Below are 288,358 nucleotides of genomic sequence, written 5' to 3'. Positions count from 1 at the left end.
ATAGTCATCAGAGAGACTTCATCCAGCGATCCAGAAAGCAGATGCGGAAACCCACAGTCAAACATTAGGCTGACCTCAGGGAATCCTGCTGAAGAGAAGGAGGAAAGATTGTAGGAGTCAGATGGGTCAAGGAAATCACACAAAAAAACACAGAAACAACTAACCTGAGCTCAAAGGAGCTCACAGAATCTGAACCAACAACCAAGGAGTCTGCATGGAACCGACTTAGGTTCTCTGCCTATATGTGATAGTTTCGTAGCTTGGACGTCCTGTGGGACTTCTACAACTTGGAGCAGGGGCTGTCTCTCACTCTTTTGCTGTCTTTTTGGAACCCTATTCCTCATACTGGGTTGCTTTGTCTAGCCTAAGTACTAGGCAAGGTGCTTAGTCTTTCTACAACTTGATGTGCCATGGTTTGTGGCTATCCCTGGAAAGTCTGCCCTTTCCACAATGGAAACAAAGTGGGGGTAGCAGTGGATAGGGGTTGAGGCAGAGGGGGACTTACGGGGAGAGGGAGTAGGAAGAGAGGATGGAGGGGAAGGTGTGGTCTGGATGTAAAATAAGTAAATAAATAAATAAAAATAAAATAAAGTGCTATCATAAGGGCACTTGTGAAAACAATTTTTTTTTTGAAAATGTCTTCTCTTACCTCCTTTCCAACAAACTATTTGAAACAAGTTCTCTCCCTTGTCTGATGCATTTTTTCTTATTTGTGTTCCACTGCCCTTAGCATTGCCCCCTGACCAGGTGTGGAGGGTTATTTATTTTAGCATGACAATGTACTAGTCATTAATACGGAGGAATATGATGCCTCCCTCCCCAGCAACCATTATTTCCCTACTCAGGGAGGGGTGGTGCTGTGGATGACTGATTGATAAATAAAGTACTGATTGGCCAGTAGCCAGGCAGGAAGTATAGGCAGGACAAAAGGAAAGGAAATTCTGAGAAGTAGAAGGCTGTGGCAGGGATGCCATGACAAGCAACATGTAAAGATATCGGTAAGCCACAAGCCATGTGGCAACTTATAGATTAATAGAAATGGGTTAATTTAAGATAAAACAAAACAAAACAAAACAAAACAAAACAAAAAACCTAGATAACAAGAAGCCTGCCACGGCCATACAGTTTGTAAAAAATGTAAGTCTCTGTGTGTTTACTCGGTTGGGTCTGAGCAGCTGCAGGACTGGCAGGTGAGAGAGATTTGTCCTGACCGTGGAGAAAACTCTAGCTACAGGGTGGGGCTTTATGAGTACCTCCGTCCCACTCCCCACTCCCTACTCCACATCACAGTCCAGGACAGAATGCTGATAGGCCAAGTCTTGTGCAATCTTACATACATAGCCATGGCTGCTGTGAGGTCATGGGTGCAGTAGAAGACAGCTTTTCAGAACCCTCCTTCCCATCATCCTGTTCTTAGGTTCTCTCTGTTCCCTCTTTCACCATATTCTTTAAGAACTAGATGGGGAGATGTTGATGCCCTGTTTAGGGCTGAGTGGTCAAGTCACTTATTCCCAGTGCTGTATTCCCCATAGTGAGTCACTGCATTAACCTTTGCTCTCTTCAAAAAGAGGCTTCTCTGGCCAAAGTTGCTAGTTGTTCTGACCCATGGGTATACATATAAATGTTTAGAGAGCAGTTTGACATCATGTCCACATAGCAAAACTGCAGTTAATATAAGTGGAAGAAACCATACTAGGGCCTATGACCTCCCCAGCCATGAGTGTTTGACCAACTTAGAGTACCCAGAGTGCATTTCTTCTGTTAAGTGCATCCTAAATCCAACGTACCAGTTGGCATATCCTGCTTGGTAGGCTGGTATTATGGTCTGTAGAATTCAGAATCAGTTCAGATTATTGAATTATTTTCTTCTTCAACACCCTCTATAGTATACAGGAACTCACTCTCTTTAGGCTGAGGATTTGGTAGAGGTAAGAACTAGTGGCTGGCTGTTCTGCTTCTCTAATCTTTCAGCTTTCACCCTGATATGTGGCTCTGGGTTTTTATTGAAAGACCATCTAGATTTGAACAAATTCTTGCTTAATTTCTTTAGAAACAAGTCTTATCATCTAGTCTTAGTTGGAAACTAAGACCAGTAGCAATAGTTTGTATTGTTCTGGGATCTACCTGACCATACTCATATAAAAGTATGCTACACTGGGCAGTAGGATTTTTGTTTGAAAATTTAGGGCTTGTGGGACGAGCATAATACACCCACACAATATATGTCTCCTCAAAATCTTTTAAAATCAATTCTGTTTTTAAATTAACTTATGACATGGTTGTTTTTAGTTAACCCTTCCCATATCTGGTTTCTCTCATCCTTCTGCCACTACTTATTTTCCTAGGGGCATAGCCACCTCCTCTACTTTTTATAGCACTCGTGTGTTGCACAAATCCTAAATGGTCTTATAATAAAAACCCAGATCCAGATATTGGAGTAAATGCTGAAAGATCAGAGGAAACAAGCCACAGCCACTTCTCACCTCACCAACTCCTCAGCCAATAAGAGAAGATCCTGTCTCCATGAATCCTCAGACTGAATGCCTCTGAGTCCGCAGCTGAAAGGGCCTCCTTGAGTTCCTGTCTCATATGCCTTATATGCCTTATATGCCATCTCTGCCCAGCCATTTCACTTCCTATCTCAACCTTCGTAATGCTGGGATTAATGGCGTGTGTGCTTCCCAAATACTGGTAGCAAAGGTGTGAAATCTCAAGTGCTGGGATTAAAGGTGTGTGCAACCACTGCCTAGCTGCTTCTCTTTTAAACTGATTAATCTCGTGTGGCTTTGAACTCACAGACATCCAGACAGATCTGTGCCTCTGTCTCCCGAGTACTAGGATTAAAAGTGCGTGCCACCACTGTCTGGCCTCTATGTCTAATCTAGTGGCCGGCTCTGTCCTCTGATCTTCAGGCAAATTTTATTTGTTAACGAGTACAAACAAAATATTACCACACTCATGTTCTATTATCCTCTCCTTCCTTAAAGCATTACTCTGCTGTACAGTGGCTGTTTTCCAGCTCTCTGGCCCCTACAGACACTCCAAATTAAACAAGGAATTCAAAACCATCGAACCTGAAATCAGAGTTTGAAAAAACCAGTTATCATTTGTTCCTGGGCCCAGGTAAGCTCACTAAGAATATATTTTCCAAATTCTCCCTTTTACCTGCAAATTTCATTTTCTTTTTAGACAAAGAGGTTTGCAGACCTATGTTCACTGCTGCTTTATTTACAGTTCCTGAGTGAAATCATTTAGACTTCCTTCAGGTTACACATGGAAAACAAAACTGTACTACACACACACACACACACACACACACACACACACACACACACACACACAGAGTAGAATTTAGCCATGTCTGCGTTTGTGTCCTGTAGAGCCAAAACACTGAAAAATTTAGTGCTTGTAGTTACTTTAAACATCACTCACTTTGCTCATTTTGTTAATGAGAAAACTAAAGAAAATTGTATTTTTGCTTAAATGTACAATTTATCATGGCATAGACAACAGTACAATTTAATCTTTCTCAGATGTAAAAGTTCCCTAATACATGTTTAGTTCACAGCCTCTTTTATATCTCTGTAGGACATTCATTCACACCATGCTACTTTTTACATTATGCATTTGCTCTGTAACCAGCTTCAGCTATTCAGGAGCCAAATCTTACATTGACTTGATTATCCAATAAAATAAAGGGACTGTGGAACTTCACATACTGTTACATATTAAAAATATGTAACATGAAAGACTTGAAGTAAAATTGATTTGTGATTATAATAATCATATCATTTTACCATTTTATTCAAGTGTGTAGGCATTTCCAGAAAAAATAGCAAATTATGTACACATTTCAGGTTTACCTGGGAATCACAAATAAAATTGTTGTGCTATTTACATCATTATCAACAAAGCAAATGGAGGAAAAGTCTCCTAAGTCCATATTTAAATCCTTGTTGCTACATTATCAGTCTTAGTGACAATTCCTGTCGTCCTTTTGATAGAATGTTTACTGGGTGAATGGATTTCTTTTACTTACTATTAACTGATTTACCCTTAAGGATGTGGTATATTGATCTAGTGTCTACACTTACATATATTGAATTCTAAGCAGTAGAAATATATTGAGCTTTTTATAGACAATGTTAATTAAAACTGTGCTAGAAATATTTTAAAATACTTAAACTAAGCAGCATTTGAAATCTTGGAATGCTTAATTTGGAATCTTGGAATGCCATTTACCAATTTAAATATATATGTGTATATATACACACATATATATGTGTGTGTGTAGGTTTATGTACCTGATATGTAACATATTTATACAATATTGAGAGAAATTTACTTGTTCCCTTAAAACTCTTTAGAATCATATACACTGAACTTTATTATAATTTTACTGAATGTTATTTTTTCATATTCCTTTTCTGTGCTATCAGTATGTATTGTGACAAAAAGCTGTATGAACAAGGAATGACACATAGCCAGAGGACATAAAGTGAAGTGTACACACAAACACGCACACATTCACCAAACCATCCCTACAAACTAATAATGCATGCATACTTCATTCAATGGCCCTCTGGCCCCTCAATTCCTACCACTACTCACCCCGAAAGAACTGTTTTGGAGAGATGCCATAGTATTCTTCTAAGTTGAGTGTGAATAACGATGTATGTTGCAAATAGCTTTTGTTCCGTTTCCTCTGCGCAAAAAATCTCCAGGAATCTCCAATATTCTTTGTGTATTTCAACAGTTCTTTATTTTTTTTCAGTGAAATGTGAATGAAATACTGATAAATACATCATAGTATTTGTCCTATTTGAGTGTTGAAGGGCATTTGATCCATTTACTGTTTTACGATGTTATATACAAAGCTACTGAACACCAGTTCGAATATGCTGTGCTTTATTCATTAACCCATTGATTGTTCAGGCATGCATTTTATCTTTTATTTTTCTCTTCATATTTTTTAATTGATTCTTTGGGAATTTTACATCATGCACCCCAATCCCACTCATTTCCCAGTCCTTCCATGTCTCCTCTCCAACCTTATAGGCATACCCATAAAATAATAAAAATAAAATAAAATAAAATAAATTATTTCCCTCCTCCATCTTTCCTGTCTCTCCATCACATATTCATCTATCATTGTAGTGGCCTTAGGAGCCGCTGTGTGTCACGCATTATACCCCTTTTTCCCAAACAGCTTTACTTGCAAATGTAAATGGTCACGTTCAAGGCCTCTGGCTTCTGCTTCAACATCATCAATACTGGACCCTCATTGAAACTTCTCTCAGATATCCTGCTCTTGCCCTGAGTAATGGAGATCCTGCTGTTAAAGTTATGCAGGGCCATTCTCTCACACTCCAACATGTCATAGATGGAATAAATGTTGGGGTGGGCTGACTCAAAGCCTTGGATGTGGACCTGGGTGGTAGCTGAGTTGTTCAGTCTGGGCCTTCACCGGGACCACTCCCCTCAGGCAAGGATCAGGGACAGCTCTCCTTTTGCAGTGGCCAGCGAGGGACAGGACCCTAACTCTGGTATCCAAGCCACCAGATCCAGCTCTCCCATGGATCCTGCTGGTAACAAGACCCGTGGACATCAATACAGACCCCTGTTGCAGTAGGACCATGGACCCAAACATAGCACCTGGCCACAGCTCGGGTCCAGACATCAGCGTGGCCTCAGGAGGCAGCTCAGGCCACTCAGTTCAATATGGACCCAGCAGCAGCATGGCCCTCAGACATCAGCTTGTCCTCAGGTGGCAGCCAAGACACTGCTAATCCTGACTGCTTTCTGTGGTAACATGGGCCACAGATGTCTGTTACCCATACTGTATGGTCTTTATGAAGGACATAAATAGGCTTACAAAAGAATCTCATAATAATTAACACTTTTCATAAAATGTCGATATAACTGATATTTTAAAAACCTAAAAACTGAAATATTGTAGTAAAATAAAGCAAATGATTTATTCATCCTCTTATTTTGAATATCTATCATTCTACGTTTTTTTGAATATCTATCAATTCATTTTTCTTTATGAATTGAAGTTGAATGTATTAATATAGTTATATAGTAGTATATCCCCCACAATTGGAACTACAGATGGTTGTGAGCCACCATGTTGGTGAAGGGAACGGGACTCAATTCCTCTTCAAGAACAAGTGGTTTTAATGACTCAGTCTTCTTTTCATGCCTATTTTACTGTTCTTTAAAAAAGGTGAAATGCTGTTTTTCCTTCGAATGACAAGTACACAGTTGAACACACAAAAATATGAAGTGCTTAATTTAATGTAATGATGCTAGTTCAGGGAAAAATTTACAGAGAATATTGTGCAACAATGATGCTCATGTTAAACCAAAGGTGTGTGCTATAAGTCTGAGGAGACAAGGATTGTAGAAAAAGAAAAAAAAAATCTCAGCTAAGTGACTAAAAAAGCTGTATAAATATACTACCATGCATATTCAGCTTTGGAAATTGAAAATATATCAATTGATACAACTGTGAGAGAAATATTAAGGAGTAAAAAGATTAAAAAAATAAGCACACACACACACAAAGAAAACAAAGATGAAGGCCTACAGTAACATATGAAGCTGTCAAACTTTTTGCAAGCTTACAAAGTAAATACATTGTAAATGAAATCTAAATGTTACAGAAACCCTTGTTTCACAAAGGTAGGGTTAGGGATGGGATGGTCTATGTTAGTGAGTGGGTCTCATTTGATGTTTAAAATGGGGGTCATTACAATTAATGCAAAACATTTATTTCAGAAAGCTAGTTCCCTTAGAACAATAAGTTGTGTATCTTCTTTCATAACTTACCATGCCTTAAATTGTCTTTGGAACTCAATTCTTACATGCTGTATTTGTTTATAAATAAAATAATTATTTTTTCTCCAAAAATAAAACTATAATATCATATATTTCTACTTGACAGTTTAAAAGAATTGGTGACTAATTACTGATTCACCACTATGTAGTCTTAAGTTAGTAGTTTGAGTTATTATTATATCCCTAAAAATACGGACAGGAGAGATGACTCAGTTGATTGTGTCTGCTGTACAAGCATGAAAACCAGAGTTCAGAATCTGATCCCCCAAGGGGGAAAAATAAACAAAAAGACAAAACGAACATCAAAAGCCACAATATAATCTGACAAGGTCATACGCCTCTATCTCAAGTGCAGGACAGCGAGAGGGAGTTGGAGTCAGGGCAATCCTCAGAGCTTGTTGGCTAGCCAGGCAAGCCAGTCAGTGAGCACTGGGTTCAGTCAGATAACATTTTCTATATCTTCTCTATCTATACCCTTTCTATCTCTCAATACTTTATCTCAAAAGAAAACTTATAGAGAGCAATAGAAGACAACCATTGAACTCTACAAAGGTATATATGCAAAGTATATGCAAGAGCACCTACATACTTGTGTACCTACACACACAGTTAACACATACATGGACTTCTCAAACACACAAACCAAATAAATGCTTAATAAGTAAGTAAATTCATAAATAAATAAAATAATTTGACAGCCAGATAGATGTTCCTTGAAATTAAATAACTTCCTTCATGCTGATTGATACTGAAACTGATCTCAATAGTATTCTATTCAGTATGTTTTACATTTCCCAGTTGTTCTCACAGCCTCTTCAGTCATTACCTTAGGAAATACCATTGTGCTTTTGAAAGTTATTGATAAGATGTGAATTCAGAAAATCTAATCATTCAACTATGTATTTAAGTTGTTTTATGGTTTCAAACACATCCCATGTATTCTTCTGACTTCATTGTTCTTGAGTCTAAAATTTTATGCTAATTTTTCTGGAATCATTCCAGAAAATAAATCATATGATCTATGCAAATGGAAGTATTGTCTTTATAGCCAAAATTCCTTTTAAAATCCAAAGTCTTATCAAATTCATTAATAGTATCAAAATGAACATCGCATGTACCTATTTACAGAGTATTGTTTTACTTTAAATAAATGTAAGAATAAATTACCCATAATTGACTTCAAGGTTGCTACCATTCCAAACATGGAAAATAAAATCAAATTTAGAAGAGTAAGCCATTTTACCTCTTCTTAACAAGAGGGAATCATCATTGTCCCAAAGAGAGCAATTTTTAGCTATCACGTAAGGATGAAAAATGCTTCAATAATTTCATTCACTCTATGGGAATGTTCGTTAAGAATGAATTATTCTTTGTGCATAGGTATGACTGAATATTGCATGAATCTGCAATAGTTACTACTTTACAATTGCCATTCCTCAAAAACATTGTAATCATAGATTATTATGAGTCCAGGGTCTATATGCGAACACAATGCCATTCTACTGGAAACAAATTATAGAATAATAAAACATGTACTGTAGACTATTTCTTGAAATGTTTCAATTTAATTTTCTTATGATCAGATCTTGAGGATTCCATTTTCCAAATCAATACATCCAGGGAAGTTAATTTTTAAAGGGAATCTTCTGTTCTAGGAATTTTATGAGCTGCATTAAGCTGAAGCTGCCAGTCTTGCAGCAGATGGAGCTCTGCAGCACTCTTGAGACTGCACTGTTTGTAGACATTTCCTCCATAAAGTTATCATTGCACAGCTCTGGAACCAGCTTGAGATGAGACTTACATCACAGGGGATTTTCAGATATTAAAAGCCATGGTTTTAAGGTGAGCTATCAAACTAATGTTTCAATGTTTACCACGGAAGAGAAATTCATCTCTATTCAGTAATAAAAGACCTGGAGAGTCTTAGACTTATTGCATAAAATAGAAAAACCTCAAACTTTTAAACTTATAAATGTTTTCTAGAATTTTGCTTTACAACAATCTAACATGAGAAGGGTATAAGCATGTAAAAAAAAAAAAGCCTAAATATAATTTTGGAATAGACCTGCTTTTTTTCTGAAGGGAAACAGAAGCAGAGAATCTGGGGGAAAGGTAGTGTAGGGAGGGGAACTGGGAGGAATGGAGGAATGGAGGCTGTGGTCGGGTGTATTTCATGAAAGAAAAATAAATAAGTGAAAAGAAGAAAATGAAAGACAAAAAGAGAGAGAGGAGAGAGAAAGAGAAAGACAATATTCCCATGAAGGACATACATAACCTTTTCTCTAAGAATGAACATTTGGATAAAAGTAAAAAACAAAATAAATATCTGTGACTCTGGGAGCCAAGATATTTACATCAGCATTGGAATAAAATCTAGAAACAATCCAGTCAGTAATTAAAGGAAACTTTAGAGGATCATGTCACAATGTGAGCAAGTACTAAGCTTTTACACTTACTTCTTAACCTTACTTACGTGTATAATTGCTGCAAAGTTTCCCAAATCAAGCTTGAAACTTCAGTTTCCAGATTACCTACTGTTTGTATATCTAAATATTTCCCACATGCTTTGTTGAAATGCTTAATTAGTACAAATAACTGGAGATGTTTAACCATGTGAAATCATATATACCCCGAAGAATAATCATCATTATCTCAGCATTCTATCTCTCAAGCAGTACTTCATATTTTTCTGAGTTCTTTCTGAAATAGTGGAAGTGCTACAACGTAATCGTGTCTATGATTCTTGTTGTTTAAGTTAACCACCACTAACCATGTAAGCACTTCACAGAATTTCTTTGATTTTTAAACAATGATAAAAAGTACCTTGGACTTGAGCTTAGCTCCCGCAGCTGAGTATAAACTGAAACTTCTGATTACCCTGTCTCCAATTCTCATGTATTTGGGTGACAGGTGTGCAGCACTATGCCTAGTTAATGAGGTGCTGGGGATCAAAGCCAGGACTGTGTATGTTTTAGGCAAGGATTCTAACAGCTGAGTTACATACACAGCATGTATATGGTAATTTAATAAATGTTCGCTATACTAAGTAAATAAGAATAGTCACTTATAACTCTATATATTTTAAGCAAGCTTTTGTAAAGGAAATTTAATAAAGTACGTGTGACCTACGTCAAAAAATAAATAACTTACACTCTACGTTGTAAAAAAAAAAATTGCGCACAAATTTAGACTTTTCAATGTCACTGCAATCTTTTTTGAGTATTCTGGTGATTTTTTTTTCTTCATTGAGATACTACTGATAAATCATTAATGAAAACATGGAGGACAAACATGTGCTCTGATGGGGAAAGTGCTCTACCTGCTTTTAGCTGCAAAACTTTGGTAGTTGTCTTTGGGAAAGTTAATGTAGTTATCTTCTATTCTGGCACTGCTCAAAATATTTATCTAAAAGTATACTAATGTGTATTTTCTTTACAAGATTTTCGGTGTACTGATTGAATGGATTGTGTACTTGATCCTTATTCTGGTAATATGGTGAAGTATTTTAACTGATCATGTAATGGTGCTATGCTAATCAAATGGATAAATTTCATTTGACACTATTGTTTTACAGCTGTGTATGGCTTAATGTGTTACCATGTGGCAAAAACAATTTTGTATTTGAATTCATGAAAGATACCTGTCTGCTCTTGCCAGCTTTAAAAGATAGAGAACTGGCCGGGCGGTGGTGGCGCACGCCTTTAGTCCCAGCACTCAGGAGGCAGAGCCAGGTGCATCTCTGTGAGTTCGAGGCCTGCCTGGGCTACCAAGTGAGTTCCAGGAAAGGCACAAAGCTACACAGAGAAACCCTGTCTTGAAAAACCAAAAAAAAAAAAAAAAAAAAAAAGATAGAGAACTGGTCTCATTAGGAAATTAATTATATTCAGGTTGGGTTTGCGTGTGAATATTTTTAAACCAACTTAACAGTTATACAAAATGCAATGTTGCAACTGTCTTAGTCTGAAGTCTTGATTGCAAGCATATTTTGGGTATGAATCAAAATATAAATATAATTCTAGCAAAATTATCTGTGTTTATTCCTAATTATATTTTTCTACCAACTTTCTTCTTCCTTTTCAGGCCTTTTTGTTGCCCTCTGGTCATAAAAGCTTTTATATCATCAATTTCCCATGAATATTTAAAATTAAGTATGGTGAGAAGTCACAGTGAGCTGAAGCTTATGTGATTGACCTATTTGGCACCTTTAAGGTTCATTGTATAGGTTTTGGTGTAGGTTTTGGTAATGTTGAAATATGCTAGGGTTCTATGAGTATGTTCTTCCTTAAGAGATTGTAATTTCCTGTGTCCTAAAACAAACAAACAAACAAAAAACAAAACAAAAACAAAAAAGAAAGGAAATTGGAATAAAATTGGAACTTATATAGAAGACAAGCATTTAAGCACTTAGTATTCTTGGCTGTTGCAATGATTTCTTTTTATGTACTTTTCAATGCCTTATTGTGAAACACATACTTTGCAGACAAATTGTTTGCATGGTGCACAATGTTCTATGCATTATATATTTTGTTCAATCCTATAAATGTTGGTAAAATCATAACTGAAAAATTCCAAGTATAGTAATTAAGGGCTTCTAAGAGAAGGAGAATCAATCTTCTCGAGGGATTAGCTCCTTGGTAGCTTATCCAATTTCAAGTAGTCTGCCCTAAAAAAAAGTATATATATTGAATTTAAGTAAATCATAATTTTTATGCAGGAAAATATCAGATTTTCAATAATTTGTTGTTGTCAAGTTGTTATAAACATTGGTTGTTATACATAACTATATCTTTGTATGGAGGCTGAATTTCTGGAAAAATGAAAAAAAAAATGCTATTTTCAACCATAAAGAAAATATCTATGTTGAAAGGGAATGGCAGTTATATCCCATAGTCCTTTGCTAGGTGGATTTATATATCAAAAACTGTAAAGACAAAAGATGTAAAGGAACCATCAAGCCTGAAGGAGACATGTAGCATTTCAAAAGTGTTGAATTTCAGGCCTTTTGACACACAGGCAAGACCACACCAGCCAGTCTGCTGGAAACCTTGATTAGTCTGTAATTTTATCTAAAAGAAAAGGTATAGAACAGCCATTTTTTGTTAGTGAAATAGAGGCAAACTGTTGCAAATAAATATTTTTAAATTACAAGCATTATAGTAATATTAAGAAATTCAATGTTTTTGGATTTCTTTTTTTCCAGGTACCCTATAATACCTACAAGTGCTTTTACTGTGGAGACTGACAGTTAAAAATACATCACTGTTACTTATACTACCAATGTGTTTACATTTGAATTTTCAATGTAACTTTTAAATGTATATTTTTACTTGTCGTTTGGGAATTTCATACATATATGCAATGTATTTGATCATCTAAATCCTTAGTCTCCTCTCCAACTCCTGACCTGACCCCACATTTATGACCCTCTCAAATTAAATTTTTCTTTTTTCTGTTCTTCTCAAAAAATAATTTATTTTATTACTCATTTTGTGTGTGTGTGTGTGTGTGTGATTGTGTGTGTGTGTGTGATTGTGTGTGTGTGTGTGTATGTGTGTGTATGCCAGGTATGTACAGGTGCCATCTTAAGCCATCAAAGACATTAGATCACATGAAGCTGGAGGCACAGATGTTTGCAAGATGCCTGATGAGGGTGTTAGGAGCTTGATCAGGTTGTAAGAGCAGTAGATGCTATTAACCCTGAGCCATCTCTCATCTCCTCCTTTTCCTCTCCATTCTACTTCTACTCCTTCTCGTCTTTTTCTTCTTATTTTTGAAGAACCCTCTCTGTCTAAATATTTCATACATATGCATACATGTGACGCTGGTACCTGAAGTGTGGTTATTTTACCAGGAACCACATTCCCTAAAATAACAACATTTCCCTCCCCAAGAAACCCCAAACTGTCACAAAGCTACTCAATTAAGTGCAGGGGATCCTGTGACACCATATCCCTTCCCTAATTCCTCTCCTGTTGGAACGTTGACTGGCGTTATGATGTGCTTATACTCACAGCTCTTACTCATTCATAATGGCAAGGTCTTGTCATGCAGAGAAGACACTGAGTTACTTGCTGACATCTGGCTTCTTACACTCTTTCTGTCTTCCTAGGCTTTTGGGGAGAGTGTGAGATAGAGATGTATGGCCAAGACCTCCACATACACTTACTCTCTACACTGTCACCAGTTTCAGTCATTTGGCTAACCACTATCCAGTGCAGAAAGCAGCTTCTCAAAGAAGGACTGAGAGTTGGATTAAACTATGTGTGTAGTTAAAAGGCAGCTTGATATTAAGTCCATTGAGCAAATTAATTTTCAATATTTATAAGCTGATTCACTTTTATTTTTACTTCATCTTTCTGGCAAGATTTATCCTGCCATCATAAGGAGATCTCAAGCTATTATATACAGAGTTCTGGCTGAACTTGTGTTTGTCTTTAGAGAAATAGATGTATTATGTCCTTTAAGAATTATGCGTGTGTGTGTGTGTGTGTGTGTGTGTGTGTGTGTGTGTGTGTGTGAAATGTATTTGTGTATGGGTACCCTCCTCTATCATGGTATACCTTATTGTTTTGAGGCAGGGTCATTTACTGACCCTAGAGTTCCTTGTGTTTGGGGTAGGCTGATGGCCAATCACCAAGACCATGATGCTTCTTGATGTCGTCTCCCAAATCTAATGGCCACACTTGTTTTTCCACGTGTAACTGGGGTATAACAACTCAGATCACCACGCCTGTGCAGCAGGTGTTCTTGCCCATTGAACTGACTTCTCAGCCAGATCTGCAAGATTTCAAAAAGTGAAAGCAGCCAGGCTAGCAGTGTAACTCAGTGGTTCATCATCACATGCCTGCCTTGTGTTAGGACCTTAGTGTCAACTCTAACACCATGAATAAAACCAACAACAGCAAAAGAGTGTGTGTGTGTGTGTGTGTGTGTGTGTGTGTGTGAGAGAGAGAGAGAGAGAGAGAGAGAGAGAGAGAAAGAGAGAGAGAGAAAGAGAGAGAGAGAGAGAATCATAAATTGGATTACACTGAATAAACTCTATTATGCCTATTTTTCACTGTCAAGAAGTATATATTAAATTACTTAAGGATTTTTATCATCATCTATTTTTAATCTTTTTTGTATAATAATTCACTTTTTTTTGCTTTTCCTACACTTCCACTGAAAATGCTTTCTAAACAAAAAACATGAGCAAACACATGCTGATCTTTTATTTGGTAATGTTTCTGGTAAATATTCAGTAAATAAAATAAAAGCTAAAATAAGTTACTTTAAACAAAAAAATATCCCAAATAATGTAAATGAGCACTTACAAGCAATACACTGAAATGTCTATGTAGACAATTTCCCTGAAATGGAGACTAAGTGAAAATAAATGACTCTATTATCACTTTAGAAGCAAGAAATATATTTATTTAAATTAACAGCAAATATTATATAATCATAGTCAACAAGCATATGAAATTTGTATGTAAGCACTTAGAGAGTTTCATAAACTAGAAAGAAGTAAAATTCAAATTATTAGTTGATTTGAATCACAATTTTAATGAAAACTTTCAATAAATAATTTCAAATTTTCATTAATCTACTTAGGCCACACAATTTTGCAAATTTGTTTGTCAAAATTTCATCATGAAGCCCTCATTGCCCTAGAGGAAGCTGGCAAGCTCCCAGGGCATTCTTCTTACATATCTAATAGCTAGTGTTAACCCACATGTTGTACACTTCAGGCATTATAAGTGTGTTCTTGTGAGAAAGAGTCTACCAAGAATACGGCATGGCTATAATTTTCAAAATTTTATAGATAGTTCAATGTTAATTAAAATATATTTCACATCAAAATAAGTTGTGTTGCTTCTTTTAAGAAACGGATACTCTAAAGTATTCTTTAGAAAAAAAAAAGCAGTTTCAATGACATTGGCATTCTTTCACTAATACTGATTGAACACATCACACATGTTATATGGCCTGTAATGGAACTGTTGTCACATGTGCAGAAGATATTTCCACTTTGAAAAGCTCAAATTATCTAATATATTTCCAACTTTCTTATTTTTCATTCATGGAAAATATGGTAAGTATGATATAAAATGAAGCTGCTGTGATTATGGCAGTATCCTGAGCATACAGATGAGACTGGAGACATTGGACGCCATCCATTAATGTTTATTAACTAGAATAAATAATTTTGAATGAACGAGTACTGCTCACTTCATTGACAGTGATTGGAAATTTGTGCAGAGCCTCCAGTGACAGCTCATATTGACTCTTTGTCAATGAGAATTTGGCCCACAAAAGTATAATGGAAGTTTAAAAGAAAACAGTAAACACATGTGATACTTCAGGATAAAAGGTTAACAGCAGTCAATTCTAGAATTTTTGTTTGTGTTTGTGTATCCAAGCTGACACTATTAAAATGCATGAGTGTTGTTTTCTAATGATATTTATTTTGAATACTGAGAGCCATGACCACTAAATAGAGTAGCCCAGTTTATAGTTAAATTACAAATGAGATGATCAATATTATTTCTTTTTATTTCAGAAGTATTTAGAAAATATTATACTGCTATCCAAAGTGTCCTTAGCTTTTGGCAGATACACTGTGACTTACACAGGAGGTAATTCTGCAGCCCCATGGTGTATTGTTAGAAGGGACGGTGCCTGGAGCTCTTAAACTCACCTTACACTGCTTGGTCTCTTCATTTTATGTAATCTTTTCGGGTCTCCAACCAGTATTTACACAGAAGGCAGCTCAGTTCAAGAGAAGTCGGACCAGAAGACTCAAAAGAGCCTCCAAAACATTTTTATTAATTGCTATTTGAGAATTAGACCATCAAAAATAGCTGTACAGCACAAATAATTAGATTGGTCCTTCAGAAAATATAACAGCAATGATAATAAAATAAATCATTTTTAAAATATTTAAACATTTTTGAAAAGATAATAACCTCATTGTTTTGTGATATATTCCAATTATTTACCAAATTCTCAGTAGCATAATGATTTGAAAACTTAGACCTAGCAATTTATGATATAAATTACTTATTATATATTTCCATCAGTATGTTCAACTTTGTACAGCTTATTTTTAATAAGCTATACAATGGTTCACTTCATATATTGATTCATCATTAGCCACTGTTAATGGTATTTTCATCAAAAGATTAGTATTTGTAAAATCAAATTACAGCTTAATTAATATCCATTATTAACAACAGTAAAAACACTAGAGCAATTTTGATTAGATATAATTTTAAGTCATTATTAACAAAGCAAGACTTCATGATACTTCATTAAGAAAATTTCCTGAAATAATTTCCTCATATTTTTGTAAAATTAAGTTCAAATGCATGATGATTTTCAGAGGTTTAGAGTAATAAACTCATTAAAAGATACTATGATATAAGAAATTTGATAATTATTGGGGTATGGAACTAACAAATATTTGACCTTATCAATAATGCATTGAAGCAGAAGAGAAGAGGTCATGATACAGTATTTGTATGTGTGTGTTCACCATTGTAATTACCAGACTTCAAGAGAATATCTTTTCCCAGATTTGCTTCAGCATTCCCACAAGACACCGTTCAGTACAGCCATGCAGTGCTCCAGGTCATTTTCCTGGAATGCATGGTGGTGACTGTGTGCTACATTTTCAACAAGGGCTTCGCTCCCAGGAAGCTGTTTCACACACATTCAATCCATATCAAATTACACTCGATTGTAAGACTGCTAAGATGTCTTTTTTCTCTACTGAAGAAGTATCCTCCACACTTTCATTCAGATTTTTATAACCTAGGTCTGTCAGCCTAATCAAACTGTACTCAGAAATTCTTAAACTATTATATGGTAGTGAAGTTAACTTTTCATGTATCTCAGATCATTATGGGCAAATGTAACCAGGCCTAGAATTGGCTCCCTGCACAAAAGGAAAGCATGAATCTGAGATAAGGAAGCTAATTTGTAAAATGTTTTATGCGACAAATGATAAAAGGTAGATTTTATTTGTTCTACTTAGAATTTTAAAGTTTCTTCAAAACAATAGAACAGTTCTCCACTACAGCTCTTTTGAAATTACCAGTAGTTGATAGTGATTACAAGTAAAACACAGATGTAACAAAAATCAGTAAAACCAAAACAGATTGTTCTAGAATCTTCAAATTATAATTTATCTATTAGCATAATATTTTCATAGAAAATGTTATATATTTTACAAATAAACAAATAGCGTATGCTTTGATTTTTATCTTTTTTCTTAGATTTTCTCCCTAATAATGTAGATATTCTCCCCCTTGATTCTTTTCCTTACTCTCCACCTTCTCAATTTTATTTAATATTATTGACTCTTCAGTTAGGTTCAGTGTGACTAGATTTATGTTGAGGTCTTTGATCCACTTGGACTTGAGTCTTGTGGAGGGCAATAGGTATGGATCTATTTGCATTCTTCTACATGTGGACATCTAGTTATGCCAGTATTATTTGTTGAGGATGCTTTCTTTACTCCATTGTACAATTTTGACTTCTTTGTTAAAAATCAGGTGTTCATAGGTCTGTGGATTTACTGGGGGTAGGGTGAGGGGGTTGAGGAGAGAAGGGATAGGAGATGGGAACATAAGGTTTCCCAATGGTTAAGTTGGAAGAAGGTCAGAAAGGAAGAGCAATGAAAAAGACATCTTAATGGTGAGGGCCATTAGGGGCCACTCCTTCTCACTTTCCTCTTCAGAAAAGAGCAGAGATCCTCCAAGAGATCACAGCACAACAGGACAAAATAAGACATAATAGGACAAGGTACTTAGGAGGCAGAGACAGGTAGATCTCTGTGAGTTCAAGGACAGCATGGTCTACAGAACTAGTTCCAGTAACACTAGGGCTGTTATACAGAGAAAGCCTGTCTAGAAGAAGAGAAAGAGGGAGAGAGGGAGAGAGAGAGAGAGAGAGAGAGAGAGAGAGAGAGAGAGAGAGAGGAGAGGAGAGGGTGGGGGTGGGTGGCAAAAAACTTCATACAGGAACCAAGGAACAAAAACTCTCTCCTGATCAAGACAAACTCAGAAATCAGCACCTAGACCTATAATCACCTAAAACCCAGATGCCTAGACACCAGCATAAGAACAAACTCAACAACAGTCAATAAAATATGTCTCCATCAGAGTATAGATATCTTGTCACAGCAGAACCAGAATATTCCAAAATAGTGGAAGCAAAAGTTTGTTTGTTTTTTTAATTGGTTCATTGCATATGGTAATTCTGATTTTATTATAATAAGGACTACACAAAGGAAAATACTTTAACCTTTTTAAAAATTAAAAAAAAATCCTTTGATTGAAAATAGATTTAGGGCCATCTAGATTAATATGATCAAAGCTCATATGAACTCACAGAGACTGTGACAGGAAGAACAGGGCCTACACTGGTCTGTACCAGGTCCTCAGAGTATGTATTATGGATTTCAATTTAGTGTTTTTATGGGAGTCCTAAGGGTATGAATGAGTGGGTCTCTGATTCTTGTGCCTGCTCGTGGGCACTTTATCTTTTGTTTGTTTTGACTAATTCCAATGTGTAAATTTTTGTTTTATCTTATTTTATTATGTTATAATTTATTATTATTATTCCTTAGAAGACTTGTTTGTTTTCTAATGAGAAACAGAAAGGAGTGAATCTTGGTAGATGTTGAGAAGGGAAAACAAGGAGGAATAGAGGGAGGGGAAACTATAATCATAATATTTTATGTGATAGAAAAAAACTCTATTTTTAATCCTTTTTATATCCAGTGTCAAGTAATGATTCTGTTTATCAATGCTGTCCAAAAGAAACTTATACAATTATATAAAATATATATAATTATTTATTTGATTTAAAATATCAATGAGATATATTTTATATTAAATATGAAACCTTGATATTCATCACATTGTTAATGATATCAAAGCTTGATTTTCAGTTCTTATCACAACAGCCCCTAGACTCCATACAGCTATGGCTCAATTGAAAGACATTTCAATTAGACACATAAAACTTTTGATTTTTATTTTATTTAAGTTTAATGTTCATTTGAATTGTGTTGGCCACTTGTTATCACACTGTACATCATAGCTATGACAATTAAAATCTGATTTTCTTAAAGATACTAATCCTGACTGTACAGAGCTCATTTTCTATAAAATAATTAATTAAAATATCTTTTTAATGTCACATCTTGAAATGAGAACTATGAAAGTAATAAGGAAAAAGATTTCATAGTACCCATCTGGCAGAAGACCAAGAAAAACTTGGACAATGTTTTTGGTTTTTGTTTGTTTTGTGTATGTGTGAAAATAATATCAAATTTTTAGTTATTTCTAAAGTCTATAAAAATAAGTTCCTTCAGTTTAAGTTTACTGTAAATAGCAAACATGTATCATCTGATGTTTTCATGTAATTTAAAAATACCATAATTTTGATAATACAATTTAGTAAGTGCTATCCATGGTTGGAGTACAGGTTGAAGCTACTATTGTGCAATAAATTAAAATATACTTTGTATATAATCATGATCAACAAGCTGCAGTGCATAAACCACTTCAAAAGTTCTCATGGGAAAGAAGTAGAAGAAGCAACAATAAATACAGGAAACAGCAAAGATTTCATTTAGATATATAAAATTTGTCTAGTAAAGTCTTTTTTTAAAAATTGACATGAATATTTCAAATAGTGAAATCCATGAGATTAAGACTGGGGGCAAATGAGCATAAAATCCTGCTTGTACCATGGAACTTTCAAACATGTACTTGGTAAACATTTTCAGTGAAATAACCCCACCACAGTAGTATAATTGGGCTGTGTAACTGAAATCCAAGAGAGAAAATACAGTACATGTAAAAGAACACTAAATGTCATGCTTTCTTCCTAAGGTATGTAATCGTCAGTGTGGTGAGTATATATTTAATCAGCATTCAGTGTAGCTGGAAGTTTTCCTGTGTCCTGCCTGTCCTGCAGTTGCTCGGACAAGTAAACACACAGAGGCTTACATTACTTATAAACTGTATGGTCTATGGCAGGCATCTTGCCAGCCTGCCCTTATATCTTAAATTAACCCATAACTATAATCTCTGTATCACCACATGTTCGGCGGCTTTACCTGAGTCCCATTACATGTTGCTCCTTGGGTGGCTGACTCACGTCTCTTCCTTTCTGCCTTTCTTCTTCCTGTCTCTCTGCTTGTATTTCCTGCCTGCCTCTAAGCTGCCTTGCCCTAGGCCAATACAGCTTTATTTATCAACCAATCAGAGCAACACACATTCACAGCATACAGAAAGATAATCCACAGCAATTCATCTTCTTGATTTTGACATCATGCAAGGCATTGCTCTTTACTCAAAACAAACAAAAAACACCCAAACACAGTGAAAATTAAAACAATTTCATCCTATCATTTAATGCTTTAGAATCAGACAAACATCAGGGATTGCAATGGAGCTACAATAACATTTCCATGCAAAATTATAAATGAACTTTTGCTAGAAAACTCACAGAAACAAAATCTCCCTAAGTTTGACTAACAGCAAAGATACTCAGAATAGGTAAATGATCAAGTAAAGTAGAAAAGAAACAAAGAAACAAACAAGCAAACAAAAGCAATCCACTTCATTCATTTAACTACAATAACTGCTTACACTCTGTGGCTATATCATGCCCTTCTAAGCATTCGTATCACCTGTCCCATGAAATGTTGTGCTAATACCATAAAGTATGAAATCATATGCTTTTCATGAATGTAAAAAAATCCTATTCTAAATGTAATACACTCTTCCCTATGGATGCCTGAATACAGCTCTTGAAAGTTCATTTGCTTTGACATTTTCCTTGTATATATTTTCTGAGTTTGGGTTAAGATTTCCAATTTAGTGCCACTTAATTATTTTCTGAGGATATTGACTGAGCTCTTTCATGAGAAAAACTTTCTAAAGTTATCTACAGAAAATACCTGGAGAAAATTATCTCCTCTTTACTAGACAACTACAGTATTTATTTTTAAACAAGTTTTCCAATTGTATGTACACCATAATGGCAGGCATGGGTACATGTCAGTGTATTTTGTGTACCCTTTCCTCTACGATTGAAACAAAACAGCTTTAGGAAATCCCAGAAACTGAGCACATTCTCTAGGCCCTTCTTCCCAAGAGTAAAGAAGGCAAGCCGTTGAGAGTCACTGTCAGACAAGCCAAGGTGCAAAGACTCTGAGACCACATCACCTGCCTAGAGGAAGCAGAAACTAGGCAAGCTGTTTGTAAGAAGTTTAACCTGGAAAGGACACTTGTAGACCTGTTGAACTGCCTGCAGGACGTTCAGTGTGCTTCAAGTTCCTGGCTTTTGTGAGCTGTCACCTGTGCTGGGGTGGCCTTTGGTGATTCAGCTGTGTTCGAGTCATTTCTGCTCTTGTAAGTAACCCCTCACCCACATCATGTAAGTAACCCTAACAACATTCTCTGATTCATCCTATTGGACTTCAGTTTCTCATGCATTAGTCAGTTGTGGGTTCTTTATCTGGGGTGAGTAGAAGTATGTTTTTTATCTCCCCTGGAAAAGTTTTGTCACACAGTGGAGGTTGGGTGAGGTGGGGTGTTGCAATCCAATTAATTACAGAAAAGTTATGTGGATTTTACATTATATAACCCATGAACAATGTCTATAATTGACTTTTAGTCACTCCTTAGTCTGATCATTTAGGATGTTTTCTTTTTTCTGTTTCAAGTTGCCCCTTCTCAATAGAGTATTTTCCTTTTTATTAATGTATTATTTATTCTTTTGAAAATTACATGCATATATACAATATATTTTGATGATATACATCACTCACTTCCCACTTCAGCTTCTCCTATTAGAGGATGCAACTTCAATATATCTTCATCTCAACTACATCTCCTCTTGATATTTTTTATTGCTAATATGATAAAGGAAATGTTTTCAATTTATGATGAGTTGTAAATATAGTTGTATGTATTATCTCACACTATGAATATGTGACTGCAAGGGAAATAACTCTTCTAAAAAGATTATTTCTATCCAAGACCTATTTAAAAATACTCTGATAATATATTACGTGACTCTTAATAAACTTTAATCTCACTCCTAGTTTATGTTTAATGTTACTATATTCTTGGTTGTAATTTGACAGTTTATATTTCGTGCCATTTTTCTGCTTTATTATGCTATAATTTGCCAGAAATGTTGTGTCTTTCCAATTTTCAAACATATTGTAAAGAACTATATATTCTGTGTATTCTAAACTGTGATCTTGACACATTTCTTTTTTTCTTTTTTTTGGTTGGATTAGGTTTTTCAAGACAGGGCTTCTCTGTCTAACAGCTCTGACTGTACTTGAACTTGATTTGTAGACCAGGCTGTTCTTGAACTCATAGAGATCCACTTTTCTCTGCCTCCTGAATGCTGGGATTAAAGGTGCCACCACTGCCCACCCTTGACACATTTCTTATTCATGTTTTGCCAGGTGCACATTCCTTTCTACTATAACATTTGTAAATAATTTATTTTAGCTGTAAAAAATTCAGTAAAATACACAATATATACCTTATTATTTCCTATTTCATTGACACTGTTTCAACTTCTTTCTTTAAAAAAAAAGTACACATGAATGATTTACCTGCATGTATGTCTGTGATTCCCATGTGTGTCTGGGGCCCAGAGAGGTCAGATGGAGACACACTAGGTCCTCTGCAACTGAAGATTCAGATGGCCATGAGCTTGCATGATGGTGATTGGAATCAGTTCCTCCCGATGAATAGTCAGTACTCATAACTGCTGAACCATTTCTCCAATCCTTCTAATTTGTTTTCAATCCATTGATTATTTATTGTATAGTTAACATATTTGCTTGATTTTGCTTTCTTTCTTTCATTTTATGATTATTGTATTTCATCAAAGTGTTATTTCACTACTCTCTTTGAGGTTTTGCTTAGGAATGTACTATTCTATTACTTTGTTTCTGTGTGATTTGACATTGTCAGTTAAAGTTTACATTTCATTTAAAAGTGATGAAAAAAAAAACAGATTTAAAGCTTCAATACTTTGGAATGGCCAATGAGGAAACCCAGGATGTTATGTAAAAAAGGCACACACAGATGATGATATCATAGTGAAATATGCAATCTATGATACTTATTAAATAAATAAACAAATAACAAAAAACACTAGGAAAAAAGCAAAGTAGAAATAAAGATAAGCACATAGAAAAGTAAATATATAGGTGCTTACCTCAGAAGAAAAATAAAGTAAAACAAGTGCTAGAAACATTCTTGCTGCATTTTTATCCTCTGACCAATTGTGCATTTGATGAGAAATTTAATGAATGATTGACATTTAGTACATAAGTAGAAAGCAGTTCTTTCTTGTCTCTTTTCTGTGTTTGCTATTAATTGTCCTTCTCATTTTTAGTCAATATTTTGCAGATTTTATCAAGTTGCTATTTAATCATATGTTCTGGTTATTAATCTGGGAATTCAATCCTAATTCTACTGCTTCTCATATTAATTTCCCTTTACTTTGTTCATAGTAAATTTACATCTTCCAAGCAATGTGTAAAAACTAGATTAATTATCAAAATTTTTGGTATTTTACTTGATCTTTGTACTTCTGTCTCATATAATGTCTTTAAAATTATTATTTATTGTTGGTTTCATTTATAATTAGTGAAATTTATTTATATTTTATTTAACATGGTTATGTGATCAATAAATATTAATCTTATTCTTAAAAGTAATTTTTTAAAAAATTGGAAAATAACACATGCACAGGTGAAAAGATACCTCAATAATTAAGAGTGCTCGATGCTAATCTGTAGTAGTAGAGTTTGATTCCCAAGGTCCATGGGGTAGTTTTCAACTACTTTAACATCTGTTCCATGGCATCTGATGTCCTCTCTGCCCTGATACACCTGTAGTACATATACATAAACCCTGGCAAAACTCATGCACATAATTAAAATTATTCATCCATACTCATCGCTGTTTAATTTCCAATATCTAGGAAATAAAAACAGCCCAAATGTCCATCAGTTGAAAAACAATAATGAAAATGTAGAATATTTAAACAATGGAACATTATTCAATTATTAAGCAAAATGAAATTGTGAAAATAGCAAGTAAATGGATAGAACTGTGTTCAATCCTTTTGAGTGAGTTGGCACAGGCCTATAAATTATATGTTACATTTCCTCCCATTTGTGGGTGTTAGTTTTGAATCTTTAGATATGTGTGTTTTGTTTGGAATACCTCTAGACATTAATAAATTACTAAAGATCATGTGGAGGACCTTTCAAAGCAGGAAAGAGAAAATGCACTAGTATATGTGGTTAAATGTAAATTCTGGAGCAGGAAGGTATAAACTAGGATAGAAGAGAGGAAGCCAGGGTATGAGAGGGATACTGAAAGGGATACATAAAATTAAAGAGTTTTTAAAACTGTCCTATAGAAACCAAATACTGTGGTCGCTTCCTGAAATACATCTATATACACACTTAAAAACACTTAAAGTTGAGGTATCTTATAATGGGACAACAATCTCCTACTAGACATCAAAGTTTAACCAATAAAAATCCCAGCCCCAGGAATGGGTAATTTATTTTTGGGTTGTTGTACTGTGTGTTCCCAAAAACCCACAAGCATTACAGGCTACTGCTAGTTTGTGTTGACCAAATACTCTTTTTTTTTATTATTAAGAAATTTTCTGTTCATTTTACATACCAACCACAGATTCCCCTCTCCTCCCTCCTCCTTACCCCCAGTATTCCTCTCCAACTCCCGCCCCCATTCCCACCTCCTCCAAGGTAAGGCCTCCCATAGGGAGTCAGCAGAGCCTTGTACATTCAGTAGAGGCAGGTCCAAGCCCTTCCCCCTGCATCAAGGCTGTGGAAGGAGTCTCACCATAGGTAGTGGGCTCCAAAAAGCCCCAGGGATGGATCCTGATCCCACTGCCAGGGGTCCCCTTAAGCAGGTCAAGCTTCACAACTGTCTTGCCTATGCAGAGGGCCTAGTCCAGTCTCATGGAAACTCCACAGCTATTGGTCCACAGTTCTTGAGTTCCCATTAGTTTAGTTTGGTTGTTTCTGTATGTTTCCTCATCATGATCTTGATGCCCCTTGCTCATAGAATCCCTCTTCTCTCTCTTTGACTGGACTCGATCCATGATCAAATACTCTTGGATATGTACTCTTCCACTGTAGCAAGGTAGACTTACCAGAATCTATATTCTTATAAAAACTGTCTTCCATTTCTTTCAATAACAATTGTGACTAGCTCCATATCAATGGTGGGATTTCATGACCAACTTCCCACTCCAGGATTTGGTCTGGCTTGGGCTTGAACAGAACTTGTACACCCCGTCCCAACAGCTGTTAGTTCATTTATGAAGCTACCCTTCTTTGTGTTCAGACGACATTGCTGTAGGAGGTCTTTTTGTATACTGTGAATATGTATTACCATGATTGGTTAATAAAGAAGCTGCTCTGGCCTATGGTGAATCGGGTTATAGCCAGGCAGGAAATCCAGAGATACAAAAAGAAGAAAGGCAGAGTGAGGAGTTGCCAGCCATACACAGAGGAAGCAAGATGACAAGGCAGAACTGAGAAAAGGTACCAAGACACGTGGCTAAGCATAGATAAGAATTATGGGTTATTTTAAGTGTAAGAGCTAGTCAGTAATAAGCCTGAGCGAATGGCTGAGTAGTTATAATTAATATAAGTCTCTGAGTGATTATTTCATAAGTAGCTGTGGGACCTGGGGCTCGGCGAGACCAGATAAAGCTTCTAACTACAGGACATTGTTTCCTTATAGTCATCCAATGCTTTACACTCTATACTATTTCTGCATTCTATGACTTGAACAATAATCTTTGAGCCTGTGAAGGGCAGCCTATACTATACATCTTCCATTTAGAGGTAAACATTCTGAAATTTCCTAGCACGACAATTAGGGTGTTTGGCCATCCCATCACCAGAGTAGGTCAGTTCGGATTGTCTCTCGACCATTGCCAGCAGTCTGTTGTGGGGGTATCTTTGTGGATTTCTGTGGGCCTCTCTAGCACTTTGTTTCTTCCTATTCTCATGTGGTCTTCATTTACCATGGTCTCCTATTCCTTGTTCTCCCTCTCTGTTTTTGATCCAGCTGGGATCTCCCACTCACCCAAGCTCTCTTTCCCTCGACCCTCGCCCTTCACTACCCCCACTCCTGTCCAGGCTGTTCATGTAGATCTCATTCCATTTCTCTGTCGTTGGGCGATCCCTGTGTCTTTCTTGGGGTCCTGTTTTCCAGGTAGCCTGCCTGGTGATGTGAGTAGCAGTCCAGTCATCCTTGTTCCACATCTAGCGTCCTGTTATGAGTGAGTACATACCATGTTTGTCTTTCTGAGTCTGGGATACCTCACTCAGGATGATTTTTTCTAGATCCATCCATTTGTCTGCAAACCTCATGATGTCATTGTTTTTCTCTGCTGAGTAGTATTCCATTGTGTATATGTACCACATTTTGTTTATCCATTCTTCAGTTGAAGGGCATCTAGGTTGTTTCCATGTTCTGGCTATTACAAACAACGCTGATATGAACATAGCTGAACAAGTGCTCTTGTGGTGTGGTTGAGCATTCCTTGGGTATATGCCCAAGAGTGGTATAGCTGGATCTTGGGGGAGATGGATTCCCAATTTTCTAAGAAATCGCCATATTGATTTCCAAAGAAGCCAAAAGTGCACAATGGAAAAAAGAAAGCATCTTCAACAAATGGTGCTGGCAAAACTGGATATCAACATGTAGAAGGCTGCAAATAGATCCATGTCTATCACCGTGCACAAAACTTAAGTCCAAGTGGATCAAGGACCTCAACATAAATCCAGCTACTCTGAACCTGCTAGAAGAGAAAGTAGGAAGTAGTCTTGAACACATTGGCATAGGAGACCACTTTCTAAATAGAACACCAGTAGCACAGACACTGAGAGAAACAATCAATCAATGGGACCTCTTGAAACTGAGAAGCTTTTGTAGGGCAAAGGATACGGTCAACAAAGCAAAGCGACAGCCTACAGAATGGGAAAAGATCTTCACCAATCCCACATCTGACAGAGGACTGATATCCAGAATATATAAGGAACTCAAGAAATTAGACATCAAAATGCCCAACAGTCCAATTAAGAAATGGGCTATAGAACTAAACAGAGAATTCTCAACAGAGGAAACTCAAATGGCTGAAAGACATTTAAGGAATTGCTCAACATCCCTAATCATCAGGGAAATGCAAATCAAAACAACTCTGAGATACCACCTTACGCCTGTCAGAATGGCTAAGATCAAAAACACTGAAGACACCTTATGCTGGAGAGGATGTGGAGCTAGGGGAACTCTCCTCCACTGCTGGTGGGAATGCAAGCTTGTACATTCTGAAATTTCCTAATCTCTATGCTTTTGCTAGTTGTGGGACTCCACTCATAATGATTAAAAAACAGGTTCTGAGCCGGGCGGTGGTGGCGCACGCCTTTAGTCCCAGCACTCGGGAGGCAGAGCCAGGCAGATCTCTGTGAGTTTGAGGCCAGCCTGGGCTACCAAGTGAGTTCCAGGAGAGGCACAAAGCTACACAGAGAAACCCTGTCTCGAGAAACCAAAAAAAAAAAAAAACAAAAAACAAAAAAAAACAAAAACCAAAAACAAACAAACAAACAAACAAACAAAAAAAAACAGGTTCTGGACCATTCTATATGGATGACAGCTAACTGCTTGAAATTCAGAAAACCTTGACTGTCTTCGACAAAGAGAAATGTAAATCTCTTTTAGCTTTGGTTTGTGCAGTCAAGAAATTACCACAAGATATTAAATATAGAAGAAAACAGAATGTAGTCCAAGCAAGATTCCCTAATGGCTCTTAAGACTTTTCAATTCTTCAGCATAACATATGGTTATTCTGTTAAATTAATTTTTATATACAGACCTGATCAAACCTATCCAGGGATAAGTAGAGCTGATGATCCTGTGGGTTTGTAGCACAGTTTCTCTTTTTCAGAAATTAATTTTTTCTTTTATTTTCATTTGAAAAACTGCTATTGATTTGCTTCTATATTGTTAAAGAAAGTATAATGCTGAATATAGAAAATGGATTGGCTTTTATGGTTCTGACATGGTTTGAACATGTCCCAAAACAATTATATGCAGATACTCAGTGTGCTGATATTAAGAGGTATCATATACTTTAGGAAGTGCAAATATTAGAATGTGAATATGTTATTGCGAATTCTGCTCTGGAAAGGAATTAGTTATTTTAGAACCCTGGTAACTTTTGTGAGAATAAGTTAATATGAAAAAAATCTCTTTGTCTCTCCCTCTCTGTCTGTCTCTGTCTGTCTGTCTCTGCCTCTGTCTCTGTTTCTGTCTCTCTTTGTCTCTCTCTGTGTCTCTCTGTGTCTCTCTTTCTGTCTGTCTCTCTGTCTCTGTCTCTGTCTCTATCTCTGTCTCTGTCTCTGTCTCTCTCTCTCTCCCTCTCTCTCTCTGTCTTCCTGTCCTGCTATGTGAGCTGTCCCACTAGCTACTAACAAAAATGAAGATACAAAAACTAATAAATAAGCAAACAAGTGAAATTCATTTTCAGACTTTGGAATCAATTCGAAGTTGCCTCATCTCACACAGACCAATGACCTTTATTTGTAGCTCAGAGTTTGATATTGGTGATTTATTTGGTTCCTGTTAAAGATTTCTCTGATTTGGCAAGTTATCATGCCTAGTTTTAAATGTGGGTATAAGTTTGGTGTGTAACATGAGCTGAAGAGAATGACCATAGCATGGACTCCATCCATGTGAGAAATCTTTCATTTCAACACATAGATTGATTAAAACTTGTTTATATTTAGAAAGTACATCCAAATATAATTTAAGCATATTTTGGTGGTAATAACACCAATTAAATATGCACTTATAGTAGCTCTATAGCAATAAATCAATACTTTAAGTTATTCTACTGTTTGCTTTACTCTCTAGAAATTATTCTTCTTCTTTATAGTTCTTTTAAATAAAAAAAACTATACTGCAACTTCCTTTTTCAGTATATTTTCAGTTGTTTTCATATATTTCTATTGAATAAAAACTATCCAATGTTTATAGATTTTTATCAAAGTATCAAAATTACTCACAAAATAGACTTTCTGATTATTAATATAATAAAATTCTTTTCTAATTGTAATAAAAAGTATACTGAAAAGTTCTTTGAGCAAGGTAAAATCTGAGTAATAGAAAGCTACAGCATACCTCACAAAGTTTGCTAAGGAGAATAAAATATATGTTGATATGTATTTCAAATCTGAGTTTTTAAAATCTTCTGACTTCATAATCAAAATGCTGCAAATTACTTGGAAAAAATTAATATATTTTGTCCACTCTTTCACTGGTTTTAAGAAGAGGTATTATTTGCTTAAGATTGTTATTTTCCCAGAAGGAAAGAAAAGGTTTCAATCCAATTATGTGTGTTTTACATCTAATTTATCTTCAAAGTAAAATCAGTAAATTAGAGGCTTTATTATAACTAGATAGAGATTTATCAGTCAGCAAGAGAAGCTGATTCCATTACCCAGGTAGAAAATATCAAGCACTACTTTCAAGTAATAGATCGGCATCTTTTATATCGATTTGGCTCCAACTTGACCTTACTTTCTTACCCATGTGGTTTAAGTCAAAATCTCATTTCTTCTGGAAAGTGATGTGAATTTAGTTTATGTGTAATGTTAAAATAAAATGTCACAAAGAATAAAAATGCTCTTTTGAGAAATAGCAAGACAGTTATAATCTGTATCTTTGCTAAATTATTACTAAAATAATGAGATACCCCATAGTTTACCTAAAGATGAAGATTTTAAATGGTTATCTTGTTAAAAATTAATAGTCAATGTTTTGCATTAATTACTATAGAAGCTAAATACAATAATCTAAATAAACACACATACATATACATAATGTATTGTTGACATATTTAGATACATGCTGATAGTTTATTAAGCAAAATCAAAACAATGTTGTGATGTTCACTGTCATAGTAACATTAATCTGAGTGAAAGTTGTGTAGGAGTTTCAGTATGCCTGGCAAAGTCAAAGTGCTACGGATAGAGGAAAAAATATCAAAACCAAAAGATTTTAGCTATCTATGTAGTGCATATGACACCATTAAAGCAGTCACTTTTTTCACTATAAAATAAATACTTTTTATTAGTAAACCATTTTTATCCCAGGAAAAAAAAGTCACACTTTAGCAAAAAGAAACAACTGCAAAATAGAGAAAATTGCACACACAATTATCTACCTGAAAGATTTATGTTTTGTGTATGAAGCAAATAAAGCCTGTCAAGTCATTCTCTGTAATTCAAGAAAGTAACGGATAAAAAGGAGTTGTCTATGGAAGTAAGAGCACCTGAATCCATATTTCAAAGGATTCTATTACAGAAAGAATATCATTACTCCCATTATTATACTCATTAAAAATTACAAATCTCTGAGTGCTTGAGATCTTAGACCCCTGTGAAATGCATCACATAAGACAAAATGTCCTATTAATACTCTTGCTCGCTGTAATAGATCAGGCTATGGCTTTCTTTTTACAGGTGAGTAAAATGAACCTCTGGAAGAGTCAGTCATTTATCACAGTCTCATGGCTAATAAATGTCTTTATAGACACCACCTAATCCCAGACCTACCTCTTCAACACTGAGAAATCAAAATCATAAGAACAAATGAACAGAGCACCCATACGGTTATTTATGTGAGTGATGGCAGAAGCCCATCCAGCTTGATATGGACTTGAGTACCCACAGTGCTGAACTGAAATGCCTATGTTCAGTCCTTAAAACCTGAGTCAGGAGATCTCAAACACACAGTTCTAATATGTCCTCTTTCCTTCCCAACCAACAAGTCATCTGCTTAGGATTCTTCTGATTCACTATTGCTTAATTCCAATTACTCTTTTATTTCCTATCTTAATACTAACTATATCAAGGAATATTCCTGGAAAGCCACAATTATGTCAAATTACCAGGTGACATATTTCTTACTTTACCTTCAATTATCTTTACCTGTTTATTTATGTATTTATGATACTTTTAGATATCATAACTAAAGTGTACAATAGGTATAGTTTTGATTGGTTTTGTTTATTAATGCATCTATAGTAGGCTCAATGTCCCTGCTAACTAAATCTTAAAAGAATCACTTATGTAGTTAGTTGCAAATATGTGAATCATTTTTTGGGGGGTAGTAAGGAAACCTAATACAGTAGAAGCTTCCTAAAATTATACATATATGAAAGCAATCTAAATATCATCTCCAAAGAACAGGAGACAGATCTCAACTCAACATCTTACTATCAATTGAAACTTCCAATATAGGACTGCATTACATCTATTTGAGTATTAGTCAAATGGGTTCTATGGCAAACACAAAACAACCAGATTGTTTCCAAGTATATAAGATGCTTGCCATAAACTCAAAGCAGGGCCCTAAGGCTGAATTATAGCACCTACATAACTCATTAAGTATGGAGAATTTGAGGTGATACATATTTAGAGGCCTCACTCTACTTCACTAGTGGTTTTGGTATGGGAAGGTACTCTGCATGCTACCAAAGGAGAAAGTTATAGATCAACACAGCTGCACACCTTTTGATCTACAATAGTATCCTGCCTGAAAGATACATGAATGTGGTAGTGAGACAAAGCTTGTGGGAGTAACCAACCAATAACTGATTTGTTTTAAGGCCCACAGAGATGAAACCCACGCTTGACATTGCTTGAGTAACCAAGATCCTGAGAGGAGATAATCCAGGGATCTAGAAGAAAACATAATGTTAACGTTCTTTTAATTGAATAGAACAATGAAATGACTTCTATGACATTTTTCTAATACTTGTAGACACGTGCCTCACCTACGCATCATCTGGGAAGTTTCCTCTTGCAGCACATGGGAACAAATACAAAGATCCATAGCCAGACAATATGCAGACAGTGAGATTCCTTAGAACACTTAGCCCTAAACAGGATGTTTCTATCAAATCCCTCCCCTAACAGCTTGGAACCCTGCAGAAGAGGAGGCAGAGTCTAAGAGCCAGAGGGGATGGAAGGAATCAGGGACAAAAATCTTTCTAAACACACCAGGACACATGAACTCACCTAGACTGTGGAAGCAAGGACAGACAGGGCCAGCATGAGTCTACACCAGATGGGGTACTAGAGCTGAAAGGAAAAGTTTACACATGCTCCCATCCCAAACTGTGGATCTATAGCCAATTAGTAACCTCTAGCAAATAAAAAAAAATCATTTCTAAAAGGAAGTCTCACTGGGGAAACCAACTATTAACGGTTGACTCTATGCCCAGAAGTAGATAGTCAACAGGAAGCAAACACAACGGCATCTCTGGAAGGTCTTTCTCTGATAACATTTTGTTTTAAGCCTTACAAGTCCTTTGCTTATGTATTATGACTTCTGGCTTTGTGTTTTTATGGGATTTCCGTGGGTATGAATGGTTGCATCTCTGTGTCAGTATGTGTTTCATGTGCTTTTTCTTTGGCCTTTTTCATTTTGTTTGTTTGGTCCTATTCTTATGGGTTCATGTTTGTTTTGCTATATTTTATTATGTCTCCTTAGATGCCTGACAAAAGAAGGATAGACCTGGATGGGAAGAAAGATGGGAAGGAACTGAGAGAATTTGGGAGGGAACCATAATTAGAGTATATTTTGTTTAAAAAAAAATCCCTTTCAATAAAATAAAATTCCTTACCACAGAAGGAGGAATCTGTTCCCAATACTACAGATCTGATTCACAAGCTATGACTGAAGAGGTCTGAGTCCATGGGTGGAAAACTCAAGATGTCTCCTTAACTGAAATGATATAAAATTAGACAACCCCTAAAGAAATGCTATGCCCAGAGACAAAGGCTGTTCTTAGCACTAAACAGAAAACCATCTCTTTGTAGTAAACAGAGGTAAATACAAAGACTTACTCCTCCACAAGATGCTGAGGATAAATGACTGCTGTGTATTCAGCCATATGTGTACCATTCCTTCTAAGCTTAGGGAACATCACAGAAGAGGTGACAAAAAGAATTGAGACCCAGGAGATGGGGAAATGGGATGTAAAATACCATTTTCTAAACATGACATGGCTGTATCCACCATAACCACTGTGGATATTAGTACTGAGTCCACAGTAGTTCTCCTCCTCACAGGCAGCTTTAGAAGGGGAAGGGGTCTACTGTATACTGCTGATCTATTGTCAACCAACAGATAGTGGGAGAGAAGGAAGACTAGTATCCAGTTGCACATCCAATGATAAACCCACTAGGCTCTCATGGTCCAAAACTTACAATCACACAGACGACCCTAAGTAAATACTGTGAGACACTAAGTAAAATGACAGATAGTAAATAGGGGAAATAGATTTATAGGTAGAATGGAAGGTGAAAAATGGAAGAGTGATGCAATAAAGGCAATAAAGTGGTTAACCCCTATATTCATGGGGTTAAAATTTAAAAAAAAAATCATCAAGGAAGCTAAAAGAGCTTAATCGTTTGAATGTGGATTCATCTCTATAGCCTATAGCATTTAGCATAAACTTGTCCAAGATGTGATGTCAGTCTTTTGAGACATGAGTAAGCCAGCAGGGACCATTTTACATTGACTTCATTATACAAAGATAAGAAAAACAATTCAATGATATTTTAAATTAAAACTATTGTAATTTTTGTTGTTGTTGTTTTTTGAGACAGAGTTTCTCTGTGTAGCTTTACTGCCTGCCCTGGATCTTGCTCTGTAGACCAGGAACTCACAGAAATCCTCCTGGCTCTGCCTCCCAAGTGCTGGGATTAATGGCATGCGCCACCACCATCCAGCTAATTGTAATTTCTTAAGGGAACAATAGAAAACCAAAACTAATGCATTCAGGTGCCTCATTTTTTATTCCCTACAACAACTTCCTGATCTAGCCACTATTACCTCCAACATAACTTTTCCAGTGGAAGTGAGGAGATTAATAGCTTTCCAAGGTTAGTCTTCTAGCAGATGGCAGATAGGCGATTGAAACCTGTCATCTGATTCTACTAATCTTTCTTTTTCCTGCCTGGTGAATCCTCATAATAATTTGTTAAATGACAAATGAATACATGTCATTTAATACATAATCATAAGTTCTGATTATCCTTCTTTGCAACCAAAGAACTTCTGAGTTGTTCAATCCTTCTCCCTTCCTGTTATCAACGTCTCCCCTGTCTCCAGATAGTCTTTGTGAGCAGACTTAACTTTGATTTATTTTCCCTTTCTTCAGAATTTCTTATGTCTTTTCAATTTCTCTACCTTTTTAAATTGAATCCTGTAAAGTGCTCACTGATGGTACCATTTTCACTCATCTACCATCTAGATGGCCAGCTTTACAGTATAATGTTTTATCACTAAATTGCCTTTCATTGTTTACAGTTCTCAGTGCACAATTTTTCATCATGCAAGATTGATAATAAAAACTTGATGGTGGTAACATTTTTTATTATTATATTATTCACACCCTAAGCTAACTGTGTGATAATTAGACAATAAGGCACTGATAGGTACATGCTCACTGAATAATTAGTTACTTCTCATATTCACCATTATATTATAAAATGTATATGTCTTGGAGGATTCATGATTATATACTACATTATCATATCTTGCATATGTATATTTAGACAAAAATAATAATTTATTTGGATTTTCATAGTAAATAAAATAAATGGAAAATGTCTTTAGAATCGATTGACTTTAGTCAAAACATTTTTTTGTATGTTTTACAAAGTTCACATTTATTCAAAATGAAGCTCTTATTTTATTTTGAAAAATAATTTCTTAAGTACCCACTCATTCTAAAGAAACATCTCAGTCCAGTTTGAAGCACTGTGAATTATTTGACAGGGAAACTCTTAATAAACTGAGTTCTGACCCAGTGGTCAGGAGTTAATTGCTTTTCAAATGTTTCTTACTTGTTCATCTACCAAGGAAAATAATCATCATTTTGCTCCTCCTCTTGAGTAGGGAACATGATGTTTAATGCTTCTTTCAATTAATTATTCTCCACTTCTTTAGTTTTTGTTCAGACCCAGAAAAATGTAATAGTTCATTTTCTATGAGTGCAATAGGATGAAAATCGTCACTGTGATTTTCTGCCAATTAATTAAAAACCTCCTTTAGCTTCAACATTAACCTTTTTACTTCTCTTTGGGTTTAGTGCATACCTACTTTTTCCCTTTAGTAATATAGATAAAACTGGAATTGTTCTAATGGCACATATTAGAAATCATTTATTAAACTGAAAACTGGATAAAACGAAAGTAAATTTAATCACAGTCGAGCTAATTCTTCTGTGAGTCTCACAATTTGGAAAATGCCCTGAGAATAAGACCCCCGTGGCTCATTTTCCTTCGCCACGTTAGCATTTATTGCTTCAGAAGCTGTAGACTTTTTTGAATAGTTTTACAATTTTTCCATTTTGTGTAGCATTTATGGTTGATCTTGAACAAATTTCTTCTCTGCGAGTTTAATCCAGCCCATTCTTGGGATATTTCGATTTTTAAAGGTTGATCAGAAGGAAGGAAGTTATTACTGCTGTTCCATTGGAAATCTACTAAAAGTTCTTAAACAGAAAATGAGACTGTTTTAAAATAACTAATTTTTAAGCTTCCTGTTATGTGGTGAACAGATTATTTCAGATTAAAAAAAAATGATTCTTTGAGCACAGCAGTAGAATTAGAAGAGGAAGAGGATACTCCCAGGTATTCTGTTTAGCTGTAAAAGTAATAAGGAATTAAACACTGCAATGTAAAGTGTGACATGAAGGGTAAAATTTTAGTATGGCTCTTCATTTTCCAATTCAACTTGAGTATTTGCTTAAAAGCAGTTGTTCATAACATGTACAAATCTGTTGACTGAATATGTCTTCAGTTGTTTACATCTCTTGTCTTCCTAGGGAAACACACTCACATGTCTCACAGTTACTGTACTAGGATAATCAGTGTTTACAACAGACAGCCTAAGCACCCTGATTTTGTGATTTTTTTAAAGTTGTTTTTGATGCAAGTGTCAATGACTTTGTCACATCAATTCTATACTTAGCGTTACTTTTTTTCTGGTGAGATTGATTTGATTTTAAAAAGCAGGAGAGGGAAAACTGAGTCTTCGAATATGCACAAAGAGTAGGATTCTCTAGTAATATAGGATTTGTGTCAACAACATAGTTTTCAATGTGCCGACAATATACATAATTTGGCATTTCCATGCTGATTTGCAATCTTTTACTTGATTTTTAATCAAATTTCTTTATGGTATTTTTTCTTTGTTATTATAATAAAATGTGTAATGAAATTTGTATGCCAGAACTTTGTGAATATTTGTGATATTTATAATTAGTCCTATTAGTTTTTGTATACAAATTATCATGCTATGTATGAATACTGGTAGTTTTATTTTCTTATTCCAAATCAAATACCATTTGTTTTTCTTCTCCTGAAAATTGAGCTAAACTTTTAATGAAATGTTTAATATCTGACACTTAGGGATAAATTTTTAAGATTTTACTGAAATTAGATGAAAATCTTGCATTCTTTTACATATAGATTCTTTTTATGAAATTGAAGAAAACATTTCAATTTTATTTACTGATAATTTCTTTTTCAAAGATATGTCTATGATATGTGTATCAGTTTCCTCTGTGAACTTATAAAAATATTGATAACCATACTTCAGATATTAAATTTAATTTTCTAAAAAAGTTCACAAATAAAACTTTGTCAATATTTGTGTAGTATTTTTGGCCACTGTTTCATAGTGCTAGGATGCATTTCACTGGTTTTGATACAGGCGCAGTTTGGGCCTAACAGGATGAAATACTTAATCTCTTCTTCTGTTCATGCTCCTGTCTTATTTAATGGAGAACAGAAGAAAGCACTTCATTATCTTGGGCAGCAGTCACTGACAAAGCAAGCACATTAAAGTTTATGTCTTTGATGATTACAAATTCAAGCTTTATACAAACTTATTAGATTAAAGTATTTTAGATTTTTGTCATTCAAGCTTGTGTATTTGCCCTGGGATGCTGGATTAAATAAAACTATTAATAAAATTTCTTTATACTTTAATAACTGTAGACAATATTGTGATTATTTCCTTCTTACTCACACTATAAGTTGCATTTTTGTTACTATTGTTGCCACTTAAAAAATATCTCCCCAAATAAGTATTTCTTTAATAATTCTTATTACTGTTTCTCTCTTCATGAATCAGTGATTTTTTTTACTTATTTCAATTATTTACTTTGATTGTTCAGTTTAGATTTTATGTTGTTTGGCATAGCTGTGATTTGGCTTTCGTAGGTTTCCCATCTGATTTGTTTTGTTTTGTTTTTGTTTTTGTTTTTTTTGAAGCAACTGTCCTTGATGACATTTGTATTTCCATTTTATACCTTTTAATTTACTTCATCTTATTTATCTTTTACATCTCTGCCTCATTTTGGATTGAGTATTGTTTTTGTGACATTATATTTCACTTGTTAGCTAATTAGCTATAATTTGCTATTTTAATTATTTACTTAGGATATATTACTCATATATTTTAAACAGGATATATTTTAAAATGGGATTTTCTGAATCAAATTATAGATAGAACCTTTGCAAAAATAAGCATTTATTTCTATTCATATAGTCCTGTATCTATTATTATCATGTGTTCGTATAAATCTTCTTGTGCAAACCTCATAATGTTTTCAATTTCTTAAACATCTTTGCAGTGCTCTTTGAAGATAAAGTGATTTGTTTTAATTTTACTTTTTTTTGTTTTGTTTTTGGAGACAAGAGTTCTCAGTGTAGCTTTGCACCTTTCCTGGAACTCATGGAGATCCACCTGCCTCTGCCTCCCAAGTGCTGGGATTAAAGGCGTGTGCCGCCACCACCGCCGCCACCACCACCTGGCATTTTTACATGTTTTTAAAGTATTATAGTGTTTTACATTACAAAGAAATCGAAAATGGCCTAGCAATATGGCTAGGCCATCATGTGTGGACACTGGATACTATATAAAGAAAAGACTAATTTTAAATCATAGCAACAGAAGATGGAAAGACGGGGACAGCATGAGAAAGGCAGCTGATTTTGAACCAATCATTTCATTTTGTCTCTTTTCTTTGAATTTTCCTTGACTTTAGGATTGCTGCCTGCAAAATTTAGTGAAACTCATTTATAGTAAATATGTTGAATTTTAATTACTATTAATCAACAGAAGATATTTTACATTTATAACATAATTTGTCATATCTTTCAAAATTCTAGCATTTATCTTATTATCAGGTAAATTATTCCTTTGGATATGCTCCAAAGCAGTTGTTCCTGGTAATAATATTGAATTACTTTTATTTCTTCAGAATTTTTTTTTGATCTGTGCTGAATCCTATCAGTCTTTTTAATTTGTTACCACTTATCCTAGAAAGTATGCATCAAGGACTTTGATTTAAACTGTCTTCAAAGTATAATTTTATTAGTTATAGCCTATAAACTGTGGAAAGGATTTGACAATTTTGAGTCTCCCTTATCTATGTAATCTCTCTTACCTATCTATTATTCTTTAACTTTATAACCTTGCCTTCTCTTTGTTTTTTTTTTTTTGTTTTTTTTGTTTTTTTTTATTTTTATTTTTTTTTTTTTACCCACGAAACCAGTTTATTGGTGAGGGAGGGGAAATGGAAGGGTGTGCGACAGGCCTGTCCGGAGAAGGGAACGTGAAGGAGAAAGAGAGAATCAGGCCGAGTCTGCTTTTTTTTTTTTTTTTTTTGAAGAGGAAAAAAAACCCTGTCTTTTATTTTTTATTTTTTTTTTCACAATTTTTTTTTTAATTTTTATTTTGCAATACAATTCAGTTCTACATATCAGCCACAGATTCCCTTGTTCTCCCCCCTCCCGCCCCCCTCACCTTCCCCCCAGCCCGCCCCCCATTCCAATCTCCTCCAGGGCAAAGCCTTCCCCACAGACTGAGATCAACCTGGTGGACTCAGTCCAGGTAGGTCCAGTCCCCTCCTCCCATGCTGAGCCAAGGGACCCTGCATAGGCCCCAGGTTTCAAACAGCCAACTCATGCAATGAGCACAGGACCCGGTCCCACTGCCTGGATGCCTCCCAAACAGATCAGGCCAATCAACTGTCTCACCCACTCAGAGGGCCTGATCCAGTTGGTGACCCCTCAGCCATTGGTTCATATTTCATGTGTTTCCGTTTGTTTGGCTATTTGTCTCTGTGCTTTATCCGACCTTGGTCTCAACAATTCTCTCTCATATAAACCCTCCTCATTCTCGCTAATTGGACTCCCAGAGATCCACCTGGGGCCTAGTCATGGATCTCTGCCTCCAGATCCATCAGTAGTTGGATGAGGTTTCTAGCACGACAATTAGGGTGTTTGGCCATCCCATCACCAGAGTAGGTCAGTTCGGATTGTCTCTCGACCATTGCCAGCAGTCTGTTGTGGGGGTATCTTTGTGGATTTCTGTGGGCCTCTCTAGCACTTTGTTTCTTCCTATTCTCATGTGGTCTTCATTTACCATGGTCTCCTATTCCTTGTTCTCCCTCTCTGTTTTTGATCCAGCTGGGATCTCCCACTCACCCAAGCTCTCTTTCCCTCGACCCTCGCCCTTCACTACCCCCACTCCTGTCCAGGCTGTTCATGTAGATCTCATTCCATTTCTCTGTCGTTGGGCGATCCCTGTGTCTTTCTTGGGGTCCTGTTTTCCAGGTAGCCTGCCTGGTGATGTGAGTAGCAGTCCAGTCATCCTTGTTCCACATCTAGCGTCCTGTTATGAGTGAGTACATACCATGTTTGTCTTTCTGAGTCTGGGATACCTCACTCAGGATGATTTTTTCTAGATCCATCCATTTGTCTGCAAACCTCATGATGTCATTGTTTTTCTCTGCTGAGTAGTATTCCATTGTGTATATGTACCACATTTTGTTTATCCATTCTTCAGTTGAAGGGCATCTAGGTTGTTTCCATGTTCTGGCTATTACAAACAACGCTGATATGAACATAGCTGAACAAGTGCTCTTGTGGTGTGGTTGAGCATTCCTTGGGTATATGCCCAAGAGTGGTATAGCTGGGTCTTGGGAGAGATTGATTCCCAATTTTCTAAGAAAGCACCATATTGATTTCCAAAGTGGTTGTACAAGCTTGCATTCCCACCAGCAGTGGAGGAGAGTTCCCCTAGCTCCACATCCTCTCCAGCATAAGGTGTCTTCAGTGTTTTTGATCTTAGCCATTCTGACAGGCGTAAGGTGGTATCTCAGAGTTGTTTTGATTTGCATTTCCCTGATTATTAGGGATGTTGAGCAATTCCTTAAATGTCTTTCAGCCATTTGAGTTTCCTCTGTTGAGAATTCTCTGTTTAGTTCTATAGCCCATTTCTTAATTGGACTGTTGGGCATTTTGATGTCTAATTTCTTGAGTTCCTTATATATTCTGGATATCAGTCCTCTGTCAGATGTGGGATTGGTGAAGATCTTTTCCCATTCTGTAGGCTGTCGCTTTGCTTTGTTGACCGTATCCTTTGCCCTACAAAAGCTTCTCAGTTTCAAGAGGTCCCATTGATTGATTGTTTCTCTCAGTGTCTGTGCTACTGGTGTTCTATTTAGAAAGTGGTCTCCTATGCCAATGTGTTCAAGACTACTTCCTACTTTCTCTTCTAGCAGGTTCAGAGTAGCTGGATTTATGTTGAGGTCCTTGATCCACTTGGACTTAAGTTTTGTGCACGGTGATAGATATGGATCTATTTGCAGCCTTCTACATGTTGATATCCAGTTTTGCCAGCACCATTTGTTGAAGATGCTTTCTTTTTTCCATTGTGCACTTTTGGCTTCTTTGTCAAAAATTATTTGTTCATAGGTGTGCGGATTAATATCAGGGTCTTCAATTCGATTCCATTGGTCCACATGTCGGTTTTTATGCCAGTACCAAGCTGTTTTTATTACTGTAGCTCTATAGTACAGCTTGAAGTCAGGGATCGTGATGCCTCCAGAGGTTGTTTTATTGTACAGGATTCTTTTGGCTATCCTGGGTTTTTTGTTTTTCCATATGAAGTTGAGTATTATTCTTTCCAGGTCTGTGAAGAATTGTGTTGGTATTTTGATGGGGATTGCATTGAATCTGTAGATTGCTTTTGGTAAGATTGCCATTTTTACTATGTTAGTTCTGCCTATCCATGAGCATGGGAGATCTTTCCATTTTCTGACATCTTCTTCAATTTCTTTTTTCAGGGACTTAAAGTTCTTGTCATATAGGTCCTTCACTTGCTTGGTTAGTATTACCCCAAGGTATTTTATGTCATTTGTGGCTATAGTAAAGGGTGATGTATCTCTGATTTCCTTCTCCGCTTTTTTGTCCATTGTATATAGGAGGGCTACTGATTTTTTGGAGTTGATCTTGTATCCTGCTATGTTGCTGAAGGTGTTTATAAGCTGTATCAGTTCCTTGGTGGAATCTTTGGGGTTGCTCAAGTATACTATCATGTCATCTGCAAATAGGGAAAGCTTGACTTCTTCCTTTCCAATTTGTATCCCCTTAATCTCCTTATGTTGTCTTATTGCTCTGGCTAGAACTTCAAGTACTATATTGAATAAGTATGGGGAGAGCGGACAGCCTTGCCTCGTTCCTGATTTTAGTGGAATTGCTTTGAGTTTCTCTCCATTTAATTTGATGTTGGCTGTTGGCTTGCTGTAAATTGCCTTTATTATGTTTAGGTATGTTCCCTGTATTCCTGATCACTCCAAGACCTTTATCATGAAGGGGTGTTGGATTTTGTCAAATGCCTTTTCAGCATCTAGTGAGATGATCATGTGGTTTTTTTCTTTGAGTTTGTTTATATGGTGTATCACATTGACAGACTTTCGTATGTTGAACCATCCTTGCATCCCTGGAATGAATCCTACTTGATCATGGTGGATAATTGTTTTGATGTGGTCTTGGAGTCTGTTTGCCAGTATTTTATTGAGTATTTTTGCATCAATATTCATGAGGGAGATCGGTCTGTAGTTCTCTTTCTTTGTTGTATCCTTGTTTGGTTTGGGAATCAGGGTAATTGTAGCCTCATAGAAGGAGTTTGGTAATGTTCCTTCTGTTTCTATTGTATGGAACAATTTAGAGAGTATTGGTATTAACTCTTCTTTGAAGATCTGGTAGAATTCTGCACTGAAACCATCTGGTCCTGGGCTTTTTTTGGTTGGGAGACTTTTAATGACTGTTTCTATTTCGTTAGGGGTTATTGGACTATTTAAATAGTTTATCTGGTCTTGATTTAATTTAGGTATGTGGTACCTATCCAGAAAATTATCCATTTCTTTTAGGTTTTCCAGTTTTGTGGAATAGAGGTTTTTGAAGTATGACCTGATGATTCTCTGGATTTCCTCAATGTCTGTTGTTATGTCCCCCTTTTCATTTCTGATTTTGTTGATTTGGATGCTCTCTCTCTGTCTTTTGGTTAGTTTGGATAAGGGCTTGTCTATCTTGTTGATTTTCTCAAAGAACCAACTCTTTGTTTCATTAATTTTTTGTATTGTTCTCTTTGTTTCTATTTTATTGATTTCAGCTCTCACTTTGATAATTTCCTGGCATCTATTTTTCCTGGGAGACTTTGCTTCTTCCTGTTCTAGAACTTTCAGGTGTGCTGTTAAGTCACTAGTGTGAGATTTCTCCAGCTTATTTATGTGGGCGTTTAGTGCTATGAATTTCCCTCTTAGTACTGCTTTCATAGTGTCCCATAGGTTTGGATATGTGGTGTCTTCATTTTCGTTGATCTCTAGGAAGTCTTTAATTTCTTTCTTTATTTCTTCCTTAACCCATTGGTGATTCAGGTGAGTATTGTTCAGTTTCCATGAGATTGTAGGTTTTCTGTAGTTTTTGTTGTTGTTGAAATCCAACTTTAGACCATGGTGGTCTGATAGAACACAGGAGGTTATTCTAATTGTTTTGTATCTGTTTAGATTTGCTTTGTGACCAAGTATGTGGTCGATTTTAGAGAAGGTTCCATGGGGTGCTGAGAAGAAGGTATATTCTTTTTTGTTAGGATGGAATGTTCTGTAGATGTCGATTAAGTCCATTTGAGTCATGACATCAATTAAGTCCTTTATTTCTCTGTTAAGTTTCGATTTGGGGGATCTGTCCAGTGGTGAAAGTGGGGTGTTGAGGTCTCCCACTATTAATGTGTGGGGTTTTATATGTGATTTAAGCTTTAATAATGTTTCTTTTACATATGTGGGTGCCCTTGTGTTTGGGGCATAAATGTTCAGAATTGAGACTTCATCTTGGTGGATCTTTCCTGTGATGAGTATGTAATGCCCTTCTTGATCTCTTTTGATTGATTTTAGTTTGAAGTCTATTTTGCTGGATATCAGGATGGCTACACCCGCTTGTTTCTTAAGACCGTTTGATTGGAAAGTCTTTTCCCAGCCTTTTATTTTTAGGTAGTGTCTATCTTTGAATTTGAGATGTGTTTCTTGTATGCAGCAGAAAGATGGGTCCTGCTTTCGTATCCATTCTGTAAGCCTATGTCTTTTTATAGGTGAATTAAGTCCATTGATATTGAGGGATATTAATGTCCAGTGATTGTTCATTCCTGTTATTTTTTGGTGGTGATGTGTGTGTACTTTTCTTCGTTGGGGTCTACTGCTGTGGCTTTATCTATTGCCTGTGTTTTCGAGGTTGTATCTGACTTCCTTAGGTTGGAATTTTCCTTCTAGTGCTTTCTGTAGGGCTGGGTTTGTGGATAAATATTGTTTAAATCTGGCTTTGTCATGGAATGTCTTGTTCACTCCATCTATGACGATTGAAAGTTTTGCTGGGTATATTAGTCTAGGCTGACATCCATGGTCTCTTAATGTCTGCATTACATCTGTCCAGGACCTTCTGGCTTTCAAAGTCTCCATTGAGAAATCGGGTGTTATTCTGATAGGTTTGCCTTTATATGTCACTTGGCCTTTTTCCTTTGCTGCTCTTAATATTCTTTCTTTATTCTGTACGTTTAATTGTTTAATTATTATGTGGCGAGGGGACTTTTTTTGGGGGTCTAGTCTGTTTGGTGTTCTATAGGCTTCCTGTATCTTCATAGGCATTTCCTTCTTTAAGTTGGGAAAGTTTTCTTCTATGATCTTGTTGAATATATTTTCTGTGCCCTTCAGTTGGTATTCTTCTCCTTCTTCTACCCCTATTATTCGTAGGTTTGATCTTTTCATGGTGTCCCAAATTTCTTGGACATTTTGGTTCATGACTTTGTTGACTTTAGTGTTTTCTTTGACTGATGAATCCATTTCTTCTATTGTATCTTCAACGCTAGAGATCCTCTCTTCCATCTCTTGCATTCTGTTGATTATACTTGCATCTGAAGTTCCCAATCGTTTTCTCAGATTTTCTATTTCCAGCATTCCCTCTGTTTGTGTCTTCTTCATTTTTTCTATTTCCCTTTTCAGGTCTTGGACTGTTTCCTTCATTTGTTTCATTGATTTTTCTTGATTTTCTTTCAGTATTTTATTGTTCTCTTCCAGGACTTTATTGATTTCTTCTAATTTGTTTGCCCTTTCCTCTAGTTGTTTACAGCGTTCTTCACATTTTTTTGTCTTTTCCTCTACACGAGCCTCTAGCTTCTTCATGATGACATTCATAAGGCTATTTTCTTCTGCTTCTTCCAATTTCTGATGTTCAGGTCTAGGTGTTGGAGGAGGGCTAGGGCCTGGTGATGGTGTATTACTATTCATTTTGTTGTATGTGTTTCTGCCTTGACGTCTGCCCATCTCCTTGTGGTTCGTTCCTGGCCTTATTCGCACACTTGGTTCAGAGCTGACAGATTCAGGAAGTCTCTCTCTCTTGTCCAGATGGGAGCTCTCTTGTCCAAATTGGAAGTCCGGGACAGGATGGAAGCTCTTGTTCAGAAGGGAAGTCCGGGGGAGGATGGGTGCTCTCTCTCTCTCTCTCTCTCTCTCTCTCTCTCTCTCTCTCTCTCTCCTCCAGATGGGAAATCCACGGCAAGATGGGAGCTGGGGGCCAGCCTCTAAGTCTCAAGAAGAGGCTTGGGGCTCAGGCGGATGGGCGTGGGGGCAGGGCGTGGAGACTGCAGGGTCTGCCAGGGGTCTTGGAGAAGGAGATCCTTCCCGGTGGGGCTAGAAGGGCACCTGCCCAGGGACCAGAACCTGGGGCCAAGTTGGGCAGGTCTTCCCTGGAGTTGCTGGTGCCCAGGGATGGGGTCCGGGGCAAGCTAGGGCACTCACCTGTGCTTCAGAAGGGAAGTCCTGGGCAAGATGGGAGCTGGGGGGCCGGCCTCTAAGTCTCAGGAAGAGGCTTGGGGCTCAGGCGGATGGGCGTGGGGGCAGGGCGTGGAGACTGCAGGGTCTGCCAGGGGTCTTGGAGAAGGGGATCCTTCCCAGTGGGGCTAGAAGGGCACCTGCCCGGGGAGCAGAACCTGGGCCCAAGTTGGGCAGGTCTTCCCCAGAGTGGCTGGTGCCCAGGGATGGGGTCTGGGGCAACCTAGGGCACTCACCTGTGCTTCAGAAGGGAAGTCCTGGGCAAGATGGGAGCTGGGGGCCGGCCTCTAAGTCTCAGGAAGAGGCTTGGGGCTCAGGCAGATGGGCGTGGGGGCAGGGCGTGGAGACTGCAGGGTCTGCCAAGGGTCTTGGAGAAGGGGATCCTTCCCGGTTGTGGTAGAAGGGCACCTGCCCGGGGACCAGAACCTGGGGCCAAGTTGGGCAGGTCTTCCCTGGAGTGGCTGGTGCCCAGGGATGGGGTCGGGGGCAAGCTAGGGCACTCACCTGTGCTTCAGAAGGGAAGTCCGGGGGAAGATGGGAGCTGGGGGCCAGCCTCTAAGTCTCAGGAAGAGGCTTGGGGCTCAGGCAGATGGGCGTGGGGGCAGGGCGTGGAGACTGCAGGGTCTGCCAGGGGTCTTGGAGAAGGGGATCTTTCCCGGTTGGGGTAGAAGGGCACCTGCCCGGGGACCAGAACCTGGGCCCAAGTTGGGCAGGTCTTCCCCGGAGTGGCTGGTGCCCAGGGATGGGGTCTGGGGCAAGCTAGGGCACTCACCTGTGCTTCAGAAGGAAAGTCCTGGGCAAGATGGGAGCTGGGGGGCCTGGCCTCTAAGTCTCAGGAAGAGGCTTGGGGCTCAGGCAGATGGGCGTGGGGGCAGGGCGTGGAGACTGCAGGGTCTGCCAGGGGTCTTGGAGAAGGGGATCTTTCCCGGTTGGGGTAGAAGGGCACCTGCCTGGGGACCAGAACCTGGGCCCAAGTTGGGCAGGTCTTCCCCGGAGTGGCTGGTGCCCAGGGATGGGGTCTGGGGCAAGCTAGGGCACTCACCTGTGCTTCAGAAGGGAAGTCCTGGGCAAGATGGGAGCTGGGGGGCCTGGCCTCTAAGTCTCAGGAAGAGGCTTGGGGCTCAGGCGGATGGGCGTGGGGGCAGGGCGTGGAGACTGCAGGGTCTGCCAGGGGTCTTGGAGAAGGGGATCCTTCCCGGTTGGGGTAGAAGGGCACCTGCCCGGGGACCAGAACCTGGGCCCAAGTTGGGCAGGTCTTCCCCGGAGTGGCTGGTGCCCAGGGATGGGGTCGGGGGCAAGCTAGGACACTCACCTGTGCTTCAGAAGGGAAGTCCTGGGCAAGATGGGAGCTGGGGGCCGGCCTCTAAGTCTCAGGAAGAGGCTTGGGGCTCAGGCAGATGGGCGTGGGGGCAGGGCGTGGAGACTGCAGGGTCTGCCAAGGGTCTTGGAGAAGGGGATCCTTCCCGGTTGTGGTAGAAGGGCACCTGCCCGGGGACCAGAACCTGGGCCCAAGTTGGGCAGGTCTTCCCCGGAGTGGCTGGTGCCCAGGGATGGGGTCGGGGGCAAGCTAGGGCACTCACCTGTGCTTCAGAAGGGAAGCCCTCTGCCTTCTCTTTGTAATCTCTCTTACTTATGCAATCTCTCTTACCTATGTAATCTCCCTTACCTATCTATTCTCCCTTACCTATGTAATCATTCCCTACCTATATAATCTCTCTTACCCATGTGAAGTCTAGCACATGGGCTGTTAAGAAGATCACACATTAAACCGTAACACAGGACCATGGTATTCCCTAGGTTATTAGTGCATGAGTGTGTCAGTGCTTCTTTGTTTTTAATTTTATTTTTTTAATTGAAAATAAATTTATTTTCATAGAATATTTTCTGAGCATGGTTTCTTTCCCTCATCTCCTCTCAAATCCTCCCCATCTCCATACTCTTCTAATTTCTTGCCTTATTTTCTCTAAACAAACAAACAAATCTAAATAAATAATGATAAAACAAAATGAATAAACTATCCAGCCAAAATTCTAAAAACAGTAAGAATGATCATAGGAAAAACATACATATGTAGAAATACACATACATACACACACACACACACACACATACACACACATACACACATACACACACATACACATACACACACACTAGCCATAATAACTCAAAATTAGAAACCATAATATAAAAGCAAAAGATCAGTATGAAAAACAAGCTCAAACAAAGTAATAACAGAAAGAAAATTCCCCCCCAATTACCTTTGTGTTCATTTCCAGTTGGTCATCTACTACTGGCCAAGGGCCTGCTCTGGAATTTGGTTTGCATGCATAGAGATTCCTGTTGAAAAACTATTTTTTTCTTTGTGAGCAGTTCTTAATTGAAGATAGCTTCTTGGTTGGAATTGGAAGTTTGTGTCTACTTTCCCCTTTCAGGGCTAGGACCCATCTGGTTTGGATCTGTGCAAGTCCTATACATACTTCAATAGTCTTTGTGAATTCACATGTGTACCAGCTCTGTTCTGCTTGGGAGACACTCATGTCATCCATCCCCTCTTTCTCTTACAATCTTTCTTCTTCCACTTTTATTTAGTTACCTTAGCCCTGATGGGAGAAAATTTGATGAAAACATCCTGTTTAGGACTGAGCTTTCTTAGGTCTCTCATTTTCGACACAATGCCTAGTGTTGGGTAGGGTATCTGTAATAGTTCTCATCTACTCTAAGATAATGCTTCTCTAATAACGGCCAAGGGAGTCTCTGATCGATGGATATGTCAGAATGTTGTTAAGAGTCATGTTACGGCTATGTTCCTTTAGTGGAACAGTAGTATTTGGTCTCTCTCTATGTCCATGCCCTATTTAGTCTCAGATTCTTGGTCATTAGAACAGTACCAGGCATCGGATCCATCACATAGAGTGGTCCTTAGATTCAATCAGATAATTCATTGGTTACTACCAAAATATTTATGCCCTTATTGTACCAACATATCATGCAAACTGGTCATTGATAGGAATTTCAACCACTCATCATAGTCATGCATGTCCAGCAGAACACTTAGTCATTTCCACCTAGTCATTTCCGGGTCATACATCCTGTGTGACCCATGCCCCATGGTTACAAGGTCACATAGTTGTGCGGACATGACCACATGTTGTCTGCACATGGACCTGTGTGCACAGGTGCGTCCTGGCCTATATAAGGTGTCACCATGTTCCCCCATCTCTCTCTCTCTCTCTTCCTCTCTCCTTCTAATAAAGCTCTAAAAGGTACTAATGGGTTCTGTCATGATCGTGACCTTTCCATGTGGTAACCAGCACCAGCCACCAGCACGTTTTTCTTTCAGTCACTATTGGAGATCGAAGTATTTGTAGTAGAGTTGGTGGTTACCTGTAGTAGAATACTATTTTAAGGTGTGTTACTTTTGTTTATGCTGCATTTGTTTAACATTGTGAAGCTGTGTTACTGTGCATATCTAAAACACCTGATGGTCTAATTAAGAACTAGCCAAAAGCAAGGCAGAAAGGGTAGGTGGGGCTGGCAGGCAGAGAGTATAAATAGAAGGAGAAAACTGGGAGTGGGAAAGGTAGCAGCCAGAGAAGGAGGAGGACACTAGGGGCTAGCAACCCAGCTACACAGCAAGCCACGGAGTAAGAGTAAGATTTACAGAAGTAAGAGAATGGGAAAAGCCCAGAGGCAAAAGATAAGCAGGATAAGTTGAGAAAAATTTGGCTAGAAACTAAGCCAAGCTAAGGCCGGGCATTCATACTTAAGAATAAGCCACTGTGAAAGATCTATTTGGGAACTGGGTGATGGGCCCCCCAAAAAAGAGTAAAAAAAAAAAAACAAAAAACAACAACAACCAACCAAACAAAATAAAACAAAACAAAAAAACAACCAACAACATTTGCTTTTCTCCTCTGTTAGTATACAGAGGGGTTGTTAGTACAACCCCTCAGGGGTTGAAGGCTCTAGGTAGTCATGAGCTATATTTCTCTGAGTTCAGTGAGTTAAGTAGGTATTTTCTTGAGAAACAGGGCCTTATAATCAGTTTGTGGAGAGCAATAAATGACTTGCCAAAAGCCTGAGTTTTTTTTTTAAGGTTTTCCAAGATGCCACACTGGCCAATAACTTAATTCTTATGTGAAGTTTCATTTGATGATGAGAGATGCCTAGTCGGGGCTCATTCCTCCCCATTATTTGGTAACTGATTTAGAATCCTTTCATATATATATATATATATATATATGAGAAATGTCTACTGTATTGACTTTCTGTATGACTCCTCAATAGCCTTTAGTTTTAGCTTTCTTTCCTCATACCCCTCCCTCTCTTTCCTCCTTCACATCTCCATTTAATCCTCCCATTCCACTCTCCCTATTTCTCTCTAACCATATATTTTATATTCCTTTATTTTTTGAGATCTTTTCTTCTCCTATAGTTCCTTACTCTGTACCTAAACTCTAGTTATTCAGATAGTAATGTGACTATCAAAGGCTTAAAAGCTAATGCCCACATATAAGAGAATACATACAATATTTATCGTTTGGGGTTTGAATTTCCATTCAGGATGAATTTTAATTCCATCCATTTACCTGTGAATTTCCTGATTTCATTTTTTTTTTCATAACAGCTAAGTAACATATTGTCTTTCAAATGTACCATACTTCCTGTGTTAATTGACATCTAGGCTATTTCTGGTAATTATGAATAGAGCAGCAATGAACATGAATGAGCAACTGTCACAGTAGTAGGATGAAGTGTCATTTAGTTATGTGTCTGAGACAGGTATAGCTGGGTCTTGAAATGGTTCTATCTTCATCTTTTGAGAACCTACCACACTGATTTCTGTAGAGGCTGTAAAGGTTTGCGTTACTAACAGCAATAGATCACTGTTTGCTTTGTTCTGCTCCATCACCAGCATGAGCTGCCATTTGTTTTATTGATCTTAGACATCCTGACAGGTGTAAAATGAAATCTCAAAATAGTTTTGATTTGCATTTCTCCGATGATTAAAAATGTTAAACATTTCTTTAAGTAGTCCTCAACCATTTGTGTTTCATTTTTTAGCAACTCTTTGTTTAGATCTGTACCACGTTTTTAGATTGGGTTATATGATTTCTTGATGTCAGGACTTTTAGTTTTTTATATATTTTAAATATTAATCCTCTGTCAGATGAGTAATTAGTAAAGCTCTTTTCCCGTTCTGTAGCCTGCTACTTTGTTTGAATTTGGTGTCCTTTGCTGTGCAGAAGCTTTTCATTTTCATAATATCCTATTTATTAGTTGTTAATCTTAGTGCCTGTACAAGTAGTGTACCCTTCACATTCTCTTATCAGATTTGCAGTATCATCTCTTATGTTGTGGTGATCCTTGATCCATTTGGAATTGAGTTTTGTGCAGAGACATAAGTATGTTTCTGGTTCTCTCAGGATCATTTTACAGGCATCCATCCAGTTGGACCAGCACCAATTGTTGAAGATGCTGTCTTTTCCAGTATGTATTTCTGAGTTCTTTGGCACATCCACTGTATGTAACAAAAATTGTTAAACAGTCTTATTACTAGAAAATCTGGAGCCAGATATTGGGGTGAAAACTGAAAGATCAGAGAAGCAGAGCAAGCCACAGCTATCACCTATTACCTCACCAACTCCACGAATCCTCTGACTGAAATCCTCTGAGTCCTCACCCAAAAGGTTCTCAGCTGAACTGCTTTAGTTCCTGTTTCCTCATGCCTTACATACCTTTCTCTGGCCAGCCATGTCACTTCCTGGGGTTAAAGGCATATATGCTTCCAAGTATTGGGATAAAAGGCATGTGCCACTGCTGTGGGATGTTCTGTATGTCAAGTGTGTTGGTGATTGGTCAATAAATAAATCACTGATTGGCTAGTGGCTAGGCAGGAAGTATAGGCGGGACTAACAGAGAGGAGAAAAGAAAGAACAGGAAGGCTGAGTCAGAGACACTTCCAGCTGCCATGATGACAAACAACATGTGAAGATGCCAGTAAGCCATGAGCCATGTGGCAAGGTATAGATTTATGGAAATGGATTAATTTAAGCTATAAGAACAGTTAGCAAGAAGCCTGCCATGGCCATACAGTTTGTAAGCAATATAAGTCTCTGTGTTTACTTGGTTGGGTTTGAGCAGCTGTGGGACTGGCAGGTGAGAGAGATTTGTCCTGTGGGCCAGGCAGGAAAACTCTAGCTACAGGCCACCAATGCCTTGAACTCAGAGATCCTGACAGATCTCTGCCTCCCAAGTGATAGGATTAAGAATGTGTAAAACCACTGTCTGGCCTCTATGTCTAATCTGGTGGCTGGCTCTGTCCTCTGATCCTCAAGGCAAGCTTTAATTAGGGTACACAATATATGACTGCAAGTGTCTATAGGTGTGTGGACTTAAGACTGGTGTGCAATCTGAATTCAATGATCAATGGTTCTGTTTTATGCCAATATCATACTGCTTTTATTACTGTAGCTGTGTAGTACAACAGGAGTTAAGGGATGGTAATACCTCCAGCAATTCTTTAACTATTCAGAACTGTGTTTTTTTTTTGTGGTTGTTGTTTTATTTTTTTTTTTCTTTTTTAAGATAGAGTTTCTCTGTGAAACAGCCCTGGCTGTCCTGAAACCCATTCTGTAGACCAGGCCATCCTCAAAATCACAAAATCTGCCTGCTTGTGCCTCCCAAGAGCTAGGATTAAAGTCGTGGACCACACTGCCTAGCCAGAACTGTTTTTGTTATCCTTGGTTTTTTTTTTCTTTTTAGTTTGTTTCCATATGAAGCTGAAAGTTTTCCTTTCAATTTATGTAAAAAATTGTGTTAGAATTTTAATGGGTATTGCATTGAATCTGTACATTGATATTGTTAGGATAGTTTGTGAAAATTTAGCAAAATTTTTACTTTATTAATCCTACAGATCTTTGGACATGGGCGATTTTTTTTTTTTTTTTTTTTTTGGTTTTTCGAGACAGGGTTTCTCTGTGTAGCTTTGCGCCTTTCCTGGAACTCACTTTGGAGACCAGGCTGGCCTCGAACTCACAGAGATCCGCCTGGCTCTGCCTCCCGAGTGCTGGGATTAAAGGCGTGCGCCACCACCGCCCGGCGACATGGGCGATTTTTCAGTCTTAGGATATCTTCTTGAATTTTTCTCTTCAATGTTCTCAAGGTTTTCTAAAAGATGTATTGTACTTTCTTGGTTAGAGTTATGCCAAAATTATTGTTTTGGAAGCTATTATAAGAAGTATTGTTTACCTGATTTCTTTCTCAATCAGTTTTCATTTGTTTATAGGAAGGCTACTGATCTTTGTGTATTAATTTTGTTTCCTGATTCTTTGTTGAAAAAGTTTATCTGCTATAGAAGTTTTCTGGTGAAGTTTTAAAATCATTTCTATATATAATCATGTCATCTGCCAATAAGATACTTTGATTTCTTCCTTTTCTACTTGTATCCCCTTGATCTCCTTTAGTTTTCTTATTGGTCTAGCTAAGATTTCAAGTGCAATATTGAAAAGGTATGAAGAGTTTCTGGCCCACATCTTTACCAGAAATTCCCTGCTCTATTGGAGGCTATGCCTGTCTTGATATCAGGTCTTATCTTTGTTGTGTGGTTTCTGTTGCAGTCTTGATATTAGGGAAGTGTGATATTTGTGAGTTGTTGATTAAGGGGTGATTCTTCACATTTGTGATGGCATGCATGAATAAAGGTGAGCTAGGAGAAAAGGCTGTGAAGGGCTTTCTGTAAGAGCTAAGTTATCTTATTCACATATAGAGGCATAGTCTCATTGGAATTGGGGTTGTGGTGGGAAGAAAGGATCAGGCAAGTGAGTTTTAGGGGGGCAATTAATTATGTGGAGAATCAGGGATGAATAAGATTAGGGAAACCATGGTTATGAACTGAGAGTTGGGATCACCAGTAAATGGAGTTGAGTTGCAAACATAGCACTTGTAAGACATTTGTTACTGTGCTGAGGGAGAAAATACATAAAGCAAGACAATACTGTGATTTTCCTACTGGAATCTCTGCCAGTTGTGGCTACAGGGTATCTGGTATCTCAGTATTTCTAGCTATAGGGGCTAACACTAAGGAAGAGAAAGGGGAGACTAGTTGAGTCTGCCTCAAGGACTGGTAGATGTTGCTGGCTCTGCAGTTGGGGTCTTGCTGTTTCTGATCCAGGGGGCAGGGAGTGGGTAGATGCAGAGTCAATGACACAGACTCTGGGAGGTTACAAACAAGCCCTATTTATTAAACAAATGGCTGAGGTTTATATATGTGGATTTTTGGCAGGCTCAGCTCCTAGTTGACTCTGGGGCTGTGCATCATCACCTGCCAGTTTGGAGTTTATGGGTCAGGTTTCCTCTGGCCAGAGTGCTCTCTGCACATGTCACAGCTCTTTGTTTGCTTAAGGTGTGGCCCAGAGCTTTTGGCCTTACCCATCTCATATCACCCTTTTTATTTTATGTTGTGGCTGCTAGTGGGAATTAGAGTTCTTTGCTCTAACCTTGTTGTCCCTACCTCAGGGGTCCCCCAACATGATGACCGTGCATGTCTTAGTTTGGCCTGCCTAACAGGCTCTTACCCATCTCCAGCTACCAGCCCTCGGAAGGTGGTTTCCCTGGAAAGCACCTAGGGTGCTAGAGCATTAGACAGAGGCATCAGACAGATGCATCACGAATTTCTGCGAACCAAGCTCTTATCAATTCCTTAGGGAGGTGATGATCGGCTTGTTCCAGAGCCATTAGCAGTTGCAGGGTCATTTTGTTGATGTGGTGCTGCTGGGAAGCATGCTGTAGGAAACACTTAACAACAGAATTATTAAGAGTACCTTTCCCACATCATTCTCCATGCTATAATTTTTGAAGGGTCAAGGATTGATTTATGTGTTTCCAAATTTAAGCAAAGAATGTTGTAGACATCTCCTATGATTTCACATGCGTGGAGTTCAGCCTTAAGATTTCATTAGAGAGTTGTACCATAAGGTTTAAGAACTCTTTGCTCCATGGTCTCAATATGATTTTCCCTTAAATAGCTCCTGGCTTGTGTTATATTTGAGGCTGGATAAGGGGTTAAACAGAAGGAGAAAAATCGGGATCACAGTTTTCACTTACCAGCCATCTTAATGTCTGGATTTCTTCATCCAATAAATCTATTTGTTGTTGTAAATTAAGTATAGCAGAATGAAAATGGGCATTAATTAGCTGTTGAGTACTTAATGCTCTGGCTTATTCTTTTATGGTCACATTAAGTGTAGAGGTGGTGGCTCCCATTTGAATCATGGAGGTTGTGTGGCCACTGCCCCACCTGCCAGAGCAAGCAAAATAAAAGCCATTATAGCTACCATTATTCCAATGTCTTTTTTTTAAATCTGGTTTGTTCCATCAATTCTACTCTATGATAGTGTGTCACATTATTTAGTGGTATCCAAAGAGAGCAAGAATAAGTATGAAAACTGCATGAAGGGCCTCATTTGCATCCCAGCAGGCACAAAGCCAGCATATTGTCTCAGTGCAATTCATCTCAGGCTGTGAAGAATTGGTTAATAGAAAGAAAAGGGGGGACTTTACACAGATGGAGATGTTGAATCTACTGCAGGAAGGTTCAACATGGCCCAATGACAATTGCTCTTCAAATACCTTTCTCAACTCTGAGAGTTTGGGTTCTAAAATAGGCCACTGGTCCACGAACACAGGCTTCTGCAATGTCCAATTTAATGGTATGAGCCTTGGAGTATTTATATCTGTGTGGGGCTGGTGGGGCAGGGGGGAATGGCCCTAAGAACTGGGAGTGAAGGCTAGAATTTCTACCAGATTGACCTGTCATGTCATTAGTTACTATATCCTCATGAAAGTCCTAATCATCTTTAAATGCAATTTCGGAGATCTGCTGAAAATGGGCATGCAGGCCAATTTGGGCTTGAGTTACAGGACTAACATATTGGCCCCAGGCGGTCAGCATGTCTAGAGAAATAGCAATATTATATTGAATATTTAGGCATTCTTGCCCTTCAGCTTGATCTTCATAGGCCTCCTGCCAATTAAGAAAAACAGCTGACTCAAGTACTGCTTTCATTAAATGGCACCAGTCATAATAGTTTTGAAGGTACATTGGCCATTGTTGCAGCACTTGCTCAAACTGTGGGGAGTCAGAGCCTAACTTGCTAGCAATCTTATGGATCAGGGAAAGACCAGCTAGAGTGGTAGGAACCCATGGCTGAGCAGCTGCATTGGCCCCAACATTAACTGGAAATGCAAAAGGATTTTTTAGATGATAACCAGAGAATTTAAGCTTAGGAGTGTTCTGCTTGGTGGTCTCAGTTATCCTTGAAGGGTAATGGGGAGAAGAAGGTAGGGAGGTATCCTGTTAATCTCCCCAGGAATAAACAATTCATTGTAGTTCATCATCCTTAAGGACAGCTTTCCTGCATAGTTTTGTGGAGGAGGGAGTGTGTCTGTCTGTGGAGTGTTCTCTTTCCCATCTGAGATATGGTCCTCGTAAGGCAGTAGGAAGTTGAGGGAGAGTGAGGAGGATTTTTGTTCCTCTTGATGGTCAATAAAGGACCAGATGATTTTGTCTATAGAGCCTGATTTTATACAAGCTATGATTCCCAAAATTATTGGTACAAAGGCTGTGTGGGGTGTATTTTTCCCTCCTACTCTACTTGTTTCCTAGTTAAAAAGAGGATTCACATCCATACTGATGGGTTCCAGATGTTTTCAGGTGATATCCAGGGTGCCATAACAGAAGCCTCATTCCAAAACTTTTCCAGATGGGAAGTTTTAACTCTTATTTCCCTGGTCTGAAGCAAAGCTTTAAGAGCTCTGAGTTGAGAGTCTCTGGCAGAAGAAGGAAAGTTTCCTATGGCAAGAGAAACAGCAATCCCTTGTACAAACAAATTAAGAGTCAGTAGTCTGCTGAGCAAACATTCCCAACCCCTTGTCAGGGGACTTGCAGACTCTGTAAAAACAAAAGCCTGGCCTGTGAGTTTCAGAAGTTGGGTGAGTCAGTTGTTAACAACATGTGCCCTAAAAGCAAAACAAACAGTGGGAAAGAATGAAAAGATAGCGAGAGAAAAAGACCCCAATACTCACTGGGTCTAGGAAAACAGAAAAGTGGGAAGAAGAGTATACTCACTGTAAAACAGTCATAGGGGGCTTCTTAACAAGCTGTGTTGATTGTGGAATCATAACAGTAAGCTGGCCAGCAAAAAAGATAAAAGACAACCCAAAAGAGGAAGTTCAAAAGGACCCAAGGGCCAGGTAGAGGTCCATCTATGTTAGGTGCCAGAATGTTGCTGGCTCTTGGGACTAGAGGGTGGGTAGGTGCAGAGTCACTGACACAGACTCCAGGAGGTTTCAAGCAAGCTCTCATTTATCTGATCCTGGAGGCCTTGGGTGGGTAGATGCAGAGTCAATGACACAGACACTGGGAGGTTACAAACAAGCCCTCATGTATTAAATAAATGGCTGAGGTTTATATATGTAGATTTTTGGCAAGCTCTGCTCCTAGATACTGTGGCATTTCTTGGTTGACTCTGGAACTAGACATCATCATCTTCCAGTTTGGAGTTTATGGGTCAGGTTTCCTCTGGCCAGAGTGCTCTCTGCACATGTCATAGCTCTTTCTTATATTTTTGGTTGTGAGCCTAGCCTTTAATGGCTGAGCCATCTTTCCAGCCCGTCATAGCTCTTTCTTTGATTAAGATGTGGCCCAGTGTTTTTGGCCTTACACATCTCAGGTAGAATCTAGAAGGAATGGAGGTAGGAAGGGTAGAGATAATTCTGCAGCTTGATACATGGCTGTGAGAACTAGGGGACAATGAAATAACAGACAGCAAAGTGAGTGGAAATTACCTACCAGAGTTGAGGTTAGGTGTGGTCACTGGGGATTCCATGAAGTAAATCATGTCAATGCTTCTTAAGTCATCTGACATTACCCTTTCTTGTGAAATCTTTTCTGCCTGAAAATTTAATTTCACTGACTGCTTCCATTCACAGGTCTCTCTTAACAGAGCCTGAAAAGATCAGTTGGTGCTAAGGTCTCATGTGATAACTTTGAACCCACTTTGATAATATAGGACAATTTCCATTTCAATAAAATTAAACTTTGAAAGTAAGTAAAAATACAAAGCACTGTGTACCATGTCAGATACTATTGTCCTAAAATCCAGGAATTCAGATATAAATATTCTTGAAATAACTATGGTAAGCTTATCATATCTGGTACCTGTTATTGCCTTCTTGCATGATGGTTTAAGGAGTAGTTTATACCTGTCTACATACACATGAAAAGGTTTTTTTTGTTTACGTTTAAGTATCTGTATATTTGTGTGTGTGTGTGTGTGTGTATGTGTGTGTGTGTGTGTGTGTGTGTGTGTGTGTGTACAGAGACCTGCATGAGTACAGCGTCCAAGGAGGACAAAAGGAGGCATCAAATCCCTTGAAGCTGAAGTTACAAAAAATCATGAGCCACCAGCCATGGAAGCAGAAAACTTACCCTGTGTCCTCTGTAAGAGCAGTGTAAGTTTTTAAACAGCTGGACAATCTTTTTTTAATTAAAATTATATTAAAATTGCTTTTTAAGGTGTTAAAGAAAAAACAATCTTGAGTGAGGCAGTTGCTGTTTCCTAGGTTGATTCTAGATAGCAACTGTTGTATATGTTTGTTAAAATGGCTTGCCCCTGATGCATTGGATGTACTACTGAAGTTGGAAATGATATGGTTAAGGTCTGAAAAGTAAAGCTCTCATTGTGAATGCATCCCAATGTGCCTAATCTGAACGAAAGGTCTGGAAATAACTGATTAATTAGGCCCAGTCATAGTGATGAAGGTGTTATCTTTGGTCTGCCATGTTATATTGTCATTTTGAAAAGAGAAAATTTGGGATAACACTAGGTACAGAGACATAACCATATAAGACCTAAGAGAAGAAAGTCATATGCAGGTCACAAAGGAAATTCTTAGGAGAAATTGAAACTGCCAACACATTTACCTTGCCTTCAAACCTCTTGAACTGGATATGAACCTATTTTCATAGCAGCACGGGCTCTGATATTTTGTTTTAGCAGCTATCAGAAAGTGGTGCATGTGTGAAGTAAAATGAACATGTGTTTGAAATATAACTGTTCTACCCAGTTTTTAAAATCAGTCTAAGTTCTGATAATTCTATGCTGATATTTCATTTTCCACATGCTTGATATGTAGAGATAGATGATTACTTGTACAATGATGGGAATACCCAAATCTTGCTTCAAAAGTCATACTTTCAATCTATCAGTTTGAAAGCACATTGTTATTACAGCAAGAATTAGCTTTATACATTATAAAATATGGTATGCAAATATGTGTCAACTGTACTAAAATATGCCTAGATTGCTGTTCAAGCACATTGTTGTGGGTGCATCTACTAGGGTGCTTTTGAAAGACATTAACATCTGAATCAGGAACTGAGAGAGGAAGATTTATTGTCTTTCCTCTGAAGAGGAACAAAATGAAACAAATTTAAGGTGGGCTACCCTACAATTCCTATGTTCATATAGTGGAGTTTTTTTATTTTTATGCATTTAGATATAGGATGAAATACACAGCTGACTTTTCTGCTTATGATGTTTCAAATGACAGACAGTTCATGAGATCGTTTATCAATCAATAATAATGCCTATTAATTCACACATTAAACCTCTTATATAACTATATACATCCTACACTTTCTGTTCCTTTAATGATCAAGTACTAGTACAATAATTATATATATCCTTTATTAGAAAGTAAGAGACAGTGTGGCATGTCAATTTTCTGCCTCACTATCAAATACCAAACTCAGAAGTTGATAGCAGATGATATGAGCTACTAGAGTAAAAATTGACATATATAAAATTAAGTAATGATTTTTCAAGAGATATCTGTATGCCCATATGTATGCCATACAGAAGGCCACACAGACATATATGTGTGTGTGTGTGTGTGTGTGTGTGTGTGTGTGTATTTATGTATGTATAATTGAAAATAAAATAAAACTGGAAAAATACCATGATCAAGATTCATGACCTAATTCACTTGCCTAGCATGCAAAAGGCCTTGATTTGATCACCGATATTGAAAACAAAAGATAATCCAATGTATTAACAACCCAGTGAAGAAAAACTGAACCATTTTATTGAATCAAATTGTCAAACATTGACAAACACTAAGAATGATCATAAACCATACTTTGATTGATAATCATTATCTTGTATTGCTGTAGGGGATGAAAATCACTGAATCCAGTTGTAAACCAAACTGACAGTGTTATTAAAGCTGTAAATGCAAATGTTATAAGATTCAGTAATTCTATGCAGCTATTTTTTTACATAAACTCTGACTGTGATAATTGACACAAGCAAAGGAGGTTACCCCTTAAAACTGACTAAGAAACAGTTAGAAAAGTGAGTTTAAAAATCCAATACTTCTATAGGTACAATGTACAGTACCCTAGGAGATTATAGCAGATCCATTAAAAATAGTTTCATGTAGACAATAATGACTAGAGAAAAATAAGTTTTGAAGCAATAACTAAATACAACATTGATATGGAAAATGAGAAACTTCTGGTCACATAAGAATAATTATGAATATGCACATATACAAAATGTAAGAGCAAGACCACAAAGCCACCAAAGTTATCCTAGAGAATGAGGAGATAAACTCCATCAGCAATTGCTTATGTCTAAATTTAGAAATTTACTATTATACTGCTTAGTTAGAATTCACTGAAGTTTCTAGATTATCCTTATCTACTCATTTCTATATCCTATCAACTTTTATTCTTATAATTCTGGATTTCTTTGTATTTCTTTTATTTTGTCACTGTGTTTGGCAAAGTTTTGGCAAAATATATGACCTGACCACAATCGTCTTCCAGAAATACTACTTCATGATAAAATCTTTCATAGTCTTATTTTCTCTGTCTAGAAGATTCTTTTGCTAATTTGATCCAGTTGTATTTTTCTGTATCCTGCCATATAAGAAAGTTAGACTTGAACAGCAGAATTTTCTGCTCAACTTTTAGGCACACTTGTGTTAAATGCCTTAAATAAATGGTGTTATCAATCATAAATAAAATGAATGTGTTTTTAGAAAAACTACATATTGTGTTATCCTATTTATATAAAATGTCATGTTGCTCATTTTAGCTTTAATTGTCACCTTAACATGGTTTAGAGTCAGCTGAGAAGAAAGTATCTACTGAAGAATTGGCTATGTCAGATTGGCCCTGGGGGCATGTCTATGAGACAATGTTTTGATTATTAATTGATTCAGAGAGACCCATTATACTAGAGGCACTTGTCCCTGGGTAGGCGGACCTGCAATATATAAGAAAACAAGGTAAGTATGAGACAATGAGTAAGGAATTAAGGTGTTCCACCATGGTTTCTACGTCCATTACCTGCATTGAGTTCCTGTCCTGTCTTCCCTCAGTGATAAACTATAATCTAGAAGTGTAAGAAAAATAAATAATTTCCTCCCTTAGGTTACTTTTGGTCAGAGTGTTTTATCACATTAACAGAAAGGACTCTAGAGAAACAAGATAAATTCATCCACCGAGATAGATAGAAAGTTATTGGCAGTCAAGGGATCAAGGAAGATGTGTGAAAGATGACTGCTAATGAGCAAGAGGTTTCTGTTGGGATAGAAAATGACCTGAAAATGAGATAATCCTACAAGTAGGCACAACTTTGACTATCTTAAAAACCTCAGAATCACCGTTTTAAAGTTTTTAAAGCTATGCTATTTAAATTCTATGCCTGTATTACATTTATAAGTTATGAGAAAACAGAAACTTTCCATGACCTGAGTGTGAAGTAGTATTCTAACATTGAGTCTGAATGTCAGCTATATCTCCCTCCATAGGACTGAACACAGTAAAGTTGTTACTTCTGAGTTTCAAATGCCTAAGGCTCTGTGTGACAAGTGACCTGTCTTCTGTGACTTCATCTTTCTATATTGTTTTCCCTTTGACATAGTGGTATAAATGCTTCTGTGATTATCTAAGAGTTGTCTTCCCTAGTATGTCTCAGCTCTCTCAGCCATTCAGTCCTTATACACTCATGTATAATTAACTCACATGTGCTCTAATGTAGGCTATAATTAACTTCATTAGAAACACCTAGGATTCTTCTTTATTTTTAACTGTAGAGGATTAAAAACTCTGGCATTTTTTTTGTACTGATCTCATTCCTTTCAAAAGAAAAATATTGCCCATTCAATAACTAAGTGGGTCTAGTCTATGAAGCATAGGATGTGATGGTTTTTTGCATTGTGTAATTAAGGGACTTTTATGTGAAGCCTCCTGCAGTATTTAAGAATTTTATTTTGTTCATATCTATAGGCTTAGTAATAATTCCTATCCCATTGAATCATTAATGACATTCTATGCTATCTGTAGATAAGACAGTCATTACTGGTACCAATAAAAATGGAGTCAGGGACTGTATCAATACAAATGGAGTAAGGGATTTATGGAAATTGAATATTAAGATAAATTGTAGTTGGGCACTTATTTGTGTAAATATACTTACTTGGTTCTCTGATACAGTCCAGGCCTTTTCTTTCCCTTTCTTTTTTTTTTATTTTTTTTTTTTGAGACAGGGTTTCTCTGTGTAGTTTTGTTACCTGTCCTGGATCTCACTCTGTAGACCAGGGTGTCCTCAAACTCACAGAGATTTGCCTGGCTCTGCCTGTCAAGTGCTGGAATTAAAGGTGTGCATTACCACCGCCTGGCCCTCTAGGCCTTTTCTTAATAACATAATGCTGACTGGGAAATAGTGACACTTTAAGAAGTTACAAACTATGGTTTTATTAACACTTCATTAGCCATGCCCGATCATGTATCAGAAGGCCTTATAATGTGATTTAAGTAGAGGAACTCAAAAATTTTTTAAAGTGGCCAATTTAGCAGGGAATTAAAGTGCATGCTTGTAATGACAACATTAAAGTTAGTAATATTGACATTTAAAGGTAGAGATGGACCTGGGGCAGGTACTGAGTTTCTATGTTTAAAAAAATGTATGCATGTAGACATGGCTAAAAAAAATATTTTTTTGGCATTTAGCTAAGATATTTGGGTTTAGAATAAGTTAAAAAGAAACTTTAAAAAAAGGAACTAGTGTATTAGTGAATTTCAAAATGTACCCCTACAACAATCCTTGTAATTGCTACAATTTTGAATATGAGATAGTATATTTATGTGTATACCACTAGAAATAAAAGGAAAATTATTAGATATAGTGAATGTAAGCAATCAATTTACTTTGACATTTTCAAATGGAAAACTGTGCAAGTAAACAAAAGAAAAAGAATTAAGGAGAACAGGACAAAAGTATCCCTTTGAAGTCTCAACTATGACATTGTTGGAAACCATACACTGTAATACTAAATATTCTGTTTAACAGTAGTTAATATTAGATGGGTGTGGTGATGCATGCCATAATCCCAGCACTCAGGAGGCAGGGATAAGTGTATCTCAGTGAGTTCGAGGCCAAACCTGTCTTGAAAAAACAACAAAATAAAATATGAAGTTCATAACATTTGAGTCAAATTCTAGCAATTGTATTTGAATATTTTTTAAAACATAAAATGAGTATAGTTAGAAATCAGTTAAGTGAACGAAATGTATTTTATTTGTGAGACTTAAGTTTAGTGTCTTTTATTTTTAAGTTCTTGATTCAGTTAGCCTAAGTAATAACTTTGTTTGTAGTATTTAAATACATAAAAATATTGTATCTATTTGGGGGGCCAGGGCTTGTAGGTCAAGGCAAGCATGTGGAGGTTAAAGGAAGATTCTCCCCTCCCACCATGTATATCCAAAGGGTCAATTTCAGATTCGCAAGTTTTGTGGCAAGCATCATTTCCCATGAAGTCATGTTACTATGCTCTTCACTTACTCTTCCCTTTCATCAGATTAGCGGCATCAGGAGTGTCAAAGTTTAATGATGGACATTTGCAGTTTACTCTCTTTCTTATTTCTCATATTGCTTATAATGGGGTTTTGTGGGTTTTTTTCTGTAATATAGGCATTATAACTTTCCTTTCAAGTGTTCCTCTCACTACAGCTTCGTTTCTTACACTTTTTCATTTACTATGTAGGGGGAAGGCTGGGTATGGGCACATGGGGAGGTCAGATGACATCTTGTGGGGTAAGTCCTCTTTTCCGTTATGTGGATTCTAAGCACCAATCACTTTTACCTGCTGAGCTATCTGGCTGAGCTAATCCTCATTTTTTCACTTCACAATACAAACAAACAACAACAAAACCAAAATGAAACAAACATATAAAAAAGAAAAAGAAAAACCTCTTATCTCAGGAGTACTGAAATAGTTTACAGCTTATGTAACGCTCTGGCAATTTGTTCATTCTCAGGAATTTGTGTATTGCTGTGCAAACACTACCATTTGTGCTACATCTTTATCATACAAGATTTTCTTTGCTTTTCTTAAATATGTAGAATATGTGGAAACTTGATTTTTGGTTTTTTAATATTTAAATGTCCCCAGTTATATTTCTTGCATTTTGATTTTATTTTAATTTATTTGTTTTCTGATAACGTATCTATCTAATCTGTTAGTGTTTTATACCCCTAGAACGTGCTCAATTGTATAATCATTTTCATGGGATTGTATTCTCCTAATATTAGGTAGAGTATTCAATAGATGCTAGATAAATCAAGTGAATTGAAGGTACCCTTCAGACCAAATGGATACGCATTGATTTGTCTGCTTAACTTCACAGACAGGGAAATGAAAACTAATCTCTCATTGTGTTAAGGGACTTCTTTACCAGCTCTCCTATTATTCTCCGATTATTTGGATATGGCATCTCCTAGATGCAAAATTTTAGACAGTTATATCCTAAAGAAAAAAATTAGCTTCTTTATCATTATTCAATATACTTCTTACCCCTAAAAATTTTTATTTCAATGGAATTCTGTTTTTTTAAATCAATGTTTCAGTCTGTGTTCATTGTTATTGATGTTTATTGCTCCCAAATTTAAATACACAGTCAAATGCATGCTCTTAAAACTATGAAATGACTACAAAACTTTCTTTCACCTTTTGTTATAATCAGAGGTGCTGGCAGAATAATTCAAAACATATTACAGGGAAAAAAAGAATATTTTTTCCTGATTCAGGAAAGAACTAGGTTCCCATTTCATGGATAGTTTGCCTAGCACCAGTTTTTTTTTTTTAATTTTATTTTTTCAGTAAAGTATTCTATAGGGTCAAGTCAAAGGCTTATTTAGTACCCAACTCATGGGAACAGAATCCAAAGCTTACCCAGGCTTCTTAGTTAGTTTGATAAGACCTCCATCACACAATTACCTTTCCACAACAAAGGGCAAATTTTTAATAACATTTACTAACAAGGTACTAAAGTAACTTCTCTGTGAGGCAATGAGACTCCTCCATCCAAGTCCAGCAAGACCTGGCTTCATTCTAGAGTTGAGGAAAGCATACTTTTCCTGGTGTTTTTTTTTTTTTTTATCTTAGGTAATTGGTTTGTGCTCACTCTTCATGGTTTCTGTGTCCTTTGGAGTTTGCTTCACGAATTAACTATCATTCTCTAGTTATTCCTGTCTCCTTTAAAGTAGCTAGTTATGCTGACAATTGGCCTGTTCAAGTTACTCCATGGTTTGTAACTCCTCGTGCAATAATGAATAGCTGACTTGTTCTTTGCTTTCTCTTCTTATCTCCATGTGTCCCACCGTTTAGAAATTTATATACTTTTACTTCACTGTTTTTATCACGAGGTTCCTGATGAGTATGCTACTATTAAATATTTGCTTTGTTGTTTTATCTAGACCTTGTTCTTTTAATTAGAAATGATGAAAAGCTTGTATAAGCTCCCTTTTATTCAAGAATGACAGCCTTGCATACAGCAGGAAAGCATTTGCCTGGTATATTTCATCTGGTTTGATTTCTGTTTGCAGTGTCACATCCAGAAGCAGAGGTTGGGACACTATCATTCTGAGTCACCCAGAACAGATGCATGCATTTAAACAAATCGTTCTAAGCCTCATCAAAGAGATGTATGCCTCAGAAATGGTTGCAGATAAGAAAGAATTCATATCATTTTAAGCAGCTGCAATCCTCATATTAGTCAGTGCTGTTTTAACCATTTATTGCTGTAATGCTTTTTGGCTGTAAGTTTTTTTATGTTTAGAAATGTTAGATAGATGTTTTATAGTCATATAATTCTTTATGGAATTCTCTAATTTCAGATTCCTAGTTAGGATTTGCACATATCTCTGTTCATTACAAGATATAAATTTCCACCTATCTTTCCCCACTGAGCATTGGTTTTCCATCTGCAGTTAATTATTTCCTATATTTATTTATTTGTCCTACATATACACCCACAATGACAATGTAATTTTTTCTCTCTGAAACTTGTCCCTCACAGCTGAAATGAACAATGATAAGTCCTCATTCAAACACTCAAACTAGAAACTTTCTTTGGCATCACACCCATAACTAACCACAGGGCTACACATTTCACACAGTCTTTGTACCTTACATATTGACTATAATTACCCTGTCACTGCAGATTTAATGGATATTCTCATGAGAGCTAATTGAACTGCTAGTTCCTTACTAGTTAGAGGGGTAATTTGCAACTGTAAATGTGACCCTGTAATTTTTTCTACTTCTGGATTTATTGGAGGAAATTTTATTATTCTCAACAAATCAAATCAATTATGATTCTTACTACCCCATTACCCTTCCACCAATTTCCAGTTGTGCTTATTTTATTTTAAGCATACTAAGATTTGTTAATGAAAATATAGTATATTTTCTCAGCCACCTGGTGATTCTACATGCAATGAGTCTGATGCAATAGCCTTTTAAACCTACTAGCTATTTAAATTCAACTCTATTGGGTTTTGCTTAATGCTGTATCAATCTCAAATTCTTTTCTAATCACCTATGTGATTTTTTTGGTATTTCTATATATATCTTAAAGAGGTAATAACACCTAGTGAAAAATCCATTGAGTAACTTATCAAACTGAATTTATTGCATTATTTCCCATTTAAGTATCTCTTTGATCATCGTTCAAGAGATACATTTAATGGATTTTGGCATGCTTCATTTAGCAACATATACTCCACACACAGTGTCATGTTTTAAAATATTCTTTTGATGAATCATCTAAATAGCTTACAGACAAACTAGCATAATACAACACAGCAAATGTATAGTAATATTGTCATCCTATACACCAAAATAACTAGAACTCTGTTTAATGTGTCCTAATACATGCCCTCTGCTATATTTAGTCACCATTAAACAGCCAGACTTTAAAATAATCCTCCATAGAAAAGATAAATAGGACAGTGGAAGAGTCCTGTAGGGCACTAAGGTGCCATAAAATAGATTAAATGAGGGGAAAACTTTCAAAGACCATAGAAGGTGAAGGACAGCATGAAGTTTTGAAAAGAAAAAAAGGACCTGTTTGTTTATTCCTCACAATATGTTCCCTGGAGACTAGAATCTCCAGCTTGATCTATGTATCAAGGAGAAAGGCATAGAATCAGCATGCTCAGGGGAATTTAGCTATAAACAAATAAATTGGTGATGTCTATTTTAAAACACATTTTCTATCTATTTGGTGGGTTTTTGATTCCCACTATGATATTACAACTGGTAGTTTACAACCTTGCAGCAGGCAACCTCAAATTGCATGGCTCATGAGTGTAAGAGCAAAAAGCAAAATAAAATGTCTTGCTAGCTATAGCCTGTTACTAAATATAAACAAATATGTAAATCAGTAAAACAAATATTTTTCTTTGCATTTTATCTTGGCTCACTGAGCTTTCTTGTATGCCCCATATCCTAGATAATAGGAAAATATGCTAATTTTAGACCAACCATTTTAAACTCAGTGGAGACAAATATAATCATTGAAAATTATTCCCATATTCTGTAGGGTTATATTTAGCTATGAAAATAAACAAAACACAATAAAGGTTGTCTAAGGCATGAACAAGGCAAGAGTTTTGTTTCCTATAACAGATCAGAAAGCTACCATCCAAATGTTTATAGTACTGCTTGAATGCTGTGGCCACCAACTACTTCTCCAGTAGTTCTCAACCTTCCTAATGCTGTGATCTTTTAATACAGTTCCTCATGCTGTGGTGACCCCAAGCACAAAATTATTTAATTGCTACTTCATAACTGTAATTTTGCTACTGTTATGAATTGTAGTTTAAATATCTGATATGCAGGACATCTGATATGCAACTCCTGTGGGGGTCATGACCCACACACACAGGTTAAAAAACGCTGTCCTACACAGTTTATCATGTTTCCATATGGGAACTTATAGAATAGAACCTGGAATTGGCTGAGAATTGTAAAAAAAAAAAAATGTTAATTTTGTGAGCTGTTTTTAAAACTTTTCCTTTTTTGTTTAACTGAAAATAGACTTTTTTTTCTATACAATATATTTGGATCAGTTTCCTGTCCTCCGGTTCCTCTTATTTCTTCTAAAACTTCCATACCCACCCAAATTCACATCCTTTGTTTCTCTCTCTCCTTAGAAAATAAACAGACAACAGAAAAACAACAACAACAACAACAACAACAACAAAAAACAGGCCAGTAGTCTATAGTGGAGGTATCTTTGTGGATTTCTGTGGACCTCTCTAGCACTCTGCGACTCTGCGTCTTCCTATTCCCATGGGGCCTTCATTTATCATGGCATCTCTTTCCTTGTTCTCCCACTCTATTCCTGATCCAGCTGGGACCTCCTGCTCCCTTAAGCTCTCTTTCCCCTGATCCTTGCCCTCCATTAAGCCCCCTCATCCCCAGTTTGCTCATGTAGATCTAATGCATTTCTCTGTCACTGGGCAATCCCTGTGTCTTTCTTAGGTTCCTCTTTACTAGGTAGCCTCCCTGGAGTTGTGAGTTGCAGTCTGGTTATCTTTTGCTTTACATCTAGTATCCACTTATGAGTGAGTACATACCATGTTTGTCTTTCTGAGTCTGAGTTACCTCACTCATGATGATATTTTCTAGTTCCATCCATTTGCCTGCAAACCTCATGATGTCATTGTTTTTCTCTGCTGAGTAGTGGGGGTAAGGCTCTCGGGTGGGAGGAGGGAGGACAGGGGAATCCATGGCTGATATGTAAAATTAAATTAATTATAAAATAAAAATATTTATAAAAAATTGGCTGTGAAGAAAAAAAACAGACCAACCAGAATATAACAAAGCAAACAAACAGACAAAAAAATGAGCCAAAGAAAAAGTACAAGAAATGCAAGCAGACACAGAGATACAAAAATCACTCACACAGAAATTCCACAAAAACAAAATCTGAAACCATAATATATAAGCAAAACACCTTTAATGTTTAAAAAAATGCCCAGAGAAAACAGTATAAAACAATAAGCTTCCAAAAATACCATTGAATTCATTTAGTGTTGGCCATTTCTTGGTGAGCAAGGGACCTGCCTTTAACACTTGTTTGTATACCCAGAGAGATGCTGTTGGAGAAAAAAAATCTGTAAGTATATGTGATAGTAAAAATCATATTTTGTTTATACTGATATATTATTTCTTATTGAATTCCTATCTGATTTTCTTTTGTTTTCTACAAAATGGGTGAATTGAGAGAAATCTGATGCTTGTTACCTCCAAAAGGAGAGAAAATTTATAGTGATTAAATATATGTATTTTGATGAGATTTTGCTAACAATTTTTTTTCATGAGACTCCTGAGCTGGTGATTGTTGCCTTTCAGATGTCTATTGTTGGTTATTCTGCTGGCTATCATAGTCCTTTGGGTGTGAATCTGATACCAGAGTATGCCAAGTTCCTATAGATATGGACAGATCCTGAGTTTACATTAGTCATAATTACTCTCAATACTCCCTCTGGTTGGAGGGACATCAGCCTCTTCTCTTCCTTTCTCTGATTTGATCCATGAGGTAAAAATAAACATGCCTATTAACTATGGATTTCCAAGATCCTGTGTTGCAGCCTTTTTTTCTTTGGACCACCAATCAGCTCCCAAATCATGATACAGAGACTTGATATTAGTTATGAATGTTCGGCCTTATTTTATGCCTGTCCTACTAGCTCTTATAACTTAACTTGTTTCTTTGCATCTACATTTTGCCTCAGGGCTTTTTTAAACCTTTCTTTCCTTCTGTATTTCTTATGTTCACTGCTTTTCTTATCTGGCTGGTTGGTGGATGCCTGGCTTCTGGCCCCTAGTATGACCCTCTTTCTTTTTTGTTCTCCCTTCCTTCTTCTCTTTCAAGCCTAGATTTCTCCTACTAGTTTTTCTCTCTGCCTGCCAGACCTGCCTATCCCTCTCCTGCCTAGCTTTTGGCCATTAAGAATTTCATTAAACCAATCAAGTACCTTAGGTAGGCAAGGTAAAACAAATGCAGTACATTTTTACATAATTAAACAAATACAGCATAAGCAAATGTAACAATCTTTGCCTACTTAAAATAATGTTTCACCACAATCCTGTCTCTCACATGTACTTCAAAGTACATGTGAATATGTGTGTAAAGCAGATCATTTTTGATATTTTATTATTCTCCTTAAATACTATAATTGCCAAGTTGAAATAACTGTGCTTAAATTACAGACTGATTTAGAAACTGAGGAAGCACAGTAGTTAGCTTTTTTTATTTCAAAGTCCTTGCTGCTTTGATTTAAGTCGTAACAAATACAGAAACATTAACAAGTATGTATACATATAATCAATAATAATGTTTTCATATTTATGGATGCTGGAGAAATGAAAGTCTTGATAAACATGTGTGTTTGCTTTACAATCTTGAAAGCCTGTGTTCAAATTTCAAGAACCCACGCAACAAGCCAATCATTCTATAAACTAGCGGTTCTCATCCTGTGAATCATCACCCCTTTTGGGGTCATATATCATATATCCTGCCTATCAGATATATACATTGCAATTAATAATAGTAGCAAAATTATGGTTATAAAATAGAAACAAAATAATTTTATGGTTGGGGGTCACCACACAAGAACTGCATTAAAGGTTTGCAACATTAGGAAGGTTGGGAACCACTGCTATAAACCTTATAACCCCAGATCAAGGGCTATTAAGATAGGAGGAGCACTGTGGATTGTTGTCTTCTAGCCTAGTTAAGAAAAACCTAAACACAGAGTTGAGGGAGAGACCTAATCTCAAAGTAATAGGTAGAAAATGAAGATGGAGGGCACATAATATCCTATGGAAGGCACATACTATCCTATGGAGGGCACATAATATCCTATGGAGGGCACATAATGTCCTATGGAGAGCACATAATATCCTGTGGAGGAAACAATATTATAGAGGGCACGTAATATTCTATGGAGGGCACATAATATCCTATGGCTTACAGGTGAATGGACAGGTATGTGGACCCATAAAACATACAGACATCCACACACAAGTGTTTTACACTGGTAGACAGGTACATAATCACAAAATAAAACAGAACTAATTAATTTATTAATCAATTAAAATAGTACTTCTAGGGAAAAGGTGTATAAGAGAGACTATAGATGAATAAAAGTGTCATGTTGAGTATAATAATATATAATATGTAATAATGTAATGTATTATAAATAATGTACCATACATAATTATAAAATAAAATCAGAACAATAAAATAACATATAATAACATGCCCTTCATAAAATAATCAAAGTAAAATCTGAGGCTGACTTAGTTAAATTTTACAACATAATAAATTTCTGGCAATTAATAACTATGTCTATTTGATATTCTTAACTTTATAAAACCTAAAATGTTTACTTTATGATTTATGAGACCTTTTATAAGACATTCACTTCTTTATCTTTTATCTTTTCAATAGTTTAGCTACTCACAGATATTACTATAATGATTAATATACATATTAATTAGTGAGCTGGAAGCAGTCCCAGTCCATGCTACAAACTGTTTTCTATCATGACAGTAGTAATGTTTGATATTGATTTTTGTGTATTATTGTTGCCAACATATTATTTCAACTTCCCCTCATGACTTCTTAGTCTAACTTAACTTCCTTTTTGTAGAATATATCATTTTTCATGATTGATTTTTATTTTACCATTTATGAATTTACATATCTCATTTTGCATTTGACCTATGCATTATTTCAATGTTTACTTTTATCATTATAATTTTTCAACAAAGCCATGTTTGAATCGCTATTTATTTAAGTGAGAGGAATCAAATATCGTTTTGCTTCCATCTTCACACACTAATTATTTTCAAGATCTCCAGTTTGTAATTTGGTACTTATAGCAAAACTGAAACATTTTATAAAAAGAATGTTATTTTCACTTACTACTCATATTTTTGTTGAAATATACCCTGCCCATACCATTGATAAGGATGAGTATATTTTTCTTCATAACACATATATTATAAAATAATGTGAGTTCACTGATATGAGAATGTTTGAGAAAATATATGACTGATAGAATGTCTATTTTTTTTTGTGTTGATACAGTTAGCAGGACATGCTGCCTCCATCATTTACCACCATCCTCTCTGGAGCAGGGTTCTGGACTGCACCAAAGCCTTTAAGAGTGCAAAATGGAAAAACCAGGGAACAGTGCAGTAAGGAAAAAAAGGCAGAGACTTGAAGTGGTCTATGGATAGGAGAGAAAAGGTCAAAATACTGTCCATAGCCTTTTGTTTGAAACCTGCTCTAAAGACCTTGACCATCAGGAGTTATGATGGAAAAGTAGTCTAATCTAAAATACCTTAAATTGTGTGTCTGTAATAAATATAAGGTAATCCATAAAGAGCATAATTTTAAAAATTGTCTTGTTTCTCTGAAAATGTTCATATCATTTCATTATTAGGCAATGCTTATTAATCTAGATGGACATAGCTTTATTTTTAAATGATTTGCATCATTGTGTTATTACTATTGATAGATTTGTCTTGCAAAGATCCTATGTTGATGAGGAAAATGGGAAGAAGTAACTGATGAAGTAAAGTAATTTTAAAGGGTGAATTAAATTGGTTTCTATGGGACTCCTAACAGTGGGAGTAGGGGTGTCTGACTCCTTTTCCTGTTGATAGGACTCTTTTTCTTTTACTGAGTTGCTTTGTCCAGCCTTATATGAGGGTTTATGCCTAGTCTTATTACATCTTGTTATGTTATATTTTGTTGATATCACTGGGAGGCCTGCTCTTTTCTGAAGGGAAACTGAGCAGCAGTGTGTATGATGGGGAGAAGAAGTTGGGGCGGGCTTCTGGGAGGAGGGAAAGAAGGGTAGGATAGAGGTGGGATGTATTTTATGAGAGAAGAATAAAGAAAAATAGTAAAATAGAATGGATTTACTTTCCTTACACCTCCCACTAAGTAGACATAATGCACAAAACGAAGTCAAAGATTCTCTGGATAGGTATTGTAATCTTTGGCCTTTGGCAGATATCTTGCCCGCATTTTGAGGAGTTTCTTGGGTTTTCTTTTGGCTTCATATGCTTTGGACCAGTTAAAGAAAGGATAAGAATGACAATAGGAAGACAAATTTCACTAAGAAATATTGTCTAACTATAGGCAACATAAACAGATGTAGAATTTTGGTTTCTTTAAAACGGTCTCACCATATAGCTCAGGCTGATCTTGAATGAAGGTTCTTCAAAAACTGTTCTACCATTGTCTCCAAACATCACAGAAAACCACTATTGTCTCATCTCCATGAACAAAAACATGTTGTTTGTGAGGAGTAGATATTTCCACTCTAATGGACTTCCATGATGTTCTAGAAGACCCCAAACAACTAGTTTTATTTCCATTGGGTGTCACGGGAGACATGTCATACATATCATTGCAGGTCACATGGAGAGCTTGAAAACCCCACTGTGTAGTACAAATGGAGTGGCACTCTCCACACCAAGGTCAACAGTACTGAATGAGATTGGATGGCTGCACTTCCACCAACAAAGCAGCTCTCATCCAATCTCTACCCTTTCCACGTAAAGCACTGTCAGAGAATCCAGCCAAAAGAAATGATTAAAGAAGATGCATGACTCATAATGACTCACATTTCCATTTTCCATTAAAATGGATTTTTATACTAGACCCTGGAAGTTTTGAGTGGGAAACAGACTGGCAACAATGACAGCATCAAATTACTGGAATAATCACGAAAGATTATAGAATCATCCGATATATATTTTAGGCAGTCATCGTAAAAATATTTCAAAAAGCATTTAAAAATACGTTTGCAACTAATTTGAGCAAATTATCTCAGCAAAGAAACTGATATATGAACAATAGAAAAAAAATGTAATTTTTAAGACTATAATGATGAATATGGGGAGAAAATGAGGACCAAAGCTAAGTGGAAGAGTTTGACAGCACAATGGGCAATCCAGAGGTTTGGATTATGAAATAAACAGAACAATAGAAATTTCAAGACCAGAAAACTCCTTGTTCTTTTAGAGCAAAAGTTGTGGGGAAGAATCAGGAGAGACCTTAAAGAGCATGAAGATAATTTTGAAAATATATAAATTTATCAAATGATAAGAAGCAAAACATTTAAAGATATATTTAAATCCTAAATATAGTGAACCCATGGATTTATGTATGACCAAACAACACCCGCTAGGTTATGCAGAAATGAATCACTCTTTGATAGTGCATACTGCTATTTCAGAGGATACAAGTTCAGTCCCCAGCGTCTGTAACTCCAGCTCTTGGGGAACTGATGTTCACTTCTGTTCTCACCATGTACTAGTAAGTACATGGCACCACACACACACACACACACACACACACACACACACAAACACACACACCACAAATATACATGAATAAAAGAAATACAAATGAATATTTTGAAAGCAAAAATGTGAAAACAGGAAATGTAACATATATGATATGCATAACAGGATAGAGAAAATCTAAACATTCTTGTGGTTATTAATGAAATCTAATTTATGAATATGAAACTGATATCAGGAAGTATCTATATCTGGAAGGTTTCATTATAAAATACTGCTAAATATTTTAGAAAAAGCTTGCAGCAATTTTGTATCTTCCTGAAAACACAATAGGAAATATTTCCCAATTGTTATCATAATATTATTAATCAGATACTATAAGGAGATAAATAAATATATCAAATAAAATTTAGAAATCTACAAAATGAATTATACATTTTAATCAGATTAGTTTTATTCTAGGAATGCCAAACTGTTCCAATATTTCTGAGTCAGTAATTATAATAACAAAAACAAACAAGCAAAAAAAATCACAAAGAAGAAAAATCATATCAGCACATAATTGGATGTAAAAGCAGCATGTGGGAAAATGTAAGGTTAATTCTTAATAAATCTTTCAAGTCATGGATGCAGTTAGGAAAAATTCAATAAAAAACACATTAAAATTAATATACACATTTAATAAAAACTAATGGAAAAAGATGCCATGAATATAAAGGAGAACAGTGAGAGGTATATGGAAAAATTTGGAAGGAGGAATGGAAGGGGAGGGCGAAATGTCTTAATTATATTATCATCTCAAAAATAAAAACAATATTAAAAAGAATACTAACCAAGCCTTACTGTAACACTACATATAACTCCAAAGATGAGTACTCTTTCTCTAATATTAAGAACATAACACGGATGCCTAGACACACAACTCTTTTCCAAAACAGACTTAGGGGTAAAGCAAGCTAGTAATAGCAGATGGAAAAAAATAAATCATTCATATTTGTGAATAACATATGCATACCTAGAAACAGAAATAGAAAATGAGGCTGAAATAAAGAAGAAAACATCATATAACTAAAAAGTACTTTTTAACAAGGTGATAAATTATAGTATAAAAGTATGAATAAAAAGTATGTATTGAAAATTATGTATATGTATATATATATATATATATCTACATACACAGATATTGGAGCTTGTATACATAAACTTAAACTAAAGTCAAGAATGTAAGAGTTTGTTGCCATGGGCAATAACCAGAAAGAAAAAAATTATGATGTGCAATATTTAAATATTTGTACATATAATTTTGAATCACTGATGAAATAAATTATACATACACACACATACGTACACAGTCTGGAACACCAAAAATAGTACAAGATGGACATTTTACCAAAATTGATATAGATGGATGAAAAAGAAAGAAAGAACAAAAATATCAGAAGGAGGAGCCAGAGATGGAAGGGAGGAGGAGACAGAAAAATGAACTACGGACCATGTATTAACTTCAGAATGTATCTGATGACAATCTGTACATATGGTGTAAGGTATAATAAATCAGAGACAGAGATACAGATAACATAATAAATATTATCAATGGACTTTGTGTGGCTGACACAAGTTTATTGTGGAAACGAATGTTAAAGTGGAAAATTGAGTTTTGTAGGGGAAAAACTGAGACACATATAGAAAATATAGATATATCTTTGTATATATATTAGTATCTGGAATAAATAAACTTTCCTAGTACACTATCTGAAGTAAAACTACTTAATTAGAACATAAGTTAAGGCCATGGGAGACATTTAGCCAGTGAAATACATAGAAGGCATTTAAATGCATAAGATGATGTCAAGTGCAATTAACTGTTCTGGGAATATGAATTAAAATGACAATAAAATCTCCAACATATAAAAGGATCGATCATAGCGAAAAACTATGAACCACAGAAATACGCCAACAAATGATGGACTAACAGATATGGTAAACCTTAACATTTTAATCTACAAGGGCAGAAAAAATAAAAACAGATGACCGACTTGTTGCCTAACTCTACTCGGGAGAATTCTCAGTAATATAAGAAAAAGTTTACAAAGTTCTTATTTCATGACCCCATTTTAGCAGAAAATGACCTTTCCGGTGATGGAAATGTTACATATGTGATTTGAACCAATATAATATATATATATATATATATATATATATATATATATATATATATATATATTGTTAGATGCCGATTAGTCAGTCCTGAAACCATAATCACACAAGCAACAAACAGGGACTCAGCATGTTATAGCTATTTATTTCTGAATCCAAGGACACACACGTGTTAGAGATTCAGACAAGTATGGGAGGAGTTGGAGCAAGGTTACCTGGGAGGTGTGGTAAGAAGAAAAGAGCGGGGAGAGTGATATGATTCTAATTCAATTGAACGTGTATTTTAAAGTACAGTTTTCTAGATACTGTATTATGGATTTAAAAATTACTGTCATTGGATGAGGCTGATTCAGAGATAGGCAGGGTATTTACTAAAATTGTGTACATATCTAGTTATTTTAAAGTACAGGCCTCAATAAGAGTGATCAAAGAAAGCAAGAATATATTAAAGCATTAGAGAAAAATTATAATCAACTATGTCAGATGTTGCTAATAGTCACTCTGGTACAAGTACTTAATATTCATCATTTTTTTTACATCATGCAAGCCTTTGTGCCTTGACAACAATTTTTTTTAAATGGTGGCCAAGTGTCAATAATCACGAAAATAGAATGAAGTAGAAGGATGAGGATTGCAGATTACATTTTCAGTTTAGACAGTTTTGTGGAAGTATTTTACTTTTTAGTAGTTTATTTTGTTGCTGTACCAGTGGTCTGTACTCATAGTTGAAAGCTGTGGATTGTTATATAAAGAGCATGGTACCATAGAAGACAGAGGTTAAGGTGAAGTTACATGTTTTAAAGATTAGAAACTCATTCTGCATTTTCTGAAGATTTTATTTAGAAGAGAATATACAATTGAAGATACAGAGGAGAAAATAGTAAAATGTTTGAAGAATGTCCCAGGATAATTACAAGAGAAGAGATCTGTGACTTTAGGACAAGTATCTTCAGATAGATTGATATTCTTTACATATGTAAGGTGTTCTGACTAGGTTTTATTCAACTTGATATAATTAGGATCATCTGTCTGGAGAGAACCCCAACTAAGGAAATGCTACCATCAAATTGGCCTGTAGGCAAGCCTGTGAGCATTTTCTTCATTAGTGATGGATGTAGGCATGTCTAGCTCATGAACATATTGGATCTTGGTCTTTATCTCAGCAACAGAAACCTAAGTAGCACATGGAAAGCAGCTGGGAAAGTTCTAGATAAGTATAGTCTGACAAGGGGTACAATGGTTAATGAGAATTGATTTTGATATTTTCATTGATTTAGCAATATTGACACAATAAAGATTGAGAAAATTAAGGGGGGGAAAGGTGGCATGCAGTGTCATTCAGGAGAGTAATGGTAATGGAAGTTCAAAATGACTGAGATTTGTAATATTAATATAATATTCTGAGATTCTGTTCTAAGTTAGCAGCTTTTACAAGGATAAATTCTTTATCACTCTGAGAGTATTTCATTTTCACAGTGTCTAAATTTTCTGAAATAGTTGATGAATTTTTGATTATTCAAAGAAATTACCTTGTAATTTTTTTTTGGCAAAATCTTTTTATGGCAAAAGTCTTTTATGCACAGTAACGGTAGTAGATATCCTCTGGAGATAAGCCTTGGATCTTCTAAACTACTAGAAATGATGTGAAATCTTGCTCAGGGCAAAACCGTCTTTGAAATATAGTGTCACATTGTCATGATTGTTAAAATTGTACATGCTCTTCATGATGAAAAGGCATTTCATGTTACTAGAAAACTGGTGACTCACATTCTACAAATATCAACTGGGTAAATAAAACAAACACTGTTTTAATTATTCAGGCAAAGCACTGACTCTGCTTCAAGTGTTCTGGAAAAACCAGATGAATTTAATGGGTAGAAGGCAATTCTGAAGCAAAATCTATGGAAAATTTTAACCTTATTTTCTAGATGTAAAAGTAAAAGACATAATTCCTATGCAGAGAGTTCCCAAACATTGTGGATTCTTCAATTTGCATTAGGTTTCATGTCTGTATTTTTGATAAATGCCAAAATGCTTTAATCTCTATCTTAAGTAACATCATAATAGTTTGAAATCATTGCTCATGCTTTGAATTCTGGTAATTTTAGATGGAAGTGTTTTAGAGACGTTTCAATCTTACTTTTTAATCTTAACGAAAAAAAAGACAAAAATGATAAGGCTAAGTCTTTTATAATAATTTACAAGCTGTTCGTGGAAAATTGGAGAAACTTCTAAGAAATTGCACCTTATCTCCTCTGTTACAGGACTATTGATCTCAACTCATGCAGAAGTGATACATAAGTCTTAGCAGAGTACTCAAGATGCCACATTTTTTTTCTGCTCCACTTGCTGAAGGTATAATCATTCCAGGTTTGAAGCTATGCTTCAGAGCTATAGTAACAAAGGCAGCATGGTACTGTGATAAAGACAGAAACTTTGGTCAATGAAATAGAGTTATGGAGCCACATATAATCACACACTGCTGCAGCAACTTGATTTCCAAAAAAGAAGTAAAAAAATACATAGTGGAGAAAAGATAGCATCTTCAACAGATGGTGCTGGTCAAACTGAAAAGTTATGTGTGGAAGAATGAAACTGGACTCTTATCTCACCCTGCATAAAATTCAACTATATGTGGATTAAGGACCTCAGCATAAGACCTGACTCCCTAAATCTGATAGAATAGAAAGGAAGAAATACACTTGAACTAACAGGCATAGTAAAGTGCTTTGTTTTCTAAACAAGATTTTGTTTGTACAGGCATTACAAAAAAACTTAGTAAATTGTCCCTTACAAAATTAAAAATCTTCCATCCAGCAAAGGACCCTATCATCTGGGTGAGGAGTTCACAGAATGAGAAATAATATTTAGCAACTACACATTTGTAAAGGGTTAGTGTCTAGAATATACAAATATCACATAACTGACATGGGCAGTAATCTCTTTCTGAAATGAAATTACATTTCAAATTTGGACTTTAGGAAATTGTTTGGTCCCAGAATAAAGGCAAAGGCTCTGAGTATGTTTCACAGTCACTTACCCCCCATCCCTTTTCATGTTAGAACCATAATATATCACACAGACACACAGACACACACACACACACACACATAGACACACACAGAGACACACACACACACACAGACACACACACACACACACACACATACACACACACACACACACACACACACACACACACACACACACGCGCACACAGCTATTTTATTCCACACAGAAATAAAGCCTGTCGCAATCTTCACAGTCCCTCTGAGGTGCAGACTAGTCTTCCTCATTTAATGTTCTATGCTTCTCTGTGATTCTGTGCTGCAGGTATATTACCACTTACATATGAGATACCCACCACCCCATGAGCAGATAGATCTCAGCCACTGTTCTCTGAATGTATCTTGCTCTTTACGTGCGAGGGGTGACCATGTTCCCAGCAACATCAGTTCTCACAAAACTCCAAGAACCATCGCCAATTTTGCTTGTGTCCAGTCTTTTGTTTATTAGAAAAGAAGAAGACTTCTTTACTTTACCCATTTATTCTACCAATATCAAACCTTTTTGATAGTGTGTAGTAAAATGTCATGCTTACAGCTTTATTTGTCCTCAGCACAATTCCCCTGTCTGTCTAACCATATAGTGTTGTGTAATTATTCAGAGATAATAGTAAATGGTACTGCATTGTGGATGTTCGTTCCCTTGCTATTCTATCCAACAAAGCTTTTCCCTCTCAAATTTATCTGTTACCAATTGTGTTACATGACTTACCAAACTTTAAATGTTTGTTTTGTGTAAAATTTCTTCTACAATTAAAATTGTTGAGAGCAATAAATGTATATGCTATGATTAAATAATTTATTTAAAAAAATTAAAAAAATTAGGAGGAAGTATTTGAATGCATGAGACCAATGTAAGGAGTCAAATATATTTCAGACATTTTCAACTCTGATGTTAAATATTTTTATCAATATACTCAGAAAAAGATATACAGTTCTTGATATTAATAATCATTCTTTTTTAATCTTAAAAATAAAACATTTCTCTAAGTTTACTCTGACATGACACAACTGACCCTACAACTTGCCATTGTCACAAAAATTGTCCTGTTTCAATTTGTGAAGTTTTGTTGCTACCTCAGAAGAGCAAATACTAGTGATTTATAATGAGTTCATTTCTCACAGCATTGGAAGCTTTGAAATCCAATATCAAGGTGGTAAAAAAATCTTCTTGCTTATCATAACATAGCAGAATGTATCATATGATGAGAGTTCAAAGGGAATTGAGAAAAAATAGAGAAATAAAAGACAGTTCAGGTTTGTAACAGAGCTACTGCCCAAAGAACTCACCAGGCTCTATGACAGTAGCATGTATCCATTATTTATCTACGTATGTAGCATTTATCCATCTAGCTATGACCTATCATCTAGCTCTCTAGCTGGCACCCATCTGTCACCTATGTGTCATCTACTTGTCAAGTATCTAATCTTCCAATCACATATCTATGTATACTAGCATTTGAAACGCAACTAATGTTTATCTACAGATAAATTCAAACAACTATTAAATGGCATAATATCATAATATAGAGAAGAAAATTTTCCAGTATGAAAATTTGTTTTTGTCATTAATAAATGTTAAAGTTATATGTAAATTAAATGCTTGTTTAAAATATATTTATTTATTGATCTTATTGATGAAAGTTCCATTTACACAATTATTCTTTTAATTAAATATTCTTTTCTTACTAGTCAAAAATAGCACTAGAATTACTACTATGACTAAAGAAGTATGAGCTAACATGCAAGACATGCTAGGAATACTAACTGTACTGCCTCCTAAACATTTCCCTTTTAACTATTTAACCTTTTAACCATTTGTACATATTTACTTTAAAAGTGGGATGCAATAGGAACTATTAAATGTAAAGTAAGGTAACGTTTCCCATTCACAAAATAACTAGGATTGTTTTAAAGTAAATTATGGGCTATTTCATTTGAAATGGATAGTGATTTTCCGTGTTAATCAGAAAAATATGGAAAATATTCTTCAAATTTGTAGAGACTTAAACAAACCTATTCAAACACAAGGACAAAATTAATTGATATAAAACTTGGAGAGAAGGAACTCTCTATGGTTTATTAGCATCATGTTTGGATTTTCAGATAATGATGACAAATTAAATGATAGTATATTTAGCATCAACTCCAAATGCATGTTTCCAAATGGCTTTGGATAAATCACATTTTTTATGTAATGGCCTAATAATAAATGAAATGCTTTTTGCTGTCCCACTTAACGGTGTCACTAAAGAGTCTTACTAAGTATATATGCACTTTCCACATCATGGTGCTCTCACAAAATTGGTAGGCTTCTTCTTGTAGCTAGAGTTTTCCTGCCTGACCCACAGTCAGGACAAATCTTTGTCACCCGCCAGTCCCACAGCTGCTCAGACCCGACCAAGTAAACACAGAGACTTATATTGCTTACAAACTGTATGGCCGTGGCAGGCTTCTTGTTAACTGTTCTTATATCTTAAATTAATCCATTTTTATAAATCTATACCTTGCCACATGGCTCGTGGCTTACCGGGATCTTCACATGCAGCTTGTCATCATGGCGGCTGGCAGTGTCTCCCTCTCAGCCTTCCACTTCCCAGAATTCTTTTTGTCCCGCCTATACTTCCTGCCTAGCCAATGGCCAATCAGTGATTTATTTACTGACCAATCAGCAACACCCTTGACATACAGACCATCCCACAGCACTTCTCCTCTCCCCTCTTCCTCTCGGCCCTCTCTTTCTCTCCTTCCTTCCCTCTCTCTTTCTCCCCTCCCTTCTTTGTGACTTGTTCTTTCTTTAATTCTGTTTTTGTTTTTGCTCACCTGTTTACAGGATCCATGGGATTAAAATAATCCTAGTCATAAAAATGCAACAGACAGTAGACACTAGTCCTTTAAAATTCAGTTTACAGTAAGATAGAAAGAGAAAAGTGACTTTTTACCATTCAAAAGCTTTTAAAAATTAACAACTATGAAATGTAATCATATGACTTCATGTTTCAAAGAACAAATGCATTTTATCCTGAACACTAGAGTAGCCTGTTTTAAATGCGGCTGAAGAACAGATGTGTATTATCTGTGCCTAGTATAAAATTCCAATTTTGCAACTGTAGATTTGTCTAAAATTCATCTTAATATTCTTAATCACTTAAGAATTGCCTTTAATAGTACTCTAAACTGCCTTCACTAAAGTATTGAATAAATATTTGTTTATGAAATATGTGCACAGCATTATTTGACTATCTTTTCAGTGTTTCAGAAATTTATGTCATTCCATAGATATTTTATGAATCATCTTATATCTAGAACATGTTGTATGTCTGTGCATGTGTGTCCACCACTCTTTTAATTATGATAAAAATTGTACCAATCAGTACATTAATAGCATGTGGATCCTATGATACTTAGAAAGCAGGCTCTCTTTAATGGCTTGTGGGTGTTAGACAATCGCACACTATAATCATGATTAATTGCTAGCTAAGTAGCATAGAGAGCCCTAGATACATTTGAGCACAGATTTCAGCTTAGCACTTTGTACAAATTGAAGGTTCTCCTCTTTTTTATTAGTGTATCTATTAAAATAACTTACTTTGCCTATTTAAGAGCAGAGTGTGCTTTCAGGGATTCAGAACCTAGTTTAATCTCAGTAATATAGCATTTGTTTATTTTAATGTCTCTAGTTGCGAAATGAACTCCGTTGCTTGTCTGCTGTGTTGAAGTAGTGCTTTGAGAAGAAGCAAATTGACTTCTATATTGTATACTCCGTTGGTCCTTAAACCAAAATGAAAAAAAAAAAAAATCCCTCCTCACAAGAAGGCTTTCAAGAGATGTAATTCAAGCCCTAAAGTAACAGAGTTTCTTTTCCAACACTTTTCAGTCCCCATTTAAAATGTTTAGGAATATCTGTTGAAGGCCTGCTTATTTGACAATTCTAATTAACTTTACATGCAGAAATGAGGAGACTCTTTCTTACATCACATGTAGCTAGAGTTTTCCTGACTGGCCCACAGTCAGGGCAAATCTCTTTCACCTGCCAGTCCCGCAGCCTCTCAGACCCGACCAAGTAAACACAGAGACTTATGTTGCTTTCAAACTGTATGGCCGTGGCAGGCTTCTTGCTAACTGTTCTTATAGCTTAAATTAATCCATTTCCATTAATCTATGCCTTGCCACATGGCTCGTGGCTTACCGGCGGCATCTTCACATGCTGGTTGTCATCGTGGCAGCTGGCAGTGTCTCTCTGACTCAGCCTTCCACTTCCCAGCTTTATTCTCCTCCTTGCCCCGCCTACACTTCCTGCCTAGCCAACGGCCAATCAGTGTTTTATTGATTAATCAGTAACACATTTGCCATACATCACACAGCACTTCCCCCTTTTTTTTTCAAAAAGGAAAGTTTTAACCTTAACAAAGTAAAATTACATATAATTTGGGAATTTGGGCGTAGCTTCTCTTACTACTTCCTGCTGGAGGGGGGCGCTGTATCTTATAGGGAAACAAAGAAAATTTTAGAATTGTGGAATAGTCCATGAGGCTGTATCGTCTGAGCCAGATGCCTTCAAACCATTCTGGATGTTGGATCATCTGGGCCATGGTGTCATCGGAGACCTTTCAGGGGGTCTTGGCTGGTCAAACCTGATGTATCTTAATCTGGAACAATTCCATAGCCTTTGGCTTTCTGTGGGAACAAAAGCAGAGTCTCTTTTCCAAAGTAACATATCCTTACATTCAAATTTTGAAGTCAAGGTATCTTTAAAATATACATTTTGGCATAACTCAACAGCTTTTACAATCAAATGTTTTTCTGCAGTTCAAAATCCCAATCCCAAAGACAACACAATCCAGATTCTCTGTGTAATATTCATCTTCACGTGGCTTATTTTTATACTACCTTTACTGTCTCTTTAAAGACTTTATTTTTTAAAACTATGTATTTGTTTCTATAACTCTCTATATATATCACCTTTTTTGTCTCTTTCAAGCCTACGTATCTTTTACACACATTGTAAACTATTACATCTGAATCTGTCTTATTGTGAATCTATTGCCTTAAATTGCAGCAGCTGTGGCTGCTGGCTCCACCCACCTCAGCTTCCCAACATGGCTATGTTTACCGCCAGCTCTGGGAGCTATCGTGGGTCTATGCTTTTATCCAAGCAGCGTGTAGCCCAAAAACCTCTTTTTTTGTTTTGTACCTGCAAAGGCTAAATCCACCACGCAGCTTAATGTGCCACTTGCAGAGGCCTGATTCCCGCCATACTGCAGGTTGAGCATGCACGCCAGGAACCCACCAGTAGCTGAAACCAGCAGCTGCCGCTCATTTGAGAGAGACAATTAGGAACTGTTTTTAGCTCCGTTTTAGAATCTTTTTTCTCAGTTTTTAGGTGGAAACTCTTGCCACCACGTTGGACGCCATTTGTAGCTGGAGATTTCCTGCCTGGCCCACAGTCAATCAGTGTTTTATTGATTAATCAGTAACACATTTGCCATACATCACACAACAATCACATGTAACCATGAAAGTCACAACACAGTCAGGCGTGCTCTATGAGATAATGAAGACAAACTAAAACTCCTTTTACGCTAGGCTTGACATAAACAAAATTAATAAAAATATTTGTACCATGTATCTCTTCGGTTAGGCACAATTAGAAAGAGAATTTTAGTAACTCCATGGGGCATAGTTCTGTGTCTTTTTTTTTCTTCTAATCATGCAAGCTGTAAGTCAGAGGTGCTCTGCACCAGAATTACCCTATGTAACTGTTAGCTTTATGAACAAGCTGCTATGTTCCAGCTAACAAAGGTACTGCCCAGGATCCTCCTCCATGACTGAAACCATGAGGCAAAACCTGTCTCCCATTGTTTCTGCCAGATATGTAGAAATGCAAAGGATAATACAATATGCAATTACTTAGTGTGAATTATAATAGTTCTGTAGCATCACAGAACACCAGAAATTATTCTCTTAACTGCTTTGATACCCGTTGTCCTGTGTCCCCTCCCACTTTGTTCCCACCTACTTTACAATGTATGTTCACTCTTGTAAACACTATACCTCATACACACTGACTCTTTTTAAAAATGAGTAATTGATTTAGAATGAAGGAAACTTAAGACAATTAACTGCGATGCATCATGTGAAATACTGCAGACTTAGAGTCAACATCTGTGCCAACAATCCAACTAAAATTTAGGATTAGTTAGTTCAAAATTTTAAAGAATATTGAAAATTACAGTGAACAAAATAAATGATATTTTGCACAGATTATATGTTTATGGATTTATGGAGGATGGAACGGCTGGTAGAAAAGGGAGGGTTGGTCATCTATTCAACAGAACCCAAAGAAAATGAAACTTTACTATCTAACTGAAGAAAGATTCCCTTAAGATCAAAGATTGCACACACACACACACACACACACACACACACACACACACACACGCACACACACACACCACTCACATCACACACACACACATTACTTAGAAAGGAAGTTAATCAAAAATTGGGCTAGTGTTGGAAGGAGGGACACTTAGGAACTCCACCCACAGATTTAAGCTTCTATAGAAAACCATACTGGACACCATCTTCCTAGAATTACTTCCAACTGTTGTGTATGACAGAGCCAAAGGCTGACAAAAATTTAGAGTTGATGACAACCATAAATTTTGTTTTCAAAAGTGGAAAGAAATTTGAAAAATACTATCGCCTGTTGTACTAAATCTCTTCATGGTCTGGAAATATTTTGTGCTTGTTTAGAGATGGAAATTTAGATACACTTGGCAGATACAATATTAAGCTCTGTGCAGAAAGGATGCTGTAAGAAAAATGGTTTCTTGTAAATCAATCCATCAATCAAAGAATTTTGGTTTCATAGTAATGGTTGTTGGAATAAGAATGGCCTCAATAGGCTCATATATTTAAATGCTTGGTCACCAGGGAGAGGCACCATTTGACCTAGGAAGACTTGGTTTCTGGCTATAAATTGCAAATCCTGGATTGCTGTCTTACATTGTTGCTTAATCACTGATTAATTTTTAAAAAGATATTTATAATAAGGTATGGATGTTGTTAAAAATTTCTTTTTCTTTGATTTTTTTTATTGTGGTTTTTATGAGACAGGGTCTCACTATGTAGTTCTGGCTGTCCTGGAACTCTCCATGTAGACTTGACTGGCCTTAAACTTAGAAAGATGCACCTTCCTCTGAGTGCTGGGATTAAAGATGCATGCCACTCCACTTGGCATTTGTTAAATATTTCTAACTGTGATGTCCCTGCAAATAACATTTTGAGCATGGAGTTGAATGAAAAACAGCACTTAGATCATTGCTCAGTGGGGAAAATGCCCAATGAATACTAAGTATTTTCATTATTTCATACTAAACAAACTGGCTTTAAAAAAGAGAGAGTAAATTTAAAGTCAACCACTCCGTGTCTTTCAGACAGAGAAATTGTGAAACATGTACCTCATCATTTCAAAATAAAATATTAGCAGAAAAAAAGGAAAACCATGTACTGTCACTTTTGTGGTAGCAATAGCTTGACTCGATAATCATTTATTTTTGTAATAAATCAAATTCATTGTTAGGTTACTTTTCTTTTTTTAATTAAGCAAATATTTTCATTCATTTTACACACCAATCAAAGATCCCCCTCTTCCCTCCTCCCACCCCTCAGCCTCCCCCTCCCAACCTACCCCCACTCCTAACCATAAGAAGGCAAGGCCTCCCATGGGGAGGCATATCCAGTAGAGACAAGTCCAAGCCCTTCCCCCTGCCTCAAGGCTGCACAAGGTGTCCCATCATGGGTACTGGGCTCCACAAAGCCCACTCATTCCCCAGAGATGGATTCTGATCCTACTGCCAGATGGCCTTCAAAGCAGATCAAACTACATAACTATCTCACCATGCAGAGGGCCTCGTTTAGTCCCATGTAGGCTTCACAGCCATTGATCCAACTTTCATGAGTTCCCTCTAGTTTGGTTTGATCATCCCTGAATGTTAATCCATCATGATCCTAATGCACTTGCTCGTAGAATCCCTCTTCTCTCTCTTTGACTGGGCTCCTGGAGCTCTGTCTAATGATTGGCTATGAATCTCTGCATCTGCTTCCATCAGTCATTGGAGAAAAGCTCTGTGATGGAAGAAAGTTACTTTTTCTAACCCTCTTACTAGACAGAGTATTTGAAACAGAGATAGACTTCTGTTAGGTGTGAGAAAGCTATAGACAGAAATTTGGTCCTAGATCTAGGAGAAGACAGGGTTTCTCTGTGTACTTTTGGTGCGTGTCCTGGATTTCACTCCGTAGACCAGGCTGGCCTCAAACTCACCGAGAACTGCCTGGCTCTGCCTCCCGAGTGTTAGTATTAAAGGCATGCATCACCACCGCCCAGCACATTACACAGGCTTAACAGGCTCTATTTATACATATTTAAGTAAATGTGTATGCATGCAAAAACAATTAGTGAAAAAAAAAGCCACAAATTTGAACATTATCAGGGAGGGGTTTATGGCAGGATATGGGGAAGAAAGCAATAGAGAAACAGTGTAATTAAATTATAATTTCAAAAGTAGAAATAAAAAGAGCTAACAAATCTTTGGGAATGCACTTTGGCATGATTTCTGTTGCTTGAAATTCAACTCATCCATTGACATTCTTTACAAGGTAATCCACGACTTTGAAAGCAGATAGGGCCTTACGTCTGTCTCTGGGTATGGTGTTCTTAATAGAAGGCACAAAGTGTATGTGCACAGAGTGTAAAGTTGTTAATGGATATGGATTCCTGAAATCAGATATGACCAACTTAGGATCTAAACGACCAATTTAGTAATGACGGGCCTTAGTTATTTAGACTGAGGTACTGTATGTGGTAAGTAGAGAATTTATAAAATTGGAGTGGCAATAATTTATACCCAAACATTTGTTGGCCAGTATTTTTAACATAACTTTTTGTTATAGCTCAAAGCTGTTATTAGCAGGTCTTATGAAAGCATTAAGTAACGACTCTCTAGGTGTTAAACTGCAAAAGAATGTGATGGTGTCTTTGTGCATGCTTACACTGGTTATATGATGTTAGAAAAGTCCTGGAATCTACTTTTGAAAGCTTCATTACCAGGGGAGTCTGGGATATAAGGCAGTCTTTTATGAATACATTATACAATGTTTTGTTTTTTTTTTTAAACTTTGTCTCAAGATTTAAAACTCGTGTATCATTAGAAAGGATCTCCTTTGTGCTGCATTCTAAACTGTATTCGCTACGTGGGCTTAATATACATTCTACTCTGACTCCTTAAAGTTTATGAGTAAATAAAGTGACCTCATGTGCTGATCTCAGAACACTTATATTTCATTTTATGCTTCCAAGAAGCTTTAACAGTCTGAAAGAATGAAATCATCAAAGAAGAATTTAAAAAACACATTATAGAAAAAGATTGTGACCTCTGGAGCTGATTTTTTTTCCTTATCTCTACGAAGGTGAAGTCTAGATAAGAAGTTTATTCTACATTTTGCAGACACTGGATTTTTGAACAATATTGCAAAAACAAATTATTAAATATTAGGTTTATAAGTTATCATAAAGTACAAATTTGAAGTGTTCAGTTTTTGCAAGTAAAAGGCATAATGATGAAAATGTTGAATTCATTTATAAATGGCTGATACTGTCCCTTGCAGTGGTAATTGTTGAGGTTCTTATTTGTTGTTATTTGTTATTTTTTCGAAACAGGGTTTCTCTGTGTAGCTTTGGTGCCTGTCCCTTTCTCTGTAGACCAGGCTGGCCTCAAACTCACAGAGATCCCCCTGGCTCTGCTTCCCGGGTGCTGGGATTAAAGGCGTGCGCCACCACTGCCTGGCCTGAGGTTCTTAATTGTAGGAGAGTTTTCCTCCATAGCATTTTAGATGCTGTTTTAATCTCAACCACTGATCTTTGCTAACACTTTTTAAAAATATTTAAAAAATTATTTTCTGATTTATTTTTGAGTGTTTTTCCTGCATGTGTGTTGTGCACCTGTCTGTCACTGGTGCCTGAGGAGGTCAAAAGAGAGGATTGGGTCCCCCTGTAACTGGTGTTAGAGATAGATAAGACACCATACAGAGACTAAGAAAGGAGCTCAGGTCATCTGCAATATAGCCACAAATGCTCTCAACCACTGAGCCCTCTCTCCAGCAACCAAAACTCTTACTTACTATTAATAGCATATAAAATGATACTTCTGTGGAATATTACTAAAAACCACAAAACACTGTGTATTGATGTGATTGAGCTTTCCAGGAATCTTTCAATAGGAAAGCATTTACTTGAAGGTTAGTTTGTGTTTTCCAGAGGAGTTCCCTGGAAATTAATTTGGAGAACTTAGAGCAAAATGGTTCAATGTGATCAAATGTACTTAACGTTCTGCTTATTGTATGTAAATATCTGTGCTTATTTTCAGATTTAATACCTGAGACTGGTTTTAAGATTCATAGAAATCATCATTTATGAGCATCAAGAGTTTTACTTTGAAAATGTGACATTACATTGCAATGATATAAGATTTATTCACATTTTCCTTAAAATATTCATAAAAGTATATTCTTACTGAAATGTATATAAAATGACTATTTTTTGGCAAAATTTTATACCTGAGGAAGTCATGACATATAACTACTCTGAAAAATAACACAGCTAGATAGATATGCAAAACGTTATCCAATCATAGAAATCATTTTAAGAACAAAACTAGTATAATGACAAATTTAGACAGATACCTGAATGATAGAAGAAATAAATAAGAAACTGGAGTGGTAGTTGTGTCAGAAAGCATGTAATTCGTTATTATACTTTCAGAGGTCAGTTAGAATTTAGTCATTGTGATGAAAGAACTGAAAAAGATAAGCCAGTAAGATATGAGGTGTGAAAAATTACTAAAGGTGGAACTGGATTTAGAAAATCCGTATGTAAAACAGAATATCATTACATAAGTTTTAAGAAATGCAGGCACTAATTATGTCATGCCTTAAAGATTGTGGTAAGAATATGGGAGCTTGAGATGGTGGTGCATGTCTAGACACCCAGCACCCAGAGTGCAAAGGAAAGTGGGGGACTGGGTTTGAGGCAACATAAGGAGTTCAAACAAAACCTGGGACATGAAGGGAAATCTTTTTTGTTTGTTTGTTTGTTTTTTGAGACAGGGTTTCTCTGTTTAGTTTTGGTGCCTATCCTGGATCTCGCTCTGCAGACCAGGCTAGCCTCAAACTCAGAGAGATCTGCCTAGCTCTGCCTCCCACCTGCTGGGATTAAAGGCTTGTGTCACCACCACCCGGCTATGAAGGGAAATCTTATTTCAACTCATACATACACATAAAAAGGAAAAAAAAAGTTTGTAGTGTATTCTGGTTAGGTGCTCTTCATGTAATTGTTAATATTCCATCACTGACTTAATGAAAAATGGAAATTTTATAGCTCAGCTAATAATTGAATAAAGAATCAATTCTGAGGTACATAGAGTATTTTATAAATATGCCACATTTTTATTGTAAATATCAGCTAAGACAATATAAAAGTGAGAAAACATTCTTGAATCTGTTAAAGTATAAGAAAAGCAGGGAGGAGTTGCACTAATTTCAGATATAATTCATAAGTACCATGATATAATCCCTGTGCTTAACAAAAAAAAGTAAAGATGAATTTAAAAAAAAATCTTTGGTAGTGATGCTATGTGTTAAGAAGGTTATTTTGACTTAAGATCTGTCGAAGACTATTTTGTAGTAAGTTGAAAAAATATTTGAATGTATTGACTATACCTCAGACCTATGGATTCAGTTTCTGTGGATAGCACTTCTTTTAATGACATTTGTGTGTGTGTGTGTGTGTGTGTGTGTTTGTGTGTGTGTGTGTGTGTGTGTGTGTGTGTGTATGTTTTTGTGTGCACATGTGGGTGGTCTCTGTGCACATGTGTGTGTGTGTGTGTGTGTGTGTGTGTGTGTGTGTGTGTGTGTATCTGATTACCTAACTCATTCTGATGTTTATGTTTGGATAGAAGTCTTGGAATACACAGAAAGAAGGATGATTAAATGAATAATTATGATGCAGTGTGAGTAATGAGGTATAAGAGAATGAAGAAATACTACTATTAAATTCACTAATTGAAAAATTATAACAATATATTTATTGACTGTCGTTCCAACTTTTCAATAATATACTACATTGCAAAAATGCACTAATCTTTAAAGTCAAGGAATTCTTATGAGAATAAGCAGGAGCATACCAAATGTAGTAGTTTCACCTTTTTATTATTATATTGTTTAAGGATTTGTTTTGTTTTTATTTGTCTGTATGCTTGTCTGTGTTTTTCTATATGTGCGTTTTTGTACATGAAAGTGACTACAAAAGGCTAGGAGAGAGCTTTGGATCCTATGGAACTAGAGTTATATATAGCCCTGAGCTTCCTAACATTGTTGCTTAGACCCAAATTTCAGTCCTCTGTATGAGCAGCAAGTGTTCTTAGATACTAACCTGTATCTTTATATCATGTTTATTATTTTGAATGATTTTTATTAGAATTTGTATACGGCTAAATATTTCATGTAATAAGTCCATAATGTGAAAATTATATATGTTTTAAAGTTTTTACATGTGATACAATTTACAGAGAATTTCATAGTTCATTATACTTATTTTGATATCAATCAAGATTGAGAAATTAATATTTAATTTGGCTTGACAACTTCTTTTTCCATTTGTATTTCCCTGACAAGCTTTCTGTATCCTTTGTGTAAATTTTAGGTTAAAGTTTTCCATTAAAAATGGAAGCCAGAAACACTGGCAAAAGGAAGACTATCTTCAACAAGTGTTGCTGGTCAAACAGGACGCCTGCATGTAGAAGGCAGACAGTTCCATGCCTATTACCTTCCACAAAACTTCATTCCAAATAGATCAAAGAACTTAACATAAAACCAGGTATACAGAATCTGATAAAAGAGAAAGTAGGGAATAGCCTTAACCTGATTGGCACACGAGAGAAATTTTAGAACTGAACACCATTAATGCAGGCACTAAGATCAACAATTAATACACGGGACCTCATGAAACTTAAAAAAAGCATCTGCACAGCAAGGGATACCATCAATTTGGACAAAGTAGCTGCTTACAGAATGGGAAGAGATTTTTTACCAACTCAAAAATCTAAAATATATAATGAACTCAGGAAACTTGATATAAAAAAATACCTAAATAACCCATCAAAAAGTGGGATACAAATATAAACCGAGAATTCTTAACAGAGGAAAGTTGAATGGTTATGAAACACTTAAAAATGTTCAGCATCTTTAGCCTTCAGGGAAATGCAAATCAAAACTACTTTGATATTCTATATTTCACCTGTCCAGAATGGCTAAGATCAATAATACAAGTGAAAACTCAAGCTGGGAAGGACGTGGAATAAAGGGAAAAACTCCTAAATTGCTGATGGGAGTGAAAATATGTACAACCAGTATGGGAATTGTTATGATAGTTCCTCAGAAAAATAGGAATTGAACTACCTGAAGTTTCAGCTATACTACTCATGGGCATATGCTTCATTTTATGACAACAACACTTGCTAAAACATGTTCATCACTGCTCTATTCATAATAGCCAGAAATTGGAAACAACCTAAATGATGTTCATCATAAGAATAAAGAAAATATGGTACAATTACACAATGAATTATTATTCTGCTCTTAAAAATGACATCATTAAATTTGCAGGCAAATGGATGGAACTACAAAAAATCATCCTGGGTGAGGTAACCCAGACCCATAAAGATAAATATGATATATATTCATTGATATCTTGATTCAATGGCCATTAAATAGACACAATAACCAAATTATAATATGTATACCCAGAGAATATGGGCATAGAAAAAGGGACTAGGAGGGCCACATGGATCTCCCTGGGAGTGGAGAAATAGAATAGATGTTCTAGTTGGACTGAAGAGGGGATGAGAACAGAAGTATCAGGTAGGAAGGAAGATTGGAGAGGGGACTGAGAGAAGTAATGAAGGGAGAAACAGCTAGAATTGAAGGGTGTTTCAGGGGCAGTTTGAAAATCCAGTGCAGTGAAAATTTCATATAATATATGAAAGCAATCATAAGGAAGTCTCCAAATAATGAGGGAGACAAAACCCAACTGGCCATCTCTTGTCATCAAACTAAGCACCTAGTTTGATAAGTTTTCATCCAATCGAGTTGTTGGCTGAAAGGGTCCCATGAAAATCCCCAATCAACTCAGGTTATTGCCAAGGCAATAAGGTACTCTTCACAAACTGACAACCAGGCCCCATTACTGAAGATAACGTCCACACAACTCATTGAGCATGGAAGGGTCCAGTTGGTCCCTACATAGAACCTTCACTCCATGTTCTAGTGACTTTGACTTTGAAAGGTACTTTGCAGTCTAAAAACAAAAACAAAAAGAAAAATAAAAGAAAAGAAATTCGAACATCAACTGTACCACAAAACTGTTGATCTACAATTTACCCTGCCTGCAAAATACACTAGGGAAAGAATGTCACACACCTTATGGGAGCAATCAACTGATATCTGATTTAACTTAAGGCATACGTCATGAGATCGGATCCATACCTGACAGTGTTTGGTTGACCAAGAATCAGAGACTAAATAGCTCATAAATCTAGGTTAAAACCAACTACTATTGGTGGTAAAGAAAAAGTAACAATAAAATGACTCCTATTGATATTCAACTTTACTCACAGATCAGCTTATTCAGCCATTATCAGAGAGGCTTCCTCCTGCAGCAGATGGGAACAAACACAAAGACCCATAGCCAGACATTATGCCTATATAGAAAAAGATTGAAACACTAGCTCTAAATGAGATGTCTCCATCAAAACCCTGCTTTTAGAGCTCAGGGAACCCCACAGAAGAGGAGGAAGAGAGTGCCAGAGACACAGAATATGAAGTACACAAAGACAAGAAAGCTCTTGAAACCAAATGCGCACAGCTCATATGCATTCATAGAGAAAGAAGCAGCAGTTACAGGGCCTACACACATCTCTACCCGATCCTGCATACATACTATAACTTTCAGTTTAGTACTTTCATGGTACTCCTCATTGTGTGAAGGAGTGAGTTTCTGATTCTTGTTTTTTTTTTTTTGTTTTTTTTTTTTGTTTTTTCAAGACAGGGTTTCTCTGTATAGTTTTTGGTGCCTGTCCTGGGTCTTGCTCTGTAGACCAGGCTGGCCTTGAAATTACAGGGATCCACCTGCCTCTGCCTCCTGGGTGCTTGGATTAAAGGCGCGTTAAAGGCATGTGCCACCACTGCCTGGTGAGTCTCTCATTTTTATGATACCTGTTAGGCTCTTTTATTTTTCTGTTGACTTGCTTATACAACTTCAATATGATGGCTCTTGTTTTACCTTATTATATTAGTTTGTTATGTTGCTATCTCCTAGATGCCTATTCTTTCCTAATGAGAGAGAGAAAGGGAGTAGATCTGGATGAGAGAGGAGGTGGGGAGTAACTGGAAGGCATAGAGGGAGGGGAAACTGTATTCAGATCATATTGTACGAGAAAATAATTTATGTTCCATAAAAAGGAAAAATAAAAGCAAAATGATCAAAAAATTTAAGACAATAAATAAATAAATACAATTCGAATGAATAGTTAGTTACATTGAAGTCCTATTCATCAAACCATCAAAACTTCATGTTAAATTCTCTTGTATTGTTGCAAGTTTGTGCTGATGTTCTAGACCTCTTTGCACAAGACAATAGTACATATGTCTTCCCAGAAACATGTTAAGTGATCTCTTGTGGCTATACAGCTAATTCTGTATTGGTTTTGATTCTTTCTTTATTTCTGAGCAGAAAGGTGCAGGCTATTTTTGTTCTTATCAGTTCAAGGCTATGGATGGTGAGATAAGATTGAAACTTTGTCTGTGAGTGGCTATGTATTGTCCAGTATGAAATATTATGCAGGTATTACAAATTAATTGCTTTGCTCTTTGAAACTTGATAGCGAAAGTAATGGTAAAACTTCTGATACCCTGAAAACCACTATCACTTTCATCACTAACAGACTTGTGTCTCTGAACGATTCCATGTTTTCTTCCAGCAATCCCAAAAATACATGCATAAATATGCATGTTTACAAGATTTTACTTGAATAGTCCTCAGTTCCTGAAACGAAGTAGATTGAAATATTTTCCCTACCCAAATCACCTAGCATTTCAAAATTCTCTTTCAATTGTTTTGAGTTTGAAGAGGAGATTCATAAAACTTCTCTGGCACACTAGCAGTTGATTGTTTATTTAATTATGCATCTACAACATTGCCTGTCATGATGTCTTCTCATAAGAGTGCTGCCTTTTGAGTCATCATATAGCAGATATAATTTCAAGCAATAGGCAGATCCCAAGACTACTTAAATGTGTTTACTATAAAAAACATAGAGTTGAGATTTAGGCTGTCCAGAGAATTGTATAGATTATGCTTTATATAAACCACCAGGTATGGTTTTTATTAAATAGTTCTTCTCTCAAATTGGTATCCATAACATCACCCAGGTTCACAAATTTATTTTGGAGATCTATGTCAGTAACACACACTTTATGGTAAGAAAATGTCTCATGCTATTCATTCTTTTGACACCTTTACTCTAATTTTCAGGCTGTTGCTAGAGGTTGAGCTATCGATATGGCATGTGCAGAAGGAAGTGTCTTCCATCTCTTTGCTAGGTTCATAAACTTTTAACAGGGTTTTTGGAATATAATTTAGCTTTTGACAGGAGTTTTCAAAATATTTAAAGTGAAACAATGATAATACATTAGCTACTTTCCAGTTGCTATAATACCAAATCATGGCCATCAGCAATTGGCTTATGGTTTCAGATGGCTAGATGTCCATAATGACATGAAAGATGTGGTCAGACAGGTGCCAAGTGATAAAAATGTCAACTGCACCCGAGATACAAAGAACATGTATATGAAACAAACAATATTAATATTCTCTCTTCAATTGGGCATGTAAACACAAATTTAAATGTATACAAATAAAATACAGTAACGATTAATTGTAATATTACATATACTGTTGTTTTAAACTAAAATTGATCCCAGTGGCCAAAGAAATACCTAAGTAGTTAAGAGCATATACTCCTCATGAAGAAGATCTGAGTTCAGTTTTCAACACATGTAACTCCAGCTCCAATGTACCTGAAGCTCTCTTCTGGCCTTCCTGAAGTCATGTGCCCTATACCCCAATCTCTTCCATTGCCCATGCATACATATTACTTTTTGAAACTTCAGAAAAAAAATCAAGAAAATGTTGATAGATTAAATTGAGAGTTTCTGTTCTTTAAAATATACATATGAAGAGAATAAAGAAAAATCAGAGATGGGGTAAGTCTGAAAAACATTTAAATTCAAAATACTAATATATAATTATATTATAATCTAGAAAAGAAATAAATAACAGGAAAAACATTGACATGCCAACAGTAATAATTCTCAATTAATAATAAAAAGACATCATAATTTAAAAATATATTAAAGATATATGCCTTTGAAACCAGGTTTCTACCTGATCCTGAAATTCCTGCCCTTTCCAGTAGTGTCTTCCAGTATTCTTCCTCTCTTCCCCCTTCAATCCGATCCTCATGTTTGCATCCCCAATTTCCAGTTTGCTCCCCAAATCTCTTCTATTTCCCCTTCCCAGGAATCTACAAGGATGAACCCAGCTAAGACTCCTAGCAATGGTGGATACATAGCCTGAACTGGCCGTCTACTGTGACCAGGCAAGACTTCAAGTGGTGGGAGTGGGAAACCAAAACAGTCACATAAACTTTGACCTATAGTCTTTCCTGCCTATGGGATGTTCTGGTGGCCTAGAGATTGAGGGAGTGGCCAAACAAATGACTGTCTAGCCTACAACCGATGCCAGGAGAATAAGCCTACCCCTGACACTGCTTGGAGCACCAAAACCCACAAGCTGGATGACCCAGAGACCTAGGATAGAACTAAATGACTGGAGGGGAAAATGTCAACGTAATGATGCCTAACAATCTGCTATACTCCTAGACTGGTGTCTAGCCCAGTTGCCATCAGAGAGGTTTCATCTAGCAACTGATGGAAACAGATGCAGAATCCTTCATACCAGCATTAGACTGAGCTCCGGGAATCCTGAAGAAGAGGGTGAGACAAGATTGTAAGAGCTAGGGGGTCAAGCACACCACAAGAAATCACACAGAATCAACTAACCTGGGCTGATAGAGGTTTACAGAGCCTGAATCGACAACCAGGTACCATGCATTTGAATGACTTAGGCACTCTGCATATATGTTGTGATTGTGTAGCTTGCTCCTCGTGGGACTCCTCTTACAGAAGGAGCAGGAGCTATCTCTGACTATTTTACTAGTTTTGAAGACTTTATTCCTCATATTGGGTCACCTTGCCAGCCTTAATACATAGGGAGGTGCTTAGTCTTATAACAATTGATATGCCATGTTCTGTTAATATCCATGGGAGACCTACTCTTTGCTGAACAGAAAAGGAGGATGAGTGGATTGGGGGGTGGGAACATAAAGAGGAGGGACTGAGAGAAGAGGAAGGAGGGGAACCTGCAGGCAGGATGTAAAATTTAATCAATTAATTTAAAAAATTATCTGAGCCGGGCGGTGGTGGCGCACGCCTTTAATCCCAGCACTCGGGAGGCAGAGCCAGGTGGATCTCTGTGAGTTCGAGGCCAGCCTGGGCTACCAAGTGAGTTCCAGGAAAGGCACAAAGCTACACAGAGAAACCCTGTCTCGAAAAACCAAAAAAAAAAAAAATAAAAAAAAAAAAAATAAAAAATTATCTGCTACCCTATTATGCAAGCGGTATATGTGATAAATAATTGAAATAATACACATTATCATATATCATCAAAAAAAAAATAGTAGGGTTTGGAAAGAAGGAATGGCGAACTATGCAGAGTTTGGGAGATCTTTAACGATGCATTGCTTACTACTAGATATAAGTCAAAATACCTAGGATGTGGTGTACAAAGGGCAAGCCTTAAATAAACTATGGAATTTTGTTGTTAATGATGTGTTAATATTAGTCCATAAATATTCAAAAACCAAGTTTAGCAAGCTATTAAGTTATCACTCTAAAAGGAGGTGTCAAGAGATAAACTGATATAACATTTAGAAAGTCTCTGTACTTCCTATTTAATTATAATTTAAAGATGCTTAAAAGGTAAAGTCTATTATCTTTCAAAATCAAAAGGAATGAAATCAACATAAGTTAGCATATTTCATAGTTTTCTCTGTTGGCATTCATGATTTGTCTTCGAAAATATTCACTGTAATGTAATTAAAATATTATCAAAACATACATTTTGTATGTTCAGTACAAACAACTTTTTGATAGTTCTTAAACCAATAAACATTTTTTTTCACAATACATTGCCATTTCATGGCTTCAGCTTGCTTAATTCAGGGTACGTAATGTGTTCTTCACACGGCTTTGATCTGTGCTTTGATGCAAATTCCTAGAGCTTGCTTAAAGGGTTTGACTAATTAGTCATGGAATAAATGAAGCCTGTAAGTGCTGAAATTCCTGTTTCTTGTTATATAGATGCAGGCAGCTTCTTTCAGTAGCAAATCTACCAATATGAAAATGTATGTCTTTGTGGAATATGGATATTACAAGGTATTTTCATGTTTGGATCCAATCATTTGCAATTAAAAGTATAATTTTAATAATACTAGGAATTATTCTATTTTTAAACTGTAATGGTAAATGATAGAACATTTAAATAAATCAGGCTTCATAGAATTATTTTTATGACTAAAATACCACATTTATAGTTTATTCCGTGTGTATGGAATATAAATGCATGGATTTGTATTAATTAAAATCGTTAATAGTTTTGTTTGTTTTTGTTTCTTTCTTGTAGTACCTGGCTTCCACTTCTAGCCTATAACTTGTCAGGCAATTGTTCTACTCCCTAAATATTTCCTTAGACCATGGCCAGTATTTTTATATTATCTTTAAATATGAACTGGTTGATAGTATTTTACATGTTTTCAATAATACTGATTAATTTTCATTAATGAGCTAATATAGAGAGTAAAAAAAAGCTTCTTGGAAAGCAAGGAATAAATACTTGATATTTAATAAATTGTTTGTAGAGAAAAAGTAGAATTATGTACACACACTTACAGAGAGTAATATATACATACACATATACCTAATACACACATACATATATGTACACATGTTAGAAAATGCTATATGTATATTTCTAACTGTATGTAGATGTAACCAACCATTTTATTAAATAAGAAACACAGAACCAATGCAAAGAAGAAAGCCAAGAGGTCAGAGCTAAGAGCTAAAACCTTACCCTTCTTCCTGTGGTGGTCCTACCTCTACGAAAGAGAGCTACTTCCTGTGTTAAAGTCTTTATATAGACATTCTGTTCTGCCTTCTCATTGGTTGTAAACTCAACCACATGACTGCCTCGTCACTGCCTATCTATACAGACCTCCAGGTCTTCTATGGTTGGTATTGAGATTAAAGGCATATGTATCCAATGCTGGCTGTATCCCTGAACACACAGAGACTTACCTAGCTCTGCCTACCAAGTGCTGGGATTAAAGGCATGCGCCACCACCGCCTGGCTTTCCTATGGCTTGCTAATAGCTCTGACCCCCGGGCAACTTTATTTATTAACATACAAATAACATTTTAGTACAAATAAAATATCACCATATACACATATACATTCATTCACTCATACATGCATACATACATACATACATAAATACATACATACATACAATGTGTTCTGGAATCAAGCCCAGGTTCTTAGGCAAATGAGGTGACCAATTTATTCTGAGGCCATGTACCTATTCTTAACCCATATCCTATATTATTTTAAAGGGAAAACTGAATAGTAGGTAAACATGGAGAAGAGTTTTTATTGTTGTTTTGTGTTTTATTTTCTAATTCCCTAAATTTTCTTGAGAGAATGATATTCAAAATAAGTGATTATATATGTGTGTGATTTCTCTGTATCTGTCTATGTCTCTCTCTATGTGTTTGTGTGTGTGTGTGTGTGTGTGTGTGTGTGTGTGTGTGTGCCTTGTACATGTACGAATGAGGACTACGGATATAGGAAGGCATCCGATCCTCTGGACTGGAGTGTGAGCCTCCTGATCTGGGTGCTGGGAACCAAACAGGAGTCATCTAGAAGCCCAGCCAGCACTCCGAAGTGTTGAGTAGTCAATGTTTAAAAGAAAAACTGCCCAACATGTTTATGAACTATTCAGTGTTTCACACACACACACACACACACACACACACACACACACACACACACAAAATGGATTGGAATAAATTTTAGATTTTATAGAATTATATAATCAAATTAAGAGTATAAAGTCCCTAATTCTTTCTTGATCACTTGAAAACATTTCCAGATATAAACAATTTTCAGAGTTTGAGTATATCATATGTGGCTATTTTTCTTTTATAAAAAGCATGTATCACTAAGTTAAGGATTTTCTAATTTCTCTCTAATAAATACGTATGGTGCTAGTCAAAATTGTCTTCCTCTGTGGTGTGCTGTCACTCAATGTGATGTATTCATGTGGTTCATTCATGTTAACTCCCTTGGCTATTTTTACTATACAGAGTCTCCATAAACACACTATGCTGTTTTGCATTCTACTGAGAACTGCCATTTGAGTTCCTTTCAGTTATATCTTTTTCCTCTTCTAGTATCATTTCCATGAATATTTAAGAATACATTCAGTGAAAAATATGTGCTGGTGGTCTGTTGAACATGCAGACAGCTGTATGATATCTCATGCCATGAGTTCTCCCTCATGTGTTGAGTGTCAGAATTATGTTGTAAGATCCCTTAGTCCACAACTTCCTACACTCTGGATATGGTCCCCATATCCTTTTTAATTTATTCACAAAATATACCCCATTATTTTTTAAACTCATATTTCATGAAATGAAAATTAGTTTAAACTGTTTTTAAAGTTAATTGACCACTGTCATTATTCTTCAAAAAGTATGCATGTGATTTTGATTTATTATTTTATATTCAGTTATTTCAGTAAAATCTTTTTGCTTTTTAGTTGCAACTCATTCATAAGACTTATTTATTTATATTCTGTGTAAATGATTTTTTCCTTGCATGCATATCTGTGCACTGTATGAGTTTCCTGGTATTCACAGAAGTCAGAAGAGTGTGTCAGGTCCCCTGGAAATTAGTTCCATTATGTTGGAAGTCATCATATGGCTACTGGGAACCTAACCCAGATCCTTTGCAAGAGCAAACAGTATTCTTGACACATAATTCATCTTTCCAACCCCAATTGTTATTTCTTATATTGGTTTGTTATGCCACTGTTGTGTATTTAAACAACCGAGGCTATAGGGAAACCTCTCATTCAAATTACCAAAGGATATAAAGAATTTCTAACACTGTTAAAGGATAAACTGTAGCTAGAGTTTTCCTGCCTGGCCTACAGTCAGGACAAATCTCTCTCACCTGCCAGTCCCACAGCTGCTCAGATCCAACCAAGTAAACACAGAGACTTATATTGCTTACAAACTGTATGGCTGTGGCAGGCTTCTTGCTAACTTTTTTTACAGCTTAAATTAATCCATTTCTATAAATCTATACCTTGCCACCTGGCTCGTGCCTTAACAGTATCTTCGCATGCTGTTTGTCATCGTGGCGGCTGGAAGTGTCTCTCTCTGCCTTCCTGTTCTTTCTTTTCTCCTCTCTGTTAGTCCCGCCTATACTTCATGTCTAGACACTGGCCAATCAGTGTTTTATTTATTGACCAATCAGAGCAACACATTTGACATACAGAACATCCCACAGCAATAAAGTGTTATTGCAGGAACTTTCTAAAATATAAATAATATTTACATATAAAAGAGTGTAAATGCAGTTACTGTATAATGGAAAAAAAAATATGTCTCCCAGAGAATACTTAGTGTCAGGACTTGGTTACTTCTGTTAGTGTTGTCGTCCAGTAATGTCCTATGTACCCCCGGTCACTTAAGGCTATTGTAATTGCTTTTGGTTACTCTATTGCACTTGATGGTAAGAATATATTGCTGTTGGCCAACGTCTGCTAATGGGGCATGCCCTAAAGTTATGGTTGATATAGTCAGTGACACTTCTTTGAAAAAAACAAACTAATTTTCTCTTTCCCAAGAAATATTATTTGCAAACAGCTTCTTGGACCAAGTTATAAATTGGCCCATCCCATCATTTGCCACACCTATCATCTGTTGGAGCACGGGAAAAGGTTGGTCCTGCAGATCCAAAGTTACTAGATCCCAAAGACACAGGACACAAAACAGAATATCCAAGAGGAGCCTCAGTGAGGGCCCAGTATTGATGATGTGGCAAAAACCAAAGACCTCAAACGAGACCAATGACTCAATATGATGAACACTTGAAGTAATAATATATGGACTAAAGGACTGTGGGACTTATTGTGTCACACAAGTTTCCACAGAGAGAATTTTTCTCTTTTCTTTTAAATTTTATTGTATTTTATCCTAGGGTGTGTAGGTTGCAAGAGTAGAAGGTGGATGAGAAGGAATGGTGAGTGGGATAGAGGTGCATGATGAAAAATCTGCAGAGAATCAATAAAAAAATTAAATTTAAGAAAAAAACAAGACAAATAGTTTCTTGGTTAAGGATGGGATTTTTGCATCTACTTTCCTTTTCAGTGTTGGGCTTTTGTTGGCCTTGAACCTAAGCGGGTCTTGTGAATGCTCCTTTTGGTTTATTTTGTCATCTTATTTGTTGTTTGTGAGTTCTGATTTTTATTTTTAACTTTTTTGTTAATTGTTTTTAGAGAGAGAGGGAAGAGTTTGTTGGGTAGGGAGGCAAGAGGCTCTAGGAATAGTTGGGAGAAGAAAAACATAACCAAAATATGTTGTACAAATATATGATAGCAAAAATGGAAAATAAATAAAACCTATTGCTGAAGACACTGAAGACTTGAGTGCTAAAACATGAAGGAATCAGTTTGGTACAAATCAGGATGCTTTCATAGTGCTGGAAGGCTCTATGCATGCTACTGGCCAGAAAGGTGAACAGGAATCTCACCAAAGTGTGAACTTTGTGACTTACTATTAGGATTACCCTCACAAGATATGTCCACTGGTACAACAATAGAAAAACTGTCAAGAAAATAACCAAACATTTTATGATTGGTTTTAAATCATGCTTCACAGGATAGAAGTCATAGCTAACTGACCTAAAAACCCATGGCTGTGTAGTAATAAACTATTCCTGAGTTCTTATCTTATACACTTACATTAGTGCATTTCTCAACTCTCATTAGACAAGCTTTTTTGGAGTAGAAGGTAACTAATAAAGAGATGCACAAGCAGTGAACATGAAGAAAATGAGAGACTCTGGAGTTGTAAGTTATAAATGAGATATCTGTGTCATACCTCTCACCCCAAAGGCTTAGGTATCATTGTGGATGAGGGGGAGGAAGAACTTGAAAACCTGGAGATAGATGTCTATAGCAGAACAGTGTTTTCCAGGCATGGCAGTGCTGCTACATGCATGAAATCACAGACCTGCAAAAAGTTAAACTATCTATAATTCCAGCATGGATAGGGGAGGGACACATGAAGTTCCACAGCTAGCTGGTAACAATCATGGATGCTGGAGGAAGCAGGAGGGAGAGTTAGTTTACCTTAGGATGAAACCCATGATAGGCTACCCATACCCCAACATATTGTCCTACACTCATGAATATTCCAGTAACACTCACTGGACTTAGTATGTTAAAGAAAAGAAAGAAAAAAGAGCACATGAGTTTTGGACAGAAACATATTTAAGACTAGGGAAGGAATTGGAGGGCAGAGAATGACAAGTAGATTTGATCAAAATGTATTACATTGGTGTATGGAATTCTCAAACATTAAAAAGACTATCTAAGGGAATAGACAATATGCAACCTGAAGAAAAAGTTAGTGTTATATTTGAAATTCTAAAAAAGAAAAATAATGAATCAAAGACAAAGTAAAAGAGCAAACAAACAACAAAACAAAAACAAAATAACCCCCAAAGAATTGAAAAGTTATTTAAAAGCTAAAGGGGTATTTAACATCAGTTAGCATTTAGGAGATTGGAATTAAGAGAATAAAATTGAAAAATAAAAGTACAATTTCTGATTTTACACATGAAAACATTTTGTAAAGAGCCGTTCAAATCTCAGGAGTTTAAAAAATACCCACAAGATATCTCCTTTTTCTCAACTTGGTGAGTTCCTATTGATGCTTTTTTTTTTTTTTTTTTTTTTTTTTTTTTTTTTTTTTGATTTTTCGAGACAGGGTTTCTCTGTGTAGCTTTGCGCCTTTCCTGGATCTCGCTCTGTAGACCAGGCTGGCCTCAAACTCACAGAGATCCGCCTGGCTCTGCCTCCTGAGTGCTGGGATTAAAGGCATGCGCCATCACCACCCAGCCCTATTGCTGCTTTTGAAGCAAGATGTTACACCCAGTAATGTGAATGTTTTCAGGAGGCAGTGTCAAATGAAAATGGGTAAATGGTCAATGGACAAATAGACAATGGAGAGTGGACCAATAGACAATGAGCTGTGTAGTTGGAAGGTTTCCTGTGTCCTGCCTGGTCCCGAATCCTTTTATAAAATAATCACACAGAGGTTTAATATTATCTATAACTGCTTGGCTATTAGCTCAGGCTTATTACTGACTAGCTCTTACACTTAAATTAATCCATAATTCTTATTTATGTTTAGCCATGTGGCTTGGACCTTTTCTCAATTCTGCCTTGTTATCTTCTGTGTCTGGCTGGTGACTCCTGGCCCAGCTTCCCTCTTTCTAGAATTCTCCTTGTCTTCTTATTTTGCCTATACTTCCTACCTGGCTACTAGTACTTCTCCTTTTCTGTCTAAATAAAAAGGAGAGTTTAACTTCAACATAATAAAATTACATACAATAGAACAGTTATCAAGCAAGAATTACAGTTACAATGTCTAGTCTATATGTATTTGGCAAAACTAGATAAAATATTCTAATATTTGTGAGTCTTAAGTTTCATATCTAATTTATCTTTTACCATAATTAAGCAAAATCGTAATTATAACTATCTTGTCTTCAACTAAAGAAAAGATGCCAGAAGGATATAATATTACCTAAGTAAACAGTGCTGTGGAATGTCATTCTGGGTGCTGTGAATGTGTGTTGCTCTGATTGGTTGATAAATAAAGTGTTGATTGGTCAGTAGCCAGACAGGAAGGATAGGCAGGACATTTTAACTAGAGAGAGAGAAGAAAAGAGAGCAGGGGAGACACTGCTAGCCACTGCCAGGAGAAGCAAGATGTAAAGTACCAGTAAGCCACAAGCCACATGGCAAAGTATAGATTTATAGAAATCGGTTAATTTAAGATGTAAGAGCTAGCTAGTGAGCTAGCCTGAGCCATTAAGTCATATCATTTGTAAATAATATAAGCCTTTGTGTGTTTATTTAGGTCTGAGTGTAAGCAGGACCACGAGGCTGTGGGAGTCAGGTGGGACCAGGAAAACTTCCAACTACAGAGCTGTAGATACCATCTTTTTGTTTTTGTTTTTGTTTTGCTTCTCTTTTAGAATAATCATCTTGGATAAACTATTGAAAATATCTAAATACCTGATTCTTGTTATAAATCTATTTTCTACTATTCTACTATATTGTTTATAGCTATATAAGCAGATACTACAACCACATAAATAATTACCATCAAAGATAAAATTAAGCAAAAATAACTTTTGTTCCGATCACAATCATTATGCTTAAACTCTCAGTTTAAATTATCAGTCAAAATTATCATATAAATTTATAAAATGGATATGAGCAAATTTGTAGTACTATGTATATCCAGAAAATATAAATAAAGCCGTAGTATATGTGAAAATGATACAAAAGTCATTTTTATTCTAAAAATTGGCATTCTAATGAGCTATTTCAGATTTATCTTATTAGAATTGGGTTCTTAAGACATCAAATGCATCTTTGTTTCAGTCAACTTCGCATCATAATATCAAATATCTGACACACACAAGTTGCAAGTAGCAAAAGCCTATTTGCTTTTCTGGTGTGGAGATCAAAGTCTGTGGTCTGTTCGCACTGCTTCTTATGTATACTAGGTAACTCTCTACCTCATGCTGGTGAGTATTGTGATTGAAAAGATGCTTATTTCATTCCATGGGAGAAAATGAGAGGAAGACATTTGAATAGCTGTGTTGTTACTCACCACTTTATCAAACCAATCTAATAATCAGAGTGCCTTCAACTTTGTTCTATCCTGAAAACCCTGTCTTGCTGGTACCATGTCCAAAGTTGTGACAGGTGTGTCTTTTACAATCTACATAATATACAGATAATATATATATGTGCATATATATATACATATTGATATATATTTAAAATAATAGAAATATCTCTAAAAAATGTCCAACATTACATTCAAGTTTTCAGATTTAAATGATGTATAGTGAAGAAAAGTCCTTTCTCTTCCTTCTCTTCAAAGAAGCATGCCTTCCTTTCAAAGTTATAATTTGAGTGCTTTGTTTCAAATTCAAAAGGGAAAGAATGAATAATAAACATCTGGTAGTACACGACAGGTAAAGATACAAATGTGAAAGACAGAAAGGCCTAAGTGGAGATATGGGGATAGTCCATCCCCAAACTATTGTACTGTGTTCCCTACCACCACCTCTTTTATTTCTCATTGTGCAGATGAGAAAAAAATATTATTGCAGATGCAAGGCATAACACTTGAGTTTGCTTTTAAATTAGACTTAAGGGGTGCCTATGAAGTGAGAACAACACCCTCCACTGTTCTGTGAGGGAAGCTCATGGGAATAAAGCATTGATGAAGCTGACAGTGGGTAGGGCACTCTAACAAAGTCTGTCAGTCCTCATCTGCCTCATTCAGTAGTTTTTATACGCTTTTTCTCTTCTAGGAAAATATTTCAGAACTATCAAAATCACATGTTATAAATTTTGATAATTGAGATTTAAAGGGGGAAGAATGATCTGATACCTGTGAGAGAAAAGCTCAAGACTCAAACTTCCATATGCAGCTACATAACTACATTGGATTACTGAAACTGATTTCTACAATTCACTGACCATCAAAGGCAGGTTCCATGTAATTTTCAACAAAAAACAACAGCAACAAAAAACCAAGCCTATTACAAGAGGTAAGGCAAGATTTCACTCATCTCTGGTTTTCTGAATTAAGTTTTCATTTGCAAAAGTTCAGCACCTGTTAAATCTGAGTATGTGAAATAACTAGGAAGCCATGTACTTCTCCTCAAGCATGTTTTCACTCTACCAAGAGGAGCTTTAAGGGCATTCTGTGACCTCATAGCACCGAACTCTTTCTTCCAGTCACAGACAGAGAATCTCCTTTGGAGTACATCTTTCTCAAGGGATTTATGATCACTGGTTGGTTCCAGAAGGTCAGAGCTGAAGTAGATAGTTCTCCAGATATTATGGTCATAATTTAATTAGACAAGTGTTTTAGGTTGGAAGAAAAGATTCTTTCCAGAATCTTTTTGATGCTATTTTAAGGGCTGAGTTAGACATTTTTCGCTATGACTAGAGTTAACAATCTTATTATTAAAGTAAATACTAACGAAAGACATTTTCTCTTGTTAAGTAATTTTCCTCACCTTTGGATTTTCATTTTCCTGTATAATAAGGATATTGATTAACTAGAGGTTGAAATTTTATAGTATAGAAATTTAGAAATAAATTCACTGAACAGAAGGTATAGTATACAATTTTAATATATAATTTATTTTACTAATTTAGTATTTCTGTTCATCAATAGTTCAAATGAATGATCAGTGATTAAACATACTTTAACTTCATTGATTTTTTTTTCTTCAGAGAAAGTTCAGGTGAAGTAGAAGATAAAATATTAGCAGTAACTTAATGCATTTATACTTCAGAGGTTGACCTTTTTGATAATGTCTACTTAAGCAATAAAATATCATTTTATTCAGGAGGCACACATTTTTTATGGCTTCTGGAGCTCCAACTTTATGTATCTAGGAAAAAGTAGAAAAAAATTGGAACCCACAGAGATTATACTTATGTTGAAAAAATGAAGTACCTCTCATACTTAGGTTAACAAATGAAGTGCTCGTCAAACAATGATAGGTAGTAATTACACTTAAGTGAAGTGTATGTTGAAGACAAAATATCTAGGAAATTCTAAGTTATAAGAAAACAAGCCAATATCTGTCTACTTGAAAATATTTAAGTCAATATGATTCAATATGTACAGATTCATTATGAGAATAAATACCATTTTAACTGCTAGAGTTCCAGTCATTGATTTTATGGAATGCATTTTGTCTGGGTGGTTTCATTTGGAGATTTCCATTCAATTTTACTTTTATTTTTATATTGCTGTGTAGCACTATATAAAAATCCAAACTTGAGAAAGATACAGTTGAAATTATCCAAGTGAAATATAATGTTTACCCTTACTTATTCATTGAATTAAGCAATATGCAAAACAGTTTCTGGTGCAACAAAAAAGAAATTTGGACTTTGCTCAATAAATAAAAAAGTAAATTTTAAGTTTTGCTTTTTCATGAACATGGATCATCACAGAAAATATTATTTGCACAATAGGCTTGCTAGTATTGAAAATGAAAGTAGATGATCAACATTGGAATCAGAATTCCCTGACACTCTTTTTTGCTCCTAAGAAATTTATGTGAATAGGATTCATGTTTTAGAAAAGAACTGGACAGTAACTCATCTGGGCATTTTTGAGTAGTTTTGCTAAAACAATCTGGAAATGACTAGTTACAATAATGCCAGTTAATATAATAATAAACATAACATAATTTTAAGGTTGTTACATAGAAACATATGCCCTACATAATGGGCTTAGCTTGACTGGTGGACTAATGAAGTATTCAGTATGAAAACATTCAATTTAAGAAACTGAAACTAATAAATTAAGAAATCAACATTTATTGAATTACGTATTAAATTATTGATAGAATACAAACACATTAAAATCAGTTATATTTTACTTATATACCAAGCTAAAAATTGATCGTCATATCTTTCATAAAATAGTTTTCACACATCAAAGTAAAATATGGTCTTGTAAAAATTAAGAAGACATTATTCTCTCTACTTTACATTGTAATACTTTATACATGAAATTAATTTATACAAATACAAACATATATGTATATTTGTGTATATGTATATGATAGTATATATATATATAGCTACATAGCTCACATATTTGCATTAATTATTCTGTTACTTTCTTAGTTATCACATATTATATTTGTCATATTTACAGCATTTTCATTTATCTATTGAGCATAATCATCAGTAAGTTACAGAATATTAAATCTCAATGCATATATGAAACATAATATAATATATTGACAAAGTAAATAGGTAAATGGTTATTTTTTTATTAGAAACAAGAATGCACACATGGACATGACTTTGTGTTGTTATTTTGTTAAAGCAACATTGCATAATAGTTTAATAGATATTGAAAAACAGGTGATAAAATATTTAATGGGAAAAGGGGAAGACAAGGCCATCACAACGAGTTAGGATTTTCAATATTTAATGCAAACATTTATCCTTAAATGTAAAATTAAAGCAGAAGAATAGGAAAGGATGGGATAGACCAAACAGGACAGGATATGACTGGAGTATGACAGGAAGGAATAGAAAAACTCGAAATAAAATAGACAATCTACTGAAAACTCCTTAGTTTGGTATATTGATTCCAAAACATTTAACAATTTAGCTAGTTTTGTAAACAGAAAAAAAAAAAACTTTCAAGCTATAACTTTCAAGTCATTTCTGAATTAGGTAGAAGGTTGCAGGATACATTGGCCCGTGATTTTTCTCTCGCACCCACCCTCACTTGCTTCTTCAAAAAGGTTTTGGCATCTCAGTTGTCCACCAGATAATTCAGCCCAGTTTTCTTTGTCTGCTTATCGGTTTTTCAATTTGAAAAACCCAATGAGCAGTGTTGTACTATATTCTAACTCTCTTGCAATTTGTTTTGCTTAAGTAGCTTTAAAAATATGTTTTATATACCCAGGTTTTCATTGGAGATTGTAGAAGACATGTTGGAGTTTTATTAAAACTATGTGTGAATACTTTCAAAATTTTATTCAAAGCTACATTTTTTTCTTTGAAATGTGATATTATTCATTTAAGTAGACTAATGCTAAGTTAGTAAAGACATAGAAAAATATTTCTGATTCTTTTTCTACATGAGGACTTAAGTAATAAAAAGGACAACATATAGGTATCAATTTGTGGCTTATGAGATTTGAAAAAAATCTCCTGTGAGTTTCAAATATTGATGGAAACGACAATATATATCAGGGTGTTTTATGTGTTCAGATGGGTTTATTTTCTTAAAGCTAAGTTTGTGCAATATAATTTCAATAGGTACAACCAACCAAATAAATTAATAATAATAATAATAATAATAATAATAAATTTAAAAGATACTAAGAAAACATAACTTGTGAGAAAACATTATTCATATTTTCACATTTTCTGTTAGTCGATATGTGTATGCAACAAGTTCCTGTGTGTGTGTGTATACTACTCTACATTTTAATTCATTAACTAACATTATATTTATAAACACTATACTCCAGAATTCAGTTTGGATTTAGCTTACCTCAAGTAAGCAGCTGTCTCTGTTATCATTTTGCTTTGTTCAAGATAAGGTCAGAAGATAATATCTGCCTGAGGAAAAAGACAGAAGCAACAAAACCAGGCCACCAATGTCTTAAGATGAAAAAAGTTGTCTTGTTTCATAAACTTTTATAAACTTGACATTTGTTTACAAAAAATAAATCTAGGTCAATATTTTTTGTGCATGTGAGAAACTCAGGAAAAGACAATAAACCCCCATCTTTGCAAACACCACATTCCACCTTTCATGTGTTGATAGTGCTCAATATATAAACTGAACATGAAAATGAATAGGCATATTCCCTTCTTGACAAAAAGAGGCTAATGGAACCTACCCAGCTAAAACTTTTCACATTAAATTGAAATTATACCTCTAAATCTCGGAGGCAGTGAAAGGTAGGCATACCTCTTCTATGTTAAGACACTGCAAATATATTGGTCAAAGCGAAGATTTATAAGATGTCATTGAAAGCATTCACTCTAACAATAAAGGAGACAGCAGGATGGTGAAATGATGGTTGAGATTCATAATAAATCACATGGCACCATAATAATTCCATAGCAGTTAGATGCCCTGTACCACACTGCATCAGGTATCACGTCTTGTTGTATTTTAAGACAATAATTGTTCATCACAGGTATTGCTGTTCAATCTCCATGGTTTGAAGCTATAAATAAATATAAAGAAAACAAAGTTTACTAAAAGAAGAGGAAAAAGCTAGTGATTTAAGTATACTTGAAGTTTTAGAAATTGTTTTTTTCCCACATACTATTTAAAAATATGAAGACACAGCAAATAGCACAGTTCATATTTTTTTCTATTCTTTTTTGTCTACGAAGACTAGCAGTTGCATAAACTAGTTGGTCTTCATATCAAATAAACATTAGTTACTAATCTAAGCTTTACCCAAGTCTAATGAAATGGCTCATTGTTATTTATGTTATGTTCATGGTTCAAAAGAAATATAAAGACATTGCATTGATGATGACTTGTTTCTCTCCACCAGGAATGCTTCTATCTTTTGGGTTTTCTTATTCTTAATTATCCCATCAAAATCAAATGGTCTTACATTTTCACGGCAAATGGAGACAATGTAAAAGAAAAACAATCATTTTAAAAAATGCTGTTTTTCCTCTATATTTTAACTTGTAAAGAGGTTTTTGTACTCAAGCTTTTGACAGTACAAATTGTATTGCTCCAGCGGATTGAATAATCTCACTCCCATATCTACGTCTGCCTTGAAATTCAAACTGTCATCTTATTTGAAGTAATGTTTTTTGTAGATATATTTAACTAGAGTTTTTATCCTTTGAGACAGTGACTCATGCATCTCAGACAGACTTCCAATACATGTAATGGAAGACCTTGAACTTCTGACCTTCCTTCCTTTACTTCTTAAGTGCTGGACTTAGAGGCAAGCCTGTTTCTTTACCGCCTGACTGGACACTGGCATCATGCATGCTAGGCAAGTACTCCACTGACTGAGCTACATTCCAATTTAGTTATAGAATTTGAGATAAAATTCATCTTTGATTTAAGTGGTCTCTGGATTGGATGAACATGAATTATTTATATATATATATATATAATTATATATATAATTATATATATATCACCCTACGAATATATATATATATATATATATCACCCTAAGAATATGACATAAAGACCAAATGAATACAGCTATAGGATGTATCTACAAACCAAAGTTATCATGAATTGTCAGCAAAGAAAATATACTGCCAGAAGGAAATATACTTCCTCAGAGACTTCAAAATGATATCCTAATCTCCCAAATTTGGCCTCTAGTACTTCCTTATACATATGTAGACACACACATTCATATATATGTATATATATATATATATATGACAATCAAAATGTAAAGACAGTGAATATCTTTGCTATGAAAACTATCCAACATATAAAATTTTTGTAAAGCTTCACAGTCTCCATTCTAAATGCCTACTCTAGTTTTATAGCATTTCATTGAGTAATATTGATTTTAGGTCTGATTAAATTTTTTTGATATTTTATTTATTTTTCATTTATTTGAAAGTTTTTGATAAAATTTATACAATAAAAAAATAAAAACAACCACCAATTACATAAACTCAATCTTTGTAGAAAATCAGCAAATAAGCATCAGTTACTCATCCAACTGTTTCTTTACTGCCTGACAGGACACTGGCATCATGTATTGAGTCTTGACCCAATGGTCATGTCATTTCTTGTACTTATATTATTACACACACACACACACACACACACACACACACACACACACACACACACACACATTTTTTTTCTCAATGTTTTTTAAATCAAACAGCTGATTCTGGTTTTTTATTCCAAGGTGCTCAGTCAGCTAAATCAGGAGGTCCATAAAAGTCTACCTGATCTCTGGAGAGATTACAAATCAGTTTGTGCACCTTAGTGAGACTGTCTCAAAGTAAGAAGAGGTGAAAGCTAGGCTTCAAACAAGCTCACAGGTGAAGCAGCGGATGTGAGACTAGTGGTTCAGACCTCCCTACTGGCAAAAATGTTTTGCATTGATGAATTATTAACCAAGGAATTACTAAGAACATCCTCATTAAATTGGTATTGAAGTATTTTTATGAAACAATAACAGTAATTCATGAGATACAATTGATCTGAAGACTAATGTTTAACCATGTACATCTAGTGAATCACATGGTTATTTGGGTAAGGAATGGATGTGATGAAGGACCACATTTGACTCCATTAGACTGATACATGGTTTACATTTTCCTCTCAATCATCCTGGTGTATGAAAGGAGGATATCAAAAGTAGCAATGTAAGTATGACACATGTATGGAGCTTTATTTTATATTATTCTCCAGTCTGAAGTAAACATAAAGTGTTTAAAAAGGAAGAGAAAACACATCATATCTACAAAGATGGCTAAACTTTTTCTTCTCAGGTGAATTCAAATATATATATATTTAAACCTAGCAAGTTTTATTTCAACTTGACCCTAGCTTGTGTCCTATGAATAGAAGGAACCCCAATTAAGAAAATGCCTCCAGCTGGAAAGATGGCTCAGAGGTTAAGAGCACTGGCTGCTCTTCCAGAGGTCCTGAGTTCAATTCCTGGCACTCACATGGTGGCTGTGCACATAATAAATAAGTAAACCTTCGGGGGGGGGGAGAAAAGAAAAGAAAATACCTCCATAGATATGGCTGTAGGCTCGTCTGCAGTGCATTTTCTCAATCGGTGATTGCCCATTGTGGGTGGGGCTCTCCCTTGGCTGACTGAACAAGCCACGCTGAGCAAACAAGTAAACAGCACTCTTCCAAAGTCTCTGCTTCAGATCCTGCCTCCAGGTCCGTGCCTTGTTTGCGTTTCTGTGCTGACTTCCTTAGATGAGGAACAATGATGTGGAAGTGTAAGCCAATAAGCCTTTTCCTCCTCACCTTGCTTTTGGTCATGGTGTTTCATCACAGCAATAAAAACACTCACTAAGATAAGTCACACTGCTGAATTTTTGTTTTCTATTTCCTAAATCCAAGCTCTTCAAATATCCAGCATGGAAACTAGAGATTCTTTTTCATTATTGCATGCTTCCATCCACCTTTTCTTAAAAATAAAATTTCCAGAATTCCAAGTGGAAGAACATGGTTGCCTTAAGAGCTTAGTCGGGAGATTCCCTTTAGACTAGTAGAATGAACATTAAACAAAACAAACAAAAAGAAAAATCACTCCTGTGGTAGGGAAAGGACTACCTATATATTATCTTATACTTTCTTAAAGGAGTTTTTGATGGTATGTGTAAATGGATAGATGTGGTAAAAAAAAAAAGTGTAAATATATACTTGGTCTAAACATACATCCTGCCACAAAATTTATTTTAACGTATTTAAATTTAAAACAAATATCATTAAAAATTTTAAATCCATCATATTGTGCTTTTAAGTTTAAGTTTATTTTAACAGATACTACATCCCTCAATTATACATATATATGGGATCATGTACTATTTTCAAACATGCATACTTTTTGTAATGTTTAAATTAGTTTAAACATATCAAAAACTATTCATCTCTCTGTGGGATCAGTTTTAGAATCCTTTAGTTCATATTTTTAAAATACTCAGTGCATTATTAATACCTATATCCTTCCCAGTACACATTAAAATAACAGAGCTTTTCATGTGTATCTCCATGTGACTTAGTACATAGTGATGGGTCTTTCCCTTTCCCGCAGCATGCTCTTTCCCTGCACTTTGGTAACTCACATTCTCACATTCTTCTCTGAGCGTCTATGACACTTTTTTTTAAGATTTAACATATATCTTCATGTCTGTATGTGTATACACAAGATTATTAAGCATTTGTCCTTTTACACATAAAAAATATGCTGAAAATTGAACCTATTTGTGTCATATAAACACTATTCCCTTGTCAAACCTCATCACCTCATCCCCTCCTCTCAGATCAATTTTGAAGTAAAATTGAGAACAATCATATTATCTGAATAAATTGGAAAGAGTATTTGCATAAATCCAAAATAGTTATGAAGCATAGCACTAAATCAGATTTTATGCATGAGAATGAATACCATGGCATAAAAGAGGGGCAAGAGTCTACCGGCTCATTTTTTGAACATAAAAATTCAGTTACTGATAATTCATTAGGAAGGAGGCTTTGGTTAAATGAAGCCATCCATTGTTAATAACCTGTGGTGCCATAAGACTCACTGCGTACAGGTGATGATTACAGTGCTTAGCACTTCTAGGGAATAAAAGTATAGTAACTATATTCATTCTAAAACTGACTTCCTAAGCATCACACTGTTAATTACAGTTCCAAGTTCTAGGTGTAACTTTGAGGAACCGGTATTACAGGAAATGCATATAAAGAACCTCTAATCACAAAATCTTTTTTGTCTGGTCTGGATACTCTTACATAGTAACTCACACCTGATGTTTACTTAAATTGCCAAAGCACAAGAAAAAAATAGAGAATTAACTACATTTTTTTCTTTTTAGTAGAGAATAATAAACAATATTATTTTACTGTCTAAATATTGTGATTCCTAAAAGAAACAAAGTAGGAGGACTGATACAGATTAAACATTGTTAGCATCAAATGCACAGCTTGCTTATAATAGTTTCATCTTACTTATAATAAGTATATAGATATGATAAAATTAATAATATGAATCATCTGAAATGAACTGTTTTATTATATAGCATACATTTTTTGTCTTGTTTTGTTTTTTTTGTTTTTCGAGACAGGGTTTCTCTGTGTAGCTGTGCCTTTCCTGGAACTTGCTTTGGAGACCAGGTTCACCTCGAACTCACAGAGATCTGCCTGCCTCTGCCTCCCGAGTGCTGGGATTAAAGGTGTGTGCCTCCACCGCCCAGCACAGCATACATTTTTATGACATAACATTCTGAGAACCATTTAATATATCATTATCCCTTAAAGGAAATAGTCTAAGAAATATTCTTAAGGTTCCATGATTTTTTTTTTTAAATTCTAAACTTAAGTTTGAAAATATCAATGGAGAGAATGTACATAAACACACTCACAGATTCATGTAGCATTCCAGTGATCCATCATTGGACATAAGTAATGCAAAGAAACAGTATTCCTGGAAAAAAAAAAAAACTGTAGGCTAATATTTCCGAAGAAAGACTTATTCAGACACATTACAAATATTTAATCATATAAAGACAAAATAATTAAAAACAATTCCTGAAAAAGTAAATTTTAAAATTAAAATCATCAGCACATGTGAAAATAAAAGGGAATTGCTAAGGATGTAGACAGAGAAGCAGGGGACAAATAAGAACATAGTGCAAGAAGCTAGTGGTCAAAATACATTTAATGTGCATATGAACATGCATAATACTGTAACTCCATGCAATGTAATATTTATATATCACAATTAAATACTAAAAATGAACTAGTAGAAATGAAAACACCATGTGTAAGTTCCTAAAAAAACATAAACAATGTAAAATACCTAAATTATAAAATGTCAATCAAGGGATCTAAATACCTAATACAGTCTTGACATTGGGAAAAGCTAATGGTGGCCTGTGTTGTGTGCTTCTATCACAGTACTTCTCAGTAGTTGCCATGAGTGACAGCCATGGGTGAAGGGGCATCCCTAAGACCAGCAGAACACTTGGAAATCTATATTTTCTGTTATTAGTGAATCCTACAACTAAACATGAGAAAGAAGAAGGCACTTCTGATATTATGTTTATTTCACTCATAATACCAGGACAAATTTAGAAGTCTCTGGCCAAATATGTAGTCCTCAGATGGCCTCAAGAGTACTTCATAGGAAAGCGTGAGTCAGCTATGCTGTGGGATGGGCTGCAACAGGCCTGCATAACTTCCTTGAAAGCTTTCACAGTTTGTTTTGTGTAGGTATATAAAGATACCATGATCAAATACAAGTTGGAGAGCACAGAGTTTACTTTATTTACACATCACATTGTAGTTTTCCACAGAGGCAATTCAAATCAGGAATTCAGGCAAGTAAAGAGTTTAGAGGTAGATGTTGAAGCAGAGACCACAGTGGGGTGCTGCTTATCAAACTGGTCTTCAATAGAATCAGGACCACCTGCCCACAGTGGGCTAGGCCTTCGCACATCAATCATTAATTAAGAAAATGCACAACAGGCCAACCTGACAGAGGCATTTCATCCATTGAGGGTCCCTCTTCCCAGATGACTAGCTTGTGACAAGTTGACAAAATTGAATAGATAGATAGATATAGATAGATACATAGATAGATAGATCATAGCTAGATAACCAGCATACATATATTAACCTATATTTTGCTTTAAAATCACACCAAATGTCCCAGTGTTTCAGAAAATTGACAAAATAAGAGATTCCAGGGAAAAAGCAAATAAAAAAAACCCAAATATTAAGAACACATGACAAAAGCTGAAAAATTTTGAAAAGATGTAGCTAAAGAATGGTTTCTGTCATGAAATGATTAATGTGTGGGAAATTATGAAATTTGTCATTAATATTTCTCCTTTGGATCTCATAGCAGAAATATTTAATTTTATGCATATATGGAAGGATTATAGCAGTCCTGACCTTGTCAATTGTGGGAATTTTTAGATTTAGTTGTAAAATTATGTTAATATCTGTTTCATTATAGTAAGTTAGCACATATTATGCTATAGTTTTTTTTAACTGACAAAATTACTTATCGTTTGCTATTTATACACTAAAATATAGGCAGTTATTGGAGAAAATGTGTCCTGATGTAGATGTATCTTTTGGGACTGAGCTCCCCACAATCAGTTGATCTCTGAATTGTGTCCAGTTGTAGTTTTCTGTGTTGGTTCCCATTTACTGTAAAGAGAAGCTTCCTTGATGTGGGGGGAGGTCTAGCTACACTTATGCATGGGTACAATGATATGATTTAGGGAATAGTAAGGAATTATGAAGGCCTACATAGTTGGGGTAGTAACTAAGGTCAATGATGCAGGAATCTGTGTAGGTTTCCATCATTAAGCATGATTTCCCTCTTGTTGAGTGTGCCCTAACTCTAACTAGACAGATATTGTTAACCACAGACATGAGTGCACTTCTTTCACCCTCATGCATTTCTCATCTGCTTAACTACCTCCCTCTCTTAGCAATTTGCATAGTCTTATCTGGAACCATGGAAGCTAGACCTCTGAAAAGAGGCTTTCAGGTCAGATCCAGCTTGAGTCATGGAAGTTGTGGGCCCTAAGTATACAGTGTCTTCAACATCATGGCATTTCCTGAGAGACAACCATGGGCTACATCACCAATCTCTATTGACTTGGGAGTCAGCTGAATTACAACCTGTAGTACCCTGAGCAACCCATTGAAAAGACACTCCTTTTTTTTTTAAATTTTTAAAAATATTATAATTTAATTTTACATATCAGCCACGGATTCTCCTGTCCTCCCCCCTCCACCACCACCTTAATTCTCATCTCCTCCAGGGCAAAAACTCCCCTGGGGATTCAGCTCAAACCTGGTAGATTCAGTCCAGGCAGGTCCAGTCCCCTCCTTCCAGGCTGAGCAAAGTGTCCCTGTATAAGCCCAGGTTCCAAACCACCAGCTCATGTACTAAGGACAGGTCCCGGTCCTGGCGGCCTCCCAAACAGTTCAAGCTAATCAACTGTCTGACTTATCCAGAGGGCCTGGTCCAGTTGGGGACTCCTCAGCTATTGGTTCATAGTTCATGTGTTTCCATTAGTTTGGCTGTTTGTCCCTGTGCTTTTTCCAAGCTTGGTCTCAACAATTCTCATTTATACAATCCCTCCTCTTTCTTGCCGATTGGATTCCTGGAGCTCCACCAGGGGCCTGGCTGTGTATCTCTGCAACAGCTTCCCTCAGTCATTGGATAGGGTTTCTAGCATAACAGTTAGGGTGTTTGGCCATCCTATCACCAGAGTAGGTCAGTTTGGGCTTTCTCTTGACCATTGCTGGTAGTCTATTGTGGAGGTATCTTTGTGGATTTCTGGTGACCTCTCTGGAAAAGACACTTTTTTTTTTTTTGGTTTTTTGAGACAGGGTTTCTCTGTGTAGCTTTGCGCCTTTCCTGGAACTCGCTTTGGAGATGACCAGGCTGGCCTCGAACTCACAGAGATCCGCCTGGCTCCGCCTCCCGAGTGCTGGGATTAAAGGCGTGAGCCACCACCGCCCGGCAAAAAGACACTTCTTAAGTCTTGTACTGAGGTTCTTTCAGAAAGCATATATATGGATAGAATTTCCATATATATATATATATATATATATATATATATATATATATATATAGTGTGTGAATACACATAAAAGTGTATATATTGTGTTTAATTCAATCATGAAACTTGCAAGCAAATGATGGAAATACATGGCATTGAGTGAGTAACAGAAAGACAGACACTGCATTTCCTCTCTCTCATATGCAGTCCCTATCTCCAAGTCTTCAGATATGAGTATCCAATATGGGGTAACCACCCTGAAACAAGGAAAGCATAAGGGCATCACAGGTGGAGGGAGGGAGAACTTGGGAAGAAACAACAGGATATAGGTGTAATGAAGTGGAAAAGGGAATAAGGAGGAGGAGGGATCAATTTGGGAGTAAGGAGGGAGGTCAGTACAGAAGGAAGAGGGACAAATAACACTGAGATTGTTTGATAAAGCCCCAAGGAAAGATGTTGTTCCACATTTACCTAAAATTATACACAATACCTATAAATGTATGTCATGTATTTTCTAACAGAACAGAGTTTATATAAAAATTTAGACTTAAATAAATGTTTAATATAACTTGCAAAGACTAATACCACATATTGCAAATGGTAAGAAAACCTTATCACTTGAAGAAAGTAATTTGTACATGGAAATAATTAAAGTAATAAAGGAAGTTATATGGCAAATAAGCATGTAGTCTCATGAGCTCTACAGAACTAAAAAATAATTATATAATTCAAACAGTTTGATTAAGATTTATTATAAAATACAGTTTCATGAATGCGTTATTCAGTATTTTTGTTCATTGCCAATATTTAAGAGCATACTCATGATTCTTCACTGTTAATTTAAATTTTAGTTACTAATATTTTTAAAAGTATTTCTCATTTAAAAATAAATGAGACTAGATGTTAAAATAAATTTGGTACACTTCCATAAACTAAATAAAAATATTAATCTGTATAAAGAGCTGTTTGTTTCCACACTGAATAGACAAATGAAATTATCATTGGAAACCCAAATTCAATAATGAAAAAAATAATACTGAGTCCTTGTTCAAAATAAAGATACAACTATATTGATTAAGCTGAGAAAAACTGATTTTTTAGAAGTAATGTTGAATATTGTTCAATTATTAAACAATGATCATATTTGATAACACAGAGCTCAGATATGAAAACAGCTTTGTACAATGATAACAAAAATTAGCCTCAGTCACTTCTATTTGTGTATTATTAATAGTTTCATTTAGAGGAATATTTGTATATACATATATATATATATATAACTTTTAAATTTTAAAATGCTTTCATATTATAATATATTTATCAATTTAACAATTTTAAATGTTTGATATGTCTCTCCAATGGTATCTATAGATCTGTTTGTTATGATTTTTTGGGCATTTCTGTTCATTTGTATCCATAGACAGCCAGATAATATTGTCTATCCTTGATATACAGTCTAATTCTGTTTCTATCATGCAACATATTATTTCATTTAATAATTTAGTCATTGAAAATTATATTTCATGAAGATGTCGTTTGATCTAAGAAAGAAAATTAAACTGGACATTTTGCATTTTAAATATTATTAAATTGAAAGCCCCAAAATGAGAGTTAAATGTTAACTATATTGGACATTGTATTGTTTATTTAGAATATAAAATAAAATGGCAAATCCAAGGGTTACATTTGTAATAATTGGCTCTTGTGTGTCACTGAATGTATATGAACAATTTCTTTTAAATAGAAAGATAAACAACATTTGACTACTGAGGAAACTGTTAACTTACAATTATAGGACCAAAGTTAATAAATTTTGCTATTACCTTAAGCAGAAATAACTCACAAAAATAAATTGCTGAGGCTGATATATGAACAGACTCCATACATCAAGTACATTGGATTTGACCCATACAGAACTAAGAAAATCCTAGTAAAGATGAAATCATAAGTGAGCAGAGTGAACTATGGAACAGGTCTTCATTTATCATTTCAAATGAGTCAGTTGTTTATGATGTGACCCCCAACCTAGTAGGTTGACTACACGTCATAACAGGCACTAATTCCAAGGTAAATTAGCTAAAACATGTTACACTAAATTGGAAATGAGATAGAAAACAAAGAAGAGCCGGGTAGTGGTGGCACACGCCTTTAATCCCAGCACTAGGGAGGCAGAGCCAGGCATATCTCTGTGAGTTCGAGGCCAGCCTGGGCTACATAATGAGTTCCAGGAAAGGCGCAAAGCTACACAGAGAAACCCTGTCTTGAAAAACCGCCAAAAAAAAAAAAAAAAAGAAAGAAAGAAAGAAAGAAAGAAAGAAAGAAAAGAAATCAAAAAAGGGGGAGGAGAAAAAGGAGGAGGAGGAGGAGGAGGAGGAGGAGGAGAAGGAGGAGGAGACGAGGACTACGACGGCAACGAAGAAGAAGAAGAAGAAGAAGAAGAAGAAGAAGAAGAAGAAGAAGAAGAAGAAGAAGAAGAAGAATCTTGAAGTTGAAAAATGAATGAGGGGTGTAATTTAATTAATCTTTATCAATAAAAAGTCACAAGTAGGCTATTGGGGAAAAGAACCTGAAAGATCAGAGAAGCAGATAGCACCCACCAGTTGCCTCCTACCTCTTCTGTTCCTATATCCCAAAGGGCCAAGACACTCTTTCAGACCTACCTTACTACTTCCTATCTCCTCTCTGTCTACAGTCCTCCTAACCTCTATGGTTAATTTTGGTTAGCTAGTAGCTAGCTCCACCCTCTCACTCCAAGCAAGCCTTATTTGTCAGAACACAATCAAAATATCACACAACGGTGGGGGGGGGGCTGGAGGAATGAGAGGAGCAGTAAGAGGGTGGTGGATATGATCTAAATTCCCTGTTGATGTGTTCAATTAGCAAATAATTAAACTGAACTATTAAAAATACTTAGGTTAACATATATAATAATTCTCATTCTGTACACAAGCAAAAGTAGACTTGACTTCAATATTTATGAGATAATATAAATCTTATGCTTTTTGTGTACACAAGACAATGGTTATTACAAAATAAGATGAGCTTGAGAATTTCTAAGAATTTGTAGCTTCTAAGGTATTATTTGTATATATGTAATTAGTCAATTATTTAGAAAGGAATAAAATCTTCCTCATTGTTCATTTAAATTTCCAACATGTTTTTAATATTTCGCCTTGTCTTGTAAATGGTTTATGCATATATGTATAGTGACTAGATATTTTGAAAATATATTTTATCAGAAAGAAAATGGGGAATTATCTTCTTATCCTTTAATATTAAATGCTATGAAGCCAGGTAAAAGAGGAATGGATATTATGATCTTATTTCTTATTTAGTAAGAACTGCATGAGAATATTTAAATTTTTATTGTTGTATCAGTCATTACCAGTGTGGATTACTTGTTAATAAATATTTTCTGGGTTCATATAAATTAAATTAGGATGCATCTTGAACACTTTTTCATATATCATCTTAAGTATCATAACCTTTTTAAAGATTCTGTTCCTATTTTCTGCTTTTACTTTCACAAATAATAGGCATGAGATTAATAGTGTTAAGTTGCTGGGGTTTTTTTCATCTTCTTATACAAATACTTGGAAATAATTTAAATGGAGTAATTTATGGATAGGTATTCTTTGTGTAGAGATTTACCAAAGGAATTTCTACAAGTATTTTGAAATTAAACAATGCATGTTAAGTTACCTCAATAGCTATTTGTTTATCTTTTGGGTGTTCAATCAGAGAACTAAAAGTTTGCAAAAATAACTTATATGAAGCTCAAATAAATATGTCAACTAATTCATGGGAAAATTTTTTTGTAAAACCATTTATTGTTTTATTGTTTGCTATGTTTGTTTTCCTAGAAGTGCACAAGGTAAAGTGCTCTTTTTCATCAGTATTTTGTAATATTCACATCATGTTACAGTGGGGATAATTACTAGGAACTATTATATACTAATTAATTAGTGCAAAATGCTACAATATGCTGCAAAAACATTTACAAATCCTTGCATATGTTTAAATTTTATAAATGATCTCCAAAGAACACATTTTATATGATTTATATTCCTATAAATATGTAAAGTATTTTTACAATAGTTTAATGACACTAAAATTCTAATTAATGATACTTGACAGAAATCAAGGGCCTTCAGAGATGTACTCAAAATGGTAGGGAAATTATTTCTTAGAGAATTACAAATCTGTTATTTAAGAATGATTCTTCTCTTTAATAAATTAATTTTCAACATAGCCTTAGAATTCAAGTGATAATTAATAAAAATTTTAAAAATTATAGATATATTTCACTAAAGATGAAAAGTGTAGAAAAATAGGGGAGGAAACAATTGTTACCTTGACACATCAAAAGTTTTTATCATAATTTTAATTTAATTTTTCATTTTATGGGGATAAATCACAATGTGACTTAAAGAATTGTTTATAGCAAATGTCAGTAACGTATCAGTGGCAGACCGCCTTCAAAAACAAGGTCTGGTTTCTATGGTTTTCACTCTCTGTCTTACTTTTATGTCAATAACTCTTGGGTTCTAAGCTGACTTCTTCAAATGATGATGTTCATTTTTCCATAAAAATAAAGCTTAATATGAGGGTAATCATCCCAAAACATACATGTTTGTAAGCAGCATTGACTGATAATGAAGTATACACAGAACACTGTAATTACCAAGAAAAATAATGCATTGAAAGAGAGGCAGCTAGTTAGGAATATGAAGTGGGTTAAGATATTTACTTAAAAGATCTCATTCAACGTTAATGTCTCTAATATTTGGTTTCTTCACTTTAAAAACCTGGCAAATGTTACCTAGTTTTTGACATAATTATGTTAGACATCAGTCTTCTATTGATGAACCAATTGATACATCATAAATATAAAAATTAAGTCAATTTTATACACAATTATCAGGTGAGATGAAATACAAAATGAAAAGGATCATCTGTTATTAAAAATCTAGAGTAATTTCTTAAAATGCATTTCAATATTTTCTTCTGTAGCTAGAGTTTTCCTGCCTGGCCCACAGTCAGGACAAATCTCTCTCACCCGCCAGTCCCACAACCACTCAGACCCAACCAAGTAAAAACAGAGACTTACATTGCTTACAAACTGTATGGCCGTGGCAGGCTTCTTGCTAACTGTTCTTATGTCTTAAATTAACCCATTTCTATAAATCTAACCTTGCCACCTGGCTCGTGGCTTACCGGCATCCTCACATGCTGCTTGTCATGGCGGCGGCTGGCAGTCTCTCTTCGCCTTCCTGTTTTCTCTGTTCTCCTCTCTGTTAGTCCCGCCTATACTTCCTGCCTGGCCACTGGCCAATCAGTGTCTTATTTATTGACCAATCAGAGCAATTTGACATACAGACCATCCCACAGCATTCTTCATTATTTTTCTTTAAGTGAAACTGGATTTATCCACTTGCTTGTAGAGCCTCAATGAACTTAATTGGCTAATAATTTATTACATTATGTATGAAAAGCTGACTTCTCCAAATACTCTCATTCATCTCTTCTTTAGCAAGTTCATATAGCTCCATAGTTCATATGTATGTTATAACAGTCAAAATGAGAGAGAAACAGCAAATGGATTTAAAATATGAAATGATAATTCAATAGAACACAGCTATCTTGTCAGATCATTTTTGAACTTTATGACTGAGGTTGGCTTAATTTGGTTTAATCAAATCAGATGCTCTCAACACTTCACTATGAAAAATGTTATGTAAAGTTTTCTGAAGCCATTTCTTCCTGTTATACCAAAACATGCTTGATAAATGACTTTTCACTTCTATTATTTTGTGCCATTAATTACTAGGTTGTTTCTCACATGTGATATTATATACAAGCCAAGTTTCATGTTTCTTTATTCAGTAAAGTAGCTTTCCTAATATCTACTCAGTTCTTACTGAATTTCTGTGGCATCACACGCTCAGTTATTCAGGAGTCTCTGAATAGCCTCCATTTTCTATTGAATTTATCAAGTTCATTATGAGCACAAGATTTTTTTTACTGTGATTCTGAAATTTCTGTCATATGTCAAGGTTATTTTTCAGTTTACATAGCTACATAGTCACAGTGTACAAGATGTTATAGGATAATCTTTATGTACACTGTGAAGATGTGTCTCTGTCAAGGCACTTTCTGATTGATTTAATAAAGAGGATAGTTTTATAAACTAATTCTAACACATAAGTTCAATAATTCTCTTCATAGTGTTTTCATATCTTAGCCAGATAATTAGTATTGATGTATGTCATACCTATAGGAATATTTAATTCAAATCTATTTCTTGTCATAAATCATAAATTTCACATTTTTTAATCTATAGTTTCTTTCACCAAGCTGATAACACAGTTCCAAAAGTTAATCCTTTTTTGTGAGAATTAAAACTTATGAATATTATTTATAGTAATGCAGACTCATTGTCAAAATTGGGTTTAAACCTTTTAGCTCATTTTAGTTATTAATATTTGAAATTAGTTTTGATTAAGCACAGCCTTAAGATACCATAGTTCCTCACTTTCCTCACAGGTGCTAACTTGGCATAGTCTACAAGAAATCAGGTCTAAATGAAGTAATAATACTTAATTAGATATATGAGAACTGTGTGAAATAATTCAAATGTAAACTGTCACATTTATATACATGTACTTAGTAAGTTTCATTTTTCAAAATTATTTGGGAATGTTCATTGACTTAAAATATTCCTTAGATATTTACCAGAAACTGAATTTTAGACTAAATACTCAGTTTTCATAAATTAGCTTTTACTTTGAGAGTGGAAGTAATCTACACTGATTTATTTGACACTAGAATGAGGTAAATTTTGTTTAACTGTCATTCATAGAAAATTTGAGCATGATGTTTCTACTATATTTTCCAAAACTCATGTGCTTTCACAATGCCAATTTCTAGATGAAATATTAAAAACATATTTTTTCATTCTTCACAATGTAGGTTGTATATTTTCTTTAGGATATGATGTTTTGTTGTGCCAGTGGAGGGAAATACTCCTGGGGCCTAATGCCTGACAAGTTTTCTCTATTGAGCTATCCTTACAGCCATATAACTCTACTTTTGGTAATACCTTACATTTTTTTTTACCTTGATAAAGATTTTATGAAGTATAGTTAGGATATATGCTACAAGTAACACATTAAACAAATCATTGAATTAAGATACTTACTGACTTTTGAAAACTTGCTATTTAACATGTGAGGTCAGATTTTCAACGAAAGTCAGTATATACCAAGTACATCTGAGTAGAGTGCTGCAATAATCTCCACCATGATCTACTCTTAGAAATACTTTAATTTCCCTGGCTACATTTATTTCCTTTCTCTCCAGAAGCTTGACCAAACACATCTTCCTCCAAACACCATTTCTCATCCTTCTTCATCCCTTACTTACTGCTGATATCCATCCTATTACAAGAGGACTAAGATGATTGATTCCTGATGTTCGTCACTTCTTCCAACCTAGATCTGACAAAATCTTGCAAAATAGATAATATTACTTTGTTGAAGTCTTGATTAAAATTATCCATTTTAATAGAAGGCTCTTTACACATTCTGTGGGTATTATCACGTGGTGTCTTCACCAGCTATCTCCTTCCTTTCTTCAGTATATTAAAATACATATGGTTAAATATTGATCATTTTGCTCTCATTTGCATATGGATAATAACGTAACATTCTTTTGGCCCATAGTATATAGGGAAATTGTTAGAAGGGGAATGGATTAAGAAAATTACATAGAAGACTGTAGAAAATTTTGCAGATAAAACAATATTAAGCATAATACTAAAATTACTAAATATTAGACACTGGACTTAAAAAGACTTGGGCACGTACTAGTGAATGTAAATACTATGTCAACATAACAGTACAAATATAATAGAAGGGAGACCTTTATGTTACTCTCTTTTGTAAAGGTTTTTATTGAATGTCCCAAAGACACATAACTAATAAATAATAATCTTGGCACTATTTTCATAATTATATATGAAAATTCATATATTGGGGCTTTACCATGCTTTCTAAGGCCCTTTATAAACTGGTCCTTCTGACCTTTTCCATATCTAGTATACCATTACCAATCTCACTTGTTTTTTGTTTTGAAACAAAACTGAATGTCTTTTATACTCTCATAAACTCCAATCATTCGCTATACCATAGCACTGGTTATTAAAAACCAGTTTTGTCATGATTAAGAGATTACTTCTGTTTCTCAGAAAATTGGGAATTGATCTACCTCAAGACCCAGCTATACCATTCTTGGTTATATACCCAAAGGATACTCTTTCATACCACAAGGACACTTGCTCAGCTATGTTAATAGCAGCTTTATTCATGATAACCAGATCCTAGAAACAACATAGATGTCCCTCAGCCAAAGAAAGGATAAAGAAAATGTGGTACATTGACATAGTGGAGTTAAAAACTAAGACATTGCCGGGCAGTGGTGGTGCACGCCTTTACAGTAAACATAAAATTTATTCATTGTTGATTCTCAGGCAAAATTAAATTGGATTTTACCATCTAAATAACTATTTTTATACAAAGGTTAAAGATAAAAGTAAAGTTCTTTTGTGCAGAAATTGTATTACATAGATAAGATTAATTAGGTCATATGAAATGAGTGTGAAAATGGTTGGCAGGTTTTGATAAATGTTAAAAATGTGTTGATAATGAATTAACACTTTCAATTAACTAAAAAGTGTTTGCCCTTTTTAAAGTTAAATAATTATATACCTTCAAATATGTTACTTGATTTATATCACTTAGTGTTTAGTCTTCAACTTTATGAAAGAAAAGCTGTACCTTAAGAAAGCGAAGGAGCATATGATTTAGTAATATCCCATGCTTTATGTAAAAAATACAGAAATAAGAAGGTAACATTTGCATGAAAATCTATCGACAACTTGATATTGCCTCAAGCAAATGATGGAAGTCACCAATCCTTTCATGAAATAATTGAATTTTAAAAAAAAAAAAATAAAACTGATACTGAAGAAAACTGTAATGGTCAAGTTGGAACAATGGCTTAGCAGAGAAGAATTTGAGCTGCACTTGCAGAGGACCCTGTTTTGGTCACAGCACCATGTTGGCCAGCTCACAACCACCTGTCACCTAAGTTGCAGGAGATCTGAAGACTCTGGCCTCTGTGTGTACACAAATTTTTCTTTGGGTCACCTGCTCACACACACACACACACACAAAAAAAAAAAAGACACAGAGTTCATATTAATTATGAAAGTTAGGCAGATAGCTTAGGCTTGTTTCTCACTAGCTCTTATGCGGATGAATGTGGCTGGATGCTGGATGTCATATGCAGATGGATTTTTCTTAGGGCTGCCAGCTCACAAGAAATGACACAGACTTCTTATTAATTATGAAACTGAGCAGACAGCTTAGGCTTGTTTCTTTCTTTTTTTTTTGGTTTTTTTTTTTTGGTTGTTTTGGTTTTTTGAGACAGGGTTTCTCTGTGTAGCTTTGCGCCTTTCCTGGAACTGGCTTTGTAGACCAGGCCGGCCTTGAACTCACAGAGATCCGCCTGCCTCTGCCTCCCGAGTGCTGGGATTAAAGGCGTGCGCCACCACTGCCGGCTTAGGCTTGTTTCTAACTAGCTCTTATTACTTAAATTAATCCATTTCTGTTCTTCTATATGTTGCCACGTGGCTTGTGGCTCTTTCCTCTCTTCCTGCATGTCTATTCCCTCTGCATTTCCTGGTAACTCTGTCTTTCTTCTTCCTAGTATCCTCTCTGCCCAGAAAATCCTGCCTAGCTATTGGCCATTTAACTTTTTATTAAACCAATCAGAGTGACACATCTTCACAGTGTACAAAAAGATTATTTCACAACTTCTATGAGCATTTCTGCACTTGTGTGCACATAACAACACACAGACACACATATATGAATAAAATTAAAAATAATGATTATTTTTAAAAATAATGTTTTGAAAAAATGTGAGTGCCATTATTAATTTATATTATATGTGATATGTGCAAAAAACAAAATAATTAAATAGGTATTCATTGATTTATTAAAATATTAATTTTAAGCACTAATTTATTATAAATTCACAGGACAAAAAGATTATTTTGCTTTAATTTTTATTTACTATGGAGTGAACTGTGATTAGAAATAGCAGTTTGTAGACACAATATTCATTTCATTATATCCAGCTAGATATCAAGGTCTAACTCTAAGCTGAGAACTTCTAGGCAATTTTTAATTTTTATAGTTAGTTCTATTTTAAACCAATGTATATTTTCATAATAAATGATTGGCTTTATCATATATTTTCAAGCATATAAACTATCATCTCAAGAAATATTGATCCCATTTAATAATGTACTCTCAAGGACAATCAAGGTTTTGCATCTAGATAAAACACCCTGATCTGTGGAAATTTTTTTTTTCATTTATTTGTTGTTCATTTTTACTTCTTTTGAGAACTGTCTAATCAAGCAATTTACCCATATATTGGCTGAATTTTTGGTCTTCTTATGTTTACATTCTAAAATTCATATATTCTAGATATTAATCCCATATTTATTGTGTGAACGTATGTGTGTATGTGTGTGTGAATGTTTGTGTAGTATGGTATCAGATATTGCCAAGATGTTTTATCCTCAGTCTCATTGGTAATTTTTAAGACTAGACTTTGAACTCACTAGTATTTCACTCATTTCAACATTTTGACTTTGTTATATGAGCTTTCCAATTTTAAGTGTCATGCTTGCTTTTTTTGTGTTTGTTTCTGTTTTTCGTGGTATATGAGTGTGTATCTGTGTGTGTGTGTGTGTGTGTGTGTGTGTGTGTGTGTGTGTGTTTTTATGGCAATTTGTATGTGTATTTAGATGAGTATATAAACAGATTTTATTAAGGGACCATGGTGTTAAGTGGTGCCTCATAGGTTCAAAACTCTAATAGTACCACAAGTGAAGAAATGAAAAAACAACCTCAAAAAGAGTAACACAACAAAAATTCAAATATGGAATCACAAAATAGATGGAACGCCACTTCCAAACTACAAGTAATCACTGAAGATAAAACATGAAAGTACAGAATTTGCTATAAAATTAAATATTATGTTAAAGGCAATAATAAGAGGACTAGACAAAATATGAGGTACAGAATGCTACAAAGATGATAATAGTCTAGCCTAAGTAATAGTAAAAGTATAAAATGGAGAAGAGTCTAAGGTAAGGTCAATAGATTGAAAATTCTATTGACAAAATAAATAAACGTTAGGTGAATAAATTAGATAAACATAAGAATAAAATGAAAAAATAATGACTTTTCAAATAAAAGAAAATGAGTTGTGTAAATGTCTTCAGCAATGGGGCTTTGTTTCCAGTTTGTGGAGAGCAACTTGTAGTCTTAACAATTGCCTGGGTTCTCATCATGGTAGTCCAATTGGAACCCTGTTGGCCAACAATTCAATTAGATGTAACTCAATCCAGGCACTAGAAGCTTCATTTGCTGACAAGAAATATCCAGTTGGGACACCTCTTTCCCCATTATTTTGTGATTTCATGTATGTATATGTTTTAGGAAACTTCTACTCTATTAGGTTTTCATATTAATTTTCAAATAGCCCTTAATTTTAGCTCTACATCTCCATACTGTCCCCAGGCCCTATTGCTGAAAACAATACCTATGCAACTCATTGAACATAAATGAAGCAGTTTAGCTGGTGACTTCTACAGCCTTCACCCCTATATCTTTGTGTCTTAGGTACAGAAAGGTACTCTGCTTGCTACATAGCTATCTAAAAAGAAACATATACACCAATCCAGCCAACAAATCTTTGATCAACAATAGTGTTCTGCCTGCAATTGTGGCACACAGCTTATTGGGGTAGCCAACCAATATCTGGATATTTTAGGACCACTTCATGAGATGGAACCCACACCTGACACTGCTTTAGCAACCAAGAACCTGGGACTAGATAGGCCAGACACCCAGAGTAAAATCAAATACTACTATTTAAATATATATATATATATTTAAATATTCTGCTACACTCATATACCAGTGCCTTGCTCAGCCAGCATCAGAGAAGCTTCCTCCTGCAGCAGATAGGAACAAATACAGAGAAAAATACAGCCTACTCTTAAGAGTAGTTTGTTTCCCCTGAGTAGGGTGCATACACATCAGTAGGTGCCAACAAAATAAGCTCAATGGCATCTTTAGAAGTTCCTTTTCTCATTATGTCATATCAAGCCTTTTTCATTCATTTGGTTTTTTAATTCTTAATTTATATATTTTTATTTTATTTATTTATATTTTCTCCCTTTTACCCTGCATATACTTTTCATATATGTTATGGCTTCCAGTTTACTAATTTTATAGCATTCCTCGGTGTTCAAATGAGTGTGTCTCTCCATCTATGTGTATTTCTTGAGCCTTTTCTTGAACTTTTTCCTTGTTTGTTTGCTTTGCCCTATTCTGATGTTTAAGTTTGTGTTATATCTTATATTATATGTTGCTATTATCTGTTAGAAGCCTGTTTGTTAAGTAATGAGAGACAGAAAGGAGGTGGATTCAGATGGGAGGGGAGATGAGGAGGAATTGAGAGGAGTGGATGGAGGGAAACTGTAATCATGATATGTTATATGAGAAAAACGTCCATTTTCTTTTTTTCTTTCTTTTTTTGTTTTTGATTCAGGGTTTCTTGTGTAGCCCTAGCTGTCCTGGAACTTACTTTTTAGAGTAGGCTGGTCTTGTTGCCTCTGCCTCCAAAATGCTGGGATTAAAGGCATGCACCACCACAGACCAGCTAGAAAAAAAAATTAATTATCAATAAAGAAAAAGTTAAAAAGAAAAATAATAAAATTTTAAAAAATAATAATAATAACTATTCCCAAGGATTCTACTGCTATTATGTGGGTTAATGTCCTTATGAGATGAACCCAGAACATTTTAAATGGTTTTCAGTTACCATATAGTGTCTTTTTTTTATTGGTTTTAAAGAATGCGATGTGCTGAAAATCTAAAATATCTAGATACATTATTATATATCTATATACATAATATTATATCTCTCTATATATATATTAGATATTATATAGTAATTCTGCCTTTCTGAACTAGAAGTGTACTATGGGTCTACAAACTCATTTTATTCATCTTTAATTCTCAAATAACTATTAAATATATTTATATGGTACAATGCAATATTTTGACATGTTTATAATATGGAGTAATTAAATCATATCAATTAACAAACAAATGAAAAAACACTAAATGAAAATGAAGGCAATAATTAAATAGTGTAGGAAACATTGCAAAAAGAAAAATAGTAACAGAGAACTGGGAAACATGACCCCTTGGCAGCTTCTCACATTCCCCAAATACCTGATTCTGAACTGTGAGGGCGGTCCTTGTTGCTAGAGTCTCTCATCATTTCCACATTCAGACAGACACCACATGCTGGCTGAGGGCTGTCCCATCCAGTGTCAGTAGCCTCACTTCAGTACTATACTCACTAAGAAGCTTCTCTTCCTCCTACATCAGGAGCCACTTGTTACGTCAATGAAACCACATGGTCAGTGACTCAGGCAGAATCCTATCACTCCAAGTCCCTTCCAGACTGCATGCTGGGGTAATAAACATCCGGGGCCAGGACTGTCCCCTGTGTGATTTGAGAATACAAATCACTGGATGAGTGGCGGAAAAAGACTTGAAGGAAGCTGGCATTATCCCTACTGCCTCAGTCATTTCAGATCTGAGAGGGGAACTACTCAGGGAAGTCAGAGGCTTCAGAATATCAAGTATTCTACACCTCTGCTCAGTGTTCTCAGTACAGAAAAGCAAAAACTGTGCAGAGAAGTAAGGCTGCTATGGAGGATCATATAATCACTAGACATGGCTTAGAGTTCTTCACTTCTAGAATGTTCCTCACAGATTAGAGAACACTCTTTACTACAGAAGATAGCCCTTTTGCACCTCCTCAGCCCCAACCTGTCCCCAGTGTCTGACCATCGTTTTCACCGTGACTGCTTCTCACTATCATTTATCACACAGAAACTGTGGCAGGGTATATTTCCCCGTGTTGTGATGGATCCTTGATTCCAGATTCACAGAGTAGTCCGTTCTCAAACAGTAGCTGTCCTCTCATGATGGTATCTGGGTACACCATTACTATTTGAAGAGAGAAAAAATATAAGAGATTTTCTTTAGTTCTTTAGTTCTTACTGGCTACCCGAGAGGAATGACTGTTGTACCAAATGCTTCCACTGAGCTGTTAACCTGTCCTGTAGCTAGGACTCCAGATCTTCAGTCAGCATACTGCCTAGCTGAATGTGTATTCTTCTCGGCTTTAACCTCTCATTTACCCTGAAGAGCGGGATCAGGAGCTATGGGTAGTTTCTCATTACTCCCTATGCACCCCTGTGCTCTCTCCTTGCTTATCATCCATCCTGCTTCATCTTTGGCTGCCGTTCCTCAATTTAGAATACCATCTGCCCCTTGTTATCCAGTCATCGGCCATGTTACGCCAGAAAACTAGTAAAGTGTTGGAAACTGAGCTTCAAAGGTTTTCTTTTGTTTATTTGTTTGTCTGTTTTGCTTTAATTTCTCTGATCAGGTTCTGAGGAAAGTACACAAAAACTAGCTGCCATGGTATTTGGTTTGTAATTGGCAGTGGATATATGTAATATATTGTTCTAATTGATCTAGTACATTCCCCAGTGGCCTGAATGCTAACTAAGCACATTATTATGTCAAAACATTACCTTTCTGTGTCACCTGACTTCTAATGACACAAAAAAGAACTCTACAGAGCAAGATCCAGGAAAGGCGCAAAGCTACACAGAGAAACCCTGTCTCGAAAAACAAAACAAAACAAAAAAAAAAAAACAAACAAAACTCTAAATTTCTTAGTGTTACCACCCGTAGTTGTTCGTTTTCTTAGTGAGCTTTCACTTTTATCATTATTTAGTGACATTCTTTATCCCTGATCATTTCCCTTCCTTTGAAGTCTGTTCTGTGTGAAACCGATACCCTTATGTCCACTGCCCACTGCCTTGGATGAGTCTATCATGGTGTGTGTTTCACTATCTGCTTCTTTCCGACCTGTATGTGTTTACATTTTTAACTGATTCTTGTAGAAAATATACATCTGAGTCTCATATTTATCCATTCTGGAAGTCTGTTTTTTAATTGGAACATCTATTTCTTTACAAATAATTATTAATGTGGTTTTTAAATGTACCATGTTTGTTGCTTCATTCATTGAACCCCTTTTCAATTCTACTCTTATTTCCTGTTCATAGGTTGAAATGATAATTTTAAATTATTTCATTTTCATTCTCTTCTTCAGCTATCAGTTAGTTATACTTTAAAATTTTTTATTAGTTGTCTTAGATTTTACAATATGTATTCACAGCTCATTTTAATCCCCTTTTACCTAATAAACTACTTCACTGTGAGAGTAAGAATCCCATCATTCTAACCTTCTGATTTCTCCTTTGTGTCTCTTGGATTATCACTGTGATTCACTTCTATTTAAACATGTACAGTATGTATATATAATAGATAATTAGTACACATATTTGAATATACTTTATTATATTGAACACACTGAAAATTCCATTCAAAATTTCTTAAACAATATTTTGGAGAGATAGCTTAATAGATGAAATGCTTGCTTGAAAACATGAGGACATGGACAAGAAGTTTGGGCAGGCTTGCTGGTTAGGTAGTGTCTTAGGGTTTCTATTACTGTGAAGGGATATCATGACCATGACAACTCTTAATAAGAAACACACTTAATTGGGACTGGATTACAGTTTCAGAGGAGTAGTCAGTTATCATCATGGCAGGAAGCATGGCAGTGTGTAGGTAGACATGGCGCTGGAGACAAGCTGAGAGTTCTACATCTGGATATGGAGGCAGCATGAAGAGAGTGAGACACTGGGGCTGGCTTGAGCATGTGAGACCTCAAAGCCCCCCAGAGACACACTTCCTCCAACACTTAACTCCAAAAAGGTCACACCTCTTAATAGTGCCATGCCCTATAGGCCTATGGAGGTCATTTTCACTCAAACCACATTCCAGGATAACAGAATTGAGCAGTTCCAAGCTCAGAGAGAAATCTTGTCTAAAAATTAAATGAAGTAAGTTAAAATAGAAAACAATTGAGAATTGAGCACAATCTTGTCACCCAATCCTGACATTCTCTCTCTCTCTCTCTCTCTCTCTCTCTCTCTCTCTCTCTCTCTCTCTCTCTCTCTCACACACACACACACACACACATATACATACATACATACCCACACATGATTTTTTTATTCATTTTTGCTTACTTTGCTTCTCTTCATTTTTTTAAACTTTCTTACCTGTACAATTTTTCTTTTGTCTGATGAATATTTTCAATGATTCTTGCAAGGTATCTTTACTGGCACCAAATTTTTCCAATTTTTATTTCTCTTAGAATGTATTTCTCACACATTTTTGGAAGATAATTTAACACAATACTGAATTTGAGGCTTTCTTAAAATATTGAACATTTCATTCTACTCTTTTATTGCTTTATGGCTTCTTAGAGAAGCTGATTTTTATTCTTATCTCTGCTCTACTACATTGTCTGTTATCTCTTTTATGCTCTGGCTTCTTTCATTTTTTTCTTTACCTATGGTGTTACATTTGATGAACTATACATATGTCATAATGACAGGTACAACCAGAAAGAAAATGGACAGGTGATGATGCCCACATGCCTGGTGTTAGGAGTTATTGATAGTGTGTTAGAACATTTACTGCATACTTGTCAAATGGTGTTTACTCTTCGGTTCCTTTTAATCAATTATAACTGAAGTCTTTAAAATTTTTTTTGGTCCTTTGATAAAATTTAGGAGAAATAAAAGGTTGGTTTGTGGCAGGACAGTGGTGGCACACGCCTTTAATCCCAGCACTCAGGAGGCAGAGGCAGGCGGATCTCTGCGAGTTTGAGGCCAGCCTGGGCTACCAAGTGAGTCGCAGGAAAGGCGCAAAGCTACACAGAGAAACCCTGTCTGGAAAAACAAACAAACAAAAAAAAAAGGTTGGTTTGTACTAAAAAGCCATGAGCATTCTGGTGGAGGAAGTAAGAAAACAGAAGTTTAAAACACACACACACACACACACACACACACACACACACACACACACACACACACCCCACACACAAAAGCATCAGTAATGATGTAAAAAACAAATACAATAAAATTAATTCCTCTCTATCTCTGTCCTTTCTCCTATCTCCTTCCTTTTCTGCTTTAGATGGATATGACTTTTCCCTACACTTTCATGTTTGGAAAGCTTTGTCCAGTGCGGGAAAGTTGAAAATCTGTGAGACCCTTAAGAGATAGTGCATAACTACAGGACCTAAGGTCACCAGAAGTCATATTTTCAAAAGGATTAAAGTACTGCTTGTAGGAAGCTGACTCAGTTCTCATTAAAACATTTTTATAAGAGTGTGTTCTCTCATCTGAGTCCTGCCCAGTCCCCTTTCTTTCCACCATTTTCTCCTGCTATTCTGATGGCAGTTCCCACAAGACCCTCACCAGAGTTGTGTTGGGATTGGTGCTATAACCTTGATTCTCTAAGACTGTGAGCTAAATGAAATCTCTGATTTTGTAAAATATCCTATGTTGCATGTTCTATTGCTGAAGCAAACAAATAAAAGATTTAGTAACATGGCTACCCCCACAAGTATTCTCTAAAGGAACTAATAGGCGTATTTACTTTTGTTACCTTATTGTTAATTCTCCCCCTGTCCACCTGTTTATACACATGGAAGAAAATAAGTATCCACTCTTATCTGGCTTATTAAGTGTAACACTATAATACAGCTTTCACTGAGTTATAACACCCCCAAAGCAATCTCACTTCCCTCTCTTATTCAAATTAACTTTTGCAATTGTAGGTTTATTTTAATCTATTCATATGAAGGTACTGCATCATTATTAAAACTTGTAAAATGACCATGGCACATTTCATTAAGATACACAATTACATTTTCCTCCAATATCTTAGTTTTTGTTTAAAAATCAACTAATTTACACTATTTTACTTTAGTATCTATATGAATTATAATACTGTTTGCAAAGAGATATATGTAATATATTATAATAAACATATAATGCAGTGTATTTTATTTTAAAAATAAAACAATAACCTCATAAAATATAATATCTGCAAATATAATATACAAGCAAAAGTACAGTAAGTACAAAAAAAGCCCAGATAAAGCAATATAAAAAAAATACAAAAATTGGTCATCTACAGCTGGATATGGGCCTACACTTAAATGTGCTTATTATTCCCAATGAGGATCCGTCAGAGAAAAACAATTTTTCCTTTCAATTGGTTGTCAGTTGTAGATAGCTTATTTATCAGTCATGGACCAATTCTGCATTCCCCTCTCAGCCCCAGGACCCCAGCTTGCTTGAACCTCTACTGGCACTGAGCAAGCCGCCACAGTCTCTCTGAGTTCCTGTGTTCATTGGTCCTGTTGTGTCTGGAAGTAACCCATCTCTTCTGGTTCTTACAATCTTTCTGCCTCCTCTTCCTCATAACCCCCTGAGCTCTGAGGAGAGGGGTTTGATAATGACATCTCATATAGGAATGAGTGTTCAAACATATTTTTAATTAAAATATAATTATGTCACTTTCATCTCCTATTCTTTCCTCCAGCTCATCCCTGATACCCTCCCTCCAACTTCTTCCATGGCTTCCCACAACTGTCAAATTAATAGCTTCTTTATGTTATGATTGTTGCACACACACACACACACACACACACACACACACATACACACACACACACACACACACACACACACACACACACACACACATAGTTGGAAGATTTCCTATGTCCCACCTGGCCTGCAGTTGGGACAAATCTCTCCCATTCATGTCCCTCAAGTAAACACACAGAGAATTTTATTAATTATAACTGCTTGGCCATTAGCTCAGTCATTATTACTGACTAGCTCTTACATTTAAATTAACCAATAATTCTTATCTATGTTGGGCCACATGGCTTGGTACCTTTTTTCGGTTACGCCTTGTCATCTTGCTTCCTCTTTGTCTGGCTGATGACTCCTGACTCTGCTCTTTCTTTTCCCAGAATTCTCCTCATCTGCTTACTCTGCCTGGCTACTGGCCAATCACCATTTTACTTATCAAGCAATCAGAGCAACACATGTTCACAGCATACAGAAAGACATCTCACAGCTCACACACACACACACATACACACACACTAAACACACACACACACACACACACGAACATTTATATGTATATTCATACCCATATATAAATACAAACTACTCAGTCTGTTTTTGTGTATATGATCTATGATGATCACTTGGTATTATAAAACTAAGATTATTTTTTAATTGTAAACTATTTCATGTATGCTACAGTTAGTTTATGAAAAACAGTTAAATATTGTCAAACAGAAATCTATGAAAAATAAAACAAATAGATATGAAGGACTGATGAGCACAAGACAGTTTATCATGATACACGCCTTATAGGAAGGCCTTTGCATGGCCTTCAAATTTAGTTCTCTCAAATACTCTCCAGTTTATGAAAAGTAGGTTGCAACCCCTTGAAAGACATGCATACAAAAGGAGCATAATTCTGTGGTCTGGAGGGATTTGTATTTGAAGATACCCAGTCAGCAGAGGATCATGTTTAGCATTCTGCACGCAGGACTGTATCAAGCCTGCAGCTGCTGGAGAAACCTTCACAGAGTTGAGCTTGGCCATCGGCCACAAGTTGTGAACTATCTGCTTCATGGCTGCAACACTGTAGGAGCCCAACATAGGGGATGTAACAGTGGTTCTTCTCTCCTCTCCCTGTACAGAGTTTCAGGTCTTGGATGACTTTTAATACAAATAAATCTCCATATTACTGATAAGGAAAGTTCCCAATATTCCATAATTAAAAGAATTTACTTGTTAAAATTCACATTTCTGGTTTGTGTGCTTGAGATTTTACTTTATAACTTCCAAATTATTTTTTTCTCTATATTAAGGATCCTCAAGTCTATCAAACATAACTTGTTCTTCAATCACTTTTTTTCCTACTTTAGATAAATTACTTTGCACATATGGTGATATTTTATTTGTATTGAAATGTGATTTTATGTAGCTAGAGTTTTCTTGCCTGGCCCACGGTCAGGGCAAATCTCTCTCACCTGCCAGTCCCACAGCCTCAGACCCAACCAAGTAAACACAGAGACTTATATTGCTTACAAACTGTATGGCCGTGGCAGTCTTCTTGCTAACTGTTCTTACAGCTTAAATTAATCCATTTCTATAAATCTATACCTTGCCACGTGGCTTGTGGCTTACCGGCATCTTCACATGCTGTTTGTCATCGTGGCAGCTGGCAGTGTCTCTCTGACTCAGCCTTCCACTTCCCAGCTTTATTCTCCTCCTTGTCCCGCCTACACTTCCTGCCTAGCCAATGGCCAATCAGTGTTTTATTTATTGACTAATTAGCAACACATTTGCCATACAGAACATCCCACAGCAATTTTATTTGTATGTTAATAAATAAAGTTGCCTGGGGGTCAGAGCTGATAGCAAGTCATAGGAGAAGTCTGGCAGTGGTAGCACACGCCCTTAATCCAGATCACATAAGAGGCAGATCACTGTGTGTTCAAGGATACCCCCAGCATGGAGACACAATACCAACCATAGAAGACCTGGAGGTCTGTTTAGATGGTCAGTGATGAGGAGGTCATGTGGTTGGGTTTACAACCAATGAGAAGGCAGAACAGAAGTCTATAAAAAGGCAGATACACAGGAAGTAGCGCTCTTTCTGAGAGGAAAGGCAGCAGCGGCAGCGAAGGGTAAGCTCAGCTCTCAGCTACTGCTCTGACCTCTTGGGCTTTTAACTCTGCATTTGGTTCTGTGTTTCTTATTTAATAAGACTGTTCATCTACAAGGACATCCTTTAGTTTTTCTGCAATGCTTTACTGTTACTATCATTTAATATAATAATAATAGACTTTGATGTGAGTGTTTCCTCAAAGAAAAGGAAAGCATTTACTTGCCTGTTGTTAGCCTGCTATATCAGCCTGTAAAGCCTGTCAAACTGTGTGGTAGTAGAAGCTGTTTACTTCCTGGTGGACAGAGAGTAAAGAATCTGAAAGGGCCAGGGTGCTGATATCTTCTGAGACATTATCAACAATGGCCCAACTTCTTTCATGTAGGCCCTACCTTTGAGAAGTTTTACCACTTCCCAGTACTACTGCAGGCTGAAGAAAAAGCCTTTTAAAACATCATCTTTGGGCTCCTTTCAAGATGAAAAATCTAACATGTGCAGTGGAGGAATGTTGGGAAACAAGAACTGGGGAACTCTACATTCCTAATGAGGCCTGCTTTATTTACTACTATGTTTTCAAGTTTTCCTCCATGCAGCGTTCTCTAACACATGCTCCATGGAACACAAGTGTCTGTGTTGTTTTTTCATTCACTGTGAAACTAATTTTTGTTAAATTCTGTGCACTAGTCCCACTTTAGAATTTAGATATTAATTCATATACAACTCTATGAAAATCCATTCATTGCATCTATTTTCCAATACTTTTTTTTTTTTTTTTTTTTTTTTTTTGCACAGAGTACCCTCTAACTGTACTGATTCTGTCTTACCAGCGTTTAAATTTTTCATGTCTTGACAACTTGAAATTTTATCTTAGGGGAGTAGGTGAGCTTTTGATTACTGCTCACTCAATACCAAATAGAGAAAGAAATATTTCTACAATTCTTAGTAATTATCTTGTCTTACTCTATTCTCTAGTTTATGAAACTCTCCCTAGCAATGTATTTAATTGCTCATATAAAGCTTAGAATTGAGGTTTCAATCACAAATGAGCATTCAGAATCTACTAAATGAATTACATTTAAAAAAACTAATATCTTTAGGTTTTCCTAGACAACACTCAAAGTTTCTCCACTCAATTTCTATCTATTTCTCTTCAGTCTCTTTCGTTTTTTTTTTTTGTTGTTGTTGTTGTTGTTGGTTTTTTTTTTTTTTTTTTTTTTTTTTTTACGGTGTTAACAATTTACAGAATTGCAAACCTGACCTCTTCTCAACCATTAAAAATGACTTTATTTATTTGATACTTTTAGTTAACATATATATCAGCAAAATTTGACATATATTTTTGTTGTCCCCCATGACCCTGTGGCCTGTGGATATTCTTGAAAATAGAAAAATAGATATTTTCACTTGGAAACATGCAAACATCAAACTCTGAATGCCTAAAACAGATACAGTAAAATATCTTTCAGACTTCTTCACTATTACTCATGAGCATTCCATAAAATGTCAGTATCCATCATTTGTCATTTTTGGTGGCTTTCTAATCCTAATCAGTAGATAGCCTATTGCTGTGGGATGGTCTATATGTCAAATGTGTTGCTGATTGGTCAGTAAATAAATCACTGATTGGCCATTGGCTAGGCAGGAAATATAGGTGGGACAAGGAGAAGAATTCTGGGAAGTGGAAGGCTGAGATAGAGACACTGCCAGCCGCCACCATGACAAGCCGCATGGGAAGATCCCGGTAAGCCACGAGCCATGTGGCAAGGTATAGATTAATGAAAATGGATTAATTTAAGATATAAAAACAGTTAGCAAGAAGCCTGCCATGGCCAGACAGTTTATAACTAATATAAGTCTCTATGTTTACTTGATCGGGTCTGAATGGCTGTGGGACTGGCGGATGAGAGAGATTTGCCCTGACCATGGGCCAGGCAGGAAAACTCTAGCTACAAATGGCACCCAACGTGGGGCAAGAGTTTCCACCTAAAAACTGAGAAAAAAAAGATTCTAAAATGGAGCTAAAAACAGCTTCCTAATTGTCTCTCTCAAATGAGCGGCAGCTGCTGGTTTCAGCTACTGATGGATTCCTGGCATGTGAGCTCAACCTACAGTATGGCGGGAATCAGGCCTCTGCAAATGGCACATTAAGCTGCATGATGGATTTAGCCTTTACAGGTACAAAACAAAAAAACAGGTTTTTGGGCTACACGCTGCTTGGATAAAGCATAGAACCAGGATAGCTCCCAGAGCTGGCGGTAAACATAGCCATATTGGGAAGGTGAGATGGGCGGAGCCAGCAGCCACAGCTGCTGCAGTTTAAAGCGATAGATTCACAATAAGACAGATTCAGATGTAATAATTTACAATGTTTATAAAAGATACATAGGCTTGAAAGAGACAAAAAAGATGATATATAGAATTATAAAAACAAATACATAATTTTAAAAAATAAAGTCATTAAAAAGACAATAAAGATAATATAAAAAATAAGCCACATAAAAATGGATATTACGCCGGGCGGTGGTGGTGCACGCCTTTAATCCCAGCACTCGGGAGGCAGAGCCAGGCGGATCTCTGTGAGTTTGAGGCCAGCCTGGGCTACCAAGTGAGTTCCAGGAAAGGCGCAAAGCTACACAGAGAAACCCTGTCTCGAAAAACCAAAAAAAAAAAAAAAAAAAAAAAAAAAAATGGATATTACACAGAGAATCTGGATTATGTTGTCTTTGGGATTTTTAACTGCAGAAAAACATTTGATTATAAAAACTATAGAATTATGCCAAAATATATATTTTAGAGATACCTTGACTTCAAAATTTAGATATAAGGATATGTTGCTTTGGAAAGGAGGCTCTGATTTTGTTTCCACAAAAAGCCAGAGGCTATGGATTTGTTCCAGATTAAGATACATCAGGTTTGACCAGCCAAGACCCCCTGAAAGGTCTCCGATGACACCATGGCCCTGATGATCCAACATCCAAAATGGTTTCAAGACAACTGGCTCAGACGACATACCCTCATGGACTATTCCATAATTCTAAAATTTTCTTTATATCCCCATAAGATACAGTGCCCCCCTCCAGCAGGAAATAATAAGAAAAACTACGCCCAAATTCCCAAATATACCAAGCTGACTTTGGAGATATATAAAGGTTAAAACCTTCCTTTTTAAGAAAAGAAAAGGGGAAATGCTGTGGGATGGTCTATATGTCAAATGTGTTGCTGATTGGTCAGTAAATAAATCACTGATTGGCCATTGGCTAGGCAGGAAATATAGGTGGGACAAGGAGAAGAATTCTGGGAAGTGGAAGGCTGAGATAGAGACACTGCCAGCCGCCACCATGACAAGCCGCATGGGAAGATCCCGGTAAGCCACGAGCCATGTGGCAAGGTATAGATTAATGAAAATGGATTAATTTAAGATATAAAAACAGTTAGCAAGAAGCCTGCCATGGCCAGACAGTTTATAACTAATATAAGTCTCTATGTTTACTTGATCGGGTCTGAATGGCTGTGGGACTGGTGGATGAGAGAGATTTGCCCTGACCATGGGCCAGGCAGGAAAACTCTAGCTACAGCCTATTGTAATTTAAATCTTTCCTTACAAACGCTCTCCCTCCCTTCTGTTATTATCTTATCTCATTTGCTTTCTGCATTAGTATAAGGAGTCTCAGTCTTTAAAGCATAGTCCCTTATTTCTCATACATTTTTCACGCTGTAACTTAAACGTTACTTTAAAAGTACCCGATTATTTCTTTTATCTTTATCAGGCTTATCATTTATTTTTCAAAACTTCAATCTTCTATTTTTTTCCTGAAGTAAAATATCCCTAATATTGTTTGTCATGCCCTTACTGATTTATTCTCTCCCCACTATCCTATTTGCATGTCCTGTCAGGTGGAAAAGTGCCTTACACACTGATGACCAATTTTGAAATAAATGCATGTTCCCAGCCAGTAAGGGTTCAGTCATTTTATCTGAAGAAATTTTGCTCATTCCTGGAATGAATATATTTAAAGTTTCAGCCTTTAAATTTGAGTTCAGTAAAGATAGCTAAAGAATGACTTCATTTTTAAAACACCACCTCAGCGTGACGTCTCTCTAAAATGGAATACAATAATTCAGCCCACTTATAATAAATGTAGTTTAAAGATATTCATCACTGTAAAGAACATTCTGAATGTGTCCTTGTTTTGAAGAAAGCTCTATATTTAGATTCAAATTTCTTACCTCAGACGAATTCAGAGGAATCTCATAACCTGATTTAAAACAAATCCAATCACAGGGAGAAGAGAATCAGAATTACTTGGTTAATGTATACTTGGGAATTTGTTTAGATGAAACACTGACCTACATATTCAGTGCCAAGTTAGAAAGAAATGCATATTTCTGAGTGGGATTCTAAATACTTTTACTGAAAAATATTCAAGTTCTGAATAAAAACATTGAAATTAATTGATTAATTTTAATTCAATAAATCTATAGCAAACGCCTAATGGTTTCATTATTTATTGATTATCTTTCACGAATAAAGGTTGTTGTATTTAAAACAAAGAGAAATATGTCAAAAAGAGAAATTATTATTTCTCAGAAAAAATTTCAGTGGTCTTTACCAGAGGTGACACACGATTGAGAAGAATGTTTTCTCCACATGTACTCTGAGCCTGTTGATAAACAGAGAGAAATTTGTAACTGATTCAGTCATCATGAAAACAGGCTTGTCCAAATAATGACATTGCCATTTCCTCCAAAACTGAAGGTAGTCAGTAAAGCATACGGGAAGCCTGAGCTGAGAGTTATTAAAAGTGCCATGTTATGATTTCTGCCTAAGACATCCCCTGTTTTCTATTTGCATTTTCCATTTGCACTGCGTAAATATTGAATGGATCCACACCACTGTGAACATCAATGAAAGGAATTGTAGGTGAGATTCACTTGCAGAGAAAGCAGCATTAGGATCAAGTGAAACTAACGACTTTTCTGGGTTCCTCTCCCTAAGCTAATTTTTAAAGATTCATTTATTTCTCTCTTCATCATATATGAGAACTTTGCCTGCACGTATGGCAGTTCACCGTATGCATGGCGTATGGGTAGATGACAGAAGAGGGTATGGGATTCCCAGCAACAGGAGTTACATATAGTTTTGTTGCCTGCCAGCTCTATTTCTGGAGTTTGTTACTCTATGAGGTTAAAAAAAAATAGAAATTCAAATCACACAAGGTTTATGGAGGAGAAAGCAGTGCACACACAGACACAGCACATAAATTCAGAGCATCTCCATCACAGGGGGACAGGGTGTTCCCACAGAAATCCTGGTTTATGTATTTTTTTTTTTTTTAGTAAAGTTTATAGTAGGTTGGGTTCTTTTCTCCTTGAGTTGGACTAATCAGGATGCATTTAGACAGGTGGGGGTTTTAAATTACTGTAGAGACCTGACTGGGCAAGACAAGAGGCCTTAAATTCCTGCAAATAAAGCCCACTGAGCCCATTAGAGAGAGATGGGGGTGTGGGTCATCTGCAGGCCACAAAGGCAAAGGGAATGGAGTTAGCCAGCTGGCAGGGAGTTAGCCTAGCAGCCTAATGCACCCTCATCAAAGAGATGAAGGAGTCCCTTTGGGGACAATAGTCCAGGAGTAAGCCATCTCAGGTCTGAAGTCCAAGCACTCAGAGGTCAGGCTGATCTAACACAGGACCTGTCTCCCTAATTAGTTCTTTCTTAAGAATTAACTTTTTCCAGTCTTCCCTCACTTATGAGCTGCCACACGGGTGCTAGCAATCTAACCATAGTCATCTGCAAGAGCAGTAATGTTCTTAAACACTAACCCACCTCTCCAGCCTCTTGCCCTTAAACTGTATTTCTTGGGGAAAAAAATAACAAATTATCCATGGTTTATGATATCTTTTTGTAATTTTGTGAAATTTTTATTTCTTTAAAATTAGTGTGTGTGCTGGGCTGTGGTGGTGCATGCCTTTAATCCCAGCACTCAGGAGGCAGAGGCAGGTGGGTCTCTGTGAGTTCGAGGTCAGCGCATCTACAGAGTGAGATCCAGGAAAGGCACAAAGCTACACAGAAAAAACCTGTCTCAAAAAAACCTAAAAAAAAATTAGTGTGTGAAGATTTTCTTTGTGAATTTCATATTTAGCAGAAGCATCCACTCTCTTAGTTTAAGAAATAAAAAAATGTGTCAAGTATTGGAGACATATTCATTCCTTTCACTATTTACTTTTCTGATGAAGAAGAATGCATTCAAATTCTTTCAATACATTAACTCATTGTTTGGAATTTAAGCACACCAATTCTGGGAATTTATGAATTTGAAAAGATGCGAAATGCAAAAGATAGAATTAAAATCTTAAACGCATTTCAGATTGGGCCTAACTGTCTAACTTCTAAGTTTCTTCTGATACTAACTTGCATAATTCTCTTCTTCCTCACTCCTTAGCATGCCCATGTCAGGGTTGCATCTCTGTAGAAATTAACCATCCTAGATTCACATCTTGTCACTCCCTAGTATGCCCATGTCAGGGTTGCTTCTCTGTAGAGATTAACTATGCTGGATTCACATCTTCTTTGTCACTTTTCTTCATCAGCGTAGCCTATATTTTTCCTCAACTGAGAGATCACACTTCAGTCAATGCAAGCAGTCCACAAAAGAAAGTAAAACATCAAGTGTTTACTATTAGTAGATTAGATTTCATTGACAATCAGGTGATATTAGCTAGTTCAAAAATTTGTTTTAATTTAAATTTTTTCTGCAAATTGTATTTTAATCATGTTTTTATTCACCCCAGATACTGCCTATCTTCCTACCCAAATAACTAAGAATACAAAAGAAGTCCAAACAGAAGAAATGGAACAAAATCTCCACAAAACAAAACAAACAAAGAGAATAATCAGTTTGTTTTGTTTTGTTCAAGTACTCCTGTGTATGGGTCCTGTCCTGAAATGTAGTCGATATACAGAATATCACCCCATTGTTGAAAACTACCACAATATAGAAGAAAGAGGATAATGAATTCAAAGTCAGCAGGAGCTATTTAGGGAGACACTGTATCAAAAACATTGACATGTATACTTGTAGATAGATAATAGATAGATAGGTAAATAGATGATTGGTAGATGATAGATAATTTCAACTTACAGTACTTCAAATTACAGAACATTTGATAAAATCTAGATCTCTGAAAGTGATCTAGTCCTTGAGTCATAGTAAGTAGTTTGTTTCTTTATATCAAAATGGTATAAGAGATTACCTCAAGGAAACTCATAGTATTTTATACTGACAAATTAAAAGTCATCTACTCTACCTACAATTATAGATACAAAGTTTGTACTGGTCATATATAAGTGATATTTCACAAAATACTTCTGTAATCACTTAGAAGAAATAAGCAGTTTAAATTTGTCTAAAAGCTTCTCACATGATCTGGACAAAAAAAATGTCAAAACTGCAAATTTGGCTTACAAATCTTATTATTGCTTATATCCATATCTCTTGCAAATATTTTTATTTTTTTACAATTACCATTTGACTACAAAAATTCAGTAATCTAACATGGACAATTATTGAAAATTGAAGAGAACAGAGCACTTAAATAAATTATTTTGTCCCTAAATTAATTTTGTCTACTATAATAATTTTAGTGATCAAAAGGCTGTAGTCAATGCCTTGTGAAATTTTACTCATGATAGAGTTAGGAGGGGTCACCAACTGGATCAGGCCCTCTGAGTGGGTGAGACAGTTGATTGGCCTGATCTGTTTGGGAGGCATCCAGGCACTGGCACTGGGTCCTGTGCTCATTGCATAAGTCGGCTGTTTGAACCCTGGGGCCTATGCAGGGTCGCTTGGCTCGGCCTGGGAGGAGGGGACTGGACCTACCTGGACTGAGTCCACCAGGTTGATCTCAGTCTGTGGGGAAGGCTTTGCCCTGGAGGAGATTGGAATGGGAGGCGGGCTGGGGGAAAGGTGAGGGGGGTGGGAGGGGGGAGAACAAGGGAATCTGTGCCTGTATGTAGAACTTAATTGTATTGCAAAATAAAAATTTAAAAAAAAAAGAGAAAGTTAAGCACTAATGTCAGTTATAACAAATGATGGTGTTATTTAAGCCATGTTACTAGATTGTCATTTGTGAGCCTTTACTTTATGTTGTATTGGTAATAAATGATGAAGGTTTTGTTTGAGCAGAAAAAAAAATTAAATGGACATATTCATACAATATAGGCCTACAAATTAGAAGCAGTTTTTCTTAGTATGGCATCAATTAAAATATTATATCATATTATTAAACATATGTAAAGTATTTAAAAAATAGAGCACTATTCAAATTTGAAATCCTTCACAAGCATCACTAGATTTTTTAGTCTCTATAGCCTAACTGGTCAGTAAGAAACAGAAGGACAAGGCTGTGTATGCCAAGAACCACAAAGAAGAAAATATAGGATGGTTTTCACTTTCATTATGGTTATTGACATCTTTATTATTAAATGCAAAATTCTAAGAATGGAATGCATAAATTGATAGACAAAAATTTTCCTCTACACTTGAATTTTATCCACATGAAGAACTCTCAATGGAATCAGTGGGTAATTAAAAAGTAAATAATATAAAATTTAGAGGTGCATGTAGGGCCATCATGGAGAAGTTGCAGAGGGAGGAAGGAGGATGGTATGAATAACATACACCACTGAACATATACAAAATTCTCAAAGAGTGGATGCAATTAAATTTAAACATCTTTTGATACAAAGTTATAGAGAAAAACATTTGGCTTTCTTGAATACAGATTCTCAGTTTGTGAAAGTATTATCTTCTAATAACAATAAACTTAAATATTTAAAGTGTATGTGAAACTGAAAATTCTTCCTTTTCTAGTTTCCAGTCAGCAAATGTTATCTGTTTTTTGATATTACTAATTAATACACCAAGTTTTCATTTTTATCAAAATGCTAGATAACCTATTAAAAATGGCACTTTGAGAAATTCATTTCCAAATAATAGTATCAATGTAGTGAAACACACAGAATTTTATAATTGTTAAAGAAGAAGATTATTTTTAGACAACAATATAGAAGTGGGGTATATATTTGAAATCTTAGAATACTATTCTACTTATGAGTATAATCCACATAAATTTCTTCCAATTCAAGTGTATTTAATCAGCAAAATATTCCTAAAGACTAAAACAAAATATGTTAATCTTAGTAATCCAATCCAAATTTTTTGATAAATTCAAAAGTTGGATTAATTTATATAGAACTGTGACCATGGAAGTATACCATTATGACTGTGAAAATCATTATAATGATATTTCAAAGAGTGAATATTTTTCTACAAAAGCAATATATGAAAGTAAGGGTATTAGAGAAACTAAAGAATTAGTATAGGTTATGAATATTATATTTAATTTATTTTAGAAAAGTAGAAACTTGAAGCAGCTAATGCTTTAGTTGCATCATTTTAATTGGATAAATATAAATTTAAATTCAAAATAAATATGTCTATAAACATAGCAACTTTACTATTGAATGTGTTTCTTATAAGGGTGTTTTCTTACATTGCTGTCACCAGGTGCTCTGTTCATCGTGATACAATAATGGTTCTATATCATTTTAACAATTCTGAAATTGCTTCACATGCATGTATTTTTTGGAAAAAAATTAATAAGCATATTTATCAGAATATGAGTGAACACTGATATTACCAGAGAAATAACTTGCAATCCAGCAATGAGATACCCAAAAGGGATATTTTGTTTCTGGAATACAATTAAAGAACTCAATGTAAATGTATCTTTAATCCACTGTGTATATACAGAAAACTAAAAACAGAAATCACCAGAGGGGCACGTGTGTAAATGGATTTATGTAAATTCATTTCATTAAAGTTACTTTATGTTCTAATAGGTTCCTGCAGTAAGGCTTTCCTTTTTAATGTCATCTTCAAATAAAAAGAAGCATATTCTTGGAGGAATGACTAGGATGTAGAACTGAAGTAAGTAAAATATTAGAATGGAGTGTATAGTAATTCCATGAAGTTAATACTTATGACCTTCTGCACATAAACATACATATATGCACAGACCAGACATTCACACCTCCAATCAAACACAGATATATCAAGAGGACATATGGGTAATGTGAAAAAATCAGGGCTTAAGCTGAAATAATCCTCAAACCAAATAAATATTGGATTATAATCCAAATAATAAAAAAGTGCTCCATGAATCTATATTGATATAAATACATAGTTTAGTAAGCATGTAAAAAACAAAAATTTTCCTTATGGAACAATTTATATTTACACCTGAAAAGGAAATAGGAAGAATTGAAAATTACCATAATATATGTCAGCAGTTATTTCTAAAAGTAAGATCCACCAATGGAAGCAATAAACAGTGAAAGTTTGAGTATAATGAAGTTGTTTACACATTCTCTCCCCCTGTGAAATATGAACTCAGCTGGTTTGAACATATTAAAAAATATTTATTGAAATCTCTCTCAAGGAGATGTGGCACAATTTTCCTATCCTCAAATGCAGTATGGCTGAGTGACTGAATCTATCAAACTAGAGAGGGATAAATATTAACTTCTCAATGGAAAATGAATGAGCTGATGATACCTTAAGGCACAGCAGAGAGCTGCTGTGGGATGTTCTGTATGCTGTGAATGTGTTGCTCTGATTGGTTGATAAATAAAATGCTGATTGGCCAGTAGTCAGGCAGGAAGTACAGGCAGGATAAACAGACAAGGAGAATTCTGGGAAGAGGAAGGCTGAGTCCAGGAAGCAGCATGTAATGGCACACAGGTAAAGCCATGGAACATGTGGAAACATATAGATTTTAATATGAATTTAAATATATGAGCTAATCAGTGGTAGGCCTGAGCTAACGGCTGTGCAGTTTTAATTAATATTAAGCCTCTGTGTGTTTACTTGGGTCTGAGCAGCTGTGGACCCAGTGGGACACAGAAAAACTTCAGCTACAGAGAGCATTGCAAATAATATGCCTTCTTGATCCCACACGTCTAATACTATGTGAACAGAAGTCTGTTCATTGATGGGGTGTGTTGCCAGCAAATGCATTTTTCCATTCTCATTATTAGAAAATATTAAATAGAACTAAGATGGGGGATAGTTTATGAAACTAGTAAGCAGCTATGCTAAGGTATTCAAAGACATACAGATTAGTGGCCACAAGGAAGATATGGGACAGTGACATAGAATACTAGACTCGTGCACAGAAGGAGAAATTAGTGGATATGCCACTGACAAAATGAGTTCTGCAGCTGTTTTTTTTAATTAATTAAATTATTTATTTTACCTCTTAGCTACAGTTTCTGCTTCCTCCTCTTTTGCCAGTGCCTCCCACACACCCCACGCTTCTGTTCCCACCCCCATACCTTTCCTCCTTCATTTCTGTTCAGTAAAGGGCAGGTGTCCCATGGATATCAACAAAAATAAGACACATTAAGACTAAGCACCTCCCCACATATCAAGGCTGGGTAAGGTGACCGAGTATAGAAGTTGGGTCCTAAGAGCCAGGAAAAGAGTCAGATACAGCCTCTGCTCCCATTGTTCAGAGTCCCACGTTACACAACTGTAACATGTATGTAGAGTGCCTAGTTTAGTCCTATGAAAGATCCTTGGTTGTCAGTTCAGTCTCTGTGAGCCCCTGTGATCCCAGGTTAGTTAATTCTGTGCATTTTCTTGTGTTTCCATGGGCCTTCTGGCTCCTACATCATCTCCCCCACCCCTCTTCTGCAGGATTCCTCAAGCTCTATCTAATGTTTGGCTGTGGGTCTGCATCTGTTTCCATCAGTTGCTGGATGAAGTCACTCAGATGATAATTGAGCTAGGCACCAATCTTTGAGTACAGCAGAATATCACTGGGTGTCATTGCATTGACAATTTTTCCCCTCCAGTCATGTATTTTATTCTTTAATGTTCTGATCAGTTTCTATAACTATATCATTGTAATGTGATATATTGATGACACCACAGCTGAAGTATAAGTGAGAATCAACACTTTTCAATATATTTGTAAATTTTATTTAAAATAAAATTATTTCCAAATAAAAATGTAAAAAAAAAATAAGTAAAGAGACAAAAACCTAAGTAAAAGAATAATGCCTACAGTAAAGATACAGAATATTCTCTACCCTTAATGCCTTCAATCAATTATACTTCCAAATCATTTAATAAAATCCACTACTACATTATTTCTATTATTTCAATGAAAAGAAACATATTCAGAATTATTTACTTCTTATTTCTTCAAAATTACACTGAATATTCTATGTAATTAAGGCTGAAAACTTCGAAAATTGATGCAATTGAAAAACATTTTTTACAGAAAAACACTTAAAGATACATTTTTAGAGATAAGAATTAGGGTGGGCACAGATTGCTTATGGCACTCTATTAAAAAATGTGTGGCTACACACACTGATTAAAAAGGTATAATTTTCTTATTTGCTTTAATGACTTTTATTTAAATAAAAATAATTTTTAAAATTCCAGAAAGAATAGATTTACCCCCAAAAACATATTTGTGAAGACATTATTTATAAGAGAAGATAATGAGTAAATATTTGTAAAACAGAGCTGTGAGTACATTCATAAAAAGTAGTGTAACTAGCATGCTTTTACAATGGACTGTGGTGATATATTGTGTCCCCCAATATATTGTACATCCTAATAAACTTATCTGTGGTCAGAGGACAGAAAAGCCACTAGATAGACATAGAGGCCAGAAAATGGTAGTACACACACCTTTAATCCTATCACTTGGGAGGAAGAGATGCATCCGGATCTCTGAGTACAAAGCCACACTGGAAACAGCCTAGCATGATGACTCACACCTTTAATCCCAGGAAGTGATAGCAGAAAGCAGAAAGGTATATAAGGTGTGAAAACCAGGCACTAGAGCTGATTAAGCTTTTAGGCTTTTGAGCAACAGTTCAGCTGAGATCCATTTGGATGAGAACACAGAGGCTTCCAGTCAGAAGAAACAGGATCAGCTGAGGAATTGGCAAGGTGAGGTAGCTGTGGCTTGTTATGCTTCTCTGATTTTCCAGCATTCACCCCAGTAACTGACTTAGGTTTGTTTTTATTAATAAGACTTTTTAAGATTCGTGTTACATCTGGCACCCAACTTGTCAGGTACAAATTCGAAAAAAAGCTACTTGCCTGTGGCCTTGATGGCCCCAGCTCAGGCCCCTGCTACACTTGGCCAGTTGTGGTGGCACACTGGTTGGATTTACTGAAGGAGGCAGAGGCAGGAGGATCCCGAGTTTGAGGCCAGCCCGGGAGGCTTGCTAAGAGAAGCTGCTAAGAGAAGTCTTTATTAATAAGACCTTTTAAGATTCATGTTGCAATGGACTATAAATTATCTTGTGGATTATTATTAAGCTTACATTACTATTTTATTATTTTTGATCAATCAGGAAAATTTCAAATAAAGAGATATAAAGTTATTTTTTTTAATTTCACACATTCATGGATAGGAAAGAGTGAAAGGCTATTACATGTCTTTCTGTGTGTGTATATATACACATAATACATTCTGTGTATAAAATATTAACTGTGGAAAGTATCTATTGTTAATATATAAGTGCAACTTGTATCCAAATGATGAGTAGCAGAAGTATCTGTTCTATAACCTATAGAAGCTATAACACCATGCAATTTAAGTAATACATTGCTATAGTTTTTATACTAAAAAGTTTTATGTATTCCTAACAATTATTCAGAGCCTACGTGTTTTAAGGAAAAAATTTAAAAGATTACATTGGAATAATACATAATTTATTTCTAAGTTTCATTTGTCACTGGTTAGCTAGAAATCACACCTTATCCTCCAGAGCTGTTTATGGTTTGTCTCAACTCCAGAGACAAGACTGCTTTTGCAAGTCACTATCAACAGACCTTCAAACTTCATGCTAGAGGAAATCACATTGCACTTTACTGTACTTGGAAAATGATGAACAATTTCAATAAATGTGCCCCTTGTCCATGCTAGATAAGGATGTTAGTGGAATTGCAAAAGGAATTTACAGAAAAAAGTTCAATTATGCTTTATACACGATATTTGCCAACAATTTAATTATGCATAAATTGATCTTTATGGCACAAATACACTTGCAATATTAAATTCTGAAAAATCTACCAAAAGTTTACATTGAGGCCAAACAGTATTCATGATCACAAGCAATAGTATAGACATTTGGATATACTTTAACTTTGCATAAAATCAATTATAATTTTCACTGTAACAATGTTCTTTCAATTACATATTCCAAATCATTATTTCATATGAAAATCAATATTATAATACACTTTTAAAAGAAATTTTCTATACCTACCTCTCTAGATATAATTTTATTACCCAGTAATTTTCATAAATTATGTGATAGTATTGTGAATTTCTGCTATAATGGAATTTGAAATTTCAATATGAATTATACCAGTGAATAATTTTACCATGTGAATGTCACTAACATTTCTATTTTAAGATTGTATAAAATATTAAATGAAAATCAGATTCTAAAACTTCCTTAAAACCACAACTGAATATGAGCAATAATAAAAGGGAAAAACATGAATTACATGGATTACTGCAGGATCAAATAACAGAGGCAAAGAAAGTGGGTGGCCATTTTTCATCTTTTGAGTAGTCGGTTACCAAGGAAACAAAGACTGAATGATTGCACAAATGACCCTCTGCCTGTGGATTTAAATTGATGAAATTATATAGGACGACCATCTATGCAGATCAAGAAAGGTAATTGTTAGTATGACTGTTTATTAGGCAAATGGAAAAGTTTAAAATACTTATTTTACTTTCCAAGAGTTTTAAAAATGAATTATTATTAAAATCATCTACATTATTAAACTCCTGTCTTGTCAAATCATAAAGATTGAAATATAACCAGTCTACCAGAATGCTGATTAACCACTTTTGCTGAAATCCCTTCTGTATAGGAAGCTATTCACTGGCTCAACAGTGACTCCTAACAGAGGAGATAAACTTGATTCCCACAGATGCCCAGATGGTATCAGTAGGAGATCATTTTAACTAATAGTGAAGAGTTTATTAAATAGCCTCTGTCTGCTGAACTTTTAACAGAAGGAATTCTACACAAGCAACTGCAGAGCATCTTCATGGAGTTTGACAAATACATCTCTGTCATAAATTCAGAACATACAAGAACCTGGTGATACATTACCTGTGATCATTACAACAGCCCTCTGTGAAAATATCAAGTCCTAACCAGAAAGATAAAAGCATTTGCCTCCTTTTGAGAAAATAACCTTGGCAATTCTTGTAGCAATTTAAAAATCATGTCTTTCCATTTAGATTAGTGAATTTATAAGGGGATTTTTCTTTTTTGCTACAAGAACAAATTTTCTAGTTTATTTCTATTTTATGATATATTTGTTCTATTATAAATTACTGAATAAAATATTGGGAATTAATATTGAGATAAAAAATTAAATTAACAAATGATGACTTTTTTAATACTAGAAATGGAATCTTTTGAAATAGTACTTCACATACTATCAATAATAATATTAAATATATTGTTTCAGATTTTTTAACAAAACTTATCAGAAACACGTTCAAAACCAAATTCATATGAAAAAATGTATTTACATAAAATACTTATACATTGTAAGCATTGAATTGTATAAATAATTTATGGTGTTATAAATTAATATTGGATATGATGATTTTTAATCAATATTTTTATTATATGATATGTTAAGACAGCCAGTGTGCATAGTCAGTGTCTGTGTCATATAGATAATGAATTATTCTGAAATTTTTGCAGCCAGATTGGTGGAAAAGTAAAAATAAAAATTAATCTCTAAATTTGAAACACTGACATTAAAAAAAAAATGTCATGATAGAATGCTTGTCTGCTGTTCATGAGGTCCTATGTTCAATCCCCAGAACCACAAATAAATACATACATACATTAATTAAAAATAAGATTTGTTTTTGGATGTTTAGAAATTTCACACATGGGTGCACATGCTACCTACAGGCACATATTTAAGAACCAAAAGAAATAAACATCAACAACCATAAAAACAGTGCTTGTAGAGACAATTCAGTTATTGAGAGTACTTACTACTTTTGCAGAGGACATGAATTTGGGTCCCATCACCTACACTGCAGTTCATAACTGCCTATAATTCTGGATCCAGGGGTTCTGAGGTATTTTTCTGGTCTCTCTTGGATCACACATATGGGTCACATAGGAGGCACACATATATATTTAAGAATACATCTTTAGAAATAAAAATAAATTACAAAATAACATCAGTCTTTCAATGACATAAATGCCCATGTCTCATGAGATGACCCCAACAAACAAATGTAGGCACAGACAACATTATTTGGGTTCAATAGACTATTTTTTTTAAAGAGAAAAAGATGTTGGGTGGGAGATATGTAGCAAAGTAAGTTAGAAGTAGGGAGTAGGGGTGGATATGAACAATAAACACTACATATATATAAATGATAATTTTCAAAGAATGAAAAATAATTAAATTCTGTATCTACTCAGTAGTGGCTCCTATTTCCCTACCTTTGGCAATCACATTTTTACTCTTTGTTTGCATGGTTTTGATGTAGAGTATAATTGTTGTGTACATTATTTCTTATGTATGTAAATATTTTGTGACACAATTTTATCACTACATATTTGTCTGTAAATATCTTGTATTGTAAAGTCTTCATCTAGTTTTGGTTTTAAAATAATGACAATGTCTTACGTTTTAAATTTCCATTCTGCTTTGTATTCTGTTGTTGGTTGCTTCTGCTCTTTCACAGCTCCCAAATAAATCATATACAAAGCTTTATTATTACTTATAAATGCCTGGCCTTAGCTTGGCCTGTTGCTTGCCAGTTTTTCTTAACTTTAATTTATCCCATCTACCTTTTGCCTCTGGGCTTTTTCCTTTTCTTCTGTTTATCTTACTTTCTTTCCATGTCTGGCTGTGTGGCTGAGTGGCTGGCTCCTGATGTCTTTTACTTCTTTGGCTACTTCTTTTTTTTTTTTTCTCCCAGATTTCTTCTTCTATTCTTCTGTCTGCCTGCCAGCCCTTTTTTCTGCCTTTCTATTGGCCATCCATTTCTTTATTAGACCATCAGGTGTTTTAGACAAAGTAACAAAGCTTCACAGAGTTAAACAAATGCAACATGAACAAAAGTAACACAGCTTAAAATAATATTACCCAATAGTATCCTATAATGGGAAATTTTATAGTGAAAGTCATATTTTTCTTATATGTTTGTAAAAATTCACCGGTGAAAGTATCTAACCTAACTGCTTTCTTTTACTTTTATCTCTCATCTTGTAAAAATTTTGTTATTATTTATTTTGTTGGGGTTTTGAAAGCATTTATAATTGATAGAGTTTGTCTAACTCACTGACTTCTCATAGTTCATATTATTCAGCTTCTACACATTTGAAGTTAATGAGCAGAAAAGCAATGTCTTCTATTTAATTCATAAAGTTGATTCTTAAATCTTTCACTTTAGATTAGTGTGCTCACAGCTTTGTCAGTGGCCTTTTACTTGAATTTCTTTCATTGTTTTTCTTGATTTTATTTCGAGTTTCCTATTGTTTTTGAAGTTTCTGCATCTCTTTGCTTTAAGCTTAAATTACCTTCCATTTCTTGTCTCCCCATTTTCCTGAGGTGAAGCTTAACTTGTTTAAGATCTTCCCAACGTTCTTTTATCTGTATTTAAAGCCAGACATTTAACTCTCTTCATTGCTTTCTCTAAACTTGCACCTTTTGCACTATTGTGACTTCATTTTAATTTAGTTCAAAGTAATAATTCTTATTAACACAGCTGAGCTTCCATCTTCATGAAGTGAAAAGGTGTTATGTCCAAAATATATTTAACATACTGAATTACGTTTTAACAACAACACAAAGTAGAACTTTAGCTGGTGAAATCCCGAGGGCCTTGCTTAACAGGACTTGTTTGTACCTTGCTGCTGGTGCTGCTGCTGTCGCTGCAATATCACTGACATATGTTGTCAGCCTTGGGTGGGGGGACTAGGCAAATTCAAAAGCAAACTTTGAAGTTCTTTTGTCTGCTGAATTATTAATACTGTCAAACCAGGATGAAGTAGAAAATAGGGTCAAACAATACTAATTTGGGTAAAAAATCTGTGTTTTGAAATTTTGCTTAAGAATTCTTGGTGACATGTTATTCACAATTATAATTCTTAGTACTAAAACAAATGCCAATATTTCTACAGTTAATATCTTATTGTTATTGAATTATGGTTTAATTAATTATTACTTAATATTTGCCAAGTAATAAAAATACGTATTTCAGTCACAAGAAACAGAGTTTAAGAACTATAAGAGGGAGGCAGCCTGCTGCTAAGGCAAAAGATCCTTGTCATCCAGAGTAGATTCAGATAATGAAAACTGATAGGCACAAAATTTGCTTAATAAGCCTATATAAATTTAGAAAGAATCTGATGTTAAGAAGTGAGTACTAGTACAAAGACAAGGTAGTACTTTATTCTAATACCAATGTGTACATAGAAGAGGTAATTAAGGTAGTCAGATTATATGCTAGCTCATGTATACAATCCTTCACACTGCAGGGTCTGGTCAAAGTAAGAAAAACTAAAACTTTGGTTAATAATATTTTGTTCTGATTGAACAGATAAACACTAGCCCGCTAAATAATTGTGAGTCCACAAAAGAAATTTACATGGTCTTTTCTGGCTCTAACACATGTAAATAAGTAATGTCCCTTCTTCGAAGTCACCTGGGGAAGGACATCATATAAGTCACCTGGGGATGGACATTTATTTTCAGGAATCCATTTTACAAGAAGAGATAGGAGTAGTAGAGGAATTTTTATACAAAATGGTTTTCTTGCTGTACTATACTGAGGAATATTCAACATTACACACTTATATTTAAGACTCTGTAAAGTATGTTTTTTGGCCTGGAATGCTGTTTGTATTTCACTTAAGCTTTAGAAAAATGTGCTTGTGTGACAGTACATGGAGTACTCTGTAAATTTCTACTTTATTAATAATGTCATTCAAGCCAACTGAATTTTATTGAATTTACTGATTACATTTCAATTAATGTATATAAAACATACACATTGGGTGATATTAATATTTTTTTAATTTTATAATTTAATTTAATTTTGCATATCAGCCATGGATTCCCTTGTTCTCCCCCCCCTTCTTTCCCCCCAGTCCACCCCACAAACAGCTAGCTCATGCACTGAGGACAGGTCCTGGTCCCAGTGCCTGGATGCCTCCCAAATAGATCAAGATAGTCAACTGTCTCACTTATCCAGAGGGCCTGATCCAGTTGGGGGCTCCTCAGCTATTGGTTCATAGTTCATGTGTTTCCATTATTTGGCTAGACTGCTACTCACAACTCCAGGGAGGCTACCTAGAAAACAGGACCCCAAGAAAGACACAGGGATCGCCCAATGATGGAGAAATGGAAGAGATCTACATGAACAGCCTGGACATGAGTGGGGGTAATGAAGGGCAAGGGTCGAGGGAAAGAGATCTTAGAGGAGCAGGAGATCCCAGCTGGATCAAGAACAGAGAGGGAGAACAAGGAATAAGAGACCATGATAAATGAAGACCATATGAGACTGGAAGAAACAAAGTGCTAGAGAGGTCCACGGAAATCCACAAAGATACCTCCACCATAGACTACTGCCAATGGTCAAGAGAAAGCCCGAACTGACCTACTCTGGTGATAGGATGACCAAACACCCTAATTGTCGTGCTAGAAACCTCATCCAATGACTGAGGGAACTGGATGCACAGATCCATGGCCAGGCCCCAGGGAGCTCCAGGAGTCCAATTGGCGAGAAAGAGGAGGGTTTGTGTGAGCGAGAATTGATGAGATCGACTGGAAAAAGCACAAGGATATTAATATTTTTCCTATAGATGTCTAGCAGGTCATACCTTTTGTATGTCTGACTTTGTTGCTTATTTCCTACTCCTTTTTATCTATCTTCTTTAGCTTCAAAAGGACATATTCTTCTATTTATCTCCTATCATGGTATCTCAGTAATGCATTTTTAAAATTAACAGCTATCTTGCAGTTTGAAATCTGCCTCTATGACCAATTAGTTTCTACACATCAAAGCACTGAGCTTCTGTGCATAGTGCTTATAACCTGGTACAATATTATTCAGTAGCTTCATCCAGGGTTTTGTGCTATTGCTCCTCCTCTTTTCACATGTCTATACATCATCATTTTTTAATACATTGCTACTACTAATTAATACCGGAATGAATCACATGAGACTTTATTATATTTTATTTTATAACTTCTAATTAACATTTATTTATATGTATCTTCTTTTTATCCATATAATTCTCCTATTAAAGATAAATAGTGCTGTGTAACTATTTCCTCCAAATGGAAACATTCTCTACTGGAGAGGGAAAAGAGACCCAGTAAGTTTCATAAAACTTACAAGACTCAGGAAGTTCACAAAATCTCATAGATTACCAAAGCCCCTTCCTAAGATTACTCAAGTAGTCAACCATTGAAGGAAGAGAGGCAGCTCTTTAGTAGAGCTCCCTGAATGTCACACAAGGAACTCCAGTGGAGTAGCCCTTATAAGTTGAGGTCAGTACTGGAGTTGGGCTCGACAGTGTCACAACTGTCTTGCATTCACACATTCTCCCTCCCATAAACAATGTCTTACTAATGCTTCTTGTAGTCACCCAATAGACTCATTATTTCAAAAACCTAGATTTGGATAGAATCATGTCTTTGGCTTTCCATTGGTGTCCTATCTTTGTGACTATACAATTGTTAATGTCTCTCCAGGAAAAAAAAATACAACACAATTATCACCTTCACAAAGACTGAAAGATCTAATCATAAGTTGGAGAGTAATGCTTTTATGTACCCTGAAATGAATGATACAATATGCATCTGAGGCTAAACAGTTTGTAGATGAAATATCTACAGGGAGAGTTCTGATATGGATCATTTTCCTAATGTGATATTTTGTCTTTGTTTTATGAGGCAGGGATCTCTAGTAGAATGGAACCTAGAAGGAAATATATTAGGTTGGCTTTTGAGATACAGCTAGGGTAGTTGAGCAATGGTTGTTTGATACCCAAGAGGCTAAGAAGCCTGTAATTGCTCTGATCATTATAAGTACCACAGTGGTCCTAACCTGGCACCAAAGACCAGGGGTATTCATGAAGAGCAAATGGTCTTCAGTCTACATTGGAAGCCTGAAGAATTTGTCTTCAATATCAGTCAAGGAATCAAAAGCAGCAACAATAAGACAGAACAACTGCCTGGGAAAGTGAAGACCAGGTAAAAAAGAGATGCAATAGATTCCCTTTCCTGGGTTTGTCTGAGCTAGTATCAGAAAATATCATTCACATTTATTGTGCTTCTTCTGACCTAAATTAAGGAATCTAGACAATCCTCCACAGAAATATCCACAGGCCAACCTGATGTAGAAAATCTTTCATTGTGTTTCTCTTTCCATGTGATTCTAGATTGTGTAAAATTGAGAAAGGTCATCATCATAGAAGTCATGCCTTCTTATTGCACTGGCTGTTTGTGTCCATAACTACAGATGATAGGATATGAAACCAAGGCTGAGCTGTCATAGGGTGGAATCAAATTTTGATGGGATTCTCAGGGCATTGTCTTCTCTTTTGTGTTATAGGTGGCACAAATGTTTGATGAATGGAGTTTTCTATATAGGGAATGGCCCAGTAATAAATGATGGACCAGAATATATAGCATTTCCTAAATGTAACACAAATGGAGCAGGATTGTAAGAAAGCTGTGATATCAGTTTTATTATCTTTGCTATGAACAATAAGATATGCAAAGAAGATTTAGCTCTTTGCCCCAAAAGTATTTTCCTCTGTTGGGAAAAGATTACAACTAGAAAAAGACAATCAATCAATATCTCCCATATTAGCCTAAAGCAGGAACAGTGGGAAAAGGGATGGTGAAATAGAAGTATTCACTTGTAATTTCTTATAGTTGGTAGACTGCAAGGAAAAGAAAGTACAAATTAGGTTTACACTAACCAGCCCTAAGTGGAGTCCAAATACTTGGAATACAAAGAGAAAGGAGGTAAAAGATGGAAAAGATTTGGTAAAAGTGAAGAAAATACTTCTCAGCAATGTCTTTGACACCAAGGACAGGATGATTCATGATTCAGTATGCTAATGGGGAGCTTTAATAATGGCCCAACATGGGAAATTATAGTATTTATGGATTACTCATCATCTGTCCTGATTTCTAAGTAAGAAAATAAAACACATACCACATACACACACACACACACACACGCACACACACACACACAGAGAGAGAGAGAGAGAGAGAGAGAGAGAGAGAGAGAGAGAGAGAGAGAGAGAGAGAGAGAGAGAGAGAGTTTGGTAGTGAGACTATGGGACACAAGAATAGATGAAATAAGACTAAATAATATTAAAAAGAAACTGAATAATTCACTGAACTCTGAACATACAATTTGATGCAATCCTGATTAAAATCAGGGAAATGACAAAAACAAAGTAATGTCAGGTTTTCCTGAAGAGCTGGATATGAGAGAAACAACAGTTTAGGTCTAGTTAACCAGATCTGATAGCAGTGTGTTCAGAAGGAAGTTAATTCATCCAGTAGGGAACTCAAGAGAGGTATGGAGCTTTAGTGGCTCCATTTAATCCCACAATTGAACATCCTCTCTACAACACAAGAGAAACTCTGGTGGGCTTAATATTTAGACTAGCATATTAATGAGTTTAATAAGGTGCTATATCATTCAAAAGAAGATGAGAACAAAAGAATACAGACAATGGGGCCTATCTCTGTTACTCAAAAACTAATGTGGACAAACTTGGGTGGAGCCCAACTTCCTAAGGGGGGGAGATGAAACAGTGAAAAAAAAAATCATTGTTTGTGTTCCCTAAAAAGTGTTAAAGCCTCCAGAACAGTTCAGCAAAATGGTAAAAGGATGAGGATAAGACAGACAGAAGGACACTGATAATGAATACTAAATTTGTCCTATAGGTAGGAAAGTGTCCTCCTACATGTGCTGCATATAATTCCCCCCTGCAAGAAAGTATATCATAGAGATATTTTCCCCAATCCAGGGACCTTTTGACATACAGGTATGGCAGGACCAAAAGGAATTGACAGAGTTGTCCAGAGCCTGTCAAATCAAACGTGCCTGATCATGTTGTTAGTATAATGGAGGGTACTGTCCTAAAACTTTGCATGAATAAGATGATGATAAAAGTCAGTCAACCTTGTATAAACACTCAGAGTTAGGAGAAGACAATGTAGTCTCATTTTAGCAACCAAGGATGCAAAGGTAGGATGGGTTATGAGGAAATATTGTGAATGACAGAGAGCTAGGTAAGACAGCGCCTCCCATCTAGGCTGCTGCACACAACACTGTTCTTTTCAGAAAATGATTTATACAAGTTATGGACATTTTATGCTATGTTGGGCCTGATTAACAACATCATGGGTATCTAGTTATTTTGAAGATCAAATGGCACATAGAATAGAAGGTATTCATCAACCTGCCTAACTGTATATAAATTTACACTATATAGTCTTTACAATTGACTCATTTCACATTTTGAAAATCTTCTAGATGAACAGTATTAGCCACAATTGAATAGTTTGAACAAACATATCATTGATAGTGGAAAAGAATATCCAAAGAAGCAATCCTTTCGGTGTCTTAAACTCTCAGTGAAAGGGTAGATTGCCTATCTACGAGTTGGTGTCCAAGCATATAAACCATGAAAGATATTGAAAGAAGTATTAATTACATATCAGAATCAGACAGAAAGTCTCTACTTATAATGAATTGAAGGCTCTAGTCTGTCAGAGCATCAATAAATCAGGCTGTGTCTAAATTGGAAAGATCCTTTCCTATGGCTGGATTTTGTATTACCTGAAGTCGCAGACTACTGGGCAAGAATTGTCACTGACATTCTTTCTTAGTCATGAACTCTGTGTGGCCCACAACCTACACACCAGGCAAGATATGTCTCTGTGACACTATTGTAATATAATATTTATATTTAAAATGTATAATTATATATAATTGCAAGGCAATTATATATGGTAATACATATAATAATATATTATATTATATCAATTATATTACATTATATTATTTGTCATATAGTAGTGTCACTATTTGTTATCATGTAACTATTTTCCTACTGGAATTAGCATGCTTCTTAGGATATAACCTATAATTGGTATAGGTAGGCCATCAGGAAAAGAAAAACAAAACCAAATCAGTAAGAAGCTGGAGGCCCAAATGGGGAGGCCACTTATATTATTTTGTTAAGCAGATATGATGTGTCTGTCTTATTGCCTCCCAAACATTTTTGCTTACACCCATAGTAACCTCTGTTGTCAGTCTAACTTGAGAATGGTGATTTGTTTTCAACAGTGGCTGATGGCCACTGTGGAAACCTGTACACTATTCGAATTGTTGAGAACAAGTGTCTCATGCAATGACACGGTGGCCCCAACCTCATTAATCACCCAGTCCAAGGCTCAGAAACATTATTGGAGGGAGCACATACAAACAGAAAAAAAAAAGAAAGACAGAAAAAGGGAAACAAAGAAATAGAAAAAAGGTAGCATCCAAAGGACACAGTATTTCTTATGGGTTGAAATACCCACTTTTGGAGAGAGGGTATAGATTCATTAGGCTTCTGAAACCCCAGCTCATAGGAGGCTCATTAGTCCCTTCCATCACTCAGACTGGGTATGTCTTATTAATTTGTCTTACATCCTTAAATTGTGATAATGATTTTAACGCACTTGAGACATTCATCTACAGTTTAAATATTAGATTCCATTACCTTAGCGATTTCATATTTTCAAATAATTTAGTGTCTTAGTTCTATATGCTGTGAAGAGACATCATGATGAAGGCATCTTATAGAAGAAAGCGTTTAATTGGGGTCTAGCTCACAGTTTCAGAGGGGTGGTTCATTATCATCATGGTGGGAAGCATGTTTGCAGGCAAGCATGGTCCTCAAGAAGTAGATGAGAGCTCAAATCTGTTCTGTTAGTTGCAGGCAGACTGACAAAGACTGGGCCTGGTTTGGGCTTTTAGAACCTCAAAACCCACCCCCAGGGACACTCCTCCAACAAGGCAACACCTTTTGATCTTTCTCAATAGTCCACCAAGTAGGAACCAAATATTCAAATGCATACGCCTATGGGGGTCATTCTTTTTACAAACCACCATAGTCAGAATTCTCATTCTTCCTCTATGCAGAAAACATGTAGGTATTTATTTTTCCCTTCTGGACCCTTTCTAAAGCTTTTATTTTAAGAGTTCTGAATATTGAACATAATATACTTAGGTATTTTGATGGTTGTTCACTTGTTGAATGTGTGTTTACATGGAACTTCATTTTCGGTTTTCTTCTAAGTTTGTCATTTTGTAGTTTTATATTTACCAAGTTAAATTTGCAAGAATTCTGTGATTATTAATTTGAATATCTCTTCAGTTTTTCTCTTTCTTTTCTTTTTCATATTTAATATAGCCACATATGAAGCCATTTACAATACCATGATTTAAAGCTCTTTAATCTGTATTCTGGCATTCTCATCTTTTCAATTTATTTTTATCAAGTTTCCATTGATGAACACTTGTTCTTTATTTAGATGTGTCTCATCAGTTTACAGATTCACTCTTCAGTTGCAATGTTGTGTGTGTGCTTTTCTTTTAAAGGACTCACTAGTTTTTTTTTTTTTAAATGCATGGAGATGTTTACATATTAAATATTTAACAACAAGAAAGAGAATTGTAATGATAATAGAGGAGATCATGAATTTGATGAAATGAGGAAATACAACGGTGATGAATTAGAGTGTGAGAGTGAGGAATGGGGAAGATACAGATTTGGGGATCACGTGTGAAGTTTTCAAAAATTTAAAATAATTAGTACTTAAAGTACTATAATCTTAATTATTCCTTAGTCTCTTTCAATTTATGTATATTACCCAATTTTTTGTCTACTTTTCTAGCAGACTGTATATCATACAAGTCACAAAAATTTCAACTTCTTGTTTATATAATTTTAAAATTTCTGTATTTGTGTTCTCTATTCATATCATTTTTTTGTTTTTCTTTTTTTGTTTGTTTTTTTTTTAATTTCTTGTTTACTGAAATATATCCATTGTATATCAGCTAATATGATCTGCTGTCTAGTGGTATGGGAGTTCTTGATTAAAGCCTCATATTACTTTGGCTTGGTTTGGTTTCTTCACAGTATAACATGCTGTAGGTACAGCCATCATTTCAGTTTTTCTACAGCTTAAGGATTAAAATCCCCCTGCAGTCCCAGTCCCCCCCCCTTTCTCTATTACACTCTTCTAGGAACGGCTCCATATCCAGTCTCTGTCTTCAAGGGTTTTACTTAATCATTTGATAGTCAAGACTCACTGATGTGCTCATATGATAGGGAAGGAGGGAAGGTTCCCCCAGTCTGATTTTTTCAGTCTGTTTCTTCTAGTGTCCTTTTGTGTGTACACCAAGTTTTTTCCAATACCCTTGAGTAACACAGATAAATCAGGATTGGGGATAGGTTACATTTAAGAATATCTTTCTTCCAAAGGGTGTAACACTTGGGTATACATTCATTCTAATTTTACTTTGGAAACTTTCTGGTCATATTTCAATAATTGGTGACTTATGTGGTGTTTTCTTTTCTGAAACTGTTATTAATGAATGTCTTTCTTGAATCTTCACTATTTGTGCCTTATGGAATTCCATATTGTAATTTTGATTAGTATACTATGTTCATTATTAATACTGCATTTACCAGAAATTTCTTGCTTTCTCTGAATTCTATAGTCTCTGGTGATTCAAATTCTATCTAAGCATATTTATCTGTGAATCTCTGCATTTACTACCTGTCTGTCCAGATTTTAGAGTTCTTTGAAGTCTTACCAATTCAGTTCTCTAATGGATCAGATAAAACTTTTGATTTTTGATCTGTTCAGCTTTCACTCCCATCACAAAGTCGAAATGATGGTATCTAAGCTCTTTGAGCAATTTTGCACTGGTATCAAAAGCAGTCTGCAATGGATTTTTTTTTCATCTGGAATTGGATAATATGGTTCTATTATATCATTATGAACCATTACCTTAAGTTAGTTAAATTGCTATATCTGCTCAAGACTTTAAACAGCACATGCAAATTGAGAGGGTTCCCTTAATCCACTCAAATTTGGCAATTTTCTGTAAAGACTCACAGAACTCTTTGAAAAACTTTATTATCCTAGACATTTATTTTCAGAGAATGAATGCAATTAATACCGTGCAAAGGGATAAAGACATGTGTCTTATTTAGGGTTAATATTATGGTGATGAAACATCATGAAAAACACCATCCTGAAATAGAAACGGTTTATATGGTTTATACATATACTGAGTCACAATCCATTGAAAGGAACCAAGGTTAGAACTCAAATCAGGCCGTTACTTGGAGTTAGGAGCTGATGCAGAGGTGGTAGAGAAGTGTTACTAACTGGCTTGCTCCTCATGGCTTGCTCAGCATGCTTTTTCATAGACACTAGATCACCATCCCAAGGATTTACCTACCTACAATTAATCTCTAGCAATCACTCCCTCCCCTATCAATCACTAATTAAATGCAATGCATTCAGGCTCGGTTTCTACAGCCTGATCTTATTACATATTTTTCCATTGAGAGAGTCCCTCTTCAGATAACTTTGGCTTGCATAAAATTGACATAAACTAGGAGAGGGCAGCAGAGAAACAGATCTATTAGAGAGCCACACATGACCCTCTGGAAGAGAAGATTAATGTTAATTTACTTTAGATTTAATGTCTAGCAACATAAATAGAATATTGTGCTCCAAAGGAACTGATCCAAAATTTAAAATCTTGTGATTTATTGAGATTTTAGTATGTGCCTATGATTAGTTGATTAAATATCAGTATGGATAATATATTAGATATTAGGTAAAGGTTTTGCCTTGGTTCTTGTTTTCATGAAGAAAATCATTCTATGATAAGACACAGTTTAAGCTAAAGTATATTTAGCAAAGCAAGGTAGTATACTCCAGATAAAAACTGGAGTGAGCTGAATAAGAGTAGATGGCAATCCATTAGATTCTATGCTCTAAATGTTTATGAAACTTTTATGAATATTTACGAGGTGGAATATTTATGAAGTAACATAGCATAACATAAATTTGCAGTTTTCATTGATGACTTCATATCTAACTCCTTGCTCTCCTCATCTCTTTGAACACCATTATTCTCTTGCCAAAGGGTAGAATGTCATTACAAGATTGGAAGCCCATTATGTATCACCCATTTAGTATGATATATTGGATGTGGTTAAGAATACCATTGTGAACAATTCATATTTAGAAGTCACATGCCACAATTCAAAACAAAGTATAGATCTTTCTTGAGTCAAAGTGAAATTCACAACTACCCAAATGCCATAATCTATATTAATTTAATAATTTGTCTACATAAATTTAAGGTTACAAAGTGATCTGTATATGCATTTAGCTATCTTAACCAACTGGCAATCATGTTGAACTGAGAAATCACATTCTTTCAAGTACAGCTTCAACATTGGTACATGGAGAGAAAAGAGCCTAGACCTATCACTGGATATAAGAACATCATTGTGTCTTGGTTTCTTGGAGTGCTTTGTTTTTAGAACACTTCTCTAGAATGAAGGCAGAAGAAAAAAAATCTCCAAATATCTACAAATTATGTCTTTTGCATCTTTTGACAACTAGAAAACCTCCATGTTAAGTTCGGAACATCATTCTTGAATTTTAAAGGACAAGAAAATATGTGTTGCTTTCACTACTCATCAAATAATTTTCCTCTTTGAAGCAGAAAAAGACCATTACACAAAACCACAATTGGCCAAAATGAAATGAACAACTGATAATTCAGTGCATAGACCCAATGGATATATCTACAACAAAATTCCCCAACCTAAAGTTTTCAGCAACATTCTGGAAGAGTGTGCAGAAAAATTATAAGAGCCAGAGGACCTGGAAGTCATCTATGAGATTATTTCCTAGAAATAACTATGAAAGTTCATTCCTAATACCTCAGCAACATGGCTGACTGAACAATATCTAAACAGTGGCAATACAAATAAACATGCTGTCATGAAAGAGGAAATCTCACAGGGCACCACAAACTGTGAGAGGGGGAATTAATCGTCCCCAGGGATAAACTCGCTAATTGGTTATCTGATTCCAATTGGTCATCCCTGAATTCATATACACACAAGAAACACTAAATAGACTTAGGAGATAATATTTATATATTTATGAATTTATATAATATATGTTGTGTATGTATTTTGTAACAATAAAAAGAAAAGGCCATGAATTTGAGAAAGAGAAAGAAACATGAAACATGCTTGAGGGAAGAAAGAGAAAGGAAATGATATAATTTCATTTTAATTTAAAGAAATAAAAATAATATTTAAAAAATATATATCAAAAGCACAATTTATAAGAGATAGAAATATAAACATACAAAGCCCCTCCCAGTAGTGTAGAAATAAAATTGACCATTGTACTTCACCACAGTGAAGTACACTATATGGAACAGTATTCATTAAATGAGGCACTACCACGACCATACATAGCTGTTTTAGTATATGTGCTGCCAAAGTGAGCACTGCCATGCATAAGGATTGAATCAGTTTGTGTTCTCCAGGGAAACAGAACCGATAACTGTGATATACACGTAATTGTCAATGCGAAAGTGAACTTGATACATAGTTGAAAACTGGGAACTCAGAAAACTTGACTGTATATTCCTTTTCAAATATGAGGAAGATGAGGAGGAAGATCAAGCTGCAGACTGAGTTGAGTGTGAAGGAATAATAAGGGTTAGGCAATGAGAAAGGGAGGAAGAGGTGCCCGAGTCTCTTTTACAGACAGAAGGAGGCCAATCCGCACTGGGGAGAGCTACCTTCTTGACAAATTCTATGGGTCCAAATGTTTATTTCATTATAAGACTTCACAGGCATATTAAAAAATAATGTGTAAACAAAGATATGGAAGAACTATTTTATAAAATAACCATCACAAATATCATATGTTAAAGTTGGGACTACATCTAACAAGTAAGAAGAAAACTAATACAGACATATAGTAATGACTATTAAAGTCAACAAGGCTTGACAGGCCAAGGTTATCTGCAAGTAAAAGAACTTCATAACTAGGAAAAAATATGAAATTTTAGAAAATGTAAAGAAAATTTACAAATGATCAGCCAGGGCCATTATATAATAAAATTGTGATGTGAAATTAGCAGATATTATCCTATCAAGAAAATTGTCTTTCATGAAAAAACATTTAGACACTGCCAATTTATTGAAGTTTATGTATGTGACAAAGTAATTATGATAACGACTTAAAGGGAAAAATATAAAGTAGGTAAAATATAGAATTTTAACATTTAACTTAAATCTACGTAAAAGTGAAACATGGTACATCTGAAAGACAAAATAATCAATAATTAGGTAACATTATAATATGTGGGGACAACATAGAGTGAGACACAAAGAATTTGTTCTTTTTAGACATAAAGAAAGTTCAAGGGAAAAATCAGAAACAAAATTTAATACCATGTATGAGAAATAGGCACTTTGCAGCATCTCTCATGTATGATCACTTCAGTTCTCAGAGTAGGATAGAAAAAGACAGTGATGAAGACAGAACACTCTCAAATGAAATAAACCAAACAAGCAAGATGAATGTCTTCAGGGTAAAACAAACACACTGAAAGGCTTGCCTGGAAAATCTACACACTTGAAAAGAATAGTAGTATTGCTGTGTTGAACCGTGAGTTTGTGATCTGATCACAATACAGGGGCAGACTGCTAAAATAAAAATTAGGAGAAAGCTGGGGAGTAACGGTGCACACCTTTAATCCCAGCACTCGTGTGGCAGAGGCAGGTGGATGTCCGAGTTCAAGGTCAGCCTGGTCTACAGAGTTAGATCTAGGACAGCCAAGGCTACTCAGAGAAACTCTATCTCAAAAAAAAAAAAAAATATAGGAATAGAATGATACTACAAAAAAGAGACACAACTCAAAAATTCCAAACCAGAAAATTGATGTTGGAACTGGGTAAGTACACGAATGTATAAAATGATGAAAAGACTCTCAATTTAGAACTCAAAAGAAATGTAAAAATAAAAGTGTGGCAGGTCATGTGGGTACATGCCTATACTCCCAATGGTACAGATGCAGAAGCAGAAGTTTCGGGATTTGAAAGTCATCATCATTTACATAGTAAGTTTGAAGACAACCTCGGTATGTACAACCATTGTTTTCTAAACAAACAAAACAGTTTATTATAGGCTTAGAGAACTAATGGACAATATGCAATTGTATATATAATTTTAGACAATATGTGTAAATGACAAGACCATGACTTGATGTAACTTAAATTTTCTTTATTGTCCCCTTATATCCTCAAGCTGGTATGAAATTTTAATGTGTAATCTGCTCAGAATGAAGGTGAAATTAAGGGTTTGTATGCAACACCATTGAACTAAATCTCAGAAAGTTGTAGTATTTGCATGTAAGACATTGCGCAGCAATTGGAAGCATATTCGGGGCATCTACTTTTTACTGTTTTCTGCTCCATCCAAAGAATCAGCTCAGTATTGAAAAGAATTTGAGGTGTGACTTCAGAGTGTTCAGGGGGCTATAGAATTCGCCAGAAAAACACTAACTTGTTACGATTATGGAAACTGATTGAACTAAAAAGAGAGTAGATGATTTTTAAAAGCCTCTAGGGTCCCTATGTTCTAGAGATGGGAAGCAGTGTTAGTGATATATTCAAATGCAAACATGAGCTACTTCTCATTATGTAAGAAAGACACCTCAGACACAATCAAAAGCAGAGAAGAAAGTGAATTATTATATCATGCTCAGCAAAACTGGCCTATTCATTTTCCTCTTGGGAACGGGGTGACATGTGATTGACTGTATTTCAAAATAGCTGCTATTTCTGAGTATGGTGTGCTTCCTGCTCTTCCCTTAATAGAAAGGAATATGACAAGAAGCAAGGCATGCAAGCTGTCTGCTTATTTCTAAAAGCTTGGAATCATGAAGAGTCACAAACAATGGTTTGTCCTGATGCACACTAAATGGTTTAAAAAGCCATGAGACCTTAGGCAAATAAGATACTGAAATTGCAAGCAGTTATGTTTGTCTTAGGTTTTACATGTCGCAGTAGAGGCATTACTGAGAACGTCCATGGTACAATATATATGGTAATTTCTTCTTCAGAACCTTGTTAAAAGGAGAGGATTTCAGGCCAGTTTGGTCTATGTTTCAATCACTTAAATGTAAGTAGACATTCTTACTTGTATTTCTCAAACAGTAGCATATATACGATGTATGACTTTTACTTATAAATGCTAAAGAAACATGATGCTTTTTCTTCTCTAAAATAAGAACAGATGAAATTAAACCAAATAATGAGTGTTCCAGAACTAAAGTTCATAACTGAAATAAAATGTAGTAATCAGCATGAAAAAAAACATTATGTTTAACATTACAAATATTGGTGAAAACTATAATTATTCATAGAGTATGCTCAATATGTAATGATATATATATAAAATCAGTACAATAGAATAGAAAGTCTAGAAATAAATATTAGTGAATGTTCGTGCCATTTTCTTGAGCAGGTCACCAAGAGAATTCAGTGGGAAGAAAGAATTCTTTCAGATTCCAGAGCCACTGAATATCTTACAAAGATGAATGTGTCTGGACCTGTAACTTGTTTTTTTGTATGAAGTAAAAATATTTCCACATGGAAATATATATATAAACATACAACAAACTTGAAAATATATTATAGAGATAAATAAGATTGAAACTATAAATATATCAGACAAGAAACAGGTAGATATATAAAATATTTCAAGAGCATGAGTAGTAACAGAAAGCAGAGCTAAACTGTATTCTGTCCGTGGTTTGTACTGTCAAAACAACAGTGGGAATTTTAAATGACAAACCAGAGAATGAGATAAATCATTGGAAAAACATACATTTGAGAAAGAACCTGTCTACACTGTAGGAGAAAGTATTGCAACTCGCTAATAAAATGACACGCTACTAACATAGATATTTGAACACACATTTATACAATGAATACATATATAATATATGTAGCTTCACTAGCAAAGAAGATAACAGGGAAGTGTTTCATCATGGTGTGCAAATTATAAGTAGGACACTTTCCCTTTCTACCACTGATGGACCTTGTCTACTTAAATATTTATTTTCTACCATATGAATATATAAGGCATTATATAATAATGAAATATATTGAGTAGCAGTAAAAGAAGTGTTAAAATATTCTATAATTTCTTTTCTACACAAAAGTAAAAATATAGAGAAATTTGCTAAAACGTAAGAGAAAAAAATTACCGAATCTCCCTTAAAGCAGTATCATTCAAATTAAGAGAACATTTTCCCTTTCTATCACTGATACAACCCAAACACAAAGGATTATCACTTTACTAATGTCACACGTGAATGACAATTGTCAACATTGTTTCACAAATTTTTATTTCTGTTGGACTTACTTATCAGCATTTTATGCACTTATGTGGCCTAATGTAAAATATTGCTTTTAGTAAATTGTCTTTTGATCTTATTGTTGAGTGAGAATGATAAGCTTGGGAATTGAAATGGTTTGGGTATGAAATGTTACCCCCAAAAGCCCATGTGTTACATGTCTCAGCATTTGTCACTGTTGAGAAGAGTGTAGCCCCTGAGGGTGTTACCTTCATCAATGGATTAATGCTTTGAGTAAGTTCGCAACAAGATATGGGCCTATTTAGAGGAAGTAAATCACAGAAAATATGCCTTTGAAGGATAAATAATATATTTGATTTCTTCCTACCTTTCTTACTGACTCCTAGGTGCCATGGAGAACTATTTACCACTGCCTGTCTGCTCTGATTTCCTCTCTGATCCTTGGCATGTATATAACAGAGTGAAGTCATAAGGAACCGAAATATCTGAATTCAGCAGCCCAAATAAATTCATAATCTTTAAATTAATAACTATTTTTTATCACACTGACAAAACAATGAGTGAAATACTCCACCACTTAGTGTCTTAAAACATCTATTATTTTTACACTTTTGTTGGAGGTTTAAGTGAGTTTTCTGATTTAACTTAAGTATTTAATAAAATTGTTGCCTGCACTTTCACATACTCAAGGGATCTGCTAAGGGGGAATTTAACTCCAAGACCAAGCACAAGATTGCTGAAAGGTATCAGTTCTTCATTCCCTCGGTGTCTTGTCGTGTATGCTCTCTATATGCCAACCAAACAGCAGGGTATGTTCTTCAAAGCAAGCTGGTGAAAGAGCCAAATACAATGAATAAAATAGAAGTGCTAGGCCTCTTCTTTAAATTTTTATTTCAGTTCTGTTGATATCTACTCATTAAAAGTGAGTTTCTAGGCCTAGTTCACATCCAAAGAAAGAAGATTACATTAAGACCTGGATACCAGGAGATTGCATTTAGTAGGTGGACATCAGTCAGTTTACATTATAACAGACATTAGTAAGAACCTTTTTTGAGACTGCTCATGACCTAAATGTATACATGTCCACCAGCTATATATTTGTCTATCTATCTATCTATCTATCTATCTATCTATCTATCTATCTATCTATCTATCTATCTATCTATGTATCTATCTATCCATCCATCCATCCATCCATCCATCCATCCATCCATCCATCCATCCATCCATCCATCTATCTATCTATCTATCTATCTATCTATCTATCTATCTATCATCTCTCTCTGTTTGCCTGCTTGCCTATCTACCTACCTGCCTTCCTGCCTGCCTGCCTGCCTATCTATCTGTCTATATTTATCTATTCATCTATCCGACAATTTTAGGTTTTCTTTATGGACATAAAATGATAAACTTTTAATTTATGATCATGTGCTTTTAAAGTTTCTGGTAGTATTTAGTGCTGTGCTTTAGAATCCACAGAGCCCATCCAAGTTCAACTGCTCAGCATGCTCTCTTGTGCATCTTGAATTCTAAGTACAGTTGGTAGAACAATAAGGCTATAGTATCGCTTTCCTTTCACTGTTAACTGATCTCTCATTGACTGCTATTTCTCAATCAGGTCAATCAGATAACATTATACCAATGTCCCTGATTTCTTCTATGGGTTTTGGAATTAATTTCATCAGTAGCATATAATTACACTGAGATGCAAACAGTTAAAACCTTCCTGAATGTTAATTGAGAGTATTATATTCTATTCTTATTGGGGTGAATGTTATCTTAAAATAGTACTTTGAGTAACTTAGAATTATCTTTCTAAAATGAAATTCCTTTTTGTCCTAAACATGGATTTAAAAAAAGGAGAAAGAAATAAAACAAATTAATATTCACTCTAACAATATTTGTTTTCTATGGCATGTCCAAATACTGTGTTGTTTATAATTTTTATGTGCTTAAGGGTTTTTTCATACATTTCAAATGTCATTTATTAGTTGCAGATATATTGACAAGATCTTTCATTTATGTCAACCTACACAGCTCATTTTTCTCTTTCTCCACTTTTGTATTTGTGTATTGCATCTTAGCTATATTAGGCATTCAAGAACCTCTCCTACAACTCTTAATATTGTGATCATTGTTATTGAGAACTACATCTATGTTGCTCTTTTCTTCTTCATATATATTTTATTCTCATCTATGATTAGTCATTTATCTATAGACCATGAATAACTTACTAAACATTTGTATCTTAAAGTAAATGGTACTTGCTCATGAAGCTGTTATCTTCTACCAATATATTCTTTAGTAATAAAACTGAATAATAGCCTTTAGTTATTTTGAGCATTTATATTGCAGTTCATAATTAAATACTAACTTTACTTTTGTGATTTATATAATCTAGCAGCTAAATCTTTAATTTTATGAGGCTCTATAATGGCCTGCCTTTTATTGTAGTACTAGTTCAGTTCTGACAACCAGTAGATTTTTCTATGATGCTAGTTGAATGAATAAGTAAAAACTGAAAAACTAAATAAAAATATATTTTGTTCATTGATCAGAGACAAGTTTTAAATGAATATTTGGATTGGTTTGAGAATGAAGGTCTCTCTCTTTCCTTTCTCTACCTCTCTGTCTCTCTGTCTCTGTCTCTCTCTCTCTTTCTCTCTCATACCCACACGCGCACACACACACACACACACACACACACACACACACACACACACACACATTCTTGCACATGCATGAAATAGGGTTTAGCAAGTATCATTACTTATATGGTGATTTATATAGAGGTGTTTCCTGGGGGAGCATCAAGCAGCCCTAAGAATAACCTGAAAATACAGTGAAGATCTGGGCATGGCTTGTAGATAGTGGGTAAAGTGATGTTTGTGTTCTCAATTGAGCTGAGGATTGCAAGGTCTGGAAATTCTGCTGAAGCCAAAAGGTATAACTGCTGTGTTTCTGTAAGGTGTTCCCTGTGCAGAAGTTAGGGGGAAGAGGTGAGACTGCAATTAAATCACCATTATTATTCCTGTACTTTACATATGAATAATTGTAAGACAGGAAGAGCAGTTAGAGAAGTCCACACTCAGATTCATTGCCAGAGCTAGTTATTGAAATCTAGGTATGCCTGACTCTAAACCCTATTATCATAAGAATCTTTAAGTATTTTCGTAATATGAGTGCTACTGTCTTCATTATTTATGAGATATGTACATACATATGCATGTAGAGAAGGAAAGTTATAAGGGTTAAGGATTTTCTGTCATTCATGAATAATACTGAATTTAAAAAAAAACACATTCTGATTATTTAGCTTCCATGTAATGTTGACAGAACCTGCCAGTAACAGTGAACACAATAAGTGATTTGAAAAAGATATTCTACCCAAAGTTCCATTGCATCCTGATTGGAATTTGCAATTCATTTATGGCTTTTGTCTCTAAACATTATTATTTTAAAGTTATGATAGTGTATCCACTTGTCTGTTAATGTTTAATATTCATAAAATCTGAATAATAAATTACAACCCTATTAATTACCATTTCTCCCACTTATTGAGTACAATTGTGATATATTGCCCTTGAATGTAGAACACACACTCATACATTATATTATGTAATTTTCATTAAAAACCTAGAATATATATTACAATTATAAATCATAGTTTATATTATTGTATGAGACATTACCATACATGCCCTAAATTCCAGCACTGTAAGGTGGAGACAAGTAGATCCTGGCGAGTCCTTGGCCACTCTGCCTAGACTAAAGAGCATGCTTCTGGTTCAACATATGACCCTGTTTCGAAGGAATAAAGCAGAGATATACATAGGATGTTACCTAACATCCTGCTCAGGCCTTAGCATGCACAGGAGTGTGTGCATGTTCTCACACATTCACATGCTAGTACTACACATACACACACACACACACACACACACACACACACACACACACTCAGTGGAGTACATATCAAATTGTTCTATTTTTCTTTTCAGTATTTCTCAAGGACATTATCTTATTGTATTTTATATTTTTGGCTTTTAAATATTCTTAGTGCTATGGTTTGAATAAGAATGGTTAGCATAGGCTCATATATTTGAATGCTTGGTCACCAGAAAGTAGAACTAACTGTCTGAAAGAATTACAAGGATTAGGATCCTGGATTGGTTAGAGTAGGTGTGGCTTTGTTGGAGGAGGTTTTTTACCATGAAGTTGGAGGTTTCAAAAACCCATGCCAGGCTTATTCATAGTCTCTCTGTATACAGGTCAGATGTGAGCTCTCAGCTATTCGCCAACACCTCACCAGCTCCCTTGCTTCTTGCCATGATGGCAGTGGACTAACCCTCTGAAGCTGTAAGCAAGCCCCCTACTAAATGCTTTTTTCTATAAGTTATATTAGTCATAGTGTCTCTTCACAGCACTAGAACAGTAACTAAAGTACTTAGTTAGGCACAATTGTATGAGGGCCTAAATCTAGTGATAAGCAAAATGCTGATGATGTTCTAGATGTCAGCCTGATTTTAAACAAAAACCTGGCTCTTCCTACTTGTGAACCTTAATGAACTTACAATGTAGAATTAAATTGGTTTTGGATTATTTTAAAAAGCATTCTTTTTGCTGTTGTCATTTTTATATAATACATAAGCTACAGCTATTCAACAAAAGCTGAGGTCCAATCTGCCTTAGCTAAACCTTACTTTACATGAAATTTTCCTAAATCACAGTCACATTCATCACACTCCATTATGCCATTCTTTATTTTGCCATTTAAGTATCACATGGACAATTCTATTTGTCTTAGAGTAGACCATTTTTATTACAGTGTTCAGCTGAAGTGGAATATGTTTATTTACATTTCATGTCCTTATGGGTGTGTATTGAGTCTGTTTTATGGTGATACCATAATATTCTGTTCTCCCCTTCTGTAGGCATTCCTTCTAGGTGGCTAAAGAAGTTGCGATGACAGAGTAAATATTTCACCACTTACATTTACAAAGGCAAATATAAATGTACAAAGTTACTATTGACCTGTTTAACTTCAACAGTTGATTTGTAGCATCTTTTCATCCTTTGGTTCCTCAGTAGACTGGACAAGTTCTGTAATCATTCAACTAAAGGAGCAAGTTCCTTGTTCTACTGAAAATCCTAGAAGGACTTTCTTCTTCATCTACCTCTTAGCCAGCTTTGTACAAAGCCTCACATAATCATATGTGCATGATATACTGCTACAAAGCATAGTTGGTTTTTATTGTTATGGGAAAACAATCAGTACTTTATAGTAAGGCATATTCATTCATTCATTCTTTAAGTACACCACAGATCCAGTCATTGGATATTTATTGATTTTTTTTTTGTACTGGCATTATCCTTAAATGGCTGGAAATAAACATGCATGGAAAAATTAGTTTTCCCTCAAAGAATGTAGTGTTTAGTGTAAAGATAGGCATCAAGTAGTGATCAAAAATTGCCATGCTGTAACCTGTGTGTGGACATAATTAGATATGATTCAAGTTGTCACTAGACATGTGTTATCAAGCAGTTATCAGGCAGGAAATCTCAATGAAGAATAAAGCCTGTGTTTCTAAGGAAGCATTTAAGTACACCGATTACTTAATTTTAATAAAATTAGGCAGATAATTTGTCAAATGAAAGTTTATAAGAGAATAAAATTTTGTTTTCTGCCAAGTCATGAAAGATAGGAAGAAACAAAGTGCTAGAGAGGCCCACAGAAATCCACAAAGATACCCCCACAACAGACTGCTGGCAATGGTCGAGAGACAATCCGAACTGACCTACTCTGGTGATGGGATGGCCAAACACTCTAATTGTCGTGCTAGAAACCTCATCCAACTACTGATGGATCTGGAGGCAGAGATCCATGACTAGGCCCCAGGTGGATCTCTGGGAGTCTAATTAGCGAGAATGAGGAGGGTTTATATGAGAGAGAATTGTTGAGACCAAGGTCGGATAAAGCACAGAGACAAATAGCCAAACAAACGGAAACACATGAAATATGAACCAATGGCTGAGGGGTCACCAACTGGATCAGGCCCTCTGAGTGGGTGAGACAGTTGATTGGCCTGATCTGTTTGGGAGGCATCCAGGCAGTGGGACCGGGTCCTGTGCTCATTGCATGAGTTGGCTGTTTGAAACCTGGGGCCTATGCAGGGTCCCTTGGCTCAGCATGGGAGGAGGGGACTGGACCTACCTGGACTGAGTCCACCAGGTTGATCTCAGTCTGTGGGGAAGGCTTTGCCCTGGAGGAGATTGGAATGGGGGGCGGGCTGGGGGGAAGGTGAGGGGGGCGGGAGGGGGGAGAACAAGGGAATCTGTGGCTGATATGTAGAACTGAATTGTATTGCAAAATAAAAATTAAAAAAAAAAAAGAATGTGTTTAATAACGCAAAATCAGAAGAAATTAAAACGTTATTAAATAGTTAATTTTTTTCACCTTTACTGTATTTAACATTCCTTCATTCGTTAATGTTACTACAAACCAGTGAGTTCTCTGCTCAAAAGATACCAAAAAGAATTTCAGGGCTGGAGTAAGGACTCAACTAACACCACTCGGTGCTCTTCCATAAGAGCCAGGTTCAGTTTTCAGCACCTGCTGCAGTTCCAGGGAACCTGAGACCTTCATTTCTGCTTTCACGGGCACCAGAAACGTATATGATTCACATTCATACATGTAGTCAAATACTCATAAACATAATCTTAAAAAAAAAAAAAACACGGGGGAAAAAAAAAGAAGGAAAAGTTCATTGCATCTGATCTCAGGACCCAATTGGTTTTTTGTTTGTTTGTTTGTTTGTTTTGTTTTGTTTTGTTTTTCGAGACAGGGTTTCTCTGTGTAGCTTTGTGCCTTTCCTGGAACTCACTGGGTAGTCCAGACTGGCCTCGAACTCACAGAGATCCACCTGCCTCTGCCTCCCGAGTGCTGGGATTAAAGGTGTGCACCACCACCGCCCGGTTCAGGATCCAATTGTTGAGGGCAGGGCTGCTTCAAGGCTTTCCCTGAGGCCCTGATGTATGGAGATGGAGCTCACTTCATTGTCTAAGACCAGGAACCTTCTTGGCAGGGCCAGTGGCAGCTCAGGGCCAGAGACTTAGAGGCTTTTTCCTGAGGCCATGATGGACAGAGAAGGAACTCAGCTCCTTCACTAAAGCCAGAAATATGCTTGACAGAGCCAGAAACGGCCTGGAGTCAGGGTATTGGTAAAGCTGTGGCATCAGATTCTAAGGACCCAACTCTTCCTCCATACCCTGCTGTAGTTATCCTTCCCAAAGTTGCTATGTAATCAGTCTACAATATTCCTGAGATACCCCATGTTTCCCTTGTGCAAGACTGATTAGCTTCCTACTGACTCCATCTCATTATATGATACTTTCTGATAACCTTTTCCCCATTTTGCCCCTGGAATAGCATATATTTAATAAGCTTGCTTGGCATAAGACATAGCTTATGCCAGACCTCCTGACCCCAGCCTTCTGTTTTTTCTTCTGTCCACTTCAATTCCCACTTAGAACCCTGTCATGAAAGAAGGGCCTGCTTGTCCATGTAACTATTAAAGGTAAATGGATAAATCTTTTTAAAAAATAGAATTACTCAATTTATTTCCACATTTCACTCATTATTTAATTTTGAAGGACAAAAAATAGCAAAAAAAAAAAAACAGTGATAATTTAAAGCCAAATGTTACTCTGTAATTAATACTTATTCACAAACTTGAAGACAGAAAGAAAAATGTTTCTTTCATAACTGTGACAAAGCTTAAGTACGTGTTCAGTTTCATATTTCCTACACTTCTGTCCAAGTACTTTTAAAACATTATGTTACAATATAAAGGATCACTTATCTATGTCTCTTTTTGATACCTATGGTCATATTGTACTTGATCCCCTGCTGCTAGCTATTCTGAGAACTCACAGTTTCTGAGATGTTTAGGGATCATCCGCCACGTAGAAATTATGTTATCTGTTCCCACAGATAGATTGACGCATATCTATTCCACTCGCGGCTATATAAATTTCTCATTTTCTTTCACACATGTCTTGTATCAAGCCAGCTTGGCCCATCTCTTCTACGCATTACTATTGAGTAAGCACAGTGGTAGAACTTGCTATAAAAAATGACAGGCGTCCTCTGACCTATGCTCAAAGTTATTTAGTCTGTGGATTTAGTCAGTGAACTGGAACAGCCAGTGAGTTAGAAGTCTTGTTTCTGTTGACAAGCTTTTCAGTTTGATGGCTCAGATACACGGTATTTACCAGTTTACCCTTTTAGAGATGACTGCCTCACTCTTTAGATTAAAAATTTGAACACTTCTTTAAATAAATAAATTGTGTATCTCTCCATGATACAAGTTATCTGAAATAAATGAAGAAAACACGCTCAATCATGAATAGCTAATGCACTTCCTGATAAGATGTACATAAATTCTTTGAGTTTAAAGCTAAGAGCAGTAAGCAAAATGTCAAATAAAAATGAAAACAAAAATCTTATAGTATTATATATATCCTTGGGGGATCTTTTGCCTGACAACTTAACATTTGGAGACCCAAGCTTTCCTCCTCTTTTTTGTTCTTTGATTATTTAAATGCATTACTTTTTCTCTGTGTGTACATTTATAAATTAATATGTATTATTAAGAAGATAGTCACTTGTGGTGATGCTGTGTTCCCCAATATATTGTGCACCCTAATAAACTTATCTGAAAGATCAGAGAGACAGAATAGGCCACAGCTAACCTCATCTTGCCAACTTCTCAGACGATCCTGTTTCCTCAAACTGAAAGCCTCTCAGTCCTCATCCGGAATGAATCTCAGCTGACCTGCTGCTAAAAGCCTAAAAGCTCAACCAGGCTCTAGTTCCTGGTCCTCACACTTTATATATCTTTCTGCTTCCTGCCATTACTTCCTGGGATTAAAGGCCTGTGTCACCATGCCAGGCTGTTTCCAGTGTGGCTTTGAACTCACAGAGATCCAGACGGATTTCTGCCTTCAGGAATGTGAGGATTACAGGTGTGTGTGCCACCATTTTCTGGCCTCTATATCTAGTGGCTGTTCTGTTCTCTGAACCCAGATAAGTCTATTGAGGTGCACAATATATTGGAGAACACAATACCACCACAGTCACTAGCTGGCTATATCACTCAACAGGTCATTATAGAAAGCCTAAGAGTTCTGGCATAATTTCAGTATCCTTTATGATAGACTGAAAGGTCAGTATACTAGGGATAGGTGATCAGCCCTATCACTGTGCCCTCTGACATAACTTCCTTTAATGCACAAAATTTACCTTACCTAAAACATTTCAGAATTTCTGCTTTACAAGTAACTTGAAGTCATATAATCTCATTTATATTCAGACCTCCTCTGTCTTAGGCACTTTATTGTTCTATATCAAGATCCATTAATGGCATATGGAAGACAAACCAGCAAATGAATTATCTTTGATTATTGTCTATTGATTTTTGGATCATGTAACTTTGTTAAATATACTTCTTAGCTTTAGCAATGTTTTATGAAGTCTTTTAGGTTTCTCTCTAAAATAATGTCCTTTGGAAATAGGAATTATTTGGCTAATTTGAATCCCTCATTTCTAATTTGTTGTCTTTACTTATTTCTTTTGCTGAATTGTTCTGGCTTCTATTTCCAGCATTATGTGGAATAAAACATGTGACAGTCAACATCTATCTCCATTTACAAATTTTAGAGGATAAGCATTTACAATTGGTCCATCCGTGTGATGTATTGGATTTGTCATATATGAATTTTGTGGTATTGTCATATTCTTTTTATATCTAATTTGTTTAGAGTTTTATAAGAATAGATGTTGAATTTTGCTGAAACCCTTTTTAAACTCTTTGAAATTGCCATAATTTTGAACATTTTTCTGTGAAAATGATACATTATACTTATGGTTTGCATGTATTAAACCATTGCATCTCTGGGATGATTCTGCTTTGATCTTGATGGAACTTTTGTAGTTTACTGCTAATTTGGTTGCCAGGAATTGTTTTCTGTGGTGTATATTATCTTTGATAATCTGTAAATTTATTTACCAATAAATGATTCTCTGTTTTTTTAAATTACTGGCATTGGACATTTTCTCTACTTCTTTAAATTTTAGTTTATGGCTCAGGTTTACTCCTTTTGTTGTTGTTGTTGTTTTTGAGACAGGGTTTTTCTGGGTTTTTTTGGTGCCTGTCCTAGATTTTGCTCTGTAGACCAGGCTGGCCTCGAACTCACAGAGATCCACCTGGCTCTGCCTCCTGAGTGCTAGGATTAAGGCATGTGCCATGATTACCCAGTGGTTTACTCTTTTTATGATTAATCTGAAGTCTGAATTGTTTCAATGTTTATATACAAAATCCTCACCAACATGTCCTCTCCTTTACCTATCTTGTACAAAACTAGTCAGAGCTTGAACTTTCCTAATAGCCTCTACATACTCAACTTTTATTATTATTACTGCAGATGATTTTCCACACTCATTTTTAAAAGCTTCACTCCATTGATTCATTAATCTATGCCTCTTTTTGCTCATATTATTTACTTCTCACATCAGCAACCAAATGACTATTAAGGGCAGAAGAAGGTTTTGAGGCCAATGGTTTACAGGAATGCAGTTCATCATGACAGAGAATGTTTTGCAGAAGAAGGCTCTGTTGTGTAACACTAATTGCTAAATGGTCTTATTAATAAAAATCCAGAGCCAGATATTGGGGTACATTTTGAATGATCAGAGAGACAGAACAAGCCATAGCCAACCTCACCTTACCAACTCCTCAGCAGATCCTGTTTCCTCAGACTGAAAATCTCTAAGTCTTCCCCCCTGAGGGTCTCAGTTGAACTGCTGCTAAAAGTCCTCACGCCTTATATACCTTTTTTCATTCTACCATTACTTCCTGGGATTAAAGGCATGTGTCCTTCTCAAGCAAAGATATGAGATCTCAATTTAATGTGTGTTGTTCAAGAAAGAATAAATTAACAAAATGATGCTTTCACCATGTTTCTGATTCTACTTTTCTTCTCTATTGATTTTTTTCTATGTAAAATTTTAAACACCCTACTACTTATTAAAATTAGTAGCATGTTTCCAGTGTTGAAATCTGGAAATTGTGAGAAGAAGATATATGAAAGTGGGACCTCTGCCTAGTTATTACAAGTCTTGTCCATATCAGAGAAAGAATTCAAAGACAAGGCAGCACAAAATTGGAAAGAAGTTTAGTGTAGAGAGAAAGCATACAGGCAGAACAGAGCACAATTTCTCAAGAGAGAGGTGTCTCACATGGAAAATTTTAATAGGCTGTCTTATAAACAAATTTAAGTGAGGGACATATTATTCTTAAGGTGCAAAAAGATTGTACCTCCTAAATTAGTAAGCCTGTTCTATGATTGCAGGTCACTTCTCTTTTTGATGTGTTTGTTTTGAGGAATGTAATAGCATCGGTTGAATGATGGGAATAACTGCCGGAGTCCAGCACAGGATGAGGGCAGGGTTTGAAGATGTGTGGATGCAAGGGCGGTGATGGAAGAATCATGGGATACTTCTTATTTCATTTTAGGAGAGATGGACAGAGAGGAAGCATAGGGGAGTCATCTGGCCCACTGGGGAAAATAGTATGTTCAGAACTTTCTTGGGGAAGCTTAGAAGCAGTATTCTTGGAAGAGGCATAAATGATTCATAAAGAATTTTCCATCCATTTAATGTCCCCAAATTGTACAAATATTAAACGTGTCCCAATAATGCAACAGGTGGAGATGAAAACTAAAGGTGGCATGGCGGCCATCATGTGGCTCAGCTTTGATGGATCTTTGTCAAGCAGCGGTCCTGGTTTTATGATTTCTGCCATTCTAGCCAGATAATGGCTGTGTCAAATAACAGTTCAGCAAAGCTAATGATATGGAAAAGCCATGCTAATGAACAAAGAAATTAGTTAATAATACTATCTGTTGGTCATTTTGGTCCCAGATAGGTGGTCTCCCATTTGTAAAGCTGGAGCATCACGTGAGGTCCTGCTGTAACATAGCTCTCTAATTACATCATGCTCTGCTCACCACAATATCTCCCTCTTAACATTTTGTCTATTTCTGTCTACCTTACTTCATTAAGAAGTCCAATACTTTCTTCCACTTGCCTAATTCCATTGTCAACTAGAAATTTGTATATTAGTTTATTTGTAATCTAACCATGTGACATGTTTGTCCCAAGTGGACTTCTTAAATAAGTCCTAACATATTCTTTGTGTACATCGCTGTCCAGCACTCCTTGTTCTTCTGTCAGAACTTGTAGCAGGATCTTAAAAAGTCTTATTAATAAAAACAATTGGAGCAAATACTAAAAAATCGGAGAAGCAGAACAAGCCACAGCCACGTCACCTTGCTACCTCACCTTGCCAATTGCTCAGCTGATCCTGTTTCCTCAGCCTGTAAGCCTCTACGTCCTCATCCAAATGGATCTCAGCTGAACTGCTGCTCAGAAGCTTAAAAGCTTAACCAGCACTAGTTCTTGGTCCTCACGCCTTAAATACCTTTCTGCTTCCTGCCATCACTTCCTGGGATTAAAGGCATGTGTCACCATGCCTGGCTGTTTCCAGTGTGGCTTTAAACTCACAGAGATCCTAATGGATCTCTGCTTCCCAAGTGATAGAATTAAAGGTGTGAGTGCCACCATTTTCTGGCCTCTATGTCTGTCTAGTGGCTGTTCTGTTCTCTGGCCCCAGATAAATTTATTAGGATGTACAATATATTGGGGGACACAATATATCACCACAAGAACTAATAATGGGGAATCTCCACTCATCATCAGCCAGGCCATAGTCAAACCACAGTTCAAGTTGAGAGTAGTCCATGTTCTTGACTTTGATGATTGCATCTAATATATGTCATTAAGCATTTGCCTGTGTACAGGTAATTTGTATTCTTTAATGGCAGCTGAATTTTCCAAATTGCTTAGACCAGTAATACTGAACCACCATTAAGTACCTTCTTTTAAAAATTCCATATGTAAGTGTCCAAGCATAGTACAGTGATTTTTGTGTGTTTAATATTCTAATGTCAATCCATTTTTTCAGCCCCTGTTAGATGGCTGGTTCCTACTCTCCATTGGCTGATTAAGATTGCCCTTCAACCTTCTTCCTCTAGATCCCTGTCTCTGGAAAACTGTGTACCAATACCATTTTATTTGAGTCCACACATCATAAAAGCAAGACTGTTGGCTATCCTCACCTCATAGTGAAATATTCAAATTAGATCAACCATTGCAAACCTAGGAAATATAGCTAATCATAGGAACTACCCACTCATCGAATATTAAATGATGTAGTTTCTTATGTAATATGAAAACACAACTTCTGTGTGGTCCTGTCTGGCAGGTTTCTCTTGTTCAGTACTGGTTAGGTTCAATGCTAGTTCTTCCATTTATCTAACTGAGTGCTTACAGTATTTATTCCTTTTGCAAAAGGAATATACAAACATCTTCATCCCTAAATTATCTTTACTATTTTCTAAGTAAAAGAAGTGTCAGGAGAGCAAAGGGAAGCAAGAGAAATTGGTCCAGTTTTCTTTTCTCAGTTCCTTCTTTTGTTGAACAGGTTCAGTAGTGGCTGTTTCTGTCCAAAGGCTCCTTTAAGATGACATTTTCAACCACTATACTTCTCACTGAGTTCTGTCTTATTTGCATCTTGATCTCTTGGATCATATTCAGTGTAGAAATATTCTTCTTGCTTTACTACACATTATTGCCTTGCTTTCAAGAAAGCAAATACTCTTGTGGGGGCTCTTTTTCTTTTACTATGTTTAAACAGGTAGTCATCACTTTGACAGTGTTATTTACTCCCAGCATCCTCACGGCTTGGCACATTGAATCAACATCAAACTTGCAGAGAGATAATCTTATAGGTTTCTTTGGCCCTTCTTGTCATTTTTTGCAAGGTTTTCTCAACAAGGCAGCTACACTGATATAATTTTTAAAAACATATTTTGGGCTATATTGTCCTCAAATCCTTTTAGTGGCTCACATACTATGCAGAAAATATATAATATGTCTTTAAAAAAAATCACTGCATATACTAGCTCTTATTCCTTATTCTGATACTTTTTCCTAACCTTTATATTCAGAGAAGTTCAAGTCACTGGATTCCTCACTGTGTCTCATAACTTAGAGACCTCAAAATAAGAATATAAATGATCCAGATTGATTTTCTGATGTATTTGAGTTTGTGAATATCTGTTATGAAGATATAGCATTACTTGTATATTTAAGAAAATTAAATTAATAACCTCAAATATTTATGTAATGAATTGATGAGTATATGCAATTTGAAATATTATTTTGTTATATTTAGAAGAATGGAAATTATTGAAGTAAGAATTTATTTTTCTAAATACCTATTCAATATCTGGCTGCAATGGAACATAATATAAAATTTTGAAAAATTGAGCATGGTATATCTATCTATCTATATATATATTACATATATATAGTACATTTATAATAACATGTGAACAAACACAGATAAATAAGAAGTATCATGGCAAGATACTTAATTAATTTAATTCATGTTAATTATATCTGATTTTTAAAAATTGCATTTATTTACTTGTGTGTGTGTGTGTGTGTGCACACGTAGACGCACACGCACACGAGCACCTGCACACATACATTCACTGACACCACAGGACATGTGTGGAGATTAGAAGACACATTACAGGAGTTGGTTCTCTCCTTCCATCATGCAAGTCCAAAAATTGAACTCAAGTTGTCATGCTTGACAAAAAGTTCTTTTACCTGCCAAGTGCTGTATGTCAAATTACTCTGATTGGTCAATAAATAAAACACTGATTGGCCAGTAGCCAGGCAGGAAGTATGGGTGGGACTAACAGAGAGGAGACTTGAGAGAACAGGAAGGCGAAGGGAGACACTGCCAGCCGCTGCCGTGACAAGCAGCATGTGAAGATGCCGGTAAGCCACGAGCCAGGTGGCAAGGTATAGATTTATAGAAATGGATTAATTTAAGATATAAGAACAGTTAGCAAGAAGCCTGGCACGGCCATACAGCCATACAGTTTGTAAGCAATATAAGTCTCTGTGTTTACTTGGTTAGGTCTGACCGGCTGTGGGACTGGCGGGTGACAGAGATTTGTCCTGACTGTGGGCCAGGCAAGAAAACTCCAGCTACAGCCAAGCCATCATGCCAGCTTGAATTATTAAGGCTCTTACATTTAAGGCACTAATCCAAAACAATGGTCAACAAATGACCTACATCAAATCAAAGTGCAGCTTAAAGTATGTAAAGATGTAAACCAGTTTCTTACATGCACCGAATCCTAAACTAAGCACATTTATGGACTGGGAATGGAGAAACAGTGGCACAGAGACTGGTGGCATCTCCAGACAAGTCTAGAGCAGCTGTCAAGCAGCTCTTCACTGGATTTTCCATATCACATGGACAGGAACCTATTGAAAACAGTTAGAACATTTTTGGAAAGTAGAACAGAAGGGAAGAAACACAGAGTTCATTTGTGGAACAAGGGGTTGCAGCAGAATGGGATTTGGGAGGGAGGCGAATTAATAAAACTAGCAGCAAGTGGAGGAGAACAGTCAGGCCAGGACAAGAAGGAAGATGTCAACCAGGAAGGAAATATGTGTGTGTGTGTGGGGGGGGGGTGAATCTGCAAATAAATGAAAAAAATCAGAGACCAGAAAACAAAATGGTTAATGAAATTAATACTGAAAAGATTTTTGTCTAACCATATATGGCCCTAGAGCCCATATACCATATAGTGATTGACAAAATGCTCATCTCTTTCCCTATGACTCTTACCTTTCTCTTAGACTTCCTAGCATTCAGCCTCAGAGAAAGAAGTGATTTTGAAAGAAACAACTGATTATGTGTGAGTCATGTTTAAAAACTGAGAGACCTGGAGAGTAGAGTGCCCTTGAAGTCATCCACTATAATGATGGTCAGTGCATCCTCACAGGACTTCCTCTTCCCATGGTCAAACACTTAAAGGGCCAAAGACTAGGACCTATGGGAGGAAAACTTGGAGTCTACTCTCTCCAGCCATTAGAAGCAGTATCATAGATAAGGATAACTTGGACTTTTCTCACAAACGATGCTTGCCAAATTAAAGCAAAAGACAGTGAGGCAAATATTTAACACACTATTTTCACCAGGTGGCACACAGCTTAAATACAGACAAAAACAGAAGGTTAATGTCTTGGGTCCAGATTTTAACCCCATGACAATATAACAGATGATTGGGGTCACTGAAGGACAGTAAACTTATTCTCTTGCCAAATAAATCCATGTTTTGTTTTTCATAAAATTCCTTTCTCTCTCTTTTTTATGTAGTTTACTAATTTGACATCTAATTATTTTATGTCTATTGTCCTATATCCAAAAGACTATTAAAACTTGGCTAGTACAAGTTTGTGATAGAAACTTTCAACAAAAAAGACTAATGTCAACTAGAGTTGTAAAAGTCACGCTTTTTGTATTCTAATAATAAATATCCCATGAAACAAGCAAGAAAAAAGAGTTAACCCACAATATTGTAAAAGTAAATATAAAGAAAATTAAAATATATATCTAAACTGGTCATAATATTAATCAAAATTTTGTAAAATCTTCCTCAATATAAAAGTATCAAAGGAAGAAATTTCTGAAGAACAATGATATTAAAATGAACATATTGCTAAATGTCATGTACAGATTCAATGCAAGTCTAATAAAAAATAGAGTGACATTTTTCCCCAAAGTGTAGTAAACAAATTTGATTTTATAATATTTATTCCTAAACTTCCATTGAAGTTCCAGGCATCTTCATGTAGCTCAAGCTCCTTGTCCTGGAACTAAAGAGCTTTTGTGATTTGACCTCTGTGATGATATTATAGGGTCAGCTCTCACTCTTCTTTTATAGTTATTTCATTCTTAAACCAAACTGAATTCATCACTGTGCCACACAACACAATCCTGCATTCGTTAGATGTGATTCTCTTCCTGGCCAGTATCCCCTGTGCATCCTTTTACTGTCAGAAAGCCTTCTTTTTCATTCCTCAGTATTCACATGACAATTCTTCAGGGAAAGAATTCCTTAACTTCTTCAGGAAGAGAATTAAGTTCTTCCTCTTAGACGGGTATACCCATAACTGTGTAAAAGTGTTTACTAATCACTTAATTAGTTATGTGTCTCTGTTTTCATCAGCTGATCAATCCTAACAATATTGATAACTGTATTTACAAAGCATGCCTATTACATATGCAAGAAATAGTAAGTGAAGAAAAAATGGGGAAAATGAAATATAAACAGAGGGAGAAAGGTAGAGAGGAAGGGAGGAGGGGGAAAGTGTAGGTATGGGAGGATGAATGAAATCATGGTTCAGAAATGTGAATTACATTTTTTGCATGGGAACCTTTGTTATTAATGTGTTTTTTTCCCAAAAACCTCGAGTGACAACAGAATGAATCTATTTTTTCCATTAATTTTGTAGACTGGGAATTTCAACCATGTGTAATGTATTCTGGTTATCTTCTGTACCTCATCCTCTCTCATTTCCTTCCATCATTGACCCCTGTTGTCAAGCCTCCCCCAAATCCCTACTACCTACTTTTCTAAGTCCATGACTTTTATGTTAAACAAATGAATATCAAGGGTCTGTAATAAATGTATGTACAATTTTGTAATGTCTATATTATTTAATATCATAATATCTGTCATTTTTGTTATGTTTTTCTTTACATAAAATATAGCCATGTTGAAATTGCTATCATTGTGACTTGTCTGTATTTAAGCTATTAAACATGAAATTTTATTACTCTGACCTTTTTTATGCTTAATTTCACTAATCATTGTCTTTTCCTTCCTGCTTTGTTTTGTTCTATTGCTTGATATATCTCACATGTTGGGTAGGATCTGAGAAGAGTAGGGGGAGGGGAAACTATGACCAGAATACAATGTATACAAATTTTTTCAATGCAAAATAAAAAAAAAGATTGAATGAAATTACTATAAAAGCACTAAATATTATTTCAACTATGAATAGCTTACAATAGAGAATTTTCTACTGGTAGTGTATTTAATTTCACCTCAACAATATATAAAAAAGAATTCTTATAAGAAAACATTAAAAAAAATTGTTTCTGTCCACTGTGATTTCCAGAGCAGCAGTGACAACTCTTTTTACTAGTATGATACAAAGATAATCATATCCAATAGCCTCTCCAAACTGTCAATTATCTACTTTACTGTTGTATTTTCATGATAATGCATTGCTTTAGGAGTACATGCTAGGTTTCCATCAATAGGAGAATATATAAAAAATGTATACATTGAATAGCCAAAGAAAAATCCAAACACTAGAAAGGAGAAGTCATCTTTTAAATTATTGGTCAGGGTTATCTACAACATTCCCTTAACAGTATAGCCTACTGCTATTGCTCTTAGTTGGTACCAGAGTTGGAGGGTAAGTTCCTACTGCTGAAGATAGTAGGTACTGCAGACATAGGGTCCAGAGGTTCATTAGTTGGAATTAACCAGATTGTCTCCTCCCTGAGGACTAACTTTCATGATACCAGAAGACACCATTTAAGCTTCCAAAGTATGGAAGCAACCAAAAGTCTGACCGGCTCTAATACCTATGAAGCAGAGCAATGGCTAGCATGGATTGATAACCCTACTGGTATAGTAGTGGTATGTATACCTGGTGCTAACCAAGTGCTGTCTAATAGGACTTAAGACATGCTCAACAAGACAGAAACCATGCCTGTTATTGGGAACTTAGTCAACTACTCAAGGCTAGTAAAGTCATGGATCTTGGAGGAGAAGCTACAACCACAACTTTACTAAGCAAGAATAATTCCTAACTATACTCTAAATGTTTGACCGGTACTCCTAGATAAATGCAATCCCCACATCAAGGAAACTTCTCTTTGCAACACACACACACACACACACACACACACACACACACACACACACAGCATGTAACAACAATTGAAGATTTAAAAAAAAGAGGTTGTTAATTTAAAAAATAATATGAAAGGTTAAATGTGAGGGTTTGGAAAGAGTAAACGTAAGGGAGAGATGATGTAATTATATTATAATCTCAAAAAATAACAAACATTAAAATGTATACATATAATAGTTTTATTCAGCCACTAATACAGCTATCTCACCTTTTTTTAAAAAAATTGCACTTACTGCCTTTCTTCCCCTGGCTTGTTCAACTTGCTTTCTTTTCTTTTTTATTATTAAGAAATTTTTTAGTCATTTTACATACCAATCGCAGATCCTCTTCTCCTCCCTCCTCTTGCCCCTCCAGCCTTCTCTCCCCCCCTCACCTCCCATTCCTTCCTCCAACAAGGTAAGGCCTCCCATGGGGAGTCAGCAGAACCTTGTACATTCAGTAGAGACAGATCCAAGCCCCTCCCCCTGCATCAAGGCTATGGAAGGAGTCTCATCATAGGTAGTGGGCTCCAAAAAGCCTGCTCATGCACCAGGGATGTGATCCTACTGCCAGGGGTCCAATTAAGCAGGTCAAGCTTCACAAATGTCTTGCCTATGCAGAGGGCCTAGTCCAGTCCCATGGAGGATCCACAGCTATTAATACAGATTATGTGTTCTCACTTGTTTGGTTTGATTTTTCCCCCTTCATGCTCTTGATGTTCCTTGCTCATAGAATTCCTCTTTTCTCTCTTTGACTCTGGACTCTTGGAGTTTGGATGTGGATTTCTGCATCTGCTTCCATCAGTTACTGGATGAAGGCTCCATGATGACAGTTAGGGTATTCACCAATCTGATTACAGAGTAGACCAGTTCAGGCACTGGAGACCATTTCCTGTTTTCTCATGGAACCCAGAACCACCATCTTAGATCTTATGGAGGCATTTTCTCAGTTGAGGTTCCATCCTTTAAGATAATACTAGTTTGTGTGTCAAGTAGACATGAGAATAGACAACATATTAGGGAAACACCTTTCATAATAGCCTCAAAAAATATAAAATATCTTGGAACAACTCCAACCCAACAAATGAAAGACTGAAGATGTTAGAAGTTGAAAGATTGCCCATGCTCATGGACATGTGGGATCAATGTAGTACAAATGAGCATCCTAGCAAAAGTAATCTACAGATTTAGTAGAGTTCCCATCAAAATTCCAACACAATTTTTCACAGATCTTGAAAGGATAATTCTCACCTTTATGTGTAAACACAAAGAAACAGGCTATCTAAAACAATTCTGAGCAATAAAAGAAATGTAATAAGTATCACCATTCCTGATTTCAAGTTATACTACAAAGCTATAGTAATAAAAACATCATGATATTGGAATAAAATCAGACACGTTGATCAATGGAATCAAATTGAATACTCAAGATATAAACCCACACACTTATGGACACCTGGTTTTTGATAAAGCTGTAAGAAATACACACTGGAAAAAACACAACATTTTTAACAAATAGTGCTAGCCAAACTGGATGTCAGTAGGAAGAAGAATACAATCAAATCCATACCCACCACATTGATCAAAAATCAACTCCAAGTGTATAAAAGACTTAAACATGAAACCAGATACACTGCACTCAATAGAAGAGAAAGCAAGGAACACATTGAGAAAAGTCTTGAACACCTTGGCACAGGATAAGACTTTCTGAACAGAAAACTGATAACATAGGCACTAAGATCAACAACTGATGACCTCATGCAAATGTACTCAAAGTAAAATTATCTTAAACATAGTAAAATAGGTGAAATTGGAGATTAACTTAAGAAAAGTAAGTTACACTCAAACACCAAATATGTAAGTTACATATTTTCTTCTCGTGTAAAATCTACAAGAAACGTTCTGGAGGTAAAAGAAGAAGAATTAAGGAAAAGTAAGGACTGAGAGAGAAAGGGGAATAAAGATTAGTGGGATTAGTAGGGTAAATCTTATTATACAAATGTATGCAAATTTAGTAGTGTCACTTATTACTTGTATAAGCATTACACAGTAATGAAATGAATAAAAATAAAACAAAAGGAACTTGCTGTTCTCTGGTCTTTAATCACTATTTTACTCATTTTTTCCTCTTGAGTCACTCCTCTATTCAAAGCAATCTGCTGTATTTCCACACTGCACAGTTCAGCCCTGCCCTTGTAAAGTAAATAAACAAATTTCATCCCTTAGGTTTTCTGTCTTGCCATTTCAACAGGACTTTGATTCATGGAGGTTTTTGTTTGTTTGTTTGGTTGGTTTTGGTTTATTTGTTTTTTTGACAACTTTATTTAAGAATTCTACCTATCATGTCATTTGCTCACTTTAATTTCTTTGCAAAAATTAGTTTCCCTGGGTGCCTGTCTGATATATTTCAGTGTTAAAATCTTAATTCTCTTTTCTTCTGAGATATAACCTTCAGATTTTTTTCTTGCATTTAAAGAACAATTATATTTTTGATTGCCAATCTAGCCTTTAACTCTGAGACATATCTTCAGTCTTAACTGCTATGATGTGAAGAATAATCTGTCCCTTTTGCATTTTTGATGGATGTATCAATTTGTATCATCACAATTTCAACATACCTTATACACAACTCTATTGTGCAGTGGGCATAGAAATGAAAATTATACTATAGTCTCTGTTTCCTAAGCTTGTGGGGCTTTTTTGGGGGGTAGGGTTCTAGACATGGTTTCTATGTGTAGTTTTGGTGCCTGCCCTGGATCTGGCCCTGTAAACCAGCCTGGCCTTGAACTCACAGAGATCTGCTTGGCTCTGCCTCCCAAGTGCTGGAATTAAAGGCATGCTCCACAATTGCCCGGGCTTCTAAGCTTGCGTTTTTAAAGAGAAATAAGTTACTTGAAAGCAACAAAATAATATAGATATGATATAGGTATCATAGTAAATGTACAATGATAGTTTTGATTAATTATTCCAAAGTTTATAGTAATGAAAATAAGTTTTTTTTTTTCTTTAAATCAAATAAGCAGTAAAAGGGATACAAAGCCACAAAAATCTGGACAAGAAAAAGTAGTGTGGATTTCAGTACCCCAATCTACTACTTAGGTAGGTTTTCCAAACTAAGTATAATCAAAGAAACTAATGAGTTAGATACACTATGGATCAGTTAGAGTGACAGAGGTACCCTATATAACAGACTATCACTATATCTCCTGGTTTCCCATCATAACTAATTGGTAAGACCAAATCAAGGAAGGCATCATCCACTTTGTTAGAAGACATTAAAAAATAAATCTCAAACTAACCAGTAAACTCTGTCCGTATTGGATAGCTTTCACTGTGCTGGAAGGGGGAGAACATATATCAGAAGTCTTATCGAGCATGTGACACAGCATACTGCAACTATGACCTGACATACAAATTCTGTTTACTACTACAGTCGTGTCATGAAAGCTATGAAGATACTAAAAGCTTTATGATTTGATGTGAGGCCTTCTTCACAAGAAGGATTCTGTGTCTAATACTGTAAACCATTTACAAAAGCCCATGAGAGAGGAGATTATAAGTGCCAAAGGGGAACCCACTGATTTTGTTCCAAGAAATAGTCACATTGACAAATTACCTTCTAAATACTAGGTTTCTACCTATTGACTTATGATGTTCTCAATTTTGGTCACAGAAGTTTTCAACAGGTAGTAGTTAAATGCAAATACCCATAACTTCAAAATGAAAAGTATAAATGACTGAGTGTTCAATCATGGATAGGTCATATATATCAAATCCCCACCACTGAAGGCTTAGGGAACACCATGAATGAGTAGGTAGAAAAAACGTAGCAGTTGGAGAAGAAGGAGAACTGTGAAACACTGCCTTCTGGACAAGATGTGGCTTATACACACATCAGTTCACAGCAGCTGTGTTAGTCTACACAAGATCTAGTGAGTCAAAATTCCAGCATGGGTGAGGGAAAGGCACCTGAGTCCCTACCTCACCCTGAAGAGCTACTGGCAGGTGATAGATGGAGAGGGAGAGAGAGTCCCTTTTGGAGCTGTGGTTGCTGATAAGTTTCTAATGCCTCAGTATCTGTACTCACATCCATTCACACATGGTCAGCATTACTTGGACCCCCTGGCCTACTAATATTTGTAGTAAATTTTAAAAGTACATGGAGTCAATAGAGAGACTTGTTGGAAGGTGCTGGTGAGAGTTGGCAGGGGATAATGAGGATGGATCAAATTTTAAAAATCCCTGTGTATACACACACACACACACACACACACACACACACACACACATATATATATTTGAAAAATTTAAAGGACAAATAAAAATATTACATATAAAAGAATATTTCATCCAATAAACAGCAGTTTGTTTTTCTCAGCAGCACACAAATCTTCAAAACTGATCTCCTCATAAGCCATAAATCAAGCCTCATATACATTTGAAAATTGAGATAATTCCTCTTACCTTATTATACCAGAACAGAATATAAATAAAATATCTACAAAGGACACTAAAGTAACTATAAACATGGTTGGAGATTGAAAATATGTTTTTGAGTGATCAGGTGGGACACTGAAGAAACTAGAGAGGAAACAAAAAATCCTTAAGGTCACATAAAAATTAGAATGCAACTTACCAAATCATTGACCAAAATTTTATGGATCATACTGTGATGGTTTGAAAGAAAATGGTCCCCAAAGAGAGTGGTACTATTAGGAGGTGTGGCCTTGTTGGAGGACATTTCTCACTGTGGGGGTGGTTTTTGAGGTCTTTTCTCAAGCTTCACTCATTGTGACAGTCAGTCGACTTCCTGTTGCCTCTGAATCAAGATGTAGAACTCTCAACTCCAGCACCACATCTGCCTGCATGCCACCATGCTCCTTGCCATGATGATAATGGACTGAACCAGTGAAATTGTAAGGGAGCCCTGTAAGTGAGTGCTGCAACCCTGGAGGAAAGGCATGCTGACTGCTCAGGGGGTGGGGTCAGGGGGAGTAAAGTGATACCTTGAGCTGCTAGGACAGCTCTGGCAGCTGGAGCAGCAATGGGACAGCTCAGCTATGGAAGGAAAGGTATCCTGACTGCTCAGGGAGTCAGATGATACCTGGAGTTGGGGTGCAGTGGGGAATGGTCTCCCTACAGGATACTGCAATCGTGCTCCTCTACTGGAGAGCAGCTACAGCTGAGCAAAGCTCAGCGGACCTCACTTAAGGGGACTTCCCAGCAGAACACTGCTTCTTCTCTGGCCCAAGATGTTGCTCTTTTTGCTTCTGTAGCAATCCTCTCTGGCTCTGGTGAAAAGTTGTTACTTTATCTGCTCTGCCTTGCTCAGTCCCCCAAGGGACTTTCTCTGCAAGGCTTTTCTGCTCAGTCCCCTAAGGGACACCTGGGAATGAAGATCTTCACACCCAAGACTCATTTGAGAAAGATTTATTTGGGAAGGTGGAGTCCAGGAGAGTGGCTGCCTCTATCAGGGTCAGAAAGAACAGCTGACAATTGAACAGGCAGGGTGGTTTATATAGGATTCCTTAGGGATGGAGTTTCTCCAGGGAGAAGATTCTGTCCAGTGATTGGTTAGTTTTTTCTGCTCAGGGATTGGTTAGTTTTGTTGGTCAGAGGCAGAGCTGGCCCTGATCTCAGAGCTAAACTGTTTCATTCACTGGCCTTTCTTAGATTTTTGGCTCTAATTCTCAGGTCAGGGCATATTTCACTGGCTCTGATTCCAAGGATAAAGTGTATTTCTTTGGCACTGGTTTCAGAGTCAGGGCATGTTTCTTTGGTTCTCGGTTTAGGGATAAAGTGTTTCTTTCACTGGCTTGGGTCTCAGATCTAGATTGTTTCTTTAGCTGGCCCTCTTTCCCTACAATCCCCCTTCAATTAAATGTTTTTATTTATAAGAGTTGTCATTGCCATGGTGTCTCTTCACAGCCATAGTAAACCCTAAAACAATTACTTTGTAACACGATGGGCTAATTTGTTTCTATACTTGAAATTTTGTTTAAAATAAGTCTTTAGCATTAAACTTAGCTGTTAAAAGCAATGAGCATGTTGTTGGTCTGTCTTGTCCTACCATTCATACATAGATTTTAAGAATGTAGAACTGCTTATAATAAAGAGTACCTGGATTCCAAAAATGTCCAAATGATAGAATACTTCAGAAGTGAGATACTTATCAATTCAAAATTAGTTTATCAAGGACCTCTGAGGGAAAACATCGAAGCAAGAACAATTAATTAAACAAAACAGAAACAAAATAAAACAATGTAACAAATACAAGAGAAATTTTAAAAAGTATGTAGGAGTCTTAAATGAGAAAACCAAAGAATGATCTCATACTAACTGAGTAACTATATTCATAAAAATGTCTTTAGGAAAGATTCAGAAATTCTGTCTTGATAAGAATTACAGCATTTAATAAGTGCAGTGAATAACTTGAATAACAGACAGTGAATCACATCTGAAACACCGTTTATTATGTTGTCACAATAACTTTACCAGGGAAGGCAATGTTCATATTAGGACAAAATATGAAAATAGAATGTGTTTGTAAAATTAATGAATAATGTGCTCAAGCTCTAAGGATACCGTAAGTAAGTGAAATGTGAGAAAATACTTTATTTCCCAAAGATGACTTTCTGAAGGACAATCACTAACTAGATCCTTTTCCTATTTTTTCTTCTCCAGAAACCCCATAAACAACTGACTATAATTGAACTAGTTTGAACTTTTTGAAACTAATTGTCTATAGCACTGGTTGACTGGGACAACATTTTCATCTAATGCCCCTAAAGAGAGTATTTTAAGTGATGGAGAGATGGCCCAGCATTTAAGAGATAACACCTAACCTCAGTTGACTCACAGCATCTTGAACTAAATTTCCAGGGGATTCAACACAATTTTCTAGTTAGCTTACTACACATTTGCCCTCAAATGCACATATTCTCATACATATAAGAGTAATTTAAAATAAGATAAATCTCTTAAATATAATTTTTTCTATCTAGTCCTTAGAGTACGTAAAAATTTTGCTCTGTGGCAAGAAGGAACCACTGTTGAAAATAGACTTGAGGTTGATAATTATTTTATTTAAGATGAGGGTAATTATTTGAACTGTCTATGTGAACTCAAAATAATCACTAAGTTATCAAAAGAGTAATAGTCTGCAGAAGTGAATAGCAGTAATGTTCTGCAATAGACTACTAGCCAGGGAAGATTTGAAGATGGAAGAGAGAACTATATGCCAAAAGCAAGGGCATATATTGTGCCTAGAGCTTCTGGACAGAAAACTGAGTTGATTGATTTACCTTTAACCCACTGAGGATTGCATCATATCACTAACACAGAGCTAATAACATAAGCAGAATTTTATGTTATTGTAGACCATTAAAGTAGTAACAAATATTACTCAGATTTTGTATCAGAGGCATGTATTAATTTCAATTGGATAGTTCTCATAATAATAATGATAATATGACAATAATAAAATACAGAGAAAATGCATTGAGGTAGAGTATTTTTGTACAATATTTCACTTAGTTTCATGACATCCTCTAAGACATAAAGTCAATTCTTCATTCTGTAGTTAAGAAAACTCTAAAGCAAAGATTTTTAAATAAATTTTCCAGGATTCCAATAGTCATGAACAGATCCAAGATTTGAAACTATTAATTTGGTTCCAGGTTTAATTATCCTATCTTTATTGCTTTAGTCGTTGTGAAAAATAGAAAGAAAATAAAGCCTCATTTAACAAAAAGAAGCTTTTACTAATCTATTGATGTTTAATATGTAAATTCAATAATACAGATCCTATTACATCTGTTTACATTTATAAGCAACTTTACTCAGGACATTTTTCAGAACTTTGAGTGTACTTCAGTGTTCCAAAATGTTCTTTTAAAATGTAGAAAATTGACCAAAGTATGTTGGTGTATAATTGTAATTCCCACAGTGAAGAGACAAAAACAGGAAGATTTTCAGTAGAAGAGCTGCCTAGTCTACATAATAATTTCAAAGTCATGATGGGTTATGGAATGAACTCTTATTTTAAAAAGAAGATGTAAAATTATGTCTATGTAAATATAATATATATATATATATATATATATGTAGTGACATCTAAATTCTATGTGTTTTTATTTAACTAAAGGCTTTTTATTCAATACGTTTTTTGACAATTTTATATATAAACAACATATTTACATCATTTCCATCTCTCCCTCACTTGCTCCAACTCTTTCCATGTATCCTCTACTCCAACTCAAATTCATGACCTCTTCTTTAATAATTAATGATTCACATATAATATACAGATATATGGACTGCTGAGTACATTTAATTCTTCTCATGTTGTATATTTAGAACTTACAACTTGAGATTGGATCATCTATTAAAGGGCTCATTCTTACACTAAATTGATTAACCTTCTCTAGATAGTCAATAATTGCCTATAGCTCTTCATCTAGGGGTGGTATCTTCTGAGATTTTCCCCATCTACATTAGCTGGTGTTCGTTTTGTTTAGCACTGACATTGTTGAGATTTCATAGGTAATATTTTACCTGTCTGTAAAAGACACTATCTTGAATAAGACACCCTGAGCCTCTGGCCCTTACAGTCTTTCCACCTTGTTGTCCATGATATTACCTGAGCCTTGAGTATAAAGAATTGTGTTTTAGGTAATATTAGTTGTGACAATACACCCCATTTTCAGTTGCTGTATGCATTTTGACCAGTTTAGCTTTTCATGAAGATCTTGCCTTCTGCAAAAATAAGCTGTTTTAATGAGGAATGAGAGCTTGACTTACTCTGGATATAAGGATTCCTCTTTAGGTTGCAGTTAAAAAAATATAATCATTTAGGAAAGTGGCAGTAGTAGGTTCTTTTCTAGGATCCATGATCTCATCAGCCATAGTCACTTGGCTAGGTTAAGTGAACCAGGAAAGTCCATGCTAGAGAACCACAGGATGAGGTTACCAAGAACAAAATTTCATAAAATGTATGATTTTTTTTTGCAGGCCTGAGTTTGACTTGCCTGGCTGGAAAAAGAAATCAGAGACTAAAGAGGGCTCATATGGGCTCACAGAGACTGAAGCAGCAAATATCAGACATGCATGGCTCTACACCAGGTCCTCTTTGTATATGTTAAGGCTGTTTGTTAGCTTGGTGGTTTTGTGGGACTCCCTAATAACAGAAGTGGGTATATCTCTGACTCTTTTGCCTGCTCTTGAGACTCATTTCATCCTGGTTGAGTTCACTTGTCTGGCTCAATATGTGGACTTTTATCTTGTCTTATTGTATCTTGTTTTATCCTGCTTCATTGTTGTTTCTCGGAGGCCTGCTATTTTCTGAAGAAGAAAGGAGGGGGAGTAGATCTGTGAGAGAGGAGAAGTGGGGGGAGGGATCTGGGAGGAGTAGAGGGAGAGGAAACTGTGGTTGAGATGTAGTTGTATGAGAGAAGAGTCTATTTTCAATAATAATAATAAAAAGAATACCAGGAAAGAATTCTTATATATTGAACAAGCCTGCAATCCAATTAAAGATCTGTTGGTTACCATCAACAGATCTTTGCATGTTGGAGATATCTTATCATTGTTGGGTCTGTAGACTTTACACCTAGGTAGGATTCCTGACTTTTTTTCTCCCTTGGCAGCTTATCCAGTGTTCAGGTACAGGGAAAGCTAGTTTTCAGGGAAGAATCGTCCAGGGTAGTTAAAGTTGATTACTCCGAGTGTGTCCAAGGAGTATGATGTCTTCAGAAAGTGGGTCTTACCTTCAAGTTCTCTGAGGCAAGTTTGATGATTTAAATGGGTTCTTTCATAGGCTCATATATTTGAATACTTGGTCCCTGGTTGGAAGAGCCGTTTAGGAAATATTACAATGTGTGGTCTTGTTAGAAGGAGTTATGATACTAGGGATGGGCTTTGAAGTTGCAAAACCCCAGTGCATTTCCAGTTAGATCTCTCTGCTTCCGGTTTGTAGATGGATACATAATCACTCAGCTACTGTTCCCGTGCCGTGTCTTCCTGCCTGCTTATGGTGCCAGCAGTGACAGTCATGGGCTCTGACACTGTATAACAATGAGCCCCAAATCAAACCACGTATTTTGTAAGTTGCAATGGTCATGGTATTTTGTCACAGCAATAGAAAAATTGCCATCATTATTTCATTTATGTATCTGTGTTTTCTTGGACATCACTCAGGCATTTTGTACTATTCTCTTTATGTTCATTAAGCTGTTTCTTCATATCTTTTTTTAAATTCTTTGAATTCCTTCTAATCAGCTTCATAATTATTCATTTAAATTCTGTGTTCTGAGGTTGATCTAGGTAATTCTCATTGGAGAAAATTTCTTTGGCAATGGGTTTAAGGGAGAGGCATTTTATCTTGGCCTTTCATGTTGTTTGTGTTTTTGTGATTTGATCTGGACGTGTGAATTTCTTTCATTGGTTCCATGTTGGATATGAGGTTCTAACCTACCTCAGCCTGTGATAACAAAGGAGATCTCCAAACTGAGCTCAGCCTCAGAAAGTAGTGTTGATGTCAGGTTGAGTTCTTGTAAACTCACTAGGCAAAGATGGTGCTCTTTTTACATGTCCTGGGCTAGGTCTGGGAATGTGAAAGTGGCACAGGTAGGGCTGGTTCTGGGGTAAGTCTCCATTGAATGAGTGCAGGAGTTGCACATCCTGGGCTGGTCCCAGGGCTGTAAGGATGGTGCAGCAGGGCAATTTCCTTTGGGGTTCACTAGACAATGGCAATGCAAGAGCTGTGGCTGTAGAACTAGGGGGTGTGAAAACGGTGTGGTTTGGCTTGGTTCTGCAGAATCACTAAAGTTTGTAATTGTGATCATGGAAGTCCAATAGACATACTGAACATTTGTGTTTAGTGATATGTGCTAATTAATTACATTATGCTTTTTGTCTCCCTGCATGTATGATTTTGTAAAGTGTTTGGGATATGTATGAGTGAGGTGTATATGCTGTGTGTGTGTGTGTGTGTGTGTGTGTGTGTGTGTATGTGTGTATAGTTGCACTCTATATTAGAGGCCAGCCTAAAACTCACAATGTGCCCAAACTGTGAACTGACAGTAGTCCTCTAGGCACAGCCTCCTATTACTGAGTTTATAATTGTAAGCCACAAAATCTGGCAGCGTTCAGGTATTAAAGAACATAATACATTAATAACAACAGATATAAATGTTAATCATCAGTTCTATAGTTATAAAAATTCCATATAATAGTATTTAATAAGAAAAAATAAAATTTTCATAAAATTCAGTCAATATACATTTGATCATATTTACAAACATTTTTAATTATAATGATTAAGTAATTAGGAATAACTATAAAATACTGGTAATAGCATTGCATATTACCATTACCTAATTTCTCCAGTAGGAATAAACTCATAAACTCAATTATCAAATTTTATTCTATAAGAAGTCATAAAGTTAAAAAAAAAAAAAAGAAGTCGGGTGGTTGTGGCATACACCTTTAATCCCAGCACTTGGAGGCAGAGGTAGGTGGATCTCTGTGAGGTCGAGGCCAACCTGGGCTAGAGTGTGAGTTCTAGGAAAGGCGCAAAGCTACACAGTGAAATCCTGTCTTGAAAAACAAACAAAAAACAAAAAACAAACAAAAAAGAAAAGAAAAGATTAAAAAGATTCATAATCTAAAGCCAAAATAGTAAGCCTGGACTGTAATTGTTCTTCATATACCAATGTCGTTCTACTATTGTAAGCAGTATGCATTTCATTATTTAATAAATTCGTGTTTATATTATACCCTAAAATAACAAAAACAAGGCATGAAAATAGTTGTTTTAAATGTCACAGAAATAATGTGCTCATTTTATGAACTAGCTTAACTAGTAAAAAGAATAAAAGATAAAATTTCAAAAGAACACATGCACAATTGTATCTAATAGAAAGCATAGAGGAATCTGTGAAAAATGCATAATGATAGCAACATATATTACTGAGGAAAACAAGCCATATATGGATTGGCTATAGGGAATTGATAACGCACTTGATAGGGAAATATTTTACTTCCTGATGTAAATCAAAGCACTTTCAAATCTTCCAACTATTTTATGGACCTTCTATCTATTCTTTGTATGACTAAATGCTGAGATCACAACACACACTCTTCTATAGTGCAGAATATTTTCATGATGCCATAGGAATATAATTTCACTAGCAAGTCAAAACTTTCCACAACCATAAGTGACAAAAGAGTGAATACTAAAAGTGTAAACACTGCTAATTTTCAAGAACGTGTTTGCATATTTAGTCACAATGATAGCAATAAGCCTGTTCCACTAATAAAATTGTTATGTGATGACATGAAGTATGGATGGATCCATTGTGCAATGAAAATTATTCTAAAATTGATCATGCGTGTGCATCAGGAGCACCACATAAATTCACTAAAACATTTAAGGAAGTACAAAGTTAAGCATTGTGTTATAAATGCAATGAAAGTTTGATTTAACTTTTTTCTGTTAGGTACTACTGAGTGTTTTTCAAAACACTCACAAGGGATCAATGGTTTTAAAATTCTATTATATGGAAAATGTCAATTTATTTGAAGGACCTTCAACAAATGAGTTTTCTAGATAATAAAAGATTCCTAGCTATACTTAATTAAAAGATTACTCATTTTCTCATGATAATAGACTGCACTCATCTCTATTATTTCCTCTGTCTGATAACTCCATTGGAATTATTTCTTAACCTTTAAATAATGGAGACTTAAATATATTCCAATCATATGTTAATGCTATCTAGTTAACAAATGATTGTTCTAGGAATTTTTAAACATTATAATATGTTCCTTAAAAGCTTTAGGATTAAACAAGATTTATAGCAGTTCATTCTCATTTAAATATCCTTAATTCTTGCAGAAAATGTCTTATCACTCCCAATGAAGAACATAAGAAAAAATTTAATATCAAATATGAATTTACTAAATTATTTTCTCATCTACATTAACAAATAAAAACCCCAAACAGTGTACATTAAGAGGCTAGGAAGATGTCATTATTTACTATTATTGCGTTTATAATTTATATTGTGATATTGTTTGTGATTTCTACATAAACAACCTCAGTTATTTTATAAATATTGTTATAAAATATGTCTACAAAGAAAAATTTCACTGGAAACTTTTAGAGCTGTATTGGCAAACTCTGTGAGATAATGTACCTTAATAAATATGCTAGAGAGCAAGCAACCTTGAAAGACTCCCAAAGCGATCTTTGAGCCTCCATATACACACCTACACTTACACACGTGTGTGCGCACACACACAAACACACATACTCAAGCATGTAAGTATTAAACTGTAAGTAATTTAGTGAATTCAGATATGCTATTTTTTCATAATAAGTAAGGTAGTTAAAATAATAACACTATCTAAGGGAGTCATTACAAGGCATAAGTAATACAGTTTTGTTTCTGTTTCCCATGTGGTGCTCATAAAATTTTATTCAGTAGCAACATTAGGAGATCATCTGTGATCAAGAATACTATATTTTCTGTAATTAATTTAGCATGCAACTCTCCTTTCCATAGAAGAAAGTTTACTTTCCATAGTACACTAAATCGGCACTTGGGACCTACCTTAAAATGACTGACCCTTTTTAAAACTTTAATAGATGCTTCGTGATCAGATTATATTTCATAGGTGTGTGGTGATTTGAATAAGAATGGCTCCTATAGTCTCAGGTGTTTGAATGCTTGGTCCTCGGTTATTGGAACTGTTTGGGAAGGATTAGGAGGTGTGGCCTCATTGGTGTGGATGTGGTCTTGATTGAGGATGGGTGTCATTGAGTGTGGGCATTGAGATTTCACAAGCCCAGGCCAGACACAGTCTAGGTCTCTCTGAGTCTGCAACTTGTTAATCATATGTTCATATGTGAGCTCTCAGCTATTGCTCCAGCATCCTGTCTGCCTTCCTGACTCCATGGTCTCCCATGAGTGTCATAGGCTAGCTCTCTGAATGTGTAAATAACCCCTCCATTAAATGCTTTATTTTATGTTACCTTGGACATGACGTTTTTATTGAAACAATAGAACAGTAACAAAGACAAAGTGTCTTCCATTTTTATGTTGTTTTCAAATGTTTGACTCATCTACATGGAATTCTGTTTTTATGATATAGATAATTTTTATGTCTTGCTTTAGTAAAAGTACTGCAAGAAGAACAGAACTTTTATCTATCTATCTATCTATCTATCGATCAATCGATCTATTTATTTTTGTAGAGTCAATATTGTCTAACTAATATTTCCCAAATGATCTGTTGGTTTTTTTTTGAAACTCTCAATCTGCATTTATTAAATGGAAGCTTTGTTTTATCAATTATGCATCTAGAATATAAATATTTGAGAGATTTCATTACTGCAGTTATGCCAAAGACATTTTACTCATCTTTCTTTCTTTTTATTTATTTATTTATTTATTTATTTATTTATTTATTTATTTATTTATTACTTATTTATTTATTTATTTTGAGACAGGGTTTTTCTTTGTAGCTTTGTGCCTTTCCTGGAACTCACTCTGTAGCCCAGGCTGGCCTTGAACTCACAGAGATCTGCCTGCCTCTGCCTCCCAAGTGCTGGGATTAAAGGCATGTGCCATTACCGCCCAGCCAATTTACTTTCTTTTATCTAACAACTTATATAAAGATCTTGGATCTTTCAATAAAGGTAATTTACCAAGTAGAATAAAAAATTTTTACCCAAGACACAACTTAACCTGAGTAAGTAAATGTGTAAGTCAATGGGTGATAAATTTGGAAATCATGACTATAGTCATTTTTGAAAAAAATTGTAATTTAGTGTCACAAGGATATCCAAGGAATTTCAAAGGGTCATATTTCTGGACATTAGTTCAGGGAACATTTTATGAGCTGTTGAATCTTTCATGTATCACCAAGGTCACAGATACATAACAACTTAAAACATGTCTTAAATGCCATGGTCAGTCATTATGAGCATCCCAAGAGAAAATATAATAGCTTCCTTTTCTCATTCTTACTTCTTTACCAAACTTAACTAAGTCATATTTTGATTAATTCTTTTATCTCCTTTAAGTGTGTTTCCATGTATATTTACACGACTTGAAATAAGGACATGTAATCACAGTAACTGGTTTTAAATAATCTGTTTAATTCTCTGACTTCTAATATGAATTGAGCCAGTAATGCTACACATCAGTCCTATTATATTCCATTAGACCATTAACTTCCACTAACCTAGATAAATATTTCATCACTTTCTCTTCTAAGCCCTTCAGCTTCATATTTCTTGATAAAGTGAGCTCCATATAAGGTCAAATGATGAGAGCGCTGTTAAAATGTTTTCCCAGACATATTGAAGATTAATAAAATTTTGATATTCTTCTGGGGACAGGACTTTCAATGTAGCTACAATGTTAACTTCAGCAGTGCTTGTTTTAACAGGAACGATGGTTGCAAATCTACTGTTATGTAAAGATGGATCATGGGAGAGAAAAGTAGATGAAGTCCTGTAAATATGCCCCCCTGAATACCATCTGTCATCAGCTGAAGCTATTGTTTGTTTGTTTGGTTATTTCTTTGTTTATGCATTAGTTTGTAAGCAAGAATAATTGCTGATGAACAGAATAAGAATATATTGATAATTTCGTTAAAACTTTTGGTTCTTTTGTTGACCAATATATTCATAAAACTATTCAAGAATCCTTAAAGTCCTACCACCTGGAGTATAATTTTGTAAAAAGATAAAATCATATAAACATATCTACATATTTTGTTACTTTCCACTCAAACCTGGGTACATACATTTGTTATGGGATATTTTGATCACACTCTGACACTCCTGAGATTGTTACTAAGATTAAAACTTGAAGCAGGGATAGAGCCAGTGACTAGCTGACTGGAATTAACCATGGAGAAGTCAGGAAAGGGTTGGGACTACAGTTTGGCATGTTTTTTTTTTTTTCTGGATGATGATAAGACACATCTCTTACTATGTCTCTGACCAAAAAGCAAGGCCAGCTGGTTGCTTCTCAGCTTCTCTGATCTAGCAGATTTTCACCCTCCCTTCTGACTTCCAAGTCTTTGTTGGTAAATAGAACCATAGAAACTAAGTTTAAACCTAGAAATTGATGCTGCAGCAGATCCAGGGCTGCAGGACAGGAAGACCCTCCAGGCTCTGGTCTACAAGGCACTTGAGGCACTGACTGGGGACCTGTGAGGCCACAGGCACTGATTAAAATATTAGTAGATTCATTTACAGATGCTAAGCAGACAGAAATACTATGTACATTCATGATTACTGTAATATTTGTAGGAGTTAAACAAAATAATGGGACAAAATTATCATGGTGGTTATATCTGATAGAAGTGGGATTACTTGTACAACTCCCTTAAATGTTTCTCAGTCATTTGTATTTTGTGTTTTGATAACTTTCTGTTTAGTTTTTTTGACCCAAGTTTTTTTTATAATTTTTCATTTGGTTTATTTGGTAAAAATATTCATTCCAATGTAATATCTTCCCTCCACATTAAAATTCCTATAGGAGAATGCCTAAGAGACTAAAATAACCAAAATGCAATCCACGTGTCCTTCATGCACTTTCTTTTCTACCAAGGCCAATTCTTTCTCAGCTTCAGGTGATAACTCTCTTGGACTATTTAAGTCCTTGTCACCTTCTAAGGTTTTGAACAAATTATTCAGTTCATCATTTTTTATCCCAACAATAGTTCGTAGATGAGAAATGTCTCCAAATAATCTTTGAAAGTCATTAAGAGTTTGCAATCAATCTCTCCTAATTTGTACCTTTTGGGGTCTAATTTTTAGTTTTAGGGTTTTTTTTAATTTTATAATTAATTTAATTTTACATATCAGCCACAGATTCCCCTGTCCTCTCCCCTCGCTCTCCCACTCTCCCCCCAATCCAACCCCCATTCCCACCTCCTCCAAGGACTCCCCTGGGGATTCAGCTCAGCCTGGTAGATTCAGTTGAGGCAGGTCCAGTCCCCTTCTCCCTTCACCTAGGCTGAGCAAAGTGTCCCAGCACAGGCCCTAGGCTCCAAAGAGCCAGCCCATGCACTAAGGACAGATCCCAGTCCCACTGCTTGGGGGCCTCCTAAATAGTTCAAGCTAATCAACTGTCTCACTTATCCAGAGGGCTTGATCCAGTTCCATGGGGGTTGACCCAAGTTTTAATTGGATTGTTTGATTTCTTGCTGTTTAGTTTTGTGAATAATTTGTATATTATACATGTTAAAGTTCTGTCAGATATAACTGGTAATTTTTCACATTCTATATGTTTGCTCTAAAGGTATTCTGCACTGACCAATTACTGTGTATATCCTTTATAATATTATAGATTCATTTTGTAATAGTGTTAAGAAAACATGTATTCATATATTTTAGCATGACTCTAAGTGCAAAAATCAGTAAAAAAAACCCAGTAAATTTGTATAATCAGCATAGTTACTACTTAAGCTAAACAACTTGAAATTGAGTAAACAAAGCACATATGCCTAATTTTTGTATGACTTTACATTTTACTTGATGTTTTAATACTTTTTGATTCTACTTGCTCATTTTCAAGAATAAACACCATGACTTGGTTTCTCTCATCTTTCAAAATTATTTTAAGCAAAATATGTGTACTCAGTATATATCTAATAGCTTCAGATGTGTGTCCTCAATAATTTATTGTTATGCAAGGAATAGCAGGAGAAAAACATACCAGCCCATTCTTAAAAGCTCTACTGCATTCCAGAGTGTAAAATTAGAAATACGCAAACTATAGTTTGGTGCTCTGGAATCTTCTGGCTATAGTTTGACATATTTTCCTAATCAGGTTTCATAAACTTAAACCAAGCTATAGTCATCTGGGAAGAGTGAACATCAACTTTTAAAATGTCTCCATCAGACTGGCCTTTAAACCATTCTGTGGGACATTTTATTGAGTAGTGATTAATGTGGGAGGGCACAGGCCTCTGAAAGTGGTGTCATTCCTGGGCGTGTGGTCCAAGCCTGAATAAAAAAAGCAGGCTGAGCAAGATGGGGAAGCATGACCATAAGCAGCATTCCTCAATGACCTCACTTTAATTCCTGCCTTCAGATTCTTGCTTGAGATCCTGACCTAACTTCCCTCCGTGGTAGACTGTAATATGGAAGCATAACGTGAAAGAAATCTTTTACTTTTCAAGTTGCCTTTGGTCGTTGTGTTTTCTCACAGCAACAGAAAACCAAAATGAGACATAAATTGATACCAGAGAGCGTGTGTTGCTGTGACAGGCCTGCCCTTTTTGGTTTTCGGAGAATTATGATTGCATTGCATTTTTAATTTTTCGTTTTGACACAGAAGTGAAAGATAAAATAAACCTTTTCCTAGAGCACCAGCAAACCAAACTAAGACACATTCCATTTTAGTGTTATAACTTAGTACATCATTAGAAGTACATCTTGTCATTATGTCTGGCAAAATGGTAAAGAACTTGATTTTAAATTATTATGTTAGTTAAAACAGCCAAGATTTTGTACCTTAAAATTTAAGATACAATTTATCATTCTATAGATCCTAGCATGGACCTATTACTGTTGTTATGTGTTTTATTAGGTTTATTGTGAACATTAGGAAATAAAAATTTAACCCCAATTTTGTAATTTTTAAAATAACACATATTGCAATATTTGCATACCTATTGAAAATACTTTCTAATTCTGTTTTGAATGTATCAGAAGTCTATTAACTTTTTCTGAATTCCATTGTCTCTGCATCAATTCTCCTTCCTACTGAATGAGAGAATATCCCTTTGCCACTTTCTAATACATTCCAAAGAGGAAAGCCTGAGCACTTGTTAAAATCATAAATTGATTATCTTATTTAAACAACGTGAAAACTCCCATTTGCACTTAAAATTCAAATCTATAACCCGAGAGTTATGTATCACTTTCCTACCTTCTTCTATGCCTCATCATTGGCCATGTGTCCCTGAATTATTATGCTCTCAGTAACTCTTATATCTTTAAATTTTCTTCATTACGGATGATCCGCTCACTTCTAAGTTTATATTCAGAATCCATCTAGAATGTTCTTTCTTCATCACCTTGACTCCTGTTCTGCTTCAAGGATGAGTGCCCTCCAATTTTGCCTGACCTGTTTGTCTCCATAGTAAAATCTATTTTTATAGCATCTGTCAAATTATGTTAACATAAATAAATATCTTTTATGGGATAACATCATTTTCTATAGATATTTCACCAAGGTAACATATCTTTTTTTCTCATTATTGTGACCCAATTACTATGAATCAATCAGGTATGCCTTCTGAATGACTGAAGTTAGGAATAAATACATTAGTGACAGGGACAAACATGTTGAACCTTCCTCTGTTGTCGCTTGTGGACTCTCCTTAATGTCACCCATTACTTTTCAGTGAATCAGTCATTTTCTAACTGTATTTCTTCTCTTCCTCCTTCTCCTTCCTCTCTCTCTCTCTCTCTCTCTCTCTCTCTCTCTCTCTCTCTCTCTCTCTCTCCCCTGTCCTCTCTCTCATTTTCATTAAAGTTTTAATGATCATTTTTATTATAAGCAAAACCAACACTTAAAAGCTCCAATTCTTTAAACAACAAATGAATGTCAAAAGTTGCTTGATGCCCAAATTACAGTAAAACTTGATGATCTAATAAGACTCATGGAATTTCAATCTCTAAACTGACGCTGGCTGTTTACATTTACTCTGTGGGAAACAGTGTTCATAAACTTCCATCCACACAAGTATAGCCTTATCTTATACCAATCCCCAAACCACCTTCTTCTTATAATTGTAACATTTTTATAAACAAGTCTGTAAATCATTTGTTATTCTATATTATTATAATATGGGAAAAATCTGAATTTATAAACAAGATGAAAATCATATGGCAACTGAAATTCTTGACCTGTGAGAATAATAACACATCTTGGGTATTGCCTTTACACATTTTGATTTAAAGAATTTAGCAAGAATTTACTGCCTCTGGTGAATTATTTTTATTTATTCTCATTTCTTATTCAAAATTCTCCTGTCTTGGCCTGACTGATCACCTTCTGAGTACCTTGAAAAAGATGGGCATCTATAATTGCAACATAAACTATATTTAAATGAGAGACTTAATAGTACAACCTAAAGTGTTAGTCAGGTATGGAAGAGAAGTGACTTCATCATTTTCCTCAAGCCATCTGCTCAATACCAGTAATGTAAAGAATATGTTTTAAATTGAATGCTTTGTACTTAATGAATAATTAAATTTTGAATTAAATCCACATACTTTTAAAATATAGAAATTATAAAGGTATACTTTTTAACACTACCTCATAAAACTATGTACAATTGTATATGCATAATATATGCATGTGGGTATGTATGTGCCAATTCTATGAATAAAATACTATGCTATTATGAATATGTATTTTAAGTACATGTGCAATAGTTCATTTTATTACATTTGAATTTTTCTAATAACTTCCTATAATATACCTTTTGATGCACTAAATATTAATGACTTAGAATTTTGTTGATTAATTCCAATATTTTTTAGTTATAATTATTACAGGACTATGTCTTAATTTCATTTTCACTACATAGTATGTGAGATTTTATTACATAAAAATTTTAATGTGGCCGGGCGGTGGTGGCGCACGCCTTTAATCCCAGCACTCGGGAGGCAGAGCCAGGCGGATCTCTGTGAGTTCGAGGCCAGCCTGGTCTACCAAGTGAGTTCCAGGAAAGGCGCAAAGCTACACAGAGAAACCCTGTCTCGAAAAACCAAAAAAAAAAAAAATTTTTAATGTGGTGTATATTATGTGTCTTGGTTATGGTTAAATTTTCACATAAAATGTTCCTGTTGTCTAGTTTTATGATTAGCGAGAAGCATGTCACAGTATTCTTCAAATGTATCTGTGTCTTTTCAGTTCTGTTATCTCCTTTCACAATCACTCAGTTGATGAAGTTCTCTATCTCCTTTCCTTTAATTCTCATTTTTATATATTTTTATAATACACACACATTCGTGGTTGGTTTATTCTTTCTATAATTATTTTATAATTTTTCACTTCATAATTTCAGATTTTTAAATTATTTTAATTGTCCTCTTTAAATTTAATTTCTATGTTAATGTTTAAATTGTCTTATTTTTTTAAGTAAGCCAGTTCATAGAAGAAGTGAAGTTGCAGATTGAGGCATGCCCTGAGCAACTGGCCTCCAGCCCTGGGATGGGCTGCCTGTGAAAGTCAGAGTGCATGGGATGGACCATGTGATGAATCTTATTACACAGGATGAATATTTTCTTGACCTTAAGTGCTTTTATATTTAATTCAAAATTCTGAACTCAGGACTTGACAATAAGTTCTCCTTTGTCTTCTCATTGGGATGTCCTGGTTCTTTATTCAGACTCTTTCCTAGTGAAATCTGGATGTCTTTATACACATTGTATCTATGGTTCAGAACAGAAAGACTACTTTTCTTTTAATTCACCTCAGATTCAACACAGAGAAGCCCTGAGGATGCAGTGGTCCTACTGTCTTCAGAAAGAAGAAAACCAAATGGCATGGGTCTTCTGCGGCAGTTTGCTTAATTAAAAAGATACCATTTGCAAATGTAAGGATGATGTATAATTTAAAACAGGTGCTCAGGTTGTGTGTTGTGAATTCTTCCTTTTTTAAAAGTCCCAAACAAGAAGACTAAATACCAAGTGTGGGGGACTTCAGTTTTTATTTGTTTGTTTGTTTTTAAATGTCTTCCAGCTTTAATACTATTATAAGCACAGTTGAGAGTGGAATGGTAAATAGCAAATATTTAATACAATTTGAGGTGAAAGAAATATTGAGAGGTCACATGTCTCTGTATGAACAAAAACAGGTCTCTGATATGATAAAAGCAGAAAGACAAGATATCAGGGTTGGTTTCATACTTTCATAGGCGAGTGTAACTAGCACAACTTCCTATTTATACATGTGCAAATCCTCATTTTTTTAAAGATAATTTTCTCTTGGAGAAGATAGCTGTTGTTTTAAGAGGTTTTGGACATCTTGATAGTTTTAAATGTTTTGTCTGTGTTGTGTTGCTTTTTTCATTATTCTCAGGACAGACCAGCTGGGTCTATGCATTACCTCAGAGTGGTAAGAGAGAATAGGCTGGATGTGGTGATGCCTGTGTCATACTTCCAGTGCTTGGGAGGCTAAGACAGTGAGATCAGAAGTGGAGAATTAGCTTGGGACACATAGTGAGACTCTACCTTAAAAACAGGAAAAAAAAAAAATGAGCCCAGTGTCTCAGTTAGGGTTTCTATTGCTGTGAAGAGACACCATGACCAAAGCTTCTCTTATTTTTTTTCCTTTCATTTTTCTTTATTAAGAAATTTTCTACTCACTCTACATACTATCCCCTCCTCCTTCCTCCCACCCCCCAGCCCTCTTTCCCAAGCCACCCTGCATCCCTACATCTCTCAAATTGAGGTCTCCTGTGGGGAGTCAGCAGAGCCCAGCACACTGAGCCTAGGCAGGTCCAAGCCTCTTCCCACTGCACCAAGGCTGTGCAAGGTGTCACACCACAGGCACCGGGTTCCAGAAGCTGAGGCTACTCTTATAAAGGAAAACATTTAATTTGGCCTGACTTGCAGTTTCAGAGGTTTAGCCCATTATTATCATTGAGGGAAACATGGCGGCATGCAGACAGACACAATGTTGGAGAAAGAGCTGAGAATTCTACATCTTGATTAGTAGGCAGCAGAAATGAATGCCACACTAGGCTTAGCTTGAGCATCTGAGACCTCAAAGTCCACCCCACCATAACAAACTTACTCCAACAAGGCCATACCTCCCAGTAGTGCCACCCACTAATGGCCAAGCATCCAAACCCATGATTCTGTGGGAGTAATTCCTATTCAATTTATCACATACAGTGATATGTATATTTATAGTCTTTCTCTGGGGAATCCCATACATCATGTGAGGCTTTGGTTTTCGATGTGGCTAAGATGGGGAAGAAAATGGCCCATGTGACCTTTCAGGTACGGAGATGTGATGGGCCCTATAGAACAACTTGCCTTCAACTTTGGACAGACTGCAATAGTGAAAGAAAAATTAACACTTGGCATATAAATCCTTTCTTCTCAGAAAAAGAAACAAAGATGTCTTTTGGCATATTAACATTAAATAGTTGTAATTTTTACAAAAGCTTGAATCAGTTCTTCTTCAACACAAGATGGGTACTTGGACATTTATTTCTCTAGGGGATAATGTAACGTTAGGCTGAAATTCTGGGACTCAGGTATATTTTCCCAGTTGGAATTTAACTTTCTTATCAGAAAATGGGCCTCAGAAGCAATGTTCACAGTCCTTTGGTTGGTTCACTATAATTTTGGAAAAAAAAATTAAGGTTCTGAATGAAACTTTAAATAAAAAAAAGCAGGTCCAATAAAAAGTGTGGGTCTTGTTGCTGGTCACTGTAGATTTAAAGGTAATTAAGGGCCTGGGGTGGTAATCAACAAAACTAGTTTCAATGAGAAATGTTGTGTGTTCATTTTTTTTTTTCCTTTAACAGTTACGCTGTGAGGAGCTATTGTGGAAATCTGCCTTTGCTTCCAAATCACCAGAGTTTATTATATGGTATGGCAGTCTTTTACATGCCAGGGAAACTTTGTTTGCAATGATGTCGGTAGAGAAAGAATTTTAAGCTTGCTAGATGAATTAGGAACAGGTGCTGTTGGAGCTGATTTCTGGAACGATTTTTTTTTTTTTTTGTTGCTATAGGTGCTGTGAAGTTGAATCGTAGAAATGATCAAAATGAGGAAATATTGAGCAATCTAATGATTAATCAGATTAGGCAAAGAATTTTAATTTATACTAAAAATAAAAGCTTTTATCATAAAACGCTTAGTATAAATAACCCTTTAATGGGAGCAAATAATGAGAAAACGGCAGAGAAATAAGTAGGTAAAGGCAATCTAAATTGCTATGCTAGGTAGCCCACACCTGTAACCACAATATTTTGGAGGGTAAGACAGGAGGATTGGCCACAAGATCAAGACCAGCCCAGACGACAGAGAGACCCTGTCTCAAAATTAAACAAAAATATAATCCAAAATTTTCTCTTTGAGTGCCCCGGCCACTGATGCTTTTATGGAGTATGTCTCACAGATACCCGTGTCATCTGTTACCCTCTTCTTGGCACACTTTGTCAGATAAACCTGTGGGCAGGGCCTGTCACCACCAGGAAAGGGTCACCCATTTGCCACAGGTATTTCAGGATTTCAGCTCGAACCTTCAAGAGTTGAGTGCTTTTTTCATTGTTGCTCCTGCATCCCACACTGTTAACACCAAATGGCATTTCTCAGCTTGGGTAGATTCCAGCTGTAGTTACCCAGGATGCAATACATTTCCATCTTCTAGTCTTGCTGTGGTTTTCTTCTTACTAGAAGCACAACTATCATTTTAGAGCTGTTCCTCCACCTGTAACTGTACCCTCTCTCCTTCCCCATGGAAGCTGACAGTTTTCATTTGAAGTTACTAAACAAAAATGGGACAATGTGAGATATATATATATATATATATATATATATATATATATATATATATATATATATTGTGTATGTTTCATTACTTGTGGACAAGTATTTAAAGTGTTACAAATGATTCAAGAACAGCAAAATCACAAATGTCTTACATGTTTACATGTGTATAGTTTCGTAAGCAGTAATGCTTGGTATCATATTGTGGTGGCATATTGGAGGTTAGTGCATTGATTTAATATACCTTTCAACTTGAAGATGAAATACTGATAATAACATATACAATAAAATATGGAAAATCTTCACCTTTACTTTTTTTGTATGTGAGTCTATGAAATTCTATATAGGAGTAGGAGATAAAAATCCAAAACAACTAATACCAAACAGAATTGTGAGTTCACATTGAGAAACACTGTGCTTGAGGAAATGTTAGCCTTTCACAAGCTAGATAGAAATATCAGCTTCTGTAGCTTTTCTGACCTCAGAGACCACATCTCATGATTTTGTCTTGAACTTGTAGTTTGAAGATAACTTACTCTAATACTCTCTTCCTGTTGTATGTCTTGGATTCATTTTCCTATTTTGAGTCCAGAAATTGTTTTCTCTTTTGCACATCTGAGATGCTATGCTAATGGCTTTGGGAATGTTTAATCTGCTGATGATTTCTATTTCCTGTCTGTAGCATATCTGTTAATTGTGGAACATTGTTGGTAGTATCCAGTACTCTAGGCTTTGCCCAGCTCAACATCTGATTTGTGTGTTGATTGCAGACTTTTTCATGAGAATCGATAGCTCAGTGTTGCTTGCTTAGGTAGCCATAAAGTGAGCTGGCCTCTTCTTCAGTAATTGTTGAAGTTCTTGCTTTTTCTTCCTTTTCTAATGGAAATAAAGTAGTTGCTTTGTTCAGAAACAGTTTTCTGTAAAATGGAACTCCTACCTCTAAGAGACATCTAAAAAAGCTGCCTGGGAAACTTGGGTGTGGTGGTGTTTACTTTTAATCCCAGCATTTGGGAAGTGGAGGCAGGAGGATCAATAGTTCAAGGTCATCCTCAGCTACAAAGTGAGTTGGAGGTCAGCCTGGGCTATGTGACATCCTGTCTCAGAACACCAGAATAAAAAGAAAGAAGAAAGGAGAGTCTAGGATTTATTAACATGTATTACATTAGTATGGTAGAAAATGTAAAAGTATTTTTATTGAGGTATATCTTCCCCACAAAAAAGATAAAGTCTATTACTATGTATCTGGTAACCCAGGAATAAATCCCTGTAGAATATTTAAAGTAGTTGTACTCTTAGATTAAGTAGGTTAGTACTTGGGAGAAAATCATTTAAAAAAAACGTGAAAAAGTAAAGCATATAAAGTAACAACACAGTATATAGAAAAGGATAGTTCCTATTGCAAAAAAATAAAAATCACACATGAATTAATAATGTTGAAGAGATGAAAGTTTAATAGAAATATGTGCTGGCTAGTCTTATGTCAACTTGACACAAACTAGATTTATCTGAAATTAGAGAAGCTCAACTGAGAAAATGCTGCCATAAAATCCAGCTACAAGGTATTGTCTTAATTAGTGATTGATGGGAGAGGACCCAGCCATGATTTCTATAAGAAATCAGGTGCCAGGCTGAGCTCCAGGAATCCAATTGCTGAGAAAGAGGAGGGATTCTACGGGCGGGGGATGTCAAGATCATGGTGGAAAGACCCGCAGAGATGACCGGCCACACTAGTGGAAGCCCATGAACTGTAGACTAGTGGCTGTGGAGCCCCCATGGGACTGGGCTAAGTTCTCTGGATATGGAAGATGGTTGTTTGGCTCGAACTGTTTGGGGGGCACCCAGGCAGGGGGATCAGGATCTGTCCCTGGTGCATGGGCAGGCTTTTGGGAGCCAGGTGCCTGTGGTTGGTGACAGTGGGGAGGGGCTTGTACCTGCCTAGGCTCAGTGTGCCTGGCTCTGCTGACTCCCCATGGGAGACCTTAACTTGGGGGATGTGGGGATGCGAGGTGGCTAAGGAGGGAGGGCTGGAGAGTGGGAGGAAGGAGGAGATGGGATCTGTGGGTGGTATGTAGAGTGAGTAGAAAATTTCTTAATAAAGAAAAATGAAAAACAAACAAACAAACAAAGAAATCAGGCTGAGCAAAGCCATGGGGTGCAAGCAAGTGAGAAGCATCCCTCCATGGCCTTTGCATCAGTTCCTGATTCCAGATTCTTGAACAGTGATATGGAAGTGTAAGCCATTAAAATCTTTCCTCCAAAACTTGCTTTTTTGGTCATAGTGTTTTGTCACAGCTATAGAAACTTTAAGACACAGTAACAGTTTTGTTTGTATAGGAAATTGCATTTACAAGACTGTAATACTGAGTGATTATTATTTTGAGTTTGTGAGGCTCTCCCATTTTACAGAGTTCCACAAAAGGAAAATTATATCTTAGTTTATAAAACATACAATGGTTAATTTCTATAAAACTATGAATGCATATGAATGTATCTGCATGAAATATACCACTTTCTTATATGTTATAAAGACTCTCTTTTGTTTCCCCAGAGATTACAGCTGTTGAAATCTTTCTAATGCTTAATCTGGAAACAAATGTACTTCTACAGTCCCAGTAAAGCCAACAGGTAGTGGTTTTGCTTAAATTGTTTGTATTAACAGTCATTTACTATGTGGAATGGTGTATACTTTGTAACCTTTATTCATTAGTTTCCCCAGGTACATTTTCAAAAGGAAAAATGTGTTGTGTGTGTGATTAGATTGTGGCAGATAAAGCATCCTCAAGAACTTGCTGACTTTTCCTTGTGCTCAAGGTCAAGGAAGTTAGGATTTAAAAATAAACAAAATGACTGGGTAGCAGCCAGGCTCACTGCTATCTGAATTTCTGACAGGTGTATGTGATGAAGGTTGTGGTTCACGTGTACTGTGCAGAGCCACAGCTTTACTTTAGGAGAGTTGGTCAAAATATATATTCTTTGTAAGGATTCTGTCCTTAATTACGTCATCAGCCTGTGACAGCTTCCCAGCCTAAACAGCAGGTGGGCCCTCTGTGCATCTCTCTCTGCCTGCATGGCTGCTGTGGGCAGCGGCCAGCCACAGCATAACCAACATTCTTCCTAAAACTTTCAATTACAGATGAACAGGAAATTTTTCTCTTTTTCAAAGAAGGATGCTAATTTAGATGAACAAATGGCCTTTTGATGTAGTACTGAAAGGAGAAGAGTTGTACTATGGCAGCAAAGCATCTACCGAGAAAATGGCTTCAACTGCCAGTACCACCCAGGGTGGTAGCATAACAGTTTCTGGGATTTCTTGACTTTGAAATGAGCCAACTAAGGAACAAGTAGTTTTGACAAATAATGGGAAGAACTTATAAAGCCTGAAAGAGGTAAATAGAATTCAAATAAAATTATTTCACTGGGTTCAATCTGATTTACATGTTATAGGATGGGGAAATAGTTTCAAATTGATTTTAACTTTGGCTGAGGGACTTTGGTATGAATTTCAAGTGGCGTGGTAACTCCCATCACTCAGAACTGAATTAGAATTGTCGTCAGGTTTGCTCTCACTGAAATACAGGATTGGGGTGTATCACAATAGAAATGTCCTCTGTCACTTACTGTCACGTCTGCCGGCCAATGACGATGTACGTTGGGTGTTCGGTCCTGTAAACAACAGTATTACTCTGGGCACTAACCTTGAACCTACCCATCCCAATACTGAAAAAAAATTAAGACTATGAAAGTAATCGACTTGAGAGTTACGTGTTTCCTGTTCTTTAACCACAGGTGGTACTGGCGCTTGCTCTGTCGGGTACCTCCCATTGGACTAGCAGTGTGTGAGATGATGGTAAAAGAGCTTCATTGTTTGTAGTGCCAGAAAAGGCAACTTCTTAATCTATGCCCCTTTAGGAGTTTTGAAAAAATTTGACTCCTTGGAAAGGGAACTGTTGTGAGAGTTTGAAACTGCCCTTGTATGTATATACTTCTAGCAACAAGGAATGAGCTGAGAATGCACTGAAAAAATATTGACAACATACATCTAAATAAATTTCAAATTATCAGCTTCTGAAATCATATTCCACATATTCAAGAAAAAAACTAAGGTAACTGAATACTAAATACATATCTTATTAGCTTATCTCAAAAATTTGAAAAATGTATAACTTCCTTATCAGCCACACCAGATCTGATAGTGCAGCCACAATGGCAGAACTCAGAAAGTTGTAACAAGTGAATGAATTTTGTCATTAAATCTCTGTGTGGGTTACATAATGCTACTCAGCATGAATAACAAGATTAAATAAATATGCATTCACACACTCTCACATTTGCACTGCCTCTTGAAACTATAGGATTTATTTAACTACAACAGATATATTTGTAGTACTAAATGTATGGTTAAGTACCAAGAACAAAATACAAAATTATAAATATCTAAAAGTTAGGGAAAAATACACCTAAATAACTGAGGAAAGAATAATTGAAGCATGCATAATCAAGGACAATAAAATGATAAGAACATATTGAAAATACATTAATTTTTATATAATAGAAATGAGGAAATATTTTCTCCTGCTTGGATATGCAAATTTACAATGGCTAGGTATGTGTATGAGAGAGAGGGAGAGGGAGAGAAAGAGAGAAAGAGAAAGGAAGAGAGAGAGAAAGCATATAGCATTAGTCTGAGAATCTTGGTTAACTTGCATAACATTACAATTCAAAATTTTTCAAGTTAATGTAATTTTTACATTTTTTCCAGTTCTGTCCATTTCCCTGTAAATTTTATTTCATTTATCTTTATAGTAGAATAAAATTTGATTGTATATATGTGCCATATTTTCATCCATTCATCTATTCATGGACATCTTGCTATGCATAGCAATGTATCATGGACACCTTGATGTACTGAAAAAAAAGGAGAAGAAGAAGAAGAAGAAGAAGAAGAAGAAGAAGAAGAAGAAGAAGAAGAAGAAGATAAGCCCAGCACAAAACATGGATAAGGAAGTATGTCTGTAGGAGGATATAAAGTGCTGTGATTATATGTGCCATGTGGTGGTCCTGATTTCCACAATGACAGCAATAGTTTACCTTCCAACACTGGATAATGGTTTCTCTTTCTTGTCATCTTTTGCTAGAATTTCTTGCCATTTGCTTTTTTGATGATATTCATTTAAAAAGGTACCATTTGAAAACTATTTTCCTTGTCTCCTTCTAATTTACTTATGTTAGTTTTTTAGTATTTCTTTTTTATTACTATTAAGAGATTTTCTGTTCATTTTGCATACCAACCACAGATTCCCCTCTCCTCCCTCCTCCCGCTCCCCAGCCTTCCCCCCATCCCACCCCCCATTCCCACCTTCTCCAATGTAAGGTCTCCCATGAGGAGTCAGCAGAGCCTGGTACATTCAGTTGAGGCAGGTCCAAGCCCCCACTCCCTGCTGCACCAAGGCTGTGAAAGATGTCCCACCATAGGCACTAGGCTCCAAAAAGCCAGGTTATGCACCAGGGAAGGGTCCCGATCCCACTGCCTGGGGGCCCCCTAAACAGTTCAAGCTAAACAACTGTCTCGCCTATCCAGAGGGCATAGTCCAGTACCATAGGGGCTCCTCAGCTATTGGTCCACAGTTCATGAGTTTCCGCTAGTTTGGCTGGTCGTCTCTGTACATTTTCCTATTATGATCTCCATTTTCCCTTGCTCATAGAATCCCTCCTCTCTCTAAGTGTGGCACTCCTTATCTTGAGATACATAATTTACAAAAGATGTACTTTCAATGAATAAAAACATATAGCTTTGTTAGTAGACCACAGGAAGTGTGAAAGTGACTCTGAAGGATCTGAATTTAGGTAATATAGGAAGTATTATGTATTATGTGTTTATGAGGAAAGGTTATGGAAAGGGTTTATTCTGCCTTCCCAGTACATTGACTTACATTAATACAGTGAAGATAAAAGTATTTAATTTCTGTGGACTGATCCTATTTAGTTTCTTCATAAATTTTTCAAATAGAAATAACAAGTGTAGGTCTCTACCCATACACGGCATGCAGAAACCAAGAGTCTTTGTCAACATTCATCACCCAGTAGTGACCTGAGCTCATTTTCATACCTTTTGATGTGCTGGTTCACATCAGTATTCAAGGACTCAGAGCTGAAAGGATTTGCTTAATTAAATTGTGTGCCATTAGAGACACTTGAGGAAAAAAAAAATCTCTCACCACTGTGTAACTACACAAACTTTGAAAAGAAATAGTCCATCTTAAAAGTATTTTAATGTAGTTGGTATACATATCCTATCTTGTTGACTTTGTGAGGTGCTTGGTTACCAGCTTTGTGATTGCTTTGATTAAAATCAGGAGATAACACTGAAGAATAAGGATTCATTGCACAGAGGCCAAGGTATCAATGACATAGGTTTAAGAATGCTAAATTATCAAATTGGAAAGAGTAGTTCCTGTCTTCATAAGCCTTTCTAGATGTGGCATGAATATGGGCACAAAGGACTAGGAAAACTGCAGAGTTTTCGGTGGGAACACTGGCAGATTTACACTGTGGTAAGCAAGATGGATTCTTGATAGTGGTGTGTGTAGCAGACTGTTTATAGTAGAGGAGGAAATGACAGAGCGTGTCTTGGCTGCTCTGTTATTTTTATTTATAAGGTTACGAGTCTCGGTCTTCACTTTCGTACAACTGGGGAATGTCATTTCTCTTCACTGTACCTTCCCCTTCCATCTTCAGGTTAAAGAGAGAGAGAGAGAGAGAGAGAGAGAGAGACAGAGACAGAGACAGAGACAGAGACAGAGACAGAGACAGAGAGAAAGTTAGTTTTACCTTATGAAGAACATAAGAAAGCTTCTCATGTGACCTGAAGCCACATGCTTCATGCGGTTCTGTTTACTTCTGCAAACAATCTCTGGGGAAACGTTCTGAAAAAGACACAGGATAAAGTTAGCAGCTTAAGCGCCCTTAGATCCATGAGTGGGGAACACAGCCATCTCAAAGTAAAGTAAGATAAAAATGAAAACTAACAGTGTGGAGTTGGACAAAACAAGCAGACAGAAAAAATTTCAAGAGATGTCACAAGAAAATTAAAAAAAAAAAGAAAACTAAATGGGAAGCCAATAATATGTATGTGAAAGATCTGGTGCAGATCCTGTGCATACTGTCTAAGTTTCCGTGAGTTCATATGAACTTTGATCATGTTGATTTAGAGGAATTTGTTCTAGTGTTCTCTATCCCCTCTGACCTTTATTTTTCAACCTCCTCTTCTGCAGGATTTCTTAAGCCCTGAGAAGAAGAATTTGATGGAGACATTCTATTTAGGGCTAAGTGCTCCAAGGTCTCTCATTCTCTTCATAGTATCTGACTGTGGGTCTCAGTATTTGTTCCTATCTGCTTCAGTGGGAAGTTTCCCTGATGATGGCTGAAGAAGGTACTGATCTATGAATATAGCATAATGTCATTAGAAGTCATTTTATTGGTACAGGTTATTTGTTATTTAACTCAATTTAATTTTAGAACAATAGTATTTAGTTTTCCCCTAGTTCCCTAGACTATCCATTCTCATGTTCTTGGTCACCCAAACAGTGTCAGGTATAGGTTCCATATTGCAGAGTAGGCCTTGAGACAAATTACATATTGGTTGGTTATTCTTACCAGTTTTGTGGCAATATTGAGCTAGCATATCTTGCGGTCAGGACACCATTGTAGATCAAAGTATTTACAGCTGAGGTGGTATTTAAGTTTCTTTTTGTTAGCTTCCAGAATTCCCTTCAGTACCAAAAACCCTAGAATGTAGGGGTGAAACCTCCCCGTAGGCATCAGCCAGACTTCTCTAAGTACAAGGAGTTATGTAGATGTGGTCTTTAGCAGTGAGGTCTTGCTGGCAGTTTCTGCAGAGCAACATATAGTCTTGGCAATAGCCTGGGGTGTTTGGAGTTTGCCATAGGAAGCCTTTGGACAGTGCTCTATTAGATGTGATCCAATCCCAGTATTTGAAGCTTAATTTGCTGATGAGATATCTGGTTGGGGATCTGTCTCCTCATTATTTGGTGACTTCATTTAGATACTCTTTATATAGGCATATATTTTAGAAAGATTCTACTATATCAGATTTCTGTATTACTGCTCAACTGTCCCTCAGTTTTAGCTGTCTCTCCCTTTATTTTCTCTCTCTTCTTCCTCTTTTCCGCCCCCACTTGATCCTCCCATTCCAGCCTCCTGATGCATTCATAACTGTACTGTTTTCCTTTCCTACTGAGTTATGTCCCTCCAAACCCTTTCTCTATACATAGGTTCTAAAGCAAAAGGTAACATCTGGTTATATATATATATATATATATATATATATATATATATATATATATTTTGTTTTTTGAGACAGGGTTTCTCTGTGTAGCTTTGCGCCTTTCCTGGAACTCACTTGGTAGCCCGGGCTGGCCTTGAACTCACAGAGATCCACCTGGCTCTGCCTCCTGAGTGCTGGGATTAAAGGCGTGCGCCACCACCACCTGGCGGTTTTCTATATTTTTAATATGAAAAATCCCTTTTCTTTTACAGAGTAAAAGGTTTCTGTACAGGTTACAGAGAGCATAACCTTGTACATTGTTGTCAGCATTTAGAGGCAGCCTCACAGCCTATGATGAGAACGTACAATTGTTATTGTAAATGTTAGCTTTACAGAATTTCATGCCTTAATATCATGTATACTATTAGTGTCTAGGGACTATAAAATACATTCTTTTCTTGTAGCAACACATGAAAGGATAAGAAATCATTTTAAGATGGAATAGTATTATTTATTTTTCTTTAACAAAATGTTAAAGGCAACTTATACAAAAGTAAATATTGTATAGGCTTATTTGTGGTGGATTTCTTCATCCCTGATAGGATATGGTAGGCAAGCAACATACTCTTCCGTTGTGTGGGTACTGCCTTGAAGTTGAATTTCTCATTAGTCTTGAATACTGATAGCTTGGGAACATTTTGGGATGCTGTTATGTTCCAAATTCAGAGACTATTTGAAGCAAGCCTTGGAATACCTGTACCATATCCGTAGTGAGAAGACATTGAATAAGAGAAAATTGTGTAAGTTTGAGGTTGATGCCTAGGGAGATAATAGAAGAAAGAAACTGAAAAATCAGGGATGAAGCAACATAGGATTTGGATTATTAATTTAAAGCCAGACCAGTCACCACAGTTGTATTTAGTTTTGTTATTTGTTTATTTATTGTAGACTTTACTACAATTCAGAGACCATGTAAGCATTAAGTGTTATTTGAAAACCTTTAGTTTTGGAATTTAGTTTTTAAATAACAGATACAAAATATGTGGATATTAAGAATGTTTTAAAGAACCAATTAACACCATGCAAAACAGAATCTAATTAAAATGCTAGGGAAGAAAATAAAAAAGAAAGGAAGAGTGTCATCACAGGGCAAATGGAGGGATGGATAAATTAAGTGAAATGAGATAAAATATAGTTGAGATGGCTTAAAACTAAGAGGATGATGAGAGTACAGTACCTGAAAGTTAGAACTAGAAATACTAGACTGAATGGAATTTCAGTTTGGCTTCATATAGAATGGAGACATTGAGTGACATTCAGTGTAACTCAAAATAGAATCAATTATTTCATCTTTATTTACTAAAATACAATCCTTCTATTATTCACTTTTAGTAATATGTTTTCAAAACTGGGAAGTCTGGTTATCTTAATTTAATGTGTAAATGTAAATTGATTTTTGAGAGCATCTGTAATTTCTCTAATATACATACTCATGTATACATACCTAAATACTTCAGTGTGACAATCATCGCTTCTTCTACCAAGAAAGATTTCTATTACAGTTTGGGGTCCTTAAGTCTCTTCACCAATAATGCAGGCCTAGATGTTTTCTCAGATGAATGCTTTCACTAGACTATTAAGAAAGCTTAATTGGATATTCAGCTGTGTCCTCTCTTTGGCCCATGGCGGGATAGACCTCTGCCACACTCTCATCAACTCTTCATACTGTGTAGACAGAAGTGTCCATTTCCCCATCCATTAGTGCACTGCAGGCATTATCAGTCCAGACTTATTAACTTGCTCTTAGATAACATTTCTTCTAGTGACAGGGACATGGATATCTGGTAGTAGGCATGGGCCACTCGGCTGTACATCTTTTCCATCTTCAGATCTGATGGACACTGAAAGATTCATTTTGGAGTGCAATCCTGAAGGAGAACCTCTTGGAACTCTGATCCAAATCCCCATCTGACTACAGCAGAAAACTCTTCAATTGTTTCTTAAGTTTTGATGTTTTAGTATTAACTACTTAGCCACTGTATTTGTAAGCTTACCACACTCACATTCTTCACTTTGTTCCGTACATATGATCATTCTGAAGATCTGTTTTCAGTCCCCAGACACATTAGAGACACTTCCACTTCCTGATCACGTATAAGATGGGCCTTAAAACTGAAAGCATCTAAAATACTATATTTTAAATATCTATACATATATATTATATGTAAGGTCTTCATTGTACAACAGGTCTTCATAAAATACATGTTCTTATACTAGGAAGAATTTCTGTTTTAGATACTTAAAATTTTCACCTTGAATTATTCAAAGGATAGTAAATTTATATTTTGAAAAACAACTCCATGATTAAGAGTCATAAATAGACAGTATTTCCAAACTAAGAAGAAATTCATTATATAGTTTTACATCATAAATCAGAGGTGCATAGACACTTAGCGTATGCCCCAGAGCATGCTAGCCACTAGTATATCATTCACATTTTACCTTGGAGAATTTCATGTATCTGCAATTTTTTCAGGGAGAAAATATAACATGACATCTTAAAATAATATGTTATAAAATAACAAGAAGAGATACCACAATATTTAACAGGGTTTTTAATAGGGATAACTCACTGTCTTTTTCCCCTCTAAATCTATCTTGAGAGCCCCATATCTTTCTATATTATTCATTCCAAATTATTTCCACATATACTCTCTAAGACTCTGAGATATGTTTCTTAATGTGTTGCATGTGTTTTGTCTTCATATTTTTAGCTACATGTTTTGTACATCCCATCTATACTTTATACTTTTAGTTTTCAAATACTAATTGAAATTTTTAGTTATTATTTTTGATATCTTACATTTAACTACTATATTATTTTACCTATGTGTGGATTGATTTGCTCTCTCAACAATTGTAATGCCATTCTACATGGAAGTGTTCAAATATCATCAATTATAAATGAAATTATTAATATTTTTCTTTTTGAAGTCTGCCAGAATCAAAAGATCTGAAATGCTGATTATTTTCAAGAATGTAAAGACATATCAATGCAAAATAAATAGAATGATCAAAATGCCTAGCTACATTTTTGATCCTAATAAATTAATGGGATAGCTTATTTTATTTTAGGGGAAAATACCCATATCAGAATAATCTAGGTTTATTCTTATTAACTAGTTAACTAGTTTACTCTCTATTATAAACCAGAAGAATTAATTATAATAGTAACACATGAGAAGATAAACTAATAAAATTATTATTTGAGCATTATAGCTAGTTCAAACCTAAAATTTAAATAATATATGGCTGCAATAGTACTTTTATTAATGTTCAGCATACCCTCATATTAACACAGAGTTATTACAAAAGTATTTAATAATTCAACTGAATAAATTTCTGACGACCAAATTCTAATCATGCAAGATGGTTCATAGGTAGAGTTTAGAACAATTGTTCTAGTTATGCTGTTCTGGAGCAATGTACTTGCATCTGCCCATGAACCTGGAAAGATCACCTGGAAAGCTCATTGCCACAAGCATGCCCTTTATTTTTTAAATTCATTTTGCCTCAAGTTCTTGTAGCAACAGGAAATAAAATGAAAACTCGGTCCTATCACAAGCAGTTTGTCCATAGTTAAATGTGAGAGCAAAAGATGAAATCATGACATGTGTGATGCTTAAACATTATGCTGAATGCAACTAGTAATTACTTACAGATTAATATTCATCCATATTTTCCTTTCTTTTTTGGCATTAGCTTTATATATGTATTGACAGTCATTTGTCTGTGGTTACTATTTCTAGAAAGATGAAATCTGAAGATTAGATAGAAGGAAATACCAATTTATTACAATATTATGGATTAAGTTTTAATAGAAGAAAAAGTTGCTCAAAATTATAGAATGCATTTAAAAATATTCACTTTTCATTATCTGAATTCCATTTAAGCTCAACCTAAGATGAGGTTCCCCAGAGTGGGGTAGCTTGAGGGTTAGACAGGGCTGATTTAGTATTAACGTGCAATTTGTATGCAAACTATTGAGAAATAGTTTTAAAAGATTAAGAAAAACATAACCATATTTTTGCTTGTAAATTGTTAAGTCTCTAGTGGGTCACATGGCAATATATATATATATATATAAAATCTCACACAAATAAGTTCAGAGTCTTTGATGACTAAAATTCAAGCAACTAATATAGACAAAAATGTTGAGGTATTGAAAGAAATGAAGTTGGGGCTGCAGATTGCTCAGAAGTTGAGAGCACATACTGCTCTTGTACATGGGGTGCTAACAACATGCTGCAAACCAAGATCCAGAGGATCAGATACCCGTTTTCCATACTCCTGGGGCACTTGCTCAACATGTTCACTTACATCCACAATACAACACATACTCACAATTAAATGTAAAATAAATCTCCAATAAAGAGAAATCAGGGTACCTTGTCAGAACACTTACCACAATGGTGATAAAGCAAATGTTGAGAATTAAGAAGATAACAAATTAGCAGATGTGAATGATCAAGCCAGCCTGAGTTTTGTCTCACTTATAAAATATCTTCACAATTATTTTAGGATCAAAGACATAATTTCACATTACTCTATGGTGATATTTTATTTGTATTAAAATGTTATTTGTATGTTAATAAATAAAGTTGCCCGGGGGTCAGAGCTATTAGCAAGCCATAGGAAAGCAGGGCAGTGGTGGCAAGCCATAGGAAAGCAGGACAGTGGTGGCGTACACTTGTAATCCCAGCACTTGGTATGCAGAGCTGGGTAAGTCTCTGTGTGTTCAGGGATACAGCCATTATTGGACACACATGCCTTTAATCTCAATACCAAGCAAGGAAAACCTGGAGGCCTATACAGACAGGCCGTGATGAGGCGGTCATGTGGTTGGGTTTACAACCAGTGAGAAGGCAGAACAGGAACACTATATAAAGACATTAACACAGGGGTAGTGAGTTCGGAGAGGTAGGACCACTGCAGGAGGAAGGGTAAGGTTTTAGCTCTTAGCTCTGACCTCTTGGCTTTCTTCTTTGCATTGGTTCTGTGTTTCTTATTTAATAAGAAGGTTGGTTACATTTACATTACTCCTAACTTTTAAAGTACTTCTTACTTTGGGTGGAAATGTCATATCTTCAGTACTGGCCCATTTGATCTGATATATATTGCTATATATCCTCTAAGAAAATTCTGCTCTGTTACTAAAAAGAACATCTTCACACAAAATACATAAAATATCAATTTAATTTTCATTTCATTTTTTTCTGGTTTAGCCAGGAAATTATGTAAATAGTGCTGATTAGTGTAATTTGAGGTGGGACATATCGTATAAGAAAGAATGACATTATATTTTTTAATTTATTCTTCTCTCATACATTACATCCTATCTATAGTTTCCCCTTTTTCCACTCCTCCAGTTCCCTTCCCACCTTCCCTTTCCACCAGATCATCTTTTTCCATTTCCTTTTATAAAAGTGCAGGTCCCCCAGGAATATCAACTGAACACCCATAGCAAGTTACAATAAGACTAGATATAAACACTCATATCAGGGCTGGACATGGAAACCCAGTAGGAGGAATAGGGTCCCAAGAGGAGGCAAAAGAGTCAGAGATACCCCACTACCACTGTTGGGAGTCTCACAAGAATGCCAAGCTATACAATTATAACATATATGCATAGGACCTATGTCAGACTGATACAGGCTCCCTGATTGTCACATCAGTGTTTGTGTGCCCCTCTGAGCTATACTTAGTTGATTTTTTTGGGTCATGCTCTTGTGTCTTGTGCTACCAGGATGTCTGTACTTGGTGTTTAAATTTTCTACCTTTTATAGGGTCTAGTTATTATTTCTTGTCTGATGTATACCTGGCAAACCCATTAGTAAACATCAGGGATACTGTCCAGTCTATTTGAATCCCTCACAAAAAATCTATATTTTTCTCTATATTCTTAGATAGTTTCACTCTTCTTTAGTCATTTCCTTTCTTATTTTATGTCAATTGATTTATGTTGAATTGACTTATATTCTAGGAGAGAAGGATCTAGTCCCATCCTTCTATGTGTGAACTCGACTTTTCCCAGAAACCATTTGTTAAAGGGGCTTTCTTTTAACACAATGTGTGTCTTTGATACCTTTTCAAAATTCTGGTAGCCTGAACTGGCCTACTCTTGTAATCAGATTAGTGAATACACTAACTGTCCTCATAGAGCTTTCATCCAGTAACTGATGGAAGCAGACGCAGAGATTCATGGCCGGGCACCAGACCAAGCTCCAGGAGTCCAATCAATGAGAAAGAGGAGTGATTCTATGATCAAGGGAAAATCAAGATCATGTGGGAAAGTGTACAGAGATGGCTAGCCAAACTAGTGGAAACTCATGAACTGTGGACCAATAGCTGTGGAGCCCCATGGGCTAGACTAGGCCCTCTGGATAGGCAAGACAGTTATTTAGCTTGAACTGTTTAGGGGGCCCCCAGGCAGTGGGATCGGGATCTGTCCCTGGTGCATGTGCAGGCTTTTTGGAGCCCAGTGCCTATGGTGGGACACCTTGTGCTCCCTTGGTGCAGTGGAGAGGGGGGTGTTGGACCTGCCTGAACTGAATGTACCAGGCTCTTCTGACTCCCCCTCGGAGACCTTGTCTTGGAGGAGGTGGGAGCTGGGGGTGGGTTGGGCAGGAGGCTGAGGGTGGGAGGAGGGGGGAGAGGGGGATCTGTGGTTGGTATGTAAAATGAATAGAAAAATTCTTAATAATAAAATAATAAATAAAAAAATAGGTAGCTGTACCCCCACAAGTATATACTATATTTTATTCCAACCATCGATGTGTCTATTTTTATGCCAGCTCCATTCTGTTCATATTACTGTAACTGTGTAGTGTATTTTGTCTTTATTTTATGTGATAATTTCAACATTTTTCTTTCTGCTTGGCATTACTTTACCCACCTGGAGTCTTTTGTGATCCAATATGAACTTTTCCTAGTTCTGTGAAGAATGTCACTGGAATTCTGATTTAAGATTGGGTGACTCTGCAGGTCCCTTTGGGTAATACGTCTATATTCCCAATTGTAATTGTGAAAATTTATAACCCTGATATGTTTCCATTTTACAGTGTCTTCCTCAGTTTACATGTTTGATGTTTTAAAGAGGTTTTATTTTTTAACATGTATTCTAAAAACTTAGTTAAAATATAATTACATCATATCCACCCTCACTCTACCCAACTTGCACCTTCCATGTCCACCCACTCTCCCTCCCACATTCAACACCTTCTCTTTTTAATCTTTATTTTAACAAATACATATATTTGAATAAGCATAAGTATAACCTTCCAAGTCTATTTAGTGTTGTCTGGGTTTATATGCTTCTAGAATTGACCACTTGGTCTTGGATGGCCTCATCCCTGGGGAAACTAATTGTTCTCTCTCTCACAGTGGTTGTTAATTGCTTGTAGGATGTTAGTCAAACAAAAACATGAAAATTGTATTTTCTTTGTCAGTTTTGAATGTTTTATAACTTGTCCTTGCTGTTCTTACTTCCTGCCTATCTTTTAAAGAAAATTTAACTCCCACACTAAATTCTCTATTATACTACACATATAATAAGTCTATATCTCTGATATCAAAGTTAAGAAGTACTGGTGATTTGTGAGTTTGGATGATTAAACTTATTGCTAGTTTCATTCACTCAAAATTTACTTTTATTTTTTGAAATTACATACATATATATATGTCATTTATATATACACATATATGCCATTTATGTAAATTTATAAATTTACACACATGCATATACATACAAACACATATGTATATGAAAGGAAATTTTCCTACCCTTCTGCAGAATTACTTTAAGTGTCTGAGCTGTTATGTCAGAATATAATACTGAGCAGAGTGAAAGGCAAGTTTATAAGCAGAAACTTCAGCACAGAAGTGCAGCAGCTTGTCTTGGATAATGAGCAGATGCAACTTTCATTTTCTCCCTGTATTTTGTGAGTTTAATATATCAAATAATTGACAGCATCACTTTTCTGTCTTTGTTACTATGTTGTAAAATTCTTCAATTCCAAGTATGTGTATTTGTGTCATATTGTAAATTCTGAACACCTGGCTGGTTCTCATAATTATTAGATGAGTGCACTCTTCTGAGGTATTCATTTATTCAAGAAAAAATGGGACTTCACCAGTATCATGCTCCCCATCTCCCCCCATACACATGGACCTGATGTGTAGCTAGCATTTAGAAACAGAATGACTGAAGTCAACAAGATCTTCCAGGGATCACAGAATTTAAAATGTAGGAAATGTGAACAATTCATGCCTGCAAACCAGTCTGGATTCAGGGAGCAGTGAAACAGTAGGTGAGTGAGATAATGTGAATAAAAGTTTTACCAATTTCTAATAGGATGACTAAGTATAAGAGGAATTATACATTTTCTATTGTCTTTTACAATCATAGTAGACTTTAATTCAAGTATTTTAACTACAATATAAATGTAACTGGCAATAAGTATCCTCTATGGCATTGCCTTTTCCCTTTGGTATCAGCAATGTCCTCCCATGAACTAATACATACCTAAATATAGTCAGAATACTCAATATGAATGAATATATGCAAGGTCATTTATCTTGTTTTTATTTGTGAAAACCAATATAAGACATATATAAATGGGCAAACAAGAGTGGCTGAAAAAAGTTTTAACCAATCATTGAACTGTTATAATTTGTAGAATAAAGAATTGAATAACCTGTAAACAAACATTTGTGCATTGAAAAATGAAAACAAAATAAAAAAATAAGTTTTTTTTTATTAGCTTAGTATCTGCACCTGAATTATTGAGATTTTAACTACCATCTATAGCCCCAAGGCACTGCAGTCAGAACCCTGCCACTCAGGCCATTTCTGGCAGGACATTCTGCCCTACCTGTGCTGGTTCTGCAGCTAGCACCAAACATAGTTTTTAATTAAGTCGCTATTATTCTTTTTCCCAATACTGACTCAGGAGTCAGATGCTGCGGTGAAAACCTCCTAGCTCAGGGAGGCAGAGAAGGCAACCAGCTGATGTTACTTTTAACTGGAGACTCAGCAAAAGAGCAGTTTCTCCACTCCTTCCAAACCAAAAAGTCCTTAAACTCTAAGTCCCTCCCTACTCCTTCCTGTGCATCTCTCTATCTGTCTTCCTGGTTCCTCAGTACTCTCTATGGCTAATTCCTGTCAACTAGTTGTTGGCTCCACTCTCTGATCCAAGGTAGATTTTAATAGCACAGTCTCTGGGTTTCACAGTGCTGTCAAATGTCTTGCAGCAATGGGGTGTTTAAGTTAAAGCATGTGACCCATTTTCTGGTCAAATAGACAATGTGATGCATCTGGGAGTTATTTTAAAGACAAAGCAGTGAAGAAATTTTAGTGATTAATACCTCCTAAACTATAGAAGAATAGAGAACATCTGTTGTATTTGCACTATTGACTTATCCTCCTGCAAGGCCAGTGTGATGAAACTCTAATCCAGGGAGAGCCTATCTCTCCAGAGATTCCTGTTTGAGGACCATGGCACCTGATCAGAAAAATTAGGATATCTGCATTGTTCATTCTATGACTGTCTCCCCACCCCAACTTCCTTCAGAAGAAACAGAGTTCCACACATTTGGGGGATGATAGTTTGCCATTCCTTTTCACATGAGCAGTTTCTGTAAGGAGCCATTTCTTCTAGTGTGGAAAGGGTATACTTGTAAATGTAATCACAAAAACATATTTATATGCACAAAAATCAATTGATTAATTATGTAGTATATTGAATAAAGATCAGTATTCTAAAAATGAGGAAGAACATTTTATCCTGACATTTATGGTGTCAAATTAAGAAAACATTTTCCCTCTGTGTAATATAGTGTACTGAAAGAAATAAAATGAATGCATATTATAAAAAATAAAAATAAAAATCAGAAATAAACCAATCATCCTCACTATTAAGTTTTTGAATTTGAGAGAGTGGACAAAACAGTACAAACTCTAAGTAAATTAGTTCATTAAGTTTAAAGTCATATATAAAAGTTATATATTTATATATATGCCATTATATATAAGTCATATAATGTGGATATGTCACAAAATGTAAATTCAAATAACTTGATAATTTTATTTATACAGTTACTTTATAACATGAAAAACAAGGGATATCCAAAACCATAACCAACACAGCCCAGGGGATTGATATAAATACCCCTGGAAATAGTTTATTTTTGTATTACAGTAGGAATCAATCATGTTAAAAATGAACTAAAATATTACTAAATTTTCTGTTTTAATAACTATTGTTTTACTTGTGAGAATAGTATTTTAAAATTTTAAAAAAATGTTAACATTTAGTATGTGAGTAAATACAAATGTATTTTTGTGTCTGAGAAACTATTTGCTGCAAAATTTTATGTTATTGACTTGAAAGAACCAGTAATCGAAAGATTCTGGATGGATTTAGAAACTTGGCTGTTTGAAACCTGGGGCCTATGCAGGGTCCCTTGGCTCGGCATGGGAGGAGGGGACTGGACCTACCTGGACTGAGTCCACCAGGTTGATCTCAGTCTGTGGGGAAGGCTTTGCCCTGGAGGAGATTGGAATGGGGGGCGGGCTGGGGGGAAGGTGAGGGGGGCGGGAGGGGGGAGAACAAGGGAATCTGTGGCTGATATGTAGAACTGAATTGTATTGCAAAATAAAAATTAAAAAAAAAAAAGGAAAAAAAAAAAAAAAAGCTTCCTGAGATTAAGGCAAAACCTTGAGAACTTTGATTATCAGTGGCAACATACATTCTTCAGTAGCATATGAACAGTTGGTTCTCAGACATTAGATCTATGTACACATTTTGAAGGTTGACAGAGAGGGGGATGAATGACTATGAATACCTTTAGAAAGTGGACAATTTCTAGTTTGGAATTAACAGTTTTAAAGGCTGTTCTGGAATGGGAAAATAACAGAGTGCCATAGCTGTCTAGAAACAATGTACTGAAAGCAAATAGCTCTAATAGCCTGCTTGGTAATTTCAGGATCATCACACCCAGCATGGATGATTATTATTAAAAATCAATTCCCTGGGTTTTTAGGTAACTTTATTTTTAGAGCAGATGTAGATTTACAAGGAAATGCTGTCAGTGTATAGAGTACAATGTGCCTGTTAGCAGCCCCACTTTAACACGTATTCTCATGCCTCACATACTCATCAATGGCCTTTTCTTTCAGCACCCTGTCTGTGCATGATGCATTTGTCAACTGGAATAAACAAACACATTATTACCACTCAACACACAGTGCTTACACCTAAGTAGAATCTTGTATGTTTTATAACATTTTACACATCGAACCTATTCATCCTTCAATTCATTTGTAACCTCTGGTAACCAATAGCCTTTTACTATTCCTTGCCTTTTGTGGAATGTCATAATTGCTGGAGGCATACAGTATGTAGCCTTTTCAAATAGGCATCAATCAGTAATATGCATTTTGATTTCCTTGCTTATGCTTTCTTAGCTCATTTGTGTGTAACTGAATACATATTCCAAGGTCTGTGCCACACTTAATTTTTCCAGTAACTGTGCTGACTATGGTGTGAATGGGTGTGGGGAGATCCCCACTGCCTGTTAAGGTAGTACATTTTTCTCATGGAAACATCTTGTTCTACTGGGCATTTTTATTACGAAGCTGATGTCTTTGTAAGCTGTACTGTATAATTGATAAAGATAATGTTAGTTTAAAGAAAATTTTGATGATAAAAAATAAAACAAGAACACATGAGTTTCTCTTGAGAAGCTGTATAGACTGTAGCTTAGGTTAATGATTATAAAAAAATTGAGTCCCAGTAGCCAAGCTAGTTTAAATTCTTTTAACCTTAATGTCGGGAGATGTGCTCACATGATTTGGGGTACAACATAGCTGAAACAAAGCTTTGAAAATAACCTAAAGTTAGACTAAGAGATTTTTGTCAAATACCCAAGAGGTGAAATATGCAAGAAGACAACCTAAAGTTTTATAACAGCACATAGTTGAATGAGGAACTCATTAAGGTAAGAGAACAAGAACAAAGTAGCCCAATTATCATTAGCTGGCATACCTCTCTTGGTAGGATTGGTTGATGACCAAAGGTGACAATTAATTCCCTATAGCCATTTTTGCCCTCAATCTCATGATATAAAAAACAAACAAACAAACAAACAAAAAACTATTGATGAGTGGGTATGTACCCTAAAGATTTAAAGTAGAACTGACTGATTCTTTTTCATATATAAAAGCTTAAGTTTGTGATTACTTTAAGATTTCTTATAAGATTACCTTTCAAGATAAGTAATAGTGATTGGTCCTTTCTTTGTAACTGCAAAATGCAGCCTGCTAGTAAAAGAATATCTTGCTTGCTTACACTCTGTTAATCTATAACAAGTTACTTGGGTATGAATGTATGTGGATTCTTGGGATAATTTTTTTTTCACCTGTAATAACTAATATGTCTAATCATGTAAGTAATATGGAAAATATGCTGTTTTTTCAGTTGTATTCATTGTAATCATTCGCTTGAAAAATAGAATGTAACCACATTGTAATTTTTATATTGTCTGAAAGATTTTGCCAGAGTATATAAGCTGTAAGAGAAAGAAGAGTTAACATGGGATAGAAGAAAAATATCAAGAATGAGAGAGTTAAAATGGGTTAGTAGGAAAATATCATATCCAAGCAACTTGTTATAGATTTATAGAGTGTAAGCAAGGAAGATATTCTTTTACTTATCTTAATGAGTTCCTCATTCAACTCTAATTAAACTAGCATTATTATTTAGACAGTACAGCTTAGGAAGAAATCATCTTCATAATAGTACACAGGTAAAAATGCTCAGTAGAACAGGTTGTTTCCAAGAGATAAACATACTACATTACAGGCAGTGGGGATCTCCTCACATCCATTCACACCATACCAGATACTAGAGAAAAATAGGAGCAGTAAACATGTAAAGGTAAAGAAGAAGCAAAAGACATTCTGGTAGCCGTGGTCTCAGAGACTTGTCTATTGGAAATTCATCCATCAGGGATTTGTCTCCTGGTGGACTGACACCTGAAATCAAATGCCATCTACTGCTCCTCTTACTGGCCACCAGCAAAACCTGTAGTAGATTTTCTTAATTAGTGATTGATTGGGAAAGACCCACCCACTCTCACTGTGGATTATACAACCCCTGAACTTGTGGTCTTGTGTTCTATAAGAAAACAGACTGAGCAAGCCAATAAATAGCGCCCCTCCATGCTCACTGCAAAGCTCCTACCTCCTTGTTAGAGTTTCTGTCCTGACTTCCTTCAATAATGCACTTAGAGTTGTAAGTCAAATAAACCCTTTCCACCTCAAATTGTTTTTGGTCATGGTGTTTCATCACAGCTATACAAACCCTAACTAGGCTGGGCAGTGGTGGCGCATGCATTTAATCCTAGCACTAGGGAGGCAGAGCCAGGCATATGTCTGTGAGTTTGAGGCCAATCTGGTCTACAAAGCGAGATCTGGCCTGGCACAGGCACCAAAACTACACAGAGAAACCCTGTCTCAAAAAAGAAAGAAAGAAAGAAAGAAAGAAAGAAAGAAAGAAAGAAAGAAAGAAAGAAAGAAAGAAAGAAAGAGAAAGAAAGAAAAGAAACCCTAACTAGGAGAATAACTTACTGCAAATAATTTTGGTTACTTCTATTTTTTGACAAATCCTAATAGTGAAAACTATCAATACAATGGAAACACCCTGATTCGTCACCATATTTTGTGATTTTTAACTCTTTTTTTTTCATTGTAGATTTGAATTTTCATTTTGTCAAGAATTATTGTCTTGTTTTTGCCATATATTCTCTCTCTTCATTTTATTTATTATCTAAGATATTTTTTATTTTTTATTTTTTTTTGAAACAGTGTGACACTGAATATAACAACTTAACCTTGTTGTCCATCTGCTTAGTCATCCAGAATCATCTGAACAGCCACCTCTGGCATTTGCGCCTTGCTTTCATCACAGTACCTTTACAGAGTAGAAGCATTATGTTTTAATTTTAGGTTGTTCTTAGGTTAATATTTTTTTCTTTGTTTGCGACCTTGACCATGCTGTCTTCTTGATCAAGTTGGTATTGCCTATTATTATCAAATTCAAAGTCATATTTTTTTGTAAAATTTTAAAGAGATTTCATGACAACATAAGACTGGACGAAAGAACTTGTCCCCAATCTTTCATCCTGAATCAGACTCAGGCCATCAAATAGTGTGAGCCAGCTGTTTTGTAACTGGTTAGACATGGGTAGCATAATTTCTGTCTGGCCTCTCTTTAGTTTTTCTTTCTGACAGCATAGTTGCCTTAAGGAAATGGATCAAGTCACTCATCCACATATGTATCTGCCTCAGTAGAGATATCAAAAGGTGAAAGACAAAAATTAAAGCTACGTGAATTTCTTTCCTATGATAGGAATTACAAAATCATTACTAAAGGAAAAGAGACCAAGATACATGGGAAAGCTTTATTTCCCGTATAAGCAAAAAAGAAAAGTTTGCACTACCCACTGCACAATGATGTCTGTGTATTTTTCTACCTTGTTAGTGGGCTCAGTTCCCTACCTCTTAATTTATCTAGTAATGGTCAGTTTTGTTTTGTTATATAAAGCTAAACATTCAGCTACTGTTCCATTCCTTTAGCGATTCTTACTGGAATCAATGTAAAAATACCTTGTGAACTGAATCAGTTACAAAACAAAGTTGAGCAAATGTTCTCTGTACATGAACTCAGCTTTGTACTAGTGGATAATTCATATTCTGTCTGACTTATGTTGGAAGACAGGAGCTATCCCCATTGGTTTGATGAGGGTTGTTTTCCTCAAAGATCTTTTTGGTAAGTCTACCTTTTGGGGATTTAACCCAGTTTTCAAGTAACTGTGTAAGTAATTTTATATGAGATTCTAGACTGATCTGATAATATCTTGTTCTGTGTTTTCATAGTAGATTCTGTTTAATTATTCTGTTTCCTGTTCAATAGTGGAAGTGACTTCCAAATCATAGCAGATAAAATTGTGGTGGGAAAACTAAATGGATCAACGTGATCCTTTTCCTTTAAGCCAATGTGACCTGTTTTAGGATGTATAGTAAAAGAGCTTATAGGAAAATGACTGATTCGTTTGCTAAGGTTGGTTGTCAGAATCTACACATAAACTCCCTGTACAGTCAGGATCAGCATTTGAAATTTTCATATTCTGGGACATGCTTACTAATTTTTTGCTAATACTGTCATTGTAGAAGTTCACTGTAAAATTTTGGAAGCTACTTTGAAAATAATCATGAATCAGTTCATACAAGATTTAAAACATTATCCTAGTTTCTTGATTATGATTATCTTGAAAAAATAAGGCCTATTACTTTATTACTAAAACAATGTTTATGGATTTAGGACAATTTTTTTTTGTTCAGATGAGCCTTTTGAACATCTTGAGATTCCTTTGCAAGACTTAAAAACTCAGTTATGCTAGTGCTTAGAACAGAACTGCAATATCTCTTTACATCATCAGAATCTGTCTTGTCAATGCCAATGACCAGTTATTTTTCCTGAATCTGGGAAGCTCTCAGATTCATTGCTCTGTATTAATTGTATCTATGATAATATTAAGTACCTATATCAATATTACTTGGATTCATTTTCTGTATCTTCTTTTCCACATCAGTTGATGAAGGACTGATTATGAATGTAAACATTACCCTTCAATGTGGATGAAAATCCATGGTCTTAATGTAATTATTTAAAGCTATGGTACTGTTGAGCCACTAGTAATACTAGGTATAAAGAAAGAGCCATCAGTAATAACCCTTGAGCAGGCTGAGTAACTTTCTGGGACTGAAATATTTAACTCAGGCAGCAAATCTTATTATTCTGTATTTAGTAAACTTTATATCCTTGAAAAAATTTTATTTCTTAAATTCTTCTTAAGATGTATTACGAACCTAACAGCAAAGTACCAAAAAGGGTTCATTGTAAATAATTTTTTTCTGATTTCTAAAAATAGATTTGCTATTACTAAGGCTTAGAAATATAGCAAAAAGTCTAAAGAAATTGAATCTAAATAATTTGTCATGGTATAATAACCACAGCCTACATGATAAATGAGCAAAGAACTTCTTGAAAGGACAAACATAGAGTGAGAATTTAAAAGTGTTATGAAAACAATGAGCCATTTTTAACATTTATCTGACCTACATTTATAAAGGGAATGAGAAAAATACCTAAATATGCCAAGCACATACATCAGTTTTCATGACTTGTGTTTCTAGGTTCTGGGAACCTTTGTTTCCTCAGTAATAGAGGTGATCACAAAGGTCTGTATAAGATGCCATATATCATTTCCACAAAAGAATATCAGTAGCAGGAAGCACAACTGTATAAGTTATAAAATTCTTTATGTTTTAAATATAATCAGTCTATAATCTAAGCAAATAGTCTTCCGTCTAACCTGAAGCATGACTAAACATGGCTCAGTTTCTTAAAACAGTACAGTTTTTTTTTTCCAAGATACTAACATACTGCTCTCTGAAACAGCCATTTTATTTAGTATGTTATTGTCTGGTATAATCAGGTATATTCACATGGTCACAAATACATGCCTGTGTACATTCTTATTTACTTCCCCTCACTGTGCTGAGTATATATTGTCATTTCTAAACATGTCTCCTTAATAAACTTCTGAGACAAGGACCTAAAATGAAAAAAAAAAAAGAAACAAAAACCCTCCTGTCTCAAGTTAGCTGACTCAGTAGTAATCAAAGCTGAGATAATCCCAGGAATATGATTGAACTATATCATCTTTGTTAGGGGCTGGTCTTTTCTGAAAAGAGACATACACAGAAAGAGAGAGTGCCCTGTTCTGCAGAAGAAAAAAAAAATTCTGTATAGGTAGACACCTAACAAATACATGCAAGAGGCTTTCGCTATAGATACAAGTCTGTAGAAACCAACCAAAAACTAATCTTAATAAAATAATGAATTTATTATAATAATAATTATAATATGATAAAATAATACAAATATAATATAAATAATAAATAAAATAATGAAATCTAAATAAACAAATGAACAAGTTGCATTTAATACTCAGATAGAAGGAAATTGGCCGGGCGGTGGTGGCGCACGCCTTTAATCCCAGCACTCGGGAGGCAGAGCCAGGTGGATCTCTGTGAGTTCGAGGCCAGCTTGGGCTACCAAGTGAGTTCCAGGAAAGGCGCAAAGCTACACAGAGAAACCCTGTCTCGAAAAACAAAAACAAAAACAAAAAAAAAAAAAAAAAAAAAAAAGAAGGAAATTAAATTTGTCAGAAGCTAAAAAGAGCTTGCAAGCAGCTATCTTCCTACTTGAACATCTAGAAGATGACACGGGTCAGACTTTGATAAAAGCCTGTTGAGAAATCAAAGCAGAGATCTCAATTAGACACACTGGGCTTTTTAAGAATCTTTGAGATAAAAGGTGTCTATTGCTTTCCATATCGCTTTATGTTACTCTGAAAGAGGATAGGAGAAAATGAAGAACCACCTTAACATCTAAATGCCCACTGTTCTCACTTTTCCTCTGAATTCCTGGGATTATAGGCAGATGTCACTATGCCCTGCTGATGTATATTCAGTGAGAACCTTAACTTTGTAGCAATTCTTAATTATACTAATACAACAAAGAAGAGAAGGGATGCGTTGGAAATGGAGTCAAAGGCAAAAATATAAGTTAAAACTTTAACAATTGTCAGGTGATAAGATAGAAGACAACAACACACTTGTGTTCATTTTGGATGTCAAGACCAACAAGCACCAGGTCGAACAGGCTGTGAAGAAACTCTATGACATTGATGTGGCCAAAGTCAACACCCTCATAGGGCCTGGCAGAGCAAAGAATGCCTGTATTCGGTTGGCTCCTGATTATGATGCTCTGGATGTTGCCAACAAAATTGAGATCATCTAAACTGAGTCCAGCTGGCTAATTATAAATACACTTTTCACCATAAAAAGTTTTTTTTAAGTGATATAAAGAAATTAGGAAAAACATTACAGAAGAGGGCATAAAGTATCATCCAATTTTAAAATCACCAGCATTTGTTGACACCTTACTGTTGAGATGAAAATAATTTGTATCACTGATTTATTTTTAGTAAATGAAACATATTAAATAAAGAATGAAATGAATTTAAACATTCTTAGAATGCACAGGAAAATGATGCCGGTAATTAACAAGAGAAATTCAATAATCAAGACAAAACTAGTTAAGCCACGAGGCAGAAAGGAACAATTTATGCTCAGTTCTCTCAGATCTACTGAAAGTTCCAAGCAAGCCATAACGCAAAGAATCTGCCAGCTATTCCTTTGGGAAAATATGAAACATTATGGTACAGTACACCAAACAAAGGCACTATTAAATTGCCCAAATAGACCCTATACGTAGACAAACTTGAAAAGGTTAAAAGAATGCACTTTTCTTTGTTTGTTTTTTTGTAAAGACAAAATTCAGCAAAATAAGAAAAACAATCAAGGGAAAAATGTGACCACCCAGCACAGAAGACTTTGGGATAATTTTAGAAGTGTTCTGACACAAAGTTACCTAGCTTTAGATTTTATATTTTTAATTGGAATAAAGACAAAATTAAAGCATTCCCAAACATGGAGAAATTAAAACGCTCAGAAGTTACTTTCACAAACATTAAAAACTGAGGTAAAATAGACCAGTGACTAAAAAGAAGAGGGTTTAAAATCCAAGAAATGTGTCAAAGTGACTTACTACTGGAAAAGAAGGAATTACTGCAGGATCCAAATGTGTACCGTCAGGGAAAAAAGAAATATGGACATGTGACTAACTGTCGTTCATTCAATAATAGGAAACACCTGAAGTATTTAAAATTCATTTATTTACATGTTTGTGTGTTGGGGGATTACAACATATGAATGTGGCACACAGGCCGTGGTGCACATGTAAAACTTTGATGTGTTGGTCCCATCCTTCTACTTTTACATAAGCTCTGGTATTCAGCTCAAAGTCAAATGCTTTACCCGTTGAACCATCTTGGTGGGCCATAGTTTTAACTATGTTATCCATTTCAGAATATTTTTAAATATTTTAAAAATAAAATAGAATTATATAATTCCTTTCTCTCTCTTTTATCTCTCCAACTCTTCCCATGAACTCCGCCTTGATATCTCTCAAATTCATGACCTAAATATTTTCTAAGTATGTATACTTATACCCACAAATAAGTATAAGTGTCATCACTCGCCAAGTGCAACAGAAAAAGACTGTTACAGAAAACCACAATTGATCCACATGCAGAGAACAAGTTAGTGGATAGTGCCCAGAGCCAACTGACCTATCTAGAACTAACCCAACTCCTACAATTTGATTTCAATAATAATAATAGAAGAAGAAATAGAAAGATTGCTGTTGTTGTGCTACAAGCCAAAGGAAAATGTAATGGAACCCAACTACTATCACAAAAGCTACTACTTGGAAAAGTCAAGGACTTTTCTGAAGGTCAAGCCATGGCTTAAGAAGACTTGGTGATATTTTAGCTTTTGTATATATATTTGCTGGTTCCTACAGTATTTTCATGTAATGCTATGCATGCTTCCAAGAACTCCTAACAGTGTATTTATCTAAAATTCCTATCACACATCCAAGGCCAAACAATCTCTTGAACTAAGGTTACACTCTTGTGGAAATGACGCCTGTTCCCTAGGTCAGGCAGATAGCTTTATTTCTTGTGCAATATGAGAACCTCCTTTTCTATTACTAACATTATAGACTCCTGACTTCTTACCTGAGTACTTCTAGGAATGTAGACTGAGCACATAGATCCCCTTCTTGATAAACTAACTGATCATTAACTCTCAATTGACCTCCTCTTTTAACCATTCCATTTTTCAGGTTGTAAAAGAAAGCCTGCTCTTTCTCACTAATTGGATTCCCAGAGCTCCACCCGGGGCCTAGCCATGAAAGAGGAGGGTTTATATGAGCGAGAATTGTTGAGACCAAGGTTGGATAAAGCACAGGGACAAATAGCCAAACGAACGGAAACACGTAAACTATGAACCAATGGCTGAGGGGTCCCCAGCTGGATCAGGCCCTCTGAATGGGTGAGACAGTTGATTGGCTTGATCTGTTTGGGAGGCATCCAGGCAGTGGGACTGGGTCCTGTGCTCATTGCATGAGTTGGCTGTTTGGAACCTAGGGTCTATGCAGGGTCGCCTGGCTTGGCCTGGGAGGAGGGGACTGGACCTGCCTGGACTGAGTCTACCAGGTTGAACTCAATCCCAGGGGAGTCTTTGCCCTGGAGGAGATGGGAATGTGGGGTGGGCTGAGGGGAAGATGGGGGGGGAGAACAAGGGAATCTGTGGCTGATATGTAAAATTAAATTAAATTATAAAATTAAAAAAATTGTGGAAAAAAATTCAAAATCAACATGATAACAAACAAGATTCAGACTCCCTGTGTATTTCCCATCTCTGCATGACTTACTTTTTTATTACGTTACTTCTCTCTTTAAAGACTTACTCTATTATTTTTAAACTTTTTCTTTCTATGATTTTCCATACCCGTTTTCCTTCCTTCTTAAGCCTATATAAATTGTAGAACACACTGGAACCTGTTTAGAGTTTTTTGCTTTCTTTTTTTTTTTTCAATTTGTACCTCTTTATTGCATATCTTTTAGCCTCTCTGACCACATGAGCAAACTTTTAAACTGTTAAGTGGCATGGACCTCTGCCTTTGGCAGCTGACTCTACCTGCTTCTTGGGTCTAAAGCTTGAAGGTGGTCAGAGGTTTGTCTGACCAAGAACTGCATTCAACCTTCCTAGAGCTCTAGAATGCCAATGCTTGCACTGCAGCAGGGATTTTTACTTATTTTTATGTTCCTAACAAAGGTACTGGCTGTACAAGGGATTACCAGCAGGCAGAAACTCTTAAAAGGAGCGGTATCCTCCCCCTCCCTTTTCTTAAGCCCTATATTGAAATTTGGGCCCATGTTGGTATGCAAAAAGGTTGTTGGTTGTTTTTTACTTTTTTTTAAATTTTTTTTTTAAATTTATTTTTTATTTTTTTCTGGAGCTGGGGACCGAACCCAGGTCCTTGCACTTGCTAGGCAAGTGCTTTACCACTGAGCTAAATCCCCAACCCTGTTTTTTACTTTTTTGTGGGCACCTACCACTCAGCTCCCAAATAAATCACACATGGAGTTACTAAATTATAAATACCTGGCCTTAACTTGGCTTGTTTTTTGCCAGCCTTTTCTAACTTTAAATGAACCCATCTGTCTTTTGCCTCTGGACTTTTAACTTTCTCTATTTCTGTATACCTTTCTTTCTTACTCCATTGCTGGTTGTGTAGCTGGGTGGCTGGCCCCTGGTGTCCTCCTCCTTCTCTCACTCCTAGATCTCTCCTCTCCCAGGTTTCTCCTTCTATTCAGCCCCACCTATCCTTTTCCCTGCCTTGCTATTTATTAGGCCATCAGGTGTTTTACACAGGCACAGTAACACAGCTTCACAGAGTCGAACAAATGCAGCACAAACAAAAGTAACATATCTTAAAATAATATTCCCCAACAGATTGTAAGAACCAAAGGAGCAGGAAGTTTGCTGTGAGACTGTTACTTCTAATAAAATGCCAGAAAAACTACACACATGCAGTCTCATCAACATGACTCGTTGGTGGCCATGTTGATAATACTAATAGATATGCTTCCATGGAATGGGGAAATTTCATAGGACCTCAATCCTAGACAAAGAACTAAGGACAACTAATGAATGCTCGAAGGTGGAAGAAATAAATTCCACAGGGAAGAGCCCCTATATTGGTTATGCAATACCAAGTAGTCTCCTCTGACCACATGTACAAACATATAATGTTATACAGAATAAGCATGTAGTTTTTATATACTTAGGGATGCACACAAGTGTATACACATATTAGTGTGTGTGTGTGTAAAAACAACGGAATAATTTCTTTAAAGCAAGCTTAGGATGAAGGTACCTAGATCTTCAAATAATATCTAAAAGCTTTATGTGAAAAAATTCTTATATCTATTTTAAAGTTAAATAACTGTAGAATTTAAGTGTTTAGTAAGATAATATGAACCAAATCATCTAAGGGTGAAATAAATGAGGAATGTATGAGTGTAGATCAATGAAGAAATGTGCATAAACAAATTCTATGACATTTCAAAAAAACACATGCATTCAACAATAATTTTATAGCATTAGTTTTTATAATTAAAAAGATTATTCTGTGAATAACTAAACTTTAGTTTTAATGTCTTGTGTAAACTTCAAAAGATATTATAATATCAATACTCTGAAGACACAGTTAGGAGGATCATGAAATTGAAGGCAGATTGAGCTATATAGCAAGGGAAGCAAAATTCACTGCAAAAGAAGAAGGGAACAAAAGAGCAGGAGGAGGAAAGAACACAAGATGAAGCTGGTCAACAAATGAAGTTGTATCTGAAATCAAAGGCCCAGAAATATATTCTATTTTAAATATTATGTTTTGTTTAGTTATATACATGTATATGTATATACAAGGTTGTGTTCATGTGAGTGCACATGTACGTGGTATCCAGAAGACAGTACTGGATCTCCTGAAGTAATCAAATTTAACCTTGATTTGATTTCTATAATTTCTGCCTCTTTTTAGTCAGTTTAGTAACAGTAACTTTTGCTTTTGGACCGAGTTTCAAAATTGTTTAGTAATAAAAGTCAAAAGCCACTTTTTGAACTCTTTAATGAGAAGAAAATATTTAAATATTAAATTGCATGAACATATATTGATGAAGCTGTGACCAAATCTTAGTAATAAAATCACAAGCAGTTTTTCTTAGTTAGGGTTAATATTGCTGTGAAGAAGCAATACATATAAAGAAAACATTTAATTGGGATGGCTTGTTTACACTTTCAGAGGTTCAGTCTATTATCATCATGACCAGGAGAACCAGGAGCACATGCAGGCAGACATAGTGCTGGAGCTAAGACTGCTGTATCTTGCAGGCAACAGGAAGTCAACTTATAGTCACACTGAGGGAAGCTTGAGCAAGAGACCTCAAAGTCTGCCACTGCAGTGACACACTTCCTCCAAGAAGGTCACACCTCCTAATATTGCAACTTCCCTTTGGAGGCCATTTTCTTTCAAACCACCACACAGCTCTCCCATCAGTTTAATTTGAGGTAACAATAGTCAAATTATAATTGCACAAGTGACATTTTCATTGTCCTGATTCATTGTATTCAAAAACCATTATGTGTTTGATTACAAAATTTAGTATTGGAAGAAAAAACAGAAATTTGAGACAGATAGCCATGTTTAAATTAAGGGTCTTTGATGGCTGGGGAGATATGGAATAGTTATTACATTCACATTGTTCAAAATCTACAAGTTGACCAAAAATATCAATACCAAAATATTAAAGAATAATTAATGCATTCTTACATGTAGAACTGAAAAAAAAAGTTCTGTGATTTCAAAAGAAAATTAAATTAGAAAGATCATGGATGAGACAAAATAGACTTTTCATTAAAGGTGGAAATTTATAATGTTTGAAGACATACAAGGATTTTCATGTTAGTATTAATGAAAGGATTTATGTTTAGGAAAAAGGCATATGAATAATAGATGCAACCATTTAAACTGAGCAACATAACATTTCTTTCCATCTTGCTTGCCAAGTCCTATCATTGTACAGAATTGCATTATGAAAAAATTCTGTGGCATTAATAGCTTCTTCATCTGTGTCAGGTGAAATCAGTGTCATCTTTATCCCATCTACAGGGATCGCTGCTAACTTTTTCTGATTTTTCACTGAAAAAATGAAACTAACACCTCCCTTTCTTCATTTGCTTGTCAGAGGAATGGACACATCTCAAATACAGAGGGAAATGCAATGAATAGAAATGGGGATAGTTTTAGAATCTCACATATAAAATTAGTGCTTAAGTAAAATGCTTTTATAAGTATTTTGATGGCTACTTTGGTACAATTGTACCAACAAAGAAATTTGAGTAGTCAGCAGTTTTTTAAGTGACTAAGAGGTAATAAGGAATAAATGATTAAAAGTAGAGTATATCTAAAAGAGTTACATGGGAGATGGTCACTAAAATGATTGGTGCTAAGGTGGGTGATAGAGAAAAGTAGTGGTGTCTAGTAATTGGTAAATGGCCATAGCACTATTATAGAAGTGCTAATTTATTGTCTTAGAGAAAAGTGCTTTGGTGGACCCTATAACAATGACCTAAACTCAAAGTATAAAACATTTCATATTTTATTATAAGTGTAAATCTAAAAGAACATATAAAGCTCTGATCATTGCTCTTCAATAAAGTGATGTTAGTATAATTTAACATATGGTGCATATGTCCATTATAACCAAATAGCATTGCTCCCTTTAAATTCTGATATATTACTTGAAAGTGGTGTTTCCTAACATGTAAAGACTCAGTTTGAGGTCCAGACTTAAGCAGTTTGAATAAATTCTACCACTTCTAGATGCTAATTCTAGGAATTAATTACATTTTAATAAGTACCATTTTCCATGTCATTCTCTCATGCTCGGTGTTCAGAAGCGACCATACAAAGTCACTGCTCATCTTGGGAAAACCCTCCAAACACACAGAGGAATTTACTTCCTTCGTGTTACACTATAATCAAGGGTTGTGACAAATTAGACAGAGGTCAACACATCTGAGACAAACATTATAACAACAATATGGCTGAAGTGACATGTGGGCTCATTCAGTTGGAATCCCTGTTTTTATTTGGCACCTTATCTCTATTTATATGAAATGTTCTACATGCATTCAACTGTGTTATGAGCTATACTTTATCTTCCTGAATTCAGAGAATGAAGACTTAGCTTGTGGTACTCTCTGGGAACAAGGATCTTGAAAGAAATTATTATGCTTAAGAAGACAGGAAATGTACTTGAATCAAATATGACTTGCATGCTTTATAGGGGTTATTCACAAACAGGAGGAACGTGCGAAGACACTGGGAGTTAACAGCCATCTGAAAGTACTGAGAAAATTTTTGAGAAAATAAACCTATGATACCATTACCTGTTCAACTAGATTGAAAATCAGTTCATGTCATTTAAGCTGCCCAGTCTCTGATATTTCCTCATATATCCTGAGCAAACTAATGCAAACCCAGATAATTTTCCTGCATGATTGCCCCACTCAGGAATACATCTAGCTCCATTTTATCTTAAAAATGAGAGTCTCTCCTAATTGTGTTTCAGTAAATACCACTTGCTCTTTTGAGGGTAGCATACTCAGTACTTTGGTCATTCTTATGCATCAGGTCATCATCTCTGAAACATTTAATTTCATTTACATCATAGTGTAGAAACTAATAAAATTATAAATTTTAGCAAATCTACCTTTCCTTTAATCTTTATGTCCATTTCAATCTGCCTAGCAAAAAACTAAAAAAAGAATTACAGTGGAGAGAAAAATATCATTTACAATGTCCAGAAGATATTTAAGAGGGGTACTATTTCCCAAAGAGAAGGAGGATTTCTTTCTTGTTTTCTGTTAAAAGCGATGATAATCAGGATACACTATTGTCCACAATTCAGTGGTGATTTACAGACTGACCCTATGAAGAGGACACATTGTATCTCATTGTACCATGTTTTAATAACAAATATTTCCTGTTGTTCTTCTGCAACTGTCTCTGTCGGGAATGACAATTTCTCTTATGTATGTACTCCACATTGGAGCTCATCAAACCATTGTACATTAAACACTTAACTTTCTCCAGAGGCATATTTTGGAGCATTGTACATGATACAACTTCCCTAATAAAAATCTTATAAATTGCCGGGCGTTGGTGGCACACGCCTTTAATCCCAGCACTCGGGAGGCAGAGCCAGGCAGATCTCTGTGAGTTCAAGGCCAGCCTGGTCTACAGAGAGAGATCCAGGAAAGGCACAAAGCTACGCAGAGAAACCTTGTCTCGTAAAAGGAACAAACAAAAACAAAACAAAACAAAAAATCCTATAAGTCAAGTATTCCATCAAAATGAATGTCATTGTTTATTTGCATACGAAAATGAGAATCAAATCTGTGTACAGAATTATCAGTCTTAAACTGTATTTTTGAAATACTATAATGGTATAAATTAAATTTTGAATATCAGTATAAATCCCCATGCTAAGGAACCTTAGTTACCTCCCAGATGTGGAGTAATTACATTCGCTCTGTGTACATCATGAAACCCTCCAGGAAAACATATAGTTGTTCCCATTTATAGTTTATTTACAACATGAACAAGCACTCATTCCCTTAAGATACATAAAAACAAAAAGTAAAGCAAATCAAATGATCTTGATGCTTTTGAACATTAGGCTTCTATAACTCATTTATGGCCAATGGGGATGATTTTATTTTCCTTTCTAATGGTTTTATTACTCAACTTAATATGTTGAACACAGGAGGATATCTTTGAAAATTTGAGGTCAAGAAAAATGTTTAGGGCACAAAACACTCATGAAATATTTATAAGTAATTGAAATGAATGTTATAAAATTATGAGCATATATATGTACACTTGTGGTATTTAAGTATTTTTATTGCATATTTAGAATGAATATAGTTAATATTAATATACTGTTCATCTCAAAATTACATGTGAACAGTTTTAATATTGTAAGGAAAGGACTAATACACATCTCTATATACCACCATGTATACATATATAAATAAAACAGTTCATAAAAATGGGCTAATGAACAGATACATACATGTGGAAGATTTAGCAAAGGCCAATATTCCTTTAGGAAGTTGTTCCACATCATTAGGCAAGAAGTAAAAGATAACTACAAGCAATGGGATGGGTTCTGAGCACACCAGGAAAAATAACACGGAAGAACAGTGACAACCTTTACTGAGAATTTTCAAGAACAGAAAACATCACTCATAGCATGGGGGTAAGGGAAACTGTTCAAGCATGTCAGTAAGTATTTTGGCAGTTTGTTATCAAGTCTTACACAGAGCTACCTAGACAATCGTTTAGCAGGAGGAGAAGCAAAGGCAACTGTCCTGGTATAGATTCCTTTCAGAAGGCACAATTGACCACAGGGCTGGAAGGGAAATACAAACGTTGGTGGAGCATCCTAGTCTAGTTTGTCCTCATAGGATAGTCTTGTTTCCAAGGATTCACTACTATAAGTACAAACTGCTTTTCCAACTCACAACATGAAAAAGGTATAAGTGACAGTTCAGTGGTTAATCTTTACTCTAGTTGCTTGGTTTTCATCCATCTATTCATTTTTGAAAATGTGACAAAATAAAATACAATAAGATAAAACAAAAACTACCACATCAAAGTTGGATAATATGAACCAACAGATTAAAAAGCATCCAAGAGAAGGCACAAGAATCAGAGACCCACTCATTCTCATGCTCAGGAATCCCATAAAAAAAACACTAAATTCTAAGAAACATCTAGCTATTGGTCTCTATTTCTTCTCATTTGCTGCACAAGGAAGCTCCTCTAATGATGGATTGGGCCAATTTTATCTCTACAGAGATGTGTTTCTTATAGTTGATCATCATATAATGGGTCAGTTTTTGTGTGCTTTTATTTAGTTACATGATATTTTTAGGTGGTAATGGTGGTGATGGTAGTAGTAGTATTTTGCTCTCTTGGTTTTATTTTATTTTTTTTATTTTTTTTGTGAGAGAGATTAAAGTTGTGTGGGTAGGAAGGGAGAGAGGATCCAGAAGCACTTGATGTAGGCGAAAAATATGATCAAAATGTATCAAAATTATAAAATAGTTTAAAATAATAATAAATACAACATAAAAGAAAAAAGATGTAATTGACAAAAGTAAGTTCTATATATGTGCATACATCTTTGGTGTATATACACATGATTAAATGATTATATCATGTTAATTAATATGTCTACTACCTTGTCTACTTGATTTCTTACAGTGAGAACTTTTCTGATCAGTTACAATAGTAATTTTCAAATATAAAATGCATTATTATTAAACTTCCCATTCATTATTTTGGGATAGAAATTCATTACCGGCTGGGCGGTGGTGGCGCACGCCTTTAATCCCCACACTCGGGAGGCAGAGCCAGGCAGATCTCTGTGAGTTCAAGGCCAGCCTGGGCTACCAAGTGAGTTCCAGGAAAGGCGCAAAACTACACAGAGAAACCCTGTCTCGAAAAAACAAAACAAAACAAAAAAAAAAAAAAAGAAATTCATTACCAATGCCACAGGAATGTCATTCATTGGAATGCTAGACTTGTCTCTAGCATTTCTGTCCATACCGTTAGAACTATTAGAAGATCTTGTTACTAATATTATTTTTAATTCATTTAAATGCTATTTTACCAATTAATCATTTGATCCTTTATATTGACTACATTAGAAATTCCATTCCCAATTATTTGAAAAAGATAAACAACTCTATATTAACTGTGACAACAAACCTCGAAGCAACTTAACTCTGACTATTAACCCTGTTATACCCGCCTGTTTTCTTTCTGTTACAATGATTGTAAACAGGATATTTTCATCATGTTGTAAAGCAGGCGTCTCTCTCATCATTTACAGGCCCTTTGGAAAAAAATCTTTACACAAAGAAAAAAAATCAGTTGATTTTTGCATTCACTTTAAAAATGACTTACCTATTTTTATTTTATGTGCATTGATGTTTTGACAGCATGCATGTCTATGTGAGGATGTCAGATCCCCTGACACTGGGGTTAAACAGTTGTGAGCCGCAATTTGGGTGCTGGGAATTGAACCAGGTCCTTTGGAAGAACAACCAGGGCTCCTAGCCATTGAGCTATTTGCATTCTTATTTAAAAAGTATTTACATAAAAGCTTCTACTTGAGAGAATTACATTTGTAACTTAGAATATTAAAATATCCAGGTTAAAACTATTATGTTGATTTTCCATCACATTTCAGAATTCAGCTGAAAGTATTTAAGAGAAATAAAGACAGCATTACTGTAAACCTCACATATGTTTGCATATGCATTTTTCTATATAAAGTACTACTAATAAATAATAATACATTTATTATAGTCTGAGGAAATAATTACTTGTAGTCAGTTGGTTAGATTATTTTCCTTTCTTCTATATTGCAACTCATGAGAAATGGGTTGTATTTTGTCTCAATAATCATGCAGTGAGTCATAGGTGGGTTTTACTCTATTACTATGACTTAATAAATAAATTGCAGTAACAGAGAAAATATACTTTTCCACACAGCTCAAAGTTTTTTGATTTTTTTTTGTTTTGTTTTTACCTGAAAATCTCACGTAACTTGGAAAATTTTAAGATATTTCACTCACTAAATGTTCAGTAAGTTTGAGTCAACTTATATTTATACACTTAACATATGTTTTCTTATTTCTTAGCTATTCCATACAAAACTGAAGAAACAGCAAGTTGTGGTGATATTTTATTTGTGCTCTAACAAATAAAACTTATCTGGGGATCAGAGGACAGAGTCAGACACTAAATTAGACATAGAGGCCAGACAGTGGTGGCACACACCCTTAATCCTATCACTCGGGAGGCAGAGATCTTTCTGGATCTCTGTGAGTTCAAGACCACACTGGAAACAGAGCCAGGCCTGGAGGCACATGCTTCTGATCCCAGCATTTGAGAACTCACGTCTTTGCTTGGGAAAGACATATGCCTTTATCCCAGGAAGTGATGGCAGGAAGCAGAAATGTATATAAGGTGTGAGGACCACGAACTAGAGACTTTTATACAGTTCAACTGAGGCCCGCAGGGTTGAGGACTCAGAGGCTTTCAGTTTGAGGATTTGTGGAAACAGGAGGCTGAGAGTTGCTAAGGTGAGGTTGGCTTTACCTTGTTCCATCCCTCTGATCTTTCAGCTTTCACCTCAATATCTGGCTCTGGGATTTTTATTAATAAAACCATTTAGAGATTTGATTTACAGTGAGTGGTTTGTTAATGGCCAATATCTTCTCCCTAGGCTATATTATAAAATATAAAATCTTCAAATATATCAAAATGTTAAGTATTTGTATCAAAACATGGAAGAGAACATTAAAACACTAAAAATGTTAATGATATCTTTAAGCAATTATATACTTATTCTTCTTTTCTACAAAGCAATGGCATGTCATTTCTTTCCAGAGCTGATGCTATACTGGGTTGAATGGGAAGTGTAATACAGTATGTAAACGCTATTTAAAGAATGGGCCAAGTGAGTGAAAAGATGTAGATTTGTCATTTTTAGCACATACCATATAAGAAATGGCTTCCAGTATAATCTCCTTCTAGATAGGATCATTACTCCTGGAAGTTCCAAATCAAAAGCATTAGCCACATCAACAATAGAAGGCATTTACAAAAGATCACAGCCTTTCCAGGCTTGTGAGCTGCAAGACTTTTCATTGTGTAGCTTTTATAGTTTAAAAACTACAGTGTTTTGTTGTCATGCTGCAGTAAGAATTAAAGGGTAGGTGGCTTCATTGAGGAGAGAAAAGCTACTTAACGTTCTAAACCATACTTCAAACAGGGGGAAAGTTCATTCATTATTTAGTCACTCCAAGTAATCAGTCAAACTTTTTTTTTCCAGATAAAACATTCCTCTAATATAAATAAGTAAACAAAAATAACTAGAGTTAATTAAACCTTTTCTATATTCCAACTAAACTGAGAAAAATAAAGTGTTATGTAGTTTTAAAATGAATTAAGATTCCTAAATATTCTGTGGGAAAGAAGTACTTAGACAACAAAGGTAGCTTTATCAAAACTTTTTACAATATTTGTGGAATCATTATCAATATCTACCTTTCTTGTTTTTTTTTAATTAGTGTACTGGTAAAGCAAAAATCTATTAAATATATTGTAAGGCAAACAGTCTCAAATGTTGAAAGTAGTGTCATCATTTGTAAAGTCAGTTTATTCAGAAGGATTAAAAGCATAACCTTCCCAGAAAAAAAAAATTATGTATACTCCCCGTTCTTAGGCAAGAACTACAGGCATGCATTTCCTTTCAGTGATTTCTGTGTAAAAAGTGAACATCTTTAGTCATCAAGAAAATTATGTTTCAACTCTGTTTTATAAGGATGTTAAGTAAATAACTATTTTATACTCTTGTTCTCAGCTTGATTGTTTGAAACCTGTTTTCTATCAGATCATATTTCATTACTGTCATTTGTTAACAGTGTGAAGACTTGACAGCCACTTTAATTTTAGAGGTTTTCTTCTTTCTTTCTTTCTTCTTTCTTTCTTTCTTTCTTTCTTTCTTTCTTTCTTTCTTTCTTTCTTTCTTTCTTTCTTTCTTTCTTTCTTTCTTTTTTCCTCCCCTACTCCTTTCTCTCCTGCCTCTCCTTCTCTTGCTGGAACTCATTTTCTCTGCAATTCTCCCTTAGCTTTCGTGTCTTAAATTTGTGTGTGTGCCCTATTGAGTTTAACTAGTTTTTGTTTGTTTATTTTGTGTGTATGTTTGTTTGTTTGCCTAAGCATGGGTAGTAGATTATTTACTGGAGCGAGGGAAACTTATCAATATTTGCACTATCAAAAAAAATGGCATTCCCTCCTCCAATAACTGGTAATTGTTAAAAATCTCTCAGAGAAGGATGAGTCTCATGGATCCTTGCCCCACCCATGATGAAATGGCAAGGGACCCAATTTGTGCAGATAATCACAGTGGTGGTGAGTACAATGGCTTTGTGATATCTATTGGGAATCAAAAGGAGTGATTTGCATGAGGTAGGTAACCCCTCTGTAATTTATCTTTATATATAGCCTAAATCCAAGTTCTTATAACAAATATATTATACCAGTAATATGTTAAAGTGTTCTAGACTGGAACATTCTGATTTACATAGTTTAGTGTATTTTACAGATAATTTCTTCTCACTAGGGAAACTATTTTTCTTGTTTGCTTTTTTATTTGTTTTATTTTCCTTTGCTTCAATTCTTATACCTAATTTCATTTCTTATAAACTCACTGTTGTCCCATGCACTTATGAAACCCATAAACTGGTCACAGTCATGTATCCTTTTCCAAGTGGAAACACAATCTCTCCTGATTACCTCTGTATTATTGTTATTTTATTTCAAACGTTTATTCGAACTATAAAGAAAACTATCCCTGATTTTTTTCTTTACTTTCCATTTAGTTTGACATCTAGAACACTTTCTTGGACTCCTGTTTTTCAGGTTTGTTTGTTTATTTTTATCTCCAATTGCAAGGATCAAAGGCTTCATAAGATAAATTCAGGTAATGTTAGAGTAGGTAGCTGGGGATGCATGAGCAGGAGGGAGAAAACTGTTATTCTAAAGCATCCTGACCAGGTAAGCAGGAAGTTAGATGTGAGCTGACTAAGAAAACTAGAGCTATATCTTGACATTTGTGACCCTGATGGATAAAATGCTCATAAATCAGACTGTTTCAATGCATCTCTGGAGTACACTGTAGCTGCCTTGTCTTTGGTTTGCTAAATAAACTTCCGATTAAACTGTCTGTGTCTCTGGCCTGAGTCTGTCCTTTGGGAAGACAAGAATGAAGGACAAACTTTCCCCCAGCAACAGCACGCCAGCAGCATCCATATAACTTGTCAGCATGTCAAAACAGGGAAATCACAGCCCAGAAACTGGAAAAGTGATGCTTTGTTTTGATGTGAGCATTAAGGAATTTTTCTTGTTTCTGAGATTTTAGTTTTGTTTGTTTTCCTCTCGCTGTGATTATACAGTGCACAGAGTAGAGACAGAAGTCAATTCCTTCATGTGCAGATCCTTTATCATGGGCCTGCACTGTTGTTAGTACATTATTTTCATACTGCAAATAAAACTTCATAAACAATATCATTCATGTATTTTCTGCCCATTTGTCTTGGAATTACATATTTTTCTTCTCCTTTGACCTTTGAGTTCAAAGGCCACAAACACTTTGTGAAGCAGGGGTCAACTCTGCATACTTCAGACTTCCATTGATTTAGATGTTCCAAAGTGGGTGCACCATTTGCCATGTTTGCTAGAAAACATTTCTATGTTCTGCTTTATTGACCTCTAGTCCATGAAAATTATTTATCAGCTAACATTCTTTTCATAAAATCTCTTCTTCTCAAAATATTTTTTCTTCTCTTCCATTCAAGAATGTTTTAATCTTTGATTCAGTAATTTCTTCTGCCACAACAGCCCATCTACAGAAGCACTCCTATTTTAGGGGGCAAAGGGTAATTTACTATCTTCATAAGAAGATAGAAGCCATTTTGAATGTCTACATTTTGTGATTCTGAGACTATTAACTTTATATCTCTTTATTTCAGTCTTTAAAGTTACACTTTGAATAAATTCACCATGAAATTCAGTGCATATAATAGGTTAGCTCTATTTTTATTCCTTTACATGATGTGCACATTTCTTTTCCTTTATACACACAAGAGTATATTGTTATATTTATTCCTTTAGGAAGCAAATGCTCTCACCTTTCCTTGACAAGAGTACCACCTGAATACCTCTGATTAATATATAGCAGGGCACAGATATTTTTGTTGGCTTCCACAAAAAAAAAAACCAGCCAAAAAACAAAAAATAAGTGCTATACTTGGAATTGATGGCCATGACATTTTAAGAGTGTACTTGTTGCTACTAGAAACCCTAATACTATGTCCTTACCAAGAAGGTTCTTCAAGGTTTCACTCTGGTTGCATACTTCAAATATTTCTCTGTTCTGTCTCACAGTTAGTTAACATCGTCTTTTCTTATTTAGTTTAAAATATAAGGATTACAATTATAAAACGTTAGCAATGTTCTGAGACTCAAGATCAATATTCCAGCAGATAACAATTGTGAATTTTGAATTGATGTCTGCTGGGACAGAGAGCCAATGCCCATTAAAGGTGTAGGCCCTGCTAGGTTGATCACTCTCCATTGGATGGTCCTATATCTAAGAGAATATGGGCAGAATAAATTGGACCTGATAGCCTTGATTAGTTTAAAGACAGGAATTTGGGGGCATGAAGTCGAGGGGATATGAGGAGTTGGGAGGGGGATGAATATGATCATACAAAGAACAAAGAAAATTGTTTGAATAAAAAAAATAAGTGCCCAGCCACTTATAGTGTACACACACACACACACACACACACACACACACACACACCACAAAACTAACAACAATAAAAATACCTTCATAATGGTTAACTTGTTCTTATATAACAGATAAAAGCTATTGCATTAAAATAAAGATGAAGAATAAAGGACTTTTGATTAGACAGTGATTGACTTCTCAATGTTATCTCCAAATCGTATAAACCAAAGATGAGAAAACAATACACCAGACTTTGTTTAAGTTTGAATGTAACATGTTTCCACAGTCTCTTGTGTTCGATCATTTGGTCTAAGGATGGTGGAAAGGAAATCTGAAGGAGGCAGCACCTCACTTAAGGAAGCAGGTCACTGGTGGTGGGCCTCGAGTGTTTAATAGTCCAATACTACTTTCTGTTCTTTACTTCCTGACTGTGGATGAAATGCAACCAGCTCTACCCTGCTCTATCACCAGGAATTCCTCAGCTCGAGGAACTATATACCCTAAACTGAAGACTAAAATAAATCCTTCATTTTAAAAGTAGCTCATTGCCAGGTATTTTGTTGAATCATTAAAAAAAATGATTAATATGAACTTTATCAAACAGTTTGCTTCAAAAGATAACTAAGAAATTAAAGCACAGCTTATAATAAAAGAATAAAAACATTTTTAATTCTTACATCCATTGAGAACATCAATTTAGAAAGGATAATTACATATAATCTATAAGGAAAACAACTTATTTTGAGAAATAGATGAAATATGTGAATAATCCTTAAACAAGAAGATAGTCAATGAGCAGTTGCCTACATCATTACTTAAGAGGGGAATGGGAATGAAACCAGAAAAAGACTAAGTTCATGTATACTAGGTTAGACAATGTAAAAAAATAACAAGGGCTGGTTTGATTAAGGGAAAATCAAGACTAAGATTTTCTTTATTTGATTTTAAAATAGAAAACTGCTAAGCATTTTCTCCAGATGTTGAATAAACAACTCAGTATGATCTAACAATTCTATTTGTAAATGAAAATAAAGCATAAATTCACCAGCAAATTTCATATAAATATTTATATTTGTATAGTTCTTAATAGCCCAAACTGGGCAACAATTATTCATCAATAGATTAATAGAAAATTAGGCAAACTTTGTATAATACATTAAAAAGGATTGTGCTGTAGTCTGTGACATCCTTTTTCGTGAGTGTTATGCTCACTTTCTAGTATTTGTTTGCAATCTTAGTACTATTTGATAACTTCTACTTTAATACTTGAGTTTTTGGTTTTTTTTTAAGAGTTGGGTCATTCAAACTTTCAGACCTATACAGGAAATAGGGGTTATTTACATTCCCTTTCTAGACAATACAATTTACTATTTTTATTTTTATTTATTTATTTATTTTTTTTTGCAAATATAAGCTAACAAAATTAAGTTTTTTGGTACAGACTTTCACAAAAACTCTAAGCATTGACTGGAGGGCTGGAGAAATTGCTCACTGAAGAAACAACTTGCTTCACAAGCTTTAGGACCCAAGTTTGAATTCAAGAACACACAGAAAGCCACAGGAGGTAGCATGTGCCTGTCATCCAGCCCTCTTAAGGCAAGAAAGGGGCAAAGACAGAGGAAGCTCTGGATGCTCTCAGGGATTCTGGTCTTCACAGCAGGAAACAAGATGGGGAAAAGATAGACTGATACTTGAAGCTATCCTCTAATTTCCACCCATATATCTGGTACATATGCACCTGCCTTTACACAGGAAGAAATGCACACACACACACACACACACACACACACACACACACACACTAGAAAAAGCTGAATTATTAGAGTACTTTAGATTAGGGATCTAAATAATTTTCAAATATTATAGATTACATTATAATTATATATTAAAAATAGACTTGCCACTACAATTATTACAATTATTAGTCATAATTAAAAAAATATTAAACTCACAGTAAATGAAAAAAAAAACAGCATACTTGTATTCCATTCTGGGTATTTTAATTTTAGTTGTTTTTGTTTTTATATTTTTCTTATTGTTGATGTTGTTTTGATACAAGGTATTATATAGCTTTGTCTGGCCTTGAACTCCTGTCCTCCTGCCCCCATTAACTTGATTGGTTGGATTATAACAATGTATTATAACTCCATGCATATTCTTATTCTTTAATCAAGGTAAAAATAACCCATACATTTTGTACATATTAATGGAATGACAAAAATCTGTAAGGATTTTTATTAATTTGAAATCTTATTTAATGTTTATTTGTATTAAATATATAAGAAAAACTTTCTTATATCTTTTGAAATGTACACTGCATTTCTGTTTTCAGTTTATTGTTCTTAAATCAGTTGCTATATAGCTGTTATATGCTATCACATGTTAAAAATGCAATTTGATTCAGAGTAATTTACAGAATGAAAATACCTTTAAGAAGATATTATAGCTTATAATTGACTTAATAAAGGTATTGAACTAATTATAGGTAAGTTTTAAGTAGAAACTTACCTATTTACTACTAATAAAATAAATCCTTAACACATATGAAATTAATCAATGCAATATGTTTTAGTTTCAACAAACTATTTAGTAGAGCTCAATACATTATATCAATAAAACACCCTAATTGTCGTGCTAGAAACCCCTTCCAATGAATGAGGGAACCAGATGCAGAGATCCTCGGCCAGGCCCCAATTAGGGTGTTTGGCCATCCTATCACCAGAGTAGATCAGTTTGGGCTTTCTCTTGACCATTGCCAGTAGTCTATTGTGGAGGTATCTTTGTGGATTTCTGTGGACCTCTCTAGCACTTTGCTTCTTCCTATTCTCATGTGGTCTTCATTTATCATGGTATCTTTTTCCTTGTTCTCTCTCTCTGTTCTTGATCCAGCTGGGATCTCCCGCTCCCCTAAGCTCTCTCTTTCCCTCTACCTTTGCCCTTCATTAACCCCACTCACAGTCAGGTTGTTCATGTAGATCTCATCCATTTCTCTCTCATTGGGCAATCCCTGTGTGTTTCTTGGGGTACTGTTTTCTAGGTAGCCTCCCTGGTGTTGTGAGTAGCAGGCTAGTCATCTTTGTTTTACATCTAGTATCCTCCTATGAGTGAGTACATACCATGTTTGTCTTTCTGAGTCTGGGTTACTTCACTCAGGAAGTTTTTTTCTGGATCCATCCAATTGCCCGCAAACCTCATGATGTCATTGTTTTTCTCTGCTGAGTACTATTCCATTGTGTATATGTACCACATTTTATTTATCCATTCTTCAGTTGAAGGGCATCTAGGTTGTTTTCAGGTTCTGGCTATTACAAACAATGCTGCTATGAACATAGCTGAGCGTGTGCTCTTGTGGTATGATTGAGCATTCCTTGGGTATACGCCCAAGAGTGGTATAGCTGGGTCTTGGGAGAGATTGATTCCCAATTTTCTAAGAAAGCACCATATTGATTTCCAAAGTGGTTGTACAAGCTTGCATTCCAACCAGCAGTGGAGGAGAGTTCCCCTAGCTCCGCATCCTCTCCAGCATAAGGTGTCTTCAGTGTTTTTGATCTTAGCCATTCTGACAGGCGTAAGGTGGTATCTCAGAGTTGTTTGGTTTGCATTTCCTGATGATTAGGGATGTTGAGCAATTCCTTAAATGTCTTTCAGCAGTTTGAGATTCCTCTGTTGAGAATTCTCTGTTTAGTTCTATAGCCCATTTTTTAATTGGATTGTTGGGCATTTTGATGTCTAATTTCTTGAGTTCTTTATATATTCTGGATATCAGTCTTCTGTCAGATGTGGGGTTGGTGAAGATCTTTTCCCATTCTGTAGGCTGTCTGTCGCTTTGCCTTCTTGACCATATCCTTTGCTCTACAAAAGCTTCTCAGTTTCAAGAGGTCCCATTGATTGATTGTTTCTATCGGTGTCTGTGCTACTGGTGTTATATTTAGGAAGTGATCTCCTATGCCAATGCATTCAAGACTACTTCCTGCTTTCTCTTCTAGCAAGTTCAGAGTAACTGGATTTATGTTGAGGTCTTTGATCCACTTGGACTTGTTTTGTGCATGGTGACAGATATGGATCTATGTGCAGCCTTCTACACGTTGATATCCAGTTATGCCAGCACCATTTGTTGAAGATGCTTTCTTTTTTCCATTGTACACTTTCGGCTTCCTTGTCAAAAATTATATGTTCATAGGTGTGTGGATTAATGTCAGGGTCTTCAATTCGATTCCATTGGTCCACTTGTCAGTTTTTATGCCAGTACCAAGCTGTTTTTATTACTGTAGCTCTATAGTAGAGCTAGAGGTCAGGAATCGTGATGCCTCCAGAGGTTGTTTTATTGTACAGGATTCTTTTGGCTATCCTGAGTTTTTTGTTTTTCCATATGAAGTTGAGTATTATTCTTTCCAGGTCTGTGAAGAATTGTGTTGGTATTTTGATGGGGATTGCATTGAATCTGTAGATTGCTTTTGGTAAGATTGCCATTTTTACTATGTTAATCCTGCCTATCCATAAGTTGTGTCAGTTCCTTCGTTGAATCTTTGTGATCACTCAAGTATACTATCATGTCATCTGCAAATAGGGCAAACTTCACTTCTTCTTTTCCAATTTGTTTCCCCTTATTCTCCTTATGTTGTCTTATTGCTCTGGCTAGAACTTCAAGTACTATATTGAATGAGTATGAGGAGAGCAGACAACTTTGCCTCCTTCCTGATTTTAGTGGAATCGCTTTGAGTTTCTCTCCATTTAATTTGATGTTGGCTGTTGGCTTGCTGTAAATTGCCTTTATTATGTTTAGGAATGTTCCCTGTATTCCTGATTGCTCCAAGACCTTTATCATGAAGGGGTGTTGGACTTTGTCAAATGTGTTTTCTGCATCTAGTGAGATGATCATGTTTTTTTTTTTTTTAATTTGAGGTTGTTTATATGGTGTATTACATTGATGGACTTTCGTATGTTGAACCACCCTTGCATCAACACAGGGATTTGTAATCAATAATAAATGGCTATTTGCTCTTTTAGAAGTATCATGTTCTCTAGTGTTTAAGATTGTTAAAATTTTCTTAAATATTTATTAAGGATTATTAAATGTTTTTATAATGGCAAGGAAATTCAGGTTGTGCTATATGAGAATAAATTGTAAAGTGCATAGAGAATTACATTTGATAAGATTTTCTATTATGGTTTTATTGAGCATACAAGTTGATATGAATGATTATCATAGTATAAAATTATGGATGTCAGCCAATACTAAAGTTTCTCTGGAAACCAAACCTCATATATCCACATAGTACATATTTATATTCACAATTACAGCATTTAGACCTCTCCCAGGAATCACACTAGCCATTTAAATTAAAGTATATAAGATCATACTACATCTGTTTGTTAGAATAAATTAATTTCCAATAACTAATAAAAAGGGAACAGAAAGCAATATAGTAATTTTATAACAACAAATTAAATATGGAGTGATATTTGTAATATGGCATCTGAAGCTAATATTTTCTTAGACTAATCAATAGAAAAAAATCCACCACGTTAGCCCAACATTTCTATTTTAGATTCAACATGTGACAGTTGTTTGTCAACTTGACACAAAATACAATCATCTGTGAAGAGGGAACCTTAATTGTGAAGAAACCTCCACCAGATCGGCAAGGAGGCAAGTCTATAAGTCATTTTCTTGATTAATTATTGATGTGGGAACACCCAGCCCCCTGTAACAATGTCACACAGGGTCAGGTAGCTCTGGCTTTACAAAAAAGCAAGCTGAGTAAACCATGAGGAGAAAGTGAGTAAGCAGCACTCCTCTGTGGTCACTAAATCAGTTTCTGCATTCAGGTACCAACGTTCATCCCTGCTAGACTTCCTGTTATGATGGACAGTAAAATGTAAAATGAAATAGGTCTCCAACTTGCTTTTTATCAATTTTTTAAAAACTGAAATGAATTCTGAATAAATTAGACTAGTTTGTACATGATAAAGAATGCATTTTAAAGGTGAAATAGATATGATTTATAGTATAAATTTTAAATAAAATGTTATTGATAATAAGCAGAACATATTGAAATCTGAAATTATATGTTCAGCCATATTGAAGAATTAAACTCAGGTGTATTCATAAATTAATGATTTTCATTTATAGGGAGGAATCTTAGACTTTGAATCAATGCTTAACTAAATAAAGTAAGGACTGGACAGTATTTTATTATTTTGTACAAAGGAGGGCTAACAAACACTAACAACTGAAGGTTTATCAAATATTGAATTTCATGTGAAGATAGCAAACAAATCATTTTATATGCAATTTAATCCATATACCTCTAACTAGCAGCACAATGTATCACCCTTGTCTGCAATAAAGAAGGAAGTATACATTTATTTGACTGATGGACATAGAAGTGACATCTTACTAACTTGCTGTTCTGCCCTGTAATAGGCCTTTCCTACAAAGAGAAGGACCTGCTCAGTGATGGAATGCTTTGGAGTAAACTGAGACACTTGGGGGGAATAGAAAGGAGAAAGACAGAGAGAGAGAGAGAGAGAGAGAGAGAGAGAGAGAGAGAGAGAGAGAGAGGAATAGAAGGATTAGAATGATAAAGAGGAGAACTGCATGAGAAATTAAAAAAAAAGCAGAATCAGTGTAACAAAAAATTAAAAGCAAAACCAAACAAAAAACAGCATAATAATAAAAAGAAAAATAGCACTAGAGTTTAAGAAAATACAGAAAACAAATATTCAATGGTAATAAAATATTTATAAAATATCGATTTATTAATTCACTGTATATTTGTCAATATATAGAAGAATTTATTTTCTAAATACTTATAAAATTCTTTCTATGAATCTCTTCATTTCAGAGTTTGTAAAGCAATAAAAATAAGCATTTTAACTCTATAAAATGTGTTATAATGCAACATGAGAGAAATTGGCCCATAAATAAATCAATAAGCAAAGAAAATGAAATCACATGGAGACAACTGTAAACTGGTATCCATGAAGAAACTGCATTATGTATAAATAATTGAGCTTGATTCTAATTTTAAATCAAATTCATTTTCTGTTTAAGTTGGAGAAATCTTATCAATGTTATATGATGAGAAAAGGAGATAAAGGTTGTTAATTCAGGAAATAAAGTTCTAAAATAGGATATGGAGTATTATGTGAGGTCTAGAGTAGTCATGAGTGTTCAGAAAGTAGCTCCTGCTTTGACACACTTGAAATAATGGTGAAGAAAGAAAATGAGGAGTCAAATGGAAGACCAAGATCTGGATGAGGGGTGCATATATAATGAAAAATTGAAAACAGTTCTGAACATAAGAGGAAGAAACGACTTAAAGTTTAAAAGTATTGATAAAAAAAAACCAAGACAGGAAAAGACATTAGACATTATATTTTAAGATTACTCTACATAATTGAAAAACAATGCAAGAGAGAAAATGAAGATGGATAGTCAGTTCAACTTCAGTGTTGCCTCCTTTCACACATTGCTTGTTGATACTAAGTAGGAATATTTTGGAAAACTTTTACATACTTTATTACTCAGACACAATAATATTTATCTTATAGTGGGCTCTCTCTTTCTTCTCATTTAAGAGGCAGCCACATCTTGTGCATTACCCACCTCTTCCCTGAGTCATGATGGTAGAGATAGTAGTGAATCTATTTGGTGGCATATGGCCTCTGATTAACAGTACTGCCTTCAAGACTGGTCAACTGAGTCGTGTTGTCATCAATCATTGCTTCATTGTCCTCAAATTTAGAGTGTTCGTGTTCTGTTATGATTCCACCCACACTCCATAGCATAGTCAAGGCTAAGAAATGGAATCCTGTCATCAGTGGGAAGACTATTTCCATCTTCCAAGAGTGAGATTCTGCCAACATGAAATTGGTTAATGTTGATGTTGTGTATGTTGTGGAGTCTACTTGAACCTTACCTGTAGTGGAAAAGACCAGGGCCCACTTGAAGGATAGAGCTAAAAGAGTCATCATTTCTATCCCTTTTTCTGGTGCCCTCTGTTTGTTGGCATAATACAAAAGAACTTGACAACTCATTTAAGATTGTTTATAATTACTCTTACACCACAGACTGCCTAGCATCCTAGTCCTGGTATCCATGGAAATGTTGGCATCACAGAGGAATTTGTGACCACAGTCCATTCCATTACCATAACCCAGAATTCAGTGGACAGCTCTTCTGGCATGATGTTTATTTAACTACCAAGAACATGATCCCTATATCCACCAGACAGTCATCCCAGAGCTAAAAATGATGCTCACTGACATGGATTTCTGTGTTCCTGCACCAATGTGTCCATTGTGGATCTGACTTTTGCCTAGAGAAAGCTGCTAAGCATGATAATATCAAAGAGGGTGAAAGAAGCATCTAAGAGACATTCCAGGCTCTACTGAGGACCAGCTTGCATCCTGTCACGTTATCAATAACACTGATGCTTGGGCCACCATTACTCCATGAAACCACTTTTTAAAACCCATATCTGAGTATGACAGTGAATTTGTTTTTTCTTGTGTTCCATGTGACCTCTAATGAGTGAGAAGGCCTGGATCATTCACCACAGCAAAACATGACAGGAAGAGAGAGTCCTTCAGTTGCTGACAAGTCCCTGTCCTGGGTCAGTCCCCAACACACTTTGCATCTCCCTTTATAGTTTCCATCCTGACACTTGGAAGAAGGAGAAGGGCTCAGAGAATTCTCAAAACTTTAAGAGATTTTAATAGTTGAATCATTGTGATGTATAAAATAGTAATGTATTTAGAAGAAAGCAAAAAATAGTTGCATTAAGAGTTTAGTAAGGTCTGAATAAATAATGTAAAAATGTTGAAAGTGTCTTTTAATGTAAACAAAAATATGTTTAACTAAAAGTATTGTTGTTTCTCATTGTAAGTACATGAAAGAAAAGAAAATAAGTCTTCTATGTTATGCATGTTATATGTATGCATAAGGCTGTTTACATGCCAGGCAAAAGTTTTACATTTGTAATGAACAAATAGTCCATGTACAAGAAGAACTATGTAGCTTGGGACATGAGAGGGATGATAAGAAAGGATGATAAAATAAAATTATTTAACAGTATTAAAATTTTTTATTATAATTTTTTTTGTTTGAAACAGGGTCTCATTAGATAGCTCTGGATGGCTGGCCTAGAACTACTTATATAGATGAGGCTGGACTTGAACTCACAGAGATCCACCAAATTGCTTCTTTAGTGTTGGGGTTAAAGCTATGCATTACCATACATAGCTGAGTGTGTATTATATTTGTATTTATATATTTATAATATATGCCAATAAGTAAATATACATATATTTAATTTATAAAAAGGACTAGGGAAAGATTTTTAAGACAAGTAGTAGAAAATATGTTGTTTATGCAGTGTATCTGGAGGAATATAGATTAATATAGCAAAAGATTTGGGCCAAACACTTGGCCTGATTCTAACTTATTTAGAAGGTGGTATATGTATAGGAGTCATGAGCAGATAACATTGTATTGAAAAAAGTGTAAACATTATTGTGATAATATAGATTATAAATTACTTTTATAAATTTGAATGTTGGCAGACTCTTTTAATAAAGAAAAAAAGAATCCATTCAGGATCCCAAGCGTTATGCGGAGATGTGTGTTAGTAGATGAATGAGCATGGGGTTCAGGAAACAGTGGAGATGTCAGGTTACAGGGACGAAAAGTCAATATAGACATATAGTGACTGGAATGTTTCAATTTATGTCACACTAGACATTTAAAAATCAATGTATTCTCTTATTTCCTTTATAAACTCTTGGGAACTGACCACTGTTGGTCTCAGAAGGTAAAATAATCAATTTAGTTGTTTAACACCTCTCTGACACTGATTTTTTTTTATACTAGAGAAAGAAAGCACACACCAGTGAGCCCAGGTCTGAAGCATTAACATTTATTTCTACAACGGGGTAACAAAGACCACCATTGTCAGTCTTATACGTCAACTATGCACCAAAATAACTTACCTTGTCAAACTGAGTGGCTTTTAAATTCATTAAAATGTACTTTTCAAAATAGAGCAGGAATTGGCATCTTGATCTGTGTATTTCTCAAGTTTTCTAAGCCAGCACTTCATGAATTTTCATGGTGTATTAGAAAAGCACAACTGTCTTCATAACTTCATAAATAATGTTCAAATGTGCTAATATAAAACCTAGTTACATGGGTCTGAAGTTTGTCAGCCCTTTTCCACAGTAATTCTATGAAGGAAAATTAACTGAGCTCCAAAGAAAAAAGAGAAAGGAAGAGAGAGAGAGAGAGAGAGAGAGAGAGAGAGAGAGAGAGGAAGCAAACAAGGAAGGGAGGGAGGGAGGGAGGAAGGAAGGAAAGAAGGAAGGAAGGAAGGAAGGAAGGAAGGAAGGAAGGAAGGAAGGAAGGAAGAAGGAAGGAAAGAAGGAAGGAAGGCCCTGAGCCATTTAGTCTTACACTGATAATTGCAATCCATGATGATTCATTGCACAGTGTATACATGTACTTGCCCTGACCAAGCATAACCAAACTTGATAATTTTCTGGGAGACTTAACTATATTTTAGTGTCTACTTTGTGATCAATATTTTACTTTCATTTTATATTTCAATGTACATTATGCACGACTTACATTTAGATTATCAGATGGCTGTTTTAGCACTATCCACATTTGGAATATCCGCATCTATTTCTTTCATCCTTATGTCTAGATAATGTTCAAAGTAAAATACTCTAATAATGGAAGCTGTCAGTAAAAAAAAAAATCATAGATTTTTAATGAGCAAGAATTAAAAAGAAATCGAAGTTCTTTTAAGGATTAGGCAAAAGAGTGAGTATTTTTTATGTTAGAAAAATATCACTTGTTTTCACATATAATTCAACACTAGTTGCTGTTTGTGTGTATGTCTCTGCATATATGTGGGCATGCAGATACAGAGGTATATTAACAAAGAGTATTTTTTAAATTCCATGATCAGAAATGCAAAAGTGATGAGAGAACATCTGGTTTTGAATTCATGCTTATGCTCATTCACATTTTTGCATGCATATTAAAGGGAAGTATTTTAAAATTCATTTCATCCTCTAAAATAGCAATTGTTAACAGTAATTGTGAGTGACAGGGGAGGCATGGCAAGTAAATCACCATGTTTGAGAAAATGGATTTCATTGATACTTCAAGGATTTGAAGGATGCCTTTTGTGATTCATTACCGATTATGGAAGAACAGAACAGGAAGCTTACATTTGTGCGGTTCCAAACCTACTCTTTAACCTTTGATGGACCATGGTCTACCTCTTCTGCCCGTATGAAACTTGATATATCATTCAAAGAAGACTTGCATAATTCTTGCCACAGTTCTCCTTTATGTGAATAGGAAACATGAAAAAGAATCAACATTTCTCTTTTGTGATAAGGTTAAATGAGTTTAAAAATGTTTCTGCTTCCCTTTCTTCGGGAAGATGTCAACACCTTGAATAAAGCTGGGATAAAATGCCCCTTTCCAGTTCTTCCACTGACTTAGTGCAAGTGTACCAGAGCACAATTCCAACTTCTGCTACAGTCAGGACAATTTCATGATTGCAGCTTTATGTAGGCAGTGTTTCATGGTTCATAGACCCAGGTGTGTGTGCATATATATCCTGGATAAACACAGCCATGAGATTTATTTTAAGCCTTCTGTGATTATTTATTTAATGTTTTTTTTGTAGAAAAAGGGGTCTTTATATTTTAAGTATGATATTTTTAGAAACATTGTATACCAAAGAAAGAATAAATTCTAATACACAAGTACAATTCATATTTTGCCAAAAAATAACTTAGAAGTTACTTCTTTCAGTTCAAGGAATTAAAAAAAAATCTGCAGGTCTACTTGAATTTTCTTTGACTACTATTGCTCATTCTTATATTGAGTATTTAAATTCAGTGGATGCTGCACAACATTCAAATAGAACACTTTGAAGTTACAGTACTTAAAACTTTCTCTGTGTTCTTAAAAAAAAACTTTAAAAGTAATATTTCTTATGGAAGTAAATTAAGACTGTGCATTTGGTACATTTAAGTTAATAGGAATATTTACTCTATTTTGTGTGTCATTTATATTTAGACACACAACTTTTGAAAGTATTTGCTTATTGTCATTAATATATATCTGTTAATATTGAATTCAAAGATATGTTGAATTCAATATTAGCAGATATATATTAATCTATTTTAATACATGTATATATATGTAAATACATTTTGGCTACAAATTTTAGCTACTGAAAATGAATTGTCTTTAGAGGGAATTGAAAACAGGAAGAATTGATATTCAATAATACCTAGGCAATTAAAATATAGGTACATTCAATTAGTTATTTCCACTCATTCTTTCATACGCTGGACTTCAGCTTCATATCTTTTTTTTTAAGATTTTATTTATTTATTTTATGTGTATGAGTGCTCTCTCTGCATGTGCACCTTTATGGTGGAAGAGGGCATCGGATCCCACTATAGATGGTTGTGAGCCACCATGTGGTTGCTGGGAATTGAACTCAGGACCTCTGGAAGAGCAGCCAGTGCTCTCAACCACTGAGCCATCTCTCCAGCCCCCAGCTTCACATCTTAAGTATGAGGATTTCATTTTGAGACTTTACCAGTGTTTGAATATCCTCTTCATTAGAAAGCAAGGACAAATGTATTACACATTATCTAGAATATCATCTAGTTACTCTATACTTGTGTACACATCCTTCTCTGTTAAAAGTAATTAAATAAATATATTTAATTCATATTTTATGGATGAGAAAATGAGTTTTTGAAACTTAACTGTCTTACTAAGGAACAAATGGCTAAGTAGAATCAACATTTTATTTCTATTCTGAACATTCACATATTGAAACAGTTTTTTTCATAAACTTTTGTATGAACACTGGAATGTAAATATTTTTAGCTTTAACCTTAGATTTGTAATATAAAATCTACTTTATATTATATCCTACCAATAAATAATAAGATGTTTTTATAAAATATGTGTATCATCATATTTCATCTCCCTAATTGTATCATATAAATCAAAGATGCTGGCATTCAATATTTTAAATAATTTCATTAAAAATATAATTTGTCAACATTATAAACTATCATTCACTTCTGTAGGGAGATATAAAGTTATTTCTTTAACTTTTAGAAAGTTTAGACTTCTGTAGCAGGCATTTCTTATCTGTGAATTCATATTTGAGCTGGACTCACAGTGAAGGGTTGAAGTTTACAAAAATAACAATGAACAAGAACAGCAAAGAAGAGAAATTCAGTTTAATTGTTGAAGTTTGTCCTTCACTACATAAATGTTGCCAAGAGCTTTACAATCATTCAGATCCATAATGCTATGCCGTGACATTAAAAAAAAAAACAGTTTTAAAAATGAGATCAGTCCATCGAATAGTAAAAACACAGAAAAGTGTGCTATTGCAATATTAATTGAAGGCTGAAAAACAAAAGGAAATATAAAAGAATACACCCCAATGTGTTGAATAAGTCTGATAACTATGGACCAATCTCTAATTTGGAATTTTGATTAAAATTGGAAACAAAGCAAGTGACAAATTGGCATCCAAGGTTTACCAAAAGAAGCATATTGTTGCAAAAAAATGTAATACTTGGTCTAAATTAGTTTTTTTGTTTTTAAATAAAGTCACACTTAAAGAAAAACAAAACAAAACATTGTAACTAAAATGTCTAAAGGTGAGTAAACAACACTAAAAGCTTTTTGAAGCAGCCATATAGACATCTGCTACTGTGGAAGCTTCCTAAATACATACAAATTATAAAGCAGCTAAAATGGAGCTATCAGATAATAGGGGGTTCTTTGTCCAACTAGACATCATAAATACTAAGTAAAACTCCCAGGACCAAGAATGGGTTACAGTTTTTTGAGTTGTTGGCCTGTGAGTTCCCATAGACCTCTACACATTATAGGCAATTGCCACTGTTGTCGCATATTCTTCAGGACTTGATGAAAATACCCTAATAGTTTAATAAAAATCTAGCTGGCATTGAAGTGGAAGCTTTGCTCTTATTGGCTAGCAATCATAGTGGTAGAAGATATGATACATGTTCATAGAGGAGAAAAGTAATCATCAATTATACTTTGGTATAAACCTTCAAGCTGCAATAATAGCCTGCCTGGCAAGATATATCTACTAGTGCAATAGTGACAAAAATATTTCAGGAGTAACCAACAACTTTTTTTATTGAATTTAAGAACTGCTCCATGAGAAACCTTGCATTGTCAGTGAAGAAAAACTTGAGGCTAGATATGTCATGGACCTTAGGGGAAAACCTAATACTATTATGCTAAAGGAACATACAAATAAAATGACTCTTAATGACATAAGACTATATCCATAGACTGGTGAATTGTTCAACCCTAATCTGAGGAGTTTTTCTTTCAGTAGATAGCACTTTACACATAAACTCATAATTGGTCTGTGATGTCATTTCTTGGTTGTCAACTTGACTACATCTGGAATCAACTAAAACTTACGCAGCTGGGTATTCCTGTGAGGAATGGAGTTTAATGTACTAAGTCATTTGAAGTGAGGCAACCTCAAATCCAGGTATTTTGGAGTAACAAGATTAATATTAAATCTCAGCCACACCTTCTAGTAGCAGCCTAGCAAATGACATTAATTATTAAAAAATGGGATTTTGTAACTCAGGATGAAGATGTATGGGAAGACCCTCCTGAGGTTGTGGACCTTGGATTCCCTGATTCTCAAAGGTTAATCTTACCTGAGGAAGAAATATCACCACACTTAGAAGAAGATGTACCTCATCTCAACACCCAAATTATTGCCTTTTCGACCTTTGCTAAAGAAAATTAATTCTTTATTATTTGCTGAAACAGCAGTGACTTTCCCTGAAGGAGAAGCCAGGCAAGATAAAAGTGATGTTCTTTAGGGCCCACCAATAGTTGTCTCTAGACTTATAACCAGATTCAAGAATAAGAAGACTCCTAGAAGGGTAAAAAAAAATGTATGCCATAAGGAAATGCACAACACCACTAAAAAGTTCAAAGATTTTTCTAATCATTCAAGCAGAAATCGGGGGAATATATGTGGAATTCGTGTGGGTGGGTGGAGTTTGAAGAGTGTGGGGTCATCATGGAAAGAAGATAAATCTGAATCAGGCTGAGTTTATTGATATGGGCCCACTGAGTAGAGGTTCTAGATTTAACATGGAAGCTCACACAGTTTTTTTTTAAAGGTGTCTAAGTTTGAGTTGTTGGATGAAGCATTTGTCAAAAAACGGCCCAATGACTCAAAGACAGGAAGAACTTCAGAAACTAGTGCCACAATACAGGACCTCAATAATGCAGAAGTAGTAGTGTGTACCACATTACCCTTTAATTCAGTGTTATTAATTAATTTAATGCAGAAGACAGATCCACTGTGGAGAATGACAATGGATTATCAAAAACATAATCAAGTAATATCTCCAATTGAGATTGATATATCAAATACATCTCCTGGTACATGGTCTCCAGTTATTGATCTAGTAAATATTTTTTTTCTTGGTGCCTGTTCATAAGGACCACCAGAAGCAATTTGCTTTCAGTTGGCAAGGCCAGAAACATACTTTGCAGTTTTACCTCAGGGATTGTTTGAGGTTGGAAGATCCACCTTAAATCTGGGCCATGCCTTCTGGTGGCAGCCTATATAGTGATTATGGAAGAAGGAAGCACTTCTTTTATCTTGCTTCCCAATGATCTTGCTGACAAGTTCATCCTTATTATTACAGCCTACCTTTTGGGGTACCTTGGCATTCTAGTATATACTGAATACCATTAAGATATATGGCATAGTGCACTGAAAAACTACTAGATCTTAGAGTTTCCACTAATAGTCATTGTTGGACTAGCTTGGCCACAGCTTGTAAAACACTCTAATATTTCCCCTTGATTTTATACATATATGTGTGTGTGTGTGTGTATTCATTCTATAATTTCTGTTTTTCTACAGAGCATTCACTAATACATGGTCTACAGGCAAAGAATAAGAAGATATAGAATGCTCAGCCTTAATTGGGATGTGTATATAAAACCAATCAAGGCTCAGAGATTTATGCAGAAGAGGTAAAATTGACAGCCAGAACTGGTGGACAACATCCAGAAAACAGACTTTTCTGGGTACAATATGGCAGGTGCACATATAAACTCAGAGACTGTGGAAAAAATTTGCAAGTACAAGCTCAAGTCAGACAGTATGCCAGCATGAAGAGAGGAAAGTGGGAGCCAAGTCCTAACTCTATCCAAGGAATTTTAGGCATTTGGTTGCTGTTGGGAGGGGGAAGTCAATTTTGTTTAAAGGAATGTCACTTGTAGTATTGGTCACTTCAATATTTCTGTGATAAAACACTATTGCCAAGGACACCTGTAAAAGGAAGTGTTTAGTTGGGTTTACAGTTACAGAGTGTTAAGAGTTCATGACAGAAAAGCACAACCAAGGCGATAGGAACAACTGACAGCTCACAACTCAAAAAGAAAACAGGAGGCAGAGAGTCACTAGTGAGGTTTGGAAGCTTTTGACATCTTAAAGTTCATCTCATGACTCACTTTCTCCAACAAGGCCAAAACTCGTCATCCTTCCCAAATTGTTCTAACAACTGGGGACCGAGTGTTCAAATATATGAGCATGTGGGGACCATTTTAATTAAAATCACTGCACTTTTTATGTAGGTCTCATTAACCAACACAAATAGAACTCTATTTTTTGAAAGTGTGAACATGAAGTGTCTAGTCCCAATAAAAGAAGTCAAGTACAGTGTAGCAAGATAACAACAAAAGAAGAGATTTTGGGGGGAACATCTCAGAATTTAGCTTGACCCCAAATATTACACTCTACAAGGCATAACTCACCTGAAAGATTCTGTTTTGAGAAGAAGGCTTTGGGGATTCATGATGGTGCAGAGATGCCTCGAGAAACATTTTGCCACATCCAGCCATCTTAACACTCAGAAGCTGATGCAGCAGTGCTGTGTGTAACAAGTGGGAACCACAATGAAGAAACAGAGGGCAGATGAACACTTGAGTCCTTGGCTTATTGCTGCTTAGCAGTTTGACCACCTATGATTCTTCAGTTTCTATTTCCTTTCTTGCTTTTCCACATCAAGAAATCTTCAGTTAAGATAAGGGCTACCTTCTATTCACCCAAGCAAACCAATAAATGGTTTTGGTTCACTTTGTTTAAAATGCAGTCTAGCCTGTCATGATCAGCTCCTTTACAGTCATGAGTGGCTCTCCAAAATAGAATTATTCTAGTCAAGTATCTTAAAGCAAATGATTTATGATTATTGGAAGCCCATAAATGTCAATTGTTCTGCAATTATATTATGCTATATATGAAAGTAGGTCTTATGTGTAGTTCTTATTTCATGACCATTGAAAGAGGGGATTCTAAAGTTTATGAGATGATAAATAAGTTATATTAACTTTGCAACAATTCTAATAGAGTGTACTGGGATTTAGTAGAAAGATATCTGATGATACAATGAATTTTAAGAGGTTCATCTGCTTTATTTATAAACATAGTTGTCTTCATTATTCATAGTGTATGGTGATAGATGACAGACTGATATATCAATGGAGCAACTGACTGGTAGATTCATAAATGACAGATGAATAATAGAATATATTGTAATGGGTGAAACTATTTTGTTTATAAATTCAGTTACTTGTACTATCCATTGCATAAAAGCATGATTCTCAGATTTGCTTTAGGGGGGTTTTTAAACACTTCTACTACTTAAGCAACTATTGCCAAACAGCTCATCTGATTGAGTATTTATTAACTGAATAAGAGGCATGTGTTCATTAAGTAGTATCATTGGTTTTAAGACTATAAAAAATTACTTCTATAAGAAACCTTACAGTATAGTTGCATGTGATACTCAGCTTGAGCTTTTCATATCTGAAAATCAAGACAATGATACCTAATGAAGGTTTTAAGCTTCAAAAATGAAGAACTTGTGAGAATAACAAATCACTCAATATAAACTCACATCACTTAGTGCCAATATTAAGGACATAGAAAAGTTCTATCAAATGTATGATATTCTGGGGACATACAAAATTCATTAAACCTTATGGAGATTTTTCAGTAATGAATGACATTCCATTATTCTAAAATTCCATTAAGTATGCTATTTGTTTTACACATCAATATATTTTCTGTTAACTTTCTGTTGCAAAAACCTCATACTGATTATTTGCTTTCAGAGGAAAATATTGAACTGGAAACATTTTCACAATCCATTCTTGTTCCAAATTACTGTTGACATTTATGTACTTGACAAACATAATTGCTCTAATCTCTTTCTAGGTTCCTAAATGTCCTGCTGGGCTAACCTGAGTTTAAAATACAATGTCTTCAAGGCTTGCTGGGATTAACACATTTACATTGACATTGTTAGTGACTATTATCATAATTCCAATGGGTTGTTTCATGAAATATATCTGACAATTTTGTTTATGTGATAACATAGAACTAAATTAAAAAAATTATTCTCCACATAATTAATATAACATATATTGATACATTTATATATTATTTTTTCTTCTGAAACAATATTAACACTTTTTTTCTTATATTAACACTTTATTACTTTTTACTTAAATTTTTATTTTTTAAGCATTTCATGAGTGCTATATATTTACACAATTTTCACCCTCTTCTCCTCATCTCCAAATTTCCACTCTGTCCCCACTATTCCCTTTCTAATTCATGACATTCCATTTTTATAGTAATTTTGTTACATACACATACATATACATACACACATATACATATATATATACATTCATATAAATATATACAAATACATATACCTCTTATAGAAACCCATTTATTTTTGTTTGTGTGTATACGTGATTAAAGCTGACTGATTATGCCTGAATAGTTGATAAGGGAATTTGTCCCTCCACAGAGGAGACTGATTCCCCCTCTCTCAGCAAACCCTGACTACCTGTAGCTCTTTACTTGGATGTGGGAATTTCCACCAAAACGTTGGAGTGGCAGTGGATATTGACAACACATAGATTTTATGTGGCAACAGTGTTGCTGAGATCTTGTGGATGTAGCATCTCAATAATGTCTAGAAGGACTATCTAGGAGCAGACCTCCTTACAGTGTTCTGCTTTCTCTTCAATAGTTCTTACTCTTTAGATTTGTGTATATAACCTAAAGTTACACAGAAGCCACCAAAGTAGAAAAGAGGAAGATGGAAGGAAGTTGAGACAGGGGGATAGGAGTACATGGATGCTTTGAAGAAAGAAATGAAAAGATGGAAGGAGACTTAAACTGGGGATAGGGGAAAAAGGATGATAGAGATGGGGGGTAATGAGAGATAACTCTCATGGGGGTTGAAAAAGACATTTCTAAAATTTAAAACACATACACAGTTTAAATGAATTTATGCTACATAGGCTGATAATGTTTCCCTCAAAAGCATAGATTAGCTTCCTCTCTGCCCTCACTCCCACCAGATGACCTCATTTTTCTCCTACAGTCTCTCTCATCACCCATCCCTTTGTCTCAGCCAACAGTCCAATAGGCATTCCCCGGCAACCCTCCAGCTGTAGCAGTCAGGGAACCAGATAGGCAGTCATCAGAACTTTCAGTCTCCTGCCTCTGTTCCAAACCTAATGCCCCAAACTCATCCCCAGATCTGTAGTAGACTACGGACAACTAGCTTTAGCCACTCCCTCTCTGCTCCCATTCCCAAGGTACTGAACAGAACATGGTAGAACACTCTTCTTTTTTCACTCCAGTGAACCCCTTAGTTCCCCTGCCCTCCTCCCAGTCTCCTAAGATCCCAATACCTAGAAACACATTTTAGCTGGAACCCCCAGGGGGGACATCTATGCAGATCCCAGAAGAATTTCCTAGTAGCCAACACATAGCCATCATACTATCCTAAGAATGAGAAAGGAAAACAGACACAAAGAAAACAACTACTAACAAAGACCAGACATCTGCCCCTAGAATTACAATCTTTCCAAAACCAAATGCCTAGACTCCAGCATAAAAATTGAATTGAATGAAAATGAATACAGAACATACCCAAAATTTTGGGACATAGTAAAGGTGATTCTAAGAGGCAAGTTCATAGCACTAAGTGCCCACATAACCAAATTCTAGAGATAGCCTACTAGTAACTTAGTGGAATATCTGAAAGCTCTATAATAAAATAGAAGAAATCACACCCAAAAAGAGTACACAATAAGAAATAATCAAACTCAATAATGATGTCTGTAAAATGAAAAAATAAACAAGCAAAATACAAATAATCAATGGAACATAGCATTGGTTCTTTGTGAAAATCAGTAACATTTAAAAAGCTTATCCAAGTTAACTAAAAGATACAGAGAGAATATTCAAATTAACAAATTTAGATATACCAAGATAACTAGAAAATTCAGTGAATCACAAGGAAATACTTTAAAACCCTATATTCTATCAAATTAGAAAATCTAAAAGAAATGGATAATTTCCATGATATTTACCACTTATTAAAGTTAAATCTAGATGAGATAAGCAATTCAAACAGACCTATAACTGATAACTGGCAGTTAAATAAAAGTAGACACTATAAGTCTCCCAACCCCCCAAAAATATGCAGGGCCAGTTGGTCAGTGAAAAATTCTATCCAACTTCCAAAGAAGAGATAATGCCAGTACTCCTCAAATTGTTCCACAAAATAGAAACAAACAAAAAAAACAAAAAAACAACACAAACAAAATTGCCCAATTTATTTTATAAGGCCACAGTTACCTGATACTTAAACTACATAAAGACTCAACAGTTATAAAGAATTGCAGACTAATTTCTCTTATGAACATAAATGCAGAAATTTTCAACAAAATACTTGCAAACAAAACCCAAGAACACATAAAAAAGATCATCCCTTGTTTCTGGATCTTAATGGCTCCCTCAGGGTAAGGAATGAGAAGGCATGGTGTCAATGACAAGGACACAGAGTCAGTTGAAGGCAAATAGCAGATTCATTTATTCAATAATGGGGAAGGCCTTATATAACCTCATCCCAGCATCCAATCTAGTGACATTGTGTGGTTGTCCTTTATTGGCTGGGCATGCTCAGAAACTCTGACAGCGCCTGTTGCTAGGTTCCTAGGCAGACTCCAGGTTGGCTCATAAGGATATACATTATGTACATGCCTCAGCAACTGGTTTGAGTCAATTTCCTCAACCCTATGGGCCTGTCCTAACACAGTCCCCTATGATCAAACAAGCTTCAACTCAGAGATGCATGGATAGTTCAATGTAAGTAAATCAATAAATGTAGTCCATCATACAAACAAACTGAAAGGAAGTTTACAGCAAGCCTATAGCCAATATCAACCTAAATAAAGAAAAAAACTCAAAGTCATTTCTCCAAAATCTGAAACAAGCCAAGGTTGTACACTCTCTCCATATTTATTCAAATTAATACTAGATGTCTTAACTAGAAGAATAAGACAACTGTCAGAGAAAAAGAGAGACAAATTGGAAAGAGAAAAGTCATAGTATTCTTATATGCAGATGATAAGATTGTATACATAATAACCCCAAAATTCTACCAGAAGATTTTCTACCACATATGATAAACAATTTTAACAAAGTAACAGGATATAAAATTAACACACAAAAATCAATAGCCTTCCTATACACAAATGACAAATACACTGCAAAAGAAATCTGGGAATTATCACCTTTCATAATGACCTCAAAATATAAAATATTTTGGAGTAAATCAAACCAAGTAAGTAAAAGACTTGTGTGAATAAATACTTTAGTACATTAAGGAAAGAGATTAAAGAAGAGCCAGAAGTTGGAAACATCCCCCATGCTCATGAATTAGAAGGAGTAATATACTAAAAAATACCATCGTACCAAAAGCAATGCACAGATTCAATGCAATCTCCATCAAAATTCCATCACATTTTTTCACAGAACTTGAAAGGAAAATCTTCAGCTTCATATGAAAACACCAAAAACATAGGATAACTAAAACACTTCTGAATGATAAAAGAACTGATAGAAATATCACCATCCTCAATCTAAAATCTAACCTGTCACCAAAGTAGGCAGGTTGATCAAAAGTATCAAATTGAAGATCCAGACATGAATTCAAACACCTATGAATACCTCCTTTTTGACCAAGCGGCCAAAATTCACAACAGAAAAAACAGAAAAAAAACCAAAACAGCACCTTTAATAAATAGTGCTGGTCAAATTGGGTGTATGTTTGTACAGTTCCATACTTAACACCCAGCACAAATCTCAACTCTAAAAGGAACAAATACATACACTGAGTCTGACAGAAGAGAAAGTGGGGGATGATCTTGAATTCATGAGCACAGGGAAAGGCTTTCTGAGCAGAACACAGAAAGCACAGCCACTAAGAACAACAATTAATAAATGGGACATTATGAAACTGAAATGCTTCTCTACTTCAAATAACACCATCATTCGAAGAAAGCAGAAGCTTTGAGCATGGGAAAATATTTTTAACAACTCCATATCCAATAGAGGGTTAATATTCAAAATATATAAAGAAATTAAAACATTGGACATCAAGAGAACAAATAACCCACTCAGAAAATGGGGCATAAATCTAGCTAGAAAATTCTCAAAAGAGGAAAGTCCAATGACTGAGAGGCACTTAAAGATAGGTTCATTGTCTCTAGTCATCATGAAAAATGGAAATAAAAACTACTTTATGATTTCATCTTACATTAGTCATCATGGTCAATGTCAATAAAATAAAAGGCAGCTCATTCTGATAAGGATGTGTGAAGTGAAAGGAATGTAGTCAGAAGTTTTCCAGTGTCCTGCCCAGTGGAGAAAAGAAAGTACAGGATGGCATGTAGATCCAAAGCTGGATGGCATTTTGGCTATTTTACCCTCTAAGCATTCTCCTACAGAAAATTTAATGCACAAGGAAGATAATATATTGGATGTTTCTATCAAAGAAACAGAATAAAACATTAAAAGCTTATGTGGAAAAGATCTCTGACTTGATTTTAAAAGGAAAATTGAGACTTTGTCAATTAGCAGGAATAGACCCAGCAGAAATTATAGTACCTTTAACTAAGGAGGACATTGAAAAAATATGGCAGAAAGTGAACCTTGGCAAAGAGCTTGCAGTAATTTTTTTGAGAGATTAACAGCAAATATCCCAAAAGTAATAGAATTCAACTTATAAAGAGAGCTGATTGGATAATGCCTCGATTTGTTCGGGAAAAACCCATATCTGCATCCTGTACATTTTATACAGATGCAAACAAACAAGGAAAGGCAGTTTACAAATCAGAAAATTTAAGTAAAGTGGTTCAAAGTCCTTATAATTAGGATCAAAAATCGTAATTGTATGCTATTCTGTTGGTATTAATGGATTTTTTCTGAACCTCTCAACATAGTTACTGACTCTTAGTATGCTGAAAGAGTGGTCTTATATATTGCAACTGCAGAATTCACCCCTGATGAGTCAGAATTCACTTCACTATTTATTCAGTTACAAGATATAATCAGAAATAGGAATCATCCTTTATATATAACTCACATCCGATCCCATACGAGTCTGCCAGGCCCTCTAGCACAAGGTAATGACAAAATAGACAAACCATTGATAGGAAATGTGCTGGAGGCCTCAGAATTTCATAAAAAATAATGCCAATAGTAAAGGTTTTAAAAAGAATTTTTCCATAACCTGGCAACAAGCCAAGGAAATTGTAAGGAAATGTCCTGCTTGTTCTTTTTATAATCAGACTCCACTACCAGCAGGATATAACCCAAAGGGTATTCAGAGGAATGAAATCTGGTGGATGGGTGTATTTCACTTTGCAGAATTTGGAAAATTGAAATCTGTATACCACACAATTGATGCTTATTCAGGATTTCAATGGGCAACTACTTTGAGTTCTGAAAAGCTGATTCTATAATCACGCCTTTGCTAAAAGTTATGGCCATCCTGGATATACCTGCACAAATTAAAACTGACAGTGCTCCAGCATATGTCTCTGTTAAAATGAAAAAGTTTTTTGCTTATTACAATATAAAGCATATTACAGATATACCACATAATCCTACAGGCCAGGAAGTCATGGAAAGTTCAAATCGAACTCTAAAGGATATGCTAAATAAACAGGTAGAGATAACAAAAAACCCCAGAAATAGATTACATAATACTCTATTAACTTTGAATTTTCTCAATACTAATGAGAAAAGAACAACAGCTGTGGACATTGGATAATAGGAAAAACTACAGAATTAAATCAGCCTATATACTTTAAAGATGTACTGACCTCAGAATGGAAACCAGGATATGTGTTACATTGGGGATGAGGTTTTGCTTTTCTTTTTACAGGAGAAGATAAGCTATGGATAACATCAAAATTGATAAAGATTCGATTTGAACAAGAGAGACCACTTAATTAGAAGAGGTGATAGTTCATCAACCATCATGACCATCCAATTTAAACCAACTTATACCACTAACCAATGCTTTTAATTTGATCAGTTATAACTTGTCAAAAGGGAACCTCCTCAAAGTTAGGCTTGGGGAAGGGTTTTTATTTTTGTCTCTCAGGAGAATGAAGGCTAAGGAATCTGAAGAACACTGGACAAATGAAATATCTGAAGAAAAAGGACAAAATCACCCAGAATAAATGTCCCAAGAAAAAGAGTAAATTGGCCTATTGGTATATCACATATAAAATTTTGTAAGTTTTCCTAAATGTTTGTTTCTGCTTTTCTCTACAGACACTTAACCCAAATGGTCTCTTTTTAGTCCCAGTTCAATTAAAAATTAAAGCTGTCTTTGGAGTTGGAGAATGGCTTTCTCCGTCTCTAAACCCAAGCATGTTGTTAAAGGAAAATGCAAAATCTCAGTATCCTGTCAGAAGAAAGAACCATCTTCTGATATGGGACAGAAGAAAACCAAAAAATTCAGGGACTATTCTAATGTCACTAGTCTCAATTCTTTGGTGCTATTTTGATTCTTTAAACTTTTCTTAAGGTATGAATTTTATATCAAAATTTATAAGATTAATATATATTTTAAACTTTTGTTATGATATTAATGGTCATAAAGAATAGTAACTAATTCTAAAAAAATGGCTTCATTTAGCTTCCTGTACATTACAATACCGTCAGAGAACTTTGTACCCACAGCAGATGGTAACAAATAGAGAAACCCACAGTCAAATAATGAGCAGAGATTGAGAGACCTTGGGACATTCAACCCTAAAACAGTAGTCTCCTTCTAATCCCTCTTCTCAGGAAACTCTGAGGAAGAGAAGGTAGAAACAGTGTTAGAGCCAGAGTGGGTGGAGAACACCAAGTAATAAAGGCCTTCTAGACACAACAGGTTTGGTACACATATGAACTCAGAGACTATGGCAGAATGCAGTAGGCCAGCATTGGACTGTACCAGACAGGGTTCTAGAGCCAAAAGGAGAAGTGGACACATGTGCCAAGCCCTAACACAGATGCTATTTTCAATTCATCTCCACTGGCAAGTGAGAAAATTAGTTTTCTCATAGAGAAACTCTCTGGCGTAACAAACAACTTTTCAGGGTGTGCCTCACTCCCACTAGTAGATGGCCAACTCAAAATAAACTTAATGGCATCTTTGGAGATTTTCTTGTCTCACAATGTTAAGCCTGGCATTCTTTTCTCTACTTTACAGGTCCTTTGTGTATATATTACGGCTCCTGGTTTGAGATTTTTTAAGGAACTGCTGAGTGTGTGACTTGTGTCTCTGTATCTACATGTGTTTCTTGGGCTTTTGCTTTGGTTCTTTTTATTGTTCAATCATTTGGTCATAATTATTTATCTCATTTTATTTATTATTATTTCTTAGATGCCTGTTTGTTTTCCAATTAGGGACAGAAAATGTGTGGATTCAGATGAAAGGGAAGGTAAGGAGTAACTGGGAGGAGTAGGGAAAAGGGATACCATAATCAGAATATATTGTATGGGAAAAAAGTCTATTTTCAATAAAAGAAAATAGAGAATTGTAGACTAATAATCACCTAGTACCTTACAGATGTTTCTCAGTTGGGCCCCAGATCTCCTGAAACAATATAGGCTATTGTTATTGTCCCTGTTGCTTCCCAGAACTTGAAGGTAAGACCTTTTACTGAAGACAGCACATATTTTAGATATAAGACTTGGGAGGATGGAGATGTAACTAGTCTTTAAGCCTTCTCCATGAGCACATTCTCTCAAGTATCTGAATGTGTTATACATGCAGCAATGGAGAAAGCCTGTGAACCCTGACAATGACCAGCCCACCCACATATTTCCAATGTTCAATAGTGGAACTTGTATCGTGAGTGCAACCAAAAACTGTCTCCTTGGATTAGTGGCCTCCTCAAAAGGTGGGAATTGGTATCTGATACTGTAAAGCTAGCCAATTACTCATAGCTAGTGGTGTCACAATCCCTAAGGAAAACCTATCTCTGACATTGTTCTAGAACCAATATGATTTTGAACTGTACTCTAAAAATTTAGCATTATACCTACAAACATGTGCAGATTTCACCCCTCATGAAAACAACTTATTTTTTTAACAGATGGAGACTATTATAACTGATGCATCTAAATGGCAACATTTGGATCCCAGGGCCAGTGAAATTTTCAGACAAGAGGATAGAAAGATCATTATGAAGTTTGATGGAGTGATAGACAAGGGATACAAATTAAATGGCTACTTTACATTTTGTGGCATATTTAATTTTCTTTGTTAATTTTACTACTCAATAGCTTTTGTGGTGATAGGCACTATTATTTGTTTACTACTTAATCTCATTATGATCAACCTTTATGTTTTATTGAAGTCATTATTTCCAATAATTTATTTAAAACACATACACATATACATATTTATCAGGAAAATTTATAAATGCCATTCGAAATCTGTAGATCATCTTGTATGGTTTTGGTATTTTAGCAGTAATGAAGTTCATGATTTAAAAGTATGGGGTATCTTTGCATCTTCATGTCTTCATTTTCTTCAATTTCTTTCCTCAATGTTTTATCACTTTAATGGTAAAGATCTTTTATCTTGCTGATTAAATGTATTCACTAATTTTTGTAACTATTTCTAAATGGAATTGTAGCTATTTTAAATGTTTTTGGAATTTCAATATTATTTTTCAAATAATTTGTTATTGGCCTATGGCAATATTACTGATTTTGGTGTTTTATTTTGTGACTTTGTTAAACTCTTCTTATTACTTCTACTGGCTTAAGGTTAAAGTCTTTGAAGCTTTTTTACACAGATGATCGTGATATCTGTATATAATTACACTTTGATTTGTGCATTTGCAACTGTGCAAAAACTATGCCTCTTTGAAGCATATTACATATTACAAATATTTCATATACTATCCACTGTTACTTCACAGGAGCTCTGCATAATGAGAAAGTCTGGAAAAATAAGTATAGTCTACAGTCTTCTACATAAAACAAGGGTTCTTTTAGTGAACCTGTATCTTACTGAAGGATCTCCAATGTTGTTTCTGGGGTTCGTAGGGCAAGAAAATTATTCTGTATAATAGTATAATGGTGAATATATACAGTAACACATTTATGTAGACTTTTACAATGTGCATCTAATATGAACAACAGTATAAATTGTGGGATTCGGCTGATAATTTACTGATACTGGTGCATTAAGCACAACTGATGCATCTGTGTGATGTGAGGTGGAAATGCTAAGGATTATTCTCCATGTGTCCAAGCAGAAAATAGATGGACAATCTGTACTACTATCTAATGTGCTTTTGTTCTAGTTATAAACTTAATTTTTTTCAAAAAATTGTTAAATACATTTTAGAAATAGTTATTTAATACTATAAGTTTTTTTTTAAAAAATAATATCCTTTCCAGGTTGTCACATTTCCAGTATATTTATTTGTGATCCTAATTTGTATTATTTTTCCTGTGTTAGATGATAGAAAAGGCTGGATTGATTTTAGTGGGAATAATGTTTTTCCCCCAACTGAAATAATGTGTTTAACATCTCCTGTGGGAATGCATGTTTTTTTATAGAGATATGTTTTATTATTTGCATGCTGATGCTCTTCCTGCAGAGCTGTGAAGGGATTTTCTCTAATATGAATCCAGAACAAAATTAAATTAAATTAAAATTTAAAAAGTGGAGAAATGGTTCTCCATTCAAAGTCTATGAAAATCAGGTGTCTCTTATGCTCAACACAAACTTGTCAAATTGTCTTTAACATCTTGTAGCTTTTAGCTAACAGCCTGTAGCTAAAAAAATTCTGATCTAGT

This window comes from Peromyscus eremicus, chromosome 15 (assembly GCF_949786415.1).
Source record: "Peromyscus eremicus chromosome 15, PerEre_H2_v1, whole genome shotgun sequence".
In the NCBI taxonomy this organism is placed as follows: Eukaryota; Metazoa; Chordata; class Mammalia; order Rodentia; family Cricetidae; genus Peromyscus; species Peromyscus eremicus.
Note: the sequence above shows the minus strand (reverse complement) of the source record.